Source organism: Talpa europaea, assembly GCF_964194135.1.
Source record: "Talpa europaea genome assembly, chromosome: 12".
In the NCBI taxonomy this organism is placed as follows: Eukaryota; Metazoa; Chordata; class Mammalia; order Eulipotyphla; family Talpidae; genus Talpa; species Talpa europaea.
Window position 1 is genome coordinate 49325106 of NC_140079.1, and position 287842 is coordinate 49612947.

Below are 287842 nucleotides of genomic sequence, written 5' to 3' on the forward strand. Positions count from 1 at the left end.
AAAATCTTCCTATCATTAAAAATAAATGTGAATAGCAGGGAATAAAAATGGCTCTAGCTCTTTTTAACTGCCGAGATCAGTGATTGTGGGCCTCCCCGGGGCAGGGAAGGTTAATTAAATGATTTTAATTTGTGGAACCGCGGACTATCTGGACTGGGATGTTGCTTTCTCTGTGCTGAGAGCAAGCAGGTGGAGGCTAAGAGGCACTGAGGTCTGACTTCTGTCTTCCTTGCCACCCTGTGTCTTTAGCAGAGGTCTCTCCCCTTCTTCATCTTCAAACTCTAAAGTTAAGAAAATATTTTCCATAACCAGCCTTTCATTTTTGAAGTTTAATGCTGCTTATGCCACTGCTATTGTGCAGTTGTGCGCCCTTCTTTTCTATTGATCTTAGTCTCTCTTAGTTTTATGAATGTATTGCTTTGGCGATCTGTGCAATGAATATGAATTTTAATGACATAAGAGAACTTGATTTTTTGGATTGTTTTTCTTCTAAACTGTGTAGTATTAGGTAAGTCACCTTCCTATCATTCTTAAGGGGTAATTTAGATATGATGGAGTTTCCCTCATCATATTAATATTTAACTCGAGAATAGAAAAGTGAGTAAGTTCAACCTTGCAAAATAAGTATGAAACACACATTACTCATTCATTCAGAAAGATAGACACTGGCTTTTTGTTTGTTTGTTTACAACAAAGTCCCTTCTGATATGGAGATTATATTCTACATGGGGTGACAGGTAACTAGCACGTAGACCTTATGTCAGGTGGTAATATGCCATGAGAAGATGGATAACACAAAGTGAAGGACAGAGATCCGTGGCACTGGATCACACTCATCAGGTGAGATGGGCTCTCAGGTGGGGAGAGCTAACTTCTTTGAGAATCAGCCACCCTCCACTGCATGAATGAGAGAGAGAACTGCAGTGGCTGTGTTAGAAATATGAGGTGGGGCTGGCTGAATTTGCCTTAGAGGCCACATAACAATTTTGGGTTTTATTCTGAGCAGGAAAGAATCTCTCGAAGGATCGCCAGCCTAAGGACTCTCTGACAAGTCCAAATATCCCAGCAACCCCAAAGTCAGTAATATCTACAAATTCTTACTATCAGGCTGACTTATAGTCTTAAGCACTTACGTAGTCACATATTAGATAGATTTAAAAGAAGAATTCATTGTTCTCTCTTACTACAATTTATTCTATGCAGACTTGTCTTTGAGACTGCACTTCATCATAATGCTTTTCCTTTGGTCTCTGCACACTTTTTCCCTAGAAAAGTGTGACTCTGCAGCACCAGTCTTACCACGTATATTACACAGAGTGGAACTCTATTCTTTATCAAGTGTCTATCTCATTGTCTAGCTCATAGGTGCTCAAGAAAATTCAGGGTACACGTTAATGAGCAAACCAAAATATTTTATTACGATCAAGGATTTTTGATAAAAATTAGCCCCCAAAATAAATGTATCAGACTTTAATAAAAAGGAATTTAACCTAGGGTGACAAAAAGATAAATTATAAGCACATGCACTTCTTTCCTCCCTCGTGTCATTTTTTCTTTAAAAGTTTCAACTCATATCATCAAAAACATGCATTGTGATGACAGTTTTTCAGGTAAATCCCATTTGCAGGTGATTAAACACCCAAGTAAGTTTTCAAGAGTGTTCTGGAAAGCAATTGAAAATACATCTTCCTGGCATTTTATGAATCTACTTAAGGCATTTCTCACTGAATACCCTTCAGATAAAGCAGTGTGAATAACTTAGTTTACAGTTGTGGGAGGAAACTACATGCAACATTCCAAATTTTAAATCCCAGAAGATGAAACTAAAAATGAGAGCAAGAAACTTATCCCCCAATTCCAGAGACCTAGATTACACAGCTTTATTAGCATAAAAATGATATTTGCCTATTAAAATGCAGGGTCAGAAAATTTAAATAACACAAGATAAAATTTCTTTTCTTAATTTATATTTTCTTACATCATTACTCATTTCTGTATAATATTTTCCTTCTCCCCTCAAGTGTATTCCCCATAATTTTCCCATTACCACGGTACCCGGGAATCATCACCACTGTCCCTTGTGCTCTTTCCTCCCCTGTTTTGACCATCCTCTTCCCCAGTTCGATGCCATAGATCTATAATTTGCCTGCAAGTTTTATCTTTTTTTTCCTGATCCCTTTGTATGGTTTCCCTATATTTCTCCTATAAATGAAATAATCTGATCTTTTCCTTTTTTCCTTCTCGCTTATTTCACTGAGCATAATCCCTTCCAGCTCCCTCTGTGTTGTTGGAAATGGCATGAGCTTATCTTTTTTGATTGCTGAGAGGTATTCCATTGTGTATATATACCACATCTTCTTGATGCATTCACACAAGATAAAAATTTCTACTGGGTCAAATTGTAATAGTCAACCAAGAAATTATTAATTATTTATTATCAAAAATGATTTTTTCCTCATTAGAAGTGGTTCTATCTACTCATAAATTTTTTAAGAACTCAAATTATGAGACTGCTAACAAGATACAACCTTTACTCACAAGCGCCCACTGTGAAGGACCTGTGCAGTCCAATATGGTAGCCGCTAACACAGGTGGCCATTTATATTTCACTAAAATTTAATAATTTATACTCTGCCACATGAGCCAAATTGATTTTGTTGTGGTTCATGGCCAATCAAGCTAGGATGTGTCTCTACTTTCACTGTTTGTGCTGATGGAATATTTCTCTCCAATATGTTTATGTGGCTCATCACCTCACCTCATCTAGACTTTTGCTCAGATGTCATTTTTTTTCTAGATGGATTTCCCAGTCCATCCTATCTAAAATGGCAGGTAGCGATCTATGTAAGGAGAAAATGGATAAATTACGATGCTGAGATCAAGGTTTGCTTGATCTGTGAGGAGATGCTGTTTGGGAAGTGAGGTGATATTTAAGCTGAGCACTAAATGACAGAGAGGGTCAGTTTTGTGAATACAGTTTGTAGATATTGTTCAAGAAAAGGGAAGGCTGAAAAAATAGGCTATTGCCTTCAATTTTGATATCAGTGAGTGTTCCTTACACTACTCATTCTGTCTAAAATGTTCTTCTTTTTGGTTTGTCTGTATCTTTCCCATCTTTCAGAATCTATCTTGAAAGTCATCTCTTATCCAAAGTCTTCCATAATCCTTTTATGAAAGGTCTGTGCTTCCCTGTGCTTCCCCAACTTTATTTTGCTGGCTGTACAATGTTTAAATGTCTAATGAGGTGATTTGGGAAATAAACATGGCTTTTTTGCTCAAAGGTGGGATTATTGTCATGTTCCATAGGAAACAATGATCTTCTTACACTAAAATATTACAGAACATCCTCTAGATATAATTAAAAATATAGTGAATCATAAAGTTAAAAAATAAAATTTAACAGATCAACATTTTCACTCCTCTGTCAAAGTTTCTACATTTCTAATACTCAACAAACACATGTGGTTAGTAGCTATCCTATTAGGAAGCACAAGTATAGAGCATTTCCACTGGGCAGCACTGCCTTCATAAAGCACAAGTAGAATCAGGCCGATGGGATCTTTAAAAAAGGTTGACAAGCAACTCCCTCTGGAAAAGGAAACCTGGTGTTTGGGGTAAGGATACCTGCTCAGCGCGAGGGACTCTTTGGGAGCATGAATGGGTTTAAAGACAAGACAGGAACAATAGCAGTTCAAAACAGTTACTAAACTTCCACTCCAAGAATTATTTTAAAACTTTATTATTTTTTTTTTTAAGATTTATTTATGCACACAAGAGCTGGGGTATAGGCCAGAGATGCGGGAGATGAGAGGATCCACCAGAGACAGAACGGGGATCAGAACAGGCAGACTGACTGAAACATACTGCTGAGGGGAGCAGCAGGCGAGACAGGAGAGGTCTGTCTTGCCATGTGGGTTTCTCCCTGGCTGGCCAGGGATCGAACTCGTGCTGCAGAGGCTATGGATTGCTTCATAGTGCGGTGCTTAACCCCTTGCGCCACCGGAAGAATCCTGTTTTAAAACTTTAAATGAGCGATGAAAGTTTTCAGATTTCAAACTGGAATGGAGAGGTGATATTTTGTTAAACATAGGGAACTGGCTTAGAGAGAAGAATGGGCAGTTTAGGGGATAGAGGAAAACATGCTAAAAGCAATACCCTTCTCCAGAATTGGCAGGGTAAGCAGCATTTCCTAAAATGTTTGCAAATTACCTAGAAGACGTAATATGTGATTCAGTCTTGCAGATGGTATTTCACTGAAGTTGAGGCTGAATATCAAATCCAAGCAGAGCAAAGAAACCTTTTGGAAAATCTCACCAGAACTGGAGTAAGCAGAAAGGTAAAATGCGAAGTTCGATGATAGTTGATGATAATTATTGACAGCAAATAATCCAAATTAGAAAAACTAAATGAGGTACCTGTTTTACTAGTTTCACATCAAGGACAAAATCTAGAAGTCAAGTGGCCTGATCCTTTGGTTTCTATTTTGTTCTGATGGAAAGCAAGTAGAGAAAAGTTGCTTCTCTGCATGCATAGAGCCCAGTGCCAGGGTGCATGGGTTGGCGGGAGAAGTTCTGTGCCAGATCTTAATGCTTTAATACCTTCATTCCCTGCCTATTTCCCCTGCCAGATGCCTATCTGCTGGGCATAAATATAAGGTTACCTGCAAGTAGCCCTCTACCCCAAACATGCCATCATTGTGCACCCAAATGAAAGATTTTACAGTCTGGTCTCTTTGTGAGAAGACATCTATGTTTCCAGAAAGCTGGAAACATTCTAAGAAATCATCACCAGACAGGCCTTTAAGTATCTGGAAATGTAATTTTTCAACCAGAAAGGCAAAGAGATACATAGATAAAGTTTATGAAGTTGAAAGGGTTTGAGCTATTGTTGGAATATTCACTTGTTTAGCAAATCTGAACTATTAGAACCAGGGATAATTAAGAAATTCTTTTAATAAAATTTAAAAAGTCAATTTTTATAACAATTTTATAATAGCAGTTCTAGGCTATTTGTTTGTTTGTTTTTTTAGCCCTGTGTTCCAGAGAGAAAATCTATATTTGGTTGCTTGATTAGAAGAGATCTGCTTCTAAGAGGAAACTTATTAAATGAAATTGTATTTATACAAATTTACTTACAAAGTTAATAACAAGTCTTCAGAATACTTCAAGGTTACAATGATGATAAAATGGGTTTTCCATCAGATCCCAAGTATAAGAAGACTTGGAATTGAACCTTCCTTAGAAAATATGGATGTCAGAGTCAAACCTACAACCCAAACCAAACATCAAAAGCCCAAAAATTTTATTTAAAAGAAGAATTTCCACCCGGAGTTCAAATAATATATATCCACATATGTGTTATTTTTAGCATAGGCATAACCCGTTTTAAATTTCCCTGAGGCTAGTAAGATGTATTCACTTCTGTATAAACAACCTGCTGTAAAACCAGGCAGTCATATTCTGCCATAGCTGAGATTTTCTGAGTTACTTCCAAAGGCTGTATTAACAGAGAACCCCGAGATAAGAAAATAGCAAAGGCATTAGTAACTTTGATAAAGCAATAACAATTAAATCTTGCTTTGCTGTATATTCATACAACAAAGAGTAGAACACTGAGACAACAGTCCAAACAATTCAGGTCTAAAACATATTCATCTAAAATAGCTAGATAGTTGAGGAGGCCAGTGTCATCTTAACTTAAGCTGTTGGAATGCCTGCATTAAGTCTCCCTATTTATGTAGACAAGTTGAGGCTGTGTGAAATTTTTAGGTTAGTGAAGAGTTGCTCTAAATTTTTCTGCAATTATTTATAGCTCTCTCCATAATTGCAGGGGTCACCGGTTCCACCTTTTAACCGAAGTCGAATCCAATCTGCAGGCTTCCTACAAAAGAACCACCCAGGAATGTTTGGGGATTTCTCTGTAATCAGCCTTTAAAAGCAGAACAAGGGAGATAGCTATTAAATTTTGGAACTCTTTCAGATTATTGAGGCTCTTTATACGATGCTGAAAGTAATTTCCAATTATTTGAAAAAGGTTAAGGATTGAATTACTTAGCAAAGTTCTCTTACACTTGGATTAAAGTATCAGACCAAGAGAAAACCATCAAGAGTTGATCAGATGATGTAAAAGGATGTTGCATAAGGATCTGAAGTCATCGTACTGAAGAGTTTCAAAAGGTAATGTAAAAAGGAACGCATCTCTAATAACCAAACCTTGACTGCTAATCTGCAGGAGTCGCTGTAGAATGTGGTATATGTTATAAGGACTAAGCATTTCATGTTTTATGTGAAGAACCAACCCAATCTTAAATTGAAGAAGAGACTGCTTATATCCAGCAGAGACTTACTCTGTTTTTATGTTGTAGTTGAATAACTGGTACAGGAGGTATTGGCGTGGGTTTGTGAGGGAGCCTGTAGCCTCGGAATGAGGATTATTATAGCACTTGCTTCCTTGGCAGTGGTGAGGGATGAACTCCGTAACCCCTGCAGGGCTGGAAGCACTGAGCTGGGCACACAGAGCTTTGTTGTCAGTGTACCTGTCCAAATCAGTATTGGAAGGCGCAGCCAAAGTTCACATCGAAAGACAGAAGAGTAGATTCTAAATGCTATGGATTTTTTCAGACTTTATCATTTAAATTTTTAGGGTGCTAAGTTCCAGGTTGGAATTAAGAGCACATTTAGAGCCACTATTTTTGAGCTTATTTCTCCTTATGAAAGGCAGGGGTGGGTGGGGAAGCCCCTCCTTAGACTATTTCACCCTCCCTTGGTCTTATTTTTATGTCTATTTTGTCTTTTTTGAGCATGTATCCCTCTTCTCACCACTCCTCCTCATTTTTTGTATTGGCAAACAAATAACTGATTTATTTATTTCCATCTGTAATTACTAGTCCCCCTCCCCCACAAGGTTGCTCTTTGTGCATAACTGTTGATTCCCCACAATTCCCTGGTCTAGGAGGATCTCCAGCAACCACAGAAAAAGGATCATCTCTCTTAATAAGTAAAAGGCATGGCATGAATTCTAACCTGGCCTCTCCCGCCCCCTGAAAACTAGTTGTGGGAGCACACTACCCATTTCTGCAGAAAAATGGAAGCATGCCACTTCAGCCAGGGTGCTTGCTTAGAGAACAGTGCTTTCTGGAGCCCTGCCAACCTCAGAGAATTTACCCAGACGATCCAGGAAACACAACCATTTCCATTTATGGACATTTTCCTTTACCAATTAAGAACAAAGGGGAGTTGTTGGCTCTCTCCCCACTGATGGCTCTGTTTTATTGAATATTTTTAGGCAAATGTCTCTGTACTTAGATTAAGGGCAGGGAATGGAGACCAACCACCTTGTCCATTGCTGGCATGTTAACAGCCTGTGCTTCAACTTTATCACAAGTGAGTTTCAAAGGGGGTGGCATGCCAGACATTCCTCCTGAGAGTTAACTAAGGTAATGACAGAACTCCAAGCACAAATCAACATGTCACCTGCAATTCTATTTGGGAGGTTGAGGTGGAGATGACGGTGAAGGGATCTGCCCAGCATTGTAAAAAGAAAAGTCCCCTGGGTGATGAAGACCTGAAAATGAAACAATGGACTAAGGGGACTTCCAAGGCCACAGCCTTCCGGGCCCCACCCCTGGAAATGCCCTAAGACCTTCCAGCTTGCGTCAGGAAAACTTCTGCATTGAACTCATTCCCTTGGACACCAGGATTACACTCTAGGTGATGTGACGGCCCGGGGGAAGAGAAGATGAAAATATCAGAGGCATCATAGCAGACAATCACTGCCCGGTTTGAAATTCTTGCCCCTAAGCAAATATTTCAAAATGACACTCTTACCTTTTGTAAATGATCAAAATAGAATTCCAGAAGCAGGGTCTCAAAGGCCTGAGGTGGCCTTTGGCTTGAAACTCCTTAGAGTTTATCAAGATTAGTGGGGATTTTAGGCCTGGACTCTGCTGTGATTTTGTCATAACACATGCAGACAGAATTAACACATCATCTTCATTTCAGACTAGGTTGAGTTTTGAGATTTTCTCTTCTTTTTTCAAATACCAGTTTTATTGAGGTACAATTTATTTTTTGAGACATAATTTAAAGACAATAAAATTGACCTATTTTAAGGGTACACTTTGGTTACTTTTGACCACTATCATATTTCAGAATATTTCTTCTTCCAAAATTATCCTCATGCCCCACAGTAGTCAGTCTCCTACTCCTAGTAACTACTGATCTGTTTTCTCTCCTTGTGGTTTTTCTTTTTCTAGAATCTCATATAAATAAAATCACATAGGATCCGGTCTTTCATGTCTGGTTTCATCCATGTTCTGTGGGTATCTGTTCATTACTTTTTATTGCTAGACAGTGATGAGTTGATTTTTGTCTGAATTTGGAGGGAAAAAAATTAATTTGGGTCACATGGAAAAACACATAGATTTTTGTTGCCTTTCTGAGAAGCATGTGTTGATTGAAGTTAATCACAAATATCTATTCAAATTTATTTTACGTTCACATTTTCCCTGAAATAGAAGACCCACTTCTATTTCCACTCCCCTTCATTTAAAATAGTTTCAAATGAAAACACACTCACACACACAAAAAAAAAAACCACAAAAACGTGTACCATCAGGTGGGCAAATCTGAATGTGAAGGAAATTTCCAGATATTTAGCAAAAGTATAAATGAACAATTCCAAGTAAATGTTAATATGGACATGAACCTGGATTAGACCAAGAGTTTAACAGAAGTTTAAAATTACAGCTGAATAGTCAGTAGAGGAATTGAAGGGCTCCATCTTTGTCACACAGTATTCCTAAATAGTTATAAGAAGACAAAAACGGATGGTGCTTAATGCCACCAATAATAGTAACAATGCTAGTAATTGTTACAGCTTATTGTATAGTGCATATGGTGTGAGCACAAGCTGGGTCATTAACTCATTAAATTTTCCCAGCAAGCCTACTAGGTAAATTTCTGTTATTGTCCCCATTTTACAGATGGGGAAACAGATCCAGAAGAAACTAAAAAGCCTTGATGAGAGGTGAAGCCAGGGTTTGGTCTTGGGAATCTGCTCCCTGGCCTGAACTTTCCTAGAGTGCTTTTCCTCCAGCAGTGCACAGGAGAGAAATTCTCAAATTGGCTATGGGGCTTGATATACCCCTGAGCAAGGTAGGAAATGAAGCTGGAGCTCCAGCTGAGCTCACAAGCCTGAGCCAGGCATGTTGCTTAGATGAGTGAAGAGGCCCAGGGCAAGGCTGTGCTGGAGGTGGGGACTGAGAAAAACAGGAACATATGGCTCTCCTAGAAGAGGCTGTGGGCTGGCCCGGTACCCAGGGCCTACTGCTCATTTTCTCCTCCAGGTCTAGGAGACCTCTGGGGGGTCCTTTCAGCAGTAACATGTTAGAAAATCAGAAATATTTGTTCAATTGTCTACAATCTGGTCAGGTGGTAATGGGTGTTGATAAATAACCATTCACTACAGGTTGAATTCCTTCCATATTGTGAATTTGCTTTATTTATGTTACTTATAAATCTGACCTAGCATCAAGCTTATGATTCCTACAATAGATCACTGGTTTGGAATCTTGACTTTGTCACTTACTAAGATTGTTACTTAACTTTTCTGTACTTTTGTTTTCTCATCTGTAAGTGGGAAAATTGATAGTACACCTATTTCTTAGTATTGTTTAAAAGACTTAAGGGTAACTATGTATAAAGGGGATAGAAAAGAATATATATAGTACATATGTGCTAGCTATAATAATATATTAATAATGATGATGATAATGATAGATGAAAACATTTGTCCCAGCTTTCAAGATATAATAAATATGGTAACTTGTGCTAAAAAAGCAGTTTTGCCTTCAAGATTTTATTTGGCTACATCCTGTTCCTAGTTCCTGCAGCACTGTTGAGCATTGCAAAACACCAATGCGTAAGAGTGTAAGGGCTTGTGACGTATTTCAGCCTCTTCAGTATGCCCACTACTAGGAGAAAAAATTCTAAATACCTAGTCTCTTCAGCAGCAATCCGACACTATGAATCTTGACAGAGAAGACTATGATGTTTGAATTCTGGAAAGAGCAGAACAGACTCAAGCTTGGGATGAGAAAATTGGAGTTTCCTTTCTATTCCTTCTGAGTTGTTGCTGAAGATTTTAGAGAGGGTGTTAACCCCTTCTCAGGAAACTACCTCGCTCCTCTTGTCTTTGGTGGCAATATCAGTTACTGGTTATTCCTGAACTCCTCATTCTTGCTCCCTGTTCTATATAAAGCCTTCCTTAGCTGTCCTGGTCAGCCCAGCCTGGTCTCCATTACGTGTATAAACTGAAGTTCTTATACACATTGACAATCATGTACAGATGACTCTTGAACAATGTGGGCTTGAACTCCAGGGGTCTACTTACATATGTGTTCCCCTCCCCCAATAAATAGAGTTGGCCCTCCATACCTTTGGGTTGGCATTGATGAATTCAACCAACACAGATGGTTGGTTGAATCTGCTATTGGGGAGGGCCGATAAGCTGGCCCAAGGGGATAAGCACGACTTTCTGAAGCAATCTGCAGCCTCTGCTGCATGAATTCTATCCCCCGGCCAGCCAGGGAACAACCCGCATGGCACAGCAGACCTCTCCGACTCACCCACTGCTCCCCTCACCAGTGTATTTCATCAGTCTGCCTGTTCTGTTCCCTGCTCTGTCTCTGGTGAATCCTCTCACCCTCCCGTACATCTGGCCTGTACATCTGGCTTGTACCCTCCCGTACATCTGGCCTCTTGTGTGCATAAATAAATAAATATTAAAAAAAAAAAAAAAGAAATGAGGGATGACTGTTTAAATTTTAGGGGAGACAAAAATTGCATGTAGATTTTCAACCACAGCGGGCTGACTCCCCGAGCCACTGTACTGTTCAAGGGTCAACTGTACTGTCTTATATTGTTTTGTTGTGTTTATTATTGTCTATAGAACTATTTAGAGAAAATTCATTCAGTTAAGCAGTGAACAACAATTTATTGGGGACTTTTGCAGGCCTTGATGATGAAGAATACCTTGGTTGTTTTTGACAGGCTGTATATAAATTTTACCTATATAAACCTCTGGTCATTTTAACATTTCTATTAGGAACCAAAATCTTCTCTTTAACATTACCTCTCTGAATTTTGCCACCAACCTTCTTAGGCAATGGGAAAATGGAAGATATACCAGGATTTGCAGCTATCACCCACTTCACTTAGCACAGTGGTCTAGATGATATGGTTGGTTTCAACAAACCTTTTCTAATAGACCCATAGAGAATGGCATAGGAAACATTCTCTAAGATGTAAAAGAAATATGAAATCTGAATCCTCTATGGAGCACCAACCATGGTTGTGAGTTAGAGCTGCACTGGTTGTTAGGTATACAGAGATACTTGCCTTTATAGGGAGACCCGGTAGTCGACTGGCCACTTAATGAATAGCTAGCAGCAGGTTATCAGGAAGTTTTGGGGACCCAGGAGACCCTTGGATCCAGCCTGCTGATGGTGGCAGAAAGAAGGAAGTGTCAGCAGAGTGGAAAGGTGGGATAGGGCTGCTGGATTTCAGAGATAGGTTGCACCTAGGTCAGAGGACAGAGAGGGCCCTGTCCCCATTTCCGACTGGCCTGTTTTCTTCATGTCTTTTAGAGGAGAGCCCTTCAGAGCTGCTGAATTATTTCTGAGTTTGCGCGCTTGAGACCGGGCCTCCCAGTTTGAGGAAGGGGCGGGCTGCTAGCTACCTCTGTGATTCTGCCCCGGACCACCCAGGGAGTGAAGGAGGGCTCTGGAAGAGCCTGACAGACACCACGCCCTGGCCTGGCCAGGTGTGTGCCCTCGGTGTGGCGAGAGGGGAGCCCTGCGGCTGTGGTGAGCGCTTTACGGCTCTGTGTGTGCTGTGTGTTTGTCTGCCTCCCGAGGGCTGGGTCCTCCTTATTCACAGGTGAGTCACACCCTGAAACACAGTCTCTCTTCCTGTCAGGCCTGAGTCAGGTAGAAGAGTCGATAAAACCACCTGATCAAGGAAAAGGAAGGCACAGCGAGCGCAGAGTGAGAACTCCAGCGCGAGGCGCCGGGCAGCGACCCTGCAGCGCAGACGGCGCCCGGCCCGGCCATGCCCACGCTCTGGCTCAGCGGCTGCCTCTGCTTCTCGCTCCTGCTGTTTGCAGCCCAGGCCACTTTCAGGAGCGAAGGTGAGTCGGCCTCCTGGAGGAAGCTTCGCAGCCCCGGGCTGTGAACTGGCCTTTCTCTGCAGACCTTGAGGGCTGAAATCACCTCTGAGGATTCTGGCTTTGTCCGAACGAACCTCTTTAGAGGCCCCCTCCTTCTCTCCCACCTGGCGCTTCTCCAGAGATCCGTTTTAAAATAAGACTAACGTTATATAAAGCTGTCTGATTTTTCCAGTGTGAAGCCAATCGGTTGTGCCAAATCAGAGTTTTCCTGACTTCCAAAATGGTCCTTCTTGATTGCTTTTTTTTTTTTTTTTTGATCAAGGCGCCTCTCTGGAATCAATAACATCAGTCAAATGTTAGCATATAAATTCTTTTCCCCATGTGTGTTTTTACTGATGGGATTTGCGTGGGAATGCTTTCTGCGTCTGTGAACACCACAAAGATGGTAAAGGGACCTCTTCAATAATCCTCCTGGAATTCCTGTTTCATATTTGGAATGGAAAATTAGCCTACATTTGTGTAATGTCCCTTGTTAGAGTATTTTCACATAATATTCATTCAACAGGCATTTATTGGGCATCTATGTTGGATCACTTAATCTTATCTAAGGCACCCAGCCGCTGTCATGTTGTGAGAAATTCAGCTCATGTAAACAAAACTTGCTGAGCACCTAGCAACTGTTTACTGTATGCTTGTGTCAGCTGACAACGCATGGGGGGGGCGGAGGAGGGTGGTTTCCTTGTCACTTAGTTTTACTGATAGAATTTGCCCTTATAACCACCCCGAATTTTAATATTGGTATTGATTCCTCATCTGATGGCATTTCAGCGGTCCTTTCAATAGGTCCAAGAGCCATTGTCACACACGAGCAAATTGTGAGTCTGAGCCAGTGGAATTAGCTTAACATTCCATTTATTCCTGCACGGTCTGGGTGATGCTGGCCTGAATTGTCTTTGAATGACCTGCATAATATTTTGGCATGAGGTTGAATGCATTGAATCAGTTCTCTTTTTTCCCTAAAATAGTACTAGAATTAACTTCCAATCCATCACCCCTCACTACCGTTTTAAAAATCATTTATGAAAATGATTATGTAGGTTAGGTTTCCTTACAGTTATGATAAATAGCTTTAACCAAGTGAAAACTATCTTAAAAGATACGCTGAATGTGAAAATGCAGAGGGGCTGCTTAGGGGTCAACTTGGCTTAAAAGAATCCTGTGGCTTCCAAAAAATATAAATTAATTTGTGCAAAATCACTCAGGCAACTATTGGCAAAAACAGTTGATTCAGGGGTTCTTAGACCTTGGCGCTTTGGGGAATGTATAATAAAGATAGTAAGGAAAGGAAGTACATATGTTTTTTATAATAGGTAATTATTGAAACAATTTCCTCCTTGACTATAGTTGAGTGTATGTGTGTGTGTTCTCATTAGATGTGGAGGGTCAGTTGTTTAACAAAGTCAGACCTCAGAGGACAGAGCTTGGACTCGCACTTTTCAAGGGTGGACCAGCTCCGAGCATTCCATCCAAACCATTAAGTCAGAAGCAGCATTTAGTTTCATTTCCAGACTCTCCCCTTCCTTGGAGATGAGCGGCTTCATACAGGCTCCTTCCCCAAAGGCCTTCATTTCGGAGTTCAACGAGAATGTGAAAAGCTTAGTGTTAGGGTAGATCACGCATACTTTTCCTTTCGTGAGAGGCTGGGGATGGTGCAAGTAGGACTGAGAGTATGGTACTTGCCACCTCTCAGTGACCCGCATGTGTGTGCCCTGTGGGCTGCAACTCTGAGAGCCTAAAGCAATGGCGTTACTTCCTGGTTGTTTCCTTGCAGGTGAGATTATGATGTTAGATCTAATCAGCAAGACTGTCTAGGGGTTGGTCTCAGTGAAAGTACAGTTAACTTGACCTGACTTTGAATGTTGGCTGACTCACTTATTAGTCCTTATTATTAGTAACCTTTCAGACTCATCACTACTTGAAGTCTGCTTCTTGACCTGTTTAACAGAGGCAATGGTACTGTGAAAACTTGTAGAGTTATTTGTTTATTTCTTTTAAATATTTATTTATTTATGCATACAAGAACTGGGGTGTAAGCCAGAGGTGTGGGTGGCTAGAGGATTCACCAGAGAGTGGGAGCAACTGAGGGGAGCAGCAGGCGAGACAGGAGAGGTCTGCCTCGCCAAGTGGGTCAGGTCCCTGGCCAGCAGGGATTGAACTGGTGATGTAGTGGCTGGCAGTAGCTTGATAACACTATCTTTAATCCCTGCGCTGCCAGGCAGACCCATAAAGTTATGGAAAGGCTCCCTGGGTTGCAGCATCTGCACCACTCCCTGGCCTGGCCAGGTGTGTGCCCTTGGTGTGGCAAGTGGCTAAGAACCCCTGGATCAACTGACAGTTTTATCTTTGCCAATAGTTGTCTGGTTTTGCACAAGTCAATTTATATTAAATGCCTTTATATGCCTTAATATGCCTGGAGCCACACTTCCTTTAAAAGCCGGAAGCCAACAGTATAGTTATAGTGAAATTAGATGCCCAGAAATCTGTAAGAAAGCTAAAGACTCCCCTCCTGGAGCCCACAGTTTGATATGATAGAACGTGGCATGTAACTCCAATGATATGGACCATAGTTTACATGGGAAGGTATAACTGGAAATGGTGTGAGAAGGCAATGGAAATGAAACTAGAAATACAGAAATACTAGAATCTGAGTGTGAAGAGCCTGGCTGTGCTGTGAGAATGGCGTCCTATAGTGAAAAAAGAGTTGCAAATGGTTATAAGGAGCAGTGGACACGGTCAGATTCACGTTTTAGAAAGGCCACTGCACAAGGGCCTAGAGGAGGCAGTTGAGCTAGGAGAGCATTATTGTCATTGTGATAATCCACATGAAAGATAATGAAGTCTTTTATCAAGGTCGTGGAAACAGTAAAGAAGAAATAGATGTCAGAGGTGAAATCCAAAGAATTTGGTGTTAGAATGAGTTTGCTAGACGTACACATAAGGGAAAATTGTGAGAAATATGAAGAGTCTAAGACAGATTCAGGGATTCAGGTTTGTGTAAGTGTTTGGACAAGTGATGCCATTAAAGTTGATGAGGACTATAAAATAAGGGCAGATTTGGGGAAGATTGGGTAGTGGATGAAGAGGAGGGAGTGAGTGCCTATGGGGACTTGAATCTGACATGTGAGTGGAAATCCAGCCATCCCAGCGAGTAGCTGAAACCATGATTTTGAAGTTTAGAAGGAAAGTTTGAAATATAAAATTGGGAACCCTGCCTTGACAGTAGGTGAGACTACCTGGCATGAAGAGGTAAAAGAAACCTCGAAATTTAACAAGGAGATGGAAGAACTGGAAAAGAGAATAAGGAAGAATGAGCACGGGGGATAGAAGAGAAACCCTAAAGTGGAGTGTTTTATTAGCCAAAGAAAGAGTTGCAACAATGTAGGTGTAGCATCTGATATTCAGGTATCAAAATATGAATGAATATACAAAGAATTTGGACTAAAATAACACTGTTGGATTCAGCCATCGGGTATATTTTGAAGCAATTGTTCTAGAATGGGGTACCCCTCACAAGCTTCTTTCACCAACCCAAGAAAGGTGATGAGTCCTTCTACTCAGACTGAAGTGAACCCCAAGTTTTACCTAATGAAACAGATGGAATACACATGACACAGGACCCATAGCAGACTGGTTTTCAAGATTGGATTTCCTATCAATTCTTTCTGCCTTTGGCCCACCCGCAGACCTCATAACAGCCAATCTGTTACTCACTAGAACATGCTAAGTATAAAGTGACCCCACATGAGAAAGCCTCATACCTCTCAATGGGAATACCTGCTACTCAACGCCACACACACATGCAAATAATAAATTAAAAGAATACTTTGAGTATGAAAGCATTTAGTGATATAGATACAGTGGTCATATCTCCTACATTTAATTTAGTAAATCAGTTACCTACCATATTGAAATTCACATCATTTGTAAAAGAACTTAGAAGTATTCATCGGCTTATTCACATGACATAATTATTTTCAAAGTCTTCCCATCCTTTTTAAACATTGCTAAAACCAACTTAATACAGTGTCTTCTTCACTTCAGATGAGGTGACTTGAAATATGGTCTTATTTGAGTCTGTTTTTGATGCTGCCACTGGAAAATACATCATTTTCAAAACATTTAAAAGGTTTAAAAAATATCCTTATATTTTGTGATTTCAAAATTGTGATTTCACAGTGTAAGAATCTTGAAAAACTTATTTATGACATCTATCAGCACTCACAATTGCAAAATAATGAACAATTATGAGATCCATGTTGGGTAGCTTGGCCTCTTTCTTACTAACAAGTATCTAAAACATTGAGATAATATATCTTCCCCAAAATAATGCTTGATTTTTAAAATAAAGTACTGGAGAGCTTCTAAAAGAATTTAAATGTGAACTTTATTTCCCCCTGTGGGGAGAAAATTGAGAAAATGAAAATCTCCACCTTATATTCAAGTATGTAAAATAAATTGTAATATAGAATTGAGTTGGAGGATAAGCTGAAACTCCCCACATTATCTTACATTCAGGGTGTCTTGAACAGGGAGCAGCCACTGGCTTAGCTCCACTGGCCCAAAAGTCAAGGAAGAATGTTGATCTGTGGTTAGTGCTTCTGGAAGTGGAAGCATGAACTGAATGGTTGTGGCCACCCTGGGAATATTTGTGTCATTTAAATTTTAATGACTCAATTGTATTGACCTTTTTTTTTTTTCCTGGAGAGATGTGCAATGGCAAGATTACAGTATAGAAATGGGAATCTATTACATCTATTACAATATAGAAATGGGAATTCCATAGATTCTGGAATATTCTAATTTAGTCACAAATCAGACTGAGTAGATTACTGAGTCATTGCCGGGCTGAGTCCTAATATAAGCACCAGGTATGTGAGGTAATATTTGACTCATATCCAAAGCCAAAAGCTATGTCTTTTCTGTATCTATGGGTAACTGTAGGTCTGTAAATGTGCCTCTCAACAAACATGTGCTTCCTTGTGTCACAGTTATTAAAGAAGAAAAGAATGATTCTTTTTCCTATACTGATTAACACAGGATTGGAGTCTTTCCCTTCTGCTATGTCAGAGGAGAGGTGCTGATTAATTGGTCAAAGCTATACATGTCCTGGATGTCTTCAAGCTTGTAGACCTTTTATATAACTCCAACTCTTTCCTTTCCAGAGTTCACTTTTATTATGTAAACATGGATCTTCACATTCTAGAAAAATAAAATTGCGGCCAAATCATTCCCCACAACTCACTTAAACATGAGAAGAATTACTCAGATTTTCAGCCTACGCGAGGCATTTCTTAAAGAAAGGTTTACATATTTCGCCACTTTTTTTCAGAACTCAATGAGAATGGACATTAGGGATTGTCTCCAGGAGCCTCTCATTTTATTACAGCAGGTCCCGGCATGGTGATAGCAGGGCTGGATTCCAACCTGTGTGATCCTCATCGGCGATGGGACACAGAGCAGTGATTGCCTTGACCAGGGTCAAGCAATTAGTAGTAGGATCCAATTTCAATGGCTAGTTCAGTGTTTTTAGCAAAACATTTCCTTGGCTTATTTCTAGTTCTTATTACAAATTTTCCTTTAGATTAATTATCAGACTTGCTAGGATCTTGATCTTTCATAAAAACATCCCTGTGTCTCTAGTTGGGACAGCTGTGTCTTGTCTATTTGTACTTGTGAGGGAATAAAGCATCCTTTCCTTTAAAAATATCAGAAACAGCAGGTTAACACCAAACACACACTCGAGCGTATGTGCATCGACAAGAAAACAGATTTCAAATGACCCAGTGTCCTCTTTGATCAATTCTTTTATTGGATTTTCATGCCACTTGGAATTGACCAGTGACTCAGATTAGGAAACAAAGGTAGTTGAGGGATAGTTCTTCAATGACTGTTGACATTTTGAATCTGTGTATGCATAGCTGTGTTCTGGAGTTATTTTTTTCTCCTTGCTGAAGACTACTGGTGTAAGTTTTGGGGTCTTTCAGGATCAAGTCAGTGTCACAGTCAGAACCGCATAAGCTTTATCTCTGCTTGTTGCTATTTATTTCAAGTCACTACCATTTTGCTTTTGGTGTAACAGGGGATTCCTAATGCTGTGATCTCAAATGGACGGGGCTGCTTTGTAAAAGCAGTGGGTCCAACAGAAGCCCAGAGCTGCTGTTCTTGCATGCCCTGGGATTGTGTATGTTAGGAGGGGATCTGTAGATGAGCAGATCTTCAAGACCCAGTGGTGAGGCCACAACGGGCCTGCTGAGGGAAGGGGAGTGGAGCAGTAAGTAGCGCAATCGCCCATCTGAGGACAGGACACCCTGCTTCCTCTCCCCAGTGGAGGCTTCCTAGCCCACAGTCTTCTAGGAATATTTGTTACCCTTCTCTCTATGGATAGAAATGGTTGGGCTCCAAAAAGCCCATGTACTTCATTCTTGTTTAAACAATGCAGTTTTCATGAAGACTTTTCAAGTGATATTTTTCAGAAAAGAATCTTTAAGGAAGATGCTATAAATGCACCGTGTGAATATTTTCCCAACATTGTTAATATACATGAATTGCCATTGTTCTTTTGTCAAAACTGAGGACTGTGATAGTGCATAGCAAGCAGGTACACACCCAGATGTTTTTTCCTTTGTGAAGGGATGTAGCAAAAAAATCTATGCCTTATCTCTTTGTACAGAAATATATTATTCGAAAAAACAGTAAAAGTTTTACAGAGGAGGAATTATTTATTAGGTAACTTTTTTAAGGAGCCAAGGAAGCACAAATTTAAATAATTGAAAAACCATATTTAATGTACATTTCAATTAGCTACAAAAACATAAAGATCCCCTCCTAACATACAAATCAAAATATCGTTTTAGATGTTTAACTTTTCTTTATTGAGGCTCTTCATACAAGATTTCTCTCTTTGGGGTCCTCATTGCTTCAGAAGAACTCTGGCTGACCTGGAGTCTCTGAGTTCCTTTATTTCAGTTGCTTCTTAAAAGGACATTTGACACCTCTTGCTGGGCCGTGTAAGACATGCTCAAAGAACCCTGTGTTCTCTGAACAATAATCAAGTGCCCTTTCTGTATTAGAATATACTTCTTTATAAATGATCTCATAGAAATACAGAAATTGTGATTTTTGTGGTCAGAAGGCTGGAGGTTAGGGGCGGTGGATGAATACTTTCATTTAAAATCTTCACCACAATTACTTATTGAGTCTGCATACTGTAGCTGACACAGCAGTCTTGGCGTGGAGACTTCGAGGTGCCAGGTGTAAGAGAATGGGACTGCTTGGTGTCTCTTGGATCCTAACCTTCTCTGCCCTTTCACCTTTGAACTCACTCAAGCTAAATCCTCTGCCTCCTCTTTTACCCATTTATCCTCTGACTTTCCAGGCAAAAAATGGCATCTCTAACCTACCTCTCTGTTAAGTAATACTTTCTTTCCCTCTCCAATTGTCCACCTGGGTCCAGTGGGGTGCTAGGGGAAGGCCTCTCCAAGTGTCTACAGTCACAGGTGCTGATTCCAAGTCTAGGTTGCAATGGGGAGCGAGCTGATCAGGCAGGCTGCAGCCCCATGGTTCTGGCTGCCTTGGCTTAAAACATGGCTGTGAAAAGCTATGAGTCAGAAGACTGAACTCAGTTACAAGACTTTGGGGGGGGAGGTGCCTTTTTAGTTTTCTAATTAGAAGGCATATTTTGACATATCTTAAAAAGACAAAACTGGAAATGGACACACACAGTCAGCCATAAAATTTAAAATTAGTTTAAATGATGGCACATTCAGATTTTGTTTGACAGTATTCACCCAAGCTGAGAAACATTAAATCTCAGAAAGAAAATAATCTCACATAGGAGCTTTTAAAACCCAAAAATACTTATGATCATTTTCATCATCACAGGTAAGGATAATATATAAAAATATTCATCTTGTCATCTTGAATATTTCCATTTAGAGACTTTGATTTTTGCAAATAGAAAGAGCGCTTCTAATGCCTTTGATTCTAGAAAGGTAGATGGCAGGTACTTCTTGCTTTAGATTTGTAAGTAATGTGCACTTTGAATATTTGTAAAAAATGCATAAAATGTATAAAAATACATTGAAATGTTATTTTAAAACATTTTCAATAATTGCTTTTGTTCTGAAAATATTTATTTGCCAGTTTTGTTTTTTTTTTAAAATAGTCTAGTTGTTTACTTTAGATTTACTATTAAAGGACCTCATTACAGCTAATTTCATGCAGGTGATAGTTGATCTCTTTGAGGATAAAACAGTTGTTAGTTTTCATGAGACCAGTTGCTTGACACAGCAGAGGGGAATGATATCTGATAAGATAAATTAAGGTTTCATTTTTAGTGTAACTTCTTTGAGCAAACAAAAGGGAGGAGGATACTTGGGATTGTTAGCCCCAACGCACCTCTTTCCACCATGATGCTTTTCCTTTATAATGCAAGAATTTTAAGAACAGAGGAAGTGAAGGCACAGAATGAAGTAAAAGTGAAATCAATGGGTGAAATACATGTCCCATGGGGGTTGTTATATGAAATTAGGCTGGGGAAAAAGCTAGGATTAAGCCATGGAATGCTTGTACACAGTGTTAAGAAACCCTGATGTTTAACCCAAAAAGAAAGGAGAGATATCAGAGTTTTAAGCAGAGAGGAAGTGATTGAATTTGTATTTTGAAAAGGTTTTCTGACTGCTGAGTGAAGGAAGGCAAGTGAAGCTGCCGGGAATTCAAATAGGAAGACTTTGTAGGTAAGAGGTGATTGGGATTTGGCCTGAGTGGCCAGAAAGGAGAGAGACTTGGATGAACTTGGGCTATTTAGTGGGTTATAGCAGTAAACTTCTTTGTTGGATTAGATACGGGCAGGTGAGAAAGATGGACAACTTGCCAGAATAGCTTCTGGCTTTCTGACTTGGAGGGATGACAATCCCCAGTTTGGTCTTAAACATATTTTGTGTTAGGAGCTTTTCAGACAACCAGTTGAAGATGTGGATGACTGGTCAGGAGCATATAAAACCAAGAATGAAGTCTGGGCCAGAGAAGTTTCTTGGGATGGCAACACCTGTTATGGTTTTATGGAAGCCCTTGGCTTGGATGAGAGAGCTATGGAGTTCTACAGTTAGGAGTCATGGAAGTTCCAGGAATGAGATTTGAGGAACAGCACCTTTAGAGTTGGGGTAAGAAGAGGAGCCAGTAAAGGTTCGGGAGGAGGGCAGAGGCCAAGAGTAAGGTCCAGGAGGAAGCCTGACAACATGCTGTCCTAGTATCCCAAGGAAAAAAGTTACAAGAGGGAAGAAGAGGAAAAGATGCCATGTCTCAGAAAGGGAATAAGGTGCACACAATGCCAGAGAGGATACACAGGGAACACATCTTTCCTCTAAATAAGGAAGAGAATTGAGTGCCGTCTCTAAACGGTTTAAGTTTGGACTCATCCATGGGAGCATAAAGGTAAGTATTATATAAACTTGCTGCCGTTTCACTGAATCAGTATTCATGCGCTGAGCAGCTGAAATGGTAGCAAGAGAAGCAAAGCTCTACGTAATAGCAACCAGCACGCTCTGGCAGGTTCAAACATGATGCTCACATTCCTAGCTGCTGAGATAGCTCCATATGCCAGCCAAGTGCACTGCCGGTCCAGGCTGCGTGATCACTGCACACTGATCTCATGGTCTCAAGACTGCCTGTCCCTGCCTTCCTCCCGCACTGCCCGCGGCGAATGGCAGGTCGCAGGGTACAGACCACAGTCCTGTAGAGAGAGAGTCATCTGGTGTGAACAGCAGCCTGAGAGACAGTCCCAGACACTCCTAACTGAAGCTATCATGTTCCTCTCACAATTCTTTCTGTCCCTTTCTCATCATGGATCTTTTTTTTTTCTTTTTTGATTGAAACATTTTGGCTTTTTCACTGAATTCCGTATATGGAAACAATGAAAATGTTCGGTATTATGTTGAGACAATTTCAAAATAGGTCCCTGGATGTTTGGGGTCTTTTTTGACTCTTTTTTAGGAAAATATTTATTTTATTTTTATGCATACAAGAGCTGGGGTACAGGCCAGAGGTGTGGGAGTGAGAGGATTCACCAGAGACAGAGTGGGGAACAGAACAGGCAGACTGACTGAAATACACTGCTGAGGGGAGCAGCAGGCTAGTCAGGAGAGGTCTGCTGCGCCATGTGGGAATCTCCCTGGCCGGGGATCGAACTCATGCTGCAGCTGCTGCAGACAACTTCATAGGTTACATCTTAACCCCTTGCGCCACCAGGGAGGCCCTTTTAGGACTTTTCTTATAGTCTCCCTTCTTCCCTCCCTCCCTCCTTCTGTCCCTTCTTCTCCTATTTTTCCTCCTACCATTTTTCTTTCCTCCTTCTGCCCATTTTCCAATCTATTCTTCCTTCCTTCCATCAGTCCGTATGTCTGTCCATCCATCTACCCACCCACCCATCCGGTCCCAGACCTTGTATGGAGTACTGTGGGAATACACAGGTAAGAAACCCCATAGAGGAAGCAAGTTGTGTATACAAATAGTGATGATCCAGACAGAACATGGTAAATGCCAGGAGACTGGGGAGGATGAAGTCCTGTGGGCACTCAGAAAAGGGAGAAGCTGTTGAGGGTTAGTTGCTGGGGCTATAGGTATGCTCTGACACATCTCCCGAAGAGATGGTGCTGGCTGCTTGCCGGGTCCAGGGAGGGTGGGAGCAGCTTCCCCATGAAAAGGAAATAGCAAGTGTTAAGGCCTGAGGTGGGGACGAGCTTGGTGCATCCCAGAATTTGTGCAAGGATCTGTGTGTTGGAGTCCAGTGGACAAGAGAGAAAAAGAGGAGTGAGAGAAACTGGAGAGGTCAGTAGGGCCGTATCTGGTATGTTCTGAAAGGAGTTGGGATTTTAATTTTGTTGTTACTTTTGAAACACCAAAATGCATGATGAGTTCATTAGTGGCATGAAAATGGAAATTAGATCATTCTGGTGAAAAGCTGGAGCTTGTATTTAAGTTTAGAATCACAGAAAGAGGATCTGCTTATACACAAAATGATTGCCTTTACGCCAAATTACTAAAATTTCTCGTAACTGCTTATGTTTCTGATGGGAAATTTCAAATGAGATCTTGATGAACTGCAGCCATTAATACTGATTATTCCAAGGCCTTGCTCTAAGAACAACCCTAGGAAATATTTTTGGTTTCCTTTTATTCTTCCAAGGATACAGCTTGGAAACAGCCTTTGCCCTGCGCATCCTGTCCTGACCTGTTGGTGTTGTGTGTCTGAGTGGGGGTGGGAGTATTGGCAAGTGAGCCCAGGGGTGCTGCACACCTTGCTGCATTGTTTGGAGAAGGTTTCCAGCACCTCAGATCTACTTCTCCACAGAGCATGGGTCTTGGTGGGCGGGCCAGTCTGCTGCCGGCTGCCTGGCGGGCTCTCCTAAGAGGCACCTTGAGGGTCAGTGATGGTGTGCTATTATAGTTATTATTATAATAAATAGTGAAGCACCAAAGAGCATGTAGAGCAGCCAGACACAATTACCACCCATGCTTTACTAGACTTAAAGAAACAAGTGCTGGGGGCCTCCCTGGTGGTGCAGCGGGTTGAGCACAGCACTGTGAAGCAACCCGTAGCCTCTGCAGCACAAGTCCAATCCCCGGCCAGCCAGGGAGCAACCTACATGGTGCAGCAGACCTCTCCTGTCTCGCCCACTGCTCCCCTCAGCAGTGTACTTCGGTCAGTCTGCCTGTTCTGTTCCCCACTCTGTCTCTGGTGAATCCTCTCACCCCCAATATCTCTGGCCTATACCCCAGCTCTTGTATGCATAAACAAATCAATCTTTAAAAAAAAAAAAAGAAGAAACAAGTGCAAATAGGAGTAAAATGAGTCCATTTCAGATGTGTTTATGTGGCGCTGTAGGTGAACTTAATGATTTCAGTTCCTTTAACTGTGGCAAGAACCAAGAAAAAGCTTTGGGGAAGCTGGAGTGAGGGGACAGAAAGAGGATAGGACAAAAATCTAAAGAGATATCCCTGCTTTGGGAAGAGTTGGGCACAACTGAAGAGTCAAGCAAGAATAATGGGTGGGACTGAGCTCCTCTGGTTCAGAGCTCAGTGACAGATGGAGAAAGAATTTGGACATCTGGAATCCTAGACCCTGTCATGCGTCAATCTGTTCAGGTCCGAATTTGATTTGTTTCTTTATTTTCAGATGCAATTGTACTTTAATGCCAGACCCCCAACCATGGCTGTCTATGGCAAAATGAGGAAAACAAATATAATGTGATGAATGTTTGACAAAGTCCAATATATATTGAATAAATGTTTATTTAATATCTTTTTTAAAAAGATTTATTTATTTATGCATACAAGAGCTAGGGTACAGGCCAGAGGTGTGGGGGGTGAGAGGATTCACCAGAGACAGAGCGGGGAACAGAACAGGCAGACTGACTGAAATACACTGCTGAGGGGAGCAGCGGGCGAGACAGGGGAGGTCTGCTGCACCATGTGGGTTGCTCCCTGACTGGCCGGGAATTGAACTCATGCTGCAGAGGCTGCAGATTGCTTCATAGTGTGGTGCTTAACCCCTTGCGCCACCAGGGAGGCCCTTTATTTAATATCTTATTTGACAAAATAAAACTTTGGCAACTCCCTTTTCTTTGGGATCTTGCTGACTTGCAAAGTCCAAGAAGCCAATATGGCCTCCCTATTAGGTATGAAGTGTGTTACTTAAATGAATGGAATAAATGTACATCTCATTAAATGAGGACAGAAGAAGGCAGAAGGAAAAACACTAAGAATCAATAAAACAAAAAGCTTTCAAGGAGATAGTTTGGAGAGAAAAGAGATCTGTTTTATCAGGAGGGGCAAAGGAGCATCTGCTAAAAAAAAAGGCAAACAGTTTAATACATCTGTTATGTTAATAATTCATCATAATTTATAGGAAACACAATATGCTTGATAGATGAATGACAAAGATTGTGAGCATATCAGTATCATAATAGAAATAAAGCAAACCATCATCTTTCAGCCCTCCTTTCCTACTCACCTACCCCCTAACTCCCTATTTCTTTTCACTGCTTTATCGAGTGAAAGAGAGCTACCAATAGTCTCTATATACTATTTAAATTGTTTGTTTTCCTTCCCTTTTACTTGAGTGTAAACCCCCTGGTGGCTGGGGCACTTACTGGTTTTTTTCACCGCTATGTTCCCAGTGCCAAAAACAGGGTCTGGCATTGCAGTAGATGCTCAATGTGAGTTTCTTTAACGAATGAATGAATGGAAGCATGGATGGATGAAAGGATGGATGGTTGGATGAATGAATGCACAGTTGATCACTGGGTCCAGTTCACTCGAGACCTGTCCAAGACCCGCATCTTTATATTTCCATCATTTGCAATGTGTCAAGTCTCCTGATGGAAAGTAGACAACCTATTTATGAAATTTGCTGTTCGCCCTAAATTTTGGAGAGTATCAAGTATATTACCAAAAAAAGAAAAAGAAAAAGAAAAAAATTGTAGACATAAAGTTAAACATGGTTAAACACAAAGGGGAAAAGTAAATAAAATAAAAACGCTTTTAGAATTGCCTCTTGTTTTCAAATGTATTCTAGGCTTGTATTTAAGTGTTACTAACCTAAATAAATAAATAATTGTGTTAAAATTACCAGGAAAGACTGTTTTCTGGACTGAGTTTCTCTGGAGTAAAGCATCCCCTCAAGGACCAGGAAGAGAGCATGCAGGGGAGGAGGGGGAATATTCGTATTTCTAAGGCATGTCCATATGTGCACAGAGCACTTTAAATGGTAGAAGCACCTAGAATAAGATCAAGAGAACATTCATTCCTTTATTCATTAAACAAACAAACAAACAAACAAAAAGCCTACTACAGACCAAAGACGGTGCCCTATACTTTGTTACTCCATTTTCTTAAGCATGAGGTGTTTTCTGACTATTAGAAGAGCCGAGTCAAGTACAGAGATTTGTCCTTGGACATAGCTCTTCTTAGCCAAAGCCAGATCAGCCTTCTTTAAGAAACATAAGTGGAAATGCTGACTATGACAGATTTTATTCCCATGTGGCTACTATTGGCCAGAGGTGAAATGCTGCTTCTCTCTTTAGCCTTTTTGGCACAGTCTCCACTGCTCCCTGTCACCTTATTCCTATCCTGGTAGTGTCCTTAGGCAACCTGTGTGCCCATGTGGTGGTTGGATAGAAATCGGTCACAGAATATAACTGACCTGCCACCAGCTGCCTGAGTCCCATTTATTAAACCCAGCTGCAGGAATATTCTGGAATTTTTTGGTCTAATAGTGAGAATGGTTTTAATAAATAGTTTGAGGGAATTTAGTCTACATTTTAGAAAGAACATGTTTCCAATGCATCAATGACAAAAAGGGTCATTCTAGCAAGGGAGCAAACTCTCTGCTCTCATTCTTGGAGTGTAAATGTTCAGAAAGGCCAGTGTTGAGCTTAGTGCAGTGTAGCTAAGTGGTGGAGCTCAGTGTGGTCAAAGTCCTGCAGGCAAGACTGAGAGAGTGTCTCTGAAGTAGTCAGATAATGCAGATACTGGAGGACAATACAACCTGAGTCTGCTGAACCTTGGGCTTTAAGGAAACCCATTTGAGAGATGGAGAGATTTGGCAATAGGTTCATAACTAACTGGGCTATTTCCAGGGCGGAGATGCAAGGTAAAGACCTCTCTTGGTGTAACTCTACACTGAGGCCATGAATTTAAGGGAAAAACACCCATTCTTTCAAAGCAGGGCTTTAAAGGAGAAAGGACAGAAGGGGAGAGTGCTGGTGGAGAAAAATGAAGTTAGAGCAAGGTTGTCTATTTTTAAACTATTGCTCTAAGTAAATATATCACCTACTGTCCTTATGAAATTAACTATGACCAGCAAAGTTATATTCTGAATTAAAAAGTCATAGTGAATAGTTCATAATTATTTTGAGATTGCTCCCCAAAGTCATTCAAGGCAGAGAGAGCATTGCTCACTGTGTGAACTTGCTGAGTAACCTCACAAGCATCATGAGCTGGTGGATTTAGCTCTGGTACGTGCTTAACGATGTTCTCAGTAAAATTTCACAGCACATGACAGCTGTGTGGCACATCTGTTTGGAATCCAAAAAAATCAGCTCTATAGCATTTGTTGGGAAAAATTAAGCTTGGCACCAGCTCTGTGGAAAAGCCCTTGCAAGTCTGAATTGAGTGCAAATTTAATATGCTGCAAATTTAATGAAATGTTAGGCTGTGTGCATGGAATGATAATATCTAGTCCTGTCGTAAGCTGAGCTGTTCAAACCACACTCAAAGTACTGTAATGATTTTGGTCATTTTAAGAAAGAGTTTGAAAATTAGGGTTTATTCCTAGAAGAGTAGTCAGGAAGAATCTAGAAATCATGACATGGGGAATAGTTGAAGGACCTGAAGGTGAGAAGTCTCCAGTTTAGCCTGAAGAAACAAAACGAAAGAAGGAGATGCTATGCGTTGTCTTCAGATATTTGAAGGTCAAAACAATACCTTGTAAAACAATGTCAGAAATAAACCTCTGGTGAGTAAGTAGATGAAAAGAACTTGCATATGTGTGTGTGCACGTGAGCATGAGCGTGCATTGTTCTCCAAGAACAAGAACACGTGGCAAAATTCACAGGAAGGAAGAGAGCTTCAAACTGCCATAAAAAATAATTTGTAACAGTCTGTGCTGCCTAATAGGGGAAACAGGACGTGGAGCTTGATGAGAAAAGATTGGAGAAAGGGCTATTGAATAACCCTCTAGGAGAGGGTTGTAGAAGAAATAGGCACCTGTAGTGCAGAACCAGATTCTTTGCAGCAGGGCAAAAGGGAAAGCTTTGTAGTTAGACTTTTGCGGTTGAGCTGTGTGACTTTAGGCAAGATATGAGGCCCCTCCATTAAACGGGGTGTGAGAATTAGCTGAGTTGATGAATGCAAAGTCCTAGACATCAAGTAGACTCTGGATAGATGTTAGTTGACTTTTCCTACATTTGGTGGTATTCGAAGTAACAAGAACATGAATTCTTGGAGCTGTTGTTAAAGAAGTCACTTAGGAAGTACATCCAATTCATCTGGTCACTGGTGCACCGTCAGAGGCTGTATGGGGCCCCCGCTCAGTCTATGCTGGCCCATTTTCAGACTTAATTATCAGTGCTCTGGTGTCATGGCCCTAGGCATTCTTGGAGCCAGGCTCTGGTTCACTGAGGTTGCATGGCCCAGGGAGACTGTATGTCTGGTAAAAGGAAGTGAGTTTTGACCTCAGACAATGGTTCAAACCTTGGGTTTCCACTGGGTCAAGTTACCTGCATTTTTCTCATCCTAGACAATATCGGTCTCATGGGAGTGAGGGAGGAAGTAGCTACTGCAAGGGATTTGATAGTCTGTTTTCAGTGGGATCCTCTCAACAATCCAGGGAGGCAGATAATGTCCTCTACACTTAGAAGAGAAGAAACAAGATTCAGAGTGTTGAAGCAATTTGCCCAAGGAAATAGCAAGACCCATATTTGATCAGTTCTTTTATCTGCAAGGTTCATCAGCTTTCATTTTTTGGAGTGTCTGCCAGGTACTATGTTGAGGATTTCCAAGTATTACCTCATTGGCTATTTAGGTGTCACATGGAGATGTCAGTCACTCCATGAATCTCCTGGGGACACCCATGGGGAGAACTTTCCTAGACACATGGGAAAGGTTATTCTTCATGGGACTGCTTTTCCTGACTCCTGGCTTGGGGATGGACACTCAAGGGATGGTGAGAGGAGTAGAGGGGATACCCATCCAGCCGGCCACTGTAGCTGTTCTACCTTGATCACCCCTGGAGACAGATGTGTATCTTGAACAGATAACACCACTCACAGTTGGGGGTCGTGCCCTGCAGGGTGTACCAACTTGGAGCCTACAGGATCTCCCCAGCCCATAGACCTGTTCTATGGGCTTGCACAGCATTTTCAGAAAATGAATCCCTTAATGAACAGCAATGCAAGAAAATAAATTTTAAAAAGTGAATCTCTTGCAAATATTTTGATCAGGAAATTTTCCATGCAAATACATAACATATGATTTTTGAACAATTGGACAGTGTGGCAACTCTAAATTCATGTTCTTCCAGCCACCACTTCACCCCCAGCACAGCATACCTCTGCTTCCTACAGGTGGGTTAAGGACTCTCACCGTCTTCCCTCCCTTAATTTACTCCTTCCCACAGTTGGAATTAATATGTGGCATGACATGTAATGTGTGCGTAATATGTATCCATAATAATAAAACACGTGGAAGAATTGTCCCTGGGTTTTGATTTTTGGTTTCTTCCCACCCCCAACCCCCACACTAACAATGTTTGTTTTGTCCTGCCCCTTAGTCTGTGACTGCAATGGGAAGTCCAAGCAATGCATCTTTGATTGGGAACTTCACACACAGACAGGAAATGGACTCCGCTGCCTCAACTGCATTGACAACACTGAGGGCGTCCGCTGCGAGAGGTGCAAGGAGGGCTTCTACCGGCAGAGAGAGAGAGACCGCTGTTTGCCCTGCAACTGTAACCCCAAAGGTATTTGGGGGAAGAGATAGATGGAGAGGGAGAGGATGGAGAAGGAGGGAGCAAAAGAGGGAGAAGAAAGCAGGAGAAGAGGTGCTGTTTGACTTCTAGAACATTGGGAAATCTGCTACACATGGGTCCATTTTGGTAATTTCAGTCTGAAAGCAAACATGTTTTCCTTAAATCTGGGGTGTGGGAGCCAACGAGGGTCTATAGGGCAGGCTGGAGGGCAGGCTGGTTAGATTCCAGTACCAGGAGGCACACTGCTGCTTTTCCCAGCCCATGACAATCTTCCTAGCAATAGCAATTCCTTTCACCAACCTTTCAAAAATAAGGGATTACAAAGATCTGTGACCGGTGCTGTGCTAGGTGTTAGCAATAGAAAGCGGTGTTGATGAAAGACCCAGACAAGTAACTAGGCAGAGTAGAACTTTCATGGGGTGATGACCAAGAGAAAGTGAAGTCACAAATGGGAAGCACAAACAGGGTGGCCGGTTCAAAGGAGGGCTTGTTTTTGTTTTTCTAAAATATTCCACCCTGAGCTACAGAACTGTGAGCAGCTCCTGGGCACACAGATACACATCTTGTCCTTTGCTCATGAGCAGACAGTGGAGACAAGTGACTACAAAGGAGAGAGAGGTTGTTGTGTTAAATAAGTTGATCTTTTTTTTTTTTTAACTACCTATATATCCAAGGTATCTTTCTTGGCATTATCTCTCTCTCTTTGCTAGAAAGTGTTTAAGAAGGCCACCCTGGTGGCCTAGGGGTTAAGACTCAGCGCTATCACTGCTACTTCCTGAGTTTGATCCGCGGCCAGGGAGCTACCCACATGGCTCAGCAGACCTTTCTTGTCTCACCCACTGCTCCCCTCAGCAGTATTTCAGTAAATCCGCCCGTTCTGTTCCCTACCCTGTCTCTGGTGAATCTTCTAACCTCCCCCACTCTGGCCTACACCCCAGTTCTTCTACACATACCACACACACAAAAGTAAGTGTTTAATAGTATAATACATTAATACTAATCCAACTAAAGGGTATCACCATAGTACATGGTAATGACCTGGTGTGGCTCTAGGAAACCAACAGAAAGAATAAAAAAAATGGGCAGATTTTGGTGCAGCCATGAGTGGGTGGGAGGCTTCTGGAAAAACGGCAAAAGCCATGCTGTGCAGAGCTATGTCTAGCAGGCACTCCCAAGTTCATTAGAGTTGCTGTTACATTGTGGTTTGAGTCAGATTTGCTCAGCTTTGTGGCCCAGAACCAGTGTTCAGAACCTTTCAGATTTAGCAATTCTCCCTATGAATTAAGAAGCCTTTAAATAGACACATGTGTCCATTTTATTGGGCATTTAACCTCTCTGAAGAGCCTTAGGTGAAACAGCTTCATCATGAGTCATGGGTGTTGGGTCATCTGGCAAAATGATCAGCAAGAATGTAATTAGAAATTTAATTCGCTCAGCTGGAAAGCCTGGCCTGCAGGCAAGGTCTCTGGGCTCCAGGAGACAAGGAGCAGAGAGAGATGCTAATGAGGGCACAAGACTTGGGCTCTTTCTTTTCTCATGTAGTCCATTGCTCACTCGGCAGCCATGAACTAAGCTCTTTCTTTCCTTGGGAGGAATGGATACCCCACACTCTGCGTGAACAGCCTGGGAGGGAGCGGTGGAGCCACCCAACAACTTCCATCCTGTATGCTCGCTCACATGTGCTGATGCTTGCTCTGTGCCAGGCATTTCCAGATGCTTTTTATCCAGTCATAAATTTAATCTTCATAAATAACCTTATGAAGAGGGCATTATTATTATTACCATTTTTAAAGTGAGGTCATAGAGGCTTAGGGAGGGAGGTGAAGAAACTCACAGAGCTCCGTGGCACAGCAAGTGTTCCAGCCCCTGGTGTGTTGACACCAAAGACCACAGAGGGGAGGGGTGGGCTTTTGAGCAGACTGGTTGCCAATCTTGGCACAAGCACTACTCCTGCCTCACTCTGGGCACCCTCTTTAACCTCTGGTGCTCCAACTGCCTCCGCTGTGAAAGGGTGATCATGCTGTTTATGTCACAGAATCAAAGGAAGATAAACTGATGTTTGTTAAGCCTATAGTAGACAACTCAATAAACTGTAGTTGATGTGACTCTTCTATTTAGGACAGTGATGGAGGTCCCAATCTCCTGGAACACTGACTTTTTAAAAAAATGATATTTCATATAAATTGATGCAGTCATTTTGGAAAGCATGGCAATTCCTCAACAAATATCAAAATAAAAATTCCATATAATCCAGTTTTTCCATTTTTCGGTTTTTACTGGGACAATAGTACTAAATTGGAAAGATATATGCAACCCTATGTTCATCACTACATTATTTGTAATAGCCAAAAGCTGGAAACAATCTAATTGCCCATCAACAAATGAGTGGATAAAGAAGATATGGTATATATACACAATGGAATACTACTCAGCTATGGAAAAGGTGAAATCCTGCCATTTGTAACAACATAGATGGATCTTGAGGATATTATGCTCAATGAAATAAGTCAGATGGAGAAGGACAAACACCCTACCATCTCACTCATAGGTTGTACATAATGAAATAAAACAAACAAATGAAATAAAAATAAACTTTTAGACGATAAGACCAAATTAGTGATGACCAGAAGGGAAGAAGGTTAGATCAATCAGGTATAAGGTGTCAATTGTATGGTGAAGGGTAGATTGGGCTTTTTGTGGTGAACTTAATGTAGTATATACAGATGTTGATTTATAATGATCCATACCTGAGACTTAGATAATATTATAATGCAATGTTACTTCAGTAAAATGTTTTGCAAAGGAATAGAAAATAAAAAACCAAAACAGACAAACCAAAAATGACATTCCAGCCTGAAAAGAAGCCTTGTAGACACTGTGTTTGATACAAACTGTTTATTAATGTTTTGTCATTAACATACTGAAAATCAGCAGTGAATTTTTAAAACAATATTTAAACAGTGAGGAAACTGAGGCTTACAAAAGTTAATGAAGTCTGACGTTTCCCAGCTAGTGTCTCTAAGAGATAACATTATAATCCGGGTGTTCTGATAGGGAGCTATTCCCTCTGGTTCTCTCCATATGAACGGAAAAGCCTCAGAACGTTGTCCTTTCATCCCCAAAGGCAGACCATCAGATGTCTGGGAGAAACTTCATGGGTACTGTTTCCTAAGATCTGGGTCATGCTTTGTATTTTTCCAGAACACTGTCATGTTCTATGTCATCGTCAGTTCTCCTAATACCCTGACCATCTATGTATGTTACCTCACTCAGCTCACCCCCACTGTAGACATGACAAACCAAATGCCCAGGGCCCGAGCTGCCCAGCTGAGTGCCAAGGACTGTCCTCCATAACACCATGTCCAAGAGGTCCCTAACCCGGTGGCTCAAGTCCTGCATCATTTTTCAGTCTCCCCATCAGCCAGAGGACATCTTTCATTTTCAAATAATAACTCACCAAGGGAATTTGCTGTATATTCAATCTCAAATGCAGAACATGTAACTGGTAAGTGGCTGAGCCGGTATTTGAAGTGAGATCTGTTGGACTTCAAAGCCTGGCCTCTTTTCATGCCTTCCGGTTTCTAGAGCTGTATTCTCTTGACAATGTCCTATGGAACACTGTGTTCTTCAAGATAATAATAGGTGCTGCCTCTAAGAATGTCAAATAATGTTTGGAGACTTTGGCACTGAAAACTTAAACAAGCTTATGCTTCTTGAGTGGACTGTTAGGTCATAGATCTCTGAAAGACTTTGTCTATTCCACTTCCCAAACTCTTTCGAACACAGGATGTCTATTTTTATGAGGGTGACTGCTAGTACACCTCAAGAATATTTGATAGGCTACCATTCTGGGCTATATGGGGCAAACTCAAAGCAAAGTATAGTCTTCTCACTTTGTAAGGATAATTCATTGCTGAAAAATTACAGTAGGGAGAGTTTTCTTAAGTCAATGTATAATTTCCATTAATTGAATGGGGGGAAAAGTGTCTCTGCATTCCAGATTTAACCCATTTTGTTTAAAAAAATAAATTATATTAAAGAGGGATTTATTCTATTGAATAAATCAGAGCATAAATTTGAAAAGAAATTGTCCTTTTCAGCTCTGTTTGCTGACTAGAGAACAGTGAGGGTGATGGTCTCTAAATCCAAACCTAGTTGCCTTTCTTTATTCTCATCCTGTAAAATACTGTTGCCTAAGATCCTGAAAACTATCCCACCTTTCTCTGCCCTTCACCATCCTGAGAACTCACCTCCAGTGGCTTCTTCTATTCTGAGTCTTTTCCCCCATCTGAATACCCTTCCCCTTCCCCCTGAAGTTCCATTATTGTCTGAGGCACTGGCCCCTCTTCTCTCCATTTGTTCCCAGACTGTCCCCTTGCTCTGGCTTCCCTTCAGCCTGTGCCAAGAGCTTTCAGGTCTTCACCTGCAGTCTCTTTCTTGAGCTCCTTTTTAATACCACCAACTTGACATGTGCTATAGATGCAAGTTCAGTGTGTCCAAAACAAAACTTATTTTCTCTGGCTGATTCAATATGAGATTGATCCTGCTCCTCTTTTTTTTTTTTTTGCCTTCTGGGGTTTGTTCAGTGGCCTGACAATTAGCTGTGCACTCTGATTACCTGGGTGTCATCTGTGTCACCTCCCTTGTCCCCTACTATCGTCCATATCCTAACTCGGCTCAATCTACATCACAGTGGAGACAGTCACAGTGGCTCTCCTGCCTCTCTTCCTCACCCAGATTCTTCCAATTCAGCCCCTGATGGAGTTCCTGATGGAGCTCCCCTCCCAGGCATCTGGAGTTTCTCTAGAGCTGTTCCTCCAACTGCAAATGAACTTCTGCCAACTTTTCATTCACTAGTAGATAGCATGAGGGAAAATAAATTATATATGTGCGTGTATATATTTGTATATCTATAAGGCACCTACTTCAGTGTCTCACATGTCACAGGTACACACAAATGGGGTTCATGTGATTATCACTGAGGGGCCCTTCAAGCCTTGCAAAATTGACATGGGGAGCCTTTAATGGACTGCAGATATAACTAAGTTATTTCACATGGGGCATTAAAATGTAGGCACAGAGTCAGCACCTTTGTTGATTTGAATTTTATCTTCTGGTAAATTAAAGTTCATAGGATATACAGATTAGAAAATAAAGGATGAAATTAGGGGGAAAATGATGACTGTTCCATTGGCTTCTTTGATTGTGGATAACCTAATCATCAGTTATTTGAGATATAGTTTGGATCCTGCCAGCTGCAGGGGGAATATCGAGGAGGTAAGGCACACCTCCTCTTTGGATCCCTCAAATTCTCACACAGTGGCCCCGTCCTCTTTTATGACTGATGAGCATTAATCCAACACATTTTGGGGCATCTTCTTTGTGCCGGGTGCTATGCTGGGCTCAGGGGATACGTAAGTCAGGGAAATCGCGAGTAAGCGGGACTAAGGACTGGTGTCTCCATGGAATGGGTCATTAGATCTGGGAGTCAGGAAGGATTTCTCTAGAGAAGTAGTATTTAATCAAGACTAGACTGCAGAGGATGGACCAAGTAGGAGGTGTTCTGGGGAAAGCGCATTCCAGGCTATGGGAGCAGTAAGTGCAGGCGCCAGGGGAAGATAGCAGCTAAGCACTTTCTGGGAACAGAACAAATGCTGGGGAGCTGGGGCTTAGTGAAGGAGGATAGCAGAAGAGGGAAGAGAGCTAAGTTTCACAGGCTAAGATAGAGAATTTGCATCTCATTCTGTTTCAGAGGGGAGCCAAGGGGACTTACACAGATGAGTCATATGAGCTTAATTACATTTTTAAAAGCCCACCCTGGCTTCTATAGAGAGAGTTGAGCACAGGAAGCAAGGGCAGAGACAGGAGGAGCATGTGAGGCAGGGTCCAGGTGAGACAGGATGGAGCCTGGACAGGTGGTAGAAGTGGCTGAGTACAGCATGTTTATTATCTGAGTACCTCTGGTCTTTCAGCACCACTTAAATCTTAGGGGACCCACTTACCTTTAAGAGCATGACCATAAAAGTCACCCTCGATAAATACTCTAGCACAAAGACCAGGAGAGAATCCTGGGATTCCTCACAAGGATGATGCTCCAAGGAGGAGACTTTCTACCACTCATATTATTTTTTGATTTTTTTTAAAGATTTATTTATTTATGCATACAAGAACTGGAGTGTAGACCAGAGGTGCAGGGGGTGAGAGGATTCACCAGGGACAGAGTGGGGAACAGAAGAGGCAGACTGACTGAGATACACTGCTGAGGGGAGCAGCAGGTGAGCCCTGAGAGTCTGCTACACCATGTGGGTTGCTCCTTGTGCTGCAGTGCTGGGGACAGCTTGATAGGGACAGCTGTCCTCAGTACTCCCCACCAGGGAGGCCCTACAACTCCTATTGACTATATTTTTAGTTAAGAGGTTGTTCATATTTTTACACAAAAAATCATACTGTACAAGCATTGACACTTAAATGTTGGCTTTTGCCTACCAGAGATAAAGAAAAATGCTGCTCATTTTCTTGCACTTGTATCTAGGAGGCCCTTGTGCACATCACAAATTTCCCTCCTGCTTGAGATCTCAAAGATTTGACAAATATCTTTGAAAAAGAAGTGGCTCACACACTACTTAATGTTAAAATCATATAGGCATGAAAATGCTTTCAGGAGTGATTTCCATTTATTTCCCTGAAGAGGATCCCCAGACTTCCAGAACTTTCCCTGGAAAGTGCTGATGAATACTCAATTGAAGAATTGCCAGAGGTGATGTTTATTACTTGGTATTTATTGAACAGGGGAATAGTCGCATCTGAATGCCATATGAATTTAATATTTCCTCTTCTTCTTTCCTCTCTCCTACCTCACTGGCTACAGGTTCTCTTAGCCCTCGATGTGACAGCTCTGGTCAGTGCAAGTGTAAACCAGGTGTAACAGGAGACCGGTGTGACCGATGCCAGCCCGGCTTCCACACCCTCACCGATGCCGGGTGCTCCCACGACCAAAGGCTACCGTAAGCGCCTCCATCCACCACTGCTGTGTCTTGTGAGCGATAGCAGTTAGGTTAACATGAGTGACCTTATGTCTATGAGCACCCCTGTGTGCCAAGCACTGTTTGAAGGACTTTATGTGGGTTATCTTCACAATAGTCTAAGAGTTGGGGTTAGCATGATGCATATGTTAAAGATAAGAAACACAAGCCACAGAGCTTAAGTATGATACCTCCCAGGATGGGTAAGGGTGGACCTCATTTACTAGTGAGGGGGGACCTAATATTCAAGCCCTGAGCTTGGGCTCTGGAACCCATGTTCTTCACCCTGACTACCCCCCACCCTCACCCTTTATTTATTTATTTATTTATAAAAATTTATTTGTTTATACAAGCACTGGGTACGGTCAGAAGCGCAGGAGGGTGAGAGAATTCACCAGAGCCAGAGTGGGGAGCAGAACAGGCAGACTGACTGAAATACACTGCTGAGGGGAGCAGTGGGTGTGGCTGGAGAGGTCTGCGCGCCATGTGGGACTCTCGCCTGGTGTCTGGAGATTGAACTGGCGCTGCAGAGGCTGTGTGCAGCTTCGCAGCCCAGCGGTCAACTGCTGCCCCAGCGGGGAGGCCCACCCTCACCCTTTAGATGAGTTAGGATGGAGGGCAAGAGACCTTCAAATTCTAATCTGGGGCCCCTTTCAACCCAATTGAATTGGAGTAGGAGAACATTTCTGCCTAGTTTTAGTTCCTTTTAGTTTGTGGCATCCCCCTAGCCTGCTTCAACTTCTTTTTCAGAAGAAAGTAGAACATAAATCACATAAGCAATCTGCAGAAAGGCGGAGGTGCCAGGGCACTGGGAGGGCACTGAGGAGGGGAGCTGGGTAGTGAGGCCTTTACCTGGAAGACTAACCACAGAGGACTCTCTCCACGGCCCACTCTGCAGACCCTTGCCTCCTTGTAGTGTCAGTTATCCTCAGTCCCCAGTTCTCTTACCCTCCAGGTCTCTGCATAGATAGCTCTTCTCTAGTTTCCCCTGCCCCCTTTCAGACAGTCTTCAATTTAACCCCCTCCCTGGGGCCAGTCTCCCTCTGCAACCCTTTAAAATGAAATAGATTCTACCACTGCTCTGCTGCAACCTCCATTAGTCCCGATTTCTACTCAGAATGAGGCCCCAACTGCTTACTCAGGTTAGAGGCTAGGAGGGTCCTGTGCCATCCTCCTGCCTTCACACCCTCAGCTCCAGCTCCAGGACTGCTCACCGCTCTCCCTGGCTCCCTGAACCCCCAACAACCTGCCTTCCCTTCTTTGAAGGCACCAAGCCTGTGTGACCTTGCCTTGGGCTGCTGTCCTCTGCCTTCCAGCAGAGCCAGGTGGAGCTGTATTGCTCCAACCCCTCATCCATCTCCTGCAGAGACTCTGAGCAGAGCCGATGTCTCCACCAATGATCGCATGTCTTACTTTCTACCCGTATTTGTTTGTTTCTACTGCACGCAGAGAAGCCCCATTTTGACTTTGTCTTGTTTAGGGCTGCATCCCCAGTACTTCGTGTGGGAAGAAGCACATGGAGGGGGTTTAAGCTCTGTTTCAACTTCACCCATTATCGCCTTCATGTCCACATCTTTGCCCGCCTTGACACACACAGACAGGGGTTACTCCTCTTTATCACTAACCTCCATGTTTAGCAGCCAGGACATGCTGAATCCAAGTCATCAGAGGACCAGATTGTGTATGGAGAGGCCAAGACAGTGGAGGAGAGTGGGAATTGAAAGATGAAGACAGGGAAAGAAGTCTTCAGAAAGCCTGAAGCATCTGAGTGGATGACGAATGGGAGGGAGAGGGAGGAGTTAGATCCAGGTTTGGCAGGATTGGGATGGAGTCATGGAGTGTCAGAGGAGGAGCAGATTAGTAGGGAGAGGTCAGCAAACATGGCTCTAGACCCATGAGTGGCTACATAGGATTGCATGCCCAGCCGAGCAGCCAAGACCAGTGCTTCTCAAAGCACGAGTGTGCAGGTGACAAGGAGATTGTGCCGAGTTAGGCAAAAGCACTGATTCCTGCATTGAGAAAGTCTATTACCAAAAAAAAAAAAATCAACCAAACTCAGCAGCTCTACTGCTAGCAGACACTCAAAATGAAAACCTGTATGTCTGGACAAAAAGGTGTTCTGAAATGTTCAGAGTGACATTATTCAGAACAGTTAAAAAGTGGAAACAATGTAAATGGCCACCCACTGATGAATGGAGAATTTTATTTTGTCATAAGAAGAGGGAAGTACTGATGCATACTACAACATGTATGAGCGCTGACAACACACTAAGGGAAAGAAGCCAAACACAGAAGTCCACATGTTGTATGATCCTATTTCTAGGGAAAGTTGCACAAAAGCAAATCTGTGGCAACTAGGACTGGGGTGAGGACATGGGGTAAATTGCTAAAGCACAGTGTTTCTGGAGTGATGAAAATGCTCTAAAATTGATTGTGGTAGTGGTTGTACAAGTCTGAGAAGCTACTAAAAACCATTGAACCATCTTCTTCGAAAGGGTCAATTGCATGGCCTGTGAGTGCGATCCCAGTAGAAGCACTTCCAAAAGGAAACTAACCACAATAAAATCAGACTTCGATGAATTAAATAACAAGACAAACAGTAACTTTTAAAAGAATGTCAACCCAACCAGTCAAGCAAACTGAACTAAACAGCTTGGTGATAAATTTGGTTTACATTCTGTAGCAAACCCCTTCTGTCTTGAAGAGCACACAGTTCATGGCCTGGCTGTTGGTGCAGACCACACTTTGAGTAGCAGCATAGACAAAGGAGGCCTCAAGGGCCTAAGCCATGAGCACTGACCAAGCCCGCCGACAGATGTCCCGCCGGAGGTGAAAGATTGGCTCCAGTTGGTGACATTTGCTGCTAAGCATTTGCTCTTTCTGTGTAGAGTTACAGAACACTTGGAAACACATCCCTAATTTTCTTTCTCTTCTTTCCCAGGGACACCAGATGTGACTGTGACCCAGCTGGCATTGCAGGGCCCTGTGACTCAGGCCGCTGTGTCTGCAAGTTCGCTGTCACTGGAGAACGCTGCGATAGGTCTGTGTATACTGTGCCCCTGCGCACACAGCAGCACCCCCCCCCCGCTCTCCCCCCCCTCCCCCCCCCCGTGAGCACCAGCCTGAGAATTCATCCTCAGTGCAGTGACGGAAAAGACACACTTACAAATGCTGACGACCTTCTTCTTGCCTCCTGTCCTCAAAATCAGGCTTTTTTTGTTCTTTATTTTGATACAACTGAAGCTCCCAGTCTTACTCATCTCTCTGCAGGCCTTTCTCTTGGCTCACACTAAGGCAGAGAATGGGGCCCCAGTGAGTCCCCAGTGCTCCCATACTATGTGGTGTGCAGTAATGAGGTCATATGACCCAGTCTGCTCCCAGGAAAAGCCCGGCCTAATTCCACATGTCGAGGAGAAAGAGTGCAGCATATGGGCATAACTAGCCATCGTGCACAGAAAAGGAGCCACGCAGGAATGCGTGGTGGTGACCTGCACACATGTGACCCAGGAAGAGATGTAGGAGCCCTGTGGGCCTCCATTCTGCAGTCAGATATCTAGGGTTTGTTCTCCAGTACAAATTGTGCTCAGACCTAAAGTTCTTCCTCCCTGAGATTGTTGTGGGCAGAGAGCTGTGAGGTGGGCCCAGAGGTCAAGGCTTCTTTCCTGCTTCCTTCAATATGAAAGTAGCTCTTTGGCATCCTGCCAGTCACTCATACCTGGGCAGAGAAGGGCCAGACACGATCTCAGCTGTGTTTCCAGGGAGCTCTTTGCTGGTGAGGTGTGGTAGGGGAACAGAGCTACAGGTTAAAAGAAGAGTCATTTTATTATAATTAGTCTTTTTCCTGGTCCCTTATTTAGGTTTTCTAAATTCCTGCTATGAGTGAGACCATTCGGTATTTTTCTTTTTCTTTCTGGCTTACTTCGCTGAGCATGATCCCTTCCAGTGCCATCCATGTTGCTGCAAATGGCATGAGTTTATCTTTTTTGATTGCTGAGTAATGTTCCATGGTGTATATGTACCACATCCAGTCATCTATTTTGGGGCATCAAAATCAACAAGCAACTATAAACCAGAGACACACTATGGGGGGTGGGGAGGGAGTAGGATCAAAACAAGGCGGGTGGGAATTGTATGGGGACTATAACCAAGATGAAAATGCATACAGGGGGCGCAGCAGTTGAGCGCTGGGTTGCAAAGCTGTCTGCAGCCTCTGCAGCACCGGTTCGATCCCCGGCTGCTCCCCAGCCACCAGAGAGGGGTCCCACATGGAGCACAGACCTCCTCTGCCGCCCGCTGCTCCCCTCAGCAGTGTACTTCCGTCCTTCTGCCTGCTCTGCTCCCCGCTCTGGCTCTGGTGAATTCTCTCACCCTCCTGCGCTTCTGACTGTACCCAGTGCTTGTATAAATAAATAAATCTTTAAAAAAAAAAAAAGAAAATGCATACATTGTGCAAAAATGAAAAATGATGTAAAAAATTTATAAAGTTTTTTAAAAAGAATGTGAAAGAAACCAAAAAATAAATTTCTCTTTACTCTTAAAAAAAAAAAGGAGTCACTCTAAAAAAATGTTTTCAGTTTCAAAACATAACAGCCATAGAAGGCTGAATAAACATATGTCACCACTCATTATGTGAAATGGACCTTTGCTAAGAATGCCCCTCCCTCCTCCCTAGAAGTGAGCACTCTTCTGACTTCCATGGAAATAGCTTCCTTGCTTTCCTTCATAATTTATTACCCAAGTGAAGCTCTAAACACTACTATCCTTTAGTTTAACCAAATCCCCTCCTTCCCCTCCCCGACCAGCCCCTTCCTGCCCCTCCCTCCTGTGCCCTCCCCCCCTCCTCCCCTCCCTCACTTTTTTTTTAATCTCTCTTAATGCATAGGCTTCGCTATAGAAACTACTAGGATATTTTTAACCCTTGCTCTGAAAGGGTGAAACAATGCTTAATTATTCACAGCTGTTTTCTGAAGCATTACTGTTGGCAGCTAACCTGCTTTTCTGTGATTTTGCACAATGACCATCCCCTGACACGGTCCTGTGGATGAGACCACCTGGCTTAGAGGCAGATGTACCTGCGTTTGCCTTTGTCTCAGTCACTTACCAGCTGTATGCCCTTAAACAAGTTTCTTAATCTCTCTGGCCTTGGGGTCTTCCTCTAGGAAAATTGGAAATAATAATTCCTATTTTCGTAGGGTTGCAGTGAGGATAAAATGAGAGGGACTTCACCAGGTGTTGGTGTACCATAAGTGCAAAATAAATGACCATTGAAGCTATCTATATGTCATGTAGAAGAAGGTGGTTAAATTGAAGAGTGGGAAAAAATAAGTCTTTCCCAGCTTCTTCTGCCTTGTCCTCTATGACCCAACATCTGGGACGGACTTGTCTGGCAGCTATGGTCCTCAGAGAAGCCCCCTGGAGGCCTTGAACTGGGAACAGAAGTGAAAGGCCAGCCTCCTTTCATAGGGAACCCTCATCCCCCTTCTCATGATAGCCTGGGGGCCGGAGCCCAGGTAAGGGGGCAGGTGGCAGACAATACCTAGTGGTCCTATGACGGGGGGTAAAGTAGGGGGCCTACCCTTGGTGCCCGTCCCACTCTGACTCTTTTGCTCCCATTAAACACTTGCTTCAGGACAGGGTCAGCTCTGCCCACATGACCTCTACTCAATTCCTCACCACAGAGGGGAAAACCACCACGTTTCCAGACCACCAAGTGAAACATGATTCTGCTTTTCCAGAAGTTGAGAACAGGGATGTTCCTCATGATCTGTCAACGGGCAGCTGTCATTGTCTGTCGTGCTCTGGGGGGAGGGATGGGAGGTGTAACTTGGTCTTCCACTTTCCAGGAATGAATAGAGCTGGGTAGGAGATAAAGCAGAAAAAAATTAGTCATCATATTCCCCATATGGAATAAAAACTCACTTATAATATTATCTTTATTTCTAAAACCGCTGCAGGTGTCGACCAGGTTACTATCATCTGGATAGGAGAAACCCTGAGGGCTGCACCCAGTGCTTTTGTTATGGGCATTCAGCCAGCTGCCAAAGCTCTGGGGACTACAGTGTCCACAGAATCACCTCTACCTTCCATCAAGGTAAAGTGCTTCTAGGATTTTGTCACTAACATTGTAGAGCATGTGCTTAGAGACAGCCACCTCCCCATCCAGAGGTGGACTCCTGAGTCATCTTTAGCAACTCCCGTCTAGCTTTTAAAATGAACTCTTTATTTTTTCAGGGCAATAAGGCAGGCCCTAATGTCTTGACAATGTCATAGCTAAACTGTGTACTCAGACCAGTGTATAAATAACTTTAAAAGGAAAACTAAAAAGAGACCCATCTCCTTGCATGTCCCATCCCCATTCATTTCAAAACCACAAAGGAACAATTCATGTGGATTGGCGCATTCATGACCATCTTCCTGGGATTCACATTCACCAGTAATTTAGTGTTTTAGAAACATGAAATACATTAATTTATGTGAAGTTAGTTACCGAACCACAAAGCACTATAAAAGTGTGGGGGACTGATATGATTTCCCATCTGAGTTTCTCTATGAGCCTACTGCACCCTCTTATTTCGCTAAGGTTGAACCCTGATTTAGTAAAGGAAATATTTATTGACCCTAGTCAATCAAATGCAATTTACAGACAGATGAAAACATGTTCTCTCATTACAAGAATCAGACTCAAAGTGCGTGTGAATGGGTGTGGGTGACGTCCAAGTGGAGAGGTGCCTGGGACTTTGGAGGACTGTATTTGAATGCAGAATATTAAGAAAACCCCATTTGCTATTCACTATAAGCATGTTTTGCCTTGTTTTGCTCAACAGTTTGTTGCAAATGCAGAGTGTTTTCATTTGTGTTCCAGATGTTGATGGCTGGAAAGCTGTCCAGCGGAATGGGTCCCCTGCAAAGCTCCAGTGGTCACACCGTCATCGTGACGTGTTTAGCTCAGCACGGCGATCAGACCCTGTCTACTTTGTGGCTCCTGGTATGTGTGGTATTGTTGCCATAGAAACCAAGTTTTCAGACTAAGAAGTTAGGATCGAAGATGGAGTGGGAACATGTGGAAACCATATCCTTAGTGTTCAGGGCAGTAGTATCCCCAGAAGGCAGTAGGGTTAAGTTGCGACTGATCAAGTTACCAAAACATGGACAACAGAGTAGAACTGGGCATCCGAGAGGCCAGACCTCAGCTGGAAGTTCCTATTTTAATCAGACAGGAAGTTGCCCTGCCAAAAGATTGTGGTCAGATCTGTATGTCTACTAAGAGGCAGATGGAAAAGTGAAAGAAAGGTATTTCTTAAAGCTTTGAACACTTGTGAGTTATATGTATGTATATACATGCTTGTATTTTGAAAGTATATCTAATTATGAAAAATTTTGTATGTATATATGACATATGTATGCTGTATGGTAGGATATATATACACATATATATGGTTTAATAGGCTATATAGCATGTCAAGTGTATATGGATATATGTCCGTGGTATAGAAAGACTGGAAGGAAAAGCTCTGTCTAGGATTCTAGTCCTAGTTCACATCCTTAGTTAATTTGTGACTTCTATGCACGTTAATCTAACCTTTCTGAACTTCAGCTTACATGGGAATAATAATGCTTACCTCCAAGACTGATTGCCATTCAATGTGACGATGATTGTGGAAGAACTTTGTAAATGCTATAAAGTGTATGTAACCCAAAGCACTATTTCCCAGTATACCTGGGATGGCTACCTAAGGCCATTTATGATAAGGGCCATGCTGTGAATCGCCCAATAGATGGAAATGTCTTATAATGAGGCCATTCCAGCATCTCAGAAACTGACCCCTTTCATAGTCAAGAGCAACACAGTCATGTCCACAGCCATGACTCTTGGACGAAGGGCTCTCCCGGATGGCTGGCTTAGGGCAGGGTGGTGACCGGGCAATAGAGAAACAGAAATTGCCAACATAAATTCAAATTTGCTCACTTGTTTGCTACTGCAGATTTACAACTGATCCTTGTCCAATTCTATTTCACAGCCAAGTTTCTTGGGAATCAACAGGTGAGCTACGGGCAAAGCCTGTCATTTGACTACCGTGTGGACAGGGGAGGCAGACACCCATCTTCCCACGACGTGATCTTGGAAGGTGCTGGTCTGCGGATCGCAGCTCCCTTGATGCCGCTGGGCAAGACGCTACCTTGTGGGGTCAGCAAGACTTACACGTTCAGGTAAAAAAGAGAGACTGACTGCAAATGGGTCAAATAAAGCAAACTATCACTGAAGTCCAGTTCTTTACTCATTCACTCAGTTATCATTCATTCATTCAACAAACTATCCTGAGCATGTCTTACATACCAGTCATGGGGGTTAGTGCTGAGACAGGACATGACTCCTACTCCCAAGACCCTGACAGGCTAGTAGGAGAGAAAATAAATAGGCGACTACAGTGCCACTCATGGAAGACTCACACTGCACACACACAGAGGCACATAACCCATGTTGGAGTGATTGAGGAAATGTCCCAGGATAAGTGAAGAGCAGCTCGCTAAGGAAGGAAAAGGGGAGAGAGATTAAAAATACAGAGGCACGACCATGCTCGAGGATGTGTTGTGCATTTAGGAAATTCTAAGTAGGTAAGTTTGCGTGGAGCATGGAGTAGGTGAGGTTGCTCCCGGGAAGCGATTCCAGTGAAAAGTGGTGTCAGAGAGAGTGGCGGGCAAGGCCATGGGTGACCCTGCGTTGTCTAAGGCGGTTACAGTTATCCTGTACAATGGGGATTCGGCAGGGTAACTACAAGAGTGTTCAGGGGAAGGAACTGGGCCTCCTAAGGACTTCGTACTGCATTTGAGGCTGGGAAGGTAACATGGTATAAAAAAACACGTCAAACACAAAGCACAGTTCAGAACAATAATTGCTTCAGCAGTGGCACAGGTTCATGGGGGCTTGGGAGGAGAGGAAGGAGAGCCTGATTCTGCCAGAGGAGTCAGGGAAGCTTCATGGAGGAGGCAGCACACGGGCTGAGGACAGAAAGCAGCATAGGCCTGTCCCAGGAAGAAAACCAGAGGACAGCCTGCACGCACGAAGATACGTGCTGATAGGGAAAGGAGGGATAACATCGCAGGGGAACTGGCAAGCAGTATTATGGCTGAAACATAGCAGTTAATTGGGGAGATAGGCCAATAAGGGAGAAAGGACTGGAAAGGGCCCTCTTGGTGGACCTGTCTGTCATGTCCAGGGGCTGAGAGCTTGTCTGTGCCTGCAGGGTGATGGCAAGCCCTCGGGAGGTGGAAGTGAAGTGGTATGCTCAGCTGTGAAGGCCAGGTGTGAATACCATGTGCGGGATAGTTCCCGTCCTTGGTTGGACCATCAGAACACATTCCCAGCAGTTGAAGTGAGGGTAGTTGGGGGCCTCGCCAAGCACTGAGGTGGTAGGAATGGAGATAGGGAGACACACAGCACACACACAGTGTGTACTGAGAGCCCCGCGGGCAACTCATTCTCAGGACACACACACTGCTCTCCTAGCCAGCATGTGTGTTCCCGCCTTCTCAGGTTGGTGAATGAACTTCTGAGATTGAGTTTACAGGGTCTTCCTTTGCATTAGGGAAGAGTCCTCAGGGTGCTGCTGTGGCAGCTTGCACATTTGTCATCGTGCTTCAGGCACCGAGTCCTGATTATGCAACCGGACCCTCCTCCCTGCTGCAGGCCGGTCACCTTCGTTGTCGCTGTATCCTCCAGCCAGATCGTGCCTGGCCCCAACCAAGGGCATAGTAAGCTGCTGGTAACAAATCAGTGAATGAAACCAAAGCGGTGAGGTTGCTCCTGGGAAGATTCCAGTGAAAAACAAGCACATCAAAAAATAGCACAGGCTGGTGACGAGAGGCAGAGATGACAAATGAAGAATTAGATGTACACAATGTAGATGATAGATGCTGATCTTTGGAAAGAGTAAAATGTACTCAGAGAGCAAATTATTTAAACAACACAACCCAACATGAAGGGAAGCACTTGAGGATCAGAGCCTCTTAAACTTAGAGATGTTTGTAACATTAGCTTTTCCATGGAAAGCGATCCCTGGTAACCCTGAGTTTGTGTCTAGAAGGAGGTGGCTGCTGGGCCTTCATCTCTCTCTCTCTCTCTCAGTAGGATTGCCAAGCGGCAGTCCTTTGTCATAGTTTGTGTCAGGTATACCAATGCTAAGATTTGATAAGCTTTAGATTTTTAAAACTGTTGCTTTTTAATCATGCAGATTAAATGAACACCCAAGCAGTAACTGGAGCCCCCAGCTGAGTTATTTTGAGTTTCGGAGGTTACTGCGGAACCTCACGGCCCTGAGGATCCGAGCTACCTATGGAGAATACAGTGAGTGATGGAGAGGAGTGAATCTCTCCTCAGGGTTTACTTTCATTTGTTTCATCTCTCTTAGGTGGTGACAGTCTTCAAACAAGTAAATCAATTTCTTCATGGTTTTGATGTAGAGTATCTTATTGACTCTACATTATTGCATTCTAGAAGTTGTTAAAAAGGAATGTTTCACCTCAATGCCTAGAAGAGATGAGTGGATAAGTAAGATGTGGTCTATATACACAAGGGAATACTACTCAGTGATCAAAAAGGATAAATTCATACCATTTGTAGCAACATGGATGGAGCTGGAAGGGATTACGCTAACCAAAATGACTCACAAAGAGAAAGACAAATACCTGATGGTATCCTTATATGTGGAATATAGACAAACCAAACAAAGGGTCAGATAAAGCCAAACTTAAAAAACTAACCCTTGAAAGCTGATTGTAGGGCCTCCCCTGGTGGTGCAGGCAGTTGAGTGCTGCGCTGTGAAGCTGTCCGCAGCCTCTGCAGCACTGGTTCAATCCTGGCCGGCAGTGAGGGTCTCACATGGCACAGCAGACCTCTCCTGTCTTGCTCGCTACTCCCCTCAGCAGTGCATTTCATCACTCTGCCTTTTCTGCTCCCTGCTCTGTCTCTGGTGAATCCTCTCACCCTTCCACGCATCTGGCCTGTACCCTGGTTCTTGTATAAATAAAAAAATAAATCTAAAAAAAAAAAAAAAGCTGACTGTAGAACTGAGGAATCCAGAGGGGAGGGGGAAGGATGAGAACAAAGTGGGGAGGGACACAATGGACGGCGGTGGTGGGGGCACTGTGGTCACAACACCTGAAGAGGGGGATCCCATACTTCCAAAATACAAACAGCAATGTAAACCAATGGCACCTCAATAAAAATTAAAAAACAGGCCTCCCCGGTGGCGCAGCGGGTTGAGTGCAGCACTGTGAAGCTGTCCGCAGCCTCTGCAGCACAGGTTCGATTCCCAGCTGGCCAGGGAGATTCCCACATGGTGTGGCAGACCTCTCGTCTAGCCTGCTGCTCCCTTCTGCAGTGTATTTTGGTCTGTCTGCACTTTCTGCTCCCCACTCTGTCTCTGGTGAATCCTCTCACTCTCCTGTGCCTCTGGCCTGTATCCCAGTTCTTGTATAAAAATAAATAAATCTTTAAAAGAAATTTAAAAACAAAACAAAGATTAGGAAGGAGAATTTATAATAATAACAATAAAAGGAATGTTACTCTAAAAAGAGGTTAGCACCAAAGAAAAATGAATGATACTATCTTGTTAATAGAATCTTCTCATTTAGATTGGAGCTGATTAATTGACAGAGATGAGCATAACCGGAAGTGGCATCTATAAAAGTCTGTTTGTCCCCAGTAGCTTTGCTTCTTGAATTATGCTTGGTGCTACCACATTCAGACATCACTGAGTATTCTGCACATTCCTTTTATTCTATAAATTCTGTAAGCTCCTCTTACTTTTTTTTATTATAAAATCTTTTTTCTTTAGTTTTTTATTTATACAATACCTGGGGTACAGGCTAGAGGTGCAGGAGGGTGAGAGGATTCACCAGAGACAGAGTGGGGAGCAGAACAGGCAGATCTACTGAAATACACTACTGAGGGGAGCAGCAGGCGAGACAAGAGAGGTCTGCTGCGCCATGTGGGTAACTCCCTTGTTGGCTGGGAAACAAACCTGCGCTGCAGAGGCTGGGGACAGCTTCACAGTGCTGTGCCAACAGGGAGGCCCAAGCTCCTCTTATTGACATGTGGGGTACTCCTATTATTTACCACAAATTATCTCCATGAGAGTGCATTAAGTTTGTAAGCATCCATGTAAGGAGGACACACGGCTGGTGTGCCACGTTTCCATGGTACTGATGCAGCAAAAAAAAAGCAGGAACTAGGAACTAGGTTCAGGACTAACAATGTCTTGAACCTTTGCTATGTGCCAGCACGTTATCATGTATGCATTGTCCCTGTGGTTTTCACAAGTATAGGAGGTAGATACCACTATGACGTCTATTGCTGAGGAAATGCAATCATGGAGGGTGGTATGACCCACCCCACTGGGTTTGGGAGATGGAGCAAGTATTTGCCCCCAGAGCTGTGGGCTCAGGCACATGGGAGGGCACTCCCCTGGACTTGGCATAGCAGGTTAAGCACCACCTACCTTTGACAAAGACAGAAATACAATCCAAAGAGAGGCCTAACTTTAGAGCTTTAGACCTTCTAACCATTATTTCTAACCTGTTCTTTCTGTTGCAGGTACTGGGTACCTTGACAACGTGACTCTGATTTCAGCCCGCCCTGTCTCCGGAGCCCCGGCACCCTGGGTTGAACAATGTGTGTGTCCCGTTGGGTACAAGGGGCAGTTCTGCCAGGATTGTGCTTCTGGCTACAAAAGAGATTCAGCCAGGCTGGGACCTTTTGGCACCTGTGTTCCATGTAACTGCCAAGGGGGAGGGGCCTGTGATCCAGACACAGGTAAGTGAAATGACACCTGGACCCGGTGAAGGGGGAGTGGGGTACAGCCAGGTGCCTGGGGTCTCCCATGGAAGAGCTCAAGTTGTGTAAAAAAGGCTGTGCCTGAACTCATTTTGGAGATGGGAAAGGATTAAGGGACGTGGGCTGGAGTGGTGGGGGGGGGACCTGATGCTTGATGACACTCAAGCCCTTTCATTGTGGAAATGCCACAGGTTGTGAGAAAGGTGCTGGGTTACAGGAAATGGCTGTCTTGGTTCAGTGCTGGGTGGGGGAACTGGTGTCTTGTTGCAAGAATTGAATGGAGAGATCAAAGGCAACTTCAGGACCTGAATGAATGTGCTGACAAATGGTGTCAGGCCTGGGGGTGGGGGTGGGAAGCAGTGTCAGGTTATGGATCCTAAAGGCAGTGCGGTGTTGACTTGTGGGGAGAGTGAGGGTGTCAGGGTCCTGGCCTGTGTAGGGGTGGGCCCAGGCCAAGGTGAATGCTAGTGGTCAGGCATCTTAGAGGAGGCCTCGGAAAGGAAGGCTTCGTGTTACCAAGCACTCACCATCCATGTTAAAGGGAGTGTGTTGTTTTACCCTGCCCGTTTCTCTGCCCTTCCATGCTTCCTCCGCCTCCCAGGAGACTGCTATTCAGGGGATGAGAATCCTGACATAGAGTGTGCCGACTGCCCCATCGGCTTCTACAACGACCCCCACGACCCCCGCAGCTGCAAGCCGTGCCCCTGTCGCAATGGATTTAGCTGCTCCGTGATGCCTGAGACGGAGGAGGTGGTGTGCAACAACTGTCCCCCTGGGGTTACTGGTAAGGTCTTGGCCTGCTCGCCCTGTCCTGAGGCCTTGTATCTCAGGCCAGAGCCTCTGTTCCAGGGAATCTCTCAGGAATTATAAAGATAACTCTAAAGATAATAATTACCTCCTGATGCCCAAGAGAATAAGTGGTTGAAGAAGGGCAGAGAGTACAGTTATGGAATGAGACATCGAATGCTATTTTTAGGAGGGTGGGAATTAGAGAACAGAGTTTTCAGGCGAAAACATGGTTTAACTAAATTTCAAGAAGGAGCCACAATAAAGTAGAAAACCATAGTTACCTTAGAAATGGCATCTCTGTCTTCTGGTGGTTGAGACGGAAGAGGTGACTCTCCAACAGCAACCTTGGTGGAAAGTCTTGCCACCTCTGTGGACTTCCCCAGCCAGCTGTCAAGCCGTAGGAGGCTCCTTCGTGGCACTGTCACCTCATAAAACTGACCACTGAGGAGCCAGAGCGCCAGCCCTTTCCGCTGGGCTCCTGCTCTGCAGGCCACTTTTTGGGGGTGGGGCCTCTGCAGCTGGTCTTGCTGCCAATGGATGGTCACTGGGGTCTGGTTGTTTTTCACAGGTGCCCGCTGCGAGCTCTGTGCTGATGGCTATTTTGGGGACCCCTTTGGGGAGCGGGGCCCAGTGAGGTCTTGTCAGCCTTGTCAGTGCAACAACAACGTGGACCCCAGTGTCTCCGGGAACTGTGACCGCCTGACTGGCAGGTGTCTGAAGTGCATCCACAACACAGCAGGCGTCCACTGTGAGCAGTGCAAAGCAGGCTACTTTGGGGATCCCTTGGCTCCTAACCCAGCAGACAAGTGTCGAGGTAGGACTGTGCCCTTGACAGGTTGTAGACCTGTGTGTGTGTGTGTGTGTGTGCACGTGCACAAATGTTCTAGTGTACACACAGGTGAGAGTAAACAAATCAACAAAGCTGACAACAGTTAATAGTCCGATGCTACTTTGGCTTCTCTGACCAATTGGTCCCTGAACAGCCTGGACCTTTCACCTGTCAGAGGTGAGTTGCTGCCATAGCCAGGCTCTGGGAGACAGCTCTGGATGAGGTCAAAAGTGTTAAAACTGGTGGGAGGAGTGAACAGGCCGGGTTTACATACTGAAGTGGAGGAGGCAATGAAGTGGGGCCACATCCTATGCCCTGAGCAACAGGCAGGAAGTGGCTCCAAAGCTCACTTCTGGGGAGCGTTAAGTCCCTGGAGACCAAGTCAGGACAGACTGAAGTGGGAGGGTGGGGCTGTGAAGCAGTGTAGAGCCCCTTTCAGGAAGTCAGTGTAATTGATGTATAGAAAGGTCACAATCAAAACTTGTCCCCAGGACAAGAAGCTTCAAAGAAGCAGCTATTCCTAAGGACTGCTTCAACCCAAAGCGTGAATGTGCAGTTGGGTCTCTTTGCCAGGCCATCTTTAAAACCTCTGCCAATGTTACATTCTAGAAGCAGCTTCAGTTCTGGGCACTAGTCTGCCCCTAGACTCACCTCTTAGCCCTAAGGCCTCTGGCCAGTCCTGGAGTGCAGAACTCAGGAGTTTGTTTATTCTGAGACCTGGAGTGTCTCTGAGGACAGAGATTAGAAGACTTGTAATATCCCAGGAGGTCTGTACAGAGCCTGGCGCCTCCCGGGCCTCACCAGAGTCTCTACCACCAGAGATAGCTGAGGCTCCCTGGGAAACCAGGGCTTCTGCCCTGGGGCCCAAATCCCACCTGCCTGGACCCCAATTGTGGGTTAGCTGTGATGTGCAAGATACCCAATGCTAGGGAGCACCCACATACTGTCAGTCGTCCTGAGTCCAAGTCCAGCTTTTTAACATACCTTCCTATTGTCTTACATTGATTATGCCAATTAATCTGAGCTCAGTTGCATCATAGAGATGAACAATATTTAACTCAAGGTGGTACAAAAGTATACACTGTAAAATATATAATTCTAGCTATCAGGTGCTGTTAATAGAGATTTCACTGACTTTTTTTTAAAGATTTATTTTTATTTATACAAGAACTGGGGTACAGGCCAGATGCACAAGAGGGTAAGAGGATTCACCAGAGACAGAGCAGGGAACAGAAACAGGCAAACTGACAAAATACACTGCTGAGGGGAGCAGCGGGCGCAACAGGAGAGTTCTGCTTGCCATGTGGGTTGCTCCGAGGCCAGCAGGGATTGAACTGGCACTGCAGAGGCTGCGGACAGCTTCACAGCACTGTGCTCAACCGCCTGCACTACCAGGGAGGCCCGATTTCACTGACTTTTGACCATATATTTTTTCATTCAACTATCTGCTGTTAAGCACCTAAGCATGGACCAGATTCAAGACGCTGAGGTTATAAGTCAGTCTCAGCTCCACCAGAGCTCATATGCTAATAAGTAAAACACACATATATATAAACAAACAATACCAATGCACTTAGATATGCGATCACATTATTGTGTGATAGTAATGGGTTGCACCAAAGATAGAGCAACTCAAAGAATCACTCTAACACCAGTGATTAGAGCAGTGTCTTACCCACTGTTAGTTACATCCTCAGCTTTTAGGACAGAGCATGGCATATAGTCGGTGCTCCATCAACGGACTGAACGAAAAATGGTACAGCCTTCTTTCTGCATTTCTGACATCAAAGGCAGTAGTGCAGAAGGAAAAAGCATTGACTCTTCACAAGTCCTCATTCCATTTTGCATTTCCCTGCTGTGTGACTTTGAATATGTTACTCACCTTCTCTGAGCACATAGTCCTCATTTGTAAGATTAAGGGAGATGTCTACATCAACACATATTAAGACCAGAAGAAATGTTGTTCCTCTTGTGAGCAAAGCCTGAGTGCCTGCAGAATGTTCAACAGGTTTAAGTTTTAACAGGAGGAAGAAAATAAGCACCACCAGAAAGGATGGACAGTTGTAATATCTCTTTATCCACACATCCCAAACAAACTTCCAGATGATTTCTCAGGCCTGTTTGTATTAGGAACGTGTGTGTAGGCATAGCCAATAGATGAATCTAACACAATATGAATCTTTGCTATTGGTGATGGGCTCTTCCTTTTAGCTCTACTATTCCTCCAGTTTCTGGAATTAGCTTGATATGAATGCTTTCAGCGGTCTGTCCTTTGTCTCTAGCTTGCAACTGCAACCCAGTGGGCTCGGACTCTGTGGAGTGTCGAAGTGATGGCAGCTGTGTTTGCAAGCCAGGATATGGCGGCCTCCACTGTGAGCATGCAGGGTTAACCAACTGTCCAGCTTGCTATGACCAAGTGAAGACCCAGGTATGTGTTCGTGATCCCCTACCCACCTCACCCCCACCAGGACAATCTCTAAGTGTCTACTGGGTGGTTCTGTCACAGATCTGGGACCCTTCTGGTCTCCTGGAGATGGGGATGGGGATTACTATTTCTTTCTTTAAAATTTTCTGTATTAAACAAAAATCGATTAATACTTCAGGTTTCTGCTCTTATAAATACTATTTTCAACACCTCTTTTGCAATTACTGTCTTGTTTGGTAAGCATGATAACTTAGGTTGGAGAGAAAGCATTCTGACCTCAGTTTTTATTGAGCAAAATTTTGAGAAATTTGCAATTTTTCATTCACATGGCCAGGTGAACTGAGAATCCCACCCACCTCCCCTGACTTTGGGCTCAGCACTTTTTCCACCATACTATATCACTTTCTAGCTGAATTTTCCCCTAAGAGATGTTCTTATAAAACAAATGAACGGAGGGCCTCCCCGGTGGTGCAGCGGTTGAGCGCTGGGTTGCGAAGCTGCCCGCGGCCTCTGCGGCGCCGGTTCGATCCCCGGCTGCTCCCCGGCTGCTCCCCGGCTGCTCCCCGGCCACCGGAGGAGGGTCCCACATGGCGCGCAGACCTCTCCTGCCGCCCGCTGCTCCCCTCAGCAGTGTACTTCGGTCCTTCTGCCTGTTCTGCTCCCTGCTCTGGCTCTGGTGAATTCTCTCACCCGCCCGCGCTTCTGACTGTACCCAGTGCATGTATAAACCAAACAAACAAAGAAATAATAAATAAATAAATAAATAAGACATGCCTCTAGAAAATTAAAAAAAAAAAAATTAAAAAAAAAAACAAAACAAATGAACGGAAATATAAACATATAAAAGACAGGAGTCCAGAAAGCATTAAGACAGTCTAAACTGGGAAGGACTCTAGAAATGTCTAGTTCATATTCCAGAGAGGAATGAAAGGGATGTTGCTGTTAATTATTAATTATTATTTTGCTGGGGTGAGGAGTAGTGGAGAAAAAGGCCTGGACAGAACCCCAAATGTAGAATATTTTTGTGGTTTTTAAATTGTATTTTTTTAAATTAAGATTACACTGGTTTACAAGTCTGTATATGATTCAGAGGTACAGATTCACACCTCCTGAGATATATGTCAGCACTCCACATCCACTATCAAGGCACCCCGAGTGCTCCCCCATAGTCCATTGGGCCCCTACCCCATGTGACTCCCCTGCTCTCACAATCCCCCTCTAGTATCCTCAGTTCTACAGTCAGATTTCTAGGGGTTGTCTCTTACTTTGTATTGTTTCTTTATATTCCACATATGAGTGAAATTATCTGTCACCCTGTTTTTCAACTTACCTATTTAAGCTCTATAGCACTTTCTTTGTTCCAGGTTCTGTTGTAAGCATTATACAAATATTAATTCCTTTAGTCCATGTAATAACTATGAGATATTATGATTATCCCCATTGTATAGATAAAGCAAGTGACTCTCCCAAGATCACACAGTAGGTGAGTAGTGGGGCCAGGATTCAAACTCAAATTCTCCAGGCTCTAGAGTCTAAATTTTTCACTACTGTGACATACTGAGCCACTCTGGACTGTTAGCTGTTCTCCCCTGAGTACCTGGTATTTGATGGTGGTCACCTCCATTCTGTCCTGATCCTCTTTCCTGTGTGATTTCAGATGGATCAATTTAAGCAGCAGCTTCAGAGCCTAGAGACCCTGGTTTCGAACGCTCAGGGAGATGGTGGATCAGTGCCCAACACTGAGCTGGAAGGCAGGATGCAGCAGGCTGAGCAGGCCCTCCGGGACATTCTTCTAGAAGCCCAGATTTCAGAAGGTGATGAAGGCCAATTTCCATCAGAGAGAAGAGAGTTCAGAGTCCTAGAAAGCGCTGTCACATGAGGTCACAAACTCTTCTGTAGGTGTCACTTCAGCAGATTTCTCTGCCGAGGCCTTGCAGAGGTGGAAAGACCATCTGTGACATTCCCCTGGGACATGAATGATGGAGATAAGCGTGCCCGCATGCATGCGTATACGGGGTGTTTATCATTGGCCATAAACCAAAGACATCTTTCCAACCCTCCACTGTGTTTGATTATGCTGGCCTCAGAAGTGCTCATGCTCCCTTTCCTTGTTGCTGTAAAGGCGCTGTCAGAGCTCTCAATCTCCAGTTGGCCAAAGTAAGGAGCCAAGAGAATAGCTACCGGAGCCGCCTGGATGACCTCAAGATGGCTGCGGAAAGAGTTCGGGCCCTGAGCAATCAATACCAGAACCAAGTTCAGGACACTCGCAGGCTCATCACTCAGATGCACCTAAGCCTCGAAGAAAACAAAGCTTCCCTGCAAAACACTGTAGGTGTTGTCAGGTCAGGGTACTGAGACTCTCTGCTATGTGGGGAGACCTAGCTGTAAATATCACCTACTCACTTTCCATCTCTCAGGCTTTCTAGTCTATCTGGCATAGAGTGGACAGCCCTTCCTTGCAGTGGTCATGCCCATTGCTTTTGTTCTTTGGCATCCTGTAATTTCCATTTTATGGAAATGAATCAGGGAAATTCTCCGTGGTTCAATTTTTTCTAACGATATCCTCATGTTGGGCCTGTCTCTTCTCTTAGTTTGTTAGCTCCCCGAGGGCAGGATTTAGGGCTATTCTTATTTGTATTCTCAACCTACAGCGCAGTGTGCTAGCTGCATGGGTAAGTGAACAGGTACATAAACAAATGAATGAACAAATGTAAAGGGGAGGAAAGTAAGGAGGGAGGGAAGAAGGAAAGAAGGCATCCAATGAAGACATGGTCCTAAAAATAGGGGGAAAATTGTTGCTAATATCATTTATTTTAATGATGCAGCTTGTCATGTCGTAGGAGGAGCTAATGAGCACTCTGCTATTTCTGAATAAAAAAGATAATGGTGGGTGGGCGATGAATAAAGGAAATTAGAAGATGGTAAGACATTATGCTGAGGAAATGAAGGATTTAAAAAGTGTATATTTGTTTTTTTCCTTATTATAAAAAATAATTATTGCAGAAAACTTAGAAAAGAAATATAAATTCCCTATGATCCCATGATTAAAGAATATCTACCATTAAAACTTGGTATGCATTCTACGGGACTTTAAATATATATAAAAATATGGACATGTATTTTTTTAATGCATCTATATCTATATATGCAATTTTTTTGAACTTGGACTGCTACTTTCTCTTGGTCTATTCATTTTTTTTTTTATTATGGCATGACCTCCGTGACTAGGGACATCAGTCTCCGGGTGTGGAACGTTGTGTGGCTGATTATAAGGGGTTCTGACAGGACACGTGTCAGTGCAAAGTCTTAACCAATTCTCCTTTTTCCGCAGAACATTCCTCCTTCAGAGCACTATGTGGGGCCAAATGGCTTTAAAAGTCTGGCTCAGGAAGCCACAAGATTGGCAGACAGGTGAGCAGCATTAGAGGGCACCTCTGCTTCACTCTGCAAGGCTGGACATGAGCCAGACGGCAGGGTATTCTGGTCCCATGCACCCTTGTCATTACCTCCAGGCACCTTTGCAGTTGGAGCCACCTTGCCTTGGAGCCATTTTTTAATCACTACAACACTGGCTATTAGTGTATGTAGGTGGCTACTAGGCACATCATTTGGTAGGCGTTGGGGGTTTGGGGGGTGCTTTCCCAGATTTCTCTATGACTCATATTAAGGCTTTAGTGTATGTCAGATAGGATTCCTCCAGCCCCATGAAATGAATCAGTCCTTGGAAAACAAGGCTCTGCAGCTTTGAGGGACTCCCAGGCTCCCACATCAAGCCTGGGAACAAGTAGCAACAAATTTTTGCTAACCTGCGGGGCCAAGTCTGCAGATGGGGAGACTCCCTCCTGAAAACCAGCTCTGCTGGCCCCAGTAACAAGGCAGCTCCCTCGTCCTTGCCCAACTAAAAGTCCATGTTGTAGAGGTTTGCTGGAAGCAGCATGCTCAGCAGGATGCCAGGCTCTGTTAATCCCAAGTGGAACTCAGTCAGCAGAAGGGGGCTGGCTTGTATTTTTGTAGTATGAGCTTCTTGAGCTTTCTGTCACTTTCTAGAACTAGGAAGCCAAAAGCATCTAGGGGCTTTGTATTGACAAGCTTTGATTAATGGTGGGCCCAGTTTAAAGTTGCAGCAAAAATGAGTGGGGGACCCTGGATGAAATAAAACCTAAAGGGGTCTTCCTGAGAAAAGAGCTTACAGATATATTTAATCACCTAGAGATTGCTCCCACCCATCTGCACCCCCAACCCTGGAATCCTGTCCCCCCCCCCATAGTTCCCAAATGACCAGTAATTCTGTGACCTGAGCTCCTTCTCCAAAACACCTGCTCTTGATAGTTCCTCTGATTCCATCTAATCTGGGTGACTTCTGTTTAGCTTTGCAAACTAAGCCAGTTCCTTTACTCTTCTCCCATCATTTAAAAAAAGGAAGTCCTTTGCTATGAAAACTCAAATTCTTTGTTTTTAATCCTTTCAGCCATGTTCAGTCGGCCAGTAACGTGGAGCAGCTGGCAAGGGAAACGGAGGACTATTCCAAACAGGCCCTGGCACTGGCACGCAAGGCTCTGAGCGAGGGAGGCGGAAGTGGCGGCCTGGAGGGCTCTGTAGTGCAAGGACTTGTGGGAAAGTACGTTCCAACGGGTCCTCACCTGGACCAAAATACTCTGCAAACCCCCCCCCCCACTGCCTCCCCACCCGCCCCGTGTAAAACGCGAACTGAGTTTGCCTGGCGCCATGTTTTTTAAGAAATGTATCCATACTCAGAGGGACAAGAGATTTGAGTGTTTTACTTTCTCTGAAAGTAGGTATCGTCCGTCAAAGCTGGAAGAAGAGAAGGGAGGCTAATAGGTTGATTCATCTATGTAAAGTTTGTGTTTTGACTGAGAGGTTGCAGTACTTGGAAATACAGTCACCCCCTGTGGTGCTTGAAGGACTGGAGTAATCGCATGTGATGGAATGGAGGCTATAAAAATAATGTATTTATATTATCGAGAATTGGGAAACTTGGGTTGAATTTTTCTGACCTGAACTGTATAAACTTTAAGATTTATGTTTAGATTGTGGAGAGGGTCGTATCTGATACGAACCTTTGTTTCTTCCGATGATTCCAGCTATTTACTATTAAAACAAAGGGATGGCTATCTGCTTTTATAAAAGGAATGAATCCAAAAAGCCCTACCCTCTCCCTCCCCCTGGCTCCTCTGCAGATTGGAGAAAACCAAGTCCCTGGCCCAGCAGTTGTCCAGGGAGGCCACTCAAGCTGACAATGAAGCAGATCGGTCTTATCAGCAGAGTCTCCACCTTCTCAACGCTGTGTCTCAGCTGCAGGGAGTGAGTGACCAGTCTTTCCAGGTGAGGACATCGAGCTTATGTGCTTGAATATTCAGAGAAGGGTCATAAATACTTTCATACCATGTTGTCTCCAGGTTGACCTTTCTTTTCATTAGGAAGAATATTTATCCTACTTTTGACCCATTTCCTTGTACTTAAATCTCAGTCTTGGCCTTTGAAAAGGCCTTGGCTCACATCCCAAACCTATTAGTGGATAAGAGTTTTATATCTCTTCCTTAGTTCTGGGGACTGTTGAAACCTGTAGGAAATTACTATAGATAAAGTTTGATATTTCCGTTTGAGTTCAACCTAATACATCTCTTAAAAACACTTCATTCTCAAACGTTTTGCATTGCTCCTGCCATCCTTTAACTATTACAAATTTATTAGAAAGTCAGCTTTCTACCTACAGCAAAAAACACTCACAATGATTTCCACAAAAATTATTGGCAGCTATGTATAAACTAACATGTGAAGCAAAACAGAGCAGACACAAAACCTGCTAGATCCTTGGGGGACCTGCTTCCTGACTTTCAGAGGGCACAGTGGCTCATTCTATTAGACATCAAGGCTGGGTTTTGTTTTCAAACAATGATGCCAAGCGCTAAGAAGACTGGTCTGGTAACTGGTGATCAAAAGGCCAGACTCATTCATTTCTTCACCTTATAGGTAGACATGAAGAGGATCAGACAAAAAGCTGATTCTCTCTCAAGTCTGGCAACTAGGCATATGGATGAGTTCAAACGTGTGCAAAGCAATCTGGGGAACTGGGGAGAAGAAATCCAGCAGCTCTTACAGAATGGAAAGAATGAGAAACAGGTACCCATTTGCTAATCTTAACAAATATGTATTGAGTGCCTACCATGTGAATAAATATAGGAAGAGGAACTCTAAAGGTCATGATACCGCTGCTTATAGAGGAAGTTGCTGAGATACACAGACTTTGATGCACTTAGCTCAGTTCCACCCATAACTCAGTCCACAAGTCTTGAAAGAAGACTCAGACTTTCCAGGTCCAATTTTGGTCTAACTCTGTCCATTAACTTATCTTTAGAAAGATCTAGAGTTTAACATGATTTTCAAAACTGTTCTTGTCACTGGTAATGGACTAGAATTTGAGGTTTCTCTATATGGGATGTGTCCTTGAGTTACAAAGTTTGCTCTGTCTCTGATTATGGAGGGGTTTTTACAGCACACCTAGATTATTCCATGAATCACAACAATGTTGTCATGTAGAGAAATGTGTTGGAGTGATTTTCCTGGCAGGAATACTCTTCCTTTGTGTGTGTTACATTTACTCTGATCTTTTTCTGTCTGCCTATTTACAGAAATCAGATCAGTTGCTTTCTCGTGCCAACCTTGCTAAAAGCAGAGCCCAAGAAGCACTAAGTATGGGCAATGCCACTTTTTATGAAGTTGAAAACATCTTAAAGAATCTCAGAGGTGTGTATTTCATGGTTCAGTCACTTGCGTGTTTTCAAGGTATAAGCATGACTTTTATTTATATTGAATCCTCATATATCTTTCTAAGTGGTAGGTATATTAGGTTCAACCAATTAATACATGCTTGGTAAAAATCTTGCCAAAGGAAAAAAAAGTTCAGTAATATTTGATGTAGTGAAAAGAATTAAACTAGATGTCTGAAAACTCAAGTTCAAATCTCTGCTGAGGCACATGACCAGTCTGATCTGGCTTTGTGACCACAGGCAAGTCACATAAACCTTCTAGCCCCTAGTTTCCTCCCTTTAAAGGGAGAATGTCAAATGAAGGGATTTCTAAGGTTCTCACAGCTCAGCAGTTTTCAACCACAGACATTTTTCCTTTTGTTTTGTAGCCTGCTTGGTTCCAATAGAATCAACGTGCTTCCTTTGTGGTGATGATGGAGCAAGCTTTGTCACAGCATGTAGAGTCCAGGAAATTTGGGCTTGGGACTAGCAGAGATTTGGTTAAAGTTTTAGGCTAAGAACAAAAAAGAAATATTCCTTTAAGTCTTGGAATTGCCTTCTACCCATTCTATCCACCCCCCAGTGACTGTCATTGTCAGCTTAGAGTTTAAGCTGACAATGGCTCTGACTTGAAACTTTGAACTTCTAAGATTCCACCTGCTTGTGATCCATTTTGAGGTCTTAACACTCACTCATACAGTGGTGGCCCCAGGGCAGGCTGCTTGTCAGTTTCTCTAAGCAAAGGGCTAATTATGGCCCTTTCAATGAATGCCTCCTGCTGGAATTTTTGTTAAAAACTTTAGGCTCTTTCATCTTCATTTGTAAGTTATTTTTCATCTTCATAGCCATGGATTTTTTTTTTTTTATCTTCACTTCAGAATTTGACCTGCAGGTTGAAGACAGAAAAGCAGAAGCTGAAGAGGCCATGAAGAGACTCTCCTACATCAGCCAGAGAGTTGCAGATGCCAGTGACAAGACCAAGCAAGCGGAAACTGCCCTGGGCAGTGCTACTGCTGATGCCCGGAAGGCAAAGAACGCAGCTAAGGAGGCCCTGGAGATCACAGGCAAGATAGAACAGGTAAAGAGAATCCTCGATGTGAATTGGCAAGAGCAGCTCCACACATAAGGGTGGTGCAGAAGGAGACAACCTGGAGTCCATTTCATCCCCTACAACTCAGAGCCCTGTTTTGATCTGTGTAGCCCCAGATCCACTTAGGCACTCTTTTTGGTGAATAATTCAAGAGTTGTCTTTGAGTGTCAGAACACACCTGGCCCACCATTTTCAGTTCCCTTTTTGGACAACACCACAGAACTATCTAAGACTGTTTTTAATCTAGACTATTATATCAGTTTCCTATAGTTGCTATCACAGTGTACCATGGACTGAGTGGTTTAATACAGAAATTCATTATCTCACAGTCTGGAGGTTGGAAGTCTGAAATTAAAATGTCAGCAGAACTGTGGTCCCCCTGAGGCTCTGGAGAGAACCCTTCTTTTCCTTTTTCTGGCTTCTGGCAGTGGCTGTCAACCCTTGGTGCTCCTTGGTGCTCTTTGATTTGCAGAACATAGCTCCCGCCTCTGCCTCTATCACAGCATAGGGGTCTTCTCCCTGGTGTCTCCCAATCTTCTTATAAGGACAATAGTCATATTGGATGAGGGGCCCACCCCACTCCAGTGTGACCTCATCTTAACTAATTACACCTGTGACAACCCTATTTCCAAATAAGCTCACATTCTCAGGTACTGGGGGTTAGGCTATCTTTCTGGAGGGTAAAGTTCAACCTGTAACAACTGTCATCAGTGTTCTGAATCAAGATCATGAAATTGTGGCATCCTAGGTCCCACATCCATGTGTATGTTCCATGTTTAAGCTCCACTTCCTCATTGTTCTCTCTCCTTCCACTCTGTGCCTGCACTGTGCTTGGTGCTGGGGATGTGGAGATGAGCAAGCCGAATCCTTTTCTTCAAGGAATATTGAGTGTAACGGGGCGAGACAGATAGCTAGATTACAAACCCATGTGTTAAATGTTCCAGTAGAAGGAGTGCCTCTCAGCTGGAAGAGAACGTCCTCGTTCTTATGTAAGCATGACTTTTAAAAGAAGTATGCAACTCTAGAAAGCCCGGTGGGAACTCTCAGTCTCTGGATTGATTAGCTTCACTCTTAGAGGCCTGGTAACTTGCAAAAACAATTTCTTGTTTTAAGTCCCTTGAGAGCAGAGACCAATTTCATGGTGCTTGTCTTTACACAGAGGCACAGCCATTTGATGTTTATTAACAGCTTATTGATAAAGAAAGTAATAAACTTTGTCCTCATGAAAACAAAACTCATAGCTCATAGCCCATTGGCTCTCTGCACCCCCAGCTCAGCTGTCTCAGGGATCTTAGTAGAACCATTCAAAAGACTGACAGCAAAAAAACAGGACAGAGAACACCATGACTTGCTTCTCTCTGAGTTTTCCTGACTGGTTTCTAGCGCACTCACCACGTGGTGAGAGTCCTGACCCGAAAGGGCAATAGTATCTCTCTGCTGACTCTCCTAGTCCCTGAAGACATAGCCCCGAACCAGCTTGTTTGAGGCAGAGCTTGGGAAAGGGTGTGTCCCCAGGCTGACTCTCTCTGGTTCATCTTGCTCCATCCATCGGGCTGGCTGCAGCTGTATTTTTTCTGCAGCTGTTCTTGGGTTGTTTTTATGCCTCACCCCTTTCTCCCCTTCCGTCCCTGGCTCCTTTTCTTCTCCCAGGAGATAGGGAGTCTGAACTTGGAAGCCAATGCGACAGCAGATGGAGCCTTGGCCATGGAGAAGGGACTGGCTACTCTGAAGAGCGACATGAGGGAAGTGGAAGGAGAGCTGGCAAGGAAGGAGCAGGAGTTTGACCTGGATATGGACGCGGTACGGATGGTGAGCTGCCCTTACTTTCCAGGGGAGATCCCTTTAAATATGCCCATATGGGAAATGCCTTCTCAAGACTGGTTTCTATTTTTCTTTTTATCTTAGGTAATAACAGAAGCCCAAAGAGTTGATAACAGAGCCAAGAATGCTGGAGTAACAATCCAGGACACACTCAATGCACTGGACAGCATCCTACACCTGATGGGTATGTGGAATAGCCATGACCGTCCACCCCATGTTCCAGGCTTTCCCCGGAAGGCTCACTAGACCTAGCCCTGATGTATGGCAGTCCCAGCTTTCCTAGTGGGTATTCGAACTTTGTTTCCAGGCTTCGATATTTCAGGGAGGGTCTAGTTATCTGGGCTCTGTTTTACCAGCTTTAAGATGGGTCACTGGAAGGCAGTACCCTTGAAAGTATAAGTCTATAGGTCCAAGCACTGGATAAATTTAGGGAACTTAGAACTAAAGAGAAGACTGGATGACTTGAGAGTCCCACTAAGGATTCTGGCCTCAATCCCGAGAGGCGGCCGGGGATCGAACTGGTGCTGCAGAGGCTGCCTCGCAACCCAGCACTCAACCGCTGCGCCACCAGGGGAGGCCCGCGAGAAGTGCTTTTAAGCAGAGGAATAGCAGCTCCACATATTTTAGGGCGATCACTAGGGTGGCCGAGTGAAGGAGAGTGTGAAGGTCACTGAGCCCACGTGGATTGCTGATGCGTAGGGGCTGGAGGTGATAGAACCTGTTCACAGTGAAAGTGGTGAGGGAAGAGGATCACCCCATCTGTGTTATCTGGAGTCACTTGCTGCTTCTGCTGTGTGTTCTTCCCCAAACCACAGTTATCCCTTGCTTTAGTCAGCTGTGATAACTTGAGACACCTGGGTAGCTAATCCAGAAGACTTGTAAAGTAGCGGTTCTAGGTGATATTGTAAAATTTTAGGATAAAATAGATTTGATGGTACAGTGTGGCCGTGGACCAGGCTTCTGCCTCCCCTTAGTGGCACACCTAAAAGAAAACAGATTTGCATTAAAATTCTGGCTTTTGGTCAAACTGAGATCCAGCCCTCATTTGGCCAAATTTTTCAAATGTGTACTGTAGTAGGTATGGATCTAGGGATTAACTCGTAGATTCCAGCAACATCCAGGGAAAGTTCAATTCTCCTTTTCAGTAGACAAATTTAAAACTGATTTTTCTGTGGAGTATCATCATCCCTCAGAGACCAATATAGTCTGTGTGGTTATACTAATGGATCAGCTTTAACAGTGAGCCCCAAGGAGTAACATACCCTCTAAGGAAAAAAAGCACAGCTCCCAGGTGAGATTTTTGCATCTTTGTTTAGTATTCTTAAAAGGGTAATGAAACTAATAGGGCCAGTAAAGAGAAAATGAGAGAGTAGGGAGATGAGAAGGGTAAGTGGGAACTACTAAGCATCAACTGTGTGTCAGGTGGTATGCTGGCTTTCTTCGTGGTGTATTATCATTGCACTCTTAGAAAGGTCCTATGAGAGGTTAATAATGTAGGTAGGTCAGCAGTAAATTGTAGAAGCAAGATTCAAACTAAGGTCTCTGTCTCCAGCACACCTACTATTTTGGCGTAGCTCCTGCTGCCTGTCTTGGTTATTTTGTCCCCAAGCTTAGTTAACTTTTGCCGCATGTCATAAAACCCTAAATTCTGGGATTCTCCCTTGCCCCTAGGTGAAGGACTGATTCACTGCATCAACATTTTTGTTCGGGTGTTCTTTCTACACTATTTGTTCTCTTGGGTCCTGGAACAATAACAGTTTGATTGCTGTGTGTATATTATAAACGAACGCTGTCAAGTGCTTGTTCTACAACTTAGCTATGCAAGGAAACCTGAGCTTCAGCTTGAATTGACCAAGGACCCACTAAACTTAATCACACCACACAGATCTGACCAGGGGCTCTTCATATTGATACTCATTTTAGATCATTAATGGGTAAAAGATACCTGAATAATATAACCACATTTCATATTGGAAATAAAATAACATCTAGCAAGATCCCCACTGTCCCAAGCCTGAATGAAGACTTGATATATCATTTACTAACAGCTGGAATCCATCCCCCAAATAGCAAGACATACCTTGGCCTCTATAAGCCCTGAAGCCCAGCCAGTTTCTATGGTCTTCTAATGGACAACAGCAAGATATTTCCCAAGGGTGGTTTAGCAAGCATGCTCTGTACTTTTGTACTTGATTCTGATCCTAGGGTGAGTTATGTTGGGCAGACACCTTGGACAGTACTCAGTCCCAATGACCTTCCTTCTTCATTTTCCAGAACACTGACTCTTGGCCCTATCATGAAAGCAGAAATCCAGGGTTCATATTGCTTAACTATATTGCCTGGAGGCTGAACTGGGCTGCTAATAACCCGGTCATTGGACTGTGAGATTTTTTTCTAGATCACTTCTAATTTAAAATAAGCCTTTCAAATGCATGGCATACTATTTTCTCCAGGCACACGGAAAGAGGAATTAGCTAAGGGAGCAGAAGGGCCTGCATGTGTCCCAAAAAATCTAACCATAGTTTTTCTGTTAACTTCTTTCTCCTTCCCCAAAATAGATCAGCCTGGCAGTGTGGATGAACAGGGGCTGATCCTGTTGGAACAGAAGCTTTCCCGTGCCAAAGCCCAGATCAACAGTCAACTGCGGCCCTTAATGTCAGAGCTGGAAGAGCGAGCACGTCGGCAGAGGGATCACCTCCATTTGCTAGAGACGAACATAGATGGGATCCTGGCCGATGTGAAAAATCTAGAGAACATTAGGGACAACCTGCCCCCCGGCTGTTACAACACCCAGGTTCTTGAGCAGCATTGAAGCTGTCATGGCAACGTCTCAATGGAGGCTCTTGGGATACAGACCTCAGGACTCAGAAGCCATCTCACGTGGGTGGTGTGGGATGGGACATGCTCAGGTCAGTGGAAGCTGATCCCTTCCCTGAAACCCCGGCCAGATAAAAGTCTTATTGCGTCAGTGTGATGCTTTTTGCTTCCTGGTGCTGGGCAGTGAGGCAGATAGCATTGAGTGTGAAACTGGTCAAAGGTCAGGATCCCAAAGGGTAGACTGGATGGAAGGACAAACTGCACAGCATATGTTTGCCTCAGAATAGTCAGAAACTAAGTCCTGGAGTATGGACAAGTGCTGCTAGGCTAGTCAGCTTATTCTTTGAGAAATGTGACCAAAGGAAAGTTTTTGACTTTATTCAGACATGAATTTCTTCCTAATGTCAGAACAGAGTAAGGTCCAGCCTTACCATGGCCAGTAAAATACTATTGCCTCGAAGTGTCCCTTGTAAGCTTCTTGCTGACCAGGTCCCTCCCACTTACCAACCTGTTAATAAACACATACTCTCCTTTCAAGCTGGAAGAAGTGAGTGTGATGGAGAGAGGAACTGTGAGGCTGGCCCATTGGAACAGAGGTGCCTGCTGGTGCCCTGCCATCTTCCAGTCCTTCTGGACCAGGGAGTGACATCCTTACTCTTGATGATGCCGAGACAATTTAGAGACTATATTTTTTATTAAAGCATTGCCAAGTAGCAAACAAATCTTGGGAACGTACTTACTTTTGGCTTTCAAACTGTTAGAAAAAAAGGTAGCCTGGGCATTGAAAGAGGTGCAATTATCTAGAAGATTTAGTAGTCCTAATTCAGTCACACTTTTCAAATACCAAGATTATATGTATCCATCTCTTTCTCTCTCTCTCTCTCCTTTTAGTGTTTCTTGCTCACTCCTCTCTCTCTCTCTCTCTCTCTCTCTCTCTCACACACACACACACACACACACACACACACATTCTCTTCCTATAACAGAGAATGTCTCTACTCCCACTTGGGTAGAATTCATCCGTCCTTCCACTCCATCCACCCATCCATCCTTCCAACATATTTATTGAGTACCTACTGTGTGCCAGGGGGCTGGGGTACAGTGGTGACATAGTTTCTGCCCTCATAGAGTTGATTGTCTAGTGAGGATGACAAACATTAAAAGAAATAAATTTAAATTTACAAATTTTGTTCATCCCTGGTGGTGTTTATTTTAGTAAGCCCCTGGTTTGCCACCTTTTTGCTCAACAGAACATATGTTGCAAGACACTCCCATGGGGGCACTTGGGTTCTGGCAAAGCTGAGATGGTGCAGGGCTGTGCACACTTCTGTGCATTCCAACTGTCACTCCACCCTTTCCCACAAGTGATTGCAACAGACTGTTGAGTCACAGTAACACCAGTGAGAATTTCTGGAAAAACCAGAGGTGCTTCTACCTCGGCTCAGAAGACTTTGGTGCTGCCTCACCTCTGTATTTCCTTGGCTTTTCACAGGCATGATTCAAAATAAAGAACAGTTCCTAGATGCCGATGGTCAGTTTCTAATTTATTAAACTCTAAATATAAAATGGAGGTACCAAAGCAATGGAAACTAAAATGCCACAGAAGGAACAGTGAATCCCACAATTAGCATTTTGATTCCTATTCTGAGCCTCTTGTGTTACCTTCGCGAACCATGAGAGCACTTTAAGAGATTTAACTGGTGCCATCTCCTAAGCATGAAGAAGGAGTTACTTCTGGAACAACTCATGCAGGGTGAGGGTTACCAATATTTTTTATCAGCTATAAAATAAAGATAAAAATCAATAATCTGCAGTACATTGTCATGTTTTTTAAAAAAATAATTTAAACTTCATAGAGTAAGATCTTGAACCATTCATCTACTTACATGGCTGAGGACAAGCCTCTGCTCCTGGCCCCTCCTGATTTCTGATGGGTCTGGTCACTTAGCTTTACTTCCTGTGAAGTGAATTCATAATCCTGTTCCACATACTCAGTCACACAGGCTACAAGTCTCTCATTCTCAGTGTAATTAACAACTCACAGTTGTTAAAAATAAATAAACAATGTATTATTTAGATTGGATAAACTACAATTTTCTTAGACCTAAGAATGTGCATTACTCTAAATTAAAATTGGTTTTTATTTTTGTTTTATTTGCTTCCATAACAAACTGGATGGGAAGAAAGTTGGCAGGACTGTCTTCCACATAGCAATTCCAGACTCTGCCATTTATAATATGTGACTTCCAAGGTTGCCCTGGGAGGGATCATTTCCACTCTACTGGGAGGAGAGACATGGAGGAGGGAGAACAAAGAAAGGTTTGGTGAACTAGGCCCAGGAAGGGCGGCATATCATTTTCTCTTACATCCCGTAGTCTAGAACCCAGTATTGTGACTACATGGAACTTGCAAAGGGCCTCGGGAGAAAGTCCCTAGGTAGGAAGTCACTTCTTAGTCACAGTTCTACACCATGAATGGGGAGGATGCGTCTGTAATTGGCTATCTTGTCTCTGCCCAGTATAGAAGTGAATAATACATATTGTAAGAAACCTGGTGAGGGACTGATCCCCATTTGTTCAGAACCAAGGTACATGCAATCAAAATTGTTCTCAGTGGGAAAGAGAGTTAAGAAAGTCAGAAGAATGCCTTCCTCAACAAGAGGGAGATGATCTCCGAGTGGAGATGGGGAATGGAAAATGACTCACGCGACTCCCATGGTATAGAAATGATTCCCTCATTTCTGAGGTCTTGACATATTATCTCTAAGGAGCAAGAAGGGGCATGGGCCCTTTAAAGACAGCCACCCCAGCGCCTAACCCCTGTCAGCTTTTTCCCTGACCCTGCCAAGTGAAGGGAGCTTGCTTTCTGATATCTTGGCAGCATGATATCTCGCCAGCATTTATAATTTGTATTGAAACTTTCTTATACTTCTGCTCTGAATTTTCTGATTAGTGGTGCCATTGGGAGGCTATTAGACATAGTTAACATCCACTTTGACTCACAGGAATTTTTGTTTAGAGACCGGGGCAGAAATGAAACTGCCCAGAATCATCAGTACTGAGCAGATGCATTTCTCATCTTATCCCAGGATGTGGTTTCTTTTCAGCACTCGTGGGAGACTGGAGAAAAGGGTAAAAACATACTCAGTGAAGTCCAATGTTTTGAACAAATCTCAAGGACCAGGAATATGTTTATCATGTCTCCTTTTAGTGTTGCTCATGACCATGGGAATGTTAGGGATTCTTGCTGCAGCTCCACTTTACCTCCTGCAAAGCACAGATTAGAATTTCTCCATGATTTCTTAATACTATTGGCAACATGGAAATTCCAAGATCTGCTTATTTATGGGTGATAAGAGAAGAAATGTGTATGTGCGTGTGTGTTCTTATATTTAGTATGTATACTGTATACATTAGTATAAGAGAGCAAATTAAACCAGTGTTTATACCCAGTTTTAAACAATTTCTCATCATTATGAACTCTCAGGACAGAGGAAAAAAGTATTGAGGTTTGTGACCAAAACAGGCAACATAAATACAAGTCATCAATTTACAGGACATGTCAAACATCATGGTATGTCACCAAGCCCGCATGGATACATGCAAAACTCGCTCATCTCAAAACAAACAAATAAAAATACTAGGAAACAAAATGATTTTAAAAACCCACAACTAATCTGACAAGAAACTAAGTCTTAAATGAGCTGGTCTGATGAGGAATTTCTTTTTTGATATTAGCTAATGATAATCACCACTTAGACCTAAACCAATCCACTCTATATGTCACAGGTAAAAATGAAGTAAGAACAAATAGTCACAGCAAGACTAAACGATTATGAAATTATTCATGCTTGCTTGTTTACATTGCCTAAACAAATTGTGAGTTTAATAGCTTCTGTCTTAAGATTGGTCATGCCAAGAAGTAAGTTACTCAACTTTAAAATTTTCACAAATGTATTTTTACTTCACAAAGAACTACCTTCATTAAGAAGCCAAAGCTAACCAATACCAGACTATGCAGATTAGGTAGGGTCTAAGATCTGTTCTGTTTTTAATTTTTGCGTAGAAGATCTGGGGTGTAGGCCAGAGGTATGGGGGTGGGGTGATGAGAGGATTCACCAGAGACAGAGTGGGAAGCAGAACAGACAGATCTAATGAAATACACTGCTGAGGGGAGCAGTGGGCAAGTCAGGAGAGGTCTGCTGTGCCATATGTGGCTCAGCATCCTAGCCAGGATCAAACTCAGTCTGTTGTGGTGATAGTGCTGAGACTTAATCCCTAGGTTGACAGGAAGGACCATATTTGAATATTTTTAGCTGAGAAAGCTTAGGCACAATTCATAAATTTGCTAATTATTCTTGCCTGATAATGATCCTTGAGTTTGGCTGTGGATACTTTTATACTATAGATGTGGCATCAAGTAAACCATAGACAATACGCTCGAAGAATGTTTTTTACAACTGTTGACTCTTATCAAGTAAGACTCTGGGAATAAAAAGTGATTAATTCTGCAACTGACAAAGAAGATTCTAGACCTAGATAAAAGACTCCTGTAGCATGTCTTATTTATTAACACAATTGAAACATTTTGCTGATAAAACTATTGCCCATGACTACTCCAGCAACAAATTTTACTCAAAATATTTCACTGTGAAATGGTGTTGCAACTTTAATTTTTTATTAATGAATTGATTTCCATAAAGCAAATCTTACACTTAAAATGGCAGATTCAATGACTAAAAAGTGATTTAAAAAAGCTTCCCCCCTCCCCTGCCAATCCTTGAGACCGCTTGGATCAAGCTGAGTTCTGGGTCCTGGACCTAGACTACAAAGGAGGAGGGAAAGTGTAACTCATTCCCGACCAACTGGAATCTGTCAAGAGGACACTCTGAACTTGCACGACAAGGAAACCACGTGAAAAGGTGAGTTTACTGGGCAGCTAAGGAAGGTGCAGACAGATGAACTGGACAGCACATACTCATTATCATTACCACAATGCTACTCCTAAGGTGTACTAATGATCTACAAAATTGGTCTGTTTCCATCCTTTCCATCTCACTTGTCAGCCTTGCTGCAGTAACCTTCGGAGAGATCCTGAGCTTTTCATATTCTACTGAGTTATTTTTGCATTACTTTCTTGATAAAATATCATGACATGCTTCTTTCTCTTAGTCCTCTAAGGTGTGTGTATCCATTTGGGAGAGTAGATTTGGGCTGTTAAAATAGCTTATTGAATCTCTCTTTCTACTTAATTAGAATAGCAAGTTCTTTGATTCTTTCTGAGAAGCTGGAGCATGAGACTAGAGAACGTTGGGGAGGGGGCGGGGGAGGCTGGCCAAGCTGAGACAGGAAGAATAGCGTCTCTAGAAGCTCTAGCTCTGGGTTTCAGGCACTTTAGTAAGAGACTTCCCTCCCCAGGTTCTATGTACATTCAAGGAAAATGAAAATAAGGAGGCCCCAGAGGCTGTCTGGGCTTGAGGGGGTGGTGAATGAGGTACCTGCTAGCAGGACAGACCTCACAAAGGGCCATTCCTTGAGGAGAGAGTCATTGACACAAAGAACTTCCCTCCTGCCTGTTCTTACTCATATCAGCCACTTTCAGAAAAAATGGGAGGGACATTTTTCATTAGTAAGCAGGAAATGAGGCTCCAGACCCTTCCTGATGTCCTTTCCAGCCCATGCCATTGTCATGATTTCTGATCATTGCCAGCCTTGAGTTGGCCTTTGTAAGAAGCAGCAGGGCCCGAGAGGTGAAGTTGGAGCCGGAGGAGGGCGGGGGAGGGGGGTTCCTTCTGCCAGCATCTGGGCACCACTTCATACTCTGAATCATCTTCCTGTCATTGGTCTTGGCTGGACCACAGCCACAATGTCCTGCCCTGGGCTGAGTGAGGGGCTCTGACTAGCTCCCCTAGCAAATGAAGAATGTGAGGGGTGGGAAATGAGTCATTCTACCCCAAAGGGAATTCGCTTTTTTCTTTACTAAAGAAAAACTATTGTATTGTGATCCCTGTGACGCACCAAGATTGGGTCTGTCCCATTTAATTCCTGCAAAACCTACCTCTATTATTCTTTTGCTTAGCATCCTTCCTCACTGTCCTCCCCTACATGCCTCTCACCTCACACTGAGCACATAGGCCAAGCTAGTTCCCTTTAATAGGTGGAAGACTAAGTGATCACAGAGTCCAGCAGAGTAACAGAGTGCACCCAAGAGACAAACAAAGACCAGGAGGTCTTTCTTGGCTCTACTCATGCAGACACTCAGACATTCTATAAACTCCATATTTCTGAAAATGCCATGTTTCCCCCAGGGAAACCCAGCTCCCTGTTTTCCTTTGTTTCATTTCCTGGATTATGACTGCTCTGCCTAAACAAATATCTTCTGTCTTTCTCTCTCCAACAATAATGTCATCTTGAGAACATTCTGGGTCTCTCTTAGCCTCCCACAAAGCAACCTTTTCTTGGATTCAGAGGGTCATTTTCTGGGATTTCCTCTAAGACATTGTGATCTCTTGATTTTTTAGGGAAACCTAACCAGAACCTTCCTCACCATCATATCCTCCTTCAGGACCAGGACACACAATGTAATATGTAGCGAGCACCTTAAATGACAAGCATCATTTAAGAGGAAGGTGCCTAAGGCTGCAAATGCAAAAAGTAGAAACCATGTTACCTGGCCAGCACCATTGGGAATGTGTGGAAAGAGACCTTGTGGGGTGAATACCTAGGGATCAGGGAAATGACATTCTTTGCCAAGCTCTGTGCTGCTGTGTGACCCTGGACCAGTCATTTCATCTGGTGGATCTCTGCTCCATCATCTTTTAAAGGAGAATACTGGGTCAACAAATCTCTAAAGGTTGCTATAAGTGATTGATTCCATGATCCCTAGGCAAACTCTGAGACCCAAGAATTCCTATCTCTTCTTTTCCCTCCCCTGGAGATTACTTCTCTCACCTAGGAGGAAAGACAGCTCCAGGCACACTGCTCTACTATATTTTTGGGTTGACTCCAGTTCCTCTCCCTGGAGACTACTGAAGGCTGTCGCTGATATGAAATTTGAGGGTGAAGAACACTTCCTGGTGTCAGATCTCACCAGACCACTCCTGGCCAGAGCTGACACTAGATTTTGATAAAATTATCCTCTGTTCAGGGGCCACTCCTCAGAGACAACCAGAAACCAAGAGCCAGAGACGGAGATGAGACCAACGCCCAAGAACATAATTTCCTTTAGGCTCTCTGAGCAGGAGGTGTGTGAGGCCTCAAGCACTGGAACAGAGTCTGTCAAAATTGTTTCCATGGGCAGCAGAGGTAAATGAGAAACTAGGGAGGAAAGTGGTGAAACAGTTTAGGTGCTCATGACCTCTCTTCCTCCAAGATCTCTGTTTTGTGTTGTCCCTGACTGGTAGATTTCCACAGACAGTGACTGGGTGCTGGGCTCAGCAGGAGATATGACCAGCCTCAGACACAAAGCCAAGAAGGAACTGACTGCTAGGAAATCATCAATTCCCAACAGGGCAACAAATTATTTTTCCTAGGTCATCCTGTCTTAGCATTATGACAGATGGTTCCAGGCCAAATGCGCAATGAATAATTCCAATTAGCAAAGATCTCTAGGGTTGAGTGAATTCCTAACATGTTTTATTTAAGAAATGGCTACGTTATTTGGATTTGGCTTGTCTATGTGAATCTTCTCAGATGCCGAAATGTGACTAAGTACAGCCTCCAAGAGTTTCCATGGCGATCTGAAGTTTCCTTAGAAATTCCTGGGCTGGCAGGGATGCCTCTCTTTGCCACCAGTCACACCCCCACGAGGAATGAAGACGGACTGTCTCTGTGTGATTCCAGGCTCACATCCTCCAGAAAATGGGTTTCTGAAGCTAAGGAAACAAAGCCTTCTAAGAAACCCTACTATTCCCAGTCAGGCTTCAGAATATGAAAGTTTCACTCCTGACCCCAGACCACTGCTGCCGTGTGTGTGACCTCTGGGAGAGTGTGTGTGGCTGAGCCTTCTTTACTGGGTGCAGGCCCCACGTGCTTACTGGTTGCCGAGGCAGGCTTCGCTATCCTACCTAAGGGACATGATACCACAGGAATGCATCAAGATGACATATGTAAAGAACCATGGACACTGATTTCATCCAAGTTCTATGAAGAGTGAACAACACCAATTTTTTTTTTAAATTAAAAGAGAGAAAGAAAAGACAAGAAAAGAAAGAAAAGTAGCCCTTTGTGGTAAAGGGCATGCTGGGAAGGCGAGAGCCAGAGCCGCCTCCCCAGAGCATGCTGGGAGGATGGGCACCAGAGCTGCTCTCTAGAGCATGCTGGGAGACGGACGCTGGCACATCTTCAAGGACTGCTCTTCCCCCAACTCCCACCCTGTTCCCTCACCCACCCCCAACCCAGAGACTAGAGGAAAGTTTGTCCAAAGATGACTGCGAAATCTGGTATGCCGTGGTTCTCTGCAGGTCCCCACACTGTGGGGGGTTGAGTCAGCAAGTGGGGTAACAGTCAAGATGAGGAGATGGAGAAACAGTGAGGCAGGAGAGAAACAGGGGGACTGACAGACTGGAGGGGCCAGTGTGTTGGCAGAGGACATGGGGAGAGTGGAGAGCGGGGCTGTGTGGTCGCTAGCCCGAGGCGTTGATGTACAGCTGGCTCTTGAGAATGTAGTCGATGACAGGCTGGGACAGGTAGTCCACCACATGGCCATCCCCATGCTGCAGGGCCAGCCTGGACAAGAAGAGATGGCAATCAGATGGACATCCTTCCCTGAAGCAACACAGAAGGACTGACCTGCCCATTCTCAAGGGAAGTGCTTACCTAACACGCCGTGACCAGCCTTGGCTTTGGGCAAATAAATGTATCCCTGTTAGGAAAATCCCTCCCCCATCCTGCTGATGCCACGTCATCCCTGAGGGAAGTCATTTAAGCCCATCTGTTCTTCAGTTTTCTCCTGTAAAATTAGAGCACTATTTGGGTAGCTCATTCAGTTAGTAAAAAGATTAAATGAGTTATACAGAGCGCTTAGAATTGCATCAAGCACACAGTGGGCATTTAAATGTTTTATCTCTTCTTGTTTCACTCCATTGTGTTTCTCTGCAACCTGTTCTGATGAGAATGAAGCCACAATCCCACTGGGGTTCTTATGATGAAATCCTTCTTTTCCTCCCAATAGAAGCCCCGATAAGAGAAGAAAAACATAGAAAAAAATACGTCATGACTTTTCAACAACCCAATAGTGTCCATTCTCTTCCTCTTCTGTTTTGGTAATAGAAATGACTGCATTTTAGATGGGAACATGGCGGCCGAGCTATAAATTCTACTTTATAGCCTTCCCTGAAGCAGACACAGCCACATGACTGAGGCTGAGCCTGTGGGATGAAAGGAGGGTGACGAGTGCACCTTTGGGTGGCTTTCCAAAAGACAAAGTTCTTTGTCACGGACTCACTCTAGGGGAAGTTTGAACTGAGGAAAGTTGTATGGAAACTAGTAAGCCTCTTTGGCCAAGGTGTCTCTCGCCATTTGTCAAACGTACCTGCTCTTGGTTGAGCTGACAACAGACATAGGATGGTTGATGTCATCCTTCACCACCATGATGTTGTTCTAGGGAAAGAGCAGAGAGTGGTCATCAGCCTCTCACACAGTCTTTTGTATCTCCGTTACTCCAGTTTACCCCACAAGGGACGGCTCACAGTAGAGAGAGGGAGGACTCACCTTGTATTTGCGGAGTATGGAGGAGTGATTCATGATTCGGTCTGTATCGGCTGCATCCCGGGGCACCACCACGATCCCGAAGTCCCCCACAATCACCTCCATCTAAAGAAACAGAGAGAGGGGGAGGGAGAGGGACAGGGAGGGAGAGTGCCCATGGGTGAGGCCATGTCTCCAACCCCCACAGAGCCACTACTTAGCAGGGTGGAGCTATCTCCCATGTGTAACCCCAAGCTTTAGTCCCAAACTTGCCTTTTCACCCCATCAGTCAGCTTGTTCAAGTAACAACCCGTAAGTAACAGCGTGAGCAGGATGAGTGGGAACTTTGCCTGGCACACAGAAGACACTTAATAAATACCTCTAAACTGCATGAGCATATGGGCTCCTACGTGTCCAGGCAAGAGCTCTCTAACTCCCGAGGCTCCTGTTGAGTTCATAATGCTGAAGAGTAACCAGAATGACACACGGTCCTTACCTGGGTGGGACGGAACCCACTGCCCTGAAAGCACACCCCAGCCCCCAGGGGAGGCAGCAGAGGGAGGATGCAGGGTGGTTCCCTGGCTGACCCACAGGCAAGCTGCTGTGGGACCTAAGGGCAGTGCCGAGCAAGGGAGAGCTTAGAATGCATCCGTGTGGGCCCGGCATGATGGGGGGGCTACTAAGGGGTCACTTCTGAGATCAGTCTCTGACAGAAGCTTACTGTCATATGACAAACGAAATTTTCTCTTTATTCAAAGAAATAACATTTTAAATTTTTTTCCCTAACGATAGACCCAGTAAAAACTTTGGAAACCCAGGGTGGGGGGAAATAGAGATCAATCACAACCACACAATCCATGTTGCCACTGCTACTGTATTTCTGCCCAGAGTTTTCCTCTCTACAAATAAGTGGAAATAGCCACAACTAGATGGATCTGCAAAAATGAATCATTTCACCTGCATTTTTTTGAAAGTTAGCAATATATTGTGAGCACTTTCTCATATTAAAATTATCAGAATATATATTTTTAACAATTCTCCTATTTTGTTGTCTATGATATGCCATGATATGTTAACCCAATCCTATATTATAGAAGGTGAAGGGTTCCTTCTGATTTTTTTGATATTGTACATACCACTTTGTCAAAGATCTTTGTACATAAATCATTTTCCATATCTCTGATGAGTTAGTTCCTTAGGATGGGAAGTAAAATAATTGGAGATATTTCAAGCTCTTGAGACATATTAACTACGTTGCTATCTGGAAATGCGTGCCAGTTTTTATTTTCAAAGAGCCTGAAAGTTATGGCATTTAATAGACTTGGATCTAGCCTGGGCATAGCACTGTTTAGATCTTGCCAATTAAGGAGCCCAGATGGGGAGCGACGGGCAGGGGAGGCAAGTTGCTTCTAAGCAGTATAATTTATTGAGCAAGACCTGCTCTGGGGCAAGGGACCCAGGTTTCCCCATAATTCTCCAAGCAGTTGCCACAAAAACAGACATTATGGAGCACAGTGGAGCCGTCCCTTTCTCTCTCAGGATTTCTGTACCAGTAGAATGTCACCTCAGAATCTGACTCACTGGTGCCGTGTGTGCCCATGTGCGCATGCACAGGCAATGTATGTGTGCCCTGGGGTGTTTCCATCCACTTTATCTTACTTCTCCATCGCTTACAACTAGAGCCAGAGCTGCAACTAGAACTCTCATGTCACCAAAATAAAAGGCTGACTGACGGTGTCCTAGGCAGGAGCTTGTGGAGAGAAGTTAAAAGTTAGGTGTAGGGGGCCTCCCTGGTGGTTCAAGGGTTAAGATGCAACCTATGAAGCAATCTGCAGCCACTGCAGCATGAGTTCGTTTCCCCACCAGCCAGGGAGCTACCCACATGGCGCAGCAGATCTCTCCTGACTCCCCTGCTGTTTCTCTCAGCAGTGTACTTCAGTCAATCTACCTGTTCTGTTCCCTACCCTGTCTCTAGTGAATCCTCTCCCCCCCCCCCCCGACCTCTGGCCTATACCCCAACTCTTGTATGCATAAATAAATAAATCTTTACCAAAAAAAAAAAGTTAGGTGTAGGATCCCAGAGTCCCCATGGGATCATGCTGCTTGGGACATACAGGGCAATTGTATGCTGCATCTGTGGAGGTGTTAAGATCTGGCACATTGGCACCAAAACTTTGACCTACAAACCAGCAATGTTAGGGAGACTCAGGGCAGGGAGTTGACTTGGATTGCGCTCCTCCTGCCACAGTTTAGATTATTGCACAGGGATTCACTAGTTCCCAGACTTGCCTGCACATTAGAATCACCCGAGGGGCTTTTAAAACTCCCTAAGCCCAGCTCACACCCAGGATCAATTAAATCAGAATCTCAGGAGTAACAGGTACGAAAATTCTCCAGGTGATTCCAACATGCAACCAAATTGACGAAACTGTTCTAAGTACTGATTAAAACTCCAGAGGATTTGGTAAGGGGGAGGGAGAGACAGAAAAGGGGAGAGGTGGAGGAGGAGAGGAGCTGGGAGGAGCAGGGAAAGAGAGAGAACATCTAAGTTGGTAGCTTGGAGGATCCTCAACTGCCTGCCACGCAGCTGTTTCTAGCTATCTGGTGCAGGTTGCATAATGAAGGCGCTGCACTCAATTTGATTCTGAGAACTTGATAGATGTTTCATATATGATGTGTGAAGTAATGGAGCTATTTAGCATGAGGCTTCTAGTTGAAAATATGAAACCAGTGGCTCAGAATGTCAGTCAGGCCTCATGGGGAGTTGCCCTGTGGGCGATATTAGCACAGAGGCTGCTTTCTATTCAGGAACTAATGCTCTGAGCACCCAATCAATAACAATGCAAGGCTGCTCAGTGGGTGGCGAGCAGGTGGAGACCTTGCTGCTTGAGATATTTTCCTTTTCTAGAAACAGGTGATACACTTGTCCCCTGGGAATCACAGATGGCACGAGGGAGACTGGCTGTATGGGAAAAGATGCACAGATTTTCCACACCCTAGAGGCACCTCTGCAGGTGTGACCTCGTCCCATGGGTACCCTTCTCCCTCCAGGGGCTTAGCTCTCCTTCCCACCTCTACCCCATCCCCTGTCTCCTGTCTTCCCCAGCCCCCAGGATGGACACCACCTTCTGGATGTCTTCCTTTCTCGCCAATAGCTTTTTTCTGGTATCTTTCTGCTGCCTTGCGCTGGTAACTTCTCCCCTCCCTGACCTTGAATGATCAGAGTACCCCAGGCTTCAGTCTTTGGACTTCTTTTCTTTTCTAACCACACTCATACCTTTAATCATTTCATTAAATTTCAAAATTTGAAAGACAAACTGAAGGTTCTCAAATGAGTCCCTCCTATGTGGATGTCTGTAGGGTAAGGTAAAAAGTATCAGGCCTTTCTGCCTTCCCGCCCTGTGGTCCTGAATGCATGCCTGATGGTGGGCACCTGAAGTGGGTACACCTGAGCCGAGACTGTGTTTTTAAGGGCGGCATCACAGGGATGCTAGCAGAAGCCAAGAAAGAAGCAGAGAAGAGAAGCAGAGAGAAAGCGAGAGAAGGCCGGAGAGCCCAGATAGAGTGAAGACTTGCTGGGGGCTGGGAGGCCTGCCAACCTCCCAGCCCCCCAGCACCCCTGCCTGCCATGTGCCTAGAAAATCCCCCAAAAAAGCCTGCAAAAGCCACTGAGGGCTCTAGGACCGACTTCTCTTTTACCCCATCTGCATGGGATCACAGAAAATCTGCCGTGTCATTCCTGCTCTTACTACGTCTCTCATAAACTTCAGGTTCCTAGAGCCAGCTTTTTTTCAGCGTGCTCCCTTGACTGGAACATCAAAACGAACATGCTCCTGAGTCCCTGAGCCCTCTGAATTAACAAACCAACCAACTGACCAAGGAAATGAGAGAGAGAGAGAGAGAGCAGGAGAGAGAGAGAGAAAGAGAGAGAAATTCCCCTAGCCCAGATGCTTTCCTTATATGGTTTCTTTTCAATTGGTGGAAACTCTCATTTTTGCTAAGGCCAACGCCTTCACATGTTCTTGATTGCTTGCTTTCACACCCCACATTTAATCTATAAGTTATCCCATTGACTCAGCCTTCAAAGCAAATCCAAACATCTGCTCATTTCTTACCATTTCCATCACTTCTATCCTGGTCCACCTCTTTTGGTGGGTTCAGGAATTGTCCCCAATGATATCCAAGTCCTAACTCCTTGAATGTGACTTCAGGTGGCAAATGTGTGCAAATGTGATTAAACATTGATTAAATATTGAGATTTTCCTCATGGGTCAAGGTGGACTCTAATAATGAGTTCTTACAAAAGGAAGAGGGAGCTTGTAGGGTGAGTAAAGTATCAGGCTTTCTGCCCTCCCACTATTAGGACTGATGATGGATCCCTGCGGTCCTAATGCATGCCTGATGGCGGGCACCTGGAGTGGGGTGTGGGCATATGTAGGTGGGTCCACCTGGGCTGAGACTGGTCTTATAAGGGCAGCATCACGGGGACGCCAGCGGAGCAAAAGAGAGAAAAGAGCAAAAGGAGCAGAGAAGCAAAGGCCACGAGAGAACGCTGGAGAGCCCAGGAAGAGTGAAGATTCGCCGGGGGCTGGGAGGCCTGCCAGCCTCCCGGCCCCCTGTCACCCCTGCCTGCTGTGTACCTGGTAAATGCAATAAAAGCCTGAAAAAGCCACCCAGGCTCTGGGACTCCTCCTTTACCCCGTCTGCTCTGCTCACAGAAATTCTGCTCCGTGCCATCCTGCCACTACAGAGCTTTAACACAGAAGAGAGCAGACTATGTGAAGATGGAGCAGAGACATGTGAAGATGGCCTCCAAGGTTGGCTCCAAGGTGGAAGAAGGGGCCTGGAATGCAAGAAGTACAGTTCTCAGAGCTGCAAAAGTCATGAAAATCGACTCTCCCCAGGGATTCTGGAGGGACTATGTCCCTGCCAATAACTCAGTTTTAGCCCAGTGAAACCTATATCTGACTACTGGCTGCCATAGGTTTAAGAGAACCAATTTGTGTTGCTTTAAGTCACCATGTTTGTCACAACAGAAAACATTCACCCCCTATTATCTCTCCCTTGCATTTCTCTGGCATCCCTGTTTTTCTCTTGTCTTTTTCAGTCCATCCCCAACAACCACACTGATAATATTAGAATATAAGTCAAATTATGTTTCTCCTTGGTTCAAAGTCCTTCAATTAAATATCCCCTCCTTGGTGAGACCTTTTCTGGCCACACTATATTCCAACTTGTGTTCCTGTTGAAATATGTTGCCCACTTACCCTACACCCTCTCCCCCTCCCAGCCTCACCCTCATCTGTGTTTCGTGTTCCTCCTTAGAATTTACTTCCATCTATCATCTTGTATATTGTCTTTTTTTGGACATTCTTTTGTCTCTTTCTCCCCTATGAAGGTAAACTCCACAAGGGCAGGGATTCTGGGGCTAAGTCCCCAGATGAAAGGAACCCAGCATGTCATAGGTGCCCAAAAGTTGCTGTTGATTAAATGGATTCCTGCAGATCCTTCTTGGGCCATTTGTAATTGAGGTGTTAGCTGTCTCTGAATATGGATGGAAGTCTCACACCTAATGGGAGCCCTGGAAGACCCAAGGATGTGACACTAAATAAGGTCCCTACGAAGGACAGAGAGACCTCACTTTGGCAGGTTCACAAACTTGATCTGATTGGTCAATAGAATCACAGTGGATCTTTGACAATAATAACAACAACAAATCCTTCAGGCCTCCCATGGCTACAGTGGACTGGAGTCTCTCCTTCTCAAGAGCTCCCTCATCCTTGTGATGTTCACCATCACCTTTGGGAGATTCTTGCTTTAAATCCCATGAACATTTGCCTAAGCTGCTAATACACTAGTTTTGTTTGGGATGAGGTCAGAATGTGACACCTTTAATTCAAAATGGATTAAAGATTTGGATGGAAGAACCAAAACCATAAACCATACTTAAAAGAAAACCATATTTAAAAGAAAAAAAAAAAATACTTATAGAAAACCCAGGGGACACACTACGGGACATCTACTGCAAAGATGTATTTGGTGACTCAACCCCAATAGCAAGGGAAACAAAAGCAAAAATAAGTGGGACTGTTGGGGGGAAAAGAGGTCCTAAACAAACTCCACAAATAGGTTTTATGGACTCCATCCCAGACCAAAGAGAGCCAAGACACCAAGGACTACAAATCCCATAATGTCATCACCACCAAAGGGAGGACTGCTGGGAACTGAGGGTGGAGTTAAGCAGCCAGCATTGGTATATAACCAGACATGTGGGCCTTAGGGGTCCTTCGTTTTTTGCCAACTTTCAGCATGCTATTGGGGTTCCAGCTCAGTGGAACTGGTAGGACTTATTCACCAATTTATTTCCCTTTCTCCTTGAGTTATTCATGTCTTCATTTCCCCTTTTTGTAAATGAACCCTTTATTAACCTTTTTGTGTGTGTCTGCAGTTAAGTCTTATTATAAGTCCCTTTTAAGCATGCAGGTGAGGACCCACAGTCAGGCTAACCCGTTTCATACTGGGTTTTCCCTGTAACAGTTCTACATCAACTAAAAAGTTTTTATACCCCAAAGAAAACAAAAAAGAAAACTATGGAATGGGAAAAAAAATATTTGCACATCACACATCTGACAAGGGGCTAATTTCCAAAACATACAAAGTTCTTATACAAACTAACAGAAAACAAAAGAAAACAAAAACAGACAACCCTGTAAAACAAAAAGGGCAGAAGACTTAAAAAGACACTTTTCTAAACAAGAAATTCAGATGGCCTACAGACACAGGAAAAAATGTTCAATGTCACTTATTATCAGGGAAATGCAAATCAAAACCACAATGAGATACCACCTCACCCTGTGAGAATGGCCCATATCAAAAAGAATGGAAACAACAAGGTTGATGAGGATGTGGTGAAAAGGAACTCTCATCCATTGTTGGTGGGAATGCAAGTTGGTGCAGCTTCTTTGGAAAGTGGTATGGAGATTCCTTAAGAAAATAAAAATGGATATTTCATATGATCCAGCAATGCCTCTATTAGGTATTTATCCTAAATTTATGAAAACATACAAAAAGACTTATATATGATTATGTACATAGCACCACTGACCACAATGTTCAAGTCATGGAGCCAACCTAAGTGCCCTTCAACAGACGAATGGATAAAAAAAAAATTGAAATATATACTAAATGGAATACTATACAGTTGTGAAAAAGATGAAATAGTGGCTTTGGGACAAAATGGACTAACCTAGAGGTGATTATGTTAATTGAGATTAGTCAGAAATTGACTAATCATTCAGTATCATTCATCTATGGAATATAAATAATAATAAATAAGAAAACATACATAGGCAAAATACAGCAGAAATAAATCTTGGACTTAGTGAAAGAATTTAATGGTTATCAGAAGGAATGGGGGGGAGGGAGAAGAGAGGAGGGAAGCAGGGGGGTGTTGGCACAGGTGATTTGGTAGAGGGTGAGTGGAACATGTGCACATATGGAAAAGCAAAAATGTAACACCAAAATTAAAATAAAAATTAAAAATAAGACACCAGGCCTCCCCTGGTGGCGCAGCGGTTGAGCGCTGGGCTGAGAGGCTGCCCGCAGCCTCTGCAGCGCCGGTTTGTTCCCTGGCCGCCGGCGAGGGGCCCACAAAAAAAAAAAAAAAATTAAGACACCCATGAAACAAGCAACTCTGGGGATTCCAGGGGGATAAGGACATTCTCCCCATGCCCTGGGGTGTGGGGGTAGCTAGGACAGATATCTGACCCCAGGACACAGAGGGCAGCTCAGGCACCCTGCCATGGAGCTGCAGAAGTGAGCCCATACCCCTGGGGTGGAGCTCCTGTTCCAGCACAAGGGCTCCAACACCTCTGAAGCCTTCACAAGAGCTCCCTAAAGCTGCTCCTTGGGGGTGGGGAGTGCAGTGGTCAGCGCAGCAGAACTGTCCTGATTGGCAAGTCTCCTTCCCAGTGGTGGCTGGTGTTACCTGGTTCTACCACACCTCAGTGGGCAGGGGCCAGATGCAATGTTACTCCCCACCCCCTCCCCCTGCACACAGTGAGCCCCTCACTTTACTCTGGCTTAGGTCATGTCTCAGAGGTGGGATCTGTGCCATTCTCCTTCAACTTCCTGGTCACAGGCACTGCTTTGATTCTCTCTTTTCATCTTCTGGTCAGAGGCTCTTCAGGGGAGGCAGGGCTGAGATGGGGAGAGGAAGTGGGAGGGGGCACTGTTTCCCCAAATCTGGGGACTCTGAGGGAAGGATATGAGACATGGTGAGGCAGGAAGCAACTTGGCCTTGGGAGAAAGAACACTCATAATGACCCCAGTGGCAAATCTCTTGGAGAGAATGTGGAGTGATGATCGGCCTCGAGGAGGCTGAATTTCAAGACCTGCCCTGCTGAAATTTCGTGGATGCTTTGTGGGGGAGGGTGCCCCGCAGGCTAAGCCAGGCAACTTCCTGGACATCGAGGACAGACATGAGCAAGTCGGATTTGGCTTCACCTCTTGTGTCAGTCTCTATCTAGCAGGAGACATTAAACCAGTGATTAGTTATGTCAGCTGTATCTAATGCTGTGCAAGATAAGGGGAGGTTCTGTTTAGCGGCTAACATCCTAGAAGGGTTAATGTCCTATGTGTAACTGGCAAGTTTGAGCCCCATCTTGTGATGGAGGCAAAAGTGCCCAAGACAGACCACCCCAAGATTCTCAGAACTGGTCACTTCAAGACACCCTGCGCTGGTGGGCAGAGTTTTGTTTTTTTTTTTTTTTAAAGATTTATTTATTTAAGCACACAAGAGCTGGGGTACAGGCCAGAGGTGTGGGAGGTGAGAGGATTCACCAGAGACAGAGTAGGGAACAGAACAGGCAGACTGACTGAAGTACACTCCTGAGGGGAGCAGCGGGTGAGACAAGAGAAGTCTGCTGCGCCATGTGGGTAGCTCCCTGGGCGGGGTTTGAACTTGTGCTGCAGCTTCATAGTGCTGCATCTTAACCCCTTGTGCCACCAGGGAGGCCCCTGGTGATATCCCTTCAGACCGAGGAAAAGCTTCTGTCCTTGCCTGAATCCTTCATACTTCCCAGTCAAAGAAGAAGAAATCATAACATCCTAAACTTCCTCCCTTTTTCCTAATCAGAAAGCAATCACTGCTCCCTCTTTTACGACCTAGAAAAATGTGGTTCTGGGGTATTGAGGGGGGTTATCTCATCCAGTTGTAGATTTATCAGTAAACGTGTCCTCTCTAAGAATCTCATTTTTACTCCTACAGTAAGGATGCAGCCACCCTTTATTGTCTGTCATGTGAAGTCCCCCCACCTTGATGGCCCCATGTCCCTAAACACAAGATCAATATCCCTGACCCACTCCATTATTTTTCAGAATTTACAACCATGTAAATTCCCCATTCACATGTTACTAAGTTTTGCCTTTTCTCCTACTAATCTGTCTGATGTTAAATTTGTTCATGGGTTCAAACTTAGAGGAACCCAGATGGGGTGGGACTGGGGGAACTTCCTCTGAGTCCCAACAGAGGCAGAGACTATCTTATGGGCTGGACTCCTTCAATCAAGCTGTTCTTAGCTATGCTTTGCTTCTTTCCTTCAACAAACTTTTATCACGTGTACATGGTGAACCAGGAACTGTCCTGGTTCACCTTGCCAAATAAGACAGGCCAGTTTCGTGTACTCACTGAACTCACCTTCTGATAGGGAGCAATCTTGAATAAATAAATACATAAATAAGAAAATATCAGGTAGTGCTAAGCACAGTACTGAATTATAAAGCAAATCGACCTTTATGTTGAAACCTAAATGATAAGAAGGGACCAGACATAGGGATAGCTGAGGGAAGAACATTCCAGAGAGGTCGCAGCTTGTGCAAAGACCCTGAAGTGGGAAAAATGGTTCAAATCAAGAAAAGTAGACAGGATTAGACCAGGAGAAAGATAGGGGTTTCTTTCTTATGGCAAAGAGAAGCCATAGGGTTTGACTTCTATTAGGTACAGGATCCAATTTACATGGACTTCCCCAGGCAAGCTTAGCTGATAAAATCCTCTGTAGGATCATTTGAGTTCAGGATTCAGAAGCTCAACTACATCTGGTGTCCTTAGAATTTTGGGGAGGGGGAGTACAGGAGTGACATGGATCCCCTCCTGTCTTCTCCAGATGAGGACAGTCAGGGATGAACATGGGATTATCAGGACAATGGGACGCTTAAGGTACCTGCAATGCACCAGGAACGACACAGAAACTTTATTTACTATCACAATAAATCCTTCCAACAACTCTCCACTAAGATGGGTGCCTGGCAGAGGGGGAAAGAGAGATGCAACAAGATTTAATAACTTGTCTGAACCGTAAGTGAATTTGAATCCACTCTGGTCTGCTTTCTAGGCTCTTTCCACCACACCACACCACCTTCCAGATCCACTTTAAGACTCACAATTTAGTGACTTAAAACTTTTTTTAGTTTAAAAAGATTTGCATGGGCTCCCTGGTGGCGCAGCGGTTGAGCGCTGGGTTGCGAAGCTGCCCGCACCCTCCGCGGCGCCGGTTCGATCGCCGGCTGCTCCCCGGCCACCCGAGGAGGGTCCCACATGGTGCGCAGACTTCTCCTGCCGCCCGCTGCTCCCCTCAGCAGTGTGCTTAGGTTCTTCTGCCTGCTCTGCTCCCCACTCTGGCTCTGGTGAATTCTCTCACCCTCCCGCGCTTCTGACTGTACCCAGTGCATGTATAAATAAATAAATCTTTAAAAAAAAAAAGATTTGCATTTGAGAATGGATTCTATCATATTTTTTCCTCCAAGTTTAGCATGGCCAAATCCTCCATTTGTTACTCTACATTGCCCCCTGGAGTACATGCTTTTGTATACTTGCAAGCTGGTTATAAAAGATACCAGGAGAGAGCTCCCAGGAGCCAGGCAGTAGGTTTTGGAAACATGCTCCACCCATTCAGTCAAGAATTCTTCCACCCATTTTGGCTCCTGCTTCATTTTTTTTTTTTGTGGGGGGAGGCGAGGAGTAATCGACAGAGACTAGTTTCACAATCAAGAAGGCAGGATGCTTTTCAAGGGTGACTCTCTAATGCAAATATTTGAATGATTCTTCAGAGGGATTACCCAGAGAAAACCATCATACCAGCTCCCATTTCCAGTTTGATTGGGGGTGTGGGAAGGCAGAGGATTCTAGACTCAAGTCAATGGACTGAAAACCAAACCAGCTGTGCCTTTCACACGAGAACCAGAATCCTTCATGATAGGAGTGAACCCTCCTCCCCCTGAGCCTGTAAATTCAGCATCAGTCTTATCGGTGTGGGGGCATAATTCCTGGGTGGAAGCATCCATCAGGCTTCCTGGCTGAAGCTGGACTGTCTGATAAAAACCATCTGAGGCTGAAAAACCAAATGTTTGTCTTTGCTCCATTTGTCCCAGAGCCCTGGGATTTCTTCTGGAGTGGCTAGTGCCCCAGGCTCTTCCTCTGTTTATTTTCTTTGGTTGTTTTCCCATAGTTGGTGGATATAGGAGGCAGTTAGTCCATGGTTGGTTGGCTGGAAAAATGTAGACTATGGCCAATGAGAGCCAGTCTGTGGAATGCTGGGCTTTGAGAGATGAAAAAAAAAAAAAAAAAAAAAAGAAGGAAAAAAGAAAAAAAAAAGAAAAAGCAGCTTCCTCATTGACCTATTCTTGGGACTTAATATGTCACCATTAGATTTTCATTCCTGTGGGTTAAATATTGACCCTTGCCTTTAAAATGCAAATACTATTTGAGAGTGGTTAATACATTTAATTATTAAACTTAATGCTTTTGTCTGTTTGCTCCAAAGTCAAAAGTTCCCAAGTAAAGACCAACATTAACCTTCTGTTGCAACCAGCCAGAACCATCTCCTCAAAAGGTCACTTGTTCCCACCACAGAATCTTGTACAGCCTCCTCCCTACCAAAAATGCCTTCTCTTCCTCCTCACTTAAGTCCATCCTACCCTTTATTCAAAGCCCAACTCAAGTGCTGTCTCTTGTCTTGGGGGCTGCTATGAATTATTTCTATCATTCCTCTCACAGGGGCCCTTGTCTGGATTGAGGATCTAATTAGGGACTGTGTCAAGTCCTGTTGTGTGAAGTTTGTGGGAGAGAAGTCAAAGTTACTCCATGTGAGCTTTGGCTTCCATATTTGTAAGCAGGAACAGAGATTCTACTTCACAGGTGTGTTCTGGGAGTTAAATGTGAATGAGATATAACAAATGTTAAATGAGTATCAAATGAGATGTCCCACAAGAAAAGCTTTTAGTCTGTCTCCTCCCCTAGAGAGTAAATGCACAGACCAGATCTTGGTCTATTTTGTTTTCTCTGTTCTCCTCCCCTAGAACAATGTGCTGGGCACATCATTGGTAGAAAATATATTTAAATAAATGACAGTTGTGAAAAGAGAAGAAAAGAAAAGAAGAGAAAAGAAAATAAAAAGAAAAAAGAAAAGAAAAAAGAAAAGAAAAGAAACAACAGGGCCCAACTGGGTTCATTAAGTCCCACCGACTTAACATCTAACATAACTGCAGTTTCAACTTGTCTCTGCAGTGGGAATTGAAACTAACCTACCTGGAGTTTTGGTCAGCAATAGTGAGGCATGTGAGGGATAAGACACTTCACCCCCTTCTTTTCAAGGATGGTGTCTTTGCCTCTTAGTGAACCTCCTTTCCTTTTGTAAATTAATCATCTTGTCCCCCACCCTCTTTCTGTCTAAAAAAAAAACTTTCCATTTTTGTCAATTTCTCAAAGAGCCTTTCAACTTGTTAGTTGATTCCTGAAGCATTTACTGAAGCCAATTAGAACTTTAAATGAACTTGGTTGGATTTTTGTTATTTAACATAGTCTACATTTATTGAGTGTATCCTGGGTTCAAGAACTCTTCTAACCTTTTTATGTTTTATTTCACACATTATGAAGAACTGGCATAAAAATGAGGCATTTTTAGACAGCAAGTACCTCAAGGGCAAATAACATATTTTTGTTCATCCTGGTAGACTGATGGCACATTGGGACAGTCTCAAAGGGTTCTGCCATCCACAACATAAAGACAAAACATACTCCTAGTAGAGCTTCAATAGAAAAGTTTTTATAGAATTAGTGTGTAATAGAGAGAAGAAAGGATAATAGTTTCCAAATGAAGTACTCAAAGTTACCCATCCCCTTGTGGGTAAATGCCCAGCCAAACAAGGTTGGCCCAAAGTGGGGCTACTGAGGTCCAAAAGCTCACCACAAGTCTCAGGCACCTTCTGCTGGGGACCCATAGGATAGGGGCAGAAGGGGCCAGGCAAGTCTGTAAGGAAGGAGCAAAATCAAAGTACAGGGCCTCCCTGGTGGCGCAGAGGGTTGAGCACTGCAATATGGAGAGGTTCGCGGCCTCTGCAGCATGAGTTCGATCCCCGGCCAGCCAGGGAGCTACCCATATGGCTTGGCAGACCTCTCCTGGCTTGCCCTTTGCTCCCCTTAGCAGTGTATTTCAGTTCGTCTGCTTGTTCTGTTCCCCACCCTGTCTCTGGAGAATCCTCTCACCCCGCCCCACCACATCTCTGGCCTGTTCCCCAGCTCTTGTATGCTTAAATAATGAATTTTTAAAAAAAAGTCAAAGTACAAGTTAAACAAAAAAGGCTGCTGTTATCAGCCTCCCGGGGTCTCTCGCCCATGTCTGTTTCAAGTGTCTCCTTCCATGTCCCCCAAGTTCCTGGTGCAAATCTAATTCATGAACCAAGCACGGCCTCTTTTTCACATGTCTCTGCTCCATGTGCCTCCTCCAGGTCTTCTTTCCAAGTCTCTTCTCTGCCCAGTCTCCTTTCCCCAGACTTCTCCAGCTTCTCCTCACCACTCCCTTAAGTGGGAGAGGGAGCATGGATTAAAACAAGGATGTTTGAGCCAGAATTAATCTGCCAGGCTGTCTTCCACTATCACATGGTGGACGAAGCAGACAGTAGCACAAGACCCCTAGACAACAGGCTTTATTGGGGTCGGGGCAGTGAGACAGATCTCTCCAGGGCTGACCCTTTAGATTCTGGCCTTGACTTCCCACCAACCCTGGTCCCTGCCTGCATGCCAGCATAGGCGCTGCACAGCAAGGCAGTGCAGCAAAGATCGGGTCTCCTGGGGAAGCCAAGTACTCTAGTAAAATACCCAGGAGTGGATGATCTGGGGGGCTGGGTCCTCTCCAAGGCCAGTGCAGGGACCTAGATCTTGATGTCCGTGGGGAATTAAGAATGAAAATGCCAACTGCTACACAAGCAGCTCTTTTGTGTTCCAACAAGAGAAACTTGATGAATATGGATGGAATTTTCACCCCATGGAATGTAAGGGGACAGGGTTCATCACTGTCAGAGAAGGTCAGAATTCACTGTGGATTAATGGATCTTTGTACTGTGGATTAATGGGAAATGCCCAAGGGTTGTATTTGGGTGGGAGTGGGATTTTCCCTTTAATAGTGTAATTAGATTCCCAGAAGAAGAGCATTAAATCCAAAATGAAAGAAAGAGTGAGGATGAATTTATGAGGCATGTGTGACTGTGCAGGAAGAGTCTCGCTGCTCTGCTCTGGAGCAGACCATCCTAGCTGATTCCCAGTATGGGTGGGAGCAAAGACTCATGGCTTCCTTTGAGATTTTTTTACAGCAGGGTGGAAAGTCTCCTATTCCCACTACCCTCCCCCACAGGCCTCTTTGAACTGGTGGTTTCTCTCTTGCCTTGTTTGGCAAGGCAAACAACTCTTGCAGATGACTTGGAGGCTAGGGCCTAGCATTTTTGAAGATGAATATACAGAAACCCTATTTAAACATGACTGGGGTAAGGGGAGACCTCCTGGTGGTGCAAGGGGTTAAGCGTCAGCACCATGAATCAGTCTGCAACTATTGCAGCATGAGTTTGATCCCTGGCCAGAGAACTACCCACATGGTGCAGCAGACCTCTCCTGTCTCGCCTACTGCTCCCCTCAGCAGCGTATTTCAGTAGATATGCCTGTTCTGTCTCTGGGGATCTGGTGAATCCTCTAACCCCCCCCACACTTCCGGCCTGTACCCCAGTTTTTGTATGCATAAATAAATCCTTAAAAAATATGGGGCCTGGTAATCCTAGGTGAGGGGGGCCCAGCTGGCCTTCCAGACTTGGTCCAGAGTCCCAGCCCCAGGAGGGGAGGGACAGTGCCCCACCAACATCAGGGGACCAGTAGGCCCCCACAGGGAAGATGTCTGTGGGGACCCTGATAAACTGATGCTCATGTTCAGGGCACACAGGAGCCTCCTGGTTTTCGATAGTCAGTAATGTCTGAAACCAACTTCCTGTCAGCCCTGTAGAATAGAGATTTGGAGTTGAATTTTAATTTGGTTTAAATAGATTCAATGTGATATTTCTGGAATACCTCTCTGTGGGCTAAGATTCACACTTGTTGTGTAAGGAAATAGCTGCTTTTTTTCTTCCCTCTACCTCATACACCATGATCCTAAGGAACCCACACATTGACTGGGCTGAATCAGAGGACTGAGCCATTGACTGGGTGGGGCTAGGAACACAGAGCTCTGTGCTCTAGATAGTTCTCTGGAGTGAACCTTCGGCTCTGCTTCATCCAAATCTTGCTGCTACTCATGTGGCCTGGAATTTTGCACCCAGGACAGGGCCGATGCGGTTATTGCCCGTGGAACTCTGCACATATGGGAGGGAGCAGGGACGTAGGCATCTCCAGGAAGAGCAGCCATCCTTGCAGGTTAGGTGGGAACCTGATTGAATATGTGAGCATCTCACTCTACCCACACTGTCACTTTCCCCAGTAAATCAATAGCTGTTGGTTTCTCAAATTTTCTATCTTAACCAATGAATCATTTCAGCGCCAGGGAACAACTGCAAGATGAGCGACCTGGGGTCCTGTTTCTGATCTGTCATTGTTGACCTGACACCATTCAGAGCAGTCATTTTGGGGAGAAGTCAGAGGGGGGGCCCCCTCGTAGTCAGCTATCTAACTGGGAGGAACAAAAGGGACTAGGCATGCCTCCAGGGTTCCAACCATAAACTTCAGGTTCCACACTGATTGATAACAAAGGCACCCCAGAGACACTCACTCCGCACACCTGTGCACCCAGCCCTTCAGGCTGCTGCAAACTTTATCCTCCAAATCCACCCACACTGCCTACGCCTCCCCCTGGAATGGCCTTAGGCAATTGTCCAGATTTGCCGGGATTCTTGAAAGAGCTTTGCTGAGGTCCTGTGCAGAACTTTGCCCATATTATCTTTTACTTTCATGGCACCTTGTGAAGCAGAAAAGAAAGTAAAAGTCAATTAAGCCACTTAATCCAGAACTGAAAGGAGGTTTAGAATTTCACCTGCAGGAAATTGTTTAGCAGTGGAGAGGAAAGGGCTTCACAGTATAATTTGCTTCCCTGAAACTCCCCTCCCCCTTGGTGGGGTCACCACATGTCAGCATCATGAGCTTCACCTTGAATATGCAGGTATCTGCTTTTGGTAATTCACATTTGCTGCATGTAGTGTAGGTGGGTTGCTAGGCTAAACACTCTACATAGTCAACCTCATTCGATTCTCCCCAAATCCTATGCAGTGCTCGTTTTTATTTTATTATGGTGCTCATTTTAGAGATGGGAAAAACTGATTCTCAGAGCTGTTTTGTTGTGAGAATTGTTGGAGTAGAATTAGAATCTTGAGTGGGGGGGGGGCGGGGAAAGGAAGGATTGCGGTCAAAATAAGGCGGGTACAATTGTATGGGGAATATAAAAATAAATAAATAAATAAAACCCAGAACTTTCTCCCCCACAGTTCTGGAGATTGAAAAAAAAAAAAGAAAAGAATCTTGAGTCTGGACCTATCTCTATCCCCCTCTTCTTGTTCCTCTCTAGAGACACAAATATATGTACATGAAAATGTTGTATGTGTATGTCATACTGTTAGGATGGGGACCATGTTCCCGGCCCCCACTTACATGCAGTCGCCTTGGACTGGCTGTTGGAACTAGGGGCCGAACTGGGTGGCAATGAAGCTCTATAATATGGAAGACAGGTGGGGGCCTCCCCGGTGGCGCAGGGGTTGAGCGCTGGGTTGTGAAGCTGCCCACGGCCTCTGCAGCACCGGTTCGATCCCCGGCTGCTTCCCGGCCACTGGAGGAGGGTCCCACATGGCGCGCAGACCTCTCCTGCCGCCCGCTGCTCCCCTCAGCAGTGTACCTCGGTCCTTCTGCCTGCCCTGCTCCCCGCTCTGGCTCTGGTGAATTCTCTCACCCTCCCGTGCTTCTGACTGTACCCAGTGCTTGTATAAACAAAACAAACAAAAAATAAATACATAATTAAAACATGCCTCTATTAAAAAAAATATATATGGAAGACAGGTGGGTTCTGGGAGTCCTTACTTCTCTGGCTTTGCCTTGTGCCAGGAACTTGGGCGGGGGGGCTTGGAAGAAAACATGTGGAGGAGAGACATGTAGAGACATGTGGACGAGACTCATGGGTGAGAAGCACATGGGAAGGCTGCCCCTTGGCAGAGACAGTGGCAACTGCCATTTGTACTTTAATTTTGCTCCCTCTGTCCCAAACCCCTGGCCTCCTTAGCCCCTCTCCCATGATTCCCCAAGAGAAGTTGCCTTAGACCTGTGACTAGCTTTTGGGTATCAGCATCCCTGCTTAGTGCCAACCCTGTTTGGCTGGATTTGCCCCCAATAGGGTAAATTTGGGTGTTTTATTGGGAAACTGTTACTAGGAATAGCCTCTTCTTCCGTCTCTATGCACACTAATTCTATTAAAGATTTTTCACACTAACAGTTTGCTTCCTTTGTCTTTATGCAGTGGATGGCATATGACCCTATTTTAGGGAATGAACCTTGTCAGTTGGGGGACCCTAATCCCCCTCCGTCATGCTCTCATATTACTACCTAATACTTATTAATTTGAAATCTCAAATTTCTGTAACATTTTATAGATCTTATAGATGTAAAACAACCACCAAGTTATACCATGTGAGGTGATGGATAGCAACTAAACTTACTGTGACAATCATTTCATAATATATACATATAACAAATCATTATGCTGTATACCTTAAACTAATACAATGTTATACGTCAATTAGATATCAATAAAACTGGGGGGAAATAAACAACAAGGCCCAGATGCGCTGAGAGATTTGCACCAGGTCACATAGCAGCAAGTTAATAAAAAAGCACCAGGTCTGAAATTGCTGCCCGATGAATCCAGCTAGCATGGGATAGTATTAGTTTGGGCTACCAGGGGAATGGACAATGAAAGAATAGGAAGGCAGGGATGTAAGAAGGTGAATAACAAGAATAAGCTGATCACAATCAGATCTGTGACATAAGATGTCAACTGAGAGTCCAAATAGTAGAAATTTAACTTCCTGCTCTCTTCCATCCCAAGCCAATTGCCAGAAAGATCCTCCTGACCTTTTGCCATTAACTTCTCCCTTCTTGACCCCTTTACTCCTGTTGAGGGCATTCTAGGGTGGTATTTACTACCTCTTCAAAGGGAATCAAAGAGAAACAAAACATACAGTAGGCTCAAAAGGACAAAGACTTTTTTAAATCCCTCCTCCCCCACCTAAGTTCCTCAGCATCCACACACCCAAGCACAACTTGCAGAAGGTATTCTATGACTCAGATGGCTTCTTTCCCAGGGACTTTTCAGGAGCAGGGATGAGAATAAAAATGAAGTAGGAGAGAAGGCCTGGGGTAGGTGAAAATTCACTTCCCTAGTGATGGAAGTGGATTGCCTTCCTGGGAATTCAAGGTGGGTGGGAGGGGCGCTTTGGGGAGGAAGGCTGTGGGTGGGGCGGAGAGGGAGGCACAGAGGCAAACCTCTCATGCACCCTCCTGGCGCTCCCCCATCCAGCTGTGACCTTGCTACTCACATCGGCCTCGTTCCACAGCCCTGGGATGCAGAAGGACTCCAGCAGGTCACTGCCACACAGAAGCAGGATTCGCAGCTCTGAGGGGAACAAAGTATGCACAGGGAATAAGTGGATACTTGGGATGCAGCTTTTCTGCTCATCCACACAAACACTCCCCTCCTTCCCGCTCCACAGTCCACTTCCCCAGGCACCACTGCAACTAGGGTGAGCAGAAATCCTGGCTCCCCACTCTTGCCCTCCCCCTCCCGCAGGCTCCTATACTGACCACTCTTGTCCTTTTAGGGAGGAATTAGTCATTCAGGACAGTCTTGGTTTGCCTGGTACTGAGGGACTTCCAGGGACTTCTGTGCTAAATCAGGATTGTTGGTCACCTCAAGAAAGACTGAGCCAGCCAAGGTCTAACTGCCTCTCTCGCTCCACATCAAACTCAGTGTCAACAGTTTGGCTTTTCTGCTGTAGGGCCTTTTTTGGAGTTTATCTCCCATCACGAGATCTCACATGATGGGGGGACATGGGGAACACCGTGTGCACACATGTGGTAGCTGGGGTCACCGAATGTCCTCTCTTTCCACGGCCACCATCTCAGCAAAGGGCTTGGAAACAAGGCTGCGCTCCCCTTCCCAACTCTCAGCCACACTTCCCCTCAGTTGTTTTTCTTCCCTCATTAAGCCCGCTCAAGTAGTCCAGTGAGGCCCGTCATCACCATCATTGTGTAAAGCAGCAGCAAACTGACTTACTTGTTAAGTCTGAGCAAAAGGGAAAAAAGAACCCTGGGATTCTTGGAGGCCCCTTGGGAAAGGCCTCTGCCCCAGGTGACTCAGGCTGGTGTGTTTGGGTCCCAGGCACCCGGGCCCCATCAAGAAGGCACAGCTCTCGCCCGCTGCTCCCCTCAGCAGTGCTTTTGGTCTGTCTGCCTGTTCTGCTCCCCACTCTCTCTCTCTCTGGTGAATCCTCTCACCCTCCAGCACCTCTGGCCTGTACCCCAGTTCTTGTATAAATAAATAAATCTTAAAAAAAAAAAAAAAAGCCAGGACTGTGAACATCTTCTTTGAAGCTGTGAGTGAGTCGGCCTGCTCTGAGCCTTCCTGTGGCCCCTGCCCACCCTCCCCACCAGGCCCGGAGGCTGAGAGATGGGCACAGCTCTGCTGCCTCAGACCCCACAGCCAGCTCAGGGCCTGACAAGCACTTTCAGATGCTGAGCTTGTCCCTGATACCGGAGTCTCCAGATGGCTCAGTGAAAGGCTGCCAGGCTGACGACAGTACCAGCATCTCATTGTTCTGTGTCTGGCCAGGCCACCCGTGGGGAGCTCCAGGGAGCAGTGAGATCTTAACTCTTAAATGTGCCTGCCGCCTGTCCCCACTCTCCCCCATGTCACATGGTACCTCAATCATCAGTGTGTGATCTGATCTATCTTTATATCCCCAGGTTATGGCAGAATGACCTGCACACAGTAGGTGCTCAGCGACAAGCTGACCACAAAGGTCATGCACACAAGCTGTTGGGGCAGTGTGGGATGGTGCTGCAGGCCACCTCTTCCAGCTCTGGGAAGTGCCTGTCCTGGGCAATGTGCCTCCCTCCCTCCACAGTAAGCCTTGGCTTGGCTGAAGAGAGCCGGAGTTCCAGGTGAGCTCTCTGTTTAAAGGCTGAGACTCTATAACTCTGCTTGACTGAAAGTCCAGTGAGGTGGCCCTGGTTCAGCTTTCTCTGCATTGCTGATTCTCAATTGGGGTGACCTTGTCTCCAGATTTTGGCGCTGACCAGAGACGTTTCTGGTTGTCAAGTCTAGAAGGCGGGGAGTGCTACTGGCATCTAGGGTTTAGGGGTTAAAAATGCTGCCCAGCATCCTACAAAGCTTTGGACAGTCCCCACGGCACAGAATTATCCCTTCCCAAAGGAGATTTCTTCCATCCCGGAGAGGCCCGTTCCACAGCCAGGAAAAAGAATCTCTTTTCTATCCTCATGCCAAAGACTAACTTTCCCGCTCAAGTATTATGTGGATTATTATTTTATTAAGCTAAAGCAAGTTGAAGATTGGGGTCCCCACCTTTTCTTGCAGAACCAGGACAGATGTATGTGTCATTGACAAGGGGTCACGGATGAGGCCGAGCGCGGGATCCCGCGCGTGGCCACTGGAGGGCAGCAGTGATTTCTCCGCTGTGGTGGGAGAGACGAGGGCGCCGCTGCAGCGCGCGAGCCTTTGGACTCGAGCAGGCCCCCAGCCGAGCAGCCAGCTGGTTAAGAACGTGGCAACGGAGCCATAGACGCTAAGGTAGAAGAAGGTGGGTTTTCCTTCTCCTGAAGCGTGCCAAGGGGCCTCACAACACAGAAGTCTGGCGGCACACAGCTCCTCCCACCACCACTGGAGGTGCCCGATTGGGGCATTCACTCCACCCCTGCCCTCTTCAGCCACGGCAGGGAGCCACATTCCCCTCGCGGAAACCCCAGCTGTGAGAATCCAGGTCCTGGAGCCCCTTCAGCGCCCCTGCACCCCACAGCAGATGACCACCGAGACCAGGAAGCCATCCTGCCAGCTGTGGCCATCAGCATTCCACGCTGGGTATGAGCAGCGTGCAAACATTCATCTTGGGGTTGATGCGCTGTAGGAGGGGCATCTCCCTAATACCTGGCTCTGAGTGCTGGGGAGGTAAACAAGGGCACAGCGGAAGCTTGGCCACAATAAATTCTTCCTGGAAGCAGGAAGAGAGAAATCTGCATAGGAATGCAGCTCAAAGTCTGCTCAGAGCTGGGTGGTGAAGGAAACTCCAGGGAAGGTGGCTCCTGGCTGATGCAGAGCACAGGGGCGTAGTCTGCAGAACTCCCTTCCCCAAGCTGGCCTTTGGGGGTTCGGTGCTGAGAAACCTGGACCTAAAGCTCCTGCCTCCTTCAGGGGAGCTACCAAAAAAACCTGGTGCCCCTTCTTGTGGCCCTCAGTCATGTGCTGGCAAATAAAGGATATTCAGATACAGTAGGTTAATTAGGAAGTGTGGAATTGTTAGGGGGAAAAGGATGTCCTAAAGCTAATTCCATACAGGCTTTGTGGACTCCACCCCCACCCCAGGCCAAAGCCAAAGACACTGGGAACTCCAAATCCCATCACCACCAAAGGGAAGGTGGCTGGGACCTGAGGGTGGGGTTAAGCAGCCAAGTTGGTATAAAGGCAGACACGTGGGCTTTGGAGGGGTCCCCCATTTTGGCTCTCCACCAGCTCGCAGCTTCCGGCCAGCTCTGAGAGTGACTTTGGGTTTCCAGGTTGGTGGATCGGGTAGGACGCATTAAAGACTTTATTTCCCTATTTTCTCCCTGAGTTGTACATTTTCCTTATTTCCTTTTCCCTTGTAAATAAACCTTTTATTAACCTTTTGTGTGTGCCTGTAGTGGAGTATTAATAAGTCCCTTTTAAGCGCGCGGGTGAGGACCCACAGCCAGGCAACCCGTTTTATTTTATATCGGGGCTGCCCTATAACAAAGTTTTGAGTACTTGTGATCTTTGTGATGCAATTTATTTAATCGTTACTCGGCATCACTTAAATGTTAGTAGTTGCTGCATTTAACAACGGGCTTCAAAATTCCTGAAAATTTTACAAATGGTTCTAGTAAATCAGTTCAGGTGTAGATCTGTGCAGACCAAATGCCAAGAAACCCCTTGAAATGATACCACATCTGCTGGGTCTTTAGAAGAACCTGGTGCTCAGATGCAGCCAGCACCTCCCCAGATCACAGCAGGAGGCCTGACCTCCAGCCTGGACAGAGATGGCTTTGCACTTGGGAGTTAAGATGGAGCCTGCCAGCTGGACACCAGGCTGTCCCTCATTCTAGTGACCAAACATTCCTCTTGTTACTGCCTCTCCTTGTGCCTGGCAACTGTGCTGACTCCAGGTCTAGTCTGGCCTTTCCCTGCTTTTTCCTCAGCTTCACACACTTGTGTCTCTTACCCACTCTGGAACCTTGGGAAGATTTCATTTTTCTTGTTTGCTTCCCATTGGTGCTCAGAACTTTCACTTCCACTGGAGGGTCAGCCCTTCTACCTGACAGCTTTTTGTGATTTTCTCCATCTGCTCCGGCCTGTGGGCCAGAGAGCAGGTGCCCCAGCCTCTGCAGGAAGCTGTACTGGGGGTGGAGAGAGGGTGTGTGGAGGTAGCTCTTAGCTCCCCTTTTACTCTTCCTTCAAGCATGGTATCCTCTGAAGGAAGGCAGGGAAGCTCTCTGCCTCGAGCACAGGGTTGTAGGCAAAAGAAGGGTCTCCGGCCAGCACAGAGGCTCAACTCCCATGTCTTTGGATGAGGGAGAGGAGACTCACCAACGCAAAATTGTCAATTGATCTAGTCCTGCCTCCTGGGTACCTGGTCAGTTTCAGTCAGATGTTTAAGAGGCGATAACTAAGATAAGATCATTTAGGAACACTCATTCTCTTGAGAGTATACCCTGATGCAAACATGACGCCCAAGGTTTTCAGACCTCTCCCCCCACCTCGTTGCTCATGGTGGAGGCAGCTGGCAGCAAACGTCCCCATGCTCCCAGCTCCACTTACCGATCTCCTCGTACCGCATCACTGTGCCCAGGTTGGCATTCTCATCTGGGGACCAGAGAAGGGGTACAGAGCATTAGGAAATTGATTTCCTAGCACCCCACACAAGGGATGGGGTGGGAGGGGGGAGCAGGAAGTACGGGGGTGCTTGCCTCCCTGCACAGGGGCATCTGTGTAGGATGAATGGCGAGTGCACTCCAGCCTAAAATGGAGAGGAGCAAATCCTCACACTCCAGGGGCAGGACATCACATTTCTGGGACATTCGGAATCAGACGGCCTCGCAGGGAGCAGTGACAAACACACGCACACCCATGCTGAGCGCCTTCTGTTTCTCTCTGTGTGGTAGGGAGCCGGCCACACAGCCACAGCCTCAAAACCCAGGCAGACAGATTTTAGGGCCACAAGGAGCTGATCCTCTCTCCTTACAGGTGACTTGGTTCAAAGAACAAGCTACTCTGAGCAAGTGTGAAGTCGGAGTCTTTGGACATGCTCGCAAGTGTGCAACGTCAGCATTGGGGGGCGGCGTGTGTGAAACCACACAATGCCATCTTGGTCGCCTGCCTCCCTTATTCTCCACCACCCCTCTGAGTTCCTTGACAGGAACAACAGGAAGCTGGTCTAAGCCTTCAGCTCTTCTGCAGCACTGAATTTAAGGGTATCAGGAGAAAGCACCTCGGGGACTGATAAGCTCTTCCAAGCTGAGTTCTTGGGCAACAGTCTGGGGAAGAGGTATGTTCTAGCGTCTTAGGGGAACTACTGTTCCCACAGCTGGGGAGCCCAAGGGAAGGTTCTGGACCACCTAAGGACTCTTGGGCTGGTAGACCTTTTGGGGGTGGGGTAGGATGAGCACAGCCTCAGGGAGAGATGACCCGTGAGGTCTCCCAGGCAGCCCATCAGGGCTCCCCTGACATTCTTGTTCCGTAGCTCTCAGTGATTACTGTCAGTGATGAGCCCACAGCACAGCTAGGGGCTGCCTGTGGAAATGAAGGAAGGAAGGAGGAACGAAGACAGGACTAGGAAACAAGGTCGTGCTCCCTTACCCACAAAGGTGAAGCGCTCCACAGGTGGGCGGACACAGCAGATCCTGCTGAGGCTTTCCCCCACCTTCCCGAGGATCTTGGCTACAGGAGAGAGCAAGGCAGCCAGGGACAGAGGGAGAGAACCACACGTAACTTACACTCCTGGCAGCCAGACATCTGGGCTGCTGTAAACAATGGGGTGGCACTGGAGGGGCACAGTTGGGCGGTGGGAGCAGAAAGAGGGTGGAGAGAGAGAACAGAATTCGACAGCAAACAGTCCTTCTCACTCACAGGCCAAGGCACAAGCGTGCTGAGCCACAGACTGGACTCTCTTATTACCCTATCGAAAAACTGGAAAATACATAAAGAGGAAAATAAAAAGCACCCATTATCCCACCCCTAGAAATAACCTCCAACAATATATTATTAGTATATCATTTATTTTCTTCCATTTTAAAAATGTGCATTATGCAGACAGGCCTGCATAATAAAAACGGAACCATATTCTATGCTGCAAGAGCAGAGGTGCTGTTTGATTTTTCATTTTTCAATCTCACGAGCATTTCCTCAGCACTCCCGTCACTGAACACTAACACCCAAATCCAAGGAGACTTGCCTGTGCCAAGGAACTCACTTGGAATAACTTCTGCCAGGCTAAGGCATTCCTTCTCATTAGATGGTCTTTAGAATAATCAGACATCGTACTTTGCCTGCGAGAGATCTGGTTTTCAATTATCTCTCTGGCTCTAATCCAGAAAATGTTTCTAAGCCCCTAAATGCAGTTGTACCAAACTATGAAATTCTGGTTCTTTTTGTGTATGTAGCCTGATAAGAGAATGGCCTCGAACCCAGTGTCAACATCGTCTGAAAAATTCAAATTCTCCTTCCCCTCCCCGACCTTCTGTATCAGATTCTGAGTGGTGCCAGTAATGTGGGTGCTGACCAGCCCTCCAGGTGATCCTGAAGTTTGAGGGCTACAGCCATACCCCAGGGTTCCCTCACCTGCAGTGGGCTTCACAGGCACGTTGCTGTTCTGGTAAATGGGCTGGGGGGTCTCATTCTGGGGCTGCCCGATCACAGGCGTCATGGAGGGTGTGTTGACATTCGAGAGGATACAGCCAGTCACCCTCTGGGGAAGGGAGAAATGCAGAGTCAGTGCCCCTGGCCAAGTGACTTATGAAAAGTGTTTCCAGTGATCCCCAATGTTCATCTGCTTGTCTCTCCCAGTGTGGCCCCTGAACTGAGGGAGAGCCCTGAGGTGGCTTCCCTGGGGTGGCTGTACCACGTGGCCACAACAGCTGGTCCAGAGGGAGGACAACCCAAAGGAGAAGCAAGGGACCCCCCACCCACACACCCACATGTGGCACAGACCTGGATGCAAGTCCTAGCTCTGCCCCCCTTCCTGGCTGTGTGACCTGGGACAGTTAATTGACTTCTCAGTTCAAGACATGCACAGCTGCCTTTCCGGGTTGTGGTAGAATTCCACCAGCGAGCATATGCCGAGTCAGGAGAGTACCTGGGACGTGGGGGGAGCTGGCAGCAACGTTATTGTAACCTTCTACTTACATGCATACCTGCCCTCCCTGCTGACTTCACGGGACTCAAATAAGGTCGTGTCCGCAAATGAGCTATGTAAGCTCAGGAAAGGTCATGGAAACAGCAGGCACCATCATCACCCACCGCGTCCCCATGCCGGGGCTGGCGGTGACAGCGCCAGGCTCTTAGGGAGCTGTGCCAGGCAGAGCAGGATGTGTCTGTGTGGCAGGAAGGGGGCAGGCTCTGGGCACTCGTGCCTGCTTGCCAGTGTGAATACACATTCCAGAGCCAAGCGGAAATGCTGTGTGTATGATCCATTGTCCTGTGTTATCTGACCTGCTGCTTCTCCCTAGTGTGGCCGAAAACAGAGCTGATAACGCAGCTTTCTTCACAGCTGACCCAGAAGCAACCCCTCTTGCCTGCCGTGAGAGGGAGAGTCGTATGGGGTAACAGAGAAAGGCATTCATAAGGGCCCTGGCTTATTCGAGGTTCCTGTCTTGAAAGCTCCAGCCCTGGCCACCAATTTTCTGGATTCCTGAGTCCCGCTGCCAGAGGAGCCCAGAGTCCCAGGACTGGGATGTCCCTCCTAGAGCACCTTTTCCCCAGGCCCCATGACAAGCCAGCAGCACAAAAAGACTCTGAGCCCTGGAAGGACAGGCATGGGTCTTGTCTGGTAACCTGTGGATTCTGGGATGTTCCTGGGAGGAGGAAGTCAGCGGCACCAGCCCCATCTGGGAAAAGAAACAATTCTCCACCATGTTCTCATTTAATAAGTGGTCTGGTGACAAAGAGTTTCTTCCCTCGCTGCATACCTTGTTAGCTCCATTTGACTTAGGTCAGAGAAGAAGGAAAGGGTGGGCCGCACACCCCCTCTACCTGGCCAGGCCTCCATTACCTCAGAAGCACTTCCAAACAAAATCTGAGTGACCTTATCAAGCCATGTGTCTATCTCTCTGACACGTCTGCTCTCTAGGCCCACAATACCTGCCAGGAGTTCTTAGGAAGTAGCTCCATGCTCCTGATGAGGCGGGGGCTGCCCCTGACCCACATTCTCTGCTGGCTTGTGCTTGTCACTGCAACAGTGACAAGGCTCCTGCTGGAGCCTCCGCTGGTCCACCATCATGCCTGCGGGCATGAGTAACAGACGGAGGGGTTCCGGAAGCCCCAGGATCTAGACAGCAAAACAATAACCAAACTGCTCTCACCAGATTTCAGGTGTGCCTGCAGAGCCCCTGATTTCTCCTCTTCTTCATAGAGCCTAAGAATCCTCTGTGACTAGAAGGTGCATGGCCCCCGGGAGACTCCAAGCAGATATGTATTGTGAGAAGCAAATTTGTGTGAAACCACAGGTTTCAGGGATGATTGTTACCGCAGCATATTTTAGGCCACCCTGACTGATGCAAACTTATACAATAAGATGGAGTGTTTTTTATTACTGCTGTTGCTGGAGGCCAGTTCAGACAAGAGGTCAGTGCCACTCTTCGCCAAAGTCCTTGCAAGGGGACCTCAGAAGACTTAGGATGTGTGTGAAGGGTTCTCAAAGTGGAGGGAAGTGAGATGGAGTTTCTTTGATTCCATAGGGAAGAGAGGGGGCTGGAGGGGAAGGAATTAATTGATGAAGCAACTACCCACCCTCTCTTACTTCTCTGTTCTTGGCTCTCAGTGCCATCCCTAGAGCTCCATGTCTATTAAAAGAAAACACAGCTGGGCTGTTGGTGGCTTTTGGGGTGGCTAGGGGCAGCAGACCGCTCCCCAGAAAGAAGATTCTGATGGGATGAGGCTCCTTCCGGTCAGAACGATGCCATTGTGAGTGTTGTTTGGGGCTGAGGAGGCTCTGCTCCAGGGTCAAGGGAGGTCAGCATGCCTGATTGTATCTTGTCCTGACTGGCCAGGCTTGCTGCCATCGATGGCTCTGCTTTCAATCCTGTTAATGGTTTGCTATTGATCTGTGATGGATGCTTTCTGCCTACTCAGGCCAGTACAGCTGGCTGGTGTGGAAGCCATTCTAACCTGGCAGCCAGTACTTCAGCTCCTGCCACCTGGCTGCAAGCCCCAGGGACCCATCTGTGTTCACTAAGCAGTCACTGTGTGTCCCCAGATATGTGAGCTCTGTGCCTCCTTCTACCCACTGGTAGACTAGGGTTCAGAGCACATCTTCCTGTGAGAGGGAATGATGGTGCGACAGCTGGCAAATGAACTGTGTCAGCCCCAGCACCCTATGCTGGCATAAGGAGACTGGTGGGTCCCAAAACAGACAGGCAGGAGGACCCAGCTGCAGGTACCCCTTCCCAGTGCTCCTCTCTTCTCCTGCATTTCTTTGCCCCATCTCATCTCCTCACTTTCCTGTTGCCTGTGGTCTCCTTAATCCCACCTTGAACTTGTCAGAATATACAGCTGCCTCAAGTCCAGCAGCAATGCCCCAACTGGGAGGCCAAGTTAAGGGGTGGAGGTGGGAAGCAGCCTCCTGTGCTGCCCTGGCTCCTAATTCACTGCCCTCCTTCGTGCAGATCTCCTCGCAGCGGAGGAGCGGGAGACAGACCCCTGGTGGTCAGCAGCTGCACCTGCCTAGGGGCTGCCTGGCCTCTGCGGTCCACCCATCCCTTGGTCGCGGCCCCGCTCACCTTCATGAGGTCCCGATGGTGTTCCAGCACACTGCAGGTCGTCTGCCAGGTGTCCTGGTAGCACTCCCAGGGATCCACCCTGACAAAAGAGGAAAGGGGTTTGACGTGGTTTCCATTCTCACAACCTTTCGTTATTGGTACTTTCCAAAAACCACAGCTCAGGAAACCTAGGAGAGCAGGTCATATTGCATGCTTAGGTCTTGCATCAGATAAAATGTGGGCTAGAAACACCTTCCTGGGCCTCAGTTTCCCCCTCTGTAAAATGAGAGGAGTGTGACATAGATCCATGCACTGGATACTGAGCTAGTCTGCCCGGGTTTAATCCCAGCACAGCAAAGCTCATCTGCGTGGCTTTGAGAAATTTATGGGATCTTTCCGTGCTCACTTCCCCCTCTGTTAAATGGGACAATAGTAACTCCCCTGTGGAGCTATTAGAAGGACTCAATGAGTTTCATAGGTAAAGGATTTACTACAGTGTTTCACTCTTACTCTAACTCTTACTGTTAGGGGGAAAGGATGTCCTAAAGCTGATTCCATACAGGCTTTGTGGACTCCACCCCCACCCCAGGCCAAAGCCAAAGACACTGGGAACTCCAAATCCCATCCCCACCAAAGGGAAGGTGGCTGGGACCTGAGGGTGGGGTTAAGCATCCAGGTGTGGTATAAAGCCAGACACGAGGGCTTTGGGGGGGGTCCATTTTGACTCTCCACCAGCTCACAGTGTCTGGCCAGCTCTGAGAGTGCCTTTGGGTTTCCAGGTCGTCGGATCGGGTAGGACGCATTAAAGACTTTATTTCCCTATTTTTTTCCTGAGTTGTACCTTTTCCTTATTTCCTTTTCCCTTGTAAATAAACCTTTTATTAACCTTTTGTGTGTGCCCGTAGTGGAGTATTCATAAGTCCCTTTTAAGCACGCGGGTGAGGACCCACAGCCAGACAACCCGTTTAATATCCGGGCTGCCCTATAACAGCTGGCTCCCAACGTGGTTTCCAAGCTTCACCCGTGGTTGACCAGCCCAAAGTAATTTTTCTTGCGTTGGTCACCATAAAGCGCACTAGGTCTGCAGGACTCGCCCTAACATTACCAGGAAAATGGGAATTTCTCCTGGACTTTATAGGGTTGTGATAAGGATTAAATGAGCCAGGCCCTCATCTAGTGGCAACCACAGTTATCTGAACTGAGGAACCTGCCCTCTCTGTCTCCCTGGGCAGCGGTGTGTCTTGTGGGCATGGAGGGGCATGCAGCAGTCAGCCTGAAAGACCCAAAGTTTGGGTGGATCTTCTGTTGGCCAAAGAGGTCCACCCTTCCAGCACAGAGGCATGTGAAATGAGCTGCTATCCAGCCCCAGATAAATGTAGCACTTGGGCTTAATTGCCAATTTAATGAGCTGCTAAATTGGAATGCTTTTCAAACATTTCTTAGCCATTGAACATTCCCTGCCTCCCTCCCATCCACCCATCCCCCTGAAGGTGCCAGGAAAAGAGCTCTTACTTACTGAAACCCCTCAAAGAATCACCTCACCCAGAACCTAACTCCTCCCAGATCCGGAACAGACACTTGACTTCACTAAACAGGTTCTCGCCTCTCCAGGGGCAGGGCATGGCCAGGGCCCATGCCTGGAGCTAGCTCTGGCTTCCCTGGTGATCTCAGTTCTCAGAATACTGATTTTCCAAATGCCTAGAGCAGCATGGGGTAGGCAGTAAATATCCCATAGGATGTGTTGGGTAAAAGAGGGAATTGTTTCAGAATCATGGCCAAGCCTTCTGCCCAGTGCTTTCGCAGGGGCCCCATTTTCCCTAGGAGATCATGAATTATGTGGTTAAGAGACTTGGTTTCTGGTCCTGACTTGACCACAGGTGTGGACAGATGTGGTCCAGCCTCTGGATTTCTCCACGCCTGCTTCTTTCCTGAGAAAAGGCAGCTGTCACTCTAATGAACCTCCCTCTTGGGAAATGAGAAAGTCTATAAAGAGCATGTGCTTCTCCCACAAATTGCTGAACACAAATGGCAAGGATCACTCTTAATTATGATTGCGCTTCTCTCCACTGCTTTCATTTCCACCCGCCCCTCTCTCAGCTTAGCCCCTGCATCCCTCCTTGTGAGGTCAGCTTCCCATCATTTCCCTCCTACCATGGACACCCCTGCTTATTTTTCCACACTTGAGAGGAGGGGGCTCAGTGTAAGCGGTGTGCCATTATTTTTTAAAAAAAACGTCATCTTCTCATGTAAATTATAGCTGTAGGAACTTTGGGGAGCATAATTAGCATAATTAGTGGAAGTCTGCTTTAATTACACTGCAGGCTCAGCAGATAACAGTGTCTGCCATCTTAGAGAGGAGACTGAGCAGGGACTGCAATTAGGGAAAGATAAGGGTGCACTTATCACCTGCACCTCCACCTTATGGTCAGAGTGAGGCCCTAGGGGGCCTGACTTGGGGGTGACAGCCAAGGTCAGGGAACATGTCCTGGGAGGTGATGAGAATGGAGAAGGATTTCTGGTTTTCTGGTCATGCCCCAAACCCAGTGGCGGTTTTGGAAGGTCCCAGAATATTCCCGAAGGTGTCAAATGAAACACTGAAAGCTCTTCCTTTGTTTCATGGGCCCCATAGCTTAGGCAAAAAATAAAATGATTGGGGCCTCCTTAGTGGCGCAAGGGGCACAGCACTGTGAAGCTGTCTGCAGTCTCTGCAGCACGAGTTTGATCCCTGGCCAGCCAAGGAGCTACCCACATGGCACAGCAGACCTCTCCTATCTCGCCAGCTGCTCTTCTCAGCAGTGTTTCAGTCAGTCTGCCTGCTCTGTTCCCCACTCTGTCTCTGGTAAGTCCTCTCACCCCCTGCACCTCTGGCCTGTACCCCAGTTCTTGTATGCATAAATAAATAAGTCTTTAAAAAAATAAAATGATTGGTTGGGCCAGTCCTGAAAGTCAATGAAATTATTGCCTGCACAGAGCTAAGATCTCCCTCCCATATTCCAGTCCCCTGCCATGGTTCCCCCCATATCTAAACCCTTTGCCCTGCCCCCAGGTTCCAGTGAATGAGGGAATTGCTCCAGAATCATATCCAAGCCTCCTGCCCAGTGCTTCCCCTCCTGGACCCATTTTCCCCAGAAGATCATGGATTATGTGGTTAAGAGAATTGATTCTAATTTTATTCTTGGACTCTTGTTTCTCCACCCACTCTCAGTGAGCCCCAGAGATGGCACCTCTGGCATCATCAGGTAGGCCCTACCTGATCCAATCGGAATTCTGGACGGCCAGCTGACACATGATGAGACGGTGCCGGCTTGACACAAGGCCCTGCAAAGCAACAGAGCAATCACCAGAGGCTCCCTCTGCTCCCCACATCCCTAAGACACCCTCTCAGGCCAGCCCATTATAAGAGTGCAACCATTTTTCAAAGGTGGCAAGGAGTGTGTGACCCCTTTTACTTACCCATCTGCCACACAAAACAGGCAAAGAATGACAGAGTGGAAAGAAAAAAATAAAGGATAGGTGTGGAGTACATAACCCCAACAGGGTCCACAGAGGAACCTTCACTGACAGAGCCCCCAGGGTGCCCAGCACAGAGACCAGACTAGCTTGGCAAACATTGGCTCAATCTGGCTGGTGAGGTGACTTCTCTGAGGGCCTACCAAGTTATCTGCAGGCAGAACAGAATGACTTGGAGAGCTTTTGGGATATGAGGCAGTGAGCAAGGGGCCAAGGAATGAATTTTAAATCATTATAAGTGGTCTTATAATATGAATAATATATCAAAGCGGTAACTTTCAAAGCCTTTTTCTTTTAAAATCCCAGGGAAGAATTGTCCAGCACACAGCCAGCCACCAAGCTGGCATCTGTGGTGAGTCACATCTGGCCCCCAGCAGGAGTGCCTTCTCCTCTTTTAATGAGTTCTCACTGGGCCTGGCACTATCAATCTCACCTCACCCAGTGGGCAGTTGCTCCTTCCAGCTTCTGCTCTCACATCGACACTCAGGTCTGAATGTGGGCCAGAGACCAGATGCAGGATGCTGCTAGCGGGCATTTTGAGTTCCTAGGAATCCTAGCAGTGTGAACATACTGCCAAATTTTCTGGGATCTCCCTACCCATCCCAGAACTAGCATGCAACAGAGCAAAGCATCTTCATAGATGTAAAGCATGAACAGACTCCACCCTATAGCCTGCACAGGAATCTGCTGCCTGCGCTCATGCAGGCCTTTTCACACCCACTGATTGTAACAGGGTGGTCCCCAGGAAAGGGGGAGGTTCCAGGTTCCCTGCCCCACCCAAGGGAGGGTGGAGCTGAGCAGGAAGAGGAGAAGCTGCAGAAGAGACTGAGGAAGGAAGCAGGATGGAGCCAGGCGACCTGGAGGAGGCGCGTGGAGCCTAGAGACACGTGAAGAAACTGCACTTGCCTTTTGGTCGAGGACTGGGTGACACAGATGTGGGTGAGACCCATGGGGAGGTGACAATGGCAGCTTTTATCTTGATGTTGATTTTGCTCTTTTCCTTCCGGGCTTGTCTGCTTGTTTCTGACCCTTTGCTGTGGGTCCCCACTGGAAGATGCTTTAGACTTGTGGCAGGCTTTGGGGCCTTGCTCTGCGCCATTCCCATATGGATGGACTTTTACCCACGAGGGGATGGGTAACTTTGGGTGCTTGATTTAGAAACTAGACTCTGCCTTACCTGTATTGTTTCCTAGTTGTATTAAAGTTCCTTCCCATTAAAGTCTCCTATGTTTTGTGTTGATGCGGCGGATGGCAGAACCCATTTAGAATAGGCAGGTTTGCGGGGTTTGGGCTGCCCCTCTCCCTGTCCTATAACATGATGACCAAGGAGTCAGATAAAAAAATGATTGAACAATGGGTACCCAGCCTTTGCATCTCTGCTGTACATTCTTTAGAGAGGAAGAGATTAAATCCTGCATTGCTTTCCTCTAGCATCAGAATATCTTCAGGTCAGGACAACTTAGAACTAGAAGACTCTCCTGTCAAGGATAATTACAGTCTTAATGTCAATGACTCACTGTTCTTACCTTTGTAAACTGAATTCAAATGTGTTGATTGGAACAGCTCCCCCAGAGTACAACCTGTCCAACTGTCTCCTGGGTTTGAATCTGTTATAGGACAGGGAGAAGGGCAGCCCAAACCCCGCAAACCTGCCTATTCTAAATGGGTTTTGCCATCCGCCGCATCAACACAAAACATATGAGACTTTAATGGGAAGGAACTTTAATAAAACTAGGAAACAATACAGGAAAGGCAAAGAGTCTAGTTTCTAAATGAAGCACCCAAAGTTACCCATCCCCTCGTGGGTAAAACTCCATCCAAATGGGATTGGCCCAGAGCAAAGCCCCAAAGCCTGCCACAAGTCTAAAGCATCTTCCAGTGGGGACCCACAGCAAAGGGTCAGAAATAACCAGACAAGCCCGGAAGGAAAAGAGCAAAATCAACATTAAGATAAAAACTGCCATTGTCACCTCCCCATGGGTCTCACCCACATCTGTGTCACCCAGTCCACGACCAAAAGACAAGCGCAGTTTCTTCACGTGTCTCTAGGCTCCATGCGCCTCCTCCAGGTCGCCTGGCTCCATCCTGCTTCCCTCCTCAGTCTCTTCTGCAGCTTCTCCTCTTCCTGCTCAGCTCCACCCTCCCTTGGGTGGGGCAGGGAACCTCCCCCTTTCCTGGGGACCACCCTGTTACAAATCCTCACTTTGATTATCTAATAAATTCTTTGTCTGACTGTCATTGAGGCTTTATTTCCAGTTAACAGCAGAAATGGCAGGGGGGAGGTTTCCTGTTGGAGGACTTCAGAGTGAAGAAAGAGAGAAGCAAAGGAGGACCCACCTGCTTTCCATAGGAGTCGTGGACAGGAGAGACAATGCCACCAATCACAATAAACCTCCCAGTTTTGTGCAGATAATCCCTGGCTCTTTCTAATCAAGAGAAGAAAAGTGCATATTATAAAGAGGAAAGGGGTGGATAACGGTGATAACTGAAATTCATATGTTCAGCTCTGTAAGGATCTTTTTGCCATTTAAATAGAAGTGCCAACTTTCAAAGCAAACACTGCTGACTCAACAGGTTGTGGAACCAAATTTCAGCCCCAAAGCAAAAGGATTTAGAACTCAAGAGGAATTATCTAGTTTTAAATTTCCTCTACAGAACAAGCCCATCTGTTTAGAAGCATTTAAAATAAGCACCTCACTAAAGCCATTAGAGCTCTTAGATTGGAATTTGCCCCTATTATCACTTGTAGAAATTCCAAAGTGGGGGGATAATTTTTTAAAAAGCTTCCTTATAATATGAAAGGTGTGCTGATTGCCTCATAGTTACTGGAGTAAAAGCACCAAAACAAATTAAAAAGGTCTTCTAGATGATTAGGGAGAATTAGCAATCAAACCAGAAAGCCACTGTCATTATAGGTAGTTGAGAAAATTTCAGCCAGATAAGCCCAATTTCACTTTCACGGAGAAAAACGAGGAAGGGAATGAAAATGTGCGTTTTCTCTTACTTCCGAGGGGGTTCCTTATACAAATCCTATGGAGCCTATGCATTTATTCCTGAGGGAAAGTGGCATGGCTTCTATGTCAAGGATTTAGAGTAAAGGGGGAGGAAGCTTGTTTGCAAAGATGGCTGTGCGGTTTACAAACAAGTTTCCAAGTTACCTTGCTGCTGCTCTCTTAAAACATAAAAATAATTCTTATCACATTTGACATTCTTACTTTCAATGTGAAATTTCTTGGGGTTTAAAAAATCATTGATAGATTTAATTTAAAAATTAAGAAGCAGGGTCTCCTTGGTGGTACAAGGGGTTAAGATGCAACTTATGAAGCTATCCACAGCCACTGCAGCACGAGTTCGATCCCTGGCCAGGGAGCTACCCACATGGTGCAGCAGACCTCTTCTGACTCGCCTGCTGCTCCCCTCAGCAGTGTATTTCAGTTAGTCTTCCTGTTCTGTTTTCTCCATTCTGTCCCTGGTGAATCCTCTCACCACACCACCCCCCCCCCCACACACACACCTCTGGCCTGTACCCCAATTCTTGAAAAAAAATTAAGAAACACAGGTTTAGATTTATAGAACAATTGAGCAGAGAGTACAGAGGTCCATTTACTCAGTCCCCAACTCCTTCTCTATGCCATCCCCAACGCTATTTCCCTTAGTGTTTTATGGCTCAAAGGAAACTTGGACACCAGGGCTAACAAGAAGCAAGTTTCATTGCACCAGTGCTGACTCAGCAGATTCACGTCCTGAGGCTGAGCCCAGGGGCTCATATACACTTTTAATTTCTACAAGGTTCTGGGTGGGTTTGCATTGGCAGCTGTACATGGCCAGACATGGCATGGCTACATACCAAGAAGTGAGTTGTATGGCATACCAAGGAGTGAGTAAAGGGTCAGTAGTCATAGAACCTGTCCCCTTCCCCCACCCCCACTTCCTCATGGTTAACATCTGACATGAAGCAAGATTCATACCAGGAACTAAGTTGCATACCAGGAACTGAGCAAAAGGTCATTACAAAGGCCCCCAGGCTGCTTATCTCAGGTCACCAGGCTTTGCTAGTATTAATAACTTGCATTAGTGTAGTACATTTGGTTATACTTGTTGTAACCAAATACTGACACACTGCTATTAACTACAAGACATAGTTTACATGAAGATTCACTCTTCGTGTTGTAGAGTTCTATAGGTTTTGACAAATGCTTAATGATATATATTCATTACAATTTCATAGAGGATATTTTCTCCACCCTCAAAATCCACTGAGCTCCACCTCCTCATTTCTATCTGTTCCATGATGGTTGTTCTTTTTACTGTTTCTATAGCTTTATTTCCCCCCAACTACCATATAGAATCATACACCATGTAGCCTCTTCAGACTGGCTTCCTCTAATGGCAACACACAATTAAGTTTCTTCCATGTCTTTTTTTTTTTTTAATTTATTTATTCATGCATACAAGAGCTGGGGTACAGGTCAGAGATGCAGGGATTGAGAGGATTCACCAGAGACAGAGCGGGGAACAGAACAGGCGGAGCGGGGAACAGACTGACTGGAATACACTGCTGAGGGGAGCAGCGGGAGAGACAGGAGAGGTCTGCTGTGCCATGTGGGTTTCTCTCTGGCTGGCCAGGGATCGAACTCATGCTGCAGAGGCTGCGGATTGCTTCATAGTGCTGTGCTTAATCCCTTGCACCACCAGGGAGGCCCTCCTCCATGTCTTTTTGAGATAGAACTCATCTCCACAGAGGAGGGATGAGCAGTGAAGCACAGTGAACTGGCACTGTTACAGAGCAGCCCCGATATACAATGGGTTGCCTGGCTGTGGGTCCTCACCCGCGCGCTTAAAAGGGACTTATTAATACTCCACTGCATGCACACAGAAAAGGTTAATAAAAGGTTTATTTACAAGGGAAGGGGAAATGAGGAAATGTACAACTCAGGGAGAAAATAGGGAAATAAAATCTTAAATGTGTCCTACCCGATCCGCCGACCTGGAAACCCAATGGCACTCTGAAAGCTGGCAGAGGGCTGGCCGAGAGCCACGAGCTGGCAGAGAGCCAAAAGGGGACCCACCAAGGCCCACGTGTCTGGTTTTATACCACACCTGGCTGCTTAACTCCACCCTCAGGTTCCAGCAACCTTCCCTTTGGTGGTGATGGGATTTGTCTTTCCCAGTGTCCTGATGGCTTTAGTCTGAAGTGGGGGTGGAGTCCACAAAGCCTGTATGGAATTAGCTCAGGACATCCTTTCCCCCTAACAGCACCATTTCCCCCACCTCCACTTACTTGCATGTACCTTGGATTACAAGTACCAGTGATCCATGAACAGAACTTCCTGAATGGGGGTAGCTGAGTAGGAACAAGGTGGATGTATAAATAGAGGGGGACTTAGAAGAAAAATTGGAGGAAACACATGGAGGAGAAACATGTAGAGACACTTGGAAGTGGTTCTTGGAAGAGACATGTGGGTGAGAGATATGTGGGGAGGCTGCTTCTGGTCCTTGGTAGAGACAATAGGAACATTATCTTGAGTTCACGTTGGATTATGTGGTACATTTTAAATTTCTAGTCTTTACCTCTGTCCCAGCAATCTGGGACCTTCCTGACTCCTTTCTTGTGGTTCCCTTTCAGAAGTTACTTTAGACTTGTGGCAAGCTTTCAGGCCTCAGCAGCCCACTTCAGGCTAACCATGTTTACCTGCCCATTTGCCCATGAGAAGAGGGGTAATTTTGGAGTTTTATTGAGAATTTGTTATTTGAAATCCTTTCTCACTCTCTCTCCTTTCCACCCCCCACAATAATCCTAGAAACCCTTTGCACTGAGTCTGCTTCCTGTGTCTTTGGGCATGCAGATAGCAGAATCCCTTTTATTTTATTTTTTTTAAAGATTTATTTATTTATTTATTTATACAAGGAGGCCCACAGAATCCCTTTTAGAGTGTGCACCCCCTTAATAGTTTGGGGTCCCTGGGTACCCCTTGGTCATGCACTAACAAAATAAATGTAAGGGCCTCCCCTGGTGGCTTAGTGGTTGAGCGCTGGGCTGCGAGGCTGCCAGCAGCCTCTGCAGCTCCGGTTCGCAGTTATTTTGTCACTCTGCCTGCTCTGTTCCCCACTCTGGCTCTGGTGAATTGTCTTTCCCTCCCGCACTTCTGCCTGTGCCCAGTGAGTGTATAAATAAATAAATAAATAAATAAATCTTAAAAAAAAAAAACAACAACAACAAAATAAATGTAAGGTATGGTGGTTACAGTTGATAAGCAACTATATTGTATAATTGGAATTTGCTGAGGGTTGAGCTTAAATGCCCACGCACACAAGTATATATGTGAAGTCATGGATACGTTCATTAACTAGGTGGGTGGAATACTTTCACAATGTATACATATAGCAAATCACCATGATGCACATTTGAAATCTCTTACAATTTTATATGTCAATTACATCTCAGTAGAGCTAAAATTAAAAAATTTCTGGAGTCAGGCCTCCCTAGTGGTGCAAGGGGTTAAGCACAGCACTATGAATGAATCTGTAGCCTTTGCAGCACGAATTTGATCCCCAGCCAGTCAGGGAGCTACCCACATGGTGCAGCAGACCTCTCCTGTCTTGCCCACTGCTCCCCTCAGCAGTGTATTTCAGTCAGTCTGCCTGTTCTGTTCCCTTCTCTGTCTCTGGTGAATCCTCTCACTCCTTAAACCTCTGGCCTGTACCCCAGCTCCTGTATACATAAATAAATAAATCTTTAAAACAAACAAACAAAAAGTTCTGGAGTCTTTTCTGGAAAATAGAAAAGGAATGAATCATTCCAGTTCTTTTTTTTTTTTTAATAATGTCCAAGTGGTTCTTTCTTTCTTTCTTTATTTTAAGATTTATTTATTTATTTATACAAGCACAAGGTACAGTCAGAAGCGCTGGAGAGTGAGAGAATTCACCAGAGCCAGAGCGGAGAGCAGAACAGGCAGAAGGACCGAAGTACACTGCTGAGGGGAGCAGTGGGTGGCAGGAGAGGTCTGCGCGCCATGTGGGACCCTCGCCCTGCTGCGGGGGATGGAACCGGCACTGAAGGGGCTGCGGGCAGCTTCGCAGCCCAGCACTCAACCACTGCGCCACCGGGGAGGCCCCTCCAGTTCATTTTATGAAGTCAGTCTTATACTGATCTAAAGCCAGGCAGAATACAAATATGCAAAAATCATTAACAACGTATTAGCAAATAGTATCCAACTATATAGAGAAATTATTCACACTATGACCACATTGCATGTATCCCAACAGAGATGTAAGTCTGCTTCAATATTCTTACAATTATTCTATGTAATCCAGCATATTTTTTTTAAAAATCATATGATTATACCAATAGATACAGAAAAGGCAGTTGACAAAATTCAATATATACTCATGATAAAAGCTCTCAAAAAGCTAGTAGTAGAAAGGAAATATCTCAACATGATAAAGGATAACTAATAACGCCTAAAGCAGATATAACACTTCATGGTAAAAGACTGAATGATTTCTCCCCGAGATCAGGACAAAGCAAGAATGTCTGCTTCCACCACTGCTAGCCACTATACTACAGGAAGTTCTAGCTAGATCTATAAGACAAGATAAGGAAATAAGAGGCATACAGATCAAAGGGGTAAAAATATCTATTTATACATTTGCATATGGCATGAGAGTTTAATTAGAAATCCCAAGAACTCTCAAAGGAAGCACCTAGAATTAATGAGTGAATTCAGCAAAGCCATAATCTACAAGTGCAACATAAAATAATCAACTGTATTTCTCTATCCTAGCAACAAAATTTTGAAAATTGAAATTAAAAAACATAAGATGACTCAAAAAACTGAAACATGGGTATAAATATAAAATATATTTATAGGCATATAAATATATCTATATAGATAGAATTTGCATGTTAAAAATTGAAACATTCTGAGGAAAGAAATCAAAGATCTACCACCACATGCAAAAAAAGGAAACTAGACCACTACCTTTTACCTTGCACAAACTAGACCACTACCTTTTACCTTGGACAATATGGATAAAAGAACTGAACATAAGACCTGAAACCATAAAATATATAGAAGAAAATATAGGTAAAACACTACAAGACATAGATCACAATAACATCTTTAAAGACTCATCACACAAAGCAAAGAAAGTCAAGGAAAAGATAAACACCTGGGATTACATCAAACTGAAAAGCTTCTGCACAGCAAAAGAGACATTAACCAAAATAAAGAGACACCCCACTGATGGGGAAAAAATCTTTGCACTCCAGTCAACTGATAAGGGACTGATCACAAGGTACACAAAGAACTCACATGACTCAACAAAAACAAAATAAACAATCCAGTCAGGAAATGGGTGGAAGAATTTAAAAGAGAGTTCTCCAAAGAGGAAATGCAAATGGCCAACAGGCATATGAAAAAATGTTCAACATGCCTTATCATCAGGGAAATGTAAATTTAAACCACACTGAGATACCACCTCACACCAGTAAGAATGGCACATATCAAAAAACCAAGCAACAACAAATGTTGCCGAGGATGTGGTGAAAAGGAACTCTCCTACATTGCTGGTGGAAGTGCAAACTGGTCCAACCACTATGGAGAGCTGTCTGGAGGTTCCTCAGTCTACTAAAAATGGAGCTACCATATGACCCAGTAATTCCACTCCTAGGGATCTACCCAAAGGTCACAAACACGTTGATTCAAAAGAACCCTGCACCCCTATGTTTATTGCAGCACTATTTACAATAGGTAAAACCTGGAAACAACCCAAATGCCCAAAAATAGATGACTGGATCAAGAAGATGTGGTATATACACAATGGAATATTATTCAGCAATCAAAAAAGATAAATTGTAATTGGCATTTGCAGCAACATGAATGGAACTAGAAGGAATTATGCTCAGTGAAATAAGCCAGAAAGAAAAAGAAAAATATCAGATAATTTCACTAATAGCAGGAATATGGGTGAACCAAATAAGACATCACTGTGAAAAAATAATAACGGTACAAACCCAACAAAGCAAAAACAGACAATCATAAACCAGAGACATCCTACAGGGGAGGAGGTGGGAGAGGGATCCGAGGGAGGGAGGGAGGAAGGAGCACAGGGGACTGTGGTGATGGTGCACGGGTACATTGGGGAAGGAAACTCAATAGGGACTACACCTGAGGGGGTGGGAGGAAGCAAATATTGTTCAAAAATGAACAATGATGTTAAAAAATAAAAAAATTTAAAAAAAGAAATCAAAGACCTAAGTAAATATAGACATACATGTTTGTGAATTAGAAGATTCATTATTGTAAAGATGTTAGTTCTCCCCAAATTGATATATAAATTTAATGCACTGCCTATCAAAATCCCAGTAAGATTTTTTTGTCTAAATAGAGACAAAATAGGCCTCCCCGGTGGCACAGCGGTTGAGCGCTGGGTTGCAAAGCTGCCCGCAGCCTCTGCGGCGCCGGTTCGATCCCCAGCTGCTCCCCGGCCACCCGAGGAGGGTCCCACATGGCACGCAGACCTCTCCTGCCGCCCGCTGCTCCCCTCAGCAGTGTACTTCGGTCCTTCTGCCTGCTTTGCTCCCCGCTCTGGCTCTGGTGAATTCTCTCACCCTCCCGTGCTTCTGACTTTACCCAGTGCATGTATAAACAAAAACAAACAAACAAATAAATAAATAAAACATGCCTCTATTAAAAATAAATAAATAAATAGAGGCAAAATAATTTCAAAATTTGTATGGAAAGATAAGGGTATTAGAAAAGTTATAACATGTTTTTAAAAGAAAATAAAGTGGGAAAATCAATCTATCCAAATTTAAGACTGACTATATAGCTATAATAATCAAGACTGGGAGGTATTGGCAGAGAGATATACACAAAGATCAATGAAACAGACTAGAGAGTCTAGAAATAGCCTCACACAAATATGGCCAACTGCATTTTGACAAAGGTGCAAGAATAATTCAAGGAAGAAAGGACAGTCAATAAAATGGTGTTAGAACAACTGAGCAGTCCTAGGCAAATAAAAAACAAAACCTCCACCTACATCTTCTGCCCTATACAAACGTTAATTTGAAATAGATTGAATGTAAATCTATAAAACTCGAAGGTGAAAATATCGGAAAATCCTTTGGGCTCAGGGTTTGGTGAAGACTCCCAGGCAGAATACCAAAAACATCGTGCATAAAAGAAAAAAAATCCAGTACAGTGGACTTTGGTGAAATGAAATACTTTCTCTCTGTAAAAGACCCTGTTAAGAGGATGAGAAACCATGTTACAGAATGAGAGAAAATAGTTGCAATCCCAAATCAGAGAACTCACATCTAGAATATAGACAAGATCTTTAAAATGCAACAGTAGGGAAAATACATAACAATCCAATTAGAAAATGACTTAAAAAAATAATAATGAAATAGTTCACCAAAGAGGACACATGGCTGCTAAATGAGCAGGTGAAATTAGAAAAATGGAAATTACAATCAGGGTGTGACATCACTATTTACCTATAGAAGAGTTAAAAGGAAAAGTAGTGACAATAACAAATGCTGGTAGGATGTGGAAAAGATGGATCTCTCATACATTGCTGGAGGTGATGTAAGATGGCAATATAAGATAGCAAGCTTGGTAGCTTGGTAGTTTCCCAAAAAATTAAACAGAAATGAACCAGCAATTTCACTCTTGGGAATTTATCCCAAAGAAATAAAAACTTATGTCTACATAAAACCAGCAAATGGCAAGCCAACTGGTGGGGCTGGGTCCTTCTGGAACTTAACCCTGCTCATCCCTTTCCATTTCTGCAACTGTCTAGATTCCCAGATTTGAGGATGTCATGACTTAGGAGGTGTTTTCCAAAGCAGTGCTTCTCAAAAGTACATGTGAATTCCCTGGGGGTCTTACTAGAATGTGAATTCTGACCCAGAGGTCTAGGTGGGGCCTGAGATCAGGGCTGGGCTTTGGGTGAGCTGAGTGGGGCAAGATCACTCAAGTACAGGGTCAGATCCTGTCTTCATTAAAAATTATGATATTTTGTTCATCATGGATTTTTGCATTGATTTTGGCTCTTTAATGATATTTATCTTGATTACTACGTTTTTGGACAACCTCTTAAATTTTACCCTGAATGGGGTTGTGCGACCTTGTTTTTACACTGTTCCTTGAGATCCTGCCTTTATAAAAAGCTCCCAAATGACACCAGTGTTACTGTTCTATAGAGTGTATTTTGAGTGGGAACGGACTATTCAAAAGACAGATGGGGCAACCCCTGCAATGTTAAGGTACCCACAAAAGAAGAGTTTTTCCCACTCCCACTCCACTAATACCTCCATTTTGCATGGCGAGGGTTTTTCTGGATATTTGCCAGTGACCCACTGGCAAAGCTGTAGTTAGAGCACTGGAATTTAATTTCATGCCAGACTTCCAAGGTGTGGTCTATTTTCGTCCATCAGCTCTGCTCCCAGGCACAGATCCAAATCACTCTCATATTTTATAGTCAGGTCCAACCTACCCTTCATTTGGCTGCCCTCTTTGTCTCTCTTGTCACAGAGGAGAACCCAAGGCAGACCACTGATGTCTCATAACTCATTCTGGGCCATTTGGAACCAAAGAAACCTCCCTTTCTGACAGCCTGTGCTGGGCCCAACAGCCAGGGACGCAACAGCACAGGTGCAACACAACACAGACATAGAAAGTAACTATATTTTCTATATGTAGTTGAATTCTATGAGTTAGAGCACTTTGTCTATTAATGATAATTCATGACACACACATGTCTCACCTGCCTCCTAGATCCTCAGAGAACCCGGCCTGACAGGTGCATACTCTCCTCTTCCAGGGAGTTAAGAGCGGAAATGCTGTGTTCAGAGCTTTGAAATTAACTCAATTTTCCCTTTTCCGCTGCAGTTAGAAATGACCCTTTGGTGTTGTATTCACAACTGGAACTGCTTGAAATTTCCTTCTTTGTTAATTTCACAAAGGGGTTTGGATCTGTAAAAACTCTAAATAGTGGAAGGATCAAGCACTGGATAATGTAGGAAAAATCAGGCTGTGAATTGCTCTAAGCAGCATTATTCCTCCTCAGGGGTTAAAACAAATTATTTTAAAGGAACCATCCTGTGACCTACCAAACTGAATCTTGGGCATTCACTGACAAAGATTTAATGAGTGTTTATTGCGGTCAAGGCTCTGTACCAGGTGCTGTAGGGGACATGGAGAAGTAAAAGACACAATCCTCTCCTCCCGGGAGCTTGGGTTTTCAAGGCAGGTACACCACATATTCTGCTCAGAAAATTGATACCAAAATGAACTGCCCAGACATTAAATACTATAGGACTTCAGGGGAGAACATGATCCCAATGGAATGGGGTGGCCTAGGAAGCCGTCCTAGAACAGATGAGGCTTGAGCTCAGGCCTGACAGCAGAGAAGAAGAAAGTGCATTAATCGCATAACTTTTTATTTTCTGTATTCTGGTACTTTGAGCTCTGGGCCCTGACCCTGAAAGGGCTGCCTGTCTCAGTGTTAGCCAATTCCTAGACATAGTAAACCATTTCCCTCTGAGCATAGCTTTCAAATGAGAACTTAACCAGTCCAGAGCCCACACCCCCAACCAACCACCTCCACCTGGTTCTCATGTTCAGGGCCACATTCTCCAGCCCTAGTTACCCAGACCAGGTAGTAGGCAACAGCCCCTGAGTCATGGAACCAGTTGAAATTATTTAAACAAGCCAATCCCACGTCTGCTCACTTGTCTTGCCCATTCCTTCCTGTGGAAACCACGATAAAGGCTCTTGTCCATGATTCCCCTGCTCCCTCTGCCTCCCGACTGACCCTGGTGCATCTCCCATGGCCCCCCTGGTGTGGCGTGCACCCTCCTCTTGGGATCTGTGAGTGCAACTCCTTTTTCAATGGCAATTGTCCCACGTAAATAATACCAGAACCTGCATTTTACAAGTCAGCTGGAAAAAGACCCACACTGTGACTTCACTCATGTGTGGTACATAAAGAAACAAATGAACTAAATCAACTGCAGGGGAGCAAATTCTGCCACCCAAAAATATATCTTTGGCAAGGTGGATTTCATGGGAGGGTCTCTGAAGGCTGAGTAGAAGTTGCTTTTGTAAAAGACATTTACATGTATGTTTCTCTCTTCAAGGGCATCTCCCTCACTGTGCTGGAAAGTCTTCATCTCCTTTTCTCTTTCCTGTGGGGAAGGTAGATCTGCATACAATTGTTTACTATGCTTTTCTTGGTAAACTCCTTAACTGACCTTTCCCTTCCTCTCCCCAAACCTCCCTGGTTTTAGCTAAGCTATTTAATTTTTTTTAAAGATTTTATTTATTTATGCATACAAGAACTGCGGTACAGGCCAGAGGTGTGGAGGGTGAGAGGATTCACCAGAGACAGAGTGGGGAACAGAACAGGCAGACTGACTGAAATACACTGCTGAGGGGAGCAGCGGGTGAGTCAGGAGAGGTCTGCTGCACCATGTGGGTAGCTCTCTGGCCGGGGATCGAACTTAAGTTGCAGTGGCTGCAGAGAGCTTCATAGGTTGCATCTTAATCCCGTGCACCACCCCGTTTAGCTAAGCTATTTAAGATGGAGTCTGAAGCCATACGGTGAGTTACTCAGTCCTGCCTTGTCTCTCCCATGTATACAGAAGGTGTTCATGTTATTATTAAACTTCATTTTGACTTGTTCACTTATCAATCTATCGGATGCTTATTTGATTATTTGTCAACCCAAGGGGCATATAGAATGATTTCCTTTGCTTCCTGACCAAACAAAAACAACCTTTTAGACTATTAGACCAGTTAATGAAGACCAGAAAGGAAAGGGGAAGGGACAAAGGGATGAGTCAATCAGGTATAAAGGGTCAATTGTATGATGAAGGATAGAATTGAAATTTCAGGGGTGAACCTAATATAGCACATTAGATGTTGATTTCTAGTATATTAGATGTTGATTTATAATGACGCACACCTGAAACTTAAATAATGTTATAATGCAATGGTACTTTGATAGAAAACTTAAACAGAAAGAAAGAAAGAAAAAAAAAAACCTTCATTTTATTTTTTTATTTTAAAATTTTTTTTAAGATTTATTTATTTTATTTATTTATACAAGCACTGGGTACAGTCAGAAGCGCGGGAGGGTGAGAGAATCACCAGAGCCAGAGCGGGGAGCAGAGCAGGCAGAAGGACCGAAGTACACTGCTGAGGGGAGCAGCGGGCGGCAGGAGAGGTCTGCGCGCCATGTGGGACCCTCCTCCCGTGGCCGGGGAGCAGCCAGGGATTGAACCGGCACTGCAGAGGCTGCGGGCAACTTCGCAACCCAGCGCTCAACCGCTGCTCCACCGGGGAGGCCAAAAACCCTTCATTTTACGACAGAAGGAAGACAGTCATTTTGGGGGGACAAGTGTGAGCGGATAAAGAGGTCAGGAATGGCATCTCCAGGCACTACTGAAGGCAGGACTTGGCTCTTTTTGCTTAAAAAGCAACAATAACATTTCTTCCATTGTCATCAGAGTGTTTCAACCTCCCACACACTACCTGGAGCACCTTTCTGGATCTCCCTCCAGTCCTAGATCCTCAGTCCCAATCTGTTTGGGAAGCAGGGAGCTAAGCGATGACATTCTCCTTGGGTGGGTGACACTTAGCAGGCCCCTGTGCTTAAGCTGCCAATCTAAGCCATGAGGCCGTTTTCGAGTCAGGTTCCTGCTTATATCTGACATGAGTATGAGAGGGCAGTGTTGTTGTCCCTGATATTGATCCACAGTCAGGGCCATGGGCGCTCCGTACATCCTCGGACACAATTAGCTGAGTGGGCTCGGGAAGCCCCTCTGGTAAGTGCAGGCTGGTTATGGACTTTCTCTCCCCTGGGAGCAATTTGCTTGGCTCTTCCTCCAGCCAACCTGCCTCCCACTTCTATGGAACTGGAGGAAAGGATGTGAATTCACCAGCACAATATCCTCTCGCACCTTCCCACCCTTTACCCATAACTATAGGTAGAAGCAATGAAATAGGAAGCCCTTTTAGGTTATGAGGCCACAGTTTTTTTTCTTCATAATAGAAGGTAATTCCTGAGCCCTATTTTTCTGACCCAGGAAGATAAGCGATGGAAGTTACATTTCCCAATGGAAAGATGAAGTCCATTCTTCTGAGGGGATGACAGTATGCCCAGATCCGGTGGCAAAATCACCACCTCCAAATTATGTCTCTGGCACAAGTACTATTTCATAGGAGGGGGCCTGGATGCTGGGTGGAGGTTGCCTTTTTTTAAGAAGCATTTATATGAATAAAGGAAAATCTCCCTTTGCGCGGACAGCTCCCCCACTGTCTTAGGAAGACCTAATCTGTTTAATTCTTATAAATGGAGACAGCATCAAAATGGCCATGCCCTGTTGCTGTGTGCCTTTTTTAGTGTCCTCCCACAGCTGACCTACTCGTCCCCGTCAGCCTTCCAACATCGCTTCTCTCAGCTGAAGTTATTTAAGGTGGTGACTTAGGCCCTTTTTTGAATTACTCAGTTTTGCTGGACTTCTCCCATGTATATGCAGGGGAGTAAAACTCTGACATGTCTTTGGCAGGAGGTTGATTTCATGGAGCCTCTGAAGGTTGGGTGAAGGTTACTTTTTTTTTTTTTAAAGATTCATTTATTTTTGCATACAAGAGCTGGGGTAAAGGCCAGTGGTGTGGGGGGTGAGAGGATTCACCAGAGACAGGGTGGGGAACAGAACAGGCAGACTGACTGAAATACACTGCTGAGGGGAGCAGTGGGTGAGTCAGGAGAGGTCTGCTGTGCCATGTGGGTTGCTCCCTGCCCGGCGGGGGGCGGGGGGCGAGAGGTGGGTAGCCCAGCCAGGGGGATCGAACTTGTGCAGGAGAGGCTGTGGACCACTTCATAGGTGGTGTCTTAACTCCTTGTGCCACCAGGGAGGCCCGGGTGAAGGTTACTTTTGAAAAAGATATTTGCATATAAGCTTCTGTAATGGTGTGTCCCAGGAAGACCTAATCTCTTTACCTCTTTCCATGGAAAAGGTCAACTTAATCTACATACCTTTGTCAGCTATACTTTCCCTGCTGTCTCCCTAAATGACCACACCTTTCTGTCTCCCTCCACCCACCACAAAACCCTTCTGTCTTAGCTAAGCTATTTCAGAGGGCGCCTCTGAAGCCAAGTGGGTGCGTTACTCCTTGTCTACAGAAGGTATATATGTTACTATTAAACTTCTTTTTGTTTTTTTGTCAATCTCTCTGATATTTATTTGATTACTGACCAGCCTAGGTAAACTCAAAGGGGCAGAGGACAAATTCGGCCTCTCCCTAGTTTCTATGTCCAGGGGCTGGCCAGCAGGCGTGATGGGCTGCATGTGGGGAGCAGGCTGAGGTCCCTGAACTGACCTGTATAGAGCAGCCCTACAAACCTTGAGAAGTACTCCTGGATACACAGAGTCCAGCTTGCTGTCCCTCTACCAGCTGCCCCACCCCACTGCACAGGCTGTCTAAATTCACCACAGAAAGTAACAAATGCTTCCCAGAACTCCTCCCATGACTGGATTTTCTCTAGTTTCTGGATTCTCATTCATTCATTTAGCTTTTGCAGTCACTACTACTTGCAACCCTGAGCCAGCTGTCAGAATAACATGGAGGACATAGTCGCCCCTGCCTCTACGGCTCATCTTACTTGCTCCACTACCTCTAGCTCAGGAGAATTTGCGTCCCTTGGCCTTTGCCGCAGGGGAATGATTTATGACCCTCATTTCCACAACTGTCACTCCTGACAGACTGTGCTGGGGGGAGCTACTCACAGGCCCCAGCCAGGACATGCCAGACCCCTTCAAATCTTCTTCCCTGGAAAATCTCTCCAGATCTCAGCCCCCACCATTTCCAAACCAGGCTCCAAGCTTCTTGGAATTCACCCATTGTTGAAAAAGATTTTTTTCTATTTAGTTCTTCAGAAATGGAAAGCTAAATATATACATAAAAAATATGACATGAACTGGTTTCCCCTTCAGTGAGACTCATAAACACATGAGAGAATTATTTTAGAAACCCGCAGACTGCAGTACTAAATATAATCAGGTGGGTGGGTGGACTGAGGTGGGGGGGGTACAGCGGAAGGTGAGGGGAAAGGAATAAAGGGAAGAGGACCCATAATGTGCGTGGCCCACATGGCCTCACATTCAGGTGAGAAGTCTCTGTCCTCTGCGTGGACATGGGTCTATTTTTAACTACAAGACTGATATTCCACACTTCATTAACCATTAACTTTTCTGAGTGCAAGTTCACCTTACAGGCCCCTGACTTAGGGACAAGTCAAGCTTTGAAGTAGAGTTTATCCAGGAAATAGTTTTGCTTTGATCAAGTAAAGCATGTAGAGAAAGAGCAGAGAAGGTGCCTTTTTGTGAGGACTTGGTTCCCCTGAAGCTGTCCTGCTGGGTGCAACTTAAAGATTAAAGTGGTTTTTTCCTAAAGCAAGTCACTGGGAAAACACTGCTTGCTCTGCAGCTTTCTTACAGCCTTTTCCTTATCCCTCTCTACTCCCCCTATAGACAGTAGAAATGTCTTCCTGGAACAAGCCTCCCTTGCTAAATTGCCTGTGTTTGCTAGCACTTTCATGGTTTCAGCACTAAAAGTCCCAGGTCCTGGGAGACCTTTTACTCCTCAGCAAAGTGCGATGATTGATGTGGCAGGCAGAACACCAGCCCTCCAAAGATATCCAGGTCCTACTCCCTGGTCCAGAAAAAAAAGCAGATATGTCATTAAATGAAGACTCAAAACGTGGTGCTGGTGGGGAGCGGTGAAGAGGAGAGGGGGGTTAGATCACCCAGGTGGGTCCAATGTCATCACAAGGGGAGGCAGGAGAGCCAAAGTCAAGAGCTGTGACACCAAAGCAGAGAGATTTGAAGATGGAGGGAGGGACCATGAGACAAGGAAGTCAGACAGCCTCCAGGAGCTGGAAAATGCAAGGAACAGACTCCCCTAGTCTCCCCTGATTTTAAGACTTCCAGCACTATAAGATAATAAATTTTATTACTCTAATCCAGTTGGTGTAATTGATTACAGCAGCCACAGGAAATGAATACAGTCAGGCGCAGGACCCCTCCTTCCACTGGGGTGCACAGGGACGGACAGAAGCTTCTTGTTTTCCTTCATGTATTGAACCAACGAGCAAGTATAAACCACCACAGAAGCAGAGAAAGGAAATCGGCTCACAGAAAGTGTGCCAAGCTGGAGACTCTGGGTTGCAGATAGGACCCAATTTTAAAACAATTCCTTGTTATTTCAAAATTGTATCTTCAAAGAAATCTTTAAGAAATGCACAATAATCTATAGATATATAAAAATAAAGTCTTTGAAATTCCTTGGTTTAAGTCATTGACCTCTAGGAGAAAATAGAACTTAAGTTTATAGGTTCCAGGTTTAAATCCTGCCCAAGTCATTGAACCTGGGTTGAAATGCTGCCCCCCATAACTAGTTGGAGTCCCCTTCTATGATTGCTTACTCATTTCTAAGCAGGAGATAATATTATCCAGTTTGGAGATAAGAGATGCAAATAACCTGGCATAGCATCGGCACCCAGGAAACACTGCCCGTATTTTATTTCTTGAGGTGGTCCCACAGCTCTTTTGCGGCACAAAGGGAAGGTAGGACAAGAAAAATTTTAGGTCTCCTGAAAAAGTCTGCTACTTGCCAATGTGAGAACACTGGGTCTAAGAAGTCTTATTTTTGATCTGTTATGCTTATCAGTCCATAGAGAGATGTCACTCTTGGTGCTACACCCCCCCCCCCAACCCTTGTCCTCCTGCCCTTCCTTCCAGAGGACTTGCCTCTCTCTCGTTGGGGAAGCCTTCTGTGGAGCCCCAGTATCTGACTTTTCCCAGACCTTGATCTCCTCTTGGCCCCAAGGGAAGCCAAACTATGGTTTTGAGTGCGTTAGAGAAGCCAGGATCAGGGCTGTGGGTGAGCTGCACTTGGGCACATATTAGAGCCTCAGGGAGCCATATCTGGATGATGGATGGAGAGAGAGCCGAGGGCAGGAAATGTCAGGTGGGCCTCTGCTCCCCGGTTATTGATTGAGCTCTGCTGGCAGCAGACAGAGTAGGTTTCTGCTGCCATGGATAAGATTGCTTTGAGAGATTTCGTTTGTCCTATGGAACTCTTGGTGCTCACAAGTGATTTTGCTTCTCCCCAACTGTCCTGGAGGCAGGACTCCAAGAGACAGTAGTGAGAAGCAATCTTAAAATGGCCTGCAGGATTATGATGTGAAATAAAATATTGTTGCTGTATATCTCTTGAAGGCAAAAAAAAATTTTTTAAGGTCCTAATTAGTGTGAGTGAGGATAAGGGGAAGTATTCCCTCTAACACATTGTTGGTGGGAATATGCATTGACCAAGCCTTTTAGGAAAGCAATATGACAGCCAGCATCTATCACAATGACAAGTGGCATAACCTTTGACCCTGCAGTTCCACTTCCAGGAATCTCTACTGGAGAAAAAACTTGTGCATTTACACAGAAACTTGTCCAAAAGGATGTTCTATTTCAGCATACTGGTAATAGTAAAAAGTCAGAAATAAGTATGGAAGCTCTCAGGCCAATCATGATAATTACATCTAAAATAATATTATGCAGTCATTTAAAAAAAAGAAGTAAACTAATCCTATGGGACAAGGAAAGCTCTCCAAGAACATAATTAGGAGTTGGGGGGCGGGGAGAGGAGAAGGAGGATGGGGAATCAAGTCACAGGACAATACGTATGGGGTGGTGACGTTAGAATAAAATGAGTGTAAGATAATTTCAGGTAATGATAATAAGAGGAGTGAAGAAAATGAAACAGAGGCATGAAAGACAAAGATCAGGAGGGAAAGTATGGCAGAGCAGGGAGAACAGCTGGGACAAATCTGGAAGGTGGGGAGCTGGGTGGTATGCAGGTTGGTGCTGAAGTCAGGGAGGTTGGAAGGAAATTGACACAGAAGAAGTTTGGAGCTTTCTCAAACCCTTGGAGGGTTGTAAGCAAGAACATGATCTGAGTTACATTTTTGAAATTCACTTGGTTGCTGGATGGAAAACGAATTGTAGGGAGCCAAGAGTGGAGGCAGCAAGACCAATTAGATGATGATTATAGGGGTTCAGGTGAGAAATAACAGGTATGAACCTATCTATTATGAATGACATGGAAAATCTCCCATCATATACCTCTGAGAGAAATGTATTAACTGCGTCTTTCAGGGTGTTTGATAACAAAGACAATATGTTTTAAAGTAACAAGCCTGGGCCTCCCCGGTGGCGCAGCGGTTGAGCGCTGGGTTGCGAAGCTGCCTGCGGCCTCTGCGGCGCCGGTTCGATCCCCGGCTGCTCCCCGGCCACCGGAGGAGGGTCCCACATGGCGCGCAGACCTCTCCTGCCGCCCGCTGCTCCCCTCAGCAGTGTACTTCGGTCCTTCTGCCTGCTCTGCTCCCCGCTCTGGCTCTGGTGAATCCTCTCACCCTCCCGCACTTCTGACTGTACCCAGTGCATGTATAAAAACAAAAAACAAACAAGCAAACCAGCAAACAAATAAATAAAGCATGCCTCTATTAAAAAAAAAAAATAAAGTAACAAGCCTGACATTAAGTGGAGAATAACATTATAGTAGAATTAAATTTTATTATAGTTGGTTCATTATGCATATTATTTTGTTAGGACCATTTCTGACCCATCTTTTTCCCAGAACTCAACAGTTTATTCAAACAACTGATATGACACTATTAGTTCATGAAACAGGTAACGGTACTGTCCCCACCAAACCCAAGAATCCAAAGGAAACCCCAGGATTTACTGAAACCTGTACAAAGGAGTCAGGCCCCATAATTCTGTGTTCATGTGTTCACTACGATTGTGCTTAAGCCTACCTCTCTCTCTGGTTTTGTCCTTTTTTTTAAAAGCAAAAGTTACAGTGCCCCCTAGAAGACCAGACTATTTTTTCATCCTAACTTTAAGCATTGCAAATATTTCCTCGTGGGTGAACCTTTTCAGCACTTTCCTGAAAATACTGGGAGGACACCTGAAGAGTTATGGAAATTCACCCCGGGCGGTCCACAGCTCTGTTCTTGGAATGTAGGAGATGAGTTTTGTGACCTTCTACAGAGAGGGCAGTTCTAATTAGAGGAAAGAGAGAGATGGCTTGGGTTTGGGAAATCTGCATAATCAACCTGGGCAGGGCTCAGATGAATTCTCCCAAACATTCCTAAGATGTTGCATTTCTCATTAGTCAAGACCTTGGCTGGCGATCTGGATCTTAGGCGCTCTGGGCTAGCTTCTCTTCCAATGCTGATCCCAAGACTGCTTTCAAAAACTCCCTGTGTGAACAGCCAGTGCAGAAAATGGCATTTTCTAATGCTTTCCTCAGAGCACCCAGAGTGATCAGCAGCCCGTATCTCTAGACGGCCTCAGAGAGCAAATCACAGCAGTCAGATGCCTCCTTCCACTTCCAGGTCTGGTTCCTCTTTTGTCTCTGGTAGTTTCCCAAGGAGCACAGGAAGATCCCTCTACCTAGGGAAATTCTAGATCAATCTTTCATAACAGGGGTCAATTTTGTCCCTCTGAGGACTTTTGACAAATGACTGGAGACATTTTTGGTGCCACGAGGGGATAGACATTGATCTGACCATCCCTCCTATCGGCTCCATGGCAGAATTATCTGGTCCAATATGGCAGCAGAGCCATGGTTGAGAAACCAGGTTCTAGACAAAGAAAACAAACCTGTGTTTGAAATATGTAGTGGAAATTGATATAACAACACAAATAGAAGAATTACAGACCCAAGAGAAGAAAAAAGCAAGGGCTCTGGGGTTTCAGCATCTGCCTTTCCAACCCTATCAGCACAAGGAATTGTTATTGAAAGAAGCAATTGAGTTAAGTACCACTATGACAACATGCCCAGCATGACAAAGGGCTGTCCAAGCCATCCAGGAGAGATATAGGAAATGAGTCCTGCGGGGGGGCCTGCTCACCCCAGAGATTGCATGTTGAGATTCACCCCATGCTCCAGTGAAGGAGAGTGATCCCAGACCAGGCCCCGATCACTCACCCTCTCTTTCTCTCTATCTGCTCCTTCTCTTTCTCTCATAAAGGGAATCCCAGAGTCGGTTCTAAGTTTCAGAAATACGCCTGAGCTGATGGAATGAATGGCTTCCTGTGCACAACAGTTAAAGAGCACAGGATTCTGGAAGCAACAGGCTGAGTGATTTAGGGAATTCTTGGCCAGAAATCAAGGGAGACCCTTTCTCCTTGTAGTTCCTAATTAATGAATTGGTTCTTGTGGTAAGCAGTGAGGGAATAATTCAGACATGCAACAGAGAAAGGGCTTCTCAGCAGCCTATTTTCCAGACTTGAAATCATATTATAGAATAATCAGGTAAAACAAATTGCACTGGTTTCTTGGCACTCTGCGGGAAAGGATTTTTTGCTCTTCAAAGTTCAAATGGCAGGGACCTTTGTGTGTCTTGGCAGGCGTGGACAAAGAGGCGGGTCCCTAGTTAAGCTCCCTGGAAAGACCTGCCTCACAAGTCAGGAGACAGAAGGGGGTTCTTTATAAGCCCATGAACTGCCATGAATTGGAGTAACTACTTTCTTTTCTTGTGCAGGTCCCAAGAAATGGGTCCCTGCCCAGAACAGAGTTAAACGGGAATTGTGCAACACAGCTCACCCTTCTGGTCCCCTTTACTCTCTCTCTCTCTCTCTCTCTCTCACACACACACACAACACACACATACACAGACCATACATGCTTAAACCAATACACATATGCACAAGTGTGCACATATGTATAAATACATGTATGTGCGCGCACATTCATCCGTACATGCACACATATACACAAATCCTGGTATTCTGTAACAGATTTAGAAACTTATAAGCATATGATGAAGTAGAAATGCACAGGGAATCATTTTTTCTAGACATCTTAGTTACAGGCTTTTGTTATTTTGTAGTTTTTAAATGTTTAAATGATTTCAAATTTGGAAACAAGTTGCAATAAAAAGACAAAAAAACTCCCATATACCATTCACCCAGATTTGTTAATATTGCTTGCTTTTTTTTTGCTTGATAATTTGTATTCATTTGCTTTGTGTATGCATATTATTATAACTATTACACTAATTGATAATAAACTGCCTCTTTACTCTTAAATACATCAGGGTATATTTCCTATGAAAAAGTACATATTTGTGATAGTTTACTATGCTTTATTGTCTTTTTGTAGTTAAAGGATGAAAACTTGACAAATGACTGAAAAATCTGGACCTGTTAAATAGGATTTCCCAAAAGTCTCCTGGGATGTCTCTGTTCAAATACTGGTTGTACTACCTTCCCGTAGTATGAGTTTGGATACCATCTTAAATCTCAGTTTCTTCATCTGTAAAAAGGGGGTAATGCTGGTATCTCTTTTACAGGGTGCTGTGAGGATCCAAGGAACTAAATCACAAAACATGACTAGGCAAACACAGGTTCAGCACATGTATAACACAATACTCAGTAACAATAATCTGCAGTAGTTGCTACTACCATTTCTTTTTCTCTTCACATCTCATTTTCTTGTAATTTTCCAGGATTATTATTCACCAATAGTTCTCCAATCAGTGTCCCTTCCTATGAGTCCCAACCCCACAGTTTCAATTGGTGGAGCTGGCATAAAACACACAATCTCCTTAACTTCTCTTTCTCTACCACCAGCTCCCTCCCACCCCCTGCCCCACACACTCACTCACATTGGTCTTCTGGTAAATTTAACAATGACAAATTCAGGAATTTATAATCATACCATAGAAAAGAACAAAAGACTCATTTTTTGGTAAGGTTATTAAACTGTCTATGCTTTTTAAAATTTTGAATGTTTTAATCCATTGCTATTACACGCTATTCTTTTCTAGTAACTATATATTTTTTTCTAACAGACTATATTTGTTTTTGTTTTGTTTTTTGTTTTTTATATTGAAGCACCATTGTTTTGCATCCATACTAATGTTTTGACAGTCTAGGATTCCCCCCATCTCCTCCAGGTGTGGTCACCAAAGCTCTTGCACCACTGAAGCACCTGCAATTCCCCGCCATAGTCCATGGTCCTCCCACAACCTGTTACTTCCCCTTCCTTCTCCCTCTCCCTCTGTGTATATACCACATCTTCTTTAAAAAAAAAAAAAAGATTTATTTATTTATACAAGCACTGGGTACAGCCAAAGCACAGGAGGGTGAGAGAATTCACCGAGCCAGAGCAGGGAACAGAACAGGCAGACAGACAAAACACACTGCTGAGGGGAGCAGCGGGTGCTGCAGGAGAGGTCTGCGCGCCCTTTGGGACCCTGGCCGGCAGCCACGGATCGAACCGGTGCTGCAGAGGCTGTGGGCATCTTCGCAGCCCAGCGCTCAACCGCTGTGCCACCGGGGAGGCCCTATACCACATCTTCTTGACCCACTCAGCTGACCCGGGGCACTTAGGTTGTTTCCATATCTTGGCTATTGTAAACAGTGATACAATGAATATAGTAGTACAGGTTTCCTTTCAAATAAATGTTTCTGTGTTGTTTTTTTTTTTAAGATTTATTTATTTACTTATATAAGCACTGGGAGCACTGGATACAGTCAGAAGCACGGGAGGGTGAGAGAATTCACCAGAGCCAGAGCAGGGAGCACAACAGGCAGAAGGACCGAAGTACACTGCTGAGGGGAGCAGCGGGCGGCAGGAGAGGTCTGCGCGCCATGTGGGACTCTCGCCCAGCAATTGGGGATCGAACCAGCGCTGCAGAGGCTGCGGGCAGCTTCACAACCCAGCGCTCAACCGCTGCGCCACCGGGGAGGCCCTGTTTCTGTGTTTTTTGGGTAGATACCTAGGAGTGGAATTGCTGGGTTCTATGGCAGATCCATTTTTAGTCTTTTGAGAACCCTCCACACTGCTTTCAATAAGGGCAACCACAAGAATCAGCACGCCTGAGATCATGTGTTATAATAAGAAATAGGCAGCAACTTGAGTATAGTAATAACCACCAAAGAATGGGGATCCTGGCTTCTGTGTATTGGGGTCAGCCAGCTGCACTTTCTTCCCATTAAGTACGGATGACTGGGTATGTAGTTAGTAAGGAAAATAAAGATGAATGTCTGAAATATACTTATGTTCCCATCACCTTCGTAAGATGCTTAGACATTTCCACTTTAAATCATTTCTTTTTGAGAAATATGTCTTTTAAAATACAACAGCAGCAGCATATATTAATTCCTCCCTAAGTATCGCCAATGGGCAGACCCCAAGGGGAAGGCTGGAAGAAATGTCTCAAAGCAGAAAGTTGTAATAGCAACTGGGTTTTCTCTCTAGGGAGCTGCTAGGGTGTAGCTGTGGGGAACTGGTGGCTTTGGGTAAGCCACAGCTTTAGGTGTTTGAGTTTATGAGGCAGGTTCTGCCAACAGCAGGGTAGCTGAAAGTCACAAGCAGCTTTCCCTTACCATGTGGAAACTTCTGCCTGTCTCCAGAGGTACTCATTCACCCTCTAACATGCCTTCAAACCTTCCACAACTACTTATCTATGGATAAGATCCAAATGACCAAGACAAAGTATTTGGCCCTTTAAATACAAACCCTGCCCCTTCTCTCCAGCAACAAGAATTTCTGTACACATCACTGGAGCTTTCACCCACATGTCCAACTGCCTCAAATGCCTTCTCCACTTTGGTAACACAGGTCTACCTGTCTCTATAACATGTTTAATCATGTCTCCTTTGGAGCAGGTTGAGGTTTGGACAGTGGTTTCTTTTCTTTGCATCCCCAGCACCTGGCCCTCCTTATCAACCAGACATTCAACCCTACACAGGCAGCACTCGGACCATGGCCTGCTCTGTGCTCAGTTTTAGCACATGGAAGTGTGAAAGCGCCACTCCTCCGCAAAACAGCAATTCCCAGTCTCAAAGTGAATGTCTGACAAATATAGGCACTTGGGGGGCCTCCCTGGTGGCGTGAGGGGTTAAGACGCAGAAATATGAAGCTATCCGCAACCCCTGCAGCATGAGTTCGATCCCCAGTGAGGGAGGTGACCCACAGAGTGAAGCAGACCTCTCCTGTCTCGCCCACTGCTCCCCTCAGCAGTGTATTTCAGTCATTTTGCCTGTAATGTTCCCCTCCCTGTCTCTGGTGAATCCTCTCACTCCCCCATACCTCTGGCCTGTACTTGTATGCATAAATAAATAAATCTTATAAAAAAAAAAAACCAAATGAAGGCACTTGTTGGGCTGGCAAATAAATAAATAAATAAATAAATGAAGTTCTACCCTTTGTATATGCTAATTTTGTGAATTTAAATCCCCAATATCACCTCCTAAAGATTTTCAGTTAAAATAATAATTAAGTGAAAAGTTTAAATGAGCACTGCACCTTAATATTCTAACCTATTATTTTGGTGGTGTTGTGATGTAGCTAAACATTGGTCTACCTCACAAAAAGATGTTGCTGCTGATAAAAAAAAAATAGAACAGATTCAAACTAATACCCCTCACACTTTGATGACCTGATTGTGAACTCACGGTGGATCGACACACAGATCAAAATAAAACCACTCCCATGTGTTTTTAAAAGGCTGTCTTTATACCTCAAGAGTTTAAATAAAAGTTTTAAAAAGTATCAAGTGTCTCATTGATGGTATTTCCACATTTGTGAACACAAAGATGCTTCAGATGTGTTTGGTGACACAGGTTAACTGTGGAGGGTTTGTGTGTGTGCGTGTTTGTATGTGTGTGCACGTGCATGTGTTTCATTTGATCCAAATTAAAGAATCATGTCCAAACCCCCTTTAAAATATGAGGATAGCCCACCAACTGAGCAAATCATCAAATTTAGAATAATCCAAATCTTTGATCTTGAGAAACTTTTTCTCCATGATGACTATTGAAATAAAACACCCCTCAGAGGGTGAGGTGAGCCTGTTTCCTTCCTGAGTCAGGTTTCTGCACATCTTGACATCATCTGCAAATGGGGACACTGAGGCAGCAAGGCATTGGTGGTGACGTCATCGACCTAGAGTCCCCTCTGACCCAACCTGTTTGGATTCCCCATCCTTGGAATTCATTTTGAAACAGGCCTCAAAGAACAAGGTGAACAATGAGGAAGGAGTGGGTGGTGGGGTGTTTATATCAACCAGTGTCCACTCTGAGGAGCAGGGAGGCAGGGAGACAGCTGGATCCTCTCTCCCCTGAAGGCGCTCCAACTTGAAAAGGGAGTGAGTTTGTCCTCTACACACATTCTTCCTGACCAACTTGAAAAGGAAGTGATTTTGTCCCCTACACATATTCTTTCTGACCCATATTTTCTCTCTTGTCTGTACAGATGATGTGCCAAGTCAAACAAGAGCCCCAGACTTCCTCCCAGGCAGCCCTAGCTCCAGCTCCAAGACAGGCCAGCCCACTGGCCTCTGAGCTGGCCGGGGTGTCTACCCTTCACTTGTGCTCGGGAGGGCAGGGCTGTATCTCATCTATTTTGCTGCCTCATCCACCCCAGCCCTTAACAGAGCATCTGAAATATTTATATTCAACAATTATTTGGGTGAGTGGGTGAATAAAAATAGTACCAGGCAAAATTTGTTAGAAATACCTCCATAACCGATTCCCTTTCTTCCCATTTGTGCAAACTGAGTCTTTCTTTCCCAGAAGCACCGAGTCCTTCTGCAGGGCCCTGGCTCTGCGAGTTGGATTCTCAGCAACCTTGATGTCCTCCACATGCCAGGCCGCCGCGTGTGTGACTTAGTAGTCTGACTACTGGGCGTGAGACCTGTGTGTATTTATAAAAATGACCTGATCTGTGCCTAATATGTGCATTGAATAAGAGGCCTCATTCTCCCTCTGAAAGAGTGACTCTAACATGGGAATTTCAGTTGCCTCTTTGTCGGGAGAGGTAGATCTCTTTAGATTGGCGTCCTAAGATGGTACCTCAAAAAATGGCAGCCCCAGGGCAGTGGAGCTGGACTGATCAGTCCTTTGGTCACAGAAGTAGTCCCAGCTTCACCCTGCACATTTCAGCCCCATGTCCCCAAAGCCACCCTGTTATAGGACAGGGAGAGGGGCAGCCCAAACCCCGCAAACCTGCCTATTCTAAATGGGTTCTGCCATCCGCTGCATCAACACAAAACATATAAGACTTTAATGGGAAGGAACTTTAATAAAACTAGGAAACAATACAGGTAAGGCAAAGAGTCTAGTTTCTAAATGAAGCACCCAAAGTTACCCGTCCCCTCATGGGTAAAAGTCCATCCAAATGGGATTGGCCCAGAGCAAAGCCCCAAAGCCTGCCACAAGTCTAAAGCATCTTCCAGTGGGGACCCACAGCAAAGGGTCAGAAATAACCAGACAAGCCCGGAAGGAAAAGAGCAAAATCAGCATCAAGATAAAAACTGCCATTGTCACCTCCCCACGGGTCTCACCCACATCTGTGTCACCCAGTCTACGACCAAAAAACAAGCGCAGTTTCTTCACGTGTCTCTAGGCTCCATGCGCCTCCTCCAGGTCTCCTTCTGGCTCCATCCTGCTCCTTCCTCAGTCTCTTCTGCAGCTTCTCCTCTTCCTGCTCAGCTCCACCCTCCCTTGGGTGTGGCAGGGAACCTCCCCCTTTCCTGGGGACCACCCTGTTACAACCCTACCTGACCCCTTCACAGAGCCTGTGTGCTCTGATCCCCATCCCCTACCACCCATCTCTACCCCTAGACCTTGCCTGGAGGCTGAAAAGCCCTTTAGAGTTGACTCAGTTCCCCCTCATTTTATTAACACAGAAGTGAAGGCCCAGAGATGACCTACGATAACCCCATGGGGTGGACAAACACTCACGAACCCCTGCCCCATGGCCATTACTTCCAGGTCTTTTGTCATGGGACACTAGACAGGCCTTTACTCAAGTTAAGCCAGGAGTTTTCAAGGCATTTTGGCTCCTGTTCAAAAGAATTTCTTCTAACTGGCATCAACTGTGAGCCAGATTCTGTACTAAGCACTACAGGTACAAGGCAGAGCACCCAGTGTGGGAAACAGACAAATATTGTATAATACAGAGCTGAGAGAGCTGCAACCATCGCCAACATGTCTGTTTTTTTATGTGGAGGGCATTGCACTCCCAGTTTTGCAGTGACTAATTATTTCAAGAGGCAAACCTGTGGTGTTGAAAAAACTCCGCATTCCATTAACAGGTGGGAAATGGAGATTCTTCTAAGCTGGGCACGAGTCTCGAGTCTCGGCCTCACCTCCCGGGCAGGGCCCAACCCCAGCCCTGAGAGCACCTCTCCCTTGGGTTTGGCCCTTCTCTTCTCCACCCTGAAGCCCTCCAGCCTGTTCACAGACCCCAGCCCAAGCTGTCAGAGAAAAGCCCAAGTGAGATAAAGATTCAAGGCCTGACCCTGCAGTTTGCTTTTGTGGGATCCCCAGACCCCTTTGTTCTCCGGGTTATTGTCTTGGCGCCCAGAGTTCCTGCTTGCCAGCTAGGTGTTGGGTCATGCAGAAGGCCTCTCACCAAGGGCAAAAGTCCTGGTATGAGGAACACACTGGGAAACCAGTAGCTGCTGGAAACAGCAGGCAGATATTAGAATAGAGATAATATGCTCAGACGGGCAGGAGTAATGGAGCCCCCAGGCCATAGTCCCTGGTTACTCCTCCTGGGTTTACATCCCTAATCCCAGCAGGTACAGGCCCTATGTGCTTGCCCCACCTTCCCACCTCAGTATTCAACGTTAATAAATACGAGACTGCCTTGGGTAGGGGCTGCACTTTACTTCCAGTGTAGCCCTTCTAGGCTCCTCATTGCTCCACATGGACTTTGAGTAATTCTTTCCCTCATTCCATGTACCGCTTCCAGCACCGCCCCCTTGAGAGGCTACAGCTTCTTTGAAAAGAAGAGGGGGTGCAGTGGCCATTGCCACAGGAAAGGAGGAATTAAGTTGCTTTCTGTGTTTGGAAGCCAAGTTGTTAGGGGGAAGCAATGTCCTGAGTTAATCCTATACAGGCTTTGTAGACCCCACCCCCACTCCAGACTAAAGCCATCAAGACTCTGGGAAAGACAAATCCCATCACCACCAAGGGAGGGTGGCTGGGACCTGAGGGTGGAGTTGGGCAGCCAGGTTGGATATAAAAACCAAACACGTGGGCCTTGCTCTCGCTCTCTGGCTCGCGATCGCTCGCCTCCTGGCTTCACCGCTCCTGGCTGGCGGCCAGCTCTCAGAGCGCCATTTTGGGATTCCTGATCGGCGGATCGGGTAGGACTCATTTAAAACTTTGTCTCCCACTTTTCTCCCAGAGCTGTACGTTTCCTCATTTCCCCTTCCCTTGTAAATAAACCTTTTATTAACCTTTCACGTGTGCCTGCAGTAGAGCATTGATAAGTCCTTTTAAGCGCGCGGGTGAGGACCCACAGTCAGGCACCCCGTTTTGTATCGGGGTTGCTCTACAACAAAGTCCATTCTGGAAGATTTATTTCTGATCAGTTTTGGAATTATGAACCAGAAGGAAGTCATCTTGTATGCCAAAGAAAGGAGCTCCCCTCCCATAGAAAAAAAGAGTGGGGGGTGGAATTTTGAATGACTGGCTGTTCTTGACCAGGGGAGGGCAGAGAACCATCGTAACAGCCTCTCTCCCGGGAGAAGTGCCAAGTCCTTCTGTTAGGGGGAAGTGATGTCCTGAGTTAATCCCATACAGGCTTTGTGGACTCCACCCCCACTCCAGACTAAAGCCATCAGGACACTGGGAAAGACAAATCCCATCACCACCAAGGGGAGGGTGGCTGGGACCTGAGGGTGGAGTTGGGCAGCCAGGTTGGATATAAAAAACCAAACACGTGGGCCTTGGGTTCTCTGGCTCGCGATCGCTCGCCTCCTGGCTTCACCGCTCCTGGCTGGCAGCCAGCTCTCAGAGCGCCATTTTGGGATTCCTAATCGGTGGATCGGGTAGGACTCATTTAAAACTTTGTCTCCCACTTTTCTCCCAGAGCTGTACATTTCCTCATTTCCCCTTCCCTTGTAAATAAACCTTTTATTAACCTTTCACGTGTGCCTGCAGTAGAGCATTGATAAGTCCTTTTAAGCGCGTGGGTGAGGAACCACAGTCAGGCACCCCGTTTTGTATCGGGGTTGCTCTACAACACTTCCTGTTCCGGGTGAGCCAGAGGCCAAGGGCTCGATCTGCTGAGGCTCTGAGGAGATGCACCCCACATCCAGAAAGCCCCTCTTTGACTTCTACTTTGACCTTGGCTGCTCTTCCTAAAATCAGACGCAGAAGCAGGGGGCATCTGGGATCTGGGTATCTGACCAGCGAAGGGGGAAGGGCGGAGAAGTGCAAGAGTCCTCAGGATGTTAAATATCACCTTGTTATTTATTTTATCCTTTCATCTGCTCTAATGGGGCTGGGGGCATCAATGTCCATTGGCCTGCCAAAGTCCTTTAGCTCTGGTCCTCACTCCACTGGAAACTGGCTGGTGCTGTTGTAGAGCAACCCCGATACAAAACGGGGTGCCTGACTGTGGTTCCTCACCCGCGCGCTTAAAAGGACTTATCAATGCTCTACTGCAGGCACACGCGAAAGGTTAATAAAAGGTTTATTCACAAGGGAAGGGCAAATGAGGAAATGTACATCTCAGGGAGAAAAGCGGGAGACAAAGTTTTAAATGAGTCCTACCCGATCCGCCGATCAGGAATCCCAAAATGGCACTCTGAGAGCTGGCTGCCAGCCAGGAGCCATGAAGCCAGGAGGCGAGCGACAGCGAGCCAGCCCAAGGCCCACGTGTTTGGTTTTTATACCCAACCTGGCTGCTTAACTCCACCCTCAGGTCCCAGCCACCCTCCCTTTGGTGGTGATGGGATTTGTCTTTCCCAGTGTCCTGATGGCTTTGGTCTGGAGTGGGGGTGGAGTCCACAAAGCCTGTATGGGATTAGCTCAGGACATCCTTTCCCCCTAACAATGCCACTGGAGTTTTGTTCACTCACCCAACCACCCACCCAGCTTACTTGCATTCCATCAACACTGAGCATCCGCTCTCCCCGGGCATTGTGCTACGTGCCCTGAATACAGGGATTTCCAAAATCAAAGTCCAGTCCTGGAGTCTGTAGGGTTGGGCTTCCCAAAAAGGTCAGGTAAGCTTCTCAATGTGCCGAGAGTTGGTCTCTTGTTCACCTTGAATATGGTAACTAGGGATCACTCAAAGCCCTGTGAGCCCAGGAGGGCTAGTGACATTACACAGAGAAATATAATTGTTTTGAGTTGAGAGCAGTGAGGGTCCTGGAGTCTTCTGAGAAGCTTCTGTCCTTTGCCTGAGTTGTTACCCTTCCTTAATCAAAGAAGAGATCATCATTCCATAAGCTTCTGCCCTTTTCCTAATTGAAAAAGTAATCACTGCTCCCCATTTTCTGACCTAGAAGAATGTCATTTGGGGGGTGGGTTTCATCCAGGTGTAGGTTTATCAATAAACATGCCCTTTCTATCTGAGAATCTAATCTTTACTCTCAGAATAAGGATAAGGTCACCCCCTCCTTGTCTGTCATGTGAAGTGTCCTCATCTCTGTCCTCGACACTCCAGGTCTCTAAGCACAGGACAAATATCCCCAGTCTGTTCCACTACTCTCTGGAATTTACAACCATGTAAATTGTCCACACTTATGTTATAAAATTGATTATTTTTCCTTTGCTAAGCTGTGTGACGCTATTTACTCATCCAGCCTGAAGAGTCCATAAGAATGGGTGGTCTGCACCCTGACAAGTCATTTACAGACAGGCAGGGGAGAGGTGGGCAGTGTAGAAAGACTTATAAACATCATTTCAGCACAGTGTTACATGCAGTGGTTGTAAAGTTTAAATGAGATGATACATGCAAATGTTAGCAATTTGAAGATGACCCTGATCTCCCCAAGGTTGAGCCAGCTTTGGAGGAACCAAAAGCAAGATGGAGAACTTTCCTAGTGTCTCCGAGGGCAATCCTTCCCTTCTTAGCAGGGCCTCTGTACAAGACTCCTCTCTCCCTCCCACTCTCTCTTCTTTCCTTCCCTAAGTGTCCAAAGGGAGTCCTCAGTAGGAAGACCAGCAGTATAGTCCTTCCATCTGATCACAGTCAGCACTTGGGGAACATCACAGTTGTGGGGTTGAGGGGGAGGAACAACTTAAGAAGATCTCAGAAGAGACTTTTCCCCAACTTTTGAGCATCTACAGTGTGAAAGAGCTCCCAGCCCCTGATTCCCATTCTACTGGAATTATTCTAAACTATGCCTGTGCCTCTAGGAGCAGCCAGATCCTGCCTCTGTCTATGGTAGGGCTTTGGGGCAGGACTGGGGTAAAAGGAGAAAATGAGAACAACCAGAGAAGAGGGGGTCTACTTCCTCTGGAAAGCACCCCTCTGGTTGCCTGCAGAGAAGAAGTAAATGGATCCTGAGAGTGAGCTAGGGAGAGAAGAACGATGTGAACCTCTGGGCTCCAGGAGTCTTAAGAGTGTAGAAAGTAGTGGCAGCATTTGCAAGGCAGTTGCATTTGAAACTTACACAATGAGAGAAGCTGTTTTTTAAGTGTTGGCTCTATTTTGAGCAGATGGCCCTTTTGGTGTTGAGAGATTTTTTTTAGCAGAGATTAAGATTTCTTTGTGAATTGCTTTGTGGCTATGTGATAGCTGTTCCTTGGGGTCCATCCCCACAGGACCAGGGACGTGGCAGCCCTGCTCTGTGGGGATTACACCAACATTTGCAGAATTTAATAAGCTTTCACACCTGACTTCCTGAACAAGGACTGAAAGTGCCTCTGTCCTTCCATTGCTGAAAGGGAGGAAGGGAGATCGGTGAGCAAAAGAAAAGAAGCAGATGGAAGGTGGGGAAAGAGAGACAGAGACCCTCCAAGTCTCTAGTCAGTGCACCCCACATCTGGCAAACAGCACTAGTCTTTTGACTTTTATGCACTGTGGATCTTTGGGCAAGACATTCAGTTCTGATCCATAGGTACTTTTTCTACAAAACTGAATTAATAGGGAGCAACTAACTTGCAAAGTTGTTGGGACATTTGGATGAGAGGCTGGAAGTGAACTTGAACTCTAAGTGTGTGATGATACAAAAATTCCTCCATTCCCTCCATCCCACCAGAGAGAATCCTTTCATTTCAAAGGAAATCCATTACATTTCTTTCCCCACACTCAAAAAGGATCAATTCTTTCCTTATAGGGAGAGGCCAAATCATATCCATCATAAAGGGCTGAGTGGAGGGAATGGCAGGAAGCAGGGACACCTCTGAGGCTGGGGTTGACTAGAGTGGTTTAGGGAGAGGGCAGGGGAGTTGGAAACAGAGGTACACAGTATAAATTATATGAACAGAAACTGAAATAAGATTTACTTAATGCTAGTGGGACAACATAGGCTCCTTTAACATCTTTGACAGCAAAGATGGAATTTTTTTTTTTTTTTAAATCATAAGTGTATGTTGAACTGACCCTTCTGGAAGATGGTCAGTTCACTCACCCCTGTGAGAAGATGCTGTGTGGGTTTCTGGGATATTAAGGGACACAAATATAGGAATGTCAGTAATGTCCTCAGATTTCATGGACAGTACTTTGAGGGGAGGACATGTTCAGGTGTGTAGTCCAGGCTTTCCTCAGAACCTGAGGGCTGTGGCCTGGAGCTTGGCTTCTCCCTCATGCTGAGCTCCACTGGCAGCTTTCCAACTCTAACCCTAACCACTTGGGGGTGGAAAGCTCCTTACCCTCTAGAGAGATCCTCTTCCTTAGGCCTCACTGGTGGCCTAGAAGTTAAGCTTCAGCGCTATTGCTGCACTCAATGCTGTGGCCTGGGTTTGATTCCTGGCCAGGGAGCCAACCTACATATGGCACAGCAGACCTCTCCTGTCTCACCCGCTGCCCTCCTTAGCGGTATATTCCAGGACATTTACCTGCTCGTCTCCTCGCTGTCTCTGGTGAATCCTCTCACCCCCTGCATCTACGCAAAAATAAATAAATGTATTTTTTTAAAAGATCCTATTCCACCTGGCCCTGGCCCATGCAGCTGGGCAGACCTCTCCCTCCTCCTCTCAGCTTTTCTCACAAACTGGGTCTGTCCCAGCCACCAGCTGTCCCCAGCTGGGAGCTCCCACTTATCAGTAGACTCAGGAGGCCAACACTATCTGCAGATGGACCAGCAGTAGCTGTCAGGGGATGGCTGATCCACCACCTGAGTCCCCAGGGTCCTGGGAGCAGCCAGCTGGAGCCTAAGCTCTTGCCCAATTCATGGGGTGAGATTTTTTTCAGGACCACACAAAGAAGCCTGAGCCAGAACACTTGAGAGACTATTTGAGGTCAATTCCCATGATTCTAAGTACCATCTATCTGCTGACATCTCCCAAATTTATATTACCTCGCAGACCTCTCCTCTGAGCTCTAATCTCAGAAATCTTGTTGTCTGCTTGACATTGCTCCCTTGGATGTCTTTCACAAACATCTCCATACATACCAAATGAGATTCTGGGTGTACGCCTCTAAATCATCACTGCCACCACTCCCCACTGACCCCCTGCCAGCAGCAAGGACATGAGCCCCAGCCAGGAACCTGGGAGAGTCCTTGGTTCCTCCCTCTACTTTACCCCCCTCATGCATTCCATCAACAGCTGCTACCACCCCCAGTTTCCTTCCATTTCCACTGCCACCCCTACTCTCTGAGTGACTCTTAGATCTTATCTGATAACCAAGGTGTGGAGCTTAGGGGACGACGGAATTGGATGGGAAGGGAGTCCATTTAAACTCCAAGATGGATCCTTGTTCCCTGCAGAACCTAATACTCAATCTGTTGCCTGGGGTCTATATTGGAAAAGTTCAGGAATTTGAGCACGGAAAGAATGTGGTCTCCCTACTCTCTGCAGCCCTGGAAGGAGACAGCGATACCAGCACCAACCAGGGGTGCACTCTAGTGTCGATGAGCAGCTTTAGGGAGAGAGAAGGCCTGAGACACTATCTTCTCTGCAACTGTCCCCCACCCCATCATTCTTGCTTTACACTGGGAGCAGGCCTGGCAAATGCTCAGATGCCAAAGTAGGACACAGGTTAGCTGAAAATTGAGAGCTTGGGGCTTGATAACGTAGAAGGGAAATAAGGTCAGAAATTTCAGCGTGGATGACCAGATTGGGGACCTGGAGTGGGGGAGGAGGGACATGGTGGTAGGAGCTGAGAGAAGGGAAGAATATGGAAAGGGAGAGCTGTCAGCTTTTCTAGAGAAGTCCCTTCATGCTGCCCAGGCCAAGAGAACACAGGCCTTGGTACCATAAAGCAGCTGGTGCCATTAGAAGGCCAACGTGGGCCAGATGCCACTCCTTCAACACCAGGAAGGCAGTTCAGGCCCTCAGAATGTTTACCAAATCCAGGCATAAAGGGAGAAGGAAAAAGAGAGAGGAATTCTAAAATTGCTGAGAGGACCCACCAACGAGAGTACCAGAACTTATTACAAGGGGGAAAAGGACTCTCACAGGGAAAAGAAACAAAATGAAGCATTTGTAGTCAGAAGTTACCCTGGTGACACATGAATCCAATCATTCTGCTTCTTTTGAAATAAAATCCAACCTCCTTACTTGGACCAGAAGGCCCTACAGGGTCTGGCTTCTACCTTCTTCATCAACCTCATTTCCAGGCTCTCTTCCCACTATATCAGTGGCTTTGGATTCCTTGGGTTCCTCCAATGCCCTTTGGACATGTCCTCCCTCCCCCTTCCTTCTTTTTTTTATTTTTTATTTATATTTTTAAAAGACAGTTTTAAGATTTATTTGTTTGTTTGTTTGTTTGTTTGCTTATTTATTTATACAAGCACTGGGTACAGTCAGAAGCGCGGGAGGGTGAGAGAATTCACCAGAGCCAGAGCGGGGAGCAGAGCAGGCAGAAGGACCGAAGTACACTGCTGAGGGGAGCAGCGGGAGGCAGGAGAGGTCTGCACCCATGTGGGACCCTCCTCTGGTGGCCAGGGAGCAGCTGGGGATCAAACCGGCACTGCAGAGGCTGCGGGCAGCTTCACAACCCAGAGCTCAACCGCTGTGCCACCGGGGAGGCCCTACCTCCTTCTTTTTAAAAATATTTATTTATTTGTGTGTACAAGAGCTGGGGTGCAGGCCAGAGATGCATGGGGTGAGAGGATTCACCAGAGACAGAGTGGAGAGCAGAAAAGGCAGATGTACTGAAACTCATTGCTGAAGGGAGCAGCAGGAGAGACAGAGGTTTGCTGCGCCATGTGGGTAGCTCCCTGGCCAGGGATGGAACTCACGCTGCAGAGGCTGTGGACAGCTTCATAGTGCTGTGTCTTAACGCCTTGTGCCACCAGGGAGGCCCTCCTCCTTCTTCCTTTTTTGATCCTACAAAAGGATACCACCTTCTCAGGGAAGTCTTCTCAACCCACTTTCTATTTTTTTTTTAAATATTTTATTTTTTTATGCAAACAAAAACGGGTACAGGCCAGAGGTGTGGGAGGTGAGAGGATTCGCCAGAGACAGAGTGGGAAACAGAACAGGTGGATCTACTGAAATACACTGCTGAGGGGAGGGAGCAGTGGGCGAGCCAGGAGAGGTCTGCTGTGCCATGTGGGTAGCTCTCTGGCCAGCCAGAGATTGAACTAATGCTGCAGAGGCTGTGGATAGCTTAATGCCTTGCGCCACCAGGAATGCCTCAACCAGCTTTCTAGATGGCTTTCCTTCTGTCCTCCTCTATCTCCTCCCCTTGCTCCCAACCTCTTAGCTCTTCCCATTGTTCTCTTTTCCTTCTCTCCTGCTTGCTACCTGTCTCCCCAAAAGACTGAAACTCCCTGAATCAGGACTTGGACTTCTTCCTTCATCATCATGCCCCTCTCCAGCCACTGTGTATGGGAGGAGCTTGGTACTGTTTGCTGAATGAATGAATCTCCAGACCCCCAGAACCCATGCCCACAGTGTCTAACACAGGGTAAATGTGAGTTTAGTGACCATTTCCTGGGTTCCTCCAACCAAGCAGGTGCCAAGGTTATGCAGGAACCAGTGGTCACATCAGGTCCTCTGTATGGGTGCAGAGGCCCTGACAAGGGTTCCCTGGCCTAGGGTTTCCTAGAATGCACCCGTCCCTGATCAGCTGTCCCCCCGTAGATCAGGACATGCCACCTTGTGCAGCCCCTTGACTCTCCAAGTGAGAAAAAGGGGCCCAATGAGATGGTCAGTGTGGCCGGTTACGTCAACTAGAAGGGGGCAGCCCTGAGCTCCCGGCTCTCATCAGTGTTCTTCCCCGCGCACCCGGCAGCCACGTCCTTTGTCCAGCTTCTTCTATATAAGGAAATGGATTTCACTTCCTTTCCTTCAATGTAATGCAAACCTGATCAACTTATACAAGGACTGAAATCCATAACTACTCTGGAGAGATACATTTATCACATGAGAAGATGTAAAAATGAAAAATGTCATGTTTCTTAAGCGCCTCTTTAAGGTTTACTTTAAATGCGTTTAATGCTGTGATGGTTTGAGAAAAGTACATCAGAAGCCTCTAGAGAAAATGGCTGCAGAGACCCATGGTATTATACCTGGGCTAGACCCACTTTCAGTAAACCTTCTTTCACTTCATCTGGAGCAAAACAGAGAAATCTGTTGTTACTATTTTGTTTTTCTTCAATATGATTTCAGTGTGTTTGGGATCGTAAAAGAGCCGTTACCTTTTCTCCTTTCAACCTCACATGATGATTAAATTATGTGTTATGACCATCAGCCATCTGTGGACAGTCTGTTTTATGTTTTCATTGCTTGTACATATGGTAATTCTTTGCACATAGTAGGTGTTCAAACGAAGTGAATAGGTACTTTTGAACGCCTGCTATGTCCTGGGCACACAGCTGGGCTGCCGAAGGTCAGAGATGGAACCAACAGGCATGGCCCTGTCCTCAAGGAATTGTGGGGCACAAGGGAAAATCCCCCAATCCTCTGAGTTCTTCTTGGGCTGGGAGTGGAAAATAGCACCAGATGGATTTGCAAAGGAAAAGTCAATTTAATAACATGTATGGACAATTTATGTAGTTGTAAATTCTAAAGAATAATACAGTGCACCTGGGATATTTAAGGATTGGGGAAGCCAAGGACAAAGGTGGGGGGAGACTTCACATGACAGACAAGGAGGGAGTTATCTTTCTTTTTTTTTAAGATTTATTTATTTATTTATACAAGCACTGGGTACAGTCAGAAGCGCGGGAGGGTGAGAGAATTCACCAGAGCCAGAGTGGGGAACAGAACAAGCAGACTGACAAAATACACTGCTGAGGGGAGCAGCGGGTGTGGTAGGAGAGGTCTGCCACACCATGTGGGACCCTTGCCAGTGGCCGGGGATCAAACCGGTGCTGCAGAGGCTGCGGGCAGCTTCGCAGCCCAGCGCTCAACCACTCACCACCAGGGGAGGCCCAGGAGGGAGTTATCTTATCCTCACTCTGGGAGTAAAGATGAGATTCTCAGATAGACATGCTCATTGATAAACTTACATTGGGAAGATACCCACAAACTACCACCTGCTAGGTCATAAGGCGGGTTAGAGCACCGTGTTATGTGTCATTTCATTTCCTCTCCCCTCTCCTTGTCACCCCAGGTCCCTAGACACAGGATAAATATCCCCAGTCCACTCCATTATTCTTTAGAATTTACCACCAAGTAAATTCCCCCTGAGTACAGTATTAAATTGATAGATTTTTCTTTGCCAACCCCTAGCTGCTGTTTGAATTATTTGCCAGCTTAGTAGAACCCAGAGGAGAATGGGATGATTTCTTTACACCCTCACAAATGCAAATTGAAAAAAATGACATCAAAGTATTGAACAGAATGAAGTAATCAGGCCCACATGAGACAGAGAAAGAGAATTACCTAGAGATGATTTTCAAGGAAGATAGTTGAAAAAAATAATTTTCCTTAGCAGCACAAATGAAAGGGAGGATCCAAGGGTGGAGATTTAGAGGCCTAGCAATACAAGGGGCAGTGGCAGCATGTTCAAAGACTCTAGGGTGGCATAAAGTTCGGTGTGTTCTAGAACAAAAGTTTATTGTCCCCAGACTGTTACATCAGATGACACATCGTGTTTGGTGTACAGGAAGGCAAAGATAAAGTCATTGAAGGATTTAAGAAAGGGGGTGACCAGAGCTCATGTCTGCTTTAAGGAAAAGCACGTTGGGCATGAGGAGAGTGGCTTGAGAAACTAGAGGGCCAATATTGCAATGGATGAGGTGAGAACTGGCATTGAATTTGGGAAGAGGAGCATGGACACATGATACACCATGAAGGAAGCATCAGCATATTAGCTGGAGGCTTGGACTGGGTCTTAGGGAAAGGCCTGGATAGCCAGGTAGATGGAAGAGAATTGGCAAGGGACCAAGATAAGGAGATGAAAAGAATTAATCCTGATCACCCAACACAGGAACGAAAGGGGTAGGATGGCTGTTATCACTACAACTCCCTTGCAATCTTCTTATTTTTTTTATTTTTTATTTTTAAAGATTTTATTTATTTTATGCATGTAAGAATAGTGGTAGAGGTCAGAGGGGTGTGTGTGTGGGGCGGGGATGAGAGGATTCACCAGAGACAGAGTGGGGAACAGAATAGGCAGATCAACTGAAGAACACCGCTTAGGGGAGCAGCAGGCGAGACAGGAGAGGTCTGTTGCGCCATGTGGGTAGCTCCCTGGCTAGGACTCAAACTCATGTTGCAGTGGCTGGCGATGGCTTCATAGTGCTGCATCTTAACCCCCTGAGCCACCAGGGAGGCCCCTTGTCTTCCTATTTTTTTAAGAGAGATAGAAATTGGTGAGAAAACTTCTCTTACTTTACACAGCAAATTATAGATATGTGTTGGCATAAGAATCACCAATTCAGCAAGTCAAACTACTGTATTTATATGCACTCTTCTTTGATACCTTGACAGTTCATGTATGCCAGTGCCTTTTATTGTCTGAGTTCCAACAACTCTTCCCAGTTGGGAAATCTGCACAGCGCATAGAGATTGGTACTTTGAATCATTCACCATGGAGGGGGTGGTAGGGGTGAGTGGCTCAAGAAGAGAGGAGATGCTTATTAGGTGGCACGGAGCTCTCTGTACCCACACATTAGGTGATTTCTCAGTGCATGAGGTCATTGGTGAGTCACTGGGGCAGATCTCCTGGGAGTGGTGCCTGGGGAATTAGACATCAAATAGCCCTTTGGCTGCTGATTTCTTCTTTTGCCCTGGAAAGCTATTGTTTTCCTGCCCTACTCCTCCATGCCCCTATCTGTTCCCCAGTTCCCCTCTGGGTTTCAGAGGAGCTGCCACAAACACTGCCTATTCTCACTTGACATCCTCTCCAACTTGGCAAGCAGCCTCCTGCCAAATCTCTAGGTTGGTGGCTCCGCAGTAGCCCAGCAGCTTCCAGGGCAGGCAGGGGGCTGCTGCAGCTCAGGGAGAAGTCGGAGGAAGGTGTCATGTGAGGAGCTTACCACCCAGTTCCAGAACTGAAGGCCACACAGTACTGGGTCTGGGTCCCTGCCACTGAGTTGGCAGTTCACCCCAAAAGATGAGCCAAATGCCACAGGCTTCTGGTCTCCTCCTCACCCACCTGACTAAGTTCCAACCCTTCCTACCTCCAGGGACTGTGGAGGGACTAAACTTTCTTAAGATATAATCTGAGGCTGAGATGGGCAAGATCTGCCCCCCCAGAGGTATTTGGGGAGAACCCCTGTGGTGCAAAATGGAAAGTCAGAGAACAGTTCTGCCTTTCCAGGAGAGTCTTCTGTGGCTCACCACCTCTGCCTCCCTGTCACTTCTCAGATTTCATTGGGCATGCTCCTCTGTCCTCTAGTCCTTTCTGAGGGAGATGGAGAACAGTGCAAAGCCCTGGGCAAGACTGGGCTGAGCCAGCACTTCCCATCTGGCATCCTGGTTCGCTGTGGAGGGCAGCCTTCTCCTGGTGTACCTTGTCTCCTATGTGCCCTTCCCAACCCAGTTTAGTGCCATAGAAGTGGTGTTCTATAGCAGTAAATCTCCACTTCTTGTAGGGGACAACTGGTGACACATTTTTCCAAACTACATTGGCTCCCTAGACTGACCTGTGGCCCCACAGGAACAGGAAGTTGGCTGCCATCTTGCAAAAAACATGATCCTGCTTTCCACTGGGTTTCAGAAATGCTGGCACCAAAACTACCCTTTCTCATCCTCAGTGGATTGGAGAAGGACAAATAAGAATTTCTTGCTATTAGGATTGTAGGAAAGAGAGAGACACAGAGAAACATGGACACAGAGAGATTTGGTTATTCTATGAGGCCATGGTTGGCCGTTTTGTACTGTGAATCTTAAAGTATAGAGGTAGCGAGTCAGCAGAAGGCATACACAATGAACCAGATACACAGAAAGAGGCAAAGAAAAACACATAGACTAGAGCAATAAAAATGTTATTATGCATTTTTAATTCTAAGATGCACTATTAATTTTAATAATGCTTGCATGTGTGAGTGTTTGGATATGTGAGTGTTTTGGGATAGAAACACCACATTAAAAATAAATATTGTTGCTTCTAAGATTTATTCCAATTTCAGTAATACATGAAAAGCATGCATCTTAGCATTGAGGAAATAGGACACTTTAATTTTAAACTCTCTGATCCTGATTCCTAATGAGGTAAAATGGTCCACTTTAACCCAATTAGAGTGTATATGCTTCCAAGTCAGTAAGGCATAGCTGCAATCTCTCTGCAATAGCTGCAATCTCTCCCCTTCTGCAGGGGAAGAGACTGAGTTGGGTTAGCCTTTGGCTGGTCAGGAATAGCCCCCGGCAGTTCCCAGCTGGACCTAACATGGGCATGTCCCTGTTAAATAAATTATCCAAGCCCTTACTCTTCACTTCCTGGAGGGACACTTCAGGCTCACCCTGTCCATCTTTCCCACTTCCTGGAGGGACACTTCAGGCTCACCCTGTCCATCTTTCCCAACGAAGCTGCCCACTCATTGCCTTGTCATGCATTGTCCACTTTCCTCTCTGCCTCCCTCTTCCCCAAGGTAAGATCTAGGAGGCTTCGGGGATGGCTTGGCCCAAGCATGGTTGAGCGTTCAGTGGGGCCCTGGCAAGCATCCAAAGCTATGGTGGTGCAGAAGTCACCTAATCCAGTTTGTCCTCTGAAAGAAGTGGAGCTGGGACTCAGAAAACTTGCGTGAAGTCCCAGGGTTACCTGACCAGATAGAGGCACAGCCCAGACCAACCAGAGCAAGGTTCATGAATCTCCAGCAGTGTTTTACTCACTATTACCACGCCTCTGCCCAGCGGCAGCAGGGAGCTGGTATCCAGGGAGATAAGGGGACCGTGATGAGATGCATCATAACTGGCAATCAAAAACATGGAACTGGAACCATAATATCCAGGTTCAAGTCCCAGCTTTGCCACTCCAGGCTGCACGAACTTGGGTTGGTTACTTAACACATTATGCCTCAGTTGCTCTATCTGTAAAATGTGGATAGAACGTATCCATCATGTTGTATTTATGTAATGGAGTATTATTCAGCCAGTATTATTCAGCCATGAAGACGAACCCTTGTCATTTACAACAACAGGGATGGGCCTAGAGAGGATTATTCTTAGTGAAATAAGTCAGATAAAGAAAGGATTTCACTCATACATGTTCTATAGAGAAACCAAACCAAAACATGAGTTAAATAAAACAAAAATAGAAATTTAGACTATAAAGGAGAAGTTACCAAAAGAAAAGGGGTAGTGGGGTAGGTCAATCAGGTAAAAGAAGTCAATTGTATGGTGAAGGATAGAATTGGACTTTTTAGGGGTGAACTTAATGTAGCCTCTACTGATGGTGACTTTTACTGATACACACCCTATACAATGCAGTGTTACTTCAACTAAAAAAAATAGTATCTACTATATAGGACAATTATAAGCATTATTTTAGTTATTGTGAGAAAAGCATTTGAACTGTGCCTGGTACAGAGCATGCTTTATATGTGTTTGATAAAATCAAGCAGCCTCTGAAGATCTGGGGTTTGGGGGAGAGTCTGGAGGTGGAGCCATCTTGGGGCATTAGATAGACAGAGTCATCAACACCAAGCTGTGGGGCTATGTCACAAAGGCAGCCAGGCAGACACCCCAGGAGAGGAAAGTGGGATGGCACACTGCCCATGGCCTTCCCGACCCTCACCCCATTCCCAGGAAACCTCCATGGTCTTTCCAAGTGTGCTGCCGCCAGCGGTGCCCTGGGGACATTGCTGGGGACTTGGGTGTAGAAGGGGGATATTGGGTAACTGGCTGGTTACCTTTACCTCCCAAAGCAGGGCCTGGGGCAGGAGAGGGCTTTGGAGGTGCCTACTGGAGGAGGCTGGGGCTGCTTCACCAATCTGGGCTGACATCCCACAAGCTTTCAAAGTGCAGAGCTGGGCCACCAAAGGAACTCGAAATAAATGGTGTTTCTTAACCTATTATTATTGACTTTTACATTGTGTATTTGCTATTTTATTTTTTGCCAATCTGCCTCTTTAAGGGTTAATTCAAGCAGCAACAGTGATGTGAATTGTCAGTTCCTCCTCAGAGTCCAGAGAGAAGTATGCAGAGAAAGCTTTTCGCCTCCTTTGGGGTTCAGAGTTTCCAGTGTCTATCTAAATGCTCCCAACAGCTCCTTCAGATCATCACTCAGCCTCTGAGAAATGTGGGAAGCCCTGTATCCTTCCTTTGTGCCTCTCTCTCTCTCTCTTTCTCTCTCTCCTTATTTTCCCCAGGTTTACTCAGGCTCAGCTGGGGTCTCCTCCATCTTGAACCCCTCATAGCAATTCCAGTGAATGGAACTGGAAGGGCAGCAGAAATGGGGGGAAGGGTAGCGCTACCTCTAGCCCTCAGTCTGAAGAAAGGACGACCTCCATCAGAGCCTCACAGCACTGTCATAAAACATGCATGAACCTCAGGGAGGGCTACCAAGCCTGTTTTTCAGCTCACAGCCGGGGACTTCGGAGGAGGACAGCTAAAGGGGAGCTTGACTGGGAGGAGAAGGAAGCTGGGGGGTGGGGAACTGGCAGGAAGCTCAGCTGTATAGACAAGATGAAAAGAAAGGAGACACAGAGCTGAGAGGCAGAGGAAAGTGGAGGCGGGTTTGGCCCAGAGGTGCGCCCAGGGAATCTGGGAGCTGGAGTGTAAACACCTTTCTCCCATAATGCAAAGCTAGCAGCTTTCTTTTTACTCCCTTCCTTTCTGAAGGGCTCCTTGCTCTTTCCTTTGAACCTTCCTGCTGCAGTCTCAGCCCTGAGTTTTTTAGAGAGGAGACACCAAGGCTGGTAATTCAGGCTTCTTTCCAGGGTACCCAATCTGCACTGCCCCCACCCCCGACACACAGGTCTCCCGCCTGCAGCACACACCACTTTGCATCCCTTTCTAATCATCCTAACCAAACCTGTGTGTTAGATAAAAACTCTGCTAAAGCAGGGCACACACTCACACACACTCTGCCCCCCAAGAGGTCTGGCTCGCTGTTTGAGAACTGTTTACATTAGCACAAACAAGGGGCCGGTGGGCCTTTTCTAGAATTTGTGTGCAGGATCCAGATTTACACAGTTAAGCCTACTCCCCTCTGTTTTTCTGATCTTCCCAAGCAGGTTTTTGTTTTCAGATGACTTTATCTTATTTGACTGTCTTTTGGGGATGGATAACCCAGGATGCACTACAGAGTGAAATTATAAGAAGCAGGATGTGATATTTATCATGAGAATACTTAGTGTAAAAAGTAGCAAGTGCTGAATAAATGAAAGCTCTCAGTCTCGTAGCCCAGACCAAAGGAAGGGGAAACTGAGGGCACCAACTAGAGACGAGAGATTTAAGATGAGGTCTGGGATCTGCATGCACATGTGGAATAGGAGCCAGCCCAGGGGGCCCTGTCGCAAGCCAGTCCTGCAACAGGGGGGAAGGGTGCTACAGAGTGGAAGAGACATTTTCCAGCCTTTGAGCCTGAAGGATGACATGCTAGCTAAGCCCAGGAGGACCACCGCAGAACTACTTTTAAACTATTCTGAACCAGAAGCAAATTCAATGACTTCCTTGGACCTAGCATTTCTCTGGGGATCCAAACAAACCATGGAAAATTCCCACCTCACTCAGGTCTGGGCACTCTGCCCTCTCCCCCTGGATTCTGGGTCTTCGAGCTTGAGCACATTTCTCCTTGTTTTGTTTGCAGGAATGATGGCCGTCAGCCTGGTGGGAACCACAGGGTACCTGCACTCTTGGTGATGGAGGGAAGTCTCCCCACAGCCTTGAGGCTGGGCTGCAGTTGTTATAGGACAACCCCGATATAAAACGGGTTGCCTGGCTGTAGGTCCTCACCAACGCGCTTAAAAGGGACTTATTAATACTCCACTATAGGCACACACAAAAGGTTAATAAAAGGTTTATTTACAAGGGAAAGGGAATTAAGGAAATGTACAACTCAGGGAGAAAATAGGGAAATAAAGTCTTTAATGCGTCCTACCGGATCCGCCGACCTGGAAACCCAAAGGCACTCTCCGAGCTGGCCAGACACTGTGAGCTGGTGGAGAGTCAAAATGGGGGACCCCCCCAAAGCCCACGTGTCTGGCTTTATACCACACCTGGCTGCTTAACCCCACCCTCAGGTCCCAGCCACCTTCCCTTTGGTGGTGATGGGATTTGGAGTTCCCAGTGTCTTTGGCTTTGGCCTGGGGTGGGGGTGGAGTCCACAAAGCCTGTATGGAATTAGCTCTAGGACATCCTTTCCCCCTAACACAGTTACAGTGCCACCAGACAATGCTGCACATCCCCGCACAAAGCCAGGATGCATCTCACTCCCACTGGGGACCCTGTAGGCAGGATTCCACCCACTGTATGAGTTCCTCTTGGGGAAAGGAGCAAAACCTAGGAGAAAGCCAGAGTCTGGAGAGCCCTCCAGAGGGCCCTGGGAGCTGGCAAAAGTGCATCCTACACTCATCATTCAGAAGCCGTAGGAACACCTCCAGAGAAATCTAGAAGGTGACCCGGAGGCCTAAAAAAACCCAAGCTGGAGGTGGTTAAGGTGGTCACCTCTGCTGTGCTGGGCAGAGTAAGGGCTCTTTGAGTGGTCTACATCCTAATTCCCTAGAACCTGTGAAGATGGTATCTTTTGGGTATTTTTGCTTGTTATCTTACAAAAGAGTTTGAATAGTTCATACAAAAGGGACTTTGCAGATGTGGTTGCAGATCTTGAGATGGGGAGATTATCTTGGATTATTTGGGTAGACCCAATGTAAAGTAGGGTCCTTGTAAGAGGGACGATAGAGGATCAGAGTCAGAAAAGGAGAGGTGAGGGAAGCAGAGGTGGGAGTTAACAAGAGACCATGAGCCAAGGTGTGGCAATTCTGGAAGATGGAATGGATAGGGAACCCCCATTTCAGAATTGTGATTAGGTAATAAATTTTGTGAATCTATTGTAACGTTTTCTGGGACATCCCTTCCACCTCCCTATTACTTGCCCTCATCCCCCCACAACTCCCTAATCATCCCACCTGCCCCCCACTCATCTCCCCACCCCACCCCACTCAGCCTCTGGCCTAGTCAGCAAGAGACCAAAGTCATCTTCACAGATGTAAAGCCTGTAGCCTATGCAGGAATCAATCTGCTGCCTGAAGCTAATGCCAGTTTTTCACACCCACTGATGACCAAGGTGTCAAAAATGATTGTTAACAATGGGTACCAGCATTTACATCTCTGCAGTGCATTCTTTAGAAAGGAAGAGATTAAATAATGCTTTGTCTTCCTCTCCTTTCAGCATAACTTTAAGTCAGAACAACTTAGATTAATTAGAATCATTACATTCTTAATGTCAGTGACTAACTGTTCCTACCTATATAAACTAAATTCAAACTTGCATTGATTGGAACAGCTCTCCCAGAGTAAAATGTGTCCAACTGCTTCCTGGGTTTGAATCCTCCCTCACTTTGTTATCTGGTAAACATTTTGTCTAACTATCATTGAACCTTTATTTCCAATTAACAGTTTATATAGTTTTGAGCCACTGAGTGTATGGTAATTAATTATGGCAGCAATAGGAAATGGATGCATTTATGAGCTACTTCATTTCCCCATGACACAAACCATCTCTGGCTAAGTGAGAAACATGGCACTCTTCTTGGTTTTCTGAACATATTCTGTGGCTGGTACTTCCTTCTCCTGATTTATTAATGCCATCATTAGATTTGTCATTTCCAGCTATGAATTATTTGATCTCTTCAGATATTTCAGGGATCCACCAGGCAGTCTAATTGTTCCCAGTAAGAAAGTTGGAAGGAGAAAATGGTAATACTAGTCCAGAGGTTTTGGGAAATATACAAGATGCTTTTTCTCACTGAATAAAGAGGAAGCTAGGAGGCATCCCCTCTGCAGACCAGCTTCTCAAAGATTCTCCACTGACCCTCCCAGCCATACCCAGAAAAAAATGTATTACGTGAGCCTCCCATGCGGACTGGATATGCCCGTCACACCATGCTGTCCCTGTGGCTGTGCAGGGCTCAGAGCCATTAGGGTTGTCTGTGCTGGAGGTAGAGCAGGTTATGTGTCCCTGGCCTTCCAGCCCCGCCCCATTCCCAGCGGTCAGCTGAACAATCCAATTTAACAAAGGGGTCTTCCCTGGTGATGCAAGGGGTTGAGATGCAGCACTATGAAGCTCACCACAGCCACTGCAGTACGAGTTCAATCTCCGGCCAGGGAGGAGACCCACATGGCCCAGTAGACCTCTCCCGTCTTGCCCGCTGCTCCCCTCAGCAGTGTGTTTCAGTCAGTCTGCCTGTTCTGTTCCCCGCTTTGTCTCTGGTGAATCCTCTCACCCCCCACACCTCTAGCCTGTACCCAGATCTTGTATGCATAAATAAATAAATCTTTAAAAAAAAATCAAAGGAGAGCTTCCTGGAGGGAAAGGGGCTTGTCTCTTTTTCCTGCTGCACAACCTGAAGTTCATTTCAAAATTTTCTGAGCCCCAATAGACACAAACACTCTCTTTAACTCAAACCTCAAAGTTGTTTCCTGTTGCATTTCAGTACTCTGTGATTTCTGTGCAAGTCTGTTGAGGCTGAGAGTCACATTGGGTGAATTCATTTCAATGTCCAGGGTCTATCTGTGCCTGCTCCTCTATTAGCCCCATGGTGGCCAGTGAGGTAAGCACAAGAACACCAGTAGATCTTTACATCCCAACACAAATGCTCACAGACAGCTCTGCCTTGGTGTTTAGAAGGCTCCCACGTGCCTGTGTGGGTAGGCTCTGTCTCCTGCCTGTCTGCTGTGGCCAGGGGATCAGGAATAGCTCACATGACACTGTCCAAAGTGGAGATAATTACAGAATGAGAACACAGTTAGAGATTATCACACACAAAAGAAATATGATTGAGCCTGGTCACTCAACTCTTCACCATGTTGATTAATAATAATAATCGAATATAACCCACAAGACACTTTATAGACACCATCGCATTTAATTCACTCAAAAACCACATTATTCACATTTTACTGCCCTTTACTGACTTTTGCTGGCTGAGAAGTTTGCAATCAGCCACAAATCAAATAACAACTCCCAATATAACAGGTTTTCACCTCTTTATTAAGTTCCTTCCCTGTCACAACAGCACCATCTACTCAGATGCCCAAATCAAAGTGCCTGGTAAAAACTACTTGGTCTTTTTTTTTTTCTCCAAAGATTTATTTATGCATACAAGGGCAGGGGTGCAGGCCAGAGATGCAAGGGATGAGGGGATTCACCAGAGACAGAGTGGGGAACAGAACAGGCAGATTGACTGAAAACAGATCTTCTTGTTTTTCTCAGGACATCACCTGTTACAACTTGGTTATGTCTGTTTGGGGTGGACACTTCTATCTATATGGTGCTTCCTGAAGCTTAGGAAGGGAATATAACTTCAAGAAGGTGTAACAAGTGGTCCCCAGGAAAGGGGGAAGTTCCAGGTTTCCTGCCCCACTCAAGGGAGGGTGGAGCTGAGCAGGGAGAAGAAGAAGCTGCAGAAGGGACTGGAAAGGAAGGAAGCAGGATGGAGAGCCAGAAAGAGACCTGGAGGAGGCACATGGAGCAGAGAGACACATGAAGAAACTGAGCTTGCCTTTTGGTCATGGACTGGATGAAACAGATGTGGGTGAGAGACCCGTGGGGAGGATAACAATGGCAACTTTGATTTTGATTTTGCTCTTTTTCTCCCAGACTTGTCTGGTTGTTTCTGATCCTTTTCTGTGGGTCCCCAATGAAAGATGCTTTAGACTGGTGGCAGGCTTTCTGACCTTTCTCTGGGCCAATTCCATTTGGGTGGACTTTTACCCACGAAGGGATGGGTAATTTTGGGTGCTAGATTTAGAAACTATATTCTTTGCCTTTCCTGTATTGTTTACTAATTGTATTAAAGTTCCTCCTGGGCCTTCCTGGTGGTGCAAGGGGTTAAGACACAACCTATGAAGCTATTTGCTGCCACTGCAGCATGAGTTCGGAGATCAAACCTTAACCTAATGCTTAACCTTAACAGCTTTGAAGCTGTCCGCAGCCACCACAACACGAGTTTGATCCCCAGCCAGGAAGCAACACATATGGGGCAGCAGACTTCTCCTGACCTCCCCCACCGCTCCCCTCAGGAGTGTATTTCAGTTAATCTACTTGTTCTGTTCCCCACTCTGTCTCTGGTGAATCCTCTCACCCCCCACACCTCTGGCCTGTACCCCAGTTCTTGTATGCATAATAAATAAATCTTTAAAAAAAAAAGTTCCTTCCCACTAAAGTCTCATTTGTTTTGTATTGATGTGGTGGATGGCAGAATCTATTTAGAGAGACAGGTTTGTGGTGTCTGGGGTGCCCCTCTCCCTGCCCTGTAGTAAAGGGACAACATAAACTCCTATGGAAGCCTTCTCTTGTGTTCCAGAGTGGAGCTGATCAGATGTTTTCTTCACTCCCATGGTAACTTGTCCATAGCTCCTTCCACAGGGATGTCTAAGGACTGTCATTTTTTTCATTATATCATTTTTACATACATTTTCCAAACTTGATTGTAATCTCCCAGGAGTCAAGACGGGGTTTAATTTCTCTTTCGATCTGCAGTCTAGTCAGTGCCGAGCATATTACAGATGCTCATCAATATTTTTTGGATCAGTAATCTATGCCTATAAGAACTGGCCTAACCTTTGTGCATAAGATGTCTTGGGAGATAAAGAGGTTTCAAGGAGAGCCTGTGGCAGAGACCTTCACAGCAAGCGTGCCTAATTTCTATGAAACTTGCTTCTGAGAAGAACTAAAGCCTACTCAGAAATTACCTCCTGAATTTATGTGATTTCCTCTAATATGAACTTTATTTCCTGGCAACAGACTTTAATGGCTTCCTAAATCAACACAGTGAACTTCGGTTTTTGGTTTGTAACCAGCACATTGAGTGAAACACAAAAATCAAACCTGAGAGTAAGGGACTGGATTAGGAATGAAGTTGGAGATTAAACATGGTAATTATCAACATGATGATGAGTCACTGTCTCCTTTGCATTAAGACTTATATCACACATCTGGTACACATGGCACACTGAATAAAGCATTATTTCCACTCTCTGAAACCCCACTAAAATTACGGGGACTGGGCCTCCCTAGTGGCACAAGGGGTTAAGACGCAACCTTTGAAGCTGTCTGCAGCCACCACAGCACAAGTTCGATCCCCGGTCAGGGATATGCCCACATGGCGCAGCAGACCTCTCCTGTCTTGCCCGCTGCTCCCCTCAGCAGTGTATTTTGGTCAATCTGCCTGTTCTCTTCTGCACTCTGTCTCTGGCGAATCCTCTCACCCCCCACAGCTCTGGCCTGTACCCCAGTTCTTGTACGCATAAATAAATAAATCTTAAAAAAACTTACGAGGACTAAAAAAGTGGACGCATGGAGGATAAAGAAAATCGGAACAGAGATAACACCTGACAAAAGATGCCTAACATTTTTGGAAGGTGGAAAATAGATACAGGAGTGGTAATTGACAAGGTAGAGTGGAAACAATCAAATCTTAAATTCAATAGTTTGCACTATTGAATCCAAGAATGCCTCAGGACTTGGGGCACCACTACCTCAGAAAGCCTGGAGTTGAGCATGGAACAGGTAAAAGTTGGTATAACTTTTACAGTTAGAACCCCATACTCCCTGGCCTAATCCATGGACTAGGAGACTGAAATATTCTCAGATCAAATCGACCTAAGAAATGAGACAAAGGGGCCTCCCTGGTGGTGCAAGGGGTTGAGATACAACCTATGAAGCTATTTGCAGCCACTGCAGCACGAGTTCGATCCCAGGCCAGGGAGGAGACCCGCATGGTGCAGCGGACCTCTCCTGACTCGCCCACTTCTCCCCTCAGCAGTGTATTTCAGTCAGTCTGCCTGTTCTGTTCCCCACTCTGTCTGTGGTGAATCCTCTCATCTCCTACACCTGTGGCCTGTACCCCAGTTCTTGTATGCATAATAAATAAATCTTTAAAAAAAAAAGAAAGGGAAGGACACAAAGGGAAGGACAGAGGGGAAATTCTTTCAGGAATACAAGGGGATTAAATGAAAGTCTACTAAACAGTGAAAGCCTCAGCCCCCTTTCCTGTGAGGTCCCAGAATGCAAAGTGATTGACTTAAGTTCCCCAAGCAGAGGATCAAGGACTCTGATTTGGGGTAACTGAATGGATCATGAAAATACACGGATAGACATTGTTGAGACTACCCTTGCAAGTTTTGAAACCGGATCCCTGTGGAGCAAGTCGCAGGCCACAGCTGGCCAGCTGTTCCCTACAGCCTGAGTGGCAGGGCATGCCAGCTTTGTTGGGGCTGAGGCTTGCTGCTTTAGCCCAGCCCCTGCAGGCATTCACCCTCCCTCCGCCCACCACTGTGAAAGTGGCAATGGAGGCCAGCATTTTTATCACCTGCAGCCCCCAGTACAAATGGCTCTGCTGGGGCTCTAGCAGGCGGCCCCAGAAAGCATGCTGCCTATGGGCAGCACCCAGGCCACTCTCGATGTAGCTGGCAGGTGGCTGTGGTGATGGCCTCCCCTCACCTGGCTTCTCCAGGGCATGCAGCAGCAAAGTTTCCTGCCCCCAAATCAAGCTAGCCCTGGGCTCTACAGAAGAGGCCAGCCCAGTGGCTGCCAACATGCTGGGCTTCCAGTGAGGCCCCCCTGCAGCAGATGGGCCACAGTCCCAGTGCCACTACAGTTCCCCCCTCCCTACTCTGATTTGGGGAAACTGAGTGGATCATGAAAAAACATGGATAGACATTGCTGGGGTCACCCTTGCATGTTTTGAAACTGGGTCCCTGTGGAGCACAGACTTTCATTAAATCCCCTTGTGCTTTAGTTTCTCAAACACAGTCATGCAGCACCATTTACAACTCAGCAAGGCCCAGCTAATAAACGAACAGTCAAGAAGAAAGGCCAGGATCACTGGTCTTTGAAGAAAGTAAGAAAATAAAAATAAACAAATTTTAAAAAAAGAGGAACTCAGAGGAAATGCAGAAAATAGGAAAAAATTTCAGAGATTTTAGAAAATTCGCTGAGAAATGTAAGTTGTCGCATCCATGAAATAAGAAGAAAATGTTATAACAAAGAAACGATGATTTGTTTATTCATTCACTAAATATTGACTGTGCGTGTTTGTGATGGCACTATTCTAGGTACTAGAAACACAGCAGCACTGGTACAGAAAACTTTAAACAACCCTGATGCAGTGAAACAGGACAGATCTCTCTTCCTGCCCCATTCCTATCTGTGGCATTTAACAAATTTGTCTTCTTGCAGTCTAAGGGAAAGGAAGGACATCCCTAAGAGGATAATAAGGAAGTTAAACATCAGCTATAAACAAAGCAAGCTGGTGCCCACCAGAAATTTCTGTATGCCTGCATCAAAAGGACGTGCTGACCTTTGTCCATCTCCCTTTTGTTTTACTCCTTTGTATAAGTATCCCTACCCTCTGCCAAATCTGAGGACGGTGGTCTTTTCAGACATGACTCTACTGCCCTAATCGGTTTGTCGACAAATTAAACTACTTCCCTTCTCCTCAAACTGTTTCCTTTTTTTTTTAAATTAATTTATTTATGCATACAAGAGCTGGGGTAAAGGCCAGAGGTGTGGGGCGTGGGGTGAGGGGGTGAGAGGATTCACCAGAGACAGAGTGGGGAACAGAACAGGCAGACTGTCTGAAATACACTGCTGAGGGGAGCAGGAGAGGTCTGCTGCTCAATGTGGGTTGCTCCCTGGCTGGCTGGGGATCGAACTTGTGCTGCAAAGGCCTCGGATTGCTTCATAGTGGGGTGCTTAACCCCTTGCACCACCAGGGAGGCCCTCTGTTTCCTTTTATTGGCTGAGGGAAACTGAGGCTGGTGTTGGGTATCAGCCCTGCCCACATGGGACATTCATTCTTATGCAGAAAGACGAACAACCCACAGAAAACAAGTATAACACAATATGCCAGATTATGACAAGTGCTATGGAGGAAAAAAAAAGCAGGCAAAGGTGTTAGAGAGAGCTAGCAGGGAGAGGTTATTTCATAAATTTAAACATGAAGATACGAGAAGACCTCAGTGAGAAGGTGACTCTTGGACATGGAGGTGAAAGAGGTAAGATAGGAAACAAGCAACAGCTCTTGCCAATTAAACATATTACAGCCATAAAATTCCAAGCAAAATTAAGTTGAAGCACTTATATAAAGTAAACCAGGAAATAACAGTGGAGGGGTGGGGGGAGTAGAATATCAATCCACGAGTTCCCATCTGATTAAAAGACTTCCCTGAGATGCACACAGAGATGGTCTACTGGCTCACAACAACAGTAAATCAATGGGAAAAGGAAAGTCCTTCAACCATTGGTGCTGAAATGGCTAAATAAGTGTATGGGGAGGAGTAAGAATGTAACTCATATCCACATCATTCACAAAAATCAATTTAGGAGGGAGTACGATCAAAACAGGGGAGGGAAGAGCACAAGGGACTATGGTGATGGTTCACGGGTGAATTGGTGGTGGGAATTTCACAGGGACTACACCTGAGAGGCGAAAACATACTTTGTACAAAAAGGAAGAATGATATAAAAAATATATAACAGAAATTAATTTAAGATGGAGCATAGCATATTTATCTAAATATAAAATCTAAAACTCTAAAGGTACTACAAGGAAATACAAGATAATAAATTAGTGACCTCAGAATAAAGATTTCTTCAAACAGAAAAAGCACTAACTATAAAAGAAACACGTGATAAATTGAACTTCACCATAATTTAAAACTTCGGTCTATCAAAAAATACTGCTAAGAAAATGATTAGGCAAGCAATCAACTGGAGAATTAATTGAAACACACAAGACATAGCTGGACGTAGATAAATTAATATATAAATACAAGGATAATATATGCAAAAGATCTATAAATATAAAAGACTCCTACAACTCATTAATAAAAAGAAAATCTAATTACAAGAAAATGTATGAAAACTTGAACATTTCACAAAAGAAGATATGAGAGGGCCTTCCTGGTGGTGCTAGGGGTTAAGTGTTAGCACTATGAAGCTATCCGCAGCCACTGCAGCAAGTTCGATCCCCAGCCGGCCAGGGAGCTACCTAGATGGTATAGCAAACCTCTCCTGACTTGCCTGCTGCTCCCCTCAGCAGTGTATTTCAGTCAGTCTGCCTGTTCTGTTCTGTTCCCCACTCTGTCTCTGGTGAATCCTCTCACCACCCCCCCCCCCCCCAACACACACACCTCTGGCCTGTGCCTCAGTTCTTGTATGCATAAATAAATAAATCTTTAAAAAAAGATATGGGAGGGGCCAGTAACCATGTGCAAAAGTGCTCAACATCTTTAGGAATAATAGAAATGCCAAAGAAAATCACAATGGCATACCATTTCACAGCAGTTTTTTAAAGCCCACATTTTTAAGTGGCTTTAAAAAAAAAAAACAATTATAGATCCATAGGAAGTTGCAAAGTGATCCCATGTATTCTTCACCCAGCTTCCCCATTGGTTATGTTTTACATCACTTTACACCAATGTGAAGAATAATAATGAAAAGACTCACAATACCAACTTTTAGTAGAGATGTGAGAACACTGGACCTCTCATACAGAACTAACTGGTAGAATTGTCAAGCGACAATTGTTTTGGAGAACTATTTGATAGTCCTTCATAAAGTAAAAAAAAAAGCCATGTATTGAATAATTCAGCAATTCTATTCCTACATACTTACCAGAAGGAAATGAAAACCTGTGTCCAGAAAAATACTCTACAAGAATGTTTACAGAGACTGTGTTCACAGTAGCCCCAAATTGGAAAAAACCTAAATGTTTGTCAGCTGATCAAATAAAACAAATTGTGCTATTCCATATAATGGCATATTACTCAGCAATAAAATCAGATAAACAGGGCTACATGCAAGAAAATGGATAAATCTGAAACACATGTTGAGCAAAGCAAGTCAAACACAAAACAATATGTACAGAATAATGTCACTGATGTGCAGTCAAGAGTGCAATACTTATTTATGAACGAAATCAGAACAGAAGAATCCTTATGCCTGGAGAGGGGGTCAGGAAGATTGCTTGACGAGAACATGAGAAAATCCAGGGTTACGGAAATTGTCTACATCTTGATAATACAGCCAAATAAACAAGCTATTGACTTGTACATTTAAGGTCTATGCTTGTCACTCTAAATTTTACCTCTGTTTTAAACATGAAAAGAATGGGGAAAGGGGGTGATGAGGAGATTTCCACTATGAGAGGAGAAAATAAGACAATGGAGGAAGGAAATATGGGGGAAATATTAAATAATTTTTTAACTTAAAATCCTTATACACTATTTGATATTTTAGTGTTGCTATTGTAATGTTGATTTTATTTTATTTAATTTTTTAAAAAGATTTATTTATTTATGCATACAAGAGCTGGGGTACAGGCCAGAGAAGCGGGGTGGTGAGAGGACTCACCAGAGACAGAGCGGGGAACAAAACAGGCAGACTGACTGACATACACTGCTGAGGGGAGCAGTGGGCAAGACAGGAGAAGTCTGCTGCGCCATGTGGGTTGCTCCCTGGCTGGCCAGGAATTGAATTCGTGCTGCAGAGGCTGCAGATTGCTTCATAGTGTGGTGCTTAACCCCCTGCACCACCAGGGAAGCCCTGTAATGTTGATTTTATTAAATAAAAACTTCAGACACAAAGAGATGGTCATTTATTAAAAATAAAGTCCTGCATGTAGATTTCCTTACTACTCATAATCTTAACCACGTCCTCTGCACAACAGCAAAACAAAACAAAAAACAACAAAAAACCCATAAGTCTGAGAAGCATCTAGAGCTGAGAATTGCTTTCAGCTTGCGGGCTGTACAATTATTCCTTGAAGAGGAAAGGATCAAGCATTCAATTGAAGCTTCTGTCTGTGGCAACGATCATTTCCTCCTTCACTTTTAGATTCTTACTCATTTAGATACCTTAAACCATCACTACTCTCTATCCATTTGCACTATAACTGGCATTTCTCAATGGTCTAAATGCGTTGTAGAAGATACTAGATGTTGCAAACCAGACTTCTTTGTAGAGACAGGCTGTGCTCTGCTCAGATGTTTAATGCTCAAGAATGGGGGCATGTGGGTGTGTTCATATACTTGCCCGGCCTTTTTCACTTGTTGGAACAGTCTCAGGAATAAACTGGTAGCACTCTCTTTATTGACTACATGTAGGTCACCTTCTTTTTTTTTTTTTTTAAGATTTATTTATTTATTTATACAAGCACTGGGTACAGTCAGAAGCACGGGAGGTGAGAGAATTCACCAGAGCCAGAGCGGGGAGCAGAGCAGGCAGAAGGACCGAAGTACACTGCTGAGGGGAGCAGCGGGCGGCAGGAGAAGTCTGCGCGCCATGCGGGACCCTCCTCCGGTGGCCGGGGAGCAGCTGGGGATCGAACCGGCACTACAGAGGTTGCGGGCAGCTTTGCAACCCAGCGCTCAACCGCTGCGCCACCGGGGAGGCCCAGTAGGTCACCTTCTTAAAGAAAGTAGATTCCATGAACTATAAAGGTGGGACTGTTACAAAATTCAAATAGAAGAATGGGGATAGTTTTGAAAGGACACAGCCCTGATATAGGTATTAATACTCAGAATTCTTCAGATAAATAAGAGCACATCAGAAAACTGAACGACACTCGATTCTATTTGAGAGCTAGAAGAGTCCTCAGAGATAACTTCATGCCAAGCACTCTCATTTTATATATGAAAAGTCGAGGTTCATTGTGTATGTGTGTGCAGGAGAGAGAAACAGAGTGCAATGTGCAAATATCATTGGAACTTCTATTAAGAAATCTTGAGCTCATGCCCTGGTTTTCACTAATTAGAAGTACAGTCTTGGTCAAGTGCTTAACTGAACCTCAGATTCTCTTCTGTAAAGTGGAAATTAGAGAATCTGTCCTGATTATTCTCACAATCTTAGGAGAATCAAATGAAATATGGCCTGAGATGTTTTGTCAACCCTACATTAGTATTTTTTAAAAAAGATTTATTTATTTATACAAGAGCTGGGGTATAGGCCAGATGTGTGGGAAGGTGAGAGGATTCACCAGAGACAGAGTGGGGAACAGAACAGGCAGATTGACTGAAATACACTGCTGAGGGGAGCAGTGGGGGAGTCAGGAAAGTTCTGCTGCGCCATGTGGGTATCTTGCCAGCCGGTAGGGATCGAACCCAGCTGCAGAGGCTGCGGACAGCTTCACAGCACTGTGCTCAACCTCCTGTGCCACCAGGGAGGCCCAGTATTTGTTTTTATTATTGCCCATGTTCTATTGTCCAATCACTACTGGAAAAGCTACAGCTAGAACTCAGGTCTCCCAAGAATATGCCAGAACTGCCCTAGACCACTCAGCTGACCTCAGAAGGCAGCCTGCCCTTACTAGTGACTAGGAAGTAGCACTGGCCTCTGGAGGCTGTGGAGGAACTGACTGATAGAGGACAAGATGGTATGGGCTTGGGGAAAGGCAAGAAGTAACTCCGTAGAAATACCCTACAACAGGGCCTTTGGCCAGGCAGCCTCTGGGAGACTGCCCTGCCCTGTCAGGCTAGCATTGGGAGGAATGAGTTAGGGAGGGTGGGAATAAGAAGAGAGAAGAACATGTCTGAGGGGAACAGAACGAAGCACCCCTATTTCACAGCTGGCCCAGTTCACAAGGTCCTCTCCCAGCCCTTCCTCAAGGCTTCCTCTGGGAACAAATGTACCATTAAAGGTAGACTCGCCACACCATTTCCTGAGATCACAGTTTTAATCCTTAGGGACTTATGTTCAGAATAAGTGCTGGGAGAGCTCTTTCAGCATTTTTGTAAAGCAGTTAACAGCTTTGATGTATGGGATACAGTCCAGCTGAAAGGATGTCTGGATTCAAATTCTGGGGCTGTCATTCATAAGCAAAGATTCCTGGGCAGGAGATTTACGTGCTCTGAGTTCTAATTTCCTTCTACTTCAATTGGGGTGAGAATAGCACCTTCTTTATAAGGTTATTGTGAGAAAGCTGATAATAATGGGCAATACTAATTGAACACATAGTATGTGCCGGGCATTGCTACAAGCATTTGACATGGATACATCACACGATGTATTTTTGACAAACACCAGAATGAGGAAACACCTTTATCTCTGCCTTCTGGGTGGCCCAGTGAGAAAGGAGAGTCTGCAAGTTTGTGGGGGTGGCGCGAAGCATTCATTAACACCTGTACATCCTGGGCGGTGGGGGTCATTACTACTAATAAGGATCGAGATGCTGCAGATGGGAAGACATGAAGGGGGAGTAGTCCCTTGAAGATCAACCGAGCCGGTTAGGTTGCCTTGAAAGACTACAATGAGCAGAGCCTCTTCCATCACCTCCCTTATGATTCAATGCCAAACAGCCTTGCAAAGAAAGGGGCTTCAGGCTAGAAAATCAGTCTCGACCTACTCCTTTCCTGGGTGCTGCCTCCCCGCAGGGAGCGAAAACTCTATAGAGCAAATGGCTGTGCTTTCCCAGAAGGCACATCCTCAAATACAGATGATTGGTATCCAGGAGGCAAGTGACTGGGTCAACAATGGATCCTGACATTATCTCATGGACAGCCAGCCTGGGAGTTTTTCCAAAAACCTGTTTGACTGTGTGGACATACCTGTTGGGATACTGGGAGGCGATGGGCTGCTAGGCCTGCCAGGTTGAGCTAAGGAAGCACCACCCATGGGTGATCTACCAGGTTGTTGGCTTAATGACCACATCCAGCCCTAATGGCAGGGGAACAAAATGATTGTGACCCAGAAGCCCTGCCTAACAACCTATACAAGACAGGTAGTGGTGATTATAATAATATCCTTTAACTGGGGGTAGACTATATTTCACTAAGTCTTCACATGGGATTTTTTAAATTGGATACTGATGACAACCTGTTAGCAAAGGCGAGAGTTGGTCTCATTTTTACTGATGAGAAACTGAGGTTCTGATAGGCTAATGACTCATCCAAGATCATGAAGTTAATGGGCAGCTAGGCGAGTACTTGACCCAGCTCTGTTAACCCCATGTCTTCATTTCCTTCTTCTGTGACATTCTGCACTATTCAAGTTGGTAGGATTAAATACTGAGAGTCAGAAGGTCGTTCACTGCAGTTCACTTCAAGATTCCAGGAATAATGGGTCTTTATTATGCACCCACCTCAGTTGCCCCAGTTCTGAAATGGCAACCACAATTTTATCAGATGGGATGAGGTGAAGCATTAGGGATAACTGGCCACAGATAATAGACACCTGTAAGGAACATGGGGTACTGTAGATTAAGTGAAAAATTATCAGGTTTTTCGCCCTCCCGCCACTAATATTAATGATGTATCCCTGTGATCCTACATGCATGCCTGATGGCGGGTACCTGGAGTAGGGTGTGGGCATGCATAGGTGGGCACACCTGGGTTGAGACGGGGCTTGTAAGGGCGGTGTCATGGGGACGCCAGCAGAATGAGAAGAACAAGAATGAATGAGAGCAGAACCAGCAGAGCAGAAGCAGAGACCATGAGGGAATGCAAGAGAGCCCAGAAAGAATGAAGATTCACTGGGGTGTGGAAGGCCTGCCAGCCTCCTGGCCCTCCGGCGCCCCCTTTCTGCCGTGTACCTGGGTGCCACACTATAAATAGTGTAGAAAGATCAATCAAAGTCTGAAAAAGCCACTGAGGGCTCCAGGTTTCTCCTTTACCTCTCTGCTTGGATCGTAGAGAACCTGCTCTGTGCCTTCCTGGCACTACAGGTACTCAGGCTGTTTTCGCCTCCCACCACCAGCCTCTACAGCCGCCACCTGCATCCTTGCTCTCCTCCCAGGTTGCATTACCTGCACGTGATATCATGTGTAGGGAAAGGAAAAAATGTCAGGCTTTTCTGCCCTCCCGCCACCAGGATAGATGATGGATCCTTGCGGTCCTGAATGCATGCCTGATGGCGGGCACCTGGAATAGGGTGTGGGCATGGGTAGATGGGATTCACCTGGGCTAAGACTGGGCTTTTAAGGGTGGCGTCATGAGGACGCCAGTAGAAGCTGAGAAGAAACAGAGAGAACGCCGGAGAGCACAGATAGAGTGAGGATTTGCTGGGGGCTGGGAGAACTGCCAGCCTCCCGGGCCCCCCAGCACCCTTGCCTGAGATATGCCTGGTAAATCTAAATAAAAGACCTGCAAAAGCCACTCTGACTCCTCCTTTACCTGGTCTGCTGGATCAGAAAACCTGCTCAGTGCCCTGTTCCTGACCCTACACATGTTAATGCAAAAAGGTGTTTAGGAGCATGAGCACAGGGCATGTGCACCTATGATTAGATACCTGAGCTGAGAAACCAGAGAGCACAGGCCTGCACATATATAAATATGACTGGTCCAAGAAGCAAGGGATACAAGGGTAGATTGGCAGGGGCTGGGAGACTCAGTTGCTGCCTCCCCGCCTGTGAGTGTGGTCCCCTGATTAAGCATTAAAGGCATGTTAGGATACGATACGAGAAGCTCCAAAATTCTCTTTTCATCTGCCCAAAACAACAATGAACCTATCCAGCCTGGGATGGTAGCACAACAGCCTCCAATACATATTGCTTGCTGTCAAATAAGATCAACTACTCCTTCAACTCATGGTGCTTTCCAGACTTGTGTGTTTAAGATGAATTCCATTAAGAGCACTCAGAGGAAAAAAAGTCATCTCTGAAGCTCACTAGAAAGATTATCAAACTAGTTACTTCCCCTTAATTTTGTTAAAGTGCTTTTCGTCTGGACACACAATTACCAAACTAACTGATGGTATCTAGGCTTCTATTTTTTTCCAAAAGGTACCAAAAGGTAAAACATGCAGCATTCTCCCTTCACTGCCCAGTTTCTAGCTCTCTGAGCTATGCTGTGCAGAGTTTCCCTTGTCTCCACATTCTCACAACACTTGTTATTTGTCTTCATTTTTAATTAAAATTTTCTTACCATCTCTTATACCCCCTTGTTCCTTTCCCTCCCCCTCCCTGTTAACCTCAAAGCCCTTCGGATATTTATGGATGACCATGTTGTTGTGGGTTTTTTTTTTTTTAAGATTTATTTATTTATTTATTATTCATTTATTTATACAAGCACTGGATACAGCCAGAATTGCGGGAGGGTGAGAGAATTCACCAGAGCCAGAGCGGGGAGCAGAGCAGGCAGAAGGACCGAAGTACACTGCTGAGGGGAGCAGCGGGCGGCAGGAGAGGTCTGTGCGCCATGTGGGACCCTCCTCTGGTGGCCAGGGAGCAGCCGGGGATCAAACCGGCATCGCAGAGGCCGCAGGCAGCTTCACAACCCAGCGCTCAACCGTTGCGCCACCGGGGAGGCCCTGTTGTTTTTTTAAACAATTTTATAGCATTGAATTGTCTGTTGTATAAATCTCCACTACTTGTTTTTATCATTCTACCGTACTTTGCTACATATTATTCTCTCAAATTCCCTCCATTTTGTTGAAAATGGCTGCATTTCCTTCTTTCTTGTGGCTATATAATACTCCATAGCATGGACATACCATATCTTCTTGATCCAGTCATCCAACAATGGGTATTTCGGTTGTTTCCATGCCCTAGCTATTGTAAATAGTGATGCTATGAACAATGTGGAATATATTGAGTTGTTTTGTGTTGATGAGTTCATCTGCTGTGGATAGATGCCCAACAGTGGGATTGCTGGGCTGTACAATATTTCTATTTCTAGTTTTTCAAGGTCAACCCAATTTGCATTCCATAATGTTTGCAGCAGTACACATTCCCACCAACAATGTAATAGGGTTCCTTTTTCTCTGTATTTAGGTTCTTTTTGGGTGAATTGCCCCCCAAAAGCATCTACATGGGATAGACTCCCATCTCTGAATTCTTGGCCAGGGGGTTTGCGGGGAGAAGGGAGCCTCACAGACCAATCACATCCATGTGACTGTTTTATCTTCCTTCCCCTTCCCTCTACCACCCCTTCTGTCATCTAGAGAACCCTGCTCATTGCCCTGCTGTGCCAAACCTACAAAATAGTGTCTCTGGGTGAGAAATCTCCCACATAGCTGAAAATCTACACATCACTGGCTCCACCCTTTTTCTCAGGCTTGTACTCGATAGTCCCTGAAGAGAACTTTATAAAGTTCTTTCTGAAATAGGCTGGAGGAAGATGGAACCAGCCATTGAACCAGAATGTCACATTATACATCCTTTAGTGTCCTAATTCTCTGAGGGAAAGAGCTTTAAGACTTTCCTATGAAGGAAACTGATGTCCCCTGGGACAACTTATTTACCCCTATGAACCTCAGTTTTCTCATCTATAATACATCTTACCTGTCAGATTCTGCAGGGATTGGTTACCCTCTGCTTATTCTACACATGCTTCTTCTAAAGATTGTGACTACAATGGCCACTTGGAAATCTACACCCCAGATATAGCGCGTGCTCTCTCTCTTTCTCTCTCTCTCGGTATCCAGATCTGGAAATTTAACTCTAGATCTGTTGTTTACCTGTGTATTCCTCCTTCTCCTTCCTATATCAGTTCATACCACTACTGGGTGATCAAGGCCAGGGTCTTCCCTCTCTGACCCCTAGATCCAAGCAATTACTAAGTCCCACTGAGGTTTCCTTTTGAATTCAATAGATGGCTCCTCTTCTCCTGCCCCCGTTCATGCATTCATTCACATGTTCTTCCATTTGGCCATTTCTTCGTTCAACAAATATCTACTGAAAAACTACAATGCATGAACATGCAGTTCTTAGTTTAGTTGGCATCTACTAGAGAGTAACCTTACGTCACCTTCCCACCTAAAATTGCTTTTCTATCCCAGTCACTTTTCTTCACACTGGCTAATTTAATGTTTTCTACAACCTTTAACTTCTTCATTTGTTTTCTTGTTTATTCTGTTTATCCCACTAGAATACAATCTCTATGATATCAAAGACTTTGTCTTTTTCCTCACAGTATTCCAAATGCCTAGAACTTAGTAAATGCTCAGTAAAAAGGTACTAGGTCTTACAGTCTCTCTCCTCAATTTTGGCAAAACACTTCTCCCATATCTACTTGCCTTCTCCAATTTACCTTTACACTTGAGAGTGATTTCCCCAACACAGAAGTTGATTTTGCCACTCCTACATTTTAAAGATTTATTTATTTATTTATTTATACAAGCACTGGGTACAGTCAGAAGCGTGGGAGGGTGAAAGGATTCACCAGAGCCAGAGCGGGGAACAGAACAGGCAGACCGACGAAGTACATTGCTGAGGGGAGCAGCAGGTGGCAGGAGAGGTCTGAGCAGCATGTGGGGCCCTCGCCTGGTGGCCAGGGATCGAACCAGCACTGCAGAGGCTGTGGGCAGCTTCGCAACCCAGTGCTAAACCGCTGCGCCACCGGGGAGGCCCGCCACTCTTACATTTTAAATATTAAACAGTGATTCCTCACAATTGTTAGTATTAAAGCTGAGCTCTTTAGCATTGAATAAAAGGCACTTTATATGGGCTTTCACCTGCCTATTTAGCCTCTTGCCCAACCTCAGCCCCAGTCAACATCTCAACTTTCATAAACTTTAGTAATATGGAGTTCTTTGTAGTTTCTCTAACAAGTCATGGAATAATCTCTTTCAGGGTCTTCGCATATGATGTTCTCTGTGTCAAAAATGCCCCTCCTTCACAGCTTTCACAGTAGAATTTACCAAGCAAATTCTACTCATCCTTCAGGCCTCAGATTGAATGTTCTCTAGCAAGCTTTCCTAAAGCCTCAGGAAGACAATCATCATTATCTTCATTACTGGCATCACCTTCACCCTCTATATTATCATTAGTTACCATTTAGAGATCAGTGATTATGCGTTAATACTGTGTTATATTCATTTATTATCACAACAGAAAAATATGGTAAGCATAATTATCTGTATTATAGATGGAGAAACTGAGTTTCCCAAGGGTAAATAATTTGTCCCAGTGATATGGTAAGGAATACAATTGGGATTCAAATCCAGGGCTGACCAACAAAGAGTCTGCCTTTCAACCATCATGTGGGACTTTTTCTCCATAGTTCCAGCTGGTCTTTGTAGGTGACCCCACGATAACACATATCTTATTTCTTTTTTTTAAAGATTTATTTATGCATACAAGAACTGGGGTACAGGCCAGAGGTGTGTGTGTGGGAGTGGTGGTGATGAAAGGATTCACCAGAGACAGAGTGGGGAACAGAACAGGCAGACTGACTGAAATATACTGCTGAAGGGAGCAGCAGGCAAGACAGAAGAGGTCTGCTGTGGCATGTAGGAAGCTCCCTGGCCAGTGGGGGATTGAACTTGTGCTGCAGAAGCTGCGGATAGCTTCATAGTACTGTGCTTAACCCCTTGTGCCACCAGGGAGGCCCCACATATCTTATTTCTTTTTTTTTTTTAAAAGATGTATCTATTTATTTATTTATACAGCACTGGGTACAGTCAGAAGCACGGGAGTGTGAGAGAATTCACCAGAGCCAGAGCAGGGAGCAGAACAGGCAGAAGGACCGAAGTACACTGCTGAGGGGAGCAGCGGGCGGCAGGAGAGGTCTGTGCGCCATGTGGGACCCTCCTCCGGTGGCCGGGGAGCTGCAGGGGATCGAACTGGCGCTACATCGAACCAGCGCTACAGAGGCTGCGGGCAGCTTCACAACCCAGCGCGCAACCGCCGCGCCACCGGGGAAGCCCCCCACATATCTTATTTCTTTGTAGTTGATTACAGGTCTGTTTCCTCACAATATTTTCAGAAATTTGAGAGCACACATTTGCCTTTTGCCTTAAATATTCAGCTTAGAGATGGCACTTAGTAGGTACTTTATGAATAATAAGCAAGTTGCTTAATGTAGGCTTTCTCAGCTATTGCTCTGAGAGAGAGCATACTCTCCTTAGAAATATGACTCATTTCAACAGCATTTCGGGCTGGAAGAAGTGAGCAAGCACACTTACAGCTACAATCATTCCCAAGGGAATTCCCAACACAACACCTTCCGCCCTACTTTCTGAAAAGTGTGTCCGCTCCTGTCTTCTTAAAAAGACAGGTCCTCTATTTAAATTGCCCAGCTCCTTTATTTTTGCCAATGGGTGATATGTTTTCTCCTTTTGAATCCAGCCTGAGGTTTAGTTAAAGCAGCGACAACCCCATAAAGACATCTTAGAGGTTTTTCATTTCCTTGAAATAATAAGCAAGGAGGTGTGTTTGGTCCTAATCTGTGTGTGCGCATGCATGAGTGTGTAAGTGCACAGAAAGGCAGGAATGAGAAGGGAAATCATTTATTCTAACAAGGTTGAGTGAATTACTGTTAAATAATTTCTAACTCCTTTTACCATAAATACCTATCCTTTGCTCTGCCAGTGTCTAGGTTGCTGCACTGAGAGTATTAGAGTCACAAAGATATTTAAGTTCTTTGCCACGAAGGCCTTTGTACTGATGTGAAAACACTGGAAACAAAATAAGAGAAGGAAGTGGGGATGGGAGAAAATACAAATGTTTCTGTGAAATATACCACACTAGCCTTACAGCCCAGACGGTGTTTAGAATTTGCTGGAACCAAGGGTCTGTCATGGTAGATGCAAGATAAGTGATAATTCAGGAGGGCCCTTCTGCTTTCACAACACCCAACCCCAAACTCCTCCCCTTCACTTGCTCCTGCTACACATTCCTAGTATAAAGGGCTCCTGCTTTTGGGGATCTTGGGTTTGGTGAGATCTAGCTGCCTAATTTATTGAATTCACCAATTAAGTCCTAATCTTTATATTGACCACTGAGCATAAATTTCCTTGAAACAGCAGCCTCAGCAGGAGAACAGGAAGTGAATCCTTGGACGTCTTTCTACTTTCCCCTCACATCACACTTTGCAGAGACAACAATGCAGGTTAGGTCTTTGCCAGGAGAAGGGAACACGGTTGGGAAGAGGTGAGGACTCGCACTGCCCCATGTTGCCCATTGCAAAGACCAAGGCGGGTGAAGGCATCACCTGGGAAACTCCTGCCAGGCAACCCCTGGCCCAGGGGACCTGGCTCACGTGCCTCCTGATCTCCACTGTCCTGGGCACTGCTTCTGGTGTTCGGACTTAGCCAATGTGAGACCTGTCACGTGGATTATGTTTCCCCTGAGGACAAAGTTCTGCTGCTCTGTGATCCTGAATCATCAACTTAATAACACCAGTCTGCAAGGCAGAATTAAAAGTGGCCTTGGAAATGTTTGTTGCAAGTGTATGCACCTCTACTTCTTTGGGTTGAGGGGGCCGAGAGGGACTGCCCACACTCAAAACCAACATCTCCAACTCTTTGTCTGTTCACAAGGGATATGTCATCCTTTACTGGTCAGATGGAGAAGGGGCAGGACAACTCTCAGGCAATTCCAATGATGAAGGCAAGAGAAGAAGAAGAAATGAAAAGACTTAAAAGCATTCTCTTTTCAGCCCCCGCTGAGAATTTTAAATGCCTTCTCCTCTGACATATTTGAAGTCTGTATTTTATTGTCTGTTTAACTTACCTGGCAATTCTCCAGGGCAGGCCAGAGCTGTGTTGTTGCATGTTGGTGTCTAGAACTGAGTGTGCTGTTGGCACTCAGAGCAGCAGAAAATAATATGGCTGAAACCCACAGTGGCAGTGGGTGGCCTGGTACTAGAATGAGAAAGCCAAAGGAGAAATTTCCTGCCATCCAGCTGGTATGAAGAGGGCATGAGATGCCCAAGGCTGCACAGAAAGACGATGGAAGGAAAGGAACACCAAATACTGGTTTCCTACTGGAAATGTATCTTGGCCTTACACACTGGGAGTCCGGGAGGGAGCAGGGGGATCTCACCCCTCTGGGAAGAAGGCACAGAAACCATCCCAAGGCTTGACCTTGACAGAAGATGTGCGTCTCAGTCCAAAACAAGAGGCCCCTTGCTGGACAAGTAGTGTGGCTGGGGGTCCTGAGCTCAGCTTTCTCCCAGGCTCTCTATGAGAGTCTGCCCCTGCAGGCCACAGTCACACACATTCATGCATCATCACATCTGCATTTATCAAATCCCTGCTGTGGACCTGGCATTACTCAAACACTGAGCACATATAGGTATCCCAGATACAGGTAGTCCTGAGTGGAATTCACCTGCTAGGGTGATAACCATAGAGAATGATCCACTTGGTGATTAATAAATTGAATAACATGATATTTGGGGATCATCCTTCTCTTCCTTAAGCTCCTGGAATACTTGAGTGAATGATTTTGCACCTACATAACTCTCTTGGGAGTGGAGGAAAAGGAATTTTTATGGGCACCTTAAAGGAGATTGTATAAGAAATAAAAGGAGATGTAATAATTTCCATTTATTACATGTCACCATGTGTAGTTTCATTTAATCTTCACAAACAGCCCTCTGGGTTGGTATTATAGTCCCCTTTTTATAGCTGAGTAATCTAAAGCTCAGAGAAATTAAGCACCTTCAATAAGAGCACAAAGCTATTCAGTAGTCCAGTTGGAATTTGAACCATATGCTAGATTACTAAATTCAAGATGAATTTGAAGGAGAAACTCCCCAGCCAGAGGACTGTCAGCAAAAATGTCAATGAAATCTCACTATGGAATCTTGTTTTGAAAGCTGGAGGGGACACCTCGTGAGCCACGTTCCATCATCACTATCAGCCAATATTTTTTTTGCCTCTCTGATAGATTTTTGTTTATTTATTATATATATATATTTATTACATCATCCTTCATTTTTGTACAATGTATGATTTCCCGTGAAATTCCCACCACCAAACCACCCGTGTACCATCACTAGAGTCCCTTGTGCTCTTCCCACCCCGTCCTGATCCTTCTGTCTCCTCCTCCCGTACAGAATGTCTTTGGTCTATGGTTGCCTGTTGGTTTTGATTTTTACTTTATTACAGTTATTTTTTTTTTCCTGATCCCTTATTTGGCTCCTCTACATTCCTCCTATAAGTGAAACCATCCAATATTTTTTCTTTTTCTTTCGGGCTTAGTCTTCTATCAGCCAATTTATGATGACTTGCAATTTCCATTCTCTCCTTTAGAACTGTACATCGTACAGGTTTTCCCCACTATTTGACAGTAGAAAGTTTCTATGCAGTAGATTATTTGGGGGGTCTGAGAATACTCAAAAATTTCTCTACCTAAATTAGCAGTTCTAGTATCCCCAAGTCCCCAAAATAACCTACAACTCATAAAAAATAACAATATTTGAATAGTGGGGCAAACCCATGCACCACATCAGTGCTTCAGCATCTAGGGTCCCTTTTTCTTGGGTGTTGTTCTTTCCTCAGAAGCTTGTGTCTTCATCTGTTACTGATTTCCTATAAAATGATTTGTTTTATAATAGGAATATTCTGGAGGCAATAATGTAACCAAAAACAGGGTCTAAAGGCAGATTGGGATTTTCTCTCCATGATAGCTCCAACATTAAACTCACAACTCCTTTTGTGGGCTAAGGGGGTGAGCTTTCCTCATCAAAAAACAAAACATTCAGTCCCAAGGTGGACAGAAGTACTTCTAGGTGTTTGAACAGCTCCAGAGATGCTGACAACACAAATTGCCAAGTCTGTGAAAGTCTGAACTCTTCTTCCTTGCAGAACTTTGGAAATAGACATCTACCCGTTCCTGATCTCACCCTTCTCATATCCCCTGCAGTAAACCTCATCCACAGGGCAGTTGTTAGTTAGACACAGTAGGGCAGTGGTCATTTCTTCTGATTAGTTCATCCCTTACAGGCTAGTGTTGAAAAGATTGACTCCCCAAAGGGTGGTGAGCTTGCCATGCTGTTGGCAGCATTCAAGCTAAGGTGGGCTGGGCATACAACAAGGGGAATTCATGATCCAAACTGTTGGACTGAGTAAGCTTCTGGTCCTGGAGAAGGCTCTACTGAGCTTGCTGTAAAAAAAAAACAGAGAAGCTGGGTGTATTTGGAAAGGGACACTGATAACAACAAGCCTTCCTAAGAGGACGTCAATAAATCAGGAGACAGACTGATCAGGATGCTATTTGAATGGATGGTATTGCAAATGCTATTATATCCAGATAATTGAAACACAGTGAAATGTAATGTTACCCACAAGGGTATGATCTGAGTGGACACCACATAAGGCCAAACGGAGTAGAATTTATCACTACTTACTTTCCCCGGACTGTCCTGGGAAGAAAATATGTTGCTCAGGGGCAGGTGAATATTTTGTTATTACTCCAAATGTTATTGAACAGGGGTCATTCGTCAGAGGTTCCTGTATTAGGTAAAAGAAACTCCAAGGTATCTATTTTTATTTGTTCTGACTCTCTGATAGTTAAGCATTCATCCAATGACTAATTCTATCTCCCAGTTACTCTGACACAGGATGAGATGTGTGAGAATTTTGGTTACTGAAACAGGATATCTTTCATTGTCAAATGCACATATGGTTGTTTAAGCTTATGCGTCATTTATTGCAAATTTGGTTATTGTGAATCATTCCATAAGACCCGGATTTATGTAGCTAGTGACATGTCCCAGGAACACAGAGACCACAGCAAGGTTTTGCACTATGGGAGGCATCATCTGAATGAAACCGTCAAGTCTCAGCAGTTCCCTGCTTGCCTCTCTCTGACCAAAGTCCTTTTCAACTCTGATTATTCTGTGATGTACAAGTTCTCTGACTCATCCTGACATGGAGCATGAGGCCTGCCTCAATCTGATGAGATGAGTAAGGAGGCAGGAAGAAGGAGCACAGAGAGGGGACCTGGTCATCTTTTCCTGAACAAAACCTCCTACTGAGACAGAAGAAGCTCACAGAGGTCTTTCAGAAATAGCCAGCAGCATCTCATTCATCATTCTCTTCTTGATATTATTTGAAATCAGAAAAGTTGGAAGACTTTGCAATACCCTGAAAAAGAGTTTTAAGCTGGTGGGCAGCCTCACCCCATCTGAACCTTAAGGCCTGGGGATGAGGTAGTGGGCAAGAGGAAAGACACATTAGGAGACGGTGCTTCCAGTCTATCCTAAAACCACATCAGCATGTGGAAAACCATCAGAAACACTTTCAAAAACCCATGAACCAAGTCTTCACAGATAACTCCCACCTGAGACATGATAGTGAAGAAATACAACAGGTTTTCAAAGCTGCAGTTGACTCATCCCCTTATTGCTAGGTGGCTGGTCTCAAAAAAAAAAAAAAAAAGAAAAAAAAGAAAAGAAAAAGAAAAAAGACTGCGTTATCATAGTCAGAGGAACTTCTACTTTGACTCACTGGTGTTCAAACCTCTTGCTGGGAGCAACGTGCTCCCATCTCTGATTGCTGCTCAAGGCCTGGTTCTACCTGCTTGTGAGGCAGGTGGTGACAGGCACCAGGAAGATACCTAAGAAATAGGAAGTCCCAACACCCTTCCTCTGAAATTGACAGAGAGCAAGGCATCTGGCTCCATGGTCCAAGGGCCACAATGAAATAAAGATGAGAAGAGAAAGCTTCCTCTGATACAAGTTTTAAGAGTTTAATGGATGAAACTTGAAGGAATACGTGACTATGGATGTAGGCAATCCTTTCCACCACCATGTTTGTCTACGTCGGGCCCAAGCCCTCAGGTCTTGATCAAACTTGTTAGAGTCTTGCCCTCATCTTAGGTAGCTTTGCATGACGGAAACTCAACCAGCTCAAAAAAAGGGACAGATGGCTGGGCACAGACTGACTTGAGGCAAAGAGAGGAGAGGGAAAGAGGGAAAAGAGGGAGGAAGGATAAGAGTAAAGACTACCAGTGGGTGCAGACAAGGAATTTCCATCACTTTCTCAGCAAGATCAGCAGATCTAACTTGCTGCTATCATTTCATCTTACTTACCTGTAGCCATCCTTAACTCTGTCTTCTCTCTTTCCCACTCTCTCTGGCACATCCAACCCATCACCAGATTTTATCAATTTTACCTCCAAACCATACTCCAGATTTACCCACTCTCTCAAACACTACAGGCAACCCCCATGGGCAAGCCATCATTTTTTAAAAACTTTTTTAAAGATTTATTTATTTATGCATACAAGAACTGGGGTACAGGCCAGAGTTGTTGGGGGGAAATGGGGTGAGAGGATTCACCAGAGACAGAGTGGGGAACAGAACAGGCAGACTGACTGAAATACACTGCTGAGGGGAGCAGCAGGCGAGTCAGGAGAGGTCTGCTGGGCCATGTGGGTAGCTCCCTGGCTGGGGATGGAACTTGTGCTGCAGTGGCTGCGGCTAGCTTCATAGGTTGCGTCTTAACCCCTTGTGCCACTGGGGGGGCCCCAAGCCATCATTTTTACCTGGATTTTACTAAGATCCCCATGCCCTCTCTACTAGTCTTGCTTTTCTCTAATCCATTCTTCACAGAGCAGAAATAAATTGCATCTCGAAACTATAAATCAAACATGTCATTGTCTGCTCAGCAAAGGCTTCCCACTGTACTGGTCATATAAATCACAATCTTTCTACTCATCCCTAAGGTCCCAGTGGTCTATCTTACCTCTGTCCCTGTGACTCCACCTGAAGGATTCATCCATCACCCTCCATGCTCTACACTGGTCTCCAAGTCACCACATTCTTTCCTCCTCACAGCCTCACATTATTTCTCCTACTATCTCCTTTTCTGCCACCTTCTTTCTCTTTCACCTTCACCTTCAGGTCTCTATTTAAATGTCATAACCCCAGAAAAAATTTCTGAAATCTTCTGATCTGAGTTAGGACCCCCCAATACACTCTCCTGAAGCCCCTGTATTGACCCCCTCCGCAGAGAACTTACCATATTGAAGTGATCAGCTGTACTAGGATCACAAGGAAACTCATCAGGAATGTAAATGATTGGGTCTCACCCCAGACAAATGAATCAGAAACTGACGGTGGTCCGCAAATCTATGCTTTAACAAAGCCTCTGCATGATTATGGACACAAAGATCTGAGAACCAGATTATACTGCTATTCCGGTGGCAAATTGTTGACACCTGTCTCTTTTACTTGAAAAACTCCATGAGCTCAGAGTAGGCATTGAATCAAATTCTTTTGAGTGAATGAATAAATTAATGAATGAATGAATGACTGTACATTGCACAAGCGGGTTGGGAGAGATAAGGATGAGGCCAAGACCACACCTGGAGCCCTGGCGTGGGTGTCTGTAGTTTGATTTGTTCCCCAGACTTCCACAGCTAACTCTCCAGCCAGGGCCCACCCAGATCCTGCTAACAGCATAGTTCTGGGTCCATGTGGTTGTGGTAACCCACAGAGCCTCTGTTGCGTAGGCAGCAGATCGGCTGCCCTCCCCCCAGCCTCGGAAGCCTGGGGACAAGTTTTGACAATCTGAATTGTACTATTATCCTCTTCACCTTCTAAACAACTCTTTTTGAAATCTCAGAATTCCACTGAGGGTAGAGTGGGTTTGCTCTGAGAGTCTTCAGAGAGTAGAGCCTCTTGTGTAACAGTCGGAACCAATGGAGAAGAGCTTCTGGAAAGGCTGGGCATCTATCACTAAGCACAGAGGAGCTGGCACACATTGAACATGTACTGTATGCCTGACACTACTGAGAGAGGCACAATTCCATGGAATCCTCAAGCACTGCCAGGAAGTGGGATATTGCTCCATCTTACAGATTTCTAAAAATGAGCCCTAAAGAGATTAAGTATCTTGTCTAACATCACTCCCTCAGCAGCAGTTGAGCCAGTTCTGGCTGAATATGCCTCATCTTAACCATCATGCTATACTATCCCCCCTCAGTGAGAGACCTGCAGCCTCTTGCAGCCACTCCCAGTGACAGCCAACCTGTTCGGGGCATCTAAGCAGCTGGATGACTCTGCAGCTTTTCAATCAGGAATATTAAGCAGAGTCCTGGGGTGCCTGGGTGCCATCCAACCAAGTATACAGATCAGCTTGCACGTGCTAACTGGCAGCGCACAAAAATGTAGCTTCATCACCATTTACCTTTGCCTTAGACTTCAAATCTTTCATTTAAACCTGTGTTCAGACCTGACTCCCAATAGACCACGGATCTGTACGGACACCCTAATGTCATGCCAGAGACAAGACCAGCAAGATAGACTGTGAGCTTAAGCCAACTGGTTAAGACTATCTGTGTTCACTGTAAATAAACAAGAGTTAACTTGCAAAGAGGTGAGAAATAACACCTTTGGAAGGTGCTAAAATTTCTTCAGGCTGCCAGCAGCCATTTATGGTAAGGGAAGATGGAATTTTCTAGCTTAAACTGAATATGTCTAAAAATGAGACTCTAAAAACTCCAGCAACTTTTCACTAACAATTCATAGCCAATATTTATTCAATTTAGTTCACAAAGTGGTCTGGGTCTGAGTCATGTGCTATAGATAATATTAAAATGAACAAGGCACACACCCTCAAAAAACTTACAATTGATGCTGTGAGATGACAGGGGGCAACAGGGTGGCATGATCATGGGAGCCGAGAGGGGGGATGTTGACAAGGAGTAGAAAACATGGCAATAAAATAGTTTGTCAGAATCGAGGTGCCACAGCCAAGTGCTGTGATGGTTCAGGGGGAGACAGACATCTAGTTAAGAGAATATTTCAGGGAAAGCCCTCACAAAGAACTTGCTTTTCTAAGCTGAGCCTTGAAGAGTAGCGAGGGAAGGGTCGAGCAAAGGTGCAAAGGTGAAAAAATTGCAAAGATATTCTGCAACATCTTTCGCGGAGTGTTTGGATTGAAAAGAGCCCCAGAAGAGCCAGTCAGAGTGGAAGGGGGCAGGGGAGGGGAGACGTGGAGAAAGCTATGTAGAAAATTTACTTGCCTCATCCCCTTTTCCCTCATCTACTGGTCTGACAATTTCAGTTTCCTAAATATGCTGTTTGAAATTGCTTCTAGAATCTTCTAGCATGCTGAGGTGTTCGACTTTTCCATTTCTCTGCCTTCTCATGTTCTTCTCGTTCTTATTGGATAGTAGCAAACTGAAAGGTACAGGGAAAGCTGGGGAAGCTGGAGGAGCTCCTGCCAGGCCTCTCCTAATTGCTCAGGCTAAGCTGCACAGACCATCCAAAGGTATAGCATCCCGGAGGGAATGGGAATCACTAGCTCTTGCAAGCTGGGGCAAATGACTTAACCTCTCAGTTCTCAGTGTCCTTAATTGTAAAACAAGAGGGTTAGATCAGTGATCTTGGAGGGTTTTTTCCATTATAAGATTTTCTGACTCCTTCCATTTTGGCCTCTTTTAAAAATGAATCAATTCCTTCTTCCAGAAGGAAAAGATCACATATCAAATCAAGATTTAATATTACAGCATAAATAAAATGTTTAAGGGTTGAGAAGAACAGGGAGGATCTCAAATTATCCAGGGGAGAAGAAAAGTGTGTGTCTCATAACACAAAACTGTGCAAGTGTCCATGCAGATAAAGTGTGTGCAAGTTGCCAGCGGAAAACAGCTGGACAGAGGTGGCAAACGAGAGGGTCGTTGCTGAGTTGCTCAAATACAGAATTTTCTCTCTTGGTTTTTCTATTTAAAAGGCATGACTTTTGGGCTCCCTCGAGGCACAAAGGGTTAAGCACAGCACTATGAAGCTATTCATAGCCTGGCAGCAGGAGTTCGATCTCCGGCCAGGGAGCTAACCCACATGGCTCAGCAGACCTCTCCTGCCTCGCCTGCTGCTCCCCTCAGCAGTGCATTTCAGTAGATCTGCCTGTTTTGTTCCCCACTCTGCCTCTGGTGGATCCTCTCATTAGCCCCCGCACCTCTGGCTTACACCCCGGTTCTTGTATGCATCAATAAATAAACTTTAAAAAAAAAAAAGAAAGAAAAGTCTAAACAGCAGGTACCCATTGTCTTTGTCTCCTAATTTCCTTAATCTTGAGTAAGTTCTGCACACTACCCTTGCTCTGTGTGAGGCTGAACTGGTCTTGGGTAAACCTTTTTCCAAGAATAGGAGAACAGGACAGAAGGTATCTGTGTCATTTGTAAGAGACATGTGAAGTGGAGCCAGCTCAGAGTTACCTCCTTCCTGTCCCCTTGCCAAGATCTGGCTAAGCCTTGGGAGAGAGTAAAAGGCTGATATATGCAATCTAACCCACTAGAAGTGGGATACAGGAGTGAATTAAGGACCAGAAGCACTAGATGGGATTTGTTCTTGGAAGTTTAGGCTGTATATAAAAATTTTTCTAGTTATTCTTTCTGTATAGAGAACTGTGAGATAACAACAATGTTTACGCTTACAATAGTTTTCTTCTTGTGTCTCTGTTGTCTATCCCAAGCATACTCTTGTCTATATGTGTATAATTAAGTATAAAACATTGACGTTTTGCTGACTTCAAACTCTTTTCTGGTTAAGCTGTTAAGTCTAAACGTGATTTAAGTTCCTCCAAACCCAGAGATGAGGCATTCAACTGTACCTTATCCTTATTTCTCTCTCAATTTACACTCTGCTCCTAGAAATTGATAGGAAACATTTCAGGCCAAAGCTAATTTGGGGATTTCCCAAAACTCTTGGAACAAAGTAAATATGAAGCCCATTTCATAGATGAGAATTCTGAATCACAGCTAAGAAAAAACAGACTTTGGGAGTTAATATTGAAAATTTGAATTTGGGTTAACTGGTAGCTGCACTGCCAAGCTTTGCTCACTAGGAAGAGGGAGTATAGGCAACCTTGTCCTTTCAGTCCAGAAGACTGATGGCTGAACATCCTTCCTCTTCCCCTCTCTCCTTATTTCAGATTCCATCCATGACTGAAATATCCAGACTCCCACAGCCCCACCCTCTAGTCTCTAGAGAAAGCCCTTCCTTGCAGACTCCTGTAAATATCACCCATCTGGGAGTACCAGCAGAAAGGAATCTGAGAGGTGCCCCTGCAGAGCTGAGGTCTAGAAATGCCTGCCAGGTGATCTATTAGCATCAAATTACAGCAAATTTGTCCATAATGGAAAACAGGCTGAAGAAGCAAGGTAAGTGGATTTGCAGAATTGGCATTATGTCCCTCACTGCAAAGACTCCAGTGCATGGGTTGTATGTAGGAGAGTATTGGGGTTTCCTAAGGATTGAAATAAACCCAGGTTGTTTTTGTCTTCTTCCTTAAGTACAAGTTGTGTTGTTTTTTTTTTTGTAGAAGCATTATTGTGAGTTACTTTTTTTTAAGATTTATTTATTTATGCATACAAGAGCTTGGGTACAGGCCAGAGGTGTGTGTGTGTGTGTGGGGGGGGGGGGTTAGTGGATTCACCAGAGCAGAACAGGCGGATTGACTGAAATACACTGCTGAGAGGAACAGCAGGCGAGTCAGGAGGTGCAGGTCATGGTGCTGGTCTGCTGCCGATGTGGGTTGCTCCCTGGCCAGCTGGGGAATCGAACTCATGCTGAAGAGGCTGCGGACAGCTTCATAGGCTGCGTCCCAACCCCCGTGCCACCAGGGAGGCCCCATGAGTTATGTTTTCTTTTCTTTTTCAAAGTAATGCATGATGCAACAAACTTCAAATATATAAATAAGGGAGAGTGAAACCATGCTTCTTTCTTTAATGCTCATTCTCTCCCACTCCCCAGAGATAACCATTGTTTGAAGTGTAAACCCAAGAGAGGCATTTCTACCCTTTTAGTGATAGTTCCTCATCTCAGAGCCACGACCACCTTCATGTGTGTGGAAGAAGCAATAATAATAAATGCTCCCCACATTGAATGTTTGCTGTGTGCCAAGCACTGTTGGCACAGGAATAAACTTATTAAATCTGCACAACACCCCCATGAAGTGGCAGAGGCAAGATTCAAAGCCAGGGTTTCAGTCTGGGGTCTGAGATGGACACTGCCCATTTCTCCACACACTTAACCTTCTCCACCTTCAGGTTCACACTTGGCTGGTTGCTGCTTATTCTCAGCTCTCCAGTCCTTAGCTCTGGAGTCAGAGTCAGAAAAACTTTGGCAAAAGTTCTATCTCTAACACTCACTAGCTAGATAATTTGGGGCAGTTCTCTGCATCTATATGAGCCTTGGTTTTCTCATCTACAAAATGGAAAGGCTAAGACATTATGAGGTGTTTGTGAGGGAATAAATGCAATAAATTTAATGCAGTTAGCAAAGTATCCAGCATACTCTAGATGCTTGATAAATATTTTTTTAACAAATGAACAAAGAAAAAGATCCTAACAATAGATAGATCCTCATAATAATAGATCCTAACACTGAATTTGCCTATATTATACTATTATGTGTTGTATTATAAATAATGGGCTGTGTCTTCTATTGACTGGAAACTCCTAGTATCTTAATCTCCATGCGATACATTAATATTACTTATATTGAGTAACATGTCTCACACCAAAACCAAAAGGACAGCTTTCTCCTTCTTTGAATGTTTATCAAGAACCTCAATTGTAAGATCATCATGTACAGACACTCCCAGCAAGCATTTTGTCAGTTATTTTATTGTTAAATGCTAAACCTTGGTAACATGTACTTACTGGGCTAGGAGTTTTCCTAAGTATGATTAACTGACACCTGCTTAAGTCAGCCTTTTGGCCTCAGAGATATATGAAGGCTCACCAGCTTATCTGTGTTTGACCTATATTTGGTTCTGGCTCCATCAATTAGCTATGTGACCTTCAACAAGATTATTTCATTTCTCTGAACCTTAGCTTCATTATCCATTTGAAAAAAGGGTCCATGGGGCCTCCCTGGTGGTGCAAGGGGTTAAGACACAGCACTATGAAGCTACCCACAGTCACTGCAACATGAGTTCGATCGCTGGCCAGGGAGGTGACTCACATGGCGCAGCAGACCTCTCCTGACTCGCCTGCTGCTCCCCTCAGTCAATCTGCCTGTTCTGTTCCCCCACTCTCTCTCTCTGGTGAATCCTCTCACTCCCCCACCAACCTCTGGCCTGTACCCCAATTCTTGTATGCATAAATAAGTAAATCATAAATAAATAAACAAACAAATAAATAAATAAATAAAATGGGTCCTACCGCTCTTCCAGGACTGTTATAAGAAACAAATAAGAAGTAAAAGCATTTAAGCAAGAGACATTTAAAATTTGTTAGGGGCCTCCCCTGGTGGTGCAGCGGTTGAACTCTGGGCTGCGAAGCTGCCCACAACCTCTGCAGCGCGGGTTCGATCCCCAGCTGCCAGCGAGGGTCCCACATGGCACGCAGACCTCTCCTGCCGAGTCCACTGCTCCCCTCAGCAGTGTACTTTGTCGGTCTACCTGTTCTGCTCCCTGCTCTGGCTCTGGTGAATTCTCTCACCCCCCCCACGCTTCTGACTATACCCAGTGCTTGTATAAATAAATAAATAGAAATAAATAAATAAAAATAAAAATTTGTTAGACCATTTCATCACTGTGCCCTCATTTTAAACATGTTTTCTCTGAGGAAATGTGTTTGACCCTAGAGAACCGAGTTCAACATGGCTGGTGGAGTGGATCCAATGGAAGAGGTTAGTGGATTTATTATTAGATTCACACAGACACACAACAATGCCTTCACTCTTTCATAAAGGGTGACATGGCCCTGCTGCTCTCTGGATGAGATCATATGAGCAAATATAAACCATTTCAGTAGCCTGAGAAACAGGATGACAGAGACAGTTATAAAAGAGGGATTGTAACCCCTCATTCTAGCACCAATTCTCTGTGCAATCTTCATAATTTTGAATAGCAGGGCTTTAAAGAAGGGGTGGCTTGAAAGGGTTGGGTAACAACATTCAGAGGCTGACTTTCCATAAGAGCAAGTCTGACTCTTGCTTATTAACAGTCTGGTAATGTACAGGCCTGTCATTTGTTCTGCTCTAATGAATGGATAGGCTGTTTAATTTCCTGATGGGCAACCCAGTAATTTCAGTCTTCTACTCCACACCTTTGTCGGGTTTGTTCCATGTTCTTTAAAACAACCTTCTTCCTCTTCCTATCATGTACTGTCTTTCTTTCCCTTCAAGTTCAGCTGTAAGTCTATTTCCTCTCAGCAGTCTTCTCTATTAAGAGAATATAAGCCCAGAATTATGACCAGGCATCGTTTTGTTAACTGCTATCAAGCATTAATCTTGCAATCATTATTGAACATGGACTGTGTGCCAGATGTTGTACTGTGTGCTGGTAACCCAAGAGGGACTATGACCCAGTTGGTGCCCTCAATGGCTTACCTGTTTAGGGGAACATGGGTGTGTAAACAGACATTTACAAAACATACCAGATTTCTATGATTGCCCTAAAGCAGTTTTTATCATTGGCGCATGCAGGGCTGGCAGGAAAACCAGACACTGAAGTTTGATCTTCCCTCCAGGATCCTATCAGCATCCTCTCTGTGACTAGCGTATCACTAGCAGGAAGAGAGAAAAATGTACACTGTGTTTCATTTTCTAAGTCTAAACCTACCAACAGAGAGGAAATAAAATAATTTTTTAAAAAAGATTTATTTATTTATGCATAAGAGCTGGGGTACAGGCTAAACGTTTGAGGGGTGAGAGGATTCACCAGAGACAGAGTGGGGAGCAGAACAGGCAGATTGACTGAAATACACTGCTGACGGGAGCAGCGGGTGAGACAGGAGAGGTCTGCTGTGCCATGTGGGTCATCTTCCTGGCCAGCTGGGGATCGAACCCAAAATAAATTTTAAAAAAATAATTTTCTAAGGGGCCTCCCTGGTGGCTCAGGTGGTTGAGCACAGCGCTGTGAAGCTGTCCCCAGCCTCTGCAGTACGGGTTCGATCCCGACGAGCTGCGGAGATACCCACATGGCTCGGCAGACCTCTCCTGTCTTGCCCCGCTGCTTCCCTCAGCAGTGTGTTTCGGTCAGTCTGCCTGTTCTGTTCTCCACTTTGTCTCTGTGAACCCTCTCACTCGCCTGCATATCTGACCTGTACCCCGGTTCTTGTATAAATAAATCTTAAAAAAAATTTTCTAAGTAGAAAAATAAAACAAGTCATAGGAAAATATAAACCAATTTATAGTTTTATTTTGTTATATTTAAGTAGAAACTACAGGAAGAAATTTGGGCAAGGTGAGAATGATTTCCATCTACCATATGCCCCGGCACCTGACAAGGGTTCCTGTCTATCCCATGCCTCAGAAACAGGATCCTCAACCTTCTGGAGGTTTCTCTTTGCTCAGAATTGAAATAAGACGTTGAGCCAACAGGTATTGAACTTTCTTTATAGCTCTGACAGCCTATGAATCAGAGTAGGCATTTTATTAGTATTTATTTTTAGCTGGGAGAAAGGAAGAAAATATGAATAGCAGGGAATATGAAGGTACCCATGTTTATTTGTTTGTAGAGGACAATAAAGAAGTGAGAACCTTTTTGTTGCTTTTCTTTCTCGGTGATGTGGGCAAAACCACAGGAAGTGTAGCACAAAGCCCAATGGAAATTGGGGGGGTGGGGTGGAAAGCACAGGGAGGATTAAGAGTTCAGGAAGACATCAAAAGGGTCCAGGGAGCAGCATTTTTCTAGATTAGGAAATGTACATCCAATAGTTTGTGGTCGCCAGGCTCTAATGTGATAAGGGAGAGGTGGATGTCAAGAATAGGTTTTTAACAATGAAGATTCCCCCCAAAATTAAAAATTGAAATTCCATACCGGCCCAGTTATCCTATTTCTGTGTATTCACTTGAAGAACATGTAAACACTAATTCAAAGAGATCTATGCATCCTCATATTCGCCACAGCATTATTTACACTAGCCAAGAGTGAAACAACCGAATGCCCACTGAAAGATGATTGGAGAAAAACGATCTGCTTATAGACACAAAAGAATACTACTCAGCTATAAGAAAAGATGAAATCTTGCCATTTGCAACAACATTGATTGACCTAGAAGGTATTTATTATGTGTAGTGCAAAAGGTCAGAGACAGACAAACAATGTATGATTTCACCCATATGTGATGCATAGGGAAACCAAAAAAATGGATGCACCAAATAAAACAAAAATAATCTCACAGACTAGAAGAACAAATGAGGGATGACCAGAAGGGATAGGGGAAGGGGGATGGTAAAATGAGTAAGAAGGGCAAACGGTAATAAAGGATGGAATTCGACTTTTATTGGTGGACATAATGTACTATATATATATGTGTGTGTGTGTTAATTTATAATGCTATACACCTAAAACCTATTTAAGGTTATAAACCAATGTTGCTTCAATTAAAAAAAATTAAGAATGGGTTTCTTAAATAAAGGATGATAACAACGGCCAACAGCTTCTGAAAGATGTCTAGGCACTATGCTATATGAAGCCCAGGTACGCAGCACGCCCACATGTTTGCATGGTGAAGGCTGGACAAGGCAGGGCTCCAACCCCGCTGCAGGTACAGACTGCAGAGAACAGCCCCTGACTCACGTCTCAACTGAAATAATGCTTGGACCAGAGACTTCCTTTCCATCTCCATCAGCAACATTTTATTCTTTTGGTCACATACCTCAGATTCCTTTTCTCTCTGAGATACCACTGCACTGAGTATCAAACTACAGCTGCCAAAACAATTAATTAGTGCCTCCTTAGAAGGAAACTCAAGAAATGGCTCCCAGTCTACTAACTATCCACATGGCATAAATTATTATAAGACAATCCAGCCCATCTTTCTGACCTCATTTATTTATTCTCGCATTCATATTTTTACTCACTCATCTAACATAGAGCTTCCACAAGCTGTGGATGTTGGGCAATTCACTCAACCTTTCTGTGCTTCAGTTTTTCATCTGTAAATGTAGTAACAGCGCCTAACTCATGGGGTTTTTGTTAGAATTGAGTTATTATATGTGAAGTGGTACTAAGCACCATCAGCATTAGATATTATCGCTGTCGTTATTCATTAATCTTAGCTCTCTGCTAGCTTAGAGATTCCAAGATAAATAAGTCACTGCCTTCAAAGAACAGAGTGGTCAAAAATATCAGCCTGGGGGCCTCCCCGGTGGCGCAGCGGTTGAGCGCTGGGTTGCGAAGCTGCCCTCAGCCTCTGCAGCGCTGGTTCAATCCCCGGCTGCTCCCCGGCCACCAGAGGAGGGTCCCACATGGCGCGCAGACCTCTCCTGCCGCCCGCTGCTCCCCTCAGCAGTGTACTTCGTCATTCTGCTTGCTCTGCTCCCAGCTCTGGCTCTGGTGAATTCTCTCACCCTCCCGCGCTTCTGACTGTACCCAGTGCTTGTATAAATAAATAAATAAATAAATAAATCGTTTTTTTTTAAAAATCAGCCTGATCGAAAGTGTTATCCTTACTAATAGTAAAAGGAAATGCACTTGCTTCATGAGAAGAAAGTAAACTTGAACAGATATGAACAGAAGAGATGTGGAAGGAGAGAGGGGGGGAGTGTGACCAGGGTACAGGCATAGATGATGGAGCCGCGGAGACATGAGGGTGAGCTAACAGAGGGACACTTAAGAGGTAGGTGAGTGCACAGACCTGCCTAGCATAGTGCATATGCCATGAGGAATAAGCTGGAGTAGAATCATAAGTTAGGTAAGTGGTTTAAATTTCAGCAATAACAGGAGGGACTAAGCAAGAGGAAGCTATAAGACATGAGTTGAGGGCCCCAGGTGACACACGGCAGGTACAGCCTCATAAAGAGACAGGTGAGACAAGACCTGCAAAGGGGACTGAGGTGGAACCAGGAGAAGGTGGGGGTGAGGGGGTGGGAATCAGAAGAGTGACCCAGAGAAACCCCAGGATAGGAGAGCATGTAAACAGCAGTGCTGAGGAGACTGGAGAGTCCATGGGATTTAGCACCAAAGAGACCCTTTGGGGAAGCCCAGAGGTACCACACCCTGTGCTCAGTGAATCTGGTTATGGATGAAGGTACAGTGATTTCAGAGAGATGTGGATATCAAAAACCCCAGCATCCAGGTAGTGAAAGGAGGGAGGGAGTATCCAGAGAGGGACTAGGAAGGGGGAACAGTGTTACATTTTAGGTTGGGAGGAATATGAGTGACTCTTCCCTCTTCTCTCCCCTCCTCACAACTTATGGTCCAGCCATAATGACCTGCAGAAAACGCCATCCTCTGAAGACACTCTCATGTGTACCTTTATGCCTTTAAAACTGTATGTGTTAAAATATGTATAACACGAGATTTACCATTTTAATCATTTTTAATGGTACGGTCGCAGTAAGTACAGTCACATTGTTGAGAAACTGTCACCAACCTCCATCTCCAGAACTTTCCCATCTTTTCAAAGGAGATTTCGAAAATTGAAACCCAAAAGTAGGATCCTGGAAAATGAACCAAAGAACAGCTGAGTGGAAACGGATAGGACGACAGTGATAAAAGACTCTAGGACATCCCGAAGAATTTGGCCCTGATGCCCTCTGAGCCATTGAGCCTGGGAACTGGGCCAAGAACAAGTATCAACGGGCAACCCCCCAGGTCCTGCAGGTGGGAGAACCCTCTGTGGATTTTCTTTGTGAACCAGAGGGTACAAATGTCTTTCCTTTTCCAAGTTCCATGAGGAAGGGAAGACAACCCCACAGAAACAGAGGCCAAGTCCAAGTCAAGCAGAGCTATTGGACCAGAATACCTGGTATGGTTACGGAAGGCAATCTGGGATTATTACCCTCATCCTATGTCTGCTGAGAGGGGCCAGGGCCATCTCTTTCAACTGAGAGTGGCTCTGTCTCTGCTCACCCTAGTAAGGTCTCCAAATGGTTATTTCTTTGTAATGCTTGACAGGAAAGGGTGGGCAGCGTTGCCAAATGAAAGTCAGTATCTCTAGGTGGGGCAGGTAACTGCCATCCCCTCTGCAGGCCTGATCATAGAAAATCCCTTTCCATGGGCTTAATGTACCATCTGGTTCTCCTTCTTTCTCTCCCTCTGGGGATCCAGTGAAGAGACAATGAGCAGAGATGTGACAAGTCATGTTGTCACAGGCAGCTTGAGGTGTGACCAGGCACTCTTGGCTTCCTCTGCAATAACCACTAAGGTGAAAGCATCAGAACATCCCCCAAATTCCAGAGTGACCAGGGGAAGAAAAAGCGTCTAGAACAAAGGTCTGCAATCACTAGAAAGCCCCTACTTTCTCCTTTAAGATATTTGAACTTTACTCTTCGTTATTAACCGGGAAGAACTAGCACTTATTAAGTGCTCACTATGTACCACTTTGCTGAATATACTTTGTATATTATTTCATACAACTCTGATGCAATACCTCAGGTATGGGGTGTTATGTCCCTAAAATGACAAGTGAGGGAACTGCAGTTCAGAGAAACTATATAATCCTTGCCAAGGTCACCAATCAGGGAGGTGAGGCTTGGAACCAGGTGTCTCTAAGTCCTCACTCTTAATCACTACCATATGACCATTTGCAAATTTTAACAAGAAGCACTAAGAAAATCTTAAAAAGCAAAGTGATAGGCTTATCAAAAGGAAAGATAGGCTCTCCAGGGGGCTGTTTTTATTTTCCTGAATCCAGGCTACTATATCTGGACAATTCCACATCTGAGAGTTGGAGCAATTCCACATCTGGCAGTATGGGTAACTTCAAGTCTAGGAGTGCACCCTAATATGGCCAGGCCTCAGTCCTCCTACCTCCTGGAGAAGAGCCTCTCTCTCTCCCCACTGGAAGGAGAGAGAGGGAAGAAGTGTGAGGAAGGTACAGACATAGACGATGGAGCCACCGATACATTAAAGGTGAGCTAACAGGGGGATCATTTGCTGAAATTAGGCCAGAATCATAATCATTCATTCCAGAAGGGGCTGTGATTCACATCTGAGCTTTGGCAAAGGGTGTTAGTTTAACTTAAAGGGGAAAAGAAAGTAAAACAAATGCTTAGGCGCTGACAGATTTCTCCAGATCTTCATTTGCATTCGTTTTGCTTTCAGAGCATTTCATTTGTTTTTTATTTTCCAACTGTGTTGTACCACATGCTAGCAAAACAGATTTCCCTAATCTGGATGCTGTGCTTTCATTGTGTATTGATGTCAATCCCAAGTAGGTAAGGAGTCCTGAGAGAGTAACATCACATCCTCCCTCAAGGAAGCAAGAACCAGAACTGTCAAATCCAGGACTTTTAGCGGCTTCAGCAGTCTTCAGAACTGGGAATCTCACATGTTGTCACCTCTCCAGGTCTTCCTGGAGATCTGGTTGACCTGTCCAAAGGCAATTTGGACACCGGGGTCCCCTCCCGAGGAGGATAGGATACGCATTGATGTTCCCAGTGTGTATCTAACACCTCACCCATTTAACTTGAGTGCTGATATTTATTGGCCTGTAAATATTTTATTTTATTTTATTTTTAAAGATTTATTTATTTATGCATACAAGAGCTGGGGTACAGACCAGAGTTGCAGAGGGTGCGAGGACTCACCAGAGACAGAGTGGGGAACAGAATAGGCTGACTGACTGAAATACACTGCTGAGGGGAGCAGCGGGTGAGACAGGAGAGGTCTGCTTCGCATGTGGGTTGCTCCCTGGCCAGCTTCGCATGTGGGTTGCTCCCTGGGTCGAACTCATGCTGCAGAGGCTGTGATTGCTTCATAGTGCGATGCTTAACCCCTTGCACCACCAGGGAGGCCCTGGCATGTAAATATTTTAAATCAGGAAAGCAAGCCAGGCTGGCTTTTCACAGAAGCAGAGCATCAGGCCTCCCAGGACAGGAGGCAGGGAAGCCATAGGACAATTGCCATGTTTTCCTAACTGGTCCCTACCTACCTTTGGTCTTGTCTCTCATTTGTTGTCCACAGAGCTGCCATCATAATATGATCAGAACATATGCCTATTCAAATTCTTTACTATTATCCAAGATAAATAAATTAAATAATGCCAACCCAGACTGTTGCTGTCATTCACTTAACGTGACAAACATTTATTAAACACCTGCTCTGTACCAGTCACAGCTCAGTTCTGGCCAACCTTTCCAGTCAAGTGCTCCACTCCTCATCTTTCCATACAGCCTACTGTCTACTTTCACTTTCTTACTGTCTACTTCTGGATCCTCACTTGCACTTTCCCTCCTCTGGGCCTTTGACCTGTTTCCTTGCAGTAAATCCACCTCACCCACATCCACACACCCAAATTCTACCCAGCCTCAAGGACAACTCAAGAGTCCCTTTCTCTATGAATCTTCCCAGATCCCCCCACCCGACCTGCCACTCACTAACCTTATCAGGATAAAGCAGCTGTCACCCCAGAAATCTGTGACCGCTACGTTCTTTCCACATCCCTATTATTCTTTTACCACCATCTATTGAAAGCAATGCCCATGCTATCCTCCCTCCATCTAAGTCCAGAACTAAGCAACCACTCAGAGCATTTATGAGTAAATAGGAACTTGCACACTTTCCTCTGTTCCCATGCACTGTACTCATAATTAGGTCAATGATCACACTCCTCTTAGTATAAATACCTGTGTACATAATTATAAACCACTTAAGGGCAAAACTGCTGTCTTATTTATCCTTTTATCTCCATAGCACCTAAAGAGAAGCTCCTTGCTCAAAGTGGACACTTAATAAATATGATTAAGATAAAAGGAAAAGTAAATTTCTGTCCTTCCAGGTGGGCCTAGGTAGGCACAGAGAGACCTAGAGAGTGCTGGGAGGGCATGCCAGATGTCAGTTGTCAGTTCAGTTCAGCTAGTATTTGCAAGAGCATATATATATATTTTTATATATATATTCACAAGCATATACATATAATTTATAGTCACATGTAATATACACAATTTACACACATATGAATGCATACACAGTAATACATATACATAATTACTATTAATGCATTATATTATATGTTAATGTTAATTGTTTCATTTAATAATTAATAGTAGGGCCTCCCCGGTGGCGCAGCGGTTGAGTGCTGGGTTGCGAAGCTGCCCACGGCCTCTGCGGTGCCAGTTCGATCCCCGGCTGCTCCCCGGCCACCGGAAAGAGGGTCCCACATGGCGCGCAGACCTCTCCTGCCGCCCGCTGCTCCCATCAGCAGTGTACTTCGTCATTCTGCCTGCTCTGCTCCCCGCTCTGGCTCTGGTGAATTCTCTCACCCTCCCGTGCTTCTGACTGTACCCAGTGCATGTATAAACAAAACAAACAAACAACAAACAAACAAATAAATAAATAAACAAATAGCAATCAATATTAGTAGCTAAACAACTGTTACTTAGGACACATTTGAGTCAAATTAGACAAATCAGAAAAGCAATGGTGAATATAACATGATCCTGCTTTCCAGGAGGAGGTTATAGCAAAAATATAGAAGACAGAATTACATGAAAAGGCAGTCAAGCTCTATAGCAAGTCCATGAGTGCTAGGTTGAGAACTTGTGCTGGAATATAACTAGATATCCATGATGATAAAGAGAAAAAATTAAGTTCACTTTATTGAGTTTTTCAAAGAGCTAAATTCATTACAAGCAAAGGATTGTTCACTATTCCAAGAATAAAACCTTTGTACTTTGGTGGTAGTGGAGAGGGTATATTATATACTCTTTCATATTAAATGATGTGATATAAATTGTTGCTGTTTGGTCTGAAAAGTAAGTAGAGATCCTGAGGTTGATCCTCCTGATTACTTTTTCTCTTAATTTTATTGTCCCATGAAACACAAACATGGTACCCACTGTCCCTCCATATAGAACTTTATGATCTTGAAGATGTATGGTGAGTAGATGAAGAGAAACCTTGAAAAATATTCACTAAGGAATATCATGACTCTATCCACAGGAGTTCCAGCAGAATCCTCCACTATGGGGATAGAGTGGGTCTCCTTGGGCCTGAGAACTGTGTAGTAGCCTCAACCTTCATAATAGATGTCCAGTTATGCTCAACTTGTCTAGCACACACACACACACACACAAACACACACACAAACACAAAGTAACTTTGTAGACTTTTCTTCCAGAAACTACAAGGGATTCTAAATGAGAACAAGAAGGAAAACTCCCTGTAGTGCTGACTGGAGCAAAAGAACAATAGCCAAAGCTGAAATTTCAACTCCCTTCTTTTTTCTAAGAAGGAAGATATTTAGTAGGAAGGACAAAAAATTAATAGTCCAAGGGCACTGGTGAAAACTCACTGAAGCTGGCTAAGGGAATAGAAGAAAATACACAAGGAAAACTCTAACTCTGGTGGAGGGGCAGAAAGACAAGCTGGGAACAGCATTACATCTGGAGGAGGGGTAAGAATCTTGAGAAACTGCATCCCCGAGTCCCAGATTGATAGTGCCTGCCTAAAACTGAGGTTTAATCAGAATATCAGAACATGGCCTATCCCCATAGCTTCCTCCTCCAGACTAGCATCAAGTAAAAATAGCACTGGAAAACAACTGGGGGAGTTGCAAAAGGTAGATTCTCTCTGGGAGCCATGCAAAGAGAGACCCAATTTTGAACAGGATGATTATGAGTCAAACAGACATTAGACATTGACCAAAATCCATGTGAATACTAATACAAGTTACCACTAAATTTGAAGCTTTTGGTGCACTTAGGGTAACCAAAGCAATGACAAATTTCAAACCCAGATTAACTAGATTAACATAAACTCCCCACACTAAGGGTCTACCAACAGGAAAGGTGCACTTACCTTGTGTATTCTCCCATATAACATGCCTGGCTTTCAACAAAATACAAAGCATACCAAAATATCAGATAAAAACACATAGGCTGAAGGGAAAAATAAAATATTAGAGCCAGTTTTAAAAGTGATGCAGATGTTGGCACTATCAGATTAGGAATTTAAAATAACTGTTAGGGCCTCCCTGGTGATGCAAGGGGTTAAGATGAGAACTATGAAGCTTGCCACAGCCACTGCAGCACGAGTTCAATCCCGGCCAGAGAGCTACCTGCATGGTGTAGCAGACCTCTCCTGACTCGCCACTACTCCCCTCAGCAGTGTATTTCAGTCGATCTGCCTGGCTGTTTCCTGCTCTGTCTCTGGTGAGAGACGACAACTCTGGCCTGTACCCACAACTCTGGTCTATACCCCAGCTCTTATATGTATAAATAAATAAATCTTAAAAAAAAATCATGTTATTATTGTGTTAAAGACTCTAAGGGAAAAAGCAAACAACATGGAAGAACAAATAGATAATTTCATAGAGTTGAACACTTTAGAAAAAAATCAAATGAAATTCTAGAAATCAGAGAAGCAGAGATAAAGAATATTATCACTGGATTCATCAGTAGATTTGAAAAAGCTGAAGGAAGAATCAGCAAATCTGTAAATATGATAATAAGTCAATGATATTATCAAAATTGAAACACAAAGAGAAAAAAGAGTATAGAAGACCAACCACAAAATCTGAGAGAGGCAAAATAATATTAAATGCACAATATTCTTAAATAACGTGTATTTAGAATCCAAAAAAGAGAATGGACAAAAGAAATATTTGAAGAAATAATGACTCACAAGTTCCAAAATCAGTGAAAGATACAACCATCAGAGATCCAAGAAAGTCTTGAGGGCAATCAGAGAAAAAGATCCATTACCTATGCAGGAAGAATGCAAAGACTTGTAGCAGACTTACTGACAGAAATATTTAAGCAAAAAAGACTGCTATTTTTAAAGTGCTGGGGGGAAATCATCAACCCATAATTCTATGCCCAACAGAAATAACTTTCAAAAGTGAGAGAGAAATACTTTCTCAGACAACCAAACCACAGGGAATTCATTGCAACAAACCTATGTTATACAAAATGCTAAAAAGGGGGTTTTCAGGCAGAAGAAATAAAATATAGACAGAAACTTGAAACTACATAAAGAAATGAAAAAGGAAAAGTACTTTTTTCTTTCTTTTAATTTTTCCAAAAGATACCTTACTGCTTAAAGCAAAAAGAGTAATGATGTACTATATGTTTATGGAGTGAGTAAAAGTGAAATGTATAGCAACAATGGCAAAAAGAATTGAAATCAAACATATATCTTAAAATAGAAGATAGAGTACTGCAAGCCCTAGAATAACTAAAATAAGTACTATGTCAATAAAAAAGATAAAGGTAGTGGGGCCTCCTCTGGTGGTGCACACAGTTGGCCTCAAGCAGTAGAGCCCAGCACTCTGAAGCTGTCCTCAGCCTCTGCAGTGCCGGTTTGATCCCAATCCTACATGGCATGGCAGATCTCTCCTGTCTTGCCTGCTGCTCCCCTCAGCAGTGTATTTCAGTCTGCCTGTTCTGTTCCCTGCTCTGTCTCTGGTGAATCCTCTCATCCTCCCGTGCATCTGGCCTGTACCCTTGTTCTTGTATGAATGAATAAATCAATCTTTAAAAAAAAGATAACAGTAGAATCATAAAAATTTCAAATTAAATGTAGAGAAGTAAAATAAGGAAATATAAGCAAAGAAAAAATTGGAACAAATTGAAATCAAGAAACAACAAACCATATCATTAAACACCTTAAGTGTGAATGAGCTAAACATATCCGTTAAATACAGATATTTAACGGGTTTATGTATTGTCAAAATGGATTTTTTAAAAAAGACTTAAGAACCACACTTTCATTGTAAAAACAGAGATAAGCTAAAAATAAAATGATAGCTATACTTGCAAACATTAATCAAAAGAAAGCTATAGTAGCTGTATCAATTTCATACTACATAGACTTGAGACTAAAGAATATTATCAGACAAAAAGAGAGATGACATAATAATAAGAGGCCAACTCAACAATAATATAACAATCATAAAGTTGTATGTACCTGAAACAGGGCTTCAAAACTAACGGTCTACCTTTGATTGGTAATAGAAGTCACTTCCACTTCAGATGCTATAGTCTTGAACTTTCTCAAATATTAACAAAATAATCATTCACATTAATTCCAGGGATTTCTTGAATGGTAAATAGTCCATCCATTTCTATAGTTATTTTAAAATTTATTTTCTAATATGGCCAAACCATTAGAAAGCTGTGCACTTTAATGGCACTATTTTACTTGCTTATGGAATCGTTTTCTTAATTGCACTTTGATGTTCTGCCAGCAACTTAAACTGAAAGATGTTTTAAGAAAAAGCCCAGTACAACTTCTTGTCAGGCTTGACGTAGGGTTATTTTTGAGAAAGCTGTCCTTTAGATCACACACTGTTCTCTTTATAAAGGCCCATGAGAGAGATTTTGCTCAGGTTTCAGAACTAGGAAAATTTTATTCTCTGGTCACAGTTCACTATTTCCTTTGACTACTGGAAAATTTTCTCAGAGTAAAATTTTCACCCATGGAGATTTATGATGTACATATTTTTATACTAACTTTATCTCTGAACTTACTTTATTTTCCTTTCATCTCAATTTTCCCATCTGTTTATTTTCTTTTTTTTTATGATTTTACTATAGTTTTTAAATAACTTTCATTGAGTTATAGTTTACAAACAATAAAATAAACTCACCTTAAATGTACTGTTAAATGAGTTTTAAAACCATTTTAAAATAAGTAAAGTAAGGCAATCTCTACTAAGCATTATCATATAGACAAAGTATTATGGGAATATGACAGAAGATGAATTATTCTAACTAGAGGGCAGTAGGATGAGGGAGGGGCGCTTGGGAGGGAAATCTCATTATGAAAGGTAATATCTTGCTTTCAGCTTTTACTATGAAAATTCAACAGAGAGAAGCAAGAAAAGGGTAATTTGGAAAATGAAATGTAAAAGTGTGAATAAAGAGATGTAGGTATTGGATTGGTTTGGCTAGAGTAGGATTGTGGGGAAATGAGACTTTAGCCTTGTTGCAGGAGTTTATGAAAGCAAATCAGAGACACTGTCTTCCTTTGTGCAGGCTCTAGGAACCCATCAAAGGCTTTCAGCAGACAAGAAACATAATGAGATTTGTTTTAGAAAGATCATTTAAGGAGGAGTGTGTGGACTGGGTGGGATGTTGGGACTAGAGGTAGAGAAGAGAGTGGGGAAATTTCTTCAAGTTTCTAGGAACCACATAAAGAAGACCTGGGCCAACAACATTAGAATAAAAGAAAGAGATGAAAGCAAAACCCTGTGATGGGAAGTTTCTAGAAGGGGTCAAAGGATTAGTTTTGAGAATGAGTAAGAGAAAGATTGGCTATATAGTTGACCAGGGAGAGGGGGAGCCATAGTTCCTATTCTGGACAAAAGACTGACAGACTCCATTTCTCTGCCCCAAATTCGCAAGCAAAGGCAGTACAACTTACCAATCCAAAACTAAACCCTTTGCAAGGGAATGGTGGGGAACGGGGAGAGAGAACCCAATTTGTGCTGATCATGGCAGTTAACCAGGGCTAACAGCATGTATAATGATAATAACAATAGCTATTATTTTACCTCAACAACAACAAAAAAATGAAGTGAAAATAGTTCACACTTAATAGTTACTCTGGATCAGTGTTGTTCTAAGCGCTTCACATATTTTAATTTATTGTTCCTCCTAGAATTCCCACTGAAGCACAGAGATAATAAAAGGATTGCTTCAGAGCATGAGCTGGTAAATGGTAGAATCAAGATTCAAACCAGGCACCTGATTCCAGAGTCCAAATTCTGTGCCATTTTTGTTCTAATGCTGATTACTCTGTACCCTGTGCTAACTTCCCTCACATAGAGTGTGATTACGTTGAGGTAGGAGATGCTGATATTCCTGGCTGGGAAGCACACAAATACAGGGGAAGGCATTGAAGATGAATGTCCATGGTGCCTTGTCCATCACCTGGTAGGACAAAACAAAATATTGGTTGCTGCAGGAGGCCTTAATGCCCCAGCCAAATAAGACACTGGCAAGCAGCAAAGCTCAAAGGGCCTCACACGGTGGGGCCAAAGCTAAAGGGCCTCACACCGTGAGGCTAAAAATTCCTTGTGCTTCATACCGTGGGGCTGAAAATCTAACATTCCTTCACTTTCTGTTCTTGGTCATAAAAAAAAAAAATTTCCCAAAAACTACATTAGGCACTACATTATATACATCAGTATACTGCAAATAAATGACACAAAAAATTATCTGTTAAAAACTAATTATTAAACAATTTGGCCCACTTGACAATGGGAGACAATTTATTAAGCATGCCTGACAAGCATTACAATACAACAATTATAGTAGGTCCTTCTTTTTTGTTTTCTCTTAAAGTTTCTTGAAAAAGTTTTTAAATAAAGCTATTTAAGTTAAAAAGTTCCTAGGTAAAAAAAGTTCTAATAGCTAAGCAGCAGCTGGTCTCCGGCTAAAGGCCATGTAAATAAAATAGTCTTTTGACGCTTAGGCTTTAGCTGATAGGGATACATTGGCGGCTATCCACTGTCTTTTTTTTTTTTTTTTTTAATAATGAATTTTATTGTTATATTCCCCATACAATTGCAGCCCCCCCATTCTGACCCCAATCCCTCCCCTCCCACCCCCGCCCCCCTAAAAGTGTCTCTGGTTCATAGTTTTTTGTTGATTTTGATTTTCACTTTCTTATAGTTATTCATTTTCCTGGTCCCTTATTTAAGTTTTCTAGATTCCTGCTATGAGTGAGACCATCCGGTATTTTTCTTTTTCTTTTTGGCTTATTTTGCTGAGCATGATCCCTTCCAGCGCCATCCATGTTGCTGCAAATTGCATGTGTTTATCTTTTTTGAATGCTGAGTAATATTCCATGGTATATATGGACCACATCTTCTTGATCCAGTCATCTATTTTTGGGCATTTGGGTTGTTTCCAAAGCTTAGCTATTGTAAACAGTGCTGCTATAAACATAGGGGTGCAGGTGTTCTTTGGAATTGATGATGTGCAAACTGGTCCAACCACTGTGGAAAGCTGTGTGGAGATTTCTGGACCTACTAAACATAGAGCTTCCATATGATCCAGCAATTCCACTCCTAGGTATTTACCCAAAGGACACAGATACAGATATATCCACTGTCTTAAATAATTGTCTAGCTAAAATAATAAGTGTTAGTGTTAGGTCTGGTTTTTTATCTATTAACCTTGAAGACTACCATCTAGCTGAGACCTGTAACAGCCAGTAGTCTATGAAAATATAATACACTAATTGTTTCTACTTTACACATAACAATGTATTTTTTTAATTACTAATAATAAATAAATAAAAACCTACTAAGTCTCTCAGCAAAAAATACTAGCACCTCATCAAGTGTCAGTGTCTCCTCATTTTACCTCATCCCCTTCCCCTTAGCCCTTCCTTTTTCGCCGACGCCATCTCATCCTTTCAAGAACCCCTGACACGACATTTTGCCAGAGGCTGGGCCCCAGCAACTGGTCAGGATGTTGGTTATAAACTGTGATGGGGACCATTGCAAAATATGGCAGAGATGCAGCAAAAACATGGTGGAAATAAATGCCCATCAGTATATATGTGCATGTGTGTGTTTGTCAATGTGGATATTGTGAGTTACTGATAGTGACTGAGAAGGACCAACAACCCACGGACACCAGAAAATCCTGGAAAACCATTCAACCTATCTAAAAACACACCTGTGGGAGACTATTTGGGAAGAAGAAAGGGGTTGCAGCTCTAGCCAATGACTGGTCTAAAGACATGTGGAACTTGCACATGTTCTGTGGGGATGGGTGTGGCCTGGCACTACAACAAAAACAAAGTCTTGAGAGATAAACAAGCAGACCCAGACTGGAATTTTTTTTTCCAGAAAACCCCCACATTGAAGCTGCAGGCGCTGCCTCGCCGCCTTTCATCACTTCATGCAAGAGATTTGGCCACCCATACATTTAGGCAACAGATGGGAACTATCTGAATGTGTGCACATAGTTGGCATCAACAAACATTAAAGTCTGCATATGGCATCACTTGAAATTTGCACCAACTCTCTAAGATACTGGGGGGATTCCTATCCCAAGAGGATGAGGGAGATTTTATTCTTTTGTTCATTCCTTCAGGCATGTTGCCAGGGACTAGTAGTGAAGAGGACACGGTCTCTGCCCTGGAGACATTCAGTGTTCAGTTAGAGAGCCAGACAAGTAAATGGGTGCCATGGAAGCCAATCCAGGGCCCCAGAGGGGCAGTTACAGAGGAAGGCGCTGAGCCTTGGTTATCAGAGACACTCGGGGGAACAAGGAACTGCATGGTGCCCATTAGGAGGACTGTACTGGGAATTAAATTTTTTTGTCTTTTCTTTTGTTTGCTTGTCTGACTCTACTAACACATTTTGTTACTTAAAAGATGGATCTTGGAAGCAGGCATGGTTAACAAGAAGAAGAGACCCTAAATGTTACAACATAAGATGTCCAACATATATCAGAAAAGAGAGGGTATATATTCTTTCAAAACTGCTAATATTTTCAGGTTCCTTTTCAATTATTTTATTTTCAACAGTAATATCTGTTGGGGGAAGTTTTTCACCTAAAAAGACCACAGTGTATGCTGAGGATGGGTGATTATAGATAAAATCTGATGAAATTAGTCAAAAGTGAGGTCAAGAAATTCAAATCAGGGCCTCCCTGGTGGCCCAAGGGGTTGAGAGCAGCGCTGTGAAGCTATCTGCAGCCTCTCCAGTGTGAGTTCAATCCCCGGCCAGGGAGCTACATGGCACAGCAGACCTCTCCTGACTCGCCCGCTGCTCCCCTCAGCAGTGTTTTTCGGTCAGTCTACCTGTTCTGTTCCCCACTCTGTCTCTGGTGAATCCTCTCACCTCCCACAACTCTGGCCTGTACCCCAGTTCCTGTAATCATAAATAAATAAATCTTAAAAAAAAATTCAAATCAGGTATAATTCTTCCTGAAGGTTCACTACCAAGAGTTGGATGCTGCATACAAAGGTTTTCAAATTGACTTTTAAAAGCAAAATGATTGGGGTATTTTAGTTCATAATTGAGAACATACTGCATTTATAAAACTAATACCTGGCCTTTTTCACATTATTATGTCAGTGCTTGGCAGCAAGTTAAAACTTCTTTACCAATAAAAAACAAAGTAATGGTTATTTTGTAGAGATTATGAATAATTAGCTATAGGAAAATGTAAAAGCAAAACTTCCTAAGTTATGCAAATGAGAGGCATTTGTAACTTAGGATAAAATTGTATTATACACAGATGCAAAAAGGGCTTTATATCAAACAACTTAGACAAATATATGAAGATATTGAGCTCTGGAAAACAGTTAGATGACTCAAAAATTCATCATAGCGGGCCTCCCCGGTGGCGCAGCGGTTGAGCGCTGGGTTGCGAAGCTGCCCACAGCCTCTGCAGCGCTGGTTCGATCCCCAGTTGCTCCCGGCCACCGGAGGAGGGTCCCACATGGCGCGCAGACCTCTCCTGCCGCCCACTGCTCCCCTCAGCAGTGTACTTCGGTCCTTCTGCCTGCTCTGCTCCCCGCTCTGGCTCTGGTGAATTCTCTCACCCTCCCGCGCTTCTGACTGTACCCAGTGCTTGTATGTATGTATGTATAAATCAATCAATCAATCAATAAATCTTTAAAAAAAAATTCATAGCAAGAACAAAGAAATTGAAAATGCCTGTGATGAGTTTGAATAAAATGATGAAATGAGCATGAAGAAAGGCAATATTTATAAATGAATATACTATTTCATACAGTATATAATTTTAAATCTACAAGAGTAGATGTACTCAGGGATTAAATATTATTTTTAAATGCCATCTATAGCTCTAAAGGTTTGTGTATTTATAGTGGCAAAACTCTATTTTTTATATCTCCTTTTTGTTTTTTTGTTTTGTTTTGTTTTTTTTAATATCTCCTTTTTGATAAAAGATAGAATACCTTTGATTTGAAATACATATTAGAGTTCATTAATTCATTTAGGTCTTGTTGACCAATCCCTGGTAAACATTTTATAGATAGCTAAAATTAGCTTTTTTAGGTCCTCCCTGGTGGTGCAGAGATTAAAGTCTCAGTGCTATCAAGCTATTGCCAACCACTGCAACATGAGTTCCATCCCCGGGCAGGGAGCTACCCACATGGTGCAGCAGACCTCTCCTGTCTCACCCACTGCTACCCTCAGGAGTGTATTTCAGTAGATCTGCCTGTTCTGTTCCCCACTCTGTCTCTGGTGAATTCTCTCACCTCCCCCCCACACACACACCTCTGGCCTGTACCCCAGTTCTTGTATGCATAAATAAATAAAAATGAATCTTAAAAAAATAGCTTTTTTAAAAAAAATAGGAAATTACAGTAGCTTTGGGTCATTTACCATCAGGGTGCATAGCCTTAACACTTACATAACTACATTATAGTAGAAAATTAATGTGGATCCCTAAAATCTACAATAGTTTCCAATCTACTTATAGTCTAATGAAAACAGCCCAACCATTTCATTTCACAAATCTGTGACCTGCACAAATTTGTCAACTAACCCACCATGCTTCCACACCTATTTCTTGGTGTTTACCACCTCATGCATTCAATGTTCAGAAGAATCAAACCACACAGTATGTCAGGGCTAACCACAAATACCTGACTTCTATGCTTTGCTTATGGTATTCTTTCTGACCAAAAAGGTTTTCCTTAGGGGCCTCCATGGTGATACTGAGTTTGATGCCCAGCCAGAGAGCTAACCCACATAGCACAGCAGACCTCTCATGCCTCGCCCGCTGCTCCCCTCAGCAGTGTTCTGCTTCCTACTCTGTCTCTAGTGAATCCTCTCACTACCTCCTGTGCCTCTGGCCTACACCCCAGCTCTTGCCTGCTTAAATAAATAAAATAAATCTTTAAATAAAATAAAATAAATTCTAGAGGGAGAAGTGATACCCATATGGAATATAGTTGGAGTCATACTTCATATAGTTGGAGTCATACTAGTTGGAGTCATACTTCATTACATATACCAAGAAAAGCTCCAACTACATCAAAAACTTAAATATGGAGCCTCCCTGGTGGCTCAAGGGGTTAAGTCTCAGCAATATGAAGCTATCAGCAGCCACTGAAGCACGAGTTCCATATCCATCCAGGGAGCTACCCACATGGCGCAGCAGACCTCTCCTGTCTCACCCTCTGCTCCCCTCAGCAGTGTATTTCAGTAGATCCGCCTGTTCTGCTCCCCACTCTATCTCTGGTGAATCCCCTTATCCCCTACACCTCTAGCCTACATCCCAGTTCTAGTATGCATTAATAAATAAAATAAATCTTAAAAAAAAAGTTTCCCTTCCCCACATAAGCAGTTACAAATGCCTACATCCTTCTCCATCTCCTCTTTGTTTCACATGTCTGAAGTAAAAGTACATCTCCTTTCTGTAATCCCAAATCTGAAGGCCCGAGGACTCAGTCCAGAGGCCCCTCTGTTTGGGGTAGGGTGAGAAAGTAGAGTCTCAGGAGGGGTGTGTTCAGAGTAAGTGAGGGTCAGTACAAATGGTAAGAACGCGCACTTGGGTAACACCAGAATAACCATTCTTGACTCTAGCTCAATATTTGCTATGTGCCAATTACTCTTCTGATTACCTTACTTAAATTAATTTTTATGATTTTCACGAGAATCCCATCAAGTAGTACAATCTTAACTACAGTTTACAGAGACACAAATTATCACCTAGGTTAACTAATTTACTCAAGGCGCTCCAGCAATAAAGGACAGACCAGAAAGACATGCACTTAACCATAACGCCTCTCCACCTTAGACAGAAAAGAAGACCATATTAGTAATTAATAAAACTGTTAATCAAATATCATAAACTGTAGTCCTCAGTTTAATCAGCTCTTTTTAGTAAAGCAGACACATGTTAACAGTATTTTAGGAAGATTTCTGAGACTTTCAAAATAGTTCTGTTATATTTTCTTCATTGCACTTCCCTATTTGTTTGATGTTTATTGTCTATCTCCCCTGACTGGTATATAAGTTACATAAGGGAGGAGACTTCATTCTTGTTTATTACTGTGTTTCTGGCACCAAGAACTCACTTCATAAATTCACTTTGGGAATATTTTATTTATTTATTTATTTATTTATTTATTTATTTATTTATCTAGAGGCATGTTTTATTTATTTATTTGTTTGTTTGTTTGTTTTGTTTATATATGCACTGGGTATAGTCAGAAGTGTGGGAGGGTGAGAGAATTCACCAGAACCAGAGCAGGGAGCAGAGCAGGCAGAAGGACCGAAGTACACTGGTGAGGGGAGCAGCGGGCGGTAGGAGAGGTCTGCGCGCCATGTGGGATCCTCCTTGGGTGGCCGGGGAGCAGCCGGGGATGGAACCGGCGCCACAGAGGCCTCGGGCAGCTTCGCAACCCAGCGCTCAACCGCTGCGCCACCGGGGAGGCCCACTTTGGGAATATTTTAAAAGAGCTGAGTTTGAAAATGCTTACCGCACCCGTGTGGACAACCTTTATTTTACCAATCAGCCCTGAGTTTATGTATCAATACTATTCTATTACCCTCAAAGCAAGTACATGTCAAGCAGCACATGGAAAAGAAAGGGTCTTTCTGGAAGATGTTGGGAGATGAGAAAGACATGACATCACGCAGAACACAGCATGGGGTTCCTCCTCAAATTTCTGTTGAGCATCTCTGCCTACAGGGAACTCGGGGACTGCCAGCTGATCATCTCTCTACCAACTCATACTGTTCCTCTCCAGCACTGCAAGTCCCCACCTATCCTTCCTCCTGGATCTCTTTGAACCCCTCTTTGCTCTGAGCAATGTAGAGCTTCCAGTTACCTCCTCACACCTATGATCCCTAGGTAGAAAAGGACATGCCCCTTGGGATTCATTCTTCTTAGAAGGAAGCATAGAAAATAAAAAATGGTTTTTCTGGGCCTCCCTGGTGGTGCAAGGGGTTAAGAAGCAACCTATGAAGCTATCCACAGCCTCTGCAGCACAAGTTCAATCCCTGGCCAGGGAGCTACCCACATAGCACAGCAGACCTCTCCTGACTCACTCTCCTGACTCAGCAGTGTATTTCAGTCAATCTGCCTGTTCTATCCCCCACTCTGTCTCTGGTGAAGCCTCTCACCCCCCACACCTCTGGCCTGTACCCCAGTTCTTGTATGCATAAATAAATCTTTAAAAAATGGCTTTTCTATTTTACAAATATCTATTTTTTCCTGTCACATGTAAAGATCTGAATTTGAATCCAAGTTCTACCATTTTAGAATTGCACGACCTCAATCAAATCACCCAACTTCTCATCACCCTGGTCTTTTCATCTTATTAACAAGGACATTGTTGAGAATGGCAGAAGAAAGAAGGGGGGGAGAGAGAGAGAGAGAGAGAGAGAGAGATTCAAAATGGAGTAACTTCTGCTAAGCCCAACAAGACTTATTATTTAATCAACTTGCAGTTAACAACCTCCTCCCTGAATGTAATCTTAACTTGTCATTAGTCTGTGGAATTTTCTGTTCAGCACTGAGGTCATCTTAGCCATGACCCAGAGGAAGATGAGGTATCTAGCTCAAAGTCCTCTTCCATTCTCCATAAATAGGTTACCCAAGCCTGAAATACTGTTGTCTTTTTGGTTTATGACTTCCTTGTCTTTTTATTTTCTTCTTATGACTTCCTTATCTTGTTTTTAAAAAACCTTTTCCCTTCTGTAGTCCTTTGAGGATCCTTTCTACTTGCCAGACGGGATGCTGCCTGATTCATGTATCATTTAATAAAGTCAATTAGATCTTTAAATTTACTCAGCTGGATTTTTGTTCGTAACAGGATAAAGCTTATTCTACAGGGCTAGTGAGAGAACAATATGTTGTGGAACCAAATAGACATAAACACCTGGTGCAAAGTAGGTATTAAAAGAAAACATTCCTTTCCTTTTTGACCTTGAGATACACTCTCAATTATCTAAAAGGACCAGTGTGAGAGCCTCCCTGGTGGCTCAGGTGGTTGAGTGCAGTTCTGTGAAGTTGTCCGCAGTCTCTGCAGTGCTGGTACGATCCCCGCCAGCCGAGGAGCTACCCACATGGCGAGCAGACCTCTCCTGTCTCGCCCGCTGCTCCCCTCAGCAGTGTATTTCAGTCAGTCTGCTTGTTCTGTTCCCCGCTCTGTCTCTGGTGAGTCCTCTCGCCCTTCCGCACATCTGGCCTGTATCCCGGTTCTTGTATAAATAAATCAATCTTTATACATCAATAAATAAATAAATAAATAAATAAATAAATAAATAAATGGACCAATGTGTCAAGGTGAGTAGAGGCTTAACAGAAAAGTGCAATAGAAACTTACCACCATTTCAAACATGGTTCCTATGGCGCTGGGGATACACAAGGCACCGCCTGCCAAAGACAGTTCCTGTGACAGTGCAGTGAGGGAAGGTGCGGGGACATGCCTGCTTTCTCTGCATGTGTGGTTCATGAAGGAGTTTACCAAGGAGGGTGAGCTGTACACACATCACCATGAAAACAGCTACTCAAAAATGCCCCAGGACCAGCCCTTGGCTAAAGGGAGACATGAAGATTCTATGATTTCTGGGCTGGTATGTCATAATTGCCTCACAAATACTTGTTAGCTGCTTGATTCTAATGGTCGTTACATAAATTATACTTAAAACCAAAATCTAAGACTCTTGAGTGTTGTCTAGAAGTTAGTGGTTGGTTGAAGGGGAATCTTTAAAATGTTTGAAAAGATAACTCAGACCAGGAGTGCCCAGTGATACAAACCAACACTATTTTGGCAGGGAGAAATGTGACAGCACATTTATCCAAAATTAAAGAAAGAAAAGACTTCCTGTCCCCGGCTAGGATTGACTCCTTAACTAAGGGTGACAAGGAGAAATCAAACCATGTGATGCTGCATAAACTTATAATGGGATAAAGGTCAGCTTGGGTCAGAGCATAACATTTTTTTTTCACATTTTAATGAAATTGATTTTTGAAAAGACCGTGACAGTTTTGATAGATTCCACAACCTGAAGTCATGTGAGTGATGCACAAGTGAGTTCTAATTTTGTGACTTCTGCTTATAAATTGATATAAATCTGACCTAGAAAATTGAAAGAGAAATCAGGACATGTATTTTGCAGCACAGATCAGCAAGGATGATGCTCCTTCATATGACTGTGGTACCCAAGCCCTCAGAGAAACGTCCTATCAACCATGTTGTCTCTGCTCCTTTTGCATAATCCTCTGCTCTTTTCAAATCCCAGTGCCTCCTCCCCAACCCTCAGTCACCTGATGACCTTTTTCCCTATTACACCAGGAAAATAGTTTCAGGGGAGACTTTCCCCTCTGCCACCATATCTTCCCACCCTCCTTACACATGACTTCATATTCTCTCCTTTTTTATCAACTACTATGGATGAATTTTGCTCCTAGGCAAGGCTGGCTTCTCCATTTTGCCTTTACCCAACCACCTACCCCAGCACAGTCTTCAAGATTTCTCTTCTCTTTCTTGCAGTATCAATTTTTTCTTATCCATTGGCTGATTCCTAGTGGAATACAATCATGATCCTATCTCTCTATCTTAATAAAACAATAATAATAATTTAAAAAGACCTTTATTGACCCATGTCTCCTTCCAGGTACACCTTCTTTCTCTGCTCCCTTTTAAGGTAACATTCCTCAAAAAGACCATCTATATTTAACCCCTACAGTTATACTTCTCTGGCTTACTCTCACTCCAGTCCAGTTCTGCCCCCACCACTCCCATCTGCTCTCGTCAAGGTCTTTAAAGCCCTCTGCTTTCAGACTTCAACAGTCAGTTCCTCATGTTCATTGGAGTTGACCTCTCTGCAGCATTTCACTTGGTTGATCTTGCTCCTTTAGTGCACCAACAATGGATGCTAGGACATCATACTCTGGATTCTCCTCTGCCTTATGACTGTTCTTCCACAGTCAACACTGCTGCCTCTCCCCCATGTCCCCGTTCCCTACCTACTGCAGTGAGCAAGGACACAGTCCTTCACCTCTGCTCTGTCTGTATTTTTGGGGTATTTTTTTTTAAAGATTTATTTATTTATGCATACAAGAACTGGAGTACAGGCCAGATGTGCGGGAGGGTGAGAGGAGTCACCAGAGACACAGCAGGGAACAGAACAGGCAGACTGACTGAAATACACTGCTGAGGGGAGCAGCGCAAAACAGGAGAGGTCTGCTGTGCCATTTGGGTATCTCCCTGGCCGGGGATCGAACTCATGCTGCAGTGGCTGTGGATAGCTTCATAGGTTGTGTCTTAACCCCTTGTGCCACCAAGGAGGCCCCATTTTCAGGGTATTCTTTTTTTTTTTTTTAAAGATTTATTTATTTTATTTATACAAGCACTGGGTACCGTCAGAAGCGCGGGAGGGTGAGCAAATTCACCAGAGCCAGAGCCAGGAGAAGAGCAGGCAGAAGGACCAAAGTACACTGCTGAGGGGAGCAGCGGGAGGCAGGAGAGGTCTGCGCACCATGTGGGACCCTCTTTCTGGTGGCCGGGGAGCAGCCAGGGATCGAACTGGAGCTGCAGAAGCTGCGGGCAGCTTCACAACCCAGCGCTCAACCACTGAGCCACTGGGGCGGCCCTTTCTGGGTATTCTTAACTAGCCTTTTGACTTTAAATACCAACTGTATGTGAGTAACTCCTGGGTTATTCATTTATTTTTATTTTTTAGTTTTGGCTTATTTTGGTATATGTTGGGTATATATTCGGTATATATGTTGGGTGTATATATATATATATGTTGGGTATATATTGGGTATATATGTTGGGTATATGTTGGGTATATATATATTCGACATTTCCACTTGCATGCCTAAGCATTTTCTTAGAAATAATATGTCCTAGAGTGAGCTCCTGATATTCCCTCCCTAATCTGCTCTTCTTAGTCTCCCTGCATCAATAAATGGCAACTCCACTTTTCCAATGGTTCAGATAAAAAATCTTGGCTCATCACTTTTTTTTTATAAAGGAATAGGGTAAATCTGTGTCCATTTATTTTTTAAAAAAGATTTATTTTTATTTATACAAGAACTGGAGTACAGGCCAGAGGCATGGGGGGCTAAGAGGATTCACCAGAGACAGAGTGGGGAGCAGAACAGGCAGATGGACTGAAGATACTGCTGAGGGGAGCAGCGGGTGAGACAGAAGTCTGCTGCGCCATGTGGATATCTCCCTGGCCGGCCAGGAATCGAACCCACACTGCAGAGGCTGCGGACAGCTTCACAGTGCTGCACTCAACCCGCTGCACCACTGGAGAGGCCCCTCATCACTATTTTGTACTGAGATAGTATTAGTATACCACACTGTATATGTTTCAGATGTAGTTTCTCACCTCGACAATTGTCTATATCTCACCACGCCCATCGCCAAATGTCTAGTTACCATCCACCACTAACCATTCAAACCCCTCTACCTGTTTTGCTTCCCCTTCCACTCTGGCAACCACCATTCTGCTGTCAGAATCTAAGGGTTTGTTTTTCTTTTTATCTTGTGTGTTCATGTGCTTTGTTTTTTTATGTTTCCCAAATTAGTGAGAGTATATTTCTTTTTATTCTTCTGACTTATTTCACTTAGCATTATCTAATCCCTTTAAGGTCCAACTATGTCATAGATGGCAAAATTTTATCTTCCTTATGGCTGAGTGGAATCTATTGTGTATGGACACCACAAAATCCTTATCCAGTCTACCACCATGGGACACTTATGTTATTTCTGTAATTTGACTATTATGAATGCTGCTGAACATGAGGGTACACGTGTATATCTTTTCAAATTAGTGTTTTCATATTCTTTGGATAAACACCCAGAAATGGAAATACTGGGTCATATTTTTAGTCCTATTTTCAATTGTTTAAGGAAACTCCATACTGTTTTCTATTTGTAAATGTACCGATTTACATTCCCACCAAAGTGCATGAAGTTTCCTTTTTCTCCACATTCTCACCAACAGTTTTAGTGTTTCTTAACTTTCTGATAATAGTCATTGTAACCAGTGTGAGATGAAATTTCATTGTGGCTTTGATTTGCATTTCCCTAATAATAAGTGACAAAGGATATATTTTCATGTGCCTAATAGGTTTATACATCCTTAATTCCTTTTTCTTTCTCACCAAAATGAATCTGTTAACAAATCCTAGTCATAATAACAACAATAACATAGTAACAACAATAACTCATATTTACATAGTACATAATATATAAATAAATCTAAATGTATATACACGTGTGTGTGTGCGTGTGTGTGTATGAGGAGAAAATAGAAAATTCTATCCCCCATATAATTGCACTTCCTTCTCAGGACAATCTAAAGTTGAGCAGGGTATCAAAACTACCATGAGATACCATCTTACACCAGTGAGAATGGCACATATTAAAAAAACTAACAACAACAAATGTTGGCAAGGTTGTGGAGAAAAAGGAACTCTCCTGCACTGTTGGTGGGAGTGCAAACTGGTCCAACCACTATGGAGAGCTGTGTGGAGATTTCTGGACCTACTAAACATAGAGCTTCCATATGATCCAGCAATTCCACTCCTAGGTATTTACCCAAAGGACACAGAAACATCAATTCCAAAGAGCACCTGCACACCTATGTTTATAGCAGCACTATTTACAATAGCTAAGCTTTGGAAACAGCCCAAATGCCCAAAAATAGATGACTGGATCAAGAAGATGTGGTACATATATACCATGGAATATTACTCAGCATTCAAAAAAGATAAACACATGCAATCTGCAGCAACATGGATGGCGCTGGAAGGGATCATGCTCAGTGAAATAAGCCAAAAAGAAAAAGAAAAATACCGGATGGTCTCACTCATAGCAGGAATCTAGAAAACTTAAATAAGGGACCAGGAAAATGAATAACTATAAGAAAGTGAAAATCAAAATCAACAAAAAACTATGAACCAGAGACTCTTTTGGGGGGGTGGGGGGCGGGAGGGGAGGGATTGGGGTCAGAATGGGGGGGTTGCAATTGTATGGGGAATATAAAAATAAAATTTATTATTAAAAAAATAAGGGGGGGTGCAATTGTATGGGAAATATAACCAAAATGAAAATGCATACATTGTGCAAAAATGAAAAATGAGATAAGAATTATATAAAATAAAATTAATTTAAAAAAAAAGAAAAAAAAATAAAGTTGAGCAGGGCAGTGAATGTCAATCCCATATTACAGATATGGAAGATAAACTTGAGTGTAGTTAGATATCTAGTGTAAGGGTCACCCAGCCAATGAGTACAAAATGGATATGAACTTAAACCCCTGAATCTAGGGTTGGGACTATTGCTGCTGTTCCAGTCAACCTTTAAAGAAACAACTTGCTCTTCCTGAGAGTAACTGATTAATACTGACAGGCTCCCAAGACCTTCACTATCTTAATTTGGCTTTTGATTTATTCAGTATATGATCTAGTACTTTCTATGCACCAGCATTGCTCTAAATATTGGGCATCCAGTACAGGATAATACAGGCCAGGATAAAGTTATGCTCTCATGGAGTTTACATTCTTAGAGAAGACACATCAATAAACAAATAAATCATCTAAAATATGTCAGGGGGTAGAGTGGTATCAAGGGGAAAGAGAGAGATTGATGGAAAATAGAGAAGATGAGCTGTCAGAGATATCAGATAATAACTTATTGACGTGTTATCCATACATCCCTCCTCTGGCAGTGTGTGGACAGAGCTGCACACTGTTCAGACTGGAGATACTACAGAACATATTATTATACATTTAAATATCAAAGATGTTCAAGATCCCAGATCGGGATGCTAAGAAATGAGGGTGAGGGACCTCCTTGGTGCCACAAGGCGTTAAAATGCAGCACTATGAAGTTATCCATAGCCACTGCAGCATGAGTTCAATCCCTAGCCAGGGAGGTGACCCACATGACGCAGCAGACCTCTCCTGTCTCGCCAGCTGCTCCCCTCAGCAGTGTACTTCGGTCAATCTGCCTGTTCCGTTCCCCGCTCTGTCTCTGGTGAATCCTCTCACCCCCTACACCTCTGGCCTGGACCCCAGCTCTTGTATGCATAAAAAAATCCACCTGTTTTGTTCCCCACTCTGTCTCTGGTGAATACTCTCACCCCACCCCCATACCTCTGGCCTGTGCCCCAGTTCTTGTATGCATAAATAAATAAATCTTATTAAAAAAGGAAATGAGGGTGATATTAAAATGAAGTAAAACAGAGCCCTCTTGCCAGTTTCAGAAGACACTACAATAGCCCTAAGTGCTTTCTAGCAAATGAAGATTCCCAGCAATGAAACAGTCTGGAAATGAGCTCCTAGTCATAAAAAGTATCCAATAAATAACTGCATGACCTCTGAAGTCTCTTCCAACTGTAAATTTGATAATCTTCCATCCCATGGAGTCTCTCTGTACCCTTAGTCACTAGTGGGAGATGGGGTGAGGACAGGAGAGAAAATCTGGCTGAAAACTCTGGTTCTCCTGCCAGTTCTCATGGAGGATGAGGAGTCACCTGATTGTTGGCTCTAGATCCTACTGCAGCAGCAAAACTCTGACTTTTCTGCAAGGAGATCAGGGGCACAGTCTAGCCTAGCCTTACCCTGCAGGACTGGAGATACTACAGAACATATTATATACATTTAAATATCAAAGATGTTCCAGATCCCTGATCAGGATGCTAAGAAATGAGGGTGAGGGGCCTCCCAGGGCTGGCATCTTAATGACGTACTCTGTCTACTGGGAGCAGGCAGGATGACTTCGCAGGTCCCTCTGCTCGTATGACAGGTGAGCCACCAGTGACAACAAAAGGAGAAGAGCAAATTGTCCTGGATGTATGCCTGCCTCTCTGGTGGTTTATGGATATTCATTGGCAGTAGCTACACTTCTGAAATCCCAGCTTTTTGCCATCATCCACTGATGGCCATCACCCACCCTCCTTTGTCTCTCAGTTATTTCCTAAATCTGTGAACAACCAAACTGGGTCTTTGCTTGTGCCCAGAAAGTCAAACTCTGGATCACAAGAATTGTCTTTAGATGAAAGAGTTTATTTGAGATGGCCATCAAGGGAGTCAGCACCCCTAAACAACCAGCTCCCCAAATGTCAGAAGTGTTGGGGTTTTTATCAGGGGTGAAGGAAGGTGAGGGAAGTTAGGGCTTCACATCTCCAGGTCTGAGGAGGTGCGGGCAGCCTCAGTGACAAATGTCAAGATGTGTGACTTCTCAGCAAGGGAGTTTCTCAGCAATCAGCAGAGGTTTGCTTCTGATGCTACTGTCAACCCCAGTGGGACACAGAGAATTTTATTAGGGATGTAACACAATTGATTTTCCAAGTTTCCAGGAATGCAGGTGGAACCAGTTAACAGTTAATCATAAGGACAGAATAAGGGCGCAATTCAGTGGTTGGATTTTAATTCCACTTGTTCTTAATTTTTAGTCTAGGGGTCTTTCTGTTGCTAAATGCGGGAATTTGACTACAAGATCCTTTACTCAGGGCCTCCTGATGGCACAAGGGGTTAAGACGCAGCCTATGAAGCTATCTGCAGCCACTGTAGCACAAGTTGGATATCTGGCTACGGAGCTACCCACATGGCGTAGCAGACCTTTCCTGTCTTGCCCTCTGCTCCCCTCAGCAGTGTATTTCAGTCAATCTGCCTGTTCTGTTCCCCACTCTGTCTCTGGTGAGTCTTATCACCCCCCACACACATACCTCTCGCCTGTACCCCAGTTCTTGTATGCATAAATAAATAAATCTTTAAAAAAAATCCTCTACGCACATGGGCCATTGTACCTCTGGGGGTGACTAAGTGTTGGCCAAGACAAAACATCAAGGGATAGATACTAGCAATGAGTAAAAAAATTGCCCCTATTCGCCCATCACTTTTTGTGGGGATGTGGCTTGAACATGCTTGGAGAATGACAGCTCAGCAGAGTCTGACCAGCAATGGTGGTTTCTGTAGGCACTCTTGCCAACAACAATGTAAAACTGGGAGAGAATTTTCTATGTGTATCTATCTGCTCTGACCCTGTTCCTTTACATCAGCAAAAAGGTGAGTGTGGCTACCTCATTGTGCAGTTATCATCTGGGACCATTCTTGATATGCTCCTGCTCTTCTCCTGTTTACCTTGAAGAACTGACTTCCTCAAGAACAGGCTTTCCCAAGTAATTTTTGGCATGTAGATTACTTTGTTTTATTTTTAAAAATATTTATTTATTTATACATACAAGAGCTGGGGTACAGGCCAGAGATGTGGGGGGTAACAGGACTCACGAGAGACAGAGTGGAACAGAACAGGCAGACTGACTGAAATACACTGCTGAGGGGAGCAGCGGGCAAGACAGGAGAGTCTGCTGTGCCATGTGGGTAGCTCCCTGGCCGGGGATGGAACTCGTGCTACAAAGGCTGCGGACAGCTTCATAGTGCTGTGTTTAACCCCCTGCACCACCAGGAAGCCCCCATCATGTAGATTACTTTAAGCTAAGGTCAACTGAGACCCTGCAAGCTCATTAGAAACTTTCATCATGCCCTTAACTACTATCTGGAAGAATGAAGATTGGGGCTATTGCCCAGAATTGAGATTTTTTTTTTTTAAATCAGAATATGCTGTCTATCATAGAAACCTATATATGTGGCAAGGCACACACCTAATTACAGAGAATCAGGTTATGGTCATGTGATCTCCCTTCCTCTCTCCTTGAAGCCCAGGCTCCTATCCCCATCCTTGTCTTAGAATTTATACCCTCATTTTGCCCCATTTACTTTAGAATTTATATCCATGTGAACTTTTCATACATAGGTAGTTAAATTTTTTCTTCCTACTATTTTTTTCTTACAGATTTTTTCTACTTACTAACTTGTCTGATGTTAATTTGATTGCTAGACCAACCCAAAAAGAAACCAGAGGGGCCTCCCTGAGGGTGGCGCAAAGGGTTAAGATGCAACCTATGAAGCTAATCACAGACACTGCAGCACCAGTTCAGTCCCAGGCCAGGGAGCTACCCACATGGCGCAGCAGACCTCTCCTGACTCACCTGCTGTTCCCCTCAGCAGTGTATTTCAGTCAGTCTGCCTGTTCTGTTTGTTATAGGACAGGGAGAGGGTCAGCCCAAACCCCGCAAACCTGCCTATTCTAAACGGGTTCTGCCATCCGCCGCATCAACACAAAACATAGGAGACTTTAATGGGAAGGAACTTTAATAAAACTAGGAAACAATACAGGTAAGGCAAAGAGTCTAGTTTCTAAATGAAGCACCCAAAGTTACCCGTCCCCTCGTGGGTAAAAGTCTATCCAAATGGGATTGGCCCAGAGCAAAGCCCCAAAGCCTGCCTGCCACAAGTCTAAAGCATCTTCCAGTGGGGACCCACAACAAAGGGTCAGAAATAACCAGACAAGCCCAGAAGGAAAAGAGCAAAATCAACATCAAGATAAAAACTGCCATTGTCACCTCCCCATGGGTCTCACCCACATCTGTGTCACCCAGTCTATGACCAAAAGACAAGCGCAGTTTCTTCACGTGTCTCTAGGCTCCATGCACCTCCTCCAGGTCTCCTGGCTCCATCCTGCTTCCTTCCTCAGTCTCTTCTGCAGCTTCTCCTCTTCCTGCTCAGCTCCACCCTCCCTTGGGTGGGGCAGGGAACCTCCCCCTTTCCTGGGGACCACCCTGTTGCATGTTCTCCACTCTGTCTCTGGTGAATCTGCTCACCCCCCACACCTCTGGCCTGTACTCTAGTTCTTGTATGCATACATTAATAAATCTTTAAAAAAAAAACAAAAACAGAAAGAAATCCGAGGGGTGGGGGAAATTTCCTCTCTGCTCTTACACCATCCAGTGGCTCCTGGTTCTGGACTTATCTATAAATTTTCTTGGTGATCTGCAGAACCTGCTGGCCCTTCCACAACTGACTGCCTTGGGCAAGGTCCTCAGAGCAGTGCCAGCTCTGTACCTGTACCCCGGCACTGGCTCATTTGGTAGATGCTAGTGTCTGATGATTGAAGCCTGGCCTCTGGTTCTGCATTATCACAGTCCCGATCACACTGCTAAGGGCCACTTTGCACATCACAAATGAGCAAGTTGTTAAAATAGCCACCTCTAAATTAGAGCATATGGTTCTACATTTATGTTCCTCAGGCTCTTGCTATGTGACTTGATACAAATTAGTCTCTGTGATCATTAACTGAGTAAGAACGATAAAGGGATGATTGTAAGTATTGCACGAGGTCAGGCAAGACAAGCTCTTACAACAGTGCCCAGCACAAAGTAAGTGTTCAATGTTAGCTTGTGTGTTAGTTTACAGTGACTGTTTATGGGAGAGGTTGAACAGAGTTGGCTGCAAACACAGGTCAGAAAATTTCCATGGAGTCAGGATGTCAGGTCTCTGCCTCTCTGATAAAATAAGTAGAGTCTATGGATCCACAAAGGCCTCTGGGCAGGTGCCCTTTGGGGCGGGGGTAATTCAAGCTGTGGTGAGGGTAGGGGAAAGGAAGCCAACAAGCTGGTGTTCTTTTGTGTTTGTTCCCCATCCCTTTCATTTCTAAAGTTTGGGCTTCACCTCCAAGCTATCCTCAACAAGAATAAAAAAACTCATAACAATGTCATCTCTCATTCTTTTCCTCTTTCCCAGACTTTTGGACCCCAGAAACACATTGTTTCTGCATTTCTTTGAACAACAAAAAACTGTTTTTAATCACAATAGACTGGAATAAACCAATTTGCATCTGAATGATATGTATATGTGTCAATTACTGTGGATTGTATTGAGTAGGGGTTGGAAGCAAAGGCAGGGTAGCAGAGCCATAAAAAAATACCCCCTGGCCAGGATGGGAGGCCCCACTCCGAGGAGTCCCCATCAGCTCCTCATTCCTTTGCCAGCACTGTTAAAAGTGAAATAAGACCACAAAAGAAACCAGGAAGAACCAGACTTAACAAAGCAAGTGTAGCCAGAAAAAGCAAATTCCATGGAAGTCACTCAAGCCTCTTTTATGAATATTCAGAGCCATGCAATTTTACTGGGCAAACTGGAATATTGGGCTAAAATATTTCCTAGGAGGCTCTGTGGGGAGTTCTTTATTCATTACATTTAAATGCAAATGATAACAAAACTGCAAGACAATACACTTTGAAAAGTTGATTTAAAATGAGGAGCACAAGGGAAGGCTTAAGGAACCAGTAGAAGGATTTTATTTTCATTTTCTGCAGTTTAAGTCAGGCCAAATAGAGGTTCAGAATACAAACATAGAAGCCAGCCTTGCTGCTAACAAAATATGTCTAATTATTTTCCTCCTCTCATTAAAAAAAAGGAAGAAAAAATTTTCTATTTTTTTCTATATCCAAGACACTTATAGTACTGTTACAAGACAGGTTGAGGGGCACCCCAAAACCTTCAAACCCGCCTGCTCTAAATAGATTCTGCCATGTGCTACATCAAGACAAAATACACTCTAGTGTGTAGGACCTTCAATGGAAAGAAACTTTAATACAAGTAGTGTGCGATGCAGAAACAGGGAAAAATGGGGAAGAATATAGTTTCCAAATCAAGCACCCAAAGTTACCCATCCTCTTGTGGTTAAATGCCCAGCCAAAAAGGGTTGGCCCAAAGCAGGGCCTCTGAGGCCCAAAAGCCTGCCACAAGTCTAAAGCACTTTCTGGTGGGGACCCATATGGAAGTGTCAGAAACAGCCAAACAAGTCTGGAAGCAAAAGAGAAAAATCAAAATCATGATCAACCTGCCACTGTTAATCTCCCCACGGGTCTCTCACCCACATCTGTTTCAACCAGTCCAAGACCAAAAAACAAGTGCAGCTTCTTCACATGTCTTTCTGCTCTATGTGTCTCCTCCAGGTCTCCTTCTGGCTCTCCATCCTGCTTCCTTCTTTCTCCAGTATCCTCTCCAGCTCCTTCTCCTCCCTGCTCAGCTCCACCTTCCCTTGGGTGGGGCAGGGAACCTGAAACCTCCCCTTTTCTGGGGGATCACCCTGTTACAGCACCAATCAGGACTCCTGATCCGCCTAAGTTTACCTCGCCAAATGTCAAGCTAATAATTCAAGAAGAAACCCTGAAACTTGACACTAGACAAGGTTGTGCCATATTTGGGGGGACGCTTATGCTTAGAAATAATGGAAACAGTTCCCAGAACCCTTTTCTGATTATAAGAAACCCAGTTGTTCAGGGTCCCCAGGTTGGGATGTAACATCTTCTAATACATACGGCCCCCAAAGATAATGAGCATTAATGTCCAGTAGGAGTTCCACTCTGGAGGAGAGTCTCGGAGACCCCACCTGAGGAAGAGGGGGAAGGCTATAAATACTCTGCTTTAAAGACAATGCTGTGCTAAAGTGTCACCTGTTCTTGACTGAAGTGGAGGCATTGTTACTTGTGCTCAAAGACAGAAATGAAACATTATTCCCACACCAGCCCATTTGCAATTCAAGACTATCAAGCCAGCAATCCTCAAACAAGGGAGAGAAAGATCCAATCTGAAAATGAAGGCCAATTGGACAGAGAAGCAATGATATACTAGCTGAAAGGATCTCACCCTGATAAAATAGGGTGTCTGGAATTTAAATTTGACACTTTCCACCTTTGCTGGAACAAAGCAGTGGCCAAGGAGGATTACAGCGCATGTTTGCCACACTTGTGGGAGCCCTGGAAATGGGGCAGTGCCAAAGGTATGTCTGTGAAGGGAGGAGCTGAACAAAATAGGAAGAAGTTCAGAGTTCGGTCTCCAGCCAGACTTTGAAACTTGTTCAGGGGTTGATTTGACATTCTCAGCCTAACCCATTTAAAAAAATAACAGCCTCTGGGCCTTCCTGGTGGTGCAGGGGTTAAAGTCTCAGCGCTATCAAGCTATTACTAACCGCTGTGGCTGTTCTGGCCCGGCCAGGGAGCTGACTCACATGGCGCAGCAGACCTCTCCTGTCTCACCTGCTGCTCCCCTTAGCAGTGTATTTCAGTAGATCTACCTGTTCTGTCCCCCACTCCATCTCTGGTGAATCCCCTAACAGCCTCCCATACCTCTGGCCTACACCCCAGTTCTTGTATGCATAAATAAATAAAAATAAATCATAAAAAATATAATAGCTTCTGCAGTAAAATATCAAGAAACTGGGTAATTCAACAATTCAGAGACCTCTAGTCTTAGCCTCCTCCACACCCACCCCAACCTGGGAATCTGCAGTTTCTTTCTTATTCCAAAGGTGGGATGTCACTTCCAATGGGTGACAGCTCAGAAAAATATGTGCCTTGACCTGCAAAGTTTCAGAAGATACCATGTGTTGGTGATAGTTATTGCTTTTTTTTAATCTGTCAGATTTTTTAAAAAATGGAAGTTTAGCATCTTAGTCCACCAAATTGATTCAGAATGTCAGACCAGTTATCATATAGGTAACCACGGTTTACCTAGCCTGATTCAACTAGAGAGAGACAGGGTGTCACAAATAAAAGGACTACCCACTAAGCTAAATTCAATAATAATAAGATAGCACACACTGTGATGCCAAATGCCGGCCGCACTTTCCCTCAGCCAATAAAAGGAAACAGAGTTTGAGGAGAAGGAAAGTAGTTTAATTTGTCAAAAAACTGAGAAGAGCAGCAGACTGTCTGAAAGACCACCTTCCTGCTCTTTGGCAGAGGGCAGGGGTGTTTATACAAAGTAGTAAAAAAAAGGGGGAGATGGACAAGGGTCTGTCAAGGGGAAGAGAATGGTTGGCATGTCCTTTTGTTGCAGGCATACGGAGATTTAGGTGGGCGCCAGCTTACTTTGTTAACACCTGCTTTTTAACTTCCTTATTATCTTCTCAGGAATGTCCTTCCTTTTCCTTAGACTGCAAGAAGACAAACTTGTTAAATGCAATATATAGGAATGCTTATCTGTTGGGGCAAGAAGAGAGGCCCCATCCTGTTTCACTGCATCAACTGAGCCCCTCAGAACAATGCATCATAGCATTTGAAGAGGGATTTTGACAACGAGACATGTTCAAGGAAGATGAACCAAGATGTTATGAAGACAAGAAACAGTAATGCAGCAGAAGGGACAGGAGCTTGTTCAGTCAAGACTGAGGACAGAAGACTGAGTATGGTCTTCAACCATTCAATGTCCAGAAAATGGAAGATATCTTTTAGACCTGCTCTATGCATCACGAGGAAATGAACAAAGGCCAACACATTGAAATTTCAGGAAGCCCAATGTCAGCCAAATAGAAAAAACAATATTCAAGAAAGCAAAACTGTGCTGAGTGCTATTTGGCTGCTTTGGAAATGAATGCATTCCCTGGCCCTTGAAGGAAATAATTTGCAATGTTTCTATTCACCAGGTACCATGTATATAAATCTTTTTCAAACTGTGAATAAATAATAAAACTGAGCTCCTCTGCCACCTTCACACTTACCTTTGCCTCATTTCTAGGTGGACCCCATATCATGGGGCCGATCTCACATTATTGAAGTCTGCCATGATATATACTCGGTATATATCACACTGCAGGTTCCCACTGTGGTTTCAGGGAGGCTATATCTGGCACACAGGAGTCTCCCAGCTTGAGGTGACAATCAGTCATCTCATGTTTAAAATCCCTGAGTGTTTGAAATTGGTGTTTGTCCTGTTTTCTGACTCTATCATACCTAAATCCCTGTTTTCCTGTCTATCTTGGTTCCCTAATGCCTGTCTGATTTCTGATCACCAACTCTGCCAATACTTTGCAAGTCTAAATATTCCTAATGGGATAGTGTGATATCCATAGAAAAGGGAAGTTCCAGGTTCCTTGCCCTACCTTAAGGAAGGGTAGAGCCGTGGGCCTCCCTGGTGGTGCAAGGGGTTAAGTTGCAGCACTATGAAGCTGTCCAGAGGCACCTATGGGTCCCCAGGAAAAGGTGCCTTAGCCTTGTGGTAGGCTTTTGGGCCTCAGTGGCCTTGCTTCGGGCCAACCCTGTTTGGCTGGGCACTTACCCAGGAGGGGACGGATAACTTTGGATGCTTCATTTGGAAACTATTATCCTTTCTTCTCTTCTCTCTATTGCACACTAATTGTATTAAAGTTCTTTTTTACTGAAGGTCTTCTGCACTGAGAGCAGACAGGTTTGGAGGTCCTGGGGTGCTGCTCACACCACCTGCTGACATGAACAGTTGAATTGTTATAGGACAGGGAAAGGGGCAGCCCAAACCCCGCAAACCTGCCTATTCTAAACGGGTTCTGCCATCCGCCGCATCAACAGAAAACATAGGAGACTTTAAGGGGAAGGAACTTTAATAAAACTAGGAAACAATACAGGTAAGGCAGAGTCTAGTTTCTAAATGAAGCACCCAAAGTTACCCGTCCCCTCGTGGGTAAAAGTCCATCCAAATGGGACTGGCCCAGAGCAAGGCCCCAAAGCCTGCCACAAGTCTAAAGCATCTTCCAGTGGGGACCCACAGAAAAGGGCCAGAAACAACCAGACAAGCCCGGAAGGAAAGGAGCAAAATCAACATCAAGATAAAAGCTGCCATTGTCACCTCCCCACGGGTCTCACCCACATCTGTGTCACCCAGTCCACAACCAAAAGACAAGCACAGTTTCTTCACGTGTCTCTAGGCTCCATGCGCCTCCTCCAGGTCTCCTGGCTTCATCCTGCTTCCTTCCTTAGTCTCTTCTCCAGCTTCTCCTCTCCCTGCTCAGCTCCACCCTCGCTTGGGTGGGGCAGGGAACCTCCCCCTTTCCCGGGGACCACCCCGTTACAGAATGACTCACACATGTGCCTGGAGCACTGTGCTGGGCACATTAGGAGAAAGAAAAAGCCCTGTATCTCTGGCAAGGGATTCAATCTGATAGAGAATACGAAATGCAGACAGAAATAGCTACAGCCCACAGCACAGTGTGCTAAGTGCTATAAGAGAGGTAAAAATCAAGTGCTATCAGAGTTCAAAGGGAGGTGAGATGCTGCAGAAAAAAAAAAAGGGATGTGCCTGGGAGAGAGAGCAGCCTGGGAAAGCCTGAGGCAGTTGATGTACTAATTTTTTAAGTCTTCAAATATAAGGTCTGTAAAATATTAGATTTAAAGGAGGTAAATGTGATTCAGGAAAAAAGATGTTCTGGAAGAATGTATATAATGATCAAGAACAGATAAATGTCCAACATTAGCCAGAGGGGCTAATCAATGTGGAAAGTTAATCGAACACCAGAAAATCATCCCTATTGTAAACACAGTCATTCACTCAGTCAGCCAGAAAAATTACTATTATGAAATTGAAACTACATTTGCTGCTTAAATGAGTCTTTTTAGAGATTGAGCTTAGACTGAAAATTGTTCATTAAAGAGTTTGCTTGGATAATGAACTTCAAGTGCTTTTTTTTATTTTTTAGAATCCTTCAGATTCACTCCCAATCCCAATCCCCAGAGAAAGGTGGCATTAGGGGGAGGCAAATGGCCAGATAGTAAATATTTCAGGATTGGCAGTCCTCACAGTTTCTGTGTCCCCTTCTCAACTCTGCTGTTGTGTGTGAAAACAGCTAGAGATAATATCCACCTGAATGGGTGTGGTGATGTGACAATAAGATTTGACTCATGAATACTAAAATTATAACTTTATGAAATGCTCATGTGTCACAAAATATTCTGCTTTCATGCTTTTCAACCATTTGAAAATGTAAGTCATTATAGCTTACTAGCCTTACAAAAACAGGCAGTGGGTCATAATTAGTCCAGGGCCATAGTTTGCTAACCCCTGGGTTCTGTCAGTCACCCCACTGACAGATGAGAGAAGAAAGGAGGCTAAGCATATTCTTAAATCAATAGCAATTCAGTTTGTTAATTTCTATAGAAAGAGAAATAATGAAGCCATAGGAAAAACTGGGACACTTACCCAGTCTTTATCAACATTATTCACAGCATGAGAACATCATATATTATCTATAAACTTGATTCCCTGGGGCATAACAAGTAAATAACTTCAACTGTGTTTAGCAAGATTGGTTTATGGTAAATGAAGCAATTATGGCTGGAATTTATATGTATAATATTTTATTATCTTTGTTAATTTTAATTTATAATGGATGTCTGTCTCTAAGTTAAAAAGGAAAACATTTTAAATATCTTGTCTTCAATGTGATGAACCACACACAGCTAAATATTTATCAGCACATAAATATTTCAAGAGAAATATGAATAGTTATTGATGTGTCTCATCTTCATGCTCCGTGGAAGGAGTATTCCACCTCTCTGTGGGTACCAAGATGAAGGTTTAGAAAAATGCTTAAGAATAAAGCATTGAAAACCCAACCCCTCCTTCTCTCCCCCCCCCCGCCCCCGCCACACACACATACAGGAATGTCACTTATTTGAAGCTTGAGGATGATATAATAATAAATTTCAAAGTCATGCGAAACCACAGTTTTATAGCCAGAACAGATAGATATATACTTATTCAAGACCTCCTGCAAGGATTAGAACTAAAAGCATGTATCAAAGAAAAGGATCTGCATAGGCTTGATTTTTGATACAATTAAGCCTGAGGAAAAGAGAGCAGGCACATGATCCAAATTCTATGCATGCAAGATAAAACGAGGGTGAACTGAGTTCACCAAATCTGAGAATGCTTGAACAGCTAGGGCCCATGTTTGGAAGAGCAGAAGAGGTGAGACAACTTCTCATTAAGCAAGTGGTTGTTTATTCCATTGTTTGCTTATTTTGTATACAGCAACATAATATGTCACTTATTTATTCCTTGAGTAGCTACAGCTTCTATGATGCATAATGGCTCCATTTCAGAAGAATGTTTTGAATAAAAACATTCAAAAAAAGATAAAGGAAAACCCTCCTTATTTCAAAAATGACACAGAAATAATAATTTAAGATGTTAAAAGAAAATCAGGGTGGCAGATCCCTCATAAGGGAAGGAGGAGCATTTGAGATACAAATCTCAGGTACACCTGAAAGGTACTCTCTGCCCCTATCCCTTTAAGGGACCGCTTAAAATGCTGGGGAGAGTCTGAAGTCTTTGGCCCTCTCCCAACCCATTTTTTGGTCTCTAAGCCCTGACCTCCCCTGCCTCCATATGCCTCCAGTCATCCAGTAAGCTTCCTGGAGGTTCCCTAACAGGCCCTGTCATTTGGGGATTTCACACATTCCTGCTCTCTGTCCAGAATGCCTTTCACCTTCCTGTCCACAGCATTCCTACTTTCTTGTTCTCTCTCACTGATACCTACCCTGAGGGCCCTCCCTCCAAGTCTAGAGTGAGGACTTCCTCTCCCACACTCACCTTTCACTCATTCTCACCTCTTGTATTGCACTTCTGACTTGAGCTAGAGAGGATGACCCTGAGGCACGGGCGGATTGCCTGTCATCTCGGTGTCCCTGAGACCTGCACACCTGAGCACATTCGTAATTCCACAAACATTTGTGGAATGAATCTCTGGTCACTGAGTCCTCTCATGGCACCAACCTTCCCGACACAGAAAGAATATAGCCTTGAAATCAGGATAGTCAGTAATTTTAACAATTCATTCAGTCAGTCATCATCAGACACTTATTGAGGGCCCACTATGTGCCAGGCACTTTTCTAGAAGCTTGAGATACCTTAGTGAGTCAACTCTGCCCTGGAAGAGCTCACATTTTACTGATCAACAGTTAATCAATAAACATAACAAATAAGACATAACAGGCTTTATTCACATCTGACGGAAAGGCTGAAAGATTTACATCGAGTAGGAAAGGAGGCTGAGCTAATGTGAGTTGTTATTTTTAATTATCTTTTAAATTTAATTAATTAATTGTTTTTTAAAATCATGTGACAGGAGAGTTGGACCTGTCAAGAGAAAATGAAGAGATGGTTACATTGAGCAAAGACTTTGAGAAAAGAGCAATTTGACATGGGGCAGGAAAGGGAAAGGTATTTCAGACAGAAGGAAAGTTCAGCACAAAGACTCTAAGACCAAAGCAAAGAGGTCAGTTTGGTTGACTGAGAATGAGGTAGAAGAAGGTGTGTTGGAGGATGGAGTGAGGAAGGAAAGTGGCAGACCATGGAAGCCTCGAAGGCCACTATAACGACTTTCACTGTGACTGAGATAAGAAGCCATTAGAGGATTGTGCACAAAAAGCAACATGATCTGACTTAGATTTGGCTTCCATTTTAAAAGGATCATTTTGGCTGTTTTGTGGAGAACTGATTATTGGGGCCAAGAGTAAATGCAATAACTGAGATGAAAGAAACCAGTGGTTAGAACAGGGTTGCAGATAAAAAGTGGCTGGGAGCCTCTCTGGTGGACCAAAGGTTAAGTCACAGCACTACCACCACAATGGCCTAAGTTGATCCCCGGCCAGGGAGCTAACCCACATATGGTACATATATGCAGCAGACCTCTCCTGTCTTACCCACTGCTCCCCTCAGCAGCATATTTCAGATCTGCCTGTTCTGCTCCCCACTCTGTCGCTGGTGAATCCTCTCACCCCTGGACCTCTGGCCTGTACCCCAGTTTTCCTACACAAAATAAATAAACAAAATCTTTTAAAATAAATAAATAAAAGAAGTGGTTGGTTCTAGTTATATTTGGAAGATAAAGACATCCAGAAACATTTGCTGACATAAATGGGGTATCCAAAAAGAGAAGGATCAAGCACCAACCCAAGGTTATTAACTTAAGCAACTATAGTAAGAGAAAAACTGAGCATTTAGTCTTGTCTGGGGGCGATACTTCCACTTCACTCACCATCCAACTGTGTGCTAAATATTAAATGAGGTCAATGTGTATGCAGCAGCTTGGCTACATTTTCATGCAGGAGACAGGGCAGAAAGGAGTGCTATTTAGCTGCCACTATTTCCAGGGGTTAGCCTCTGAGTCTTGCTTCTATTCTACCTCCTCCTCTCACCTCCTAATGTCCAGAATTACAAGAATGTTCCTGGGTGGCTCACTTGTCCAGAACTAAAGAGACTGTGCAATAGATTTAATGGAAAACCATTTAATGGCAGTAGAGTTTAAAGAAGCTCAAATAAAGTGGCTCCATTATTAGAATGATAATGGGGAAGATGATGGTGCTAGTAGTGGTTATAGCACTTGCCTTGGCTGCAGAGTTCATAGATCAGGAAAATACTATAAAATCCAAAAGGAGGAGGAAGCCAATGTCAGGATGGCTTTGGTCACATCATGTGAGCTGCTGAACATCTTTTTGAGCTAAAATAATTCTGAGGCTATCTGCCAAACTGTATTCAAAAATAGTAAATGTGTTTCATGTCATTGGATGCTTATTACTGGAAAACTTCTGGCAATTGACAACTTCCTTCCATGTACATGGATGCTGCATTTACATATATTGAGATAGGAGGGCCTCCCCAGTGGTGCAGCCGGTTGAGCACAGCACTTTGAGCGCAGTGTTTGTTCGATTCCCGGCCGGCCAGGGAGATTCCCACATGGTGTGGCAGATCTCTCCTGCCTCGCCCGCTGCTCCCCTCAGCAGTGTATTTCGGTCCTTCTGTCTGTTCTGCTCCCTGCTCTGTCTCTCTTGGATTCTCTCACCCTCCCACGCCTCTGGCCTGTACACCAGTGCTTGTATAAATAAATCTTCGAAAAAAAGAGAGAGAGAGAGATAGGAAACATGATCCATAAATAAAGTTAAGTAATTCTCTACAAAGTCAATTCCTACAGGGGCCTCCCTGGTGGCACAAGGGGTTAAATCTCAGCACTATGAAGCTATCTGCTAACCCACATGGTGCAGCAGACCTCTCCTGTCTCCCTGCTGCTCCCCTCAGCAGCATATTTCAGTAGATCTGCCTGTTCTGTTCCCCCACTCTGTGTCTGGTGAGTCCTTTCACCACCACCCCACCACCCCACACCTCTGGCCTACACCCCAGCTCTTGTATGCATAAGTAAATAAATCTTTTTAAAAATTAAATTAAATTAAAAATATAGTGAATTCCTACAATAATGGCTAGCACAGAGTAAGCACTGAAATGTTGGCCCTATTTGGTATCTTGTCAGTTTTGTGGTTTTTGTAATTTAGTCCAAGTTACTAGATCCCTCCCAATTTTGTAAAGTGATGATAAAGGCTCTTACTAGTTTATAAGACTGCTATCAGGCTAGAGGGAGGCAAAGTTTGTACATGGCATAGCAGAGGATCCCACAGACGGTTAACAAATAGATAAATGAATTCCTACAACCCCGCTCTTAGTTTTAAGAATATATTAAATGCCTCTGTTTAACCAAAATTTTTGTGTTGAATAATTAAAAAAATTATATTAAAATAATATTTAATGCATTCCTTTCAGTCATTAGGGTCATTTCAGGTGTTTTCCTCAGTCCTTGGTTAGAATGCACATTTCCAAAGTGTTAGAATAAGAAGTATGAATCTTTACTTTCCCTACCAATGCCAAACCTGCTTCTCTTTCAATGTTTTTTACTCATCCACCCTAGACAGGGTAACCTATGAGTTACCCTGGATGACTTTGCCATTATCCACTCAGCAAACAACCAAATAATGAGCTCTTTTAACTCCTAAATATTTTCAAATACACTCACCCTCCATTCCAAGTACCATCAACTTGGGCAAAGTGACTGACTATCTTTTCTGATTTGAACTCTGTTACTGAAAATAGGTACCTAACTAGTTACTATATTTCCATTCTTGTCCTTTACCAATCTATAGTTAAATTTCAATTAAATCATATTGTGAAAGCTGTTATGATAACATCCCCTCACTTTAAAAACCATGCAATTTTTTTCTTATTGTTATGTGGGTAAGATAGGACTTCTTTAATGACTTATAAACCTACCTTTCCAGCCTTATCTCTCATTCCTCTTCTCCTTGAGCCATCCTGAACTTTCCTTTGTTCTAAAATATCTTGGCTGTCTGATCACCACTCCAGCCCTTGGACAGCGTTGATTCCTCTATGTAAAAAATATTCTATATATTCATTTATTTTTATTTATTCAAGAACTATTATGGAGTAAAGACTTGTTATTTGAATCTAATGTTATAATAGAGAAGCTACTCCATTCTAGGCACTATTAAATAAATCATTGATGGAACAAGGTATGATTTCTGTTACAACAGAACTCAAGGTCTAGCTTGGGAAGCATGAGATGAGAGCTATGGCATGGAAAGTATAAGTGATATGGAATTAAATGTCAGGATACCATATCTAACATAGGAAGGAGTCAGTGCAGTTCCCTGAGGAGGTACACTTGAAGCTCAATTCTGAAGAATGCATAGGTGCTTGTGTGGTAACAGAAGAGTGAGGAAGGAGGAGGCAGTAAAAGGAATGATGGAAGGAATAGTCCAGTGACACAGTTAAATGGAAAATATATGAATACTTAGAAAAGAAATCATCTTTCCCTGTTATAAGCATAAGCTATTGGGAACAGATATCTTTCTTCAACAAACTTTCTTGGTGGCCTAAGTTGCCAAGAAAAAAAAAGTCAGAAATTTCTCATTACCGCTTGCTGATAATTAAGTTCTGATGGCTCCTCCTTTTACAAGGAATTAGGAGGCGTTTTGGATGAGTGAGAGAATCTATCAGGAAGCTGATTCTATCCTAACCAAATGACTTACATCTGTAAAAAGATAACATTCTCCAGGTAACTTTGCCAGGTAGGATCAAATGAGATAGTGATGCAAAAATATAATGTACCACCTTGAGCTTAATGACCCTTTCAAGAGGAATTTCAAGGGCATTAAACAATTTGCCATTTCCTGACAGTTCCCTGTCATTTTTCTTACAATTTCTACTTGTAGCATCTACAACAAATTGAGAGTCAATTTCATTATCTTTTAAGAGGAACAAAAGTGGATGGTATCTCTTTTCAAAAGGCCCAATGTTTCAAAGCAAAAATATCTTGAAGTGGAAAAATCTAGAGAATCCAGTTATTTTGCAATAATAAAAAAAATGTAAGAAAATAAGTAAAAAAATTAAATAACATGACTTCTGCTATAATGAAGGCCCCAAATTTCTTTATTTTTTATGGCAAAACTAATCTGATCACTTTTCTTATTTTCTGTTTAAACTTGCTATCTTATTTCCCCTGTAGTGGATTTATTGACAAATAGATAAATATAAATTCAAAAAAATTATTCTGAAATTTGTGGTAGATGTGTTAGATATCATTCCTATTTATGTCTATAAGAAACATCAATAAAAATTATAAAAAAATTTACATTCCTATTTTTTCTTGATGTTTCTTATAGACATTAATAGGAATGATATCAACTCACCTTTAAATTAAAGGGAAAAATCATTCTAATTTTATAAATATTGAGGACTGTACAAGTGCTATTTACAGAGATGGAGAGGGATTTTAATGCTGAATATTTTTTTGTTTACAGTCCTCTTTCTTTGATAAGCAATTGGATTTCAAAATACATAAGGTCTATTAAAGATATCTAACTTTAAAGTCCTGCTTGAGTCTTCTAACACATCTTCTACCACAAATTTCAGGTACCTTTTTAAAAGTTTATAATTTTATAACATTAATTATTTCTGTATTATGGGAGCAACTTTTTTAAAAAGGCATTTAAAAGGAGAAAATAGTACATGGATCACCGGTTTCTATAAAGAGAGGGAAGAGCTCTTAAGGAAATGTATATTTAGGAAATTCATTTAGTTGATGGCCAATTTAATTCTAATCTCTGTTAATATATGTTGGAAGGAAACAAAGTTCATGAAATTATTCAGTCAGAGGGCTAGCGAAAGTTTCTTCCTGCCTTTGATAAAGTGCAAAGACGACTTTGTAAGAACAATCTGGTATATGGTGTTTAAGCCTCAAATCTTCCACCCACTTTCCAAGTCATATAAGACATTTTAAAAGTCACTTAGTCTCTAAACATTTTTTCTCATTTGTAAGAGGGAGAGTAAGAGACACAGCCTGTATGATAAAGTTTTGTAAACCAGAAACTGCCCCACAAAAGAATTACATGAGCAATAAACTCAAAGATTTCCAAAAGCTATTCTACCAAAAAAAAAAGTTTAATGTGTATTTTGTGTTCTTGTTCATTTTCCTTTTCACATTTCCTTCATTAGTTATAAGTTCCTTAAAGTTAAACTGAGCAGATCCTATCATCTTTTCCATGTTGCTTTCTGGTTTACACTTAACTAATGAACACTCAGAATGCCTTATTGATAGATATTGTCCTTCCTTTCTGAGTTCCAATATCAAATAAAATAGTCATGAGTTTCAAACAATGCCCTTTTACCTATTCTATGTCTAAACCTCCCTATGTCAACCATGCCTACTTCCACATTTTCTGTCTTCTAAGCTGGAGAATTGGCAAGTCAGCATTGATGTAACAAAAGTTTTTTTTTTATCAATATTAGCAAATTTGTTTAAGCTGAAATCAGAAATCCTTGTTTCTCAATCTAAACCTGTACCTCTTGCAAAACAAAACAAGCAGAATTAACTGCATTGTTAATCCCAGGAAGAAAAGAGGAGAGCTTGTGAGTCCTTGATTCCTAAAGTCAAGAAGTTCCCAAGAAAAGCCCATCCTTACTAGGGCAACTGAGAGGAATAAAGTACATGAACATAAAATGGCAAGACAAAATATGTACATAGAGGGAAAGAAGACCATGGGAGAAGACACAACAATCAAAAAAGTGAAAGTAAATATTCCTTTAGATAATTGATGCTATGCCCTACCCTGATGCTTGAAAAATTCTTTATTAATGGGTAAATTGGCATTAGCATGTAATAAAACACTCTGAAAGGCTGAAAGGCTGATGAGGATGGAATGGCTACCTCTCAGGCTCCTCCTTGGATCGTATAAATATGTCAACCTGACCTGCCCTCTTCCCAAAACAGTTCTGTATTCCTTTCATAAGATTTTAAACAAGCGGGCCCTGTTCAACGCACCTTTTTAAGAAAAGAATATTTTTAGTCTAAGTAATTTTGCCCAGTCTTTACCGGTATGATGTGGCTGTCCTTAAACAGCCCTAGGAGGGCTAACACAACCCTCTGGCTCCGGGTCAACACGTGTGTCCACAGCCAGTTCCCGTGCGCTCCGCGTTTCAGCACTGCCGCCTCTGGATAGCGCCTTGCTAGCTGCCGGGGTCGGGGCCTCGCAGCCGGTCTCCCGAGCATCCCCAGCACATCGCCCTCTCCGTCTCGTTCCGAATGCCAGAAAAAGCAGCCCCAAATTCTCATCTTTCCTTAATGCAAGTATCTAAAGCGACCTCCATGTCCCTCCTTCAGGGTGTAAACGAGCACACCTCCGTGCCTTTGAGTCCTACAGGAGTAGGCGTGAAGCCGCGTCGTTTACCCACCCGTGGCCAGAGATCTCTGACAGGCATCCGTCACCCTTCCCCTGTCCCTCCTGAATCCCAAACCAAAAGCCAGGAGCGCCAGCTCACTCCCTCTCTCTCCACGCCCCAAAGCAAGAAACAAACGCGATGCTGCGCCCTCCCTCCGCCTCAACTCTCTCTCTCTCTCTCTCTCTCTCTCTCTCTCTCTCTCTCTCTCTCTCTCTCTCTCTCACACACACACACACACACACACACACACACACACACACTCGCACGTCGCAAGCCTTCCGGGTGCCACCGTTCCCCAAGCAGAGCATCAGCCAACTTGGGCCCCATCCATCAATACCGGCTCGCCAAGGGCCGCCCGCAGCGGCCGCCCCGCCTCCTCCCCATCCTAGGCAGCTGGTCCCAGCAGGGCAGCTCGCGCTGACCAGGGACCCCTCCCCTTGCACTCAGTCGTCTACCTCGCGGGGAGGGGGTGTTCCACAACCCCCAAACACTTGTCCCTGGGCCACCCGAACCCTCAGCCGAGCCATAAATCAATGACTTGAAGCTCCAGCCATGTTACCGATGTGTTGTTGGCAAGTGTGTGTTTGTGTATCCGAGGCACATACACTATTTAACTCCTTTGAGCTTTCCGCCCATCCTAAACAAGCAGCACGTTATTTCTGCTCCCCTCCTCCGTTCTCCGCGCCAGAACCTCTGCACCCATCCGGAGCCAAGTAGCCAAAGCACCGCACCTGTGCGCGAAGCTCGACCCCCGCCTCGCCCAGACGCTCCCCTCCGGCCCCTCCCCTCCCCCCCGCCCGTGGTCCTCGGAGAGCCGGGTCTGGACCGAAGGAGCGACGCCTCGGGAGCGCAGCCCGCGTCCCCTCCCCGGAGCCGGGAATAGAGGGGCAGCCCCCCCTCGGGCCGGATCCGCCGACTCACCCCTTCGGAGCAGCACACGCCTTCCAGCTCAGGCGCGGGGAAAACACAGGTGCCGGGAAAAGGAGAGCGGCGGAAGCAGCCTCGGAGGGTGGGCGGGAGGACTCACCGAACATCTGAATGTGCCCTTTGGTGATGGGGTTGAAGCTGCCGCAAGCAAGCAGGATAACGTGTGTCTTGGTGGTCTCGGTCATGGTGCAGCTCGGTCTCTCGCACTGGCCCAGGAGTCGCTTCTTTTTGTGTGTCTCGATATGTCTGCAGAGGGAGAAAGGAAGGCGAGGCTCTGGCGGTGGATGCCGTGGACTCCAAGGAGCCGCTCCAGACGCAAACCGCGTCACTCGCCGCCTCCCCTTAACGCTTGCAGCTCCGGCTAGATCCCAGACTGCTTTTGTGCTGCTCTCCGCCGGGCCTTCTCTGTTCCCTGTAGCTTCTTGCTCAGCTCTCGTCTTGGTCCCCACCCCTCCCTTTTCCTCGCTCCCTTTCTGCTTCATTCCATCACGCTGCCATCCTCAGTGTTTATCTACAAGGCAAGACGTGCAGCCCAAGCCCGGAGCGTGAACACATCGCTCACAGCTAGGCGTGAGCTCTTTCTATCTCTCACCTCCTTCTGATTTAGTTCTCATTTCATTTCATTTCATTTCATTTAGTTTTCATGCTTTGGTCCACATGTACTTTCTCTAACATTTTCTTCTCCAAAAGTGTTTTTTGTTTAAGAATTGCTTTTCTTCCTCACTCAAAATACAAACGTGAAATTGCAATTGTTCATTTCAAGAGTATTCATCTTTGCCTTTCATTTCCCCCCTTATCTTTTGTTTTAAGATTTATTTATTTATGCATACAAGAGCTGGGGTACAGGCCAGAGGTGTGGTGGTGAGAGGATTCACCAGAGACAGAGTGGGGAACAACAGGCAGACTGACTGAAATACACTGCTGAGGGGAGCAGTGGGTGAGTCAGGAGAGGTCTGCTGCACCATGTGGGTATCTCCCCTGCCTGGGGCTCGAACTTGTGCTGCAGAGGCTGTGGACAGCTACCTAGGTTTGAGTTAATGAACTGAGTTAATGAGTTGAGTTAATGAGTTTGAGTTAATGAACTGAATCCAGATCTTGGTTGCCAAGAAATCGGGGTAATCCTTTTCCCAGCATATTGGTCCTCTTTGTGGGCTGCAGCAATACTATCAGTTTAGGAGAACATGGATGGGGCATAGTCACTAAAGCATATTTGAAAACTATTATAATCTTACATAAGCTAGCAAAGTTGAAACAAAGATTTAGCTGTTTACCGACAAGTGCCTCTGAGTGCTCACTATGTGTTTGGCTCTGATATAAACCTTGCTGATAAAACAGTCTTTGTCTTCATTGAGTTTACATTCTACAGAGGGAAATAAACAATAAATGGAGAATATCAAATGGCAATTGTGCAGTACACAATAAGTGAATACAATTCACTCTCTGACAGAATAGAGAGTGGGTGGAGGAGAGAGGACCATTTTATTTTTCTCATTTTGATTGAAATAATAGTGATTTATATTATTATCTAAGTTTCAGGGAGAGGGGACTAGTTTAAATCAAGTAGTCAAGGAAGGCCTCTCCAGAGAGGGGAAATTTAAACTGAGACTTAAAAACAACATGAAGGAATTGCTAGTACAAATATTTCTGGACAGGGAAGGGCTCATTGAAATGACTGTCATGCATGGGAAGGGAGCAATGCCGCATTACCCTGGTGATCAGACAATCAAGAAGTGCTTATAAGCCAGGGTAATGAGCTTGGATTTTTTTTTAAGTGTCATAACTTAGAAAATAATTACAAAAATGAAACTTTTAAGCAGGAAATTGATAATTTACATTTTTATAAAATCACTCTGGCTGCTAGGTGGAAAGGGTGTGCAAATGAGAAAGCAAGGAAAGCCTTTTGGCATTTCTGTTGGTAGCCCAGGCAAATGTCATTGTCCTTAGACTGGGATGTAGAGGAGTGAAGCTGATGAGAAGCAAATGGTCTCAGGCTAAGTTTTGTCAATAGAGTTTGAGGTTTTGCAGATGAATGTAGAGACTGAGGGAAAGAAAATCTAGGGAAATGTCTAGAAATTTGCCATAAACCATCAAATGAGTGGATTGAGATTTAAAAAGATGGCACAAATAAAGTTTGTGGGAAGACTAAGTATTCTACTTGCATACAATGATAGACTTAATAATTCTTTTTCTTAATTTTTAATGCCTTCTTTATATTGAGATACAATTGTCTTTTAACACTTTATTCGTTTTAAGTGTATGTAATAATTCTGTATTCAGAAATCCACAAGTACCAATATTTATCCTTTTTGGGCTTTAAAATTCTTGGATAAATTGCTACCCCATCATACTGGTTGATTTGTATTCAAAAGCCTGTAGAGATGTGCAGTAAACATTTGTTATATTATGCTGATAGAAAATCAGTCTTAATGTGCAGAAAATTTCTAGCTTAAATATAAAAGTCCTAAGAATCCATGTGCAATTATAATGAGATTTGCATCTGTCTTGATGTGGAATGTGGAAAGTCAGGTATAGAGGAAGTCAGGGTGAAGAGAAGCTGATTTGCATATGAAACTGGACAGTTAATAATTGGGCAATTATCATAGCTATAGTTAAGCAATAAATATTTATTGAGGGTCTACCATGTGCCAGGCACTTGATTTAGGGTTTGTGAAAAAAACAAAGTCCCTGCTGTCATATAGCTTATATTCCAGGGAGGAAAGCAGTCCATAATCAAATGAATAGACATAAAGACAATAGGTACCATAATGAAAAATAAATGAGGCTAAGAAGAAAGGATAAGGAAATGGAACTCCTCCTTTATTTAAGGAGGTCAGGAAAGACTTCTGATAAGGTGGTATTTGAACAGGGGCCTGAATGAAATAGATGAATATTTCCTTTAAATATGTACCCTGGGCCTCCCCGGTGGCGCCGCAGGTTGAGGGCAGCGTTGTGAGGCTCTCCGCAACTTTTGCAGCATGGGTTTGATTCCCGGCCAGCCAAAGAGATTCCCACATGGCATGGCAGACCTCTCCTGTCGTGCCCGCTGCTCCCCTCAGCAGTGTATTTCAGTCATCTACCTGTTCTGCTCCCCGCTCTGTCTCTGGTGAATCTTCTCACCCTCCTGCACCTCTGGTTGTACCCCAGCTCTTCTATAAAAATAAACAAATTTTTAAAAAAAGAAGTTCCTGAGTCTTAAAAAAAATGCACCCCTATGTTTATCAGAGCACTATTTATAATAGGTAAGACTTGGTATCAACCCAAATGCCCAAAAATAGAAGACTGGATCAAGAAAATGTGGTATATATACATAATGGAATACTATTCAGCAATCAAAAAAGATAAACTAATACCATTCATAGCAACATGGATGGAACTTGAAGGAATTATGTTCAGTGAAATAAGTCAAAAGGAAAAAGAAAAAATACCGGATGGTTTCACTTACAGGAGGAATATAGAAGATCAAGGGGGAAAATGACAATAACAACAAAACAAAATGAAACAAAAATAAACAGGTAATTACAAATCAGAGACATTCTATAGGAGAGCAAAAAGGTAAGGGATCAAAACAAGGGCAAGAAGAGGACAAGGGACTATGGTGATGGTACATGGATGAATTGGTGGTGGAAATTATATGGGGACTACACCTAGGAAAAGAAAGCAAACATTATAAGAATGATAAATAAATAAATCAATATCTGGGGGAGAACAAACCTGGCAGTCTCCCTCTGAGTGCACCGAGGAGACCAGGCAGCCTGTCTCCAGGCGCCAGGCCTGGGGCTGGGTACTTGGCTTCTCGCCTGCTGCATCTGCCAGAGACTTTGGCCTTCCCACTGCCACCTGCAGGGGACACATGGAGGGGCCATGTTGGAGCTAAGATGGCACTTACCGTGGAGGTGTGGAGGGACAAGATCCTGCCTCCTTCAGTCATGGAGCTCATGTCTTAAGTAATAGTTTAAATTCTATAGATTAAGTTAACTAATTGGTTGGGATTCTAATTGTTCCTTGTAATTTTCTTCATGCAGGCCTCTAATTGTGCATCCCCAAAGAGAGCTTTCTAGTAATTGGAATTTGCAAGCATGAAGAACATGTCCTGTCCTCTGCCCCTTACTACATGTGCGACTTTATTTTTAAAGATTTATTTTTATTTATTTATGCATACAAGTACTGGGGTGTGACTTTGAACTAGTCATTTATAGCTAAGACTTTATTTTGTCAACTGGACGTAGCCACCTCTAGTTAGTTAAGATAGCTAGCTAGCTAGCTGGCTAGATAGACACATATATTTTGCAAAATATAAACACAAAATACATAGACACAAAAAATATTTCATAACTCTATAGTATTCTGTGAAATTGCATAGAGCCTAGCAGATAATATACACCCAAAAAACATTGGCTCTGTTATCTATGAAATGGGCATACTATTGTTTTTACCCACTATTTAAAAGCAGATATCCCTATGAAACTTTATCAGCCAAAATGTCATAAAGCAAGATCAATTACCATTAATTTATGTAGAAAAATTTGTCAAGCATTCCTAGATTCAAAAAATAACTTACCAAATCATACCAAATAATACATAAAACCTAAAAGGACAGTACATGTAGTAAAATCAGGAATGATATGATAAACACACAGACTGTATAAAGTAGAAATAATGTGTGTACAGCGTAGTCCCACTTACCAGAAATAGGAATACAGGCGCACACTGGCACACTGAGAGGTGATTTGTCAGGCTGAGTTTTCAGAGGTTGAGGTAGTGGGAGGGGACAGGCATAGGAGAGAGAGGAAGTGGGTCATCCGTTAACATCTTGTCATCATCTGACTCCATCAGGGAAGTCAGGTCAGTGGCAACTACAGCTTCTGTCTGCCTGCCTCTTTGTCCAAGGTCAAGGTTTGCTGTCTGCTGTGATTGATGTGGCTGATGTGGAAAACTTAAATTAGGACAGTATGCTGGACAACCTAGCCTCTTATATTTTTCAATCTTATAATTTTTTGAAGGCATCCAAGACTTCTTGCAAACCTACCCTAAATCTATGTGCCCTTCCAAAATTAAACCATGGATTTTTTTAAAAAAGATTTATTTATGTATGAATACAAGAACTGGGGTACAGGTCAGAGGTGTGGGAGGTGGGTGAGAGGATTCACCACAGACAGAGTGGGGAATAGAACAGGCAGATCTACTGAAATGCACTGCTGAGGGGAGCAGCAAGAGAGGTCTGCTGCACCGTGTGGGTAGCTCCCAGGCCAGGGATCGAATTTGTGCTACAGTGGCTGCGGATAGCTTCAAAGGTTGTTTCTTAATCGCTTGCACCACCAGAGAAGCCCTAAACTTGGATCTTTCTGTAATCATTGCAGTTCTGCCGACTCATAGTAAAAATCTCACACAAATGCTTCACTTTTGGTTCTGGGTGATTTCCCTTTCCAGTCTTTTGCTGTTGTGTTTGGTTTTGATTCCTATCCTTCCCTCTTGCAATTCCATCAACTCTTCATTGTCAGTTCTTGGGCATGGGATGCCAAAATCTCTCTAATGCTACCTTTATCCTCTTCCACTTGATGCTGAGCTACTGAGGGTAGTTCCTGGGGGGTTTGGTGAGCCAATGTCCTGCTCCAAATGCTGCTGCTTCTGGAATACTGCTGCAAAACAAAAGCTGAGATTTTTGCTCACTTTTTGTCTTTTGTCATAAAAGCAAAAATCCTGTTTCAAAATCTTTCAGTTAGTAAAAACAAGTGCTAGTAGAGGTCTTTGTAAAAGTGAAGTGGTATAATGCACATTTTTAAAAATTGGGGATACCAACACTTGCCCTGTGTACTTTAAAGAGTTGCCATATGGATCAAATAACATTATATGAGAGTAAGAGACTATTTTTTAAAGCTTTAAAGTTTCAAACTCAACATATAAAACTGTTACATAAAAAACATCTATTGTTTTTAAGTGTTGTTTATATTGATGACTTTGTCAAGGATGTTTCTGGAAGTTCTAATCTTAAAGGATAATGGCTTTGAGAATGCGCCAGTGGAGAACATATCAACCAATAAAAATGAATAACCAGAAACATACCAACAATGAATTTATTTTGGGTGAGATTCTAAGGCTGGTTCATAATATAAAGAAATAGGAATCTCAACTCTTGCATAACACATGTACCTTAATATATATAGTTATCTATTCTTGGGGGCTCTTATTTTAGCTTAGGTAATATAATTTGGTCCAATATTTCAAATTTCCAACAGCAAGATAATTCTTTTAGGCTGGAAAGGAACCAAAATCATTCTCCTACAGCCTAAACCTTGCAAATTGTGCCAGCTGGTTCAGTTTCCTAGTGGCTCAAGGCACAGAGACCAACCCAGAACATTTTGTGCTTGTAAATACCTGTTCTAATGGGCAGGCTTAAGTGTCTATTGGCTCTGATTTGAAATATACATATGTAAAGGCTGTTGAAGTGGGTGTGTATGCTCTCTCTACCTAGTCCAGATAAAACATATGTTTGCATCATCAGAAATCAGTAAATTCATTCCATGTTTATGAAGCTGGCTCCAAAGAAATATTAGGTATCATCCTTTATAGGAAGAACAAATAGGCATAGACCTAGAGATAGTGCCCTTATTTCTGAGATCCTAGTAAAAACATTATTCTGAGAAAACTATGATGTTGGGATTCTCTACAGTTCCCTACATTTGTATAGTTCTCTTTCCTTTGCTTTCTCCATTTTTCTTCAAGATAAACATCAAGGATATAGCTGAAATGAATGGCATTACTCTCCCCCTCCTACCCACAAGCAAATACTTTTTAAATTCATGAGGTGAAAAAATGCCCCTGGATCAGTATCCTCCAACTCTAAATCTCCCAAATCTCACCCAGATTTATAATGTCCCTAACTATTCAAGTCATATTTCTACAAATGAAAGAAATTCCAAGATATTAAACTTTGGTTATCAGTGATAAACATAGAAAAACCACCATTTGGAAATGTGCACAGGTCTTTATAACCATAGGCATTGCATACCAATAAAATTAACAATTGCTTCTGTTAATTACATATTTGTTGATTTATTCGTCATGGCTTCTTTCAGATATTGGGGGCATAGACAAATCACTACTGCCGTCATGAGAATAAAGATCTACGTATCAAAAGTTTTCCAAAAACAGAAATAGGAGATCAAAAAATCAGTTCTGGGTGCCTCTCTGGTGGCACAAGGAGTTAAGACGCAGCACTGTGAGGCTATCCACAGCCAGTGCAGCACGAGTTTGATCCCCGGCCAGGGAGCTACCCACTTGGCACAGCAGACCTCTCCTGTCCAAACTGCTGCTCCCCTCAGCATTGTATTTCAATGCATCTGCCCATTCTGCTCCCGATTCTGTTTCTGGTGAATCCTCAGCCACTGTGTCTCTGGCCTGCAACCCAGTGGTTATATGCATAAATAAATAAATCTTTTTTAAAAATCAGTTCTAGTGGACTTAGAAAGAACTATAATTAAGAAGTACAATTATTCCCTGAAATGACATTTGAGAGTATCTTGCCTTTCTCCTTTAAGTCACCCTAATGGAAAATATGTTGGCTCCAGCGAATGTTAAATAAAAGGAAGTGTTAAATAAAAATAGAAAATATTTTTTCCCATTAGGTCAATACTTCACAACATAGTTAAATCAGATCTAACCTAGAATTTCAATCCCATGACTTCCCAAACTTATGAAAAGTAGGAAATAACAGGGGGACAGCTGAGCTACTCTCATAACTTGCCAGGAATAACTACGGTAATTTCAGAGGAAATGGAGACATAACCAGAGTTGTGGTGGCTCCAGGTTGGTAGCTGTACATATGAAGATTGTATAAATTCGCCTGCATGACCACATTTCAGATATCCATTACCAAAGCCCTATTCAAAATAGCTAAAGCCAAAGAGAAGATATTGATCTCTGTGACTGGGAAGTAATTTTGTATTCTTTCATGATTTGGTCCACCAGGTAGAGTGACACAAAGAGAACAAAGAGAGATTTAAGAAAACAAGTTTATTATCCTTCCAGGTCCTAGAGACAGGAAGTCCCTGCCACATCTAGCTTGTAGAAATACAACAGGAGGCAGAAGACAAGAAAGGATGGAGCTTAGGTCTTGGCTTTTATTGGTATTTCTACAAGAAAAGCAAGATGGGGCTGAGTGAACAGTTTAGAATAGTTCAGGTAATTGGGGAGGGCTTTGGACTATGGAGATGGCCTAATTGTCTGGTACTGACACAGGGCAGCAAGGGACACTAAACCTGGCCAGGGACACCCAAATAGCTTCTAGTCATCGTCTGAGTTCTTTTTTTTTTTTTTTAAAGAGTAGGTTTGACTTTTTTTTTTTTTTTAATGATTTATTTATTTATTTATACAAGCACTGGGTACAGTCAGAAGCACGGGAGGGCGAGAGAATTCACCAGAGCCAGAGCGGGGAGCAGAGCAGGCAGAAGGACCGAAGTACACTGCTGAGGGGAGCAGCAGGCGGCAGGAGAGGTCTGCGCACCATGTGGGACCCTCCTCCAGTGGCCGGAGAGCAGCTGGGGATCGAACCCATGCTGTAGAGGCTGTGGGCAGCTTCACAACCCAGCGCTCAACCGCTGTGCCACTGGGGAGGCCCTCATCTGAGTTCTTCACCCGCCTGCAATTGCAAGACTACTCAAGTTCAGAGAACAACAATAATGGGATTTACTTAACAAAGCAGGGAAAACAGAGTTACTGAGGCCAAAAATGCCGTTTACCTCACCTGAAGTAGTCTCCAGTGTTTTCAAGTCCTAAACACAAACACTCCCATGTCCCGACCCGCGGGGTTCAGAGGCACTGGAAGAGAAGGGCTGAGGATTGAAATGAGGGGCTTGACGACTTGACGCTAGCGTTTGCTTCTTTATTTTTCCTTTATCCTTTTATTACTTTTACATATCTTTCTTTTCCCTGACTTTCTTACTTCCCTGCTTTCTCTCTGCTCCTCTCACAATAACCTCTCTCGCAATAATCCTCTCGCAAATGACCTCTCTCTCAATCACCCTGACCTTCTCGTGGTTCTCTTCTTATATCCTGGTAGCTCCTCCCATCGTACCTCTCAGTATCATTTGATTAATAGGAAATACCTGTGGTTTCTCAGCAGGCAAACGGTAAAGCGAAAACTAATTAATGGCACGTGTGTTGCGCAACACGGCGCATGCTCCAGGCGGCTCCGGACACTCCCAAGATGGCGTCTTCCTACCACTGCAGACCTGGAGCACACGGCAGCCAAATTGTAGACCAGGTTCCAACACATGAGACAGCAGGAGACACAACAGGAGACACTCACCAGAGCTGCTGAGATGTGCCAGTAAAGCACCAGACAAGCGATACTTAAAACAGCAGCTGCAGCTGCTGAATGACCCAATGGCCACACTCATGCAGCTCAGCGAGGTTCTATCCTCTGGGTCTTCACCTTCCCTGCCAGACTGTAAAAAATAGCAGCAAAACCGGGAACAGTTTCAGTCGCTCAGCTACTTTCAAAGCCTCCAAACTTTTCCTCTCTGAGGGTGACTGCTGGAAGCCTCTCTGTGTCCTTCAGAGGCCCACAACAGCCTTCTAGAAGATCCACGTGATGGGGGCAGAAATCATTGACCCCAGAATAGCTGAAGATCTGAAAATGCTGACTCCTGAACACTGAATGCTGGGGGCTGCTTCTGCAGTCCCTTATATTTCTTATCAGAGTCTCCACCCCAAATGTGATATTTTGTTTGCATTTCCCCCTGGGCTATCCATCCTCACCAACACCCCCTCCAAGGGATGCCACCTGTAACAGTCTTTGGCTCCAGGGACGTGTTAAAGTACCTGGCCTTAGGGAGATTAAGGCAGAGGAAAATTGCCTCCCAGAGTGTTTGGGCCATGTATAAAGGTTTGGCTCTGGATTGGTTAACCTACCGGTTTCTAGCTGGGCCATCTCTCAGAATTGGCTAGCTCAGGGAGGGGCAGTTTCTCTTCAGCCAGAAAGATTTTTTAAGGTATCTAAACATCATAATATTTTTTTTTAAAAAGTGTGTGTATGTGTGTGTGTTCACGTCTATCAGAAGTTGAAAAGATATATGTAGCTTTAAACATAGCTGTATTCAAAAGTTCAAATACTATCATCAAAACTCCTTTTTTCTCTCACCATCCCTCCTTTCCTTTGTGATTGCTTTATTTTTGGATGGGTGTTCCCCCCATCAAAACAAGGTGGTTGTTGGGCCTTCCTGGTGGCACAGGCCGTTGAGCGCCACACTCTGAAGCTGTCTGCAGCCTCTGCAGCGCAGGTTCAATCCTGGCCAGCCAGGGAGAATCCCACATGGTGCAGCAGACCTCTCCTGTCTTGCCCACTACTACCCTCAGCAGTGTATTTCATCAGTCTGCCTGTTCTGTTCCCTGCTCTGTCTCTGGTGAATCCTCACCCTCCCGCACAGGCCTGTACCCCAGTTCTTGTATAAATAAATAAATCTTTTAAAAAAAAAAAAGGTGATTGTCGGTGGCCACAAATGGTCTTCTCCTTATAGATTATGATCCCATTGAAAGAGGTCACATCTTCCCCATGAATGCCGGTAAAAGTTTCAAACAAGGCTCTGGTTAGTCCTGCATTAATCATGTATCCATTTTGGATCAATCTGGAAAGAGGAATGTTCTAATTGGCCAAATCTGAGTCAGTCGCTTAGCATGGGCTCTAAGAGGAAGGGAAACAGGATGGAAGGCTGACCCCATTCAGCTGCTCAGCTAGGCAGAGTGTTGTTGAGCAGAGTGGAGGAGACTGGCAAAATTATGTCCCTAGCATTGCCATAAGCAGAAAATACATAGTGTAGACATCAAGTTTAACAATCTGATTAAAACTAAGAAAATGACATTTAATATTCAAAACTCCAGGTCCTTGTTAAAAAGCAAGCTGAGAATTATTGATTTTGGTGGGAGGATAATATACCAAGGTAAATGAGGTTCTAGATGAATCCAGGATGCTTGTACTGTAACTTGGAAGTACTCTCTTGAGAATGAGTGCTTAATAGCCTCAGACTGAAAGATGGTCTTGCTTGGCATCTAGAATCCTCTAAGTCCCTTCAGACTCTCCTATTTCCTTACCTCCTCTATCCACCCCCCTCCCATCTTCTTTTTCTCTTCCCTCAAAATAATCTGTTGTCTGCCATACATGGGAATTATACTTCTCTCTGACTACCAACCTCTCTCGTGGGTCTTGATTCCTGCTATTCTATAAGAATGATTTGTATGGCACAGACTATACCTGGTCTCCAGGTCCTGACATCCTCTAACCTCAATTGCTGTGTCTTGGTATAAACTGGAGAGAGAACTCTATTAGCACAACTCAAGGTCTGTGACTAGTGGGATTTGGGTCCACCCACTAGGGGCCACAAAATAGGTCTGCTTCTGCCACCTTGTCCACCGGGCTTCAACTTCTAATACCCAAACACATGCCCAAATTAAACTCCATATGAAAGACAAGCTCATAAGTCAGAGAAGGAATAGTTAAGATGGTGAGGACTGGTGCTTTTTATTACCACAAAGATGACTCTTAAAGAAAAAGCTCAAATCAAAAGATTATCATAACAAGGGAATGTATAGAGTTCTCTAAACTACATTGTAGGAGCTGAGGAACACCTGAGCAAAACCAAATGCAAGTATAAACATAGTCTCTGCTCCATCTTTTTTATTTCCTCACTCAAATTTGTAATTTATTAATATTAATATTGATGGTTAATGTTAATTAATATTAATATATCTGCTATCTTACATAAAAAACACAGGGCATATGCTTTTGTAACTCCTTATTACAGCACTGATTTATTACCTAAGGATTTTTGTTTTCTAATTAAAATGAAAAAAGAAGTAAATAAAGACAAAGAAAGCAGGAGTATGTTGGGAAAAAAAAAACTGTTGCGTGTGAACAAACTGGGCACTGGGAGGAGGCCCTGAATTTGGCCCTGGAGTCTGAGGTAAGGTTTTATTGATGGAACCTCCATCTAAACATGTGGGTTGAGCTATCACAAAGCACAGAACCCAAACAGAGGGCCTGCTGGGAGGCACGGGACAGCTCTGTGCTCTGGCTGTTCTGGCCTCAGTCCAGGCACCAGCCCTGAGGGCTGCTGATCCAACTCTGGCCATGTGGAGCCACTGTTTGCAGGGCTTGACAACAGGGTTCAGCAGAAACATGGCCCAAGAGGCTGGTTATCTTCAAATATTAACCACTGGATGTTTCCGGATCTGCAGACTAAATCCGGCACTATGTGCTGCCATCTACATGTCACAAGGTTTACCTAATGACATACAACCTGATATCAAGACATCTATAATTCAACAATGATCATTTGTTTCCTAATAATTATAATTCCAAAATAGACAACAATCTAGTCAATGAAATTGTAAAGTTGGATATCCCATTACAGCTCCACACTGGATGACACCTTCTTCCTAAACTATAGTCTTCTATGGACACATGTTCAGAACATGGACTGTTGGATAAAATAATAATACTGTTCTGATTACACTGAGATAGTGATATAAATCGGAGTTGATTAGCTATTAGTCATACCTTCTTTTCCAATCAATGACTTCTAAATAGCTCCAGAATTTTTTTTTAAAGATTTATTTATTTATGCATACAAGAGCTGGGATACAAACCAGAGGTGTGGGGGGTGAGAGGATTCACCAGAGACAGAGCAGAGAACAGAACAGGCAAATCAACTGAAGTACACTGCTGAGGGGAGCAGCGGGCGCGACAGGAGAGGTCTGCTGCGCCATGTGGGGTGCTCCCTGGCTTGCCAGGGATCGAACTCATGCTACAGAGGCTGCAGATAGCTTCATAGTGCTGTGTCTTAATTCCTTGAGCCACCAGGGAGGTCTTGCTCCAGAATTTTTGTATTTTTATTTTTGTATTTTGTATTTTTTATTTTTGTATATTTTTTTTCCCTCTGAGATTCAGGCCACTTTTTCTTTCTTTTTAATTGCTAAAGAATCATGGCTGAATTTTTTCCCAGTGTCTTTCCCTTCTCTAAACCATCTTCATATTCCAGCTAAAGGGATTCTTTTTTCTAAAATACAAATCAGATACTATCACTTTCTGGCTTTGATTCCTTCAAAGAATTCTCAGTGCTCTCAGAATAAAATTCAAAGTCTTAAAAATCCTACAAGTCTTCTCATGATCTGGCTCCTAATTGCCTTTGAACTTCACACTATTCCTTACTTCTGGCCACGCTGAATTTCTTTTCATCATTAAATGTGGCATGCTTTCTCTCCTAGCCAGTAAATGCCAACTCAAAATTTATTTAATTTACTTCCTGCACCTTCTGTAAGTGAACACCTTACAGAAGGCGTTGCTTGAGTGAACGCCTTGCTCTGAGTGAATGCCTCTATTTTTTTAATGCCTCGCTTTATATGTGCTATTTTTCTTATATCATGATATTGTCATAGTGCCCTGCATTGTAGCTGCCTTTTGATTTCCCTACACTCTTTGCCAACATATTTTAAGATCCTATGATGTACCACGCAGTGTACTTATCACACTAAGAACATTATCTCCTTTAATTTTCACTCTCTTAATTAAGTAGGTTTTTGATGATATCTCTCTCACTGGTGAGAAAACTGAGACTTAGAAAAGTTAAATCACGTGTTCAAGCTATACAGTTAATAAGTGGTGGAGGTAGGGTTTGAACCCTAGTGGTCGGCAGGACACTTAACACCCATGACAGCAGAACTGCCTTTATCTTGTTCACTATTACATCCCCAATGTCTGTCACGTCTGGTACATAGTAAGGGTTTAAAAACTACCAGATCAATGAATGTGGAATGATTTTTTGCTTATGTCTGACTCTACTCCCTATGCATTCTTTTTAATTCCTACTTTGAGTTAGACATCTTAACAGCTAAGAAAATGGTTAACCCAAATAAATCCTAACAGGTATTTGTAAAACCTGCAACTCTAAGATCTGTGCATGTTTCCCCCTCAAACTCCTATTTAGATCATAGCTGTGTTTCTCATTCTATAAAGGATAAAAACATGCCTTTGAGCATGGTACTGTCAACTGAAAGTAAGCAGTTGATGAAGCCTTTTATGTGTGCTTCTGAACTTCAAGGCCAAGAAAATTAGAAACAACATTTCTCTGACTCCCTTGCAGCTATATTTTGGGATGTCAATTATATTCTATCAGGAAGATTCCCTTGTGTGAGATTTGGAAGGTGGATATGGGGAGACAGCTAGCTTGCTATTGCCATTGCTGCTAAACAACACTGTAGATGGGTGTTTGAACAGAACCCACATTCCAGTAGTTCCAGCTTCTAGTCACCAATGTCATGGGCACTCAAAGGCTATTTGGCATCTAGCCTCTTGATACAGCTGTCATGCTCTGCCCTTGAAATCTAGTGTCCTGTGGTAGTATTTAACTTCTGTTTCTTTCTTTCTTCTAATGAATTTTGTAAGTTCTCACTGCCTTGTTTTTAACCCCTTTCTGCTCAAATTACCTAGAGATGTTTCTGTTTCCTGAATTGAAACCTAAATGACACACCTTCATAAATGATATACCTAACTTTTTATGATGGCAGGAGGAAATTATATGTAAATGCAGTTATTTTGGAAACATAAGTTTGTGATTAATAAGAAATTGAAAGGAATTCGAATAAAGGGTGAAAGAATTATAGGTTTTGTGTGTGTGTGTGTGTTTCATGAGTAGGGGAAGGGAGATATTGGGAAGAATGAATTTAACAAAAGGATAGCTGATGACTGGGAAAAGAGAAAGATGAGCAGAGAGCCCTAGGGTTCTGCAGGGGAACAGGAGAACTGAGTTGAGCTTAATAGAAGAATTTTTAACAACTTGATCCAGCAATTGTTTGCATGTGTAGAGTCCTTTAGAAGTTTCAGTACTCTCATTTATGTTGAAAGGAAATTATATGTAATGTTACTCTATTTGATCCTTACAGTGATTGATGTTATGAGCCAAGGTTTTGCAGAACCTGTTAGGGATTTTCTTATGAGGAGGGAAAGCTATGCTCAGGGAATTTAAGAGACTTACTCAAAGTTGCTAATAAGTGGCTGGATCAGAACCTTGATTAGAAATTTCAGTGTTCTTCTCCAAGCTGCTAGCTATGGAAATTACTTTTGGTCTAAAAATGAGGGGGAATTAAGAAATGCAGGCTGTCAAGGATGAAAGACATGTTGCTTTAAATCTGGACAAGACTCTCTGGCCCAGTGAGAGTGATCTGTGCCTTTCTCAAGAGCAGGAGATTGTTTTCTTTGTTCTTCCTCAGTCACTGGTCCCAGAGAAATAGAATAGGAGTAACCTGGCAGTACATCTGAGGAATAAATGGATCCAGTCTCTATGCTAGATAGGTAAAACATGGTGTTTTATACTTTTGTCTTGATGTGTTCATAATGTGGTAAAGTAACTTGTATGCTGAAAAGTCTGAGTTCTGATTAATCATCATAGGGAAAGGCACTGGGGCTACATGAGAGGCTAAGTTTGGGTAGAAAATCACATTAAGGATACCTTTTGATGGCTCTTGTGACCTGTGGTGGAATGCCTTGGTTGTAGAATGCCCTAGTGTTCCGCACAGTCCCCTCACAACTCCCACACTTCCTGTCTCCTCCTCAGTCCTACTTTAAGGGGTCGATAGGCATGGGGCTTGCCTTGGGGGAACAGAGAGAGCTGTCTCTACCAGTGTAGTGCAAAATACAAACAGCTGCTCTAAAGTGGTATGAGAGCAGGACAGATGGAGAACAAGCCATCTAAGGAAAACAAAAGAAGTTGACTTTATTTATTTTTTCTGCCTGAAGAACACTTCGGGTGAAAAAAAGACAAGTCTCTGTCCCGCGGGTGGTTGGCATGATGATAAACACAAATGCATCTGAGCCTGACAGTGGCATTGTGGGAAAGAGGAAAAACTTCCCTTTTTCCTCCCTCCCTCCTTTCCTTCTCTGCTTTTTATTTGAAGTATATAATGCTGTCTATGATTTAGGGCTATAGGCTCACACTTTTTCAGATCTATGTTACCATGACACACCCACCACCAATATACCCAACATCCTCCACTACAGACCATTGAACTACCTCTCCACTTTTTTCCCAGCCCCGCCCTTCCCTCTGTAGTAACCTCAATTCTGCCATCCATTATATTTCTAGGGTTTCTTTGGTTTAGCTTTGTCTGTTCTTTATTTTGTTTCTCTATATTCTATATATGAGTGAAATCATCTATTAGTCTTTCTCCTTCTGATTTATTTCACTTAGCATAATTCCCTCCAGTTCCATCTGTATTGTTGCAAATGGCAAGATTTCATCTCTTTTTGCAGATGAGTCATATTCTATTATGTACATATACACAATAGATGCACATATACATATATGCATGTATTATGTATGTATACATGGGCATTTAGAGTGTTTCTATAACTTGGTTATTGTAAATTGTGTTGCAGTGAGCATGAGAGTGCATATATTCGCTTGAATTAGTGTTTTCACATTCCTTGGGTAAATATCTAGGAATGGAATTGCTAGATCATATAGCAAATCTGTTTTTAGTATTTTGAGAAATGTCCATACTGTTTTCCCTGTTTTCCCACCTGCAGCATACAAGGTTTCCTTTTTCTCTACACCCTTGAGAACATTTATTGTTTTGGGATTTTTGATATGGACCATACTCACAGGTGTGTGGTTTTGATCTGCATCTCCCTGATGATAAGTGATGTTAAACTTTGAAAAAAGTTTTCTTAGGGAGACTATAGGGCTTCCCTCTTGGCCAGGTATTGTGGCATTTGCCCTCAGTTTGCTTCTGTCTCAGCAAATGCAGCCATTGTTACTCTAGAGTTGGCTGGGCTTCCAGTTGCCCTAGGCAACAGAGAAAATGCTAGAAGAAAGAAGGAAAGGAGGAACTCACCTGTGTGCAACCCCCTGCCAGGATGCAGGCTCTAAAGGAGGTCAAAGAGTGGGCAGGGAATCTAGGAACTAAGAATTGCTGTCTGTGAATATGTATGTGTAGAAATATTTAAAACACTGATAGGTGACTCCAGAAAAAATAGTTCAAAGCTCATGACAGCACATTGGAAACCCATCAAAATATATCCTTAGTGTTTTTCCTGCAGCTTTATTGAGTTATAATTAAAACAAAATTTGTATATACCTAAGACACCTCATGTCTTAGGTAACATGATGATTCGATGTACGTGTACCTTACAAAGTAATTACCACAATCAGGATAATGACTACATGTGATAAACCCCTGGGCTAACACTGACAGATGGCCATGGCGTGCTCTGAGCTGGGGGTAAAAAGAGGCAAGGAGAGGTCCCACCCCCCACAATTTCTGAGATTTGTTTTGTAAAGGTGGGAAGGGAACATTATATGATTCACCTTCATGAATGGTTCTGATGAATGTTCTTCTCTTAACTGTTTTTTTGTACATGCCAAACTGCCTGTATAGAATACAAAGTTTTCTCCTGCAATTGCCCCTCCTCCGCCACTCCCTCCCCTACTCCCACCCACCCACTTCCCCACCATCACCCTTCTCACTCTCCAGGACAGTATTAGAAATGTATTTTCAAGGGAAGGAAGGAAAGGAAGCTGTCAAGCAAGCTTAAAAACCATGACAGCTTAAAAACCAGATGCTTTCTGATTCCTTACTCTAAACCTGGGTGTGTGTAGGGGGGATGAAAGTTGGCTGGGATTGTTATCACAATTTTCCAAATGAGAAAAAGGTCAGAGAAGTTACATGATTTGCCCAATTCAGCCACTATACATGGCAGAGCCCTCATGTGAACCGAGACTGTCAAAATCAGGGTTCCTAGCTTTTGCAAGGTCCCAGGCTGCCTTTTTGCAAGGGAACTTGTAGATGGTTTTACACACCTGCCTTTGCCAGTTGAGGCAACTGTTACCTTTGATTTCCCTTGATTCTCAGACATGACAGCCAGCCTAGATGACAGACAGCCGTGTCACCTCACTTTGCACTCAAGGGTCATGCCCAGCTGAGGGTTGAGCACACCAGCTGATCCAGAAGTGACTACAAGCCAGAGTCCCAGAGGCTGGCTTTGTAGTGATCATGTGGGCAGGTAAGGCAGTGTCACTGCCTATCATCAGCAGGCCTAGTTCTGCTTCCACCTTTACCTGCCCATGAATGCCGAGGCCTTGCTTCCCCTTCAGTTGAAAGATTTTCAAAGGTCTATGGCTCAACTGGTCTTTGAACTTCCTTCTAGTTCTAGGATCCCCTCTCAGAGCACATCTGACTGAAGATCAGCAGAGGGCAGTTCAGGTGAAAATGCTTTAAGATCTTGCTTTAAATCCTTCCACAACTCATTCTTTTAAAATGAATTGAGGGCCTCCCTGGTGGTGCAAGAGGTTAAGACGCAACATATGAAGCTGTCCACAGCCACTGCAGCCCGAGTTCAATCCCCAGCTGGCCAGGGAGATACCCACATGGCACAGCAGACCTCTCCTGTCTCGCCCCCTGCTCCCCTCAGCAGTGTACTTCGGTCAATCTGCCTGTTCTGCTCCCCACTCTGTCTCTGGTGAATCCTCTCACCCCCCACACCTCTGGCCTGTACCCCAGCTCTTGTATAAATAAATAAATAATGTCCCAGATCAGACTCAATTTACCAATGTGTGTGTTGGGGAGGGGGAATGGAAGAATGAAGCTTGCTTACACCATTTCTTTAAAGCTCCATTAAGAAAAAAAGGTAACTTTGGACAAGAGGGGCTTTTTCTGAGCATAAAGTGGATTGGTGCATTTGTTTTGCCAGTGTGTGTGTGTGCATATAGAGCAAAATGTCTCACTCAAGGAGTATAAAAAATAAGAGTTTACCTAGAAATTTTTGTTAGAAAAGATATGGATACGATTGATAAATAATACAACCAAGGGAAACCAAGGCAAAAAATTTTGGCATGCATTAGTTAAACTTCATATACATAAATCCATGTTTACACAAGAGATAATTAAGGAGTGTTTTTTGATTTATTGATAATGTTTTTTTTTGTTTTACAGAAAGATTCACAAATACGGAGTCTCTAAATATTAAGATCCTGCTTGGGCCTCCCCGTTGGCGCAGCGGTTGAGTGCTGGGTTGCGAAGCTGCCCGCAGCCTCTGCAGTGCTGGTTCGATTCCCGGCTGCTCCCGGGCCACCAGAGGAGGGTCCCACATGGCGCGTAGACCTCTCCTGCCGCCCGCTGCTCCCCTCAGCAGTGTACTTCGGTCCTTCTGCCTGCTCTGCTCCCCGCTCTGGCTCTGGTGAATTCTCTCACCCTCCCACCCTCCCACCCTCCCACGCTTCTGACTGTACCCAGTGCTTGTATAAACAAACAAACAAACAAACAAATAAATAAATAAATAAATAAATAAATAAATAAATAAATCTTAAAAAAAAAAAAAAGATCCTGCTTAAATTAAGAATATTAAGGGCCTCCCCAGTGGCACAGCGGTTGAACGCTGGGTTGCAAAGCTGCCCGCAGCCTCTGCAGCACTGGTTCGATCCCCAGCCACCAGTGAGGGTCCCACATGGCGCGACAGGCCTCTCCTGTCGTCCGCTGCTCCCCTCAGCAGTGTACTTCGGTCCTTCTGCCTGCTCTGCTCCCTGCTCTGGTTCTGGTGAATTCTCTCACCCTCCCGCGCTTCTGACTGTACCCAGTGCTCGTATAAATAAATAAATTAATTTAAAAAAAAAACCTCTCAAAAAAAAAAAGAATATTTAGATATTGGATTAAGAATATTAAGATCTTTCATGTTACAAGATTTAGGAAACTAAGTTACTGAGATGCTAAAAAGCCAGTGTTAGGTTAATTTGTCTCTATTTAGTCCTTCAATTACCTCTCCTCCACTCTCCTCCCCAAAACTCTCCTTAAGAGTTTTGAGAGAGATGGGGCCTCCTTCGTGGTGCAAGGGGTTAAGTCAGCAAAATGAAGCTATCAGCAGCCTCTGCAGCACGAATTCCATCCCTGGCCAGGGAGCTACCCACATGGCACACCAGACCTCTCCTGATTTACCTGCTGTTCCCCTCAGCAGTGTATTTCAGTTGATCTGCCTGTTCTGTTCCCCTCTCTGTCTCTGGTGAATCCTCTCATCCTCCACACCTCTGGCCTGTGCCCCAGTTCTTGTATGCATAAATAAATAAATCTTTTTTTTTTTAAAAAAAAAGAGGTTTTTTTTTGGGGGGGGGGCAACATCTGTAATTTAATGTTTTTTTTTAAATAATAAATTTTATTTTTATATTCCCCATACAATTGCAGCCCCCCCATTCTGACCCCAATCCCCCCCTCCCGCCCCCCCCCCCAAAAGTGTCTCTGGTTCATAGTTTTTTGTTGATTTTGATTTTCACTTTCTTATAGTTATTCATTTTCCTGGTCCCTTATTTAAGTTTTCTAGATTCCTGCTATGAGTGAGACCATCTGGTATTTTTCTTTTTCAAAAAAAAAAAAGAGAGAGTTTTGAGAGTACAGCAAAAAAAAAAAAAAAAAAAAAAAAACAAAAACCATTGCTTAGGCTTGGTAGATCCATTTGTTGACAAAGAATATGTTTAATCCAGATGATTAAACTTCCTCTGAGGGTTAGTTCTTGGCCTTCCCCGGTTAACCCAGTCTTACTGATAGGCTGAAGTTAAAAGAAACAGTTTAAAGTGGTAGCCACACAGTTATTAAAATTATACTATGATTTTTATATCAAACTAACCTGGATTTATTTTCTTTCCAATTAGTCTGAATGAATGCAATAGTATAGGGGTTAATAAGTTTTCGAAGAAAGAAATTCCAGAGTCAAAGAGTTAGGTGTCTGAGATGCTTTTTACTCACCAGACTTAAAGGTTGCCTTTGAGAGAGAGAGTAGAAAAGGGACTTGCCTTTGGTGAATGTGGCTTTTTTCCCTTCTTCCTTTGAAGGCTATATGTCATTTCCAACTTTTTTTGAAGCCAGTGTAGCTATGTGACACAGTTATGGCCAATGATATTTGAGGGGAAGTCAGTTGGGGTTTGGGGGATGGATTTATTCCTGGGACTGATTCTTACTCCCGATTAAAAAAAAAGAGAGAGATTGGGGTTTGATATGATTGCATGAGGATGTGATCTTGGGGCCACAGCAACAATTTTGTTGTCATGAGATGACTATTTGAGGATGAACATTCAACATTCAGGAATGTCAGAGTGTAAAGATTAAAAGAAACAAAACAGATCTTTATTTTTTTCCACATTTTATTTAAATTTTATTTTTTATATTCCCCATACAATTACAACCCCCTTATTTTGACCCCAAGCCCTCCTTTCCCTGCCCCCCACCTCCCATAGAGTGTCTCTGGTTCATAGTTGTTTGTTGATTTTGATATTTTCTTTCTTATAGTTATTCTTTTTCCTGGTCCCTTATTTAAGTTTTCTAGGTTCCTGCTATGAGTGAGACCATCCGGTATTTTTTTTTTTTCTTTCTGGCTTATTTCACTGAGCATGATCCCTTCCAGCTTCATCCATGTTGCTGCAAATTGCATGTGTTTATCTTTTTTGATTGCTGAGTAATATTCCATGATGTATATGTACCACATCTTCTTGATCCAGTCATCTATTTTTGGGCATTTGGGTTGTTTCCATTGCTTAGCTATTGTAAATAATGCTGCTATAAACATAGGGGTGCAAGTGCCCTTTTGAATTGATGTTTCTGTGTCCTTTGTGTAAATACCTAGGAGTGGAATTGCTGGATCATATGGAAGCTCTATGTTTAGTAGGTCAAGAAATCTCCACACAGCTCTCCATAGTGGTTGGACCAGTTTGCTCTCCCACCAACAGTGCAGGAGAGTTCCTTTTTCTCCACAACCTTGCCAACATTTGCAAAACAGATCTTTAATGGAATCATGGAGCCACTTCCCAACCCTGGAACCATCTGCTCCAGATACATGCGTTAAATACTTAAGCCATTCTTTGTCATATGTTCTGTAACTTTCAGCTATCATATATTCTTACTGACACAACAGGCCTGGCAAAGCAGAGGATTCTTTAACTAGAGCTGCCCCTATTTGACACTTCAATATAAATTAGAAAAAATGTTTCTTCCTTGAAATGGATTTCAAGTCCCACTTACTTCCTATGCCAGGTGCATTATAGAATGCATGGAAGGGCTGCCTCTGCTCAATGCACTGAGGTTGAGATTGCCATTTCTAAATAAGGGGAAAGGAAAATGATTCTACCACTTGTTGACTTAATTTGATTTTGAGTTAAACTGCTAAATTTGGACTCATTACTGCTGTTTATTCTAAACACTAAATTTGTTTTTAACTCCAAATGCAATATTGGATTTTCCATTATATAATAATGCAACTCAAAACACAATTTTGAGAAAATGCTAATTTAGTACAAGATTCTTTTTAATTTTATGCTATTGCAGGTCTGCTAAGAATCTGTTAAAAACGGGCTGACAGGGCCTCCCGGCTTGCACAGCGGGTTGAGTGCCACGCTGTGAAACTGTCTGCAGCCTCTGCAGTGCATGTTCAATTCCCAGCTGGCCAGGGAGAGACCCACATAGCACAGCAGACCTCTCCTGTCTCGCCCACTGCTCCCCTCAGCAGTGTCTTGGGTCTGTCTGCCTATTCTGCTCCCCACTCTGTCTCTACTGAATTCTCTCACCCTCCCACACCTCTGACTGTACCCCAGTTCTTGTATAAATAAATAAATCTTTTTTAAAAAATGGGCTGACAGGGCCTCCCCTGGTGGTACAGCAGTTGAGTGCTGGGCTGCGAAGCTGCCCGCAGCCTCTGCAGCGCCGGTTCGACCCCTGGCCACTGGCGAGGGTCCCACATGGAGCACACACCTCTCCTATCTCGCCCGCTGCTCCCCTCAGCAGTATGTTTCTTCAGTCTGCCTGTTCTGCTCCCCGCTCTGGCTCTGGTAAATACTCTCACCCTCCCGCGCTTCTGACTGTACCCAGTGCTTGTATAAATAAATAAATACATCTTTAAAAAAAAGAATAAAAAAGAAAATGGGCTGACAAAGACAATATGCAAGTGATATATCCACCTGTGATATGAAGTTAACTGTTATGGGGCAGATTATTTAATCTCCTTTGTTTGTATTTAAACTACTAAAGCACTTTTTTTGTGCAGCTAGCACAGTATTATTGACTTTACTTATTGCAAATAAAAAATATACAGATTAAGCCCATGAAGAAATGTTCGTCATATTTATTGTCAGAGAAATGCAAATCAATTCTACAGTGAGATATCACCTCATATCTGGGAGAATGTACCATATCAAAAAGACCATAAACAAGTGTTAGCAAGGAAATGCAATAAAAGGAACCTTGTACACTGTAGGTGGGAATGTAGCCTGGTCCAGCCCCAGGGAAAACAGTATGGAGATGTCTCAAAATATTAGAAATAGATCTGCCACATGATCTAGCCATTCCATTCTTAGATAATTACCCAAAGAATGTAAAAGAAATAATTTAAAGGAATATATGCACTCTTATGTTCATTGCAACACAATTTATAATAACCAAGTTATGGAAACAACCTAAGTGGCCAAAGGCAGGAGAGTGGATTAGGAAGAAGTGGTGTATGTACATAATGGAATATAACTCATTTTAAACGGAGATGAAATCTTGCCATTTGCAACAGTACAGATGGAACTGAAGGAAATTATGCCAAGTGAAATCTATCAGAGGAGAAAGACAAATAGGTGATTTTACCTTGTATGGAATATAAAGAAACAAAACAAAGGAACAGACAAAACTAAACCAAAACAAACCATAGAAATATGACTGCAGAATTGAGGCTACTAAAGGGGGAAGAGACTAGCAAAGTGGGGAGGGGGTTCGATGGCCTACAGTGAAGGATATTGGGTATTTTGGTGGTGGGTGTGTCATGGTAACATAGATCTGAAAAGGTGTGATCCTATGCTTCTAAATCATACAATGTAAACCAGTTACTTCAACAACAACAAGAATAATAATAACGAATGTACAGGTTATGGTGGCTACTAATCCTTGGCTTGCACAGTGTCATTTTCATTGTGTTTAATCAAAATTTCAAGTTATTAAATAACAAGTCAAACTGTTTTTATATGAAAATATCTAATTAATATTATCACAGTAAGACTTATTTTTGTCTGCGTAAATGATAAAATTAATCAACATTAGTACAGTAATATATGCAGGGCAATTTTATCATCTTGACATAAGTCATATAAAATTAAAATGAACCTAAACTTTCCCACTGATTAAATATCATATGTATTACTTTTGGTATTCATTAGTACAAACCCATCTAGAAACAGACATGGGGGCTAATACCATTTGACAAGATTCAGAATAATCTTATATTAGGTGATTATAAAATGTAAACACAGCGATTTTAAAATCTTCTTTGAATTCTTAGATACATTTGAAAACTTTGAAATATTGTCTAAAACATCTGGGCTGACAGCTTAAATAAACAAAACATTTATCACAACTAGATACAGATATGATACAGGCATTAGAACTAGGCAGGGAATATTATGTAATATATGTTATATACTATATATATATTACATGCAATATATGTATTCAGAGGATTCATACTACTCAATTTTAAGATTTACTATGAGGCTGCAGTAATCAAGACAGTATAGAATGAACCAAAGGAAAAACATAGGTTAATGGAATAGGAGGGCTCAAAAATAGATTCACTGAAATATAGTAAACTGATATTTGACAAGTTACATGCAGAAGCAATTCAATATAAAAAGTCTAGTCCTTCCAAAAAATAGTGCTAAGACAACTCAACATATAAATGCAACCAAAAATAGGAAGAATGTCAACATATACTTTGCACTTTATGCAAAAGTTAATACAATTCAATGTAAAATAAAAAGAAAATAAAAATTTGCGTTATCTTGGGTTTAGTGATAAGCGATGGATGTGATAGCAAGAGTATGATCTATAAAAAGAAAAAATTGATACATTAGACTTATTAAAATTAAAAACATTGGCATTGCAAAAAATGATTAAGAGAATAGGGCCTCTCTCGTGGCTTAAGGGGTTAAGCATCAGCACTATGAAGCTGTCAGCAGCTTCTGCAGTGCGGGTTCGACTCCCGTCTGGCCAGGAGAGACCCACATGGTGCAGTGGACCTCTCCTGTCTCACCCGCTGCTCCCCAGTGTGTTTCAGTCAGTCTGCCTGTTCTGTTCCGCACTCAGTCTCTAGTGAATCCTCCTACTCCCACACCTCTGGCCTACACCCCAATTCTTGTATGCATAAATAAATAAATCTTTAAAAAATGATTTAAGAGAATAACAAGGTGTGTCATAGAGTTGGAGAGAATATTCGCATATCACATATTCATTAAAAGGCTTGTAGCCAGAATATAGAGAACTCATAACTCGACAATAAAACAAACAAATTTTATTTTTTAATTAATTCATGATTAAGTCCAAAAGGGCAGTTTGATTATAAAAAAAAAAAAAAGGAAAGGGCGCTTGCACAGACACAGTGAGCAGAAAGAGCTGCCTCTGAAAGGGAAAAGTTTTTTTGAGAGAGTTACCTGCATAGACACTGCTGGGTAATCTTGGGACAAGGACGGCATTTTTGAAAGGGGTGGGATTAAGAAATAGAATCCTGCATAGTCACAGGCAGGCAAGAGGTATTTTGGGATAACCCCATCAGGTATTATCATCACAGTGCACCCACCACCCACTCACTCATATTCCACTATCACAGACCATTGTACTTCCTCTTCTCTTTGCTTATACCCCCCCCCTTGTATTTCAGTTCTGTAGTCAGCTATCAAGGGTTAGTTTTTAATCTTGTCTTTATCTATCAATTTAGTTACTTTATATTTCACGTATTAATGACACCATCTGGTATTTATTTTTCGCCTTCTGAGTAATATCACTTAGAATTATCCCTTTGAGCTCTATTCATGCAATGGCATGAGTTTATCTTTTGCCATCACTGAGGATTATTCCATTGTGTCTATATACCACAACTTCTTGATCCATACATCTGTTTGCTTGTTTCCATAATTTAGCTAGAGTAAATAGTGCTGCAATAAACATGGGAGTGCAAGTTTCCTTTTGAATCAGTGCTTTTTAATTAGGGGGTTAGATGTCTAGGAGTGGAATTACTGGGTCAAGTGGCAGATCCATTTTTAATGTTTCAAGACCCCTCCATACTGCTTTCCATAAGGACTGGGCCAGTTTGCATTCCCACCAGCAAACAAGCCAGCTTTTAAAAAAGACGAGTCTTCCAAAGAAGATATACTAGTGGCAAATAGGTATACATTAATTCTCAATGTAATTAATAATCAGAAAATGCAAAGGAACTATCCTACCTCATGGAGATTAAAAACCACACTACTGGAAGACCACTGGACTAATGAGGAGATCAAAGAAGAAATTAAAAAATTCTTTGAATTGAATGACAAGGAGGACACTAATATCCTAAATGTATGGGATGCAGCAAAAGCAGTAATAAGAGGAAAATATATAGCAATAGAAGCTCACATCAAAAAACAAGAAAGAACTCAAAGAAACAACCTAATCTCGAAGCTCAGAGATCTAGAAAAAGAACAACAAAAAAACCCCAAAACCAGTAGAAGAAAAGAAATAATAAAAACCAAAGCAGAAATAAATGAAATTGAAACTAAAAAAAACAATGCAAAAGATCAATGAAACCAAGAGCTGGTTCTTTGAAAAAATCAATAAAATAGACAAACCCCTAGCCAGGCTCACAAAGGAAAAAAGGGAAAAAGCACAAATAAACAGGATCATAAATGAAAGAGGAGAAATCACAACGGACACAGCAGAAATCAAAAGAATAATCAGTAACTACTATGAACAGTTATATGGAAACAAGTTCAACAATCTAGAGGAGATGGACAAACTCCTACAACTCTACAATCACCCAAAGCTAGATAAAGAAGAAATAGAACACCTAAACAGACCAATTACAAGCAGCGAAATTGAAATAGTAATCAAAAACCTTCCCAAAAAACGAAAGCCCAGGACCTGATGGATTTACAAATGAATTCTACCAAAGATTCAGAGACGAATTAGTGCCTATCCTTCACAAACTCTTCCAAAAAATTGAGAAGGAAGGGACAATACCAAACACGTTCTATGAAGCCAACATTACACTAATACCAAAACCGAATAAGGACAACACAAAAAAGGAAAACTACAGGCCAATTTCCCTAATGAACACTGATGCAAAAATCCTCAATAAAATTTTAGCTATCAGAATCCAACAATGTATCCATAAGATAATTCACCACGACCAAGTAGGATTCATTCCAGGGACACAAGGATGGTTTAACATCAGAAAATCAATCAATGTTATCCAACACATCAACAAAAAGAAATATAAAAACCATATGATAATATCAATAGATGCTGAGAAAGCTTTCGACAAAGTGCAACACCCATTCATGATAAAAGCCCTTGAAATTCTTGGGATACAAGGAACATACCTCAACATCATAAAGGCCATCTATGACAAGCCAACAGCCAGTATCATTCTCAATGGTGAAAAGCTGAAAGCAATTCCATTAAGATCTGGAACAAGACAAGGATGTCCACTCTCACCACTGCTTTTCAATATAATACTGGAAGTCCTAGCCATAGCAATAAGACAAGAGAAAGACATCCAAGGAATCCAAATAGGAAAAGAAGAAGTCAAACTATCACTATTTGCAGATGATATGATAATATACATAGAGAATGCCAAAAACTCCACAGAAAAACTAATTCAACTTATCAATCAATTCAGTAAAGTGGCAGGATACAAAATCAACACGCAAAAGTCAGTAGCCTTCCTATACACAAACAATAAATCTGAAGAAGAAGAAATAAAAAAAAAATCCCTTTTATTATCAAAACAAAAAAAAATCAAATATTTGGGAATAAATCTAACAAAAGAGGTAAAGGACCTATACAAAGAAAACTATAAAACACTGTTAAAAGAAATAGAAGAAGACACAAAGAAATGGAAAGACAGCCCCTGCTCATGGATTGGAAGAATAAACATTATTAAAATGGCCATCCTTCCCCCAAAAGCAATATACAGATTCAATGCTATTCCAATCAAAATTTCAATGTCATTCTTCAAAGAAATAGAACAATTATTGATGAAATTCATATGGAATCACCAAAAACCCCGAATAGCCAAAGCTCTCCTGAAAAAAAAAAGAAGGAGATGGAGGCATCACACTCCCAGACTTCAAACTATACTACAAATCCATAATCATCAAAACTGCATGGTATTGGAACAAGAACAGACATACAGACCAATGGAATCGAATAGAAAATCCAGAAATAAACCCACATATTTATGGTCAACTAATCTTTGACAAAGGAGCAAAGACTATGCATTGGAGCAAAGAAAGTTTGTTCAATAAATGGTGCTGGGAAAACTGGGTTGCTACATGCAAAAGAATGAAGCTTGACCACTACCTCACACCATACACAAAAATCAACTCAAAATGGATTAAAGAACTAGACATAAATCCTGAAACCATAAAATACATAGAAGGAAATATAGGTGAAACACTACGTGATTTGCATATCAAAGACATCTTTACAGACACATCACCCAAAGCAGTGATAGTGAAGGCAAAGATAAACAGCTGGGACTACATCAAATTAAAGAGCTTCTGCACAGCAAAAGAGACAATAAGAAAAACAAAGAGATACCCCACCAACTGGGAGAACATTTTTGCACCCAACACTAATGATAAAGGACTGATCACAAAAATCTGCAAGAGCTGATGAGACTCAACAACAACAAAGAAAATAACCCAGTCAAAAAATGGGCAGAAGAGCTAAAAAGAAACTTCTCTGAAGAGGATATACAAATGGCCAACAGGCATATGAAAAAATGTTCAACATCACTTGTAATCAGGGAAATGCCAATTAAAACTACCATGAGATACCATCTTACACCAGTGAGAATGGCACATATTAAAAAAACTAGCAACAACAAATGTTGGCGAGGTTGTGGAGAAAAAGGAACTCTTCTGCACTGTTGGTGGGAGTGCAAACTGGTCCAATCACTATGGAGAGCTGTGTGGAGATTTCTGGACCTACTAAACATAGAGCTTCCATATGATCCAGCAATTCCACTCCTAGGTATTTACCCAAAGGACACAGAAACATCAATTCCAAAGAACACCTGCACCCCTATGTTTATAGCAGCACTATTTACAATAGCTAAGCTTTGGAAACAGCCCAAATGCCCAAAAATAGATGACTGGATCAAGAAGATGTGGTACATATATACCATGGAATATTACTCAGCATTCAAAAAAGATAAACACATGCCATTTGCAGCAATATGGATGGCGCTGGAAGGGATCATGGTCAGCGAAATAAGCCAAAAAGAAAAAGAAAAATACCGGATGGTCTCACTCATAGCAGGAATCTAGAAAACTTAAATAAGGGATCAGGAAAATGAATAACTATAAGAAAGTGAAAATCAAAATCAACAAAAAACTATGAACCAGAGACACTTTTTGGGGGGTGGGGGCCGGGAGGGGAGGGATTGGGGTCAGAATGGGGCATGTGCAGTTGTATGGGGGAATATAAAAATAAAATTTATTATTTAATAAAAAAAAAAAACATAATAAGGGGCCTCCCTGGTGGCCCAGAGGGTTAAGTGTCAGCACAATGAAGCTATCCGCAGCTACTGCAGCATGAGTTCAATTGCCTGCCAGGGAGGTGACCTACATGGAGCAGCAGACCTCTCCTGCCTCGCCCGCTGCTCCCCTCAGCAGTATATTTCAGTCAGTCTGCCTGTTCTGTTCCCCACTCTGTTTCTGGTGAATCCTCTCGCCCACCCACCCCCCCATTCCCGCTCTCACCTTTGGCCTACACCCCAGTTCTTGTATGCATAAATAAATAAATCTTTTTTTTTAAAATATCATAATAAGAGAACTCTATAAACCTTTTAGAATGTCTAAAAAGAAACTGACGATCCAAATGCTGTTAAGATGTGGTGCCATGAACACCCTGAGTCATTGCTGTGGAAACAGAAAATGGTGCAGCCAGTTTCGCAGTTTCTTTTCAAAGTAAAACATACCCTTACCATATAGCGCAGCCATTCCAGTTCTCGGAAATCACCAAAGGGAAGTGAAAACTTGTGTATACAGAAAACCTGAATAGGAACTTTAGTCATAATCACCAAAAAACCCCCATAATACTGTGAGGCTACTGTGAGGCTACTGTGAGGCTACTGTGAGGCTAGTGTAAAAGCAACGATACACAGTAGCTTTTGTTGGTAAACGTGTTTCAGGGTTTGCAATTCTGAAACTACTTGGCATGTATACTAGGGTAGAACAAATAGTAAACAAATTATTGTTAATGGAGACCAGTTTCTTGCTTTCCCTAGAATGAACCCTGTGTTTCATAATCACAGCGAACAGTATCAGTGTGAGTACTTTGTGTGTGCACACAGACGGAAAACTCAGAAATAAATATAGGGGCCTCCATGGACACCTAGGGGTTAAGTCTCAGTGTTATCACCTCTACAGCCAGCCTGAGTTTCTTCCAGGCTAACCCACATATGGCTCAGCAGACCTTTCCTGTCTCACCCCCTGCTCTCTGAGCAGTGTATTTCGGTAAATCTGCCTCTTCTGCTCCCCACTCTGTTGCTGGTGAGTCCTCTCACCCACTGCACCTCTGACCTACACTTCTACACCTGTAAATCTAAGGTCATTTCAAAACAAAACAAAAAATTTAAACACAGGCTGGCATGTACCAGTTCTTCTATGCAAAAAAAAAAAAAAAATTCAAAAAAAGAAATATAAATGTGTGTGTGTGTGTGTGTGTAAGAGAGAGAGAGAGAGAGAAATGCACACATGAGTGCCAGTTAGTAAATACACATACATTCCCTTGTTTGTCTGCTGAAAGGGCATAGGATCAAGAATACCCCATTGGCCGTGAGCATCCAGATCTTGCTTTCTAGCATTTAAAAATCATCCTACAATAAAAGAAACCAAGGAGCCTGGAAGAAATGGCTGATTCTGTAACAGACAAGAAAAGTACCACATGAATCTAGAGAGTCTTTTAGTGCCACTGTATAAAGAAGTTTTTTTTTTTTTAAGCCTATAGCTGCACTAATAGCTAAAATATATTACAGTCACAGAGTAAGGTTATACAGACACGCATTAAGGGGGAAAAAAAGACACATTTTTGGCAAAGTCCGTAGCAATTCACACACAGGTTTTCTCTGCTTTCTCTCCCAGCCCAGGTGTGCTGTCTTTTCCAGCAGAGCAAATGCAGTGCTTGTGTGTAATGGTTCTCCTAGGGAAGCCCATTTGAGACCCTGAGTCTAAGGCTTTTATCGAGGGCTAGTCATGTAGGCATTCTCTGCCTGGTAACTATGGAAGCTCCAGGCAAGGCTTTCAGAAAGAAGGAACTCAGCCTTGAGAGGGCAGAGCAGTCTTACCAGGATGCAGATCTTTCCATCTCAGTGTGGAGAATTTTTCACAGACCACATTCCTAGGTGTCAAGTCAAGGGCCCTGCATGTAGATCCTTCTCTACATACCAGACCGTGACCTGCTGTACTAACTCTTTCCTGCTCATAGCACATCAAAAAGGCACAGGAGCCAAGTTAAAACCATCCCATGGCCCAGATTAGAACAAATTGAACAACAAAAAATAACTATAGTATTGGATTATCATTCAAAGATTAAAATGGATATCCATGAGTCCACAATGATGTAAATAAGTGAATTAAACAAATAAATAGATGGGGGAGGGGAGCATCATCCTTATATTGTGAAGAATACCAAATAATAAGTATAGTAGGAATGAGGGAAGTTGAAAATCACCATTAGAGCATCACAGTGATTGCTGCTGCAAGCAGCAATTAATAGATAATAGATACATTGATAGATTGATAGATAAAACTACAGAGAAGCTGAATGTGTGCATAGTCTCAAAGCAGCTCACAAAAAATATCTATTAATTATGGTGGTGGTTTATACATGTGTCCACAAATTCTTTGATAAACATGCCTCTAGGAGGTAAAGCCTATTTCCCTTCTTGAGTTTGGGCTGGATTTACTGATGACTACTAACAGATAGAGTGCAGAAAGGAAAAACAGCAACTTTACACTAGACAAAGATGAAGGATGCCAGTTTAAAAATCCAAATTATAAATGATCCAGTGATAAGTCATGCTGATTTCATGTAGTTTTATCTATTAATTTCTTAATAGATTTCTTCTCTCTAGTTTTATCTATTAATTTTAGGGACCCTGCTTGCAGCAGCAATCACTGTGATGCTCTAATGGTGATTTTCAACTTCCCTCATTCCTACTATACTTATTATTTGGTATTCTTCACAATATAAGGATGATACTCCCCCCGGTCTATTTATTTGTTTAATTCACTTATTTATATCAGTGTGGACTCACAGATTTCCATTTTAATCTTTGTTTTTTTTTTAAAGATTTATTTATTTATACAAGAACTGGGGTACAGGTCAGAGGCACAGGAGGGTAGAGAATTCACCAGAGACAGAGTGGGGAACAGAACAGGCAGATGGACCAAAGACACTGCTGAGGGGAGCAGCGGGCGAGGCAGGAGAGGTCTGCCACGCCATGTGGGTTTCTCCCTGGCCAGCTGGGAATTGAACCAGCACTGCAGAGGCTGCGGACAGCTTCACAGCGCTGCGCTCAACCCGTTGCGCCACCGGGGAGGCCCCCATTTTAATCTTTGAATGATAATCCAATGCCATGGTTACTTTTTGTTGTTCAACTTCACTTCTGTGGTATCATTTTTACAAACCCCTACGTTCAGTCTAGTCAAAAGAAAATATCAGAAAAACACAATCCAGAGGTATTCACCAAACTATCTCACCAATACTCTTTAAAATTACCAAAGGCATGAAAAACAAGGAAAGACTGAGAAACTGTCACGGATTGAAGGTCACTTAGATACAACTTAATATAACTTGGCCTCTAGAGTGCATCTTGGGCTCAAAAAAAAAAAGACATTGATGTAAAAACTGGTAACATCTCAAAGAAGACTATGCTTTAGTCCATAGTATTGTACTAATGTTAATTTCACAGTTTCAATCATTGTTCTATGGTATACAACATGTCGACATTAAGGCAAACTGGATAAAAGATATCTGCAAACTCTCTACAAGCAACTCTTCTGTAAATCTAAAGTCATTTCAAAACAAAAAAAAAATTTTTAAACACTTAGGCTGGCATGTACCAGCTGCTAAGTGATGTTAACTTCTCTTGGGTAATTTATTTGATAATCATTCTCAGGGGATGATACTGCTGGGAAATCCCTCTTGTTGCCTCTATTCCAAATAAAAAGTGTTTTTAAGGATGGATGGCTTTAGTGCCAATTATAAACTTGGGAAATTTCATTGCCATTTAAATTAACAGTGTCATGATGGAAAGATAGCAGGTTGACAGTTCTGAAAAGTCGTGCTTTGGGTCAATTTTTGAGCCACTGGGAATAGCTTGTTTTACTTGTCCTATCATTGAAGACTGATTTCTAGAGTTCCAGCGTGATTGGAGAATTGGGTCTGGAGCTTTGGACCAAGGGCAAGATAAACCAACTACACTGGCCCTTGCAGCAGGCCCTAACCCTACTAACCCAGCTATCCATGTCTGTGTTCTTGAAACTGTTTGGAAGTGAGTGACACAAGATGGTGGAATCTAAACCAACACTGAACCCAGAAATATATAAGAATTGGATGGTGTGAAACATGTGGTAAATGTGGACCCTGCCACTGGCCCTGAGCATTCTTGGTATTACCAATTTCAAAAGGGTAAAGCTGGCGAAGGGTAGAGAGGCAACTTTGGAATGTGGGCTAACTGTAATCTGTATTGTATACTTATCTGTGCTTCACTTTGCAATGTTACCTTTCTCATTGGAAAAGAGCTTTGTAGTTTTACAGTGGCTGGCTAAGCTTTTTCTTGCTAGGTGTCTTTTGTAAACCTACAAGTTTTTTTCTTATTATTTATGTTCCTACCTACTCCCAAAAAGGCTCTAAGATGGCTTACTCCCCATTTTTCCTAACCCTAGGCCTTCATTCTCTGGCAGACCATCTGTTCCTCTTCACCATGAAGTCATAGTACTAAATTTGTGACAGTACAATCATTTCCATGGCAACAGGATGTGGTCCTCACCACTGAATCCTGATTTCACTCTGACCAAGATCAAGCTGCAGGAGAAGCACGGTGTATATGTTGACATTTTCTATTCCTTTTAAGTTTAGTTTCTCTCTGAAGAAGTCCCTAGTTCTTGTTCTAAAATCTTATACTCAGCCAGGATATGTTTTTGCATAGTTTACATATGAAGCGTTTGTCCAGTAATTAATTAAATACGCCAGCAAAAAAGAATGCGTTGGGAAAAATCTCACAAACCAAAACACATACACACAGACACACACTCATCCTCTGATGTAAAAACTTACGTAAAAGTGGGACGATTAGCAAATGTGTCTCTAGTTCACGTAGAAGAAAAGGGAACACAGAATCTACTTAAAAGACATAAAATTTCTAAGCAAATATATTTGCTGTGATGAGAAGTGGAGGCAGCTGACCTAGGTCCAACTCAGGAGTTCCCATATCTTATATATCACAAGTCAAACGAAAAAGGGTCTTCCCACATAAACACAGACCATCTGCTCAAAGGAAGATAAACAGATGGACAGCTTTGTTCATATAAATGACCAATACCTGGATATTTTGTCTACTTGTTTTAATCACACAGTCTAATTACACAGTCTTTGGAGAAACTCCTTAAGAACATCATTTGCAGGGCCTCCCTGGTGGCACAAGGGGTTAAGTCTCAGCACTATGAAGCTATCTGCAGCATGAGATCAATCCCCAGCCAGCCAGGGAGGTGACCCACATGGCGCAGCAGACCTCTCCTGTCTTACCCACTTCTCCCCTCAGCAGCATACTTCAGTCTTTCTTTTCTGCTCCCCACTCTGCCTTTGGTGAATCCTCTCACCCTCCCACACCTCTGGCCTACACCCCAGCTCTTCTATGCATAAATAAGTCTTTAAAAATAAAAAAATAACATCATTTCCTATACTGTGGAATTAAACAAAAGGCATGAACTTTTAAAAGAGAAGTAGTTACTGAACTTTCTGAAGAAATATCTGACTGGTGCATGAATTTAGCAATCTTATGGAACAAATGATCAGAACAGTTATGAGCTCTGTTGGACACATGACATTAAATATATATATACACACACATACCATGCTATGCATTATATATGAAAATTATGTTCTATGCATTATATTAATATCATATTTATATATATGTATAAAACACCAAACATACGTTATATAAGTTATACATTATGTTTATGCATAATATGCTATGCAAGCTATGGTACATATTATATGCATTATATGTATATAATAGAGAAAATGTGTAACATGTAAGAATTGATGGTTTTCTGTACTCCCCCAGCTTTTTGGTTGAGTTGATGGGTTCAGTAGGGCTAAGTCACAGGGAGAAAATCATGGGGGGAAAGTCGAGGAATAGAAAGACCTGAAGGAGTTAAAGCTAAGTTTTTAAAAAGAGAAAAAGTTACCTGCAGTGAAACTTTGTAGAAGGGCAGGGGGACAAAGAAAGCAGGGGAGAGTGCAGAGGAGAGCTGAAACTCAAAGAAGAGGGATTTAGACAGCATCTGCTTTGTGGTGTGGGGCTGTGAGGGGTAAATAGAAAAGGAGGACTTAAACAAAGTTCTATTGTTTGTTATGTTATGTGATTCACAACTTTGCCACTTCTTCCAGTGAAGATGCTGTTTTTCAAAGCTCTCTCTTTTGAATGAGAGAAAATGTTCAGCAGGGCACTAAAGGCTAGAAAAGCTCTATTTTGGTTTTACACATATACCTATGCATAGAGTCTGACTCTTGAGGAAAATAAGATAGCGCTGCCACCATCCCTGCCTTCTCTTACCCCAGGAGAAGGGGTAGTGAAGGACTGCTCCCCCGTCAAGGCACAGCTGTGTTCTGGCCAGAGATGGGGGCCTCCAGTGGTCTGGAATGTCTAACTTTAATGAAATTTAATTTTAGCCTGAAAGGATTTAAGAATTTAGTGCATCAAACATGGAAGGGTGGGAAAAGCAGCTATGATTGCTGTAGGGGGCCTACAGCTGAGGCCTAAGACCCAGACTCAGAGGCCTAAGGGAAGGCAAAACCATGTTAAGGACATTATCACAGGCACTTAAAGGATGTGCTCCACGAACAGGAGACTCTGCATCAGGCCTGCTCCAGCCTGACCCTCATCTCCTGAGCCTTGTTACAGACTGTAGTTGCAGCCTGTAAACAGGAAATGCAGAGTCTCTGCATGAGGATGTGGTAATATTGGTGAGTAAGATCTTGCAGGAAGGCCATCACCACTTTTTTTTTATGCATACAAGAGCTGGGGTACAGGCCAGAGGTGTGGAGGGTGAGACGACTCACCAGAGACAGAGTGGGGAACAAAACAGGCAGATTGACCTAAGTACACTACTGAGGGGCTGAAGGTAAGTCAGGAGAGGTCTGCTGTGCCATGTGGGTAGCTCCCTGGCCGGGAATCAAACTTGCTGCAGAGGCTGCGGACATCTTCATAGGTTGCATCTTAACCCCTTGCACCACCGGAGTGGACTCCCATTATCGCTTTTTTTAACCAAAAATTTATTTATATTTGAAAACAAACAGAAAATCTTGGGTTCTGAATTTGCAATACTTCTAAGGTCTCTGGATCAATAGGGCCACAACAGGCAGGAAAGCAAATACCGGTGGGGTGGTGGGGACGGGGGAGGTAATCCAGATCACCTTGCTCAAGAGCATGTCCTAGAACAAGGCAAGCCCTGTTTCAGTCTTGCTCTGGTCTGCATCACCCCACACTGTGAGGTCACCACGGGCAGCCTGGGCTTATTGCTGGGGACCATAGGAACAGTCTCCATCTTTCTCTTCACTGGAAGTCCATCCATGATTTTCCTGAATATTCCATGTTTCCCATCCAGTCAATCACACTTAGAGCAAGTGATGAACTGGCAGCCATTTGCAATGGGACTACTCTTGACACAGAAAGCAATTCTGGAGCTGAATGTCTAAGTTTAAAATTTTTATCTGCAAATGGCCTCCAGTAACACAATTCCATTAACACAATCTCTACCTTGCATCATGAAACGCTTGTGGAAAATTCTCCCTTTGTAATCTATTGGAACCCTTCCCTTTCTGAACTCTTAAGTGCAGAATTGTCCAGATGTCTGGGATGTCTTTAGGCACAACATCTGCTCAGGGTTGTGATGATCTTTGATGTTGGCCTTTGATGTTGGTCTTTCCAGTCAGGCAGTTGACTGAAGGAAGCTGGAGTGCTTTGCATATGTAGTGACCAACAGGACAGAAATGGGAGGTCAGGGCAAGAGTAGAAAGGATCAGCTACTCCCAAGTGTCCTGCATACCATTAGTCCATGAGATGTGCCATGATTTAAAAAGCAGTTCTGGGGGCCACCTTGTTGGCACAAGGGGTTAAGACACAACACTATGTCTTAAGCTATGCGCAGCCACTGCAGGATGAGTTTGATCCCCGGCCAGGGAGGCAACTCACATGGTACAGCAGACCTCTTCTGTCTCACCCACTGCTCTCCTTAGCTGTGTATTTCAGTAGATCTGTGTATTTCAGTAGATCTGCCTGTTCTGTTCCCCACTCTGTCTCTGGTGAATCCTCTCAACCCCCACACCTCTGGCCTGTACGCAGTTTCTTGCATGCACAAATAAATAAAAAGAAAAAAAGAACAAACAATTCTGCAGGCGTGATTCCTCCTACCTTTTCACACCATTGGCTACTCCTTAGGTGGTTCTATCTCAGCAAATGGCATCACTAGGTCTCAGTGCTTGGCCAAGAACCTCAAAGTCATCCTTGAGCCTTTTCCCTCACAACTTTCATCCTCATCACCAAGTTGTCTATTTTGTCTTGTGAATCCAACCACTTAACACTTTCAAACAAGTCCCAGCCCCCAACCTCTCTTTCCTACTACTGCCATAGCTTTCCAGCCTACCCCACTCACTAACCTCATTCCATCTCTGAGGTTGTTGTCTCTTCCTTCCAATGATTCAATCTCATTTCTGCCTCCGAATATTTGTGCTCGCCATACCTTCTTGCCTGACACACTTTCCTCAGAACTTAAACAGATCTTGCTGCCTCATTTTTCTTCTCAGAGAAGTCTTCCCTGTCTATCCTACCTAAAATGATACCTCCGGTCCCATCACTTTACCCTGCTAAACTTTGCTTCACACTACCAATAACTCCCTGAACTAACATCAGTTTGGGTTTACCCATAAGTCTGTCTCAGTTTCATGAGAGGATTTGTTCACCCTTTTTTTCCCAAGTCATGCTAAGATGCTTGGTTCATGTAGGAACTTGATATTTATTCAATAAATGAATTAATGCTTCCAATTGCATTTCTCCATATTCCTTCTAAATTAAATATCTAGAGGTGGAGTATCTGGATTATAAACATGTGCATTTTCAACTGGACAAGATATTTTCATATACCTTATATTTAGGTATGCACTAAGTGCCTAAACCAGTTCACACTTCCACCAGCAGTCCATAAGACTTCTCTTGTTTCCATATGACTAATAACTTGGTATTATAAGGTTTAAATTATTTTTGCAATTTTATGGATGTTTTACTTTTCTCTGATTACTAGAGAGGTAAAGTTAATATTTTGAGCATATTTTCTTTTATTTACTTTCCTATTAGATTCTCTCATTTATAAAGTTACTTTATAGTGTCTGAATATTAATTATTTTAATAAATTCAATTGTTTGATGTGTATGTTATAATTACCTTCTCCCAAATTATGACTTTCCTTTGAATATTATGTGATATTTTGTCAAACAAAAGTACTAAATTTGGAGTATTCAATTTTTTTAAGACTTTTCCTTTATAATTTCAGCTTTTGATGTCACATTCAAATAATCCTTCCCTCCCCAAGATCAGAAATGTTTTCACCTATAATTTCTCCTAATAGTTGTAAAATTTCTGTATTGTTCCAGATTTACATCTTTAGTTCATCTGGATGAAGCTGGAAGTTTCTGAGGCCTCTGAACAACTTATCTACAATAATGCTTGAGGTCATCGTAACCCTCTTCTGGTATTCTAAAAGTTTCCTGATAAACTCAAACTGGCAAAGCTACTTCATATCCCACACTGCCAGCTGTCCTTCAAGCATAGAAAATTTCCACATACAAACTGTATAAAACCTTACCATTCCTGCGATTCGGGGCTCAGTCTTTTGGGATCTATCCCACTGAGCCCACCCATGTGACAAATCTCTCTCCACCTCTCTGACTGACTTCTGTTTTATCTGAAAAACTGCTGTAACAAGGAGTTTAATTTATAGAAGAGGCTCTCAAATTGCAGTATGGGGGGGAGGGTTGCTTAGAGGTACTCAAGACTCTTTCAGGGGCTGGCAATATCAAAATTAGTCTGTAATAACATGGAGACATTATTTACCTTTTCTTTTTCATTCTCTCACAAATAGTGGAACTTTCCAGAGGCTGCATGACATGGCTATGTCATCACTCTGATGACATAGAATTTAATGGAATATGTATTTGTCTGTTCATGTATTTTATAAATTTCTCAGTCTTCAATTTTAATATGATATCTTGGTCATTTCAGGCTGCTACAACAAAATATGATAGCGTAGTTTATAAATAGAAATTGATTGTTCACAGTATGACAAAATATGTGAGACCTTTGTGGCTAACATACTAAAGTGCAAAAACAAAATTCAATAGCAATCCCATATCAAATTCAACATATGAATTTGGTGGGGAAGGGGGGAGGGATTCAAACATTCAGACGATAGCATATGTTAAATGTTAATAGCTATAACTCACATAATTGAAAACTCTGGTCTTGTCGATATTTTATGAGTGCAAAGGAGTCCTGAAACCAGAAAGTTTGAGAACTGTTGTCATGAAGTATGAAATGGGTGTTTATTCCTTTATTTTTTTCAGTATAAAGTCAGTAGCTCCCAAGTTCACTGGGTTTGTAATGTTCCTCTATCATATGTCAAGGTCTCATGCGTATAGTGTCTATCACAGTGCTTTTTCTTTTTTTTTTTTAACTTGAAAGTTTTTCTTTTTAAAGATTTATTTATTTATTTGTTTATTTATTTATTTATGCATACAAGTGCTGGGGTACAGGCCAGAGGTGCAGGTGGTGAGAGGATTCACCAGAGACAGAGTGGGGGACAAAACAGGCAGATTGAAGTATACTGCTGAGGGGAGCAGCAGGAGAGTCAGGAGAGGTCTGCTGCACCATGTGGGTAGCTCCCTGCCAGAGGATCGAACTCGTGATGCAGTGGCTGCAGATAGCTTCATAGGTTGAGTCTTAACACCTTGCGCCACCAAGGAGGCCCTATCTCCGTGCTCTTTTTCATATTATGACACTGCTTTATATAATCACCACAGTTCTTGAAGGAATCTTCCTACCCAGGAGGACAAATCATACTTCTTCTATTTCTGAAAACTGACCTCCTGTTCTTAGATGTTTTCTCTTTATATAATTAACTTTAGAAGCAGTTTGTCGAATTCCACAAAGAAATCTTGTTGGGATTTTGATTGAAATTGCACTTAATTGTAAAGAATTGTAACTTTTATGGTATTAATTTCATATTGATGTTCTGTTTTGTGAATTTAGTAATACATACTTTTTCTTACAATCCCCTCCCCCTCCTTTAATATTATAAGCACAAAAATCTTGCACTTTTTGTCAGTTTTATTCTTAGGTATCTTATTATTTTGATTGCAGTTGTAAAGGGGGTTCATCCCCCTATCCCCACCCTCCCGCAGTCCTATTTCATAGGTGTATGTTCCTATTAGGTATTTGGGATTGCTATTGATTTTTCACATTGATCATGATTTATCAGCATTGTATAACACTTTTTTAATCTGAAAGAGCCTGTGAAAATTTTAGCTTAAAAATGATACTGTCAGGCCTCCCCTGTGGCGCAGAGTTTGAGCGCTGGGTTGCGAATATGCCCGCAGCCTCTGCAGCGCCGATTTGATCCCTGGCTGCCTGCGAGGGTCCCCCATGGCGCGCAGACCTCTCCTGCCGCCTGCTGCTCCCCTCAGCAGTGTACTTTGTCAGTCTGCCTGCTCTGCTCTCCCCTCTGGCTCTGGTGAATTCTCTCACCCTTGCGAGCTTCTGACTGTACCCAGTGCTTGTATAAATAAATAATAAATCTTTTTAAAAAAAATGATACTGTCTGCAAATATTTTGTACTCTTTCTTGCTAATCATTGAATACCATTTTTCTCCCTTAAGTAGCAAGACTACTACTTGTAATATGTTTAATTGTAGAGATTATAGTAGGCATGTCACATTCTTGACTCTAGTGGTGCTCTTTGTATATACTCACATAGGTTAATATCCTTTGTTCACTAAGAGATTTCTTTTTAATTATGGTTCTTGACTTTTTAAAATTTTATTCGTATCCATTGAGGTGAGCAGATGGGTTTTTTCTTTAATCTGATAAGGTAGATTACAGGTAGATTTTATTTATTTATTTTTAAAAGATGTATTTATTTATTTATACAAGCACTGGGTACAGTCAGAAGTGCGGTAGGGTGAGAGAATTCACCAGAGCCAGAGCAGGGAGCAGAGCAGGCAGAAAGACCAAAGTACACTACTGAGGGGAGCAGTGGGCGGCAGGAGAGGTCTGCACGCCATGTGGGACCCTCCTCCCGTGGCCGGGGAGCAGCTGGGAATTGAACCGGTGCTTCAGAGGCTGCGGGCAGCTTGGCAACCCAGCACTCAACTGCTGCGCCACCGAGGAGGCCCTACAGGTAGATTTTAAATTGTAGTACTATCATTATATTTGACCTCAGCTTTATATGTTGTGCTTGATGTATGATTTTATATCATGCTAGGTTTGATTTCAAAATTACTTTATTTAGGATTTTCATATCAGTATTCAAAAAAAATGACATTCACCTATAATTTCCTCTGCCTGTAGAATTTTTATCCTACTTTGGTACTAAGATTATGGTAATGTCATTAATGTAAACTGGTAGCCTTTACTCCTGTTGTCTGAACCATTTGTAGAAACAGGATTGTTTATTCCATTAAATTTGGTAAAACTTACTTGCAAAACCATGTGGCAAGATTTCTTTGGCAAGGGATAGGGGAAGGATTGGAAAGAAAGTATTGGGAGACTTTTGACCATTGATCTATTTTATTGATAATGTGATTTATCCAGACTTCTTAATTCTTCTTGGGTTAACTTTTTAATTTTATTTTCCTGGTAAATTATTGACTTCCCTAGTTTTTAATTTACTGCAATAAAGCCACTCATTATTAAAAAATTTATAATATAACCAATAATATTTTTAATCTCTACTGTATCTCTAGTTATATCCCCCTTTGAATTGTGAATGTTTATTGGTGGACCTCCCTGGTGGCACAGGATAATCAAGCTATCTCCAGCCACTGCAGCACAAGCTCAATCCATGGCCAGCCAGGGAACAACCCACATGGTATAGCAGACCTCTCCTGTCTTGCCCACTGCTCCCCTCAGCAGTGTGTTTCTGTAGATCTGCCTGTTCTGCTCCCCATTCTCTCTGATGGATCTTCTCAATCCCTGCACCTATGGTCTATACCCCAGTTCTTCTATGCATAAATAAATAAATAAATAAATAAATAAATAAATAAATCTTTAAACAAAATCTTATTTGTGCTTTCGACCCTCTTTTTAGTGTGGCTTGCTAGAAGCTTATTGATTTCCTCAAAGAACTAGATTTTGAATTTATTAACTTTACTTTTTGGGGATTGACTCTATTGATTTCCTAGCTCCTTGAAGTAAATGCTTAGATTATTCACTTGAAAAAAATTTTAAATAATGCATTTGATCCTATAAATTTCCTTTAAATGACTCCTTACCTCCATTACAAAAGTTTGGCCATGAAGCATTTTCTTTGTTATTCTTTTATAATAGTTTAAGTGATTCTTCACTTAAATCAGTAGTTATATAGGAATGTGTCTTTACGTTAATTAGAAATTAGAATTTCTAATGTAACTAAATTTTAGTCAGAGAATATGGTCTATATTACAGTATTTCTTTGAAATACTTAAGTCTCATGTGTGGTCTAATTCTATAAATGTTTGATGTGTGTTAGAAAAGAATATGAAATCGCAATTTGTTATGAAAGAATATGAAATCTCAATCTCTTTTTATATATGAGTGTATATGTTACAGACATTTTCTATTTTCTGAAGATGACCCATTCCCACTGGAATAGAATTCCATATTGGAAAGTATCTACAATGACTTTAAAATAAATGCATCCAAGAGTAAAGGAAAAAACTAAAAAAGAATCAAATTTAAGAAACAAGCATAGAAGATATGAAATATGAACAAGGAAAAAATAAGTAAAAATAAGCTATTATGATTAAAAATACTGAAGAATGAGAAAAACTCTTAACTGATTATAGTCAAAGAAAGAATTATTTTTTCAGCCTCATTGAGGTTAAATAACTTTTAAGATATTTGACAATATTGTTGTAAGATATTAAATAAATTTAATAAAAATTTGTAAGATATTTAAGTGTACATTGTAATGATTTGGTGTATATATATATATACACACACACACACATATACATACATACACACATCATAAATGGATTGTCTACATATAGTTAACTAAGAATTATTGAATTGAAAGATTGCAGTAAGGAACCCATCCAGAATATAGCATGATATAAAAAGAGAAGATTTTTTCTGGCAGTTTTAAATTATGGCCAAAAATTCCTTTACATTCTTCCCATTAAGAGGTGGGTGTAGGGCCTCCCTGGTGGCACAAGGGGTTAAGACACAACCTATGAAGTTATCCGCGCCACCGCAGCACAAGTTCTATCCCAGGTCAGGGAGATACACACATGGCACAGCAGACGTCTCCTGATTCACCCGCTGCTCCCCTATACAGTGTATTTCAGTCAATCTGCCCATTCTGTTCCCCACTGTCTCTGGTGAATCCTCTCATCCCCCACACCTCTGACCTGTATCCCAGTTCTTGTATGCATAAATAAATAAATCTAAAAAAAAAAAGAGGTGGGTGTAGTGCCCAATATTTTGAATCTGGGCAGATCTGTGACTAAGTAAAGGTAGAAGTGACACAGTGTAATGTCTGAGGCTAGATAATAAAAGTCCATACAGTGTCTACCTTGTTTGTTGGAACACTCATCATTGGAGCCCAGAACTCTGTCATGTTAGTTAGAATGGTTACCCTCAAGTCACTATAATGTGAAGAAACCCAAAACTCAGAGAATTGATTTGCAGGCACCACAATCTACATTCAGTAGAGTCTAGCCTTTGTCACTGTAATCTGGAACGTGGATGGGGGAAAAAAAAAACAGTCATCCAAGTGACCATTGGTTGTTCTAGTCTTGTCATCTGACATCAGGCACATTGTGAAGCAGCTATCCAAATTCCTGTCATACAAATCTGTGACTACAATAAAATGGTTATTTTGTATGCTACTGTGTTTCAGAGTGAATTGTTACACAGCACTATATAGACAAAAGACATGAAGTGTACATCTAATTAGTAGTTTCAGAGAGAATAAAAGGAATGGTAGAGTAATATTTGGAGAAGTACTGAGAGTTGTCTTAAATTCTTGAAATGAAAGCACATATAAAATAAAAAATAAGGAAAATAAACTCAAATCCAGATGCACTGTAGTAAAGAGACCTAGTATTAGATAAACATAAAGAGAACATTTCAAAAGCCACCAGAGAAAAAACATAGACTAGCATAAAATAGCAATAGATATGAAGGCCAAAGTGGTTGTAGCTTCAAAGCATTGAAGGTGAAAATAACTTCAGTATGGATTTATATAGCCAGTTAAGGAATAATGATGACATTATTCAGGAATAATGATGACACAGCGTTTTCTTTCAATACTGAGTTTATTAACTACAAACTTTTATTGAATGAATTACTAAAGGATGTATCACAGTAAAAAGAAAATTGAATTCACAATAAAAAAGTTGTATTACAGAAACAAATGGCACAACAAATAAATACAAAAACCAAATTAGAGCGATAAATCTAATTATATTTTAATTGTGTAGTAACTGTTTTATATCATAGTCTTGTAAATATGGAACCAAGATTCTAGGTAGCAATAATTGCCCCAAATATTTGGTAGCTTAAACAGTCTTTTGGGACAGAAAGACAACTATATTTTAAAAACTTTATCAACTATTAGGAAAACAGATGGGTAAGTACATTTGTAAGAGTAAATGCTCACAGCATAGACAAGATAGTTTCCAAATCAGCAGAGGTAAAAGGGAATTTTAAAAAAGTTATTAAAACAACAAAGAAGGAAAAGACAAAAAACAAAAGAAGGAGAAAGGATTGTGACCAGAAAATCAACAGTACTTTTTAGATATGGTAGAGATATTTTTTTTTTTTTGAGGTAACATTGGTTCACAATACTGTACATGATTTAAGGGGATAGGTTCACAGCTTCTCACACGTATGTCTACACAACCACCAACACTAAAGTACCCTAATTTCTTTATCATAAACCTTTGGGCACCCCCATTTTGTGCTCAGATCAAATTAAAAAGCTCCTGCACAGCAAAAGTAACTACCATTAAAATAAAAAGACATCCTACACATGGGAGAAAATACTTGCACATCATATATCCAACAAGGGGCTAATATAAAAGGTCTACAAAGAACTCACATAACTCAATAAAAATAAGACAAAGAGCCTAATTGAAAAAATGGGAAGAGACACTTCTCCAAAGGCACTTCTCCAAAGAAGAGTACACATGGCCAAAAGCACATGAAAAAAATGCTCATCATATCTTATCATCTGGGAAACACAAATCAAAATGACAATAAGATACCACCTCATTCCAGTGAGAATGGCCTATATCAGAAAGACCAGAAACAGCAAATGTTGGCAAGGGGGTGGAGAAAACAGTTGGTGGGAATGTAGACCCTATGGTAAAGATAATTTCAAATAGTCATCCTCACATGAATTGAACTTTCCAGTTATTAAACAGACTGTCAGCATTAAAAAATAAAGCCCCAAATATGCACTATTGGCATAAGATGTGTCTATGCTAAAATAATAAAAATAAGTTGAAAATAAAGGAAAAAGAGCAAATGCTAGAGAAAATAAATAGAACATGAATATCCTAATGTAATAGTAATAATTAGCAATTACTAGTAGTACTAGTTACCAGAATTGATTACTAATAGAATATTAGTATCAGACAAAATACTTTATTTTTTTCTAGAAAAGAGAAAAATTTATTTAAAAAATCATAAGAAAGAGAAAATATATTTACAGTATTTTTTTTGGATAAAGAAATGGAGAAATTTATTCTTTTCTATTTGTATAGGAACAGACATCTATGTTTTTATGCATTTTTTACATCATTTTTCATTGTTGTACAATGCATGCATTTTCATCTTGGTTATAGTCCCCACACAATTCCCACCCCACCCCTTGTTTTGATTCTACTCCCTCCCCGCCCCCACCCCCATAGTGTGTCTCTAGTTTATAGTTGCTTGTTGATTTTGATTTTTATTTTCTTATAATTAGGTTTTTTCCTGGTCCCCTATTTAGGTTTTCTAAATTCCTGCTATGAGTGAGACCTTTGGTATTTTTCTTTTTCTTTCTGGCTTATTTCGCTGAGCATGATCCCTTCCAGCTCCATCCATACTGCTGCAAATTGCATGAGTTTATCTTTTTTTGATTGCTGAGTAATATTCCATTGTGTATATGTACCACACCTTCTTGATTCAGTCATTTTTGGTCATTTGGGTTGTTTCCATTGCTTAGTTATTGTAAATAGTGCTGCTATAAACATAGTGGTGCAGGTGCCCTTTGGAATTAATGTTTCTGTGTCCTTTGGGTAAATACCTAGGAGTGGAATTGCTGGAGCATATGGAAGCTCTATGTTTAGTAGGTCCAGAAATCTTCACACAGCTCTCCATAGTGGTTGGACCAGTTTGCACTCCCACCAGCAGTGCAGGAGAGTTCCCTTTTCTCCACAACCTCACCAACATTTGTTGTTGCTAGTTTTTTAATATGTGCCATTCTCACTGGTGTAAGATGGTATCTCATAGTAGTTTTGATTTACATTTCCCTGCTTACAAGTGATGTTGAACATTTTTTCATATGCCTGTTGGCCATTTGCATTTCCTCTTTGGAGAAGTTTCTTTTTAGCTCTTCTGCCCATTTTTTGACTGGATTATTTCCTTTGTTTTGTTGAGTCTCATCAACTCTTTGTAGATTTTTGTGATCAGTCCTTTATCATTAGTGTTGTGTGCAAAAATGTTCTCCCAGTCAGTGGGGTTTCTCTCTGTTTTTGTTATTGTCTCTTTTGCTGTGCAGAAGCTCTTTATTTTTTTTATTATTTTTTAAAGATTTATTTATTTATTTGTTTGCTTGTTTGTTTGTTTATTTATACAAGCACTGGGTACAGTCAGAAGCATGGGAGGGTGAGAGAATTCACCAGAGCCAGAGCAGGGAGCAGAACAGGCAGAAGGAAAGAAGTAAGAAGGACAGAAGTACACTGCTGAGGGGAGCAGGGGGTGCAGCAGGAGAGGTCTGCGCACCATGCGGGACCCTCCTCTGGTGGCTGGGGTGCAGCTGGGGATCGAACCGGTGCTGCAGAGGCTGCGGGCAGCTTCGCAACCCAGGGCTCAACCACTGTGCTACCGGGGAGGCCCTGTGCAGAAGCTCTTTAATTTGATGTAGTCCCAGCTGTTTATCTTTGCCTTCACTATCACTGCTTTGGGCGATGTGTCTGTAAAAACGTCTTTGAGATACATGTCATGGAGTGTTTCGCCTATATTTCCTTCTATATATTTTATGGTTTCAGGTCTTATGTCTAGTTCTTTAATCCATTTTGAGTTGGTTTTTGTGCATGGTGTGAGGTAGTAGTCAAGCTTCATTCTTTTGCATGTAGCGACCCAGTTTTCTCAGCACCATTTATTGAGCAAACTTTCTTTGCCCAGTGCATATTCTTTGCTCCTTTGTCAAAGATTAGTTGACCATAAATCTGTGGGTTTATTTCTGGGTTTTCTATTTGGTTCCATTGGTCCATGTGTCTGTTCTGCTGCCAATACCATACAGTTTTGATGATTATGGCTTTGTAGTATAGTTTGAAGTCTGGGAGTGTGATGCCTCCATTCCCTTCTTTTTTTTTTTTAGGAGAGCTTTGGCTATTCAGGGTTTTTGGTGATTCCATATGAATTTCATCAATAATTGTTCTATTTCGGGCCTCCCTGGTGGCGCAGCGGTTGAGCTCTTGGCTGCGAGGCTGCCCAAAGCCTCTGCAGTGCCGGTTCGTTCCCCAGCTGCCAGCGAGGATCCCACAAAAAAAAAAAATAATAATAATAACAACAATAATTGTTCTATCTCTTTGAAGAATGTCATTGAAATTTTTATTGGAATAGCATTGAATCTATAAATTGCTTTTGGTAGGGTGGCCATTTTGATAATGTTAATTCTTCAAATCCATGAGCAAGGGATGTTTTTCCATTTCTTTGTGTCTTCTTCTATTTCTTTTAACAGTGCTTTATAGTTTTCTTTGTATAGGTCCTTTACCTCTTCTGTTTGGTTTATTCCCAAGTATTTGATTTTTTTTTGCTTCAATAATATAAGGGATGCTTTTCTTGATTTCTTCTTCTTCAGACTGTTTATATATAGGTAGGCTATTGATTTTTGCATGTTGATTTTGTATCCTGCTACTTCACTAAACTGATTGATTAGTTTGATTAGTTTTTCTGTGGAGTTTTTGGGGTTCTCTATGTATATTATCATATCATCTGCAAATAGTGATAGTTTAACTTCTTCCTTCCCTATTTGGATTCCTTGAATGTCTTTCTCTTGTCTTATTGCTCTGGCTAGGACTTCCAGTATTATATTGAAAAGCAGTGGTGAGAGTGGACATCTTTGTCTTGTTTCAGATCTTAATGGAAATGCTTTTAACTTTTCACCATTGAGAATGATATTGGCTATGGGCTTGTCATACATGGCCTTTATGATGTTAAGGTATGTTCCTTGTATCCTGAGAATTTCAAGGGGCTTTATCATAAATGGGTGTTGTACTTTGTTGAAAGCTTTCTCAGCATTTATTGATTATCATATGGTTTTTATATTTCTTTTTGTTGATGTGTTGGATTACATTGATTGATTTTCAGATGTTGAACCATCCTTGTGTTCCTGGAATAAAACCTACTTGGTTGTAGTGAATTATCTTATGGACACATTGTTGGATTCTGTTAGCTAAAATTTTATTGAGGATTTTTGCATCAATGTTCATTAGAGAGATTGGCCTGTAGTTTTCTTTTTTGTGTTGTTCTTGTTTGGTTTGGTATTAGTGTAATGTTGGCTTCATAGAACTCTGTTTGGTATTATCCCTTCCTTCTCAATTTTTTGAAAGAGTTTATGAAGAAACTAGTTTGTTTCTGAATGTTTGGTAGAATTCATTTATAAATCCATCTGGTCCTGGTCTTTTGTTTTGGGGGAGGGTTTTGATAACCATTTCAATTTCACTGCTTGTAATTGGTCTGTTTAGATGTTCTATTTCTTCTTTATCTAGCTTTGAGTGATTGTAAAGTTGTAGATATTTGTTCATCTCTTCTAGATTGTTGAGTTAGTTTGCATATAAACTGTTCATAGTAGTTTCTGATCATTCTTTTGATTTCTGCTGTGTCTGTTGTGATTTCTCCTCTTTCATTTGTGATCCTATTTATTTGTGCTTTCTCCCATTTTTCCTTTGTGAACCTGGCTAGGGGCTTGTCTATTTTATTTATTTTTTCAAAGAACCAACTATTGGTTTCATTGATCTTTTGGATTTTTTTAGTTTCTATTTCATTTATTTCTGCTTTGATTTTTATTATTTCTTTTCTTCTACTAGTTTTAGGGTTCTTTTTCTAGTTCTTTGAGATGTGAGATTAGATTGTTTCTTTGAGGTCTGTGTTGTTTCTTGATGTGAGGCTGTATTGCTATATATTTTCCTCTTATTATTGCTTTTGCTGTGTCCCATACATTTAGGAAATTGGTGTCCTTCTTGTCATTCATTCTTCTTTGATCTCCTTGTTAGTCCAGTGGTCTTCCAGTAGTGTGGGTCAGAGAAGACGGTTGGTATGATTTCTTATCCGTTGATGTTTGTCTTGTGTCCCAGTATGTGATCAATCCTGGAAAATGATGCGTGTGAGCTTGAGAAAAATGTGTACTCAGACTTTTTTTGATTTTGTGTTCTATAGATGTCTGTTAAGCCCATGAGGTCTAGATCCTTATTTAGAGCTTTAGTGTCCTTACTTATTTTTTGTCTCGAACATCTATCCATTGTTGACAGTTGTCTGTTGAAGTCTCCTACTCCATATATATTTTCTCTGATGTGTGTTTTCAGAGATGATAATAGTTGTCTGATATATTTTGTTGCTCCTTCATTTGGTGAGTATATGTTAATGAGTGTTATGTCTTCTTGATGTATTTTCCCCTTAATCACAATGTAGTGACCGTTTGGGTATTTTTGTACCTTTTTGAGTTTGGAATCTCTTTTATCTGATATAACTATAGCCTTTGGTGTATCTGTTGTTGTTTGTCTTGTGTCCCAGTATGTGATCAATCCTGGAGAATGATCCGTGTGCACTTGAGAAAAATGTGTACTCAGATTTTTTTTGGTTTTGTGTTCTATAGATGTCAGTTAAGCCCATGAGGTCTAGATCCTTATTTAGAGCTTTAGTGTCCTTACTTATTTTTTGTCTCATTCATCTCTCCATTGTTGACAGTGGTGTGTTGAACATGAGGCTAACGTAGTAGGAAAAACATTAAAATATCATTAATTCAATATCAATAATTGGAAAAGAAAATAGGACTTGTATTACCCAATGGAAAAGAATGTTTGAAAGAGTAAAAACTTAGAGATAAGTTTAGTTAAAAGATTCCTGGTGATCGTGAGATCACCTGAGGGGTAAAAGAAGACCTTCTGTAGCATACTTAGTAGTTTAACAGCTGTCTGGACTGCACTGTTTTGAACTGTTTTGTTTCAAATTGTATTTTCACTTTCACCAACATGGATAAGAACAGAGTGACATTCCACTTTTTACCCGTAAAATTTGATGGACTTTTCTTTGGAGAATATCAGTCTTTATAAAATGGCAATACAAAGTTTTTCATGTGTACAAACCTCCTTGAACCGGACTGTTAAATGGAACCACCTCCCCTGGTCTAGAGCAAAGCAGCATGAATCAGAGAAGACCATTAAGAAAAGAGATTGCTGAGTCTGGAAGTATATCACAAAGGTCACCAAGTCATTTTCTTTTCTTTTTTAAAGATTTATTTATTTATGCATATAAGAACTGGGGGTACAGACCAGAGTTGGGGTGGGTGAGAGGATTCACCAGACAGAGTGGGGAACAGAACAGGCAGACTGACTGAAATACACTGCTGATGGGAGCAGCGGGCAAGTCACGAGAGATCTGCTGCACCATGTAGGTTGCTCCCTGGCCAGCTGGGGATCGAACTGGTACCACATTGGCTGCAGACAGCTTCATAGGTTGCATCTTAACCCCTTGCGCCACCAGGGAGGCCCCATTTTCTTTCTTTCTTTTTTTTAAGACAGAATGGGAATTCGATCTCTTCTTAGAATCCCTCACAGACAGTGGATTCGTACAGGTGTCAGTTCTCACCACCAGGTAGTGTGCTGCTTGGGAATCCATCCTTTCTTTTTCTCCCTCCAGACTTCACAGTTTTCTTTTTCTCTTTCCCTACCTTTGCATCCTTCTCAGTTCAGTTTTCCTGCTTCTCTTTTTCTCTCTTA

At 43.4% G+C, this 287842-nt stretch overlaps 2 protein-coding genes across 2 annotated transcripts; one reads left to right on the forward strand and one right to left on the reverse strand.

Annotated features, from left to right (window-relative positions):
* Positions 1 to 12110: 12110 nt before the first annotated feature.
* Positions 12111 to 66142, forward strand: LAMC2 (laminin subunit gamma 2; the record flags this gene model as incomplete). Its single annotated transcript, XM_084251000.1, has 23 exons — positions 12111 to 12189; positions 29558 to 29746; positions 36624 to 36759; positions 39719 to 39817; positions 42732 to 42868; positions 43640 to 43762; positions 44796 to 44985; positions 47007 to 47119; positions 49370 to 49588; positions 50211 to 50393; positions 50967 to 51212; positions 53510 to 53655; positions 55310 to 55466; positions 55775 to 55980; positions 56984 to 57063; positions 58121 to 58270; positions 58851 to 58995; positions 59644 to 59793; positions 60303 to 60417; positions 61298 to 61497; positions 63160 to 63318; positions 63415 to 63514; positions 65889 to 66142. The coding sequence occupies 23 exons, from the start codon at positions 12111 to 12113 to the stop codon at positions 66140 to 66142; spliced, it is 3576 nt and encodes a 1191-aa protein (XP_084107126.1).
* An 8628-nt stretch (positions 66143 to 74770) lies between these two features.
* Positions 74771 to 236241, reverse strand: NMNAT2 (nicotinamide nucleotide adenylyltransferase 2; the record flags this gene model as incomplete). The annotated part of the gene is made up of 11 exons (XM_084249099.1): positions 74771 to 74873; positions 75679 to 75746; positions 75858 to 75959; positions 94719 to 94795; positions 99248 to 99292; positions 100286 to 100366; positions 101267 to 101393; positions 104422 to 104500; positions 107651 to 107718; positions 110248 to 110336; positions 236157 to 236241. 11 exons carry the CDS (start codon positions 236239 to 236241, stop codon positions 74771 to 74773), a joined length of 924 nt encoding a protein of 307 aa, XP_084105225.1.
* Between the last annotated feature and the right edge of the window lie 51601 nt (positions 236242 to 287842).